Source organism: Cavia porcellus, unplaced genomic scaffold, assembly GCF_034190915.1.
Source record: "Cavia porcellus strain 051 isolate PalLab524CR breed Dunkin Hartley unplaced genomic scaffold, mCavPor4.1 scaffold_16, whole genome shotgun sequence".
In the NCBI taxonomy this organism is placed as follows: Eukaryota; Metazoa; Chordata; class Mammalia; order Rodentia; family Caviidae; genus Cavia; species Cavia porcellus.
Window position 1 is genome coordinate 35,133,478 of NW_026947499.1, and position 288,358 is coordinate 35,421,835.

The 288,358-nt window shown below is 41.7% G+C and overlaps 3 protein-coding genes, 1 long non-coding RNA gene, 1 other non-coding gene and 4 pseudogenes across 9 annotated transcripts; 6 read left to right on the forward strand and 3 right to left on the reverse strand.

Moving 5' to 3' along the window:
• Window positions 1-9,854: 9,854 nt before the first annotated feature.
• Adcy9 (adenylate cyclase 9) lies at window positions 9,855-122,970 on the reverse strand. Of its 2 annotated transcripts, none has more exons than XM_063226400.1 (10): window positions 120,919-122,970; window positions 48,019-48,209; window positions 37,055-37,159; window positions 35,722-35,939; window positions 32,903-33,005; window positions 28,254-28,462; window positions 24,163-24,322; window positions 22,662-22,810; window positions 19,978-20,019; window positions 9,855-13,985 (listed from the first exon to the last, which is right to left on the reverse strand). In XM_063226400.1, the coding sequence occupies exons 1-10, from the start codon at window positions 122,609-122,611 to the stop codon at window positions 12,794-12,796; spliced, it is 4,062 nt and encodes a 1,353-aa protein (XP_063082470.1). In that variant the 5' UTR covers window positions 122,612-122,970; the 3' UTR covers window positions 9,855-12,793. The 2 variants fall into 2 exon arrangements, with proteins under 2 accessions (XP_063082470.1, XP_012997425.1); XM_013141971.2 differs by having other exon boundaries at window positions 36,998-37,159; window positions 120,919-122,611.
• LOC106025258 (large ribosomal subunit protein uL24-like) lies at window positions 84,640-85,166 on the forward strand (annotated as a pseudogene).
• Window positions 122,971-131,021: 8,051 nt separating the features above from the next.
• On the forward strand, window positions 131,022-131,616 carry LOC100717504 (prefoldin subunit 4-like; annotated as a pseudogene).
• A 9,035-nt stretch (window positions 131,617-140,651) lies between these two features.
• Window positions 140,652-140,758, forward strand: LOC111754056 (U6 spliceosomal RNA). The gene has a single exon (XR_002788785.1). It is a non-coding gene; the product is annotated as a U6 spliceosomal RNA (small nuclear RNA).
• Window positions 140,759-184,126: 43,368 nt separating this feature from the next.
• On the forward strand, window positions 184,127-190,541 carry LOC134470711 (uncharacterized). The gene is made up of 2 exons (XR_010039816.1): window positions 184,127-184,227; window positions 185,298-190,541. It is a non-coding gene; the product is annotated as an uncharacterized LOC134470711 (long non-coding RNA).
• On the reverse strand, window positions 189,667-232,149 carry Srl (sarcalumenin). 2 transcript variants are annotated; one of them, XM_013142235.2, is made up of 7 exons: window positions 232,039-232,128; window positions 204,987-206,414; window positions 202,933-203,034; window positions 201,746-201,841; window positions 195,362-195,478; window positions 194,385-194,618; window positions 189,667-192,886 (listed from the first exon to the last, which is right to left on the reverse strand). In XM_013142235.2, exons 1-7 carry the CDS (start codon window positions 232,097-232,099, stop codon window positions 192,075-192,077), a joined length of 2,850 nt encoding a protein of 949 aa, XP_012997689.1. In that variant the 5' UTR covers window positions 232,100-232,128; the 3' UTR covers window positions 189,667-192,074. The 2 variants fall into 2 exon arrangements, with proteins under 2 accessions (XP_012997689.1, XP_012997690.1); XM_013142236.2 differs by lacking the exon at window positions 204,987-206,414 and having other exon boundaries at window positions 232,039-232,149.
• Window positions 232,150-235,654: 3,505 nt separating this feature from the next.
• Window positions 235,655-235,978, forward strand: LOC100717782 (adapter SH3BGRL-like; annotated as a pseudogene).
• A 21,076-nt stretch (window positions 235,979-257,054) lies between these two features.
• Tfap4 (transcription factor AP-4) lies at window positions 257,055-270,775 on the reverse strand. 3 transcript variants are annotated; one of them, XM_003477715.5, is made up of 7 exons: window positions 270,513-270,775; window positions 262,314-262,479; window positions 262,108-262,206; window positions 261,550-261,720; window positions 260,759-260,899; window positions 259,416-259,574; window positions 257,055-258,066 (listed from the first exon to the last, which is right to left on the reverse strand). In XM_003477715.5, exons 1-7 carry the CDS (start codon window positions 270,599-270,601, stop codon window positions 257,872-257,874), a joined length of 1,020 nt encoding a protein of 339 aa, XP_003477763.1. In that variant the 5' UTR covers window positions 270,602-270,775; the 3' UTR covers window positions 257,055-257,871. The 3 variants fall into 3 exon arrangements, with proteins under 3 accessions (XP_003477763.1, XP_063082471.1, XP_063082472.1); XM_063226401.1 differs by lacking the exon at window positions 270,513-270,775 and adding an exon at window positions 270,039-270,063; XM_063226402.1 differs by lacking the exon at window positions 270,513-270,775 and adding an exon at window positions 269,495-269,726.
• A 188-nt stretch (window positions 270,776-270,963) lies between these two features.
• On the forward strand, window positions 270,964-276,240 carry LOC134470712 (isocitrate dehydrogenase [NADP] cytoplasmic-like; annotated as a pseudogene).
• Window positions 276,241-288,358: the final 12,118 nt, after the last annotated feature.

Sequence of the window (288,358 nt, forward strand, 5' to 3'; positions counted from 1 at the left end):
CCAAGAAGTGAAAATAGCCCAAATATCTATCAATGGATGAGTGGATGAACAAATTGTAGTACATATATACATCAGAATATTATTCATCCGTTAACAAATGGAGCACTGAGCCAAGCATGGTAGTATATGCCTGTAATCCCCATATTTGGGAGGCTGAGGCAAGCAGATCCCAAGTTCAAGGCCAGCCACGGCAAATTAATAAAACTGTCTCAAAAGAAAAATAAAAGGTAGCTCAGTGGTGGAGTGCTTGCCTAGCTCGAGCTCTAGGGTTCAATCCCAGGACCATGAAAATGAAGAAAAAAAAAGCACTAATACTATCTTTAATGTAGATGGGCCTTAAAAAGTGCTAATTGAAAAAATCCAGATACCTCATGTCATATATATAATGGAAATATATACAGAATAGGCAAATCTATTGATACGGCAAGAAGACTTGGAGGTTGCTCAGGGCCTGGGGAGAGAGCAGAGACTGCTTCATGACTGTGGGGTCTCCTGTGGAATGGTGACTGTGTTTCAGAATCAGATGGAGGTGGTGGTGACATAACACTGTGATTGTACTATATACTGAGGAATATTATTAATTCAGTTGTTCACTGTAAAATGATCAATTTTGTTGGGAGGGGTGGCACATGCCTGTGATCCCAGCACTTGAAGAGACTGAGGCCAGAGAATCACATATTTATGCCCTGCCTGGACTACTTAGTGAGACCTTATCTCAACACAAAACAAAAAAAAAACCAAAAACAGTAATAGTAAGGGTTGGGGCCCATACCTCAGTGTAAAGACCGTGGGCTCACTCTCCAGTACTATAAAAAAATTAATTTTCTGTTACAAAGTTTTAACCTTAATCTTTAAAATGTTGGGGATGGAAGAAGGGATAAGAAGATCCCCCAACACCAGTCAGGTTTCTTTGAAAAGCCACAGAATATTTTGCTCAGCTCTATACTTTAGTACTTGAGCCACAATGTATACTTGAACATTAAGGAATTTAAGCCAGGGGCTGGGGATTTAGCTCAGCGGCATAAGCGCCTGCCTTGCAAGCAGGCAGTCGTGAGTTCGATCCCTGGTACCAATAAAAAAAGAAAAAGACAAAAAAAAAAAAAAAAAAAAAGGAATTTAAGCCACAGGCTTATTTCTGGCTTTCTTCCAAGGAGCCATAACAGGAATATCTCCTTCTAGGGGTAGGGTGGGCCTGTACCCTTCCTAAGAAGCAGGGTGAGGGATCCGTGCTTGTGGAGGACATAAAAGTCATTTCATGCTCCTAGTCCAGAAGAGAGGTAGGTTCTCCACTAGTCATGGCACAGATAAAGAAGAATCCTTGCTCCAGTTCCAGTCTGCCCTTAGCTCTCTGTGTGCCCTAAATATGTCAGGGACCCCTTCATTTTACTGAATTTTAGAACATTTTATTAAAAGTCAGTATCTTGGTTACATCGATGGTTGTTAGTAGATCAGGAAAGAAGTTGATTCCTAGCAGCTGTGATGAAGTTTGATTTAATGAGTTTGGACTGGTGTTTGATCCTAGGTGCGAAGTTGGCATCATAGGACAGTTTGTGACTGAGTTGTGAAGAAGTCATCCTATGAGACCCATGGTCTGGGCCCTCAGGGGACTTCCTCCTGCAGGGATGGTGGCACAGATGCAGGAAGCTGGCCATGTCCTTACTTGGGGAACCACCTCTGCTGGAAGGTTCAGCATAGCCCAAACCAACCTCAACTGCAATTCCTGAACCGTAAATCAGTGTGAAGAAACTGGAGAATTCCTAAAGCCTAAAGTGACCACGGAGGAGTCTCCAGGGCCCAAGAGCCACTGGATCTTCATCTTCTACCTGTTGTTTCTGCTTACAACACAGCCAGCATCTTTCCACAGTCTGGCAGTGTGTTTGTGGGGGAGAACCCTGGCAATCAGAGGTCTTCTGCAGCCACTTGAAGGGGGAGTAACTGGCATGGCAGGCAGCTCTAGAGCCCAGGTGAGCTGGGCTCCCTGAGAATATTTATGCTTTTTTTCCTGTGAACCAGCATTCCTGTGATTTGACAAGGTAAATATGTCTGAATAAGCTCTACTGTCCTTCTCACCCTAAACTTAAGTTTTTCATCAAGACCTAATTCTCATCCTATGACATGTACCCTTTTAGTGTGTACATTTTAGTGGTATTTAGTCTATTCACAATACACTAAGTTTTTGGTAGGTAATACATTAATGTAGCTTAAAATTCAATGATCACAAAGGAATAAATATAGGTTAAAAATTTTCCCTCCCACCCTGTCTCCCATAAATAAGATGATCTATTTTTGACTATACTCCTATAGACAGCCTATGGAAATACAGCAAATGTATTCTCCCTTCTATATGCAGTAGATGGAAACTATGTACTATCCTACATCTTGCTTTTTTCATTTACAATGTGAAGATCACTTCATATCAATACTGGCCTTTTCATTCCTTTCTTCCCTCCACTACACTAAGCTACATCTCCAGCCCCTTTTTTAATTTGGAGACAGGATCTCACTAAATCACTAAGTTACTCAGATTGGGGTCAAAATTGTGGTTCTTTTGCCTAAGCCTCCCAGAGTGCTGGGGTTAAAGGCATGTGCCACCACATCCAGCTTCCACATTCCTTTCTGGGGTCACACAGCATCCTAGTCTATAAAAAAGATAAGCATTTCTCAGCGGATATTTAGATTGTTTTTGGCCTTTAGCTTTCACAGGTAAATGCTGTAATGAAGAACCTGGTGTATGAAGCATTATACGTTTGAGAAGATCTATTGCATGAAGTCCCAGATGGACACATGCTTTTCCTCATTCTGACAATTCTCCCCAAATCACCCTCTATGGAGGCTGCATGAGTGTAGGTTCCCATCAGAATTTAGTCTCAAACCTACTGTGAAATACATGAACACCCATTGCAGCAGGGTTCATTATAGCTCCCAACTGCCGACGACCCAAATGATCCTCAACAGGAAAGACATGTACATTGTGGTCTCTACACACAATGGAATACTATACATCCATGGAAAGAAGGAAAACTGCTGGATTGAACATAGAGGGATCTCATGTGTATGTGTTAGTGAAAGAACCCAGACATGGCGTGCACTTCACTGCATGGCTTCAATGACATGAGTCAAGCAGGAAGTCAAGAGTAAGGAACAATCTGGGCTGAGAGAGGTGGAGGCAATGGCATCCCTTGGATGGTCTTGTCTTATTCACATGTGTGTCAGTGTGAGAATTCCACATGTGGTTCCCTGATTTTGGTTATATTTCTCAAAAGCAAGAAGTTTGAAAAAAAGCCAGTACTGATGTGAGGCAGCCTGGAAAGGCAGCAGGAGATGCTTTAGACACAAGGGTCAGACTGCCGCCTGACTCCTTTGTCTTGTCTTGAGCCATATCCTGGGCTTAAGCTGATGAAACACACGAATCTCTCTGCTGTCCCCAGGGCTGTTGAGTTCTTCCTACAGCCTCCAAGTTCTGATCCTAGCCCCAGGGAGGAGAACCAGACAGTTCTGTGCCCCTATACCACCTTCTCTGTTTTCTGCTTTCCGAGCTCTGCTGTTTGCTTGCTCCCCCAAAGTTATCCCTAAAACAAACAACAAACAAAAAACCACAAAGTTATGCCCTACACAATTTCCTGAGCCAGCTCTGAAGCATCTGCCCAGGTACGTAAGAGTCTCAGACAGATCCCCACTTCCCATTGCCACCTGTTCCAGAGACACCACGCTTCCCTCCTTACCCCAGCCTCTGGAAGACCTGGCTATGTCCAGCCAGGAGAGTGGGACTGGTGCTGGCTGACTCATGACAAATGCCTTGTAACACAATTGGTAAAAATCATGCAGCTGGAACTCAGAGCTTGGTGAGGGGGCCAGCCCAGCAGAACTGATTTCCAAGATTCTAACATGATATTTATTCTCTAAATGGCGTGCACACAAGGTGAGCTGAGCTTAGTTCTTTCCAGACTCAGCCCAGGCCCAGGATCCCTGGCACTTGGCTCCTATGCCTTCTCTTTGGGTGGAGTAAACCCCACCACCCACTGAAGGTTCCCGAAGCTTTCTCCCTTGCTGGGAACAGGTTGCTAGTTCTGGTATCTCCATTCCAGGTCTCCTGGGCCTTCATGTAGAAGGCATGCTTCTCCTGGCCTGACAAAAGCATTAAGACCCAGGCTTGGCACTGTATCCCCACTCCTCTACCTCAAGGGCTGATGGTAGCACCTATCAGGAAAGACTTAGCCCCATTTGGCTCCAAGTTAATCCTTTGATTCACATTTCAGAACCCCAGGATGTGCCCATTCCCACTCCACACTACTCCCAAGGGTGGCCCTTTAGCCAGCTATGAAGTTAACAGGTTAGACCCCATTTCTCCTCTCTTCATTTTAAAACATCATGTGGAAGTTCACTCCTTGAGAATAGGGTGCAAACTCTCCATTCTGCAGTAGTTAAGACCGGGCTACTTTGTGCAGGAGATGTGTTTGGAAACTGTGATATAAAAGATGAATTTAAAAATCAAATACAGTTTTAGCACTCAGGAAGCTGAAGCAGGAAGTGCACCGTGAGCTTGAGGCTACATAGTGAGTTCAAGGCCAGTGTGAACTACACAGTGAGACCCTGTCTCAAAAAACAAACAAAAAATCAAATCCATTTTAAAACTAGTAAAGACATGTGCCTCTTTCCTCTTCCTTTTCTCCTTCGCTTTCTTTTTTCTTCCTTTCCCTTCTCTTTATTTCTCCCTTCTTTCTCTTTCCCTCCTTCCTCTTTCCCTTCTTTGGGGAAGAGTCATCTCTGTTTGAGGAGAAAGAATAAGTAAACTAGACTTAAATGGACTTCACCAAGTTGGCGGATGACAGAGGTCTGTGGATGACAAACAAGTTGAAGGAGTTTATGGCCCCCGGACTGCTTGCTGCCTGATTGCAGGGCTGAGATGGGCCCAAGGAGAAATAGCCCACTCCAGAACAGAGGAAGTTCACTTCACCATGATTCATTGCCTTCTGCACTGAGGGTTTTCAACAAGACCAGAATCCATCTTCAGGCCCTGCCTGTGCAGAGCATGTGGAGGCCAAGGAGTTATTGGCAGAAAAACAAGAGCAAATTTTGCTTGCGTACTTCAAGTCTGTGGCTGTCTGCCAACATTTCCTTCAGATATGAACATTCCTATTTTCATTCTGCAAGTTTTTTGTCAGGTTTATTGCGAATGAAAGGATGGTGAACAGATAGAAACAAAATGATGCTTGCTGAGCTGGAAGGACTATTTATTTAAATCTACTCTCAAGGGCCTACCAATATATGTGCACTTTTCTGGGGAGACCTCCGCCTTTCCTTCAGGAGAATTTTTAATCCAAGTAGATATGGCCTTTATGATTCATCCTGGGTCTCTGTGCATGGTTGCTTATTTGTGTGTTTCATAAGAATGTGTATGTCCAGTACCTGGCCAAGCCACCAGAGGAAGCATACGTGAGACAGATGGGCACTGAATTCACAAGATAATGGAGCAGTCTAATGAATGTCATTGGCATCAAATCTTAATGCCTTACAGCAGTACGAAAATGACTAATTGAAAAAAAATCCAGCAAAATCAATTAGTAAATAAAAACTAAAACTAATACCCTTTTAAAATGGAGAACAATATCCCTGGGTTTTTGCATTTGCTTATAGATCCCTTTACCTATGACAGTTTGTTATACATTTGCTTTTTTGTTTTCAAAAGAACATCATGGAACTGGGATGCTAGCTGCCTCTGTGCAATATGATAATGGATGAGGTATACTGCCCAGTCTTCAGTCACAGGGAGAGCCACTAGCTCAAAACTGTTTACTTCTTGTGGCCCAACGACATTCTAAAAGATAGTGGATAAAAGAGGAGGTGAATGATTTTCCTGAATTGTCAAAACAGATTGCTGGCTATGAAGACATTTGTTAACATATGCATTTAAAGACCTTCCCACCTTTCCTTCACAATCCTAAGTGGTGAAAAGGGCAGGAATTGCCCTGCCCCTTTTCCTTTTTAATTTATTTTGTGTTGCTGGAGGTCAAACTAGTCAAGTACTCAACCTCTGAGCTGCATCACCAGCCTGAATTTTTTTTCTCTACTAGTTGAGCTGAATTCAAGCAAACAATCAAACAAACAAAAAACCAGAGCAGACAAACAATACCCCACCAGTTTTTTCCCAAGGAGAGCATAACCTCTCTTTATATTGTTTGCTAATCAGCTCCACACACCTGGTTTCCCAAAGACAACTAAAAACCACACTTACATTTAAGAGATGCACACCGAAGGGTCTGTGCTAGAAATCTGATTTAACCACATGTGGAAAACTTGGTGGCTTGTTTTCAGCATATTCTTAAAATCTCGGAAACTGGCATTCACGTGTCTAAATTAAAAGATTGGGAAATTGGGACAGTGAATAAATACTTACTTTGGATCTGTACTATTGATCAAAAAAATAAAAAATTTTAAAGCCACTGGAAAAAATGAGCCGTTTCTTTCTATTTTTGCTCAAAGCAATCCAAATAAAACAAGCTTTGTTTCACTCCTGTCTGTGAGCTCAGCGTTGAACAAGCTCCAGCGAAGTCTCACAGAAAGTGGGGAGCAGTGCATCTCCTGCACAGTTCTGAATACAGCCACGCTTCACCTTCTTTCTTGGCATCTGGCCAAGAGACACCAGGGAGAGGGGCTTTTTTCTCTTTTTTTAGCTGCCTTTCTACACAAATTCCTGTCAGAGGAAAGGGGGTTACTGAACCTCACTCCCAAAAGGGACATTTAAGGCCCTAAAAATTTGGAGCCACACTGTGTCCTGGACAATCCTACTTGAGTAAAGAGGATCTGAGGATGGCTCAGCAGAGGACAAGCTGAATGGAGGTTACCATACTTTTTCCTTGGAAATGCTTGTGTTAGGGCCAGAGGCTCCTCAAATCCTGGCATTTGAGTCAGGGGATTAAAATGCAAGGATGGGGGCTGGCAGGGGTGGCTCAAGAAACAGTGCTTTGAGGCCCTGGACTTAATCCACAGCTTTTAAAAATATAAAAAATTTAAAAATTCAAGGACCAGACTGTGTCCCTTTATAACTGTAGTGATCACACATGGATGGGTAAGCCGTGAATTGATGTTGTATTAAAAAGATGTCTAGTTCTGGGTGTGGTGGTGCACATCTGTGATCCCAGTACTTGAGAAGCCGAAGCAGGAGGATCACCATGAGTTTAAGACCAGCCTGCTGGCAGAGAAAGATTTTGTCTCCGAAAACAAAATGATGTCTCAGGGCCCTTGCAGATAAACTAATGCTCTGGTCAGTAACTTATGCACATTTTCTAGATGAAATTGTACCAAGACCATAATAAATCAACAACAAAATTTGAGTTATATTGTATTTTGAGTCATTTTCTCAGATTTTCTTGATCTGATGTGTGAAATTTTCTCATACAGTGAAACATTTAAATATACAATAATTACAAGGCCTGTGGTAATTAACAATAATATGCTTTTATCTAAATAGAGAGCCAGCTTAATATTTCACAAATACAATCCTGTATGTGACTGACAGAGCAAGTGGTTTCTTTTATTTACAATAAGATTCCTAAAAAGGAACTTTGTCCTCTTAACTGAAATAAAACTTGGAGTTTCCCACTCAATACTGTTTTTGCCTTCTGGAAAAAGTGGTTAATGTTAAGGTTCAGGTTTGAGTTTAGTTTTCCTCCCCTCCAACCTTCTCCTCTACATTTTCCCTGACTACCATCTACAATCAGAAGGCTACATGTACCTTTATTATGCCTGCACAGTGATATTATACCACAGTGTCGATGACATCATGTTAAGGGTATCTGTTAGGAGAAAGCTCAGTGGAGCACTCCATCTTAACACATGTGCCTCATGGAACTGTTTTTGGTATGGGGATAGCTGCTTTAGCTTAGAAAGGAGACTTGTAATAATAGGACCATCTCAGGGATGGCTAATTGGACAGTGCTTGTGTGTCACAAGATTGGTATAGATTCTAAAGATACATTAAAGCTTTGGTTTTTTGCTTGGTCTCATCCATGTTGTTATCAGTCCTTGAGTTTACTTTTTATTTTTTTGGAGACAGGGTCTCATTATGCAGTTTAGGTTGGCCTTGAAATCACTTTGTATCCCAGACTGGCCTGGAACACTCAGCAATCCTCCTGCTTCAGCCTCCTGATTACTGGGATTACAGCCATATGCCACCACGTCCAGCTCCTGTCCTTGAGTTAGTGCTTTGCTAGGAGCTACCCAGAGCCCTTTTGGTATTTGTCTGATGGCTTATGATACACTTGAACTGAGGCACTCAGGATGCATGTGGTGCCAAACTGCTGTATTGTCACTGGATACTGATGATCTGCTCTTCATCGATACCCGCTCTCTTGGGAACTCCCAATCTGGCTCTCTGTTCTATCCCAGTCCTTCCCTTCTAAGGACAGCTATGGGGTTCCTTGGTGGGACTGGGAGGGACTCTGCTTGGGTTCCACACTGGCCCCAGGGTATGGCTTGCTGCTTTCTGAGCCGGCCCAGAAATGCGGCCTGAGGTTCATCTTTCTCCAGAGAAAAGCGCTATAACTTCGTCAAATTATTAAAGGTTCTGGGAGCCAATTGGGCAGTTAAGAATCACTGCTGTTGATGAATGAGATTTAAAAGGTACTCACATGGCTTCATTCATTTTTGCAGACTTTCAGATCCAGCAGGAATACAATCCCCCAGTTTAAATTACTTTCACTAATGACTCTCTGGACTATGTTATTTTATTAAAGTTTGGGGTTGTAGAAAAACAAACATGTAGCAAGATTTAAAATACACACATGTAAAATGTACAAATGTGTATTTTTTTTCTTACATTCTCAGGTGGGTCTTCCTTCAGTTAGATTTCTCTCCTGGTACTTGGGATTGATTCCAGGTGGTTATAACGCTAGAGCTCCACCACAGGAAAAGCAAAGGGGCAAAAAAGTTCTCAAACTAAAGAGAAACCACAAATGATAAATTCTGGAGCTTACCATAAAGATTAGAGCCTATTTTTCTTAACCCTAAGTCTTTGGGTATCTTATCTAAGCAGAGAGTCACATTCTTGAAGACTTCAGTGCAGTGAAGATCTCTATTCCTTAGGCTGGGAAAAGTTCCCAGTGCAGGGGGGGGGGGGGTGTAGGGAGGCCGGCACCAGGCACACTGTTTTGGGCTCTCCACAGTGATCAGTGTTCTCAGCGATACTGAGCCAGTAGAGGATGAATCCCTGCAAACTGATGAGTGTCTTCATCCTCTGAGTATGCAAAAAACATCTTCATGCCCTGAAATTCTCATAATTACTTGACTCACCAGGAAAAGTCATCAGGGGATGAGCCTCTAGAAGATCCATAGTTTAGATTTGGAGGTGTTGTAAACCCCTAAAATATGTACAAAATGACATATGTGTTTTCTCGGAAGACACTATCACTTTAACCAGATTCTGAACTGGGCTTTGGTTTCCCTAAAACATCAGGAGTATTTACAAGTCACCTTGTAAGGAAGAGACTGCTGGGTGATCTTTTCAGAAAACCTACTGTTTTTTTCTGACAATTCTTTGTAAGATGCTTCAAGAAAAACCATTTAAATAGAGGTCCGATAGAGAACCTGTCACGAGTAAATATATCCTGCATTCTGATTTTTATTTTTAAAATTCCATGTAAAAATAAATGCCTCTCAAACAAAGTTAAATGTAACAAGTGTGTCCATTAACATACACACATACACACATACACACACTACACACACACACAAACAGGAAGGAAAAATAAATCTTCCCATTTCAACTACAAACTGTAGAGAACATGAGGTATATAAGAAGGACTACCCTCATCTCTGAAGAGGTGCTGGTCTTTTCAATGAGGAAAAAGGCACCAAAGTTAGATTTTAGAACATTTTAATGTCCATTTTTTTCAGTGAATGCATTTTGAAGTTCTTAGAATTAACCATTTTAAAAGAGCAGAGCAAACAAAATGTGGAAAATGCAAACAGTTGGTTCTCCTTAATTTAATTTCAGATTCTAGGCAAGATGTGATTTTCTGAAACAACTGATCAAAAAAATGCTTACCTCAGAAATCTAGAAATTCAAATGCAGATGTATCTTTAAACTACAAGTGATTACAGCCCAGGTAATGGGTTGCACGCTGCCTTGAACTCTCCACATCATGTGCAAATGTGCAGGTGCAGCCCCAACCAGTGAAGTCAGCGTTGAAGGAGCCATGCGCAGGTGTGGCACAATCTGTGGGACTCTTCAAGTGATATAAGGATTTCATAACTGATGCTCTACATTTATTTGCACTGATAAAATTATGTGTGCTTGTTGATCATACAGATATATAAAATTTGATCTGGGGTTGAGAAGAAAATAGCAATTGCAATTCAAAGCAACTATTTACACACATTCAATTCTGAAGTATTGCTTCCTGCCCTAGGTTCCTAAGAAGTATTGCCACCTGCAGCATTTGAGCCCACTGCCTAGAAGCCCATCTGCATCCAGCAACAACTACTTGTTCAATGCTGACAGACTGAGATGCATGGCAGGTGTGCCACGAGATTCTGTGGTTCTTCAATGAGGTATGCTTCAGAGCAGGGAGCTGGGAAAGTCCCAGGGGTCACAAGGCCCCAAGAGCACATCTGCACTGGTTCTCTAGGAAGGCTCAGGGTGTTTTAAAAAACCATTTATCCTCCGTATGATGAGCTGCCCTTTGTCAGACACTCCATTGGTACAATGCTGAACCAGACCACCCGAGGTTAATGCTTCTCTCCGGTCAGTTTGCAGCTCTGGGGTTCCACATTGGGAGAGGGATCACAAACACCTCTGTGGTAGGGGAAGGAAAACAGCATGATGGGGGAAAAGTGTGTGCAGAGATGAACTTGGTAGAGCATATTTTGAGCGAGACAGCAAAAACATGAGCAATCTACCAGCCCCTAAAAGCTATGCAGCCCGGAGATGGAAGGCAGAGGAGAGGACAACACTCACATAATACTGATGGTATAAAATTCAACATGCCCATAATTCTTAGCACAAGGAAAGCATCAGGTAGTGTTTTATAAGAAAAAAAAATCTGTGGTGTTTTATAAGAATACATTCTTCAGAAGCAAGAGGTATTGTCATAACCATATTTTCTTCGGAGTTGGAAGACCAACAAACTGACAGTCAAACCTGAAGGAAAAGCTCGCAGTCACTGAGAAAGTTCTCAATTCTGAGACCACTGTGTGCTGCCAGATGGCCATGTCAGATTTCCCCCCCGGGGAAGTGGCTGACCAGAATCAAGATGTCATCATGCCAGAAACGGAAGAATCTCTTTTCTTTGGGAAGGAGTAATGAAGGGACTTAAATGAAGAAGTGGAAAGTATACAGTGAGGTTTACCAATGAAAGAACACACTTGGGGAACTGTATGAAGAACTCCAACAGATACAGAGCTAGTCCTCAGTTGTATCCTGGGCTGCACGCCAGCATCACCTGGAAAATAACTAAGAGAGAACAACTGTAGCCTGTGTGCCATTGGACATAAATTTCAGGCTCAATGTGGCAAATCACACACACAAAAGCAGAAGTGGCAACCAAGAGCAGTGACTGATTTTCCTTGAGTTTCCTCTGCCATTTGTGTACAGATGGTTCTGTACAGCTAAGAAGCCCCTCTCAATTGGCTGGACTTGGCTCATGAGATTAAATTCTGCCACAGACCAGCCTGTGCAATTGGAGTGTGGGAAAGAATGAAGAAACTTTGAATTTATAGAGGCCAAGACACCGTCTCTACCAGCCTGCTGGTTTTGATTTGGAACTCAACAAGGGGGAGCACCTAGGGCAATGTGGCCCCCAGTGGCTGAAACATGAAGGGACAGCTTGTCATACATCTGTGCCCTTTGTGAACTGGCCTGCCCTCCACTCCAGCTTATTTCCCTCCACCAAAATGATCCAGCACCCTTCCCCAAAACACATACATACTGATAAATAAATAAATAAATAAACACACCCCTCAGACATTTGAGTTCTCCCCTCAGACAAGTCAGCTTCCAAGACACCTTCATTCCCAACTAGAAGACCCCTTGGAGCAGGGTCAGGATGAAAAACGGCTTTGAGATACCTGAGGCCTGGGCTTACAAGCTCTGTGCCTGGTGAACATTTGAAATCTTGGCCTGCACACAGGTGAACCCCAGAAACCCCACAGTGTTGGGTGTGTGGTCCACCTACAGCCCCCACAGGAGAGGGCCTGGGTGCTCTGGGGAGCGTGGGGAGGAGGGCCTTGAGGTTCCCTCACCCTTCTTCCTCTCGCCTCCCCAGTGAGTTACTGGCACTTTATATCAGAGTCATAAATGCAATGTGTGTGCGTGTATGTGCTTACTTAGAAAGGTCAGGTAACTGGGAAACACTATTACATATACAGAAAAAATAAAACAAAAACATTGTATGACCCCCCCCCACCAAGTGTCTTGTGAGAAAAGGCAATAAAAAATGGTATCTTAAACACAGCTTTTGCTTAAAAGTCAAATAATACCCAAAAAGAGCCATAATTCTACCTGTGGCCTCAATCCTAGACTTGAGGCCAAGGCCAACCCTGAAGGCACTTGTTCTCCTCCACATGGCTGAACGGAGTACCCCAAGGGGGCTGGTTTTCAGGGAAGGGAGCAAAGTAAAGAAGAAATGGATGAAAATGAGCCCTGAATAACTGTGATCCACACAGAATTTAGGGTTGAAATGACCACATAATACCACGTCTAGGGACAAAAACTGTGGCGCTTAAAAGCACAACAGCCAAATACAAATATTATTGTGTTTCAATGAACAGAGCACCTCAGGCAGCTTTCAGTGCTGCCTTACACACTCTTTGAGACGTTGAGTTTGGTGAGTTCATTGGCTTCTTCCATTCCCATGTCTTCACAGTCATCCTTCTCTATGGCTTTACCAAACTGACACCTTTCTTCCACTTTGATGGGCTCTTTCCAGGGCCTCTTAGAATACAGGTGTGTGTCCTTGGCTGGGGTGTTGTCATCTGAGCCCAGGGATGTCTTGTCTGAATATGGGACAGAAGGCACCAGGTTGGCAATCTCATCTGTGGGAGACCGTCCGATGCTGCCATCCACCTGGACTCGGATGTCTGGGGAGATGGAAAGCTGGTGCTGTGGCACCACCCCATTATCCACACACTTTGGGTAAAGGTAGGTTTTCATCTGCCCTTTCCCCTTGACATTCACTGTTCCACGGTAGTCAAAGTCATAGCCCATTTTACTCAGCACACGGTAGCTCTCCTCACTCACCTGGATTCGACACTCTACCCCAGTGGTGTCCATCCTGCTGGCAATGTTGACGGTGTCCCCCCAAATATCATAGAGCAGCTTGGTGGTGCCAATGACACCTGCTGTGAGTGGCCCATGGTTAAAGCCAACCCTGAGCTTGAAGTTGAACCACAGCATGTTGTTGTTGAAGTCATCCACCACACGCATCATCTCCTTGGCAAACTCAAACAGGATACGCAGGTGCTCCTGCGGATGACTGCCCTCCTGGCACTGGGCTGTATTGAGCCCCGATGCCGCCATGTATGTGGCCCCAATGGTCTTGATCTTCTCAATACTGTTGTAGTCTGGCTTGCTCAGGAGCTCATCAAAGTCACCAATGAGCTCGTTGAGGACTCGGTAGCACTCCTTGCCCCCTTCGTAATTCTCCTCGTAGAACTCACTGAAGTTGACAATGCTGGCAAAGATCACTCCTCCACTGTCATGGTTCTTGGAGTAAGTCTGGGAGACTTTTAGTTGCTCAGCAACGTGGTAGGGTATGATGTTCCTAAGCAGCCAGTCAGCCTGGTCCCTCATGCTCTGGATCTTGGTACGGTGAAGGTCTGCTTCCACATCCCCATGGTAGTGCAAGCGGTAGCTGACTTCAAACTCTCGGTTCAGGAACCAAACCAGCAGGAGTAGGAGGAAGAAGGCAAGGATGAGCTCTTTACCTACAAGGCTGGTTGGCCTCCTGCTGTCCAGTGTCAGTGAGCTGTTACATGGGCTTCTTGCAGCACTGAGGAGCACAGAGATGAGAAAGGACACAACTGCTAAGTGAATCTGTTAAGGAAGAGTCCAAGACTGCCAAGCTAACCAGCACCCTTTGCCAAGTGGAGATGGATTCGACCTAAACATTCCTGTTTATTTGACAGGTTGCAGAGATGGAATGACAAAGACCAACTTCTGCAATTGAGTCTTTAATCAGTGTTTTGTAATGGCGTTTTCTTTCCTCCAGAAGTTTTTAAGATTTTTTTGGTCAAATTTTTTTCTTTTGAAATATCTCAATCTTATAGAAAAGTTAAAAGGCTAGTAAAATAAACATTCATATATCTTTCACCTGGGTTCAGTGGTTGTTAGAATTTTACCACTTTGTTTTTTTCCCTCTTAGCATACACACTTTACTTTTTTTGTTTTGTTTTGTTTTTGGTACTGGGAATAAAACTCATGACTTCATATTTACCAGGCAGGCATTGTGCCACTGAGCTATATCCTCAGCCCATATACACACCTTATATTTTTGCTAAACATTTTGAAAGTTGCTGACAATTCAGTCTTACCTATTTTAGTATATCTCCAAAGATAGACATTTCTCTATGTCACCACAGAATCATTACCATATCTTAGAAACAGTATTTTGATATATTTGCTTCTTAGATTTCTAATCCAATAGACATAATTTTACAAAGAATTTTTATAAATTCTATACATTCTCCTTTTATAAATGAATGACAAAACACATTTTCTCCACCTCTGGTTAGTTCTATTTTTGCCAAACTCATTTCAGACAAACTTAGCACTTAAAATATGTACATAAAACATACACGTTTAAGCCTGGTGTGGTGGCATATGCCTGTAATCCCAGCATTTGGGAGGCTGAGGCAAGAGGATCATTGCAAATTTGAGATCAGCTTGGGCTACAAAGTGAGCTTAAGACTACCCCAAACCATGTAGTAAGACCTTGTCTCAAAAAGACAAAAAACAAAACAAAATAACCCATATATTTCTAATAGTAACAAATACACTGTAAGAAAGTCAAAGAGAAAAAATAATGGAAGGAGCTTTTCTTCCAAGGCAACAGACAACGTCACTTTCTTGTGGTTGTGTGGTATACTACTATATGGATGTACCAGATGTCTACTGAGGGACAGTGGGCTGTCCTCATTTTTCCCCCAGTACTGAGGCAAGTGCTCTACCATGAACAATAATCTCAGCCTCCATGTCCTTATCTTTTATGAGCTGAAAAGTGTTATGATGAATATTCCTGTACCTTTGTGTATATGGAACTAATGAGTCATTTTAAATACTGCACATTTAGAATTTCATTAGTAATTTCCAAATTGTCCTCCTAAGAGGCTGGCCAAATTACTGTTCCCTTCAATCAAAGATTGACCCTACTTTTGGTGAGACTGCATCCCAGTTGGATAGGGCGGGTGGGAAACCTTGTGATGGGGGCCTGAAGATTAGTGGCCAGGGCTATAATTTCTTTCAAAAACTTGTTTAAAATAATTTTACTTAAAAAAATAGTAACATACTTTCCTGGGTGTGGTGACACATGCCTATAATCTCCATACTCAGCAGGAGGCCGAGGCAGGAGGATTGCTGTGAGTTAGGCCAACCTGGGCTATAAAGTGAGTTCAAGGCCAGCCTGAACTGCCTAGTGAAACCCTGTCTCAAAAGACAAAAAAAAAAAAAAAAAAAACAAAAGAACAAAAAATACTCATTGTGGAAAAAAAGAAATTATAAAATGATCTGTGGATTGTCCTACTGCCCAAAGGCAATCATCATTAACATTTGTTGAATTTCCTTTCTTCCTTCATTTGTTCCCTCCCTACCTCTCCCCGACTCCTCTCCATTTTTTGTTTAACAATACTTGGATTATTCTGTTCATACTACAAGTTTCATCCCTTGATGTATTTCTAAAGTGCTCAGAGTGGGCCACTAGATTTCATTAATAATGGGCTTATTATATACCATTTAGAACTCATTTCTTTAGTCAGAGTTTTTATAAGTTTCACTGTTACTTGTGACTTAAGGATGAATATTTTAAAAATATGAATTTGGACAAAGTGGTCATCAAGGCCCTCCAAGAACAGTGTCAAGAAAGTCCTGGCCTTGGAATACAACCTCTGGGCTTTCCTAGCAGACCTACCAGAGAATTCTAGAATCTTGAACAAGCCAAGCCATTTTACCAGGTTTTAAATCCTTTAAGTGTAAACTGTGCAGTTGGGCTGATGTTATGGTTTGTGTCTAGATGTATCCCTCAATCCTCTTGTATGTAGTTATGGGGGATAGGATTTTTTCGAAGGTGGCTGAATCTAGAGTATGATTGATTCATAATGCAATGCTGGGATTAAGGATGGCTAGATCAGTCCACTGATTGGATTGGCACCACCCTAATCCTGGTAAACTGGATACAATATAAGGGAGAGGAAGAGGCTTGTCTTGTCTTCTTTTGGTTGCTTTTGCTATTTTCCACACCTGTGAACTGCTGCCCCTCTGCCAAGCTACCCTGCCTTGGAGCCAGCTGACTATGAACTGAAATCTCTATAAGCTATGAGCTAAATAAACCTTTCTTCCCTTAACTTGTGCTATTTTGTCTCAGCAATGAGAAAAGTAACCAAGGCAGTTGGAGCATGAACAAGTCCCTTCTCATCTAAGGTCCTGTGCAGAAAAGTAAGCTCAGCAGGCTGAGCTGCGACTGCCATCATCAGAACGACCTACTGGACCCTGGATTTAGGCGTGTTCCTACCATTCCTTGGTTAAGAGTGGCTTGTAATATTGAAACTGCTTGTGTAGACAATGCAATTTATGTGAACACCTGCCACACTGTTATGTCTTATCTGACACTACTGGGAGAGGACACTTGGAAGTACTTTCTTTTGCTGATTTTACCCTCTGTCCTTTTGCTGTAATGACCTGTAGTCAAGAGCATGACAATGTTCTGGGTCCTGTGAGTCCACCCAGGGGTAGTCTTAGACCCTGACATAGGGCCTATGACTTAATGTTTATGAACCAGGAATAAGGTCCTCTACAGTAACATACCCCATATTTTATTTTGCTCACTGGAACAATAATATATATTATGAATCTCAAGTACTAAGCAAAATGATTACTTATTTTAGATAACTAAAGCATATTTCTGTCCAGCTTCTAAGACCTTCTGGCTGGCTTTCAAACAGAGTAGGCAGAGAATCCAGATCGTTTTGAAACAAGCCTCTACCCTTGTGAGTGCATCTCACTGGGTTAGAAGCTGAGTTTCCTTTTGATTTCTCCAAAGTGGTGCCATCAAGGAACAGCCCATGTTAGCAGATGTCACTAAGGCATAATCTCAATGATGTAAGGAGGTTTTGTAAAACCCTATAGAAGAGATAGGTGATGGTACATAGGTTTCCTCATCTGTCAATTGCTTTCATGACTTCCTACCGCACTGCAACCAAAGCCAGTAGCATGGCTGACTCTGGGCACAGGAGTGGAACAGCAAAACACAGACTAGCAAAGGAGTGAAATGGAAATGGATAATTACAGACCCTCCTTAATTTATGATGCAGGTAAATCCTGACAAACTCAGTGTAAAATCATAAGCCAAAAATGTATTTAATAGCTCCAACCTACTAACATCACAGCTTAGCCTAGCATATCTTAAAGGTGGATGAACATTTATATTGGTCTAAAGTTGGACAAAATCATCTAACACAAAGCCTATTTTATAAGAGTGATGAATACCTCACATTTAGAATTTCATGCAACTTATTACTACATTGAAAATGAAAATAAGAATAGCTGCATTGATATAATTTCATGCCATTGTATCTTGGTTCATGAACACTTTTGTTTACAATTTGGTTCATAAACAGAAGCATATAGCAAAATTTTATTTTTGTTTGTGAATTTTGCATCAGGGGATGACAACAACCATCTTTCCCACAAGAATACAAATGTGGCTATCTTTTCCAAAATTATAAAACAAACAAAGTTCATGAACCAAGGTACCAGTGTATCAAGCCTTGTTCTATGGTAAGCTGGGAACCATCTCTATGCTATTTCCCTTTTGCCTCTGCCTGAAAGAAAAAGAACTGTAGTACAAAGCATTTATGTTTTGGACCCAATAGGGCTACTATACATTTCTTATTCTAAAACAGCTGGAACAAAAGTGATCATCACATTTCTAATTCAAAGGTCAATTTCAAAAGGAGAAGAAACTGTAGGTGAATAGAAAAATCAATTCTTGAGTGAATACTTGGACATGCAGTAATACATAGAGTAATACATTAAAGTACAGTATAAGCATCCAGGCACAGTGAGGCATGCCTATAATCCCAAGGTTCTGGGAGCCTGAGGTAGGAGGATCACAAATCTGAGCCCAGCCAGGGCAACTAAGTGAGTTAGCAAGACCGTGTTTCAAAATAAAAAATAAAAAAATTGCTGAGGATGTAGCTCAGTTAGAAAGCCTTGGATTCAGTCTCCAGTACCACACATACATACAGAGTAAAGTACAATCAGTTATTATGGAGAAGAGTGATTTTAAAATAGAGAAAAATAGAAAGCAAGAGCACTTGTGATCCTAACCAGTTATATGACACTGGAACGCCCTAAAATGTTAACAAATGACATTGTTAACACATTGTGATCACATTGTGATCAATATTTTTGGGCATGCAGACTTTACTCAATGCTGACTTCTTTACTTAGCAGATAAACAAAGATGGAATTATTAGGTTAAAGACTATGAACTTTTTGTACCCTGTTTCTGTTTTTTTCTTTTTCTCCTTAAATTAAAAAAAAAAGACTATGAACTTTTTTTTGAGGGGGGAGTTTAATTTGGTTTGGTTTTTTGAGAGAGGGTTTCACTGTGTTCAACACTGTGAACATTGTTCTGACCTTTTTTTATAACAGGTTGTCAAGTTACTTCTCCAAACTGCTGTACCATTCTGAGAGGTAATGAGGTACAGAAGGAAGGCTACAGCCTAGAGTGAGGGAGCCCACACCTATATACCATGCTCATGACTAGCTGTGTGACTATGGGCATGTTCCTTAGTTTCTCTGGGTTTTAGCATCCTCATTTGAAAAATGGGAACAAGGTCACTGATCATGTCAGGTTATTGTTTAAAGGATTAAATAAACATATTTTAACTAATTTGTTTTGGGTAGCTAAAAACAAAATCACTACCAGTAACTTATGATCATAATATAACACAACTTTGCCTATTTTGGATATTCAATTTTTTGAAAGTACAATTTAAAAGATGGCAGGTATTGTGTAGATATTTAAATGTACAGTGACTTTATAATGATACTGATGTGTCTATATTCATCTTCTACCCATATTTCTTCTTTTGTGAACTTTTGGGGTTTTTTTTGTCCTTCATCCATGCCAATCTTAATTAACTCTTTTATTTAAGAGTTTCACAACTTTTCCAATTGCTTTGATTTTCTTTCTCTTCCTTTCTAAATTGTCAGTCTTCTTTTTGATGGTAGTCATTACTAAGACTGGAAAGTTACCTCTGCCATAAAAGCTTAAAAACTATTTTTTCTAGATTTTATAGTTCACTTTTTAGTATGACTTTTTAATTTATTTAATATTCTGGTGTTTATAATAATAAAGCAAATGCATACATTAGTTCAAGGAATAACTTTTTCTTTTTTGGGGGGGTGAGATTTCTTCTGTTAACACATTAAAGTCTTATAAAATTAAACATATATATATATATATATATATATATATATATATCTTAATAATCATTTGGCTGGCACTTGGAGGCTAAGGCAAGAGGACTGTTTGAGAACAGTATGGGCATCATAATGAGGCTCATTTTTTAAAAAATTATTTTTTCCACTAAATTAATATAAAAAGAATCTGATATTTCAACAAGTAGCTATTTCCCATTTTCTCTTTTAAGAATGCATATATTATTCATTTTGTTTGCCGCACAATTTCTGAGAGCTTAGAAATAAATAGCAATAAGACAGCTGTTCTCATTTGTCAAGAAACCAGCACGTTAAAAGCTTACCTGAAATTCTGTGCCACATCAAGGGGTGAAATTACTATGGAACTGAAATTAAAATATGGAAAAGTATTATTTTAAAAAGCAAAGAAGGCATTACAGAAAGCAACCCGAGAAGAGTTTAAACAAACAGCTCTTTCTTTTTTAGGACATCATCTAAATGAATGTCACGATCCACATGCCCACCGCTTCTTTGGTGTTTGTGTCCCCAGTGCTAGAGGGTTTCAGTTATCTGAAGTTCCCTCCTCTTTTGCAGAGTTGCACTTAGGTCTTTTGTTCATCACCTCACTTGCTCCCTATCCTGGCTAGGCTCCTCAGTGATGATGATAATGACATCATGGGTGAGCTCCGAGGATTTTCACTGTAGGAGGAATCCTGGGGCAGCGGAAGCTTCACCCACCAGCCCCTCCCCAAGATCTGCTATTGCAAATCTGGGCAGGAAGTCCCCACCACTTTGTCTCTTGGTATCCAAGAGGAAAAGCCCTACAGCTCTGGCTAAAGGTCACTGCAAGGGTCTATTTTCTGTATTGGGTCTGAGGTTATAGGTTGGTAGATTGAATTTCAAGCTCTTGATGCAGACCTTTAAAATGACCATAATTCCAAATGGCCACATCCTCATAAATGTAAAAGTATGATTTATTTTGCATAAAATAATTTATTCATTATGGTCTTTCAAATGCTGAATGGCAGTTCTACTTTAAATTCCCTTTGTGATCTTAGTTTGCATATAATTCATATCATTATTATTAAGTAAACTGAGGAAGGATACTTACTGTCCATTACTGGCCACTGCTTTATTAATACTCAAAGATACACTGAGGCTATTCATTTGATTCTGTCAATACTGGAACAAATTAGATCATTCTGGGCTTTTGAGATTACTAAAGCAGTGGTTCTCAGTGGTATTCCTAGTGAGTCATTTGGGAAACATGAAAGTCTCTCTGGTTGTCCTAATAACTTGTGCTTTCTGTAAAGCACAAAGAAGAAATATCCCATGTAACCTTAAAATAAGCTGTTTTCGCCAGGCATGTGGCATATATCTGTAATTCTAGTACTTGGGAGGCTGAGGCAGAAGGACTGCTGCAAATTTGAGGCCAGCTGGAGCTATGAAGTGAGTTCAAGGCCAGCCTGAACTGCATAATGAAACTATGCTTCAAAAAGACAAAAAAAATCTATTCTCCTAAATCCTCTATAATCATGAATAAGTGATTCTTTCATACATGCTAATAGTCACATATTTTTTATAAGTTAAAGAAAAAGCCTGATATTTAGATATTTATGAAAGGTTTTTTACAGGAACAGAAGCTCAATGGGTTAAGAGATCATAAATAAAACATTCAATATGTGCATTCTGCTATCCAAGGCATTATTGTATTTCCAACAACATATTTAGTTGACAAAGCTTAAGAGTCATAAAACAGTTACAGATGTGCAACAAGCAATTTGGGACTCATTTTAACAAACAACCAAACATTATTCAATTAGAAGAACCAAGGGAAGAGAGACTACAAGATACTTTAAATGCTCATCTCACTGCCATCTGATATATTTTTATTTTTAAAGTTTCTGTAGCACAGTGAAAACTGCTCCTGCTCCCGAAGAGCCACCATGGATTCCTGCTTCTTTAGCTACACCATCCTTTCTATTCCTCAGCATCTCTTAGGTATAGTGCTGTGAAGGTGATTCAAGGTACCAGGGACTGAACTGACTTTTCATTATGTAGAAGGAGTTCAAGATCAAAGACAGATGTAACTGGTCATTCTTTCTCCTGTCATAACATGGAGACTGATATAATATACAGTACCATAATACTATAAATAAGACCTAAGCCATTTGTAAAATCACCGTATGTCTTCATTTCTTTCACTCTAATAACTGTAACCTGTCCTAGAACACATATGCTCCACTTTCTCCTCATCTCTGTGCCTACCTAGACCTCTGCTCTTTTAGTGGCTTTGTCGTCTTTTGTGAGATGGTTTTGGGTCTTACTCTCTTAAATTTCAATTTATTTATTATGAGTGAGTTCAGGTGTGTCTCTACTGCATCATGCCTTCAAGGGAAAGTCATTCAAAGAAGTCTATATTCAAACATATACTGATTGAATATCCCTTACCCAAAATGTTTGGGACCAAAATAATTCTGGATTTCAAAATATTTAAAAGAACCAAGTCTAAACATAAAATTCATTTATATTCCACATATATAGTTTACAGATAACCTAAAGGTAATGTTATATATTAGTTTGTGTACAATGAACAGAAGATTTATGATAGCGTGTTAGTGCTCAAAAACTTCTGGATTGGGGTTAGGGACGTGGCTCAGTGATAGAGTTCTTGCCTTACATGCACAAGGCACTGGGTTTGATGCCCAGCACCACAAAACAAAACAAAACAAAACAAACAAACAAAACAAACCCCCCCCCAAACATCTGGAGTTTTAACACTTTGGACTTTGAATTACTGGATTAGGAATGCTCAACCTATCATATGTTGTTATAACTGAATTTTCTTTTGCATATTGTTCCTGGACACATTTTTATTTTTTGGACATTACATGTGTTGGAAGTCATTTTTGGTCATGATAGCAAACACCTGTTATCAAAGCCGACATCAGTGCTAATGTGAAAGTGCTGTAGAGCCCTAAATGACATCAGGTGAGGTGGTAATGAGTCTAGGATTCCAGTTGCTTACCTGTCTGGACACAAGGAGATGTAGAGCAGAAGCAGTGGCCCGGCCCCCACGATGGTGGCAAGGGAAGATCTCATCCAGGAGCTGAGCTGGCAGAAGTTACAGTAGTGCACGACAGCCACTAACACGGCTGAGCTGGTGAACACAGTGAACTGCAAGAGAAGCCAGTGTCAGGACAGCATGTTCCCACTCCTCCTGCACATTGCCCCATGTCCCATCCAGCCCGTCCCACACCAGAGGCCCTGCTTGCTCACCCACGTATCCCTTTAATACAGAACATTGCTAACACCACCCAGTGGCCTATCCTTGTGCAACAGTTCTTACTTTTGGTGAGCCAGTAGCCGCAAGGGGAGATCACACATCTTTACATTAATGAAGTAGTGCTTTAGGTTATAAGGTCACACTGGCACTAAGACTCTCCTCTGGATGTGTGGTAATGGCACATATCATTTTCCTGGAAAGGAAAAGGAGGCTGCCCATAGGAGAATTATTGCCTTGGGATGTTACCTTCCAAACACTTTTCCTTTAGCCTCTCTGGAGGCTAATTTGAAAACTGGATTCAACTAAAGCACCTACAAACATGCTGAGATGCATTTTGACACTAAATACCAAGTTCAACCAGTCAATCTCGATAGCTCATGCTACCTAACAAAAATATAATTTTCTACCACAGCATTAGTTCACCCTTTATGGAATTTAATTCAAAAGCTCCTTTAGCAGTGAAAGCTGATCCATGTGCAAGTCAAGGACTTGTGCCAGTTCTGAAGAAGAGCATATTATCTTACATCAGTTGAGAACTTGGGACAGCTGCACTTTTTGCAAAGCATGAAGAAAAATACAAATACTTCTTACTTTACAATCTCAATAAGCCCATCATCATTGTAAATTATTACAAGCCAAAAATGCATTTAATACCCCTTATTTATTAAACAACACTCTAACTCACCTTAACTGTGTTCAGAACATCTCCAGGAGGCTACAACTGGGCAAAGTTATCTAACATTGACTTATTTGATAATTAACTCTTGATAACCTCATGTAATTTACTGAATACTGAAAGTGAAAATCAGAATGGTTGTATGGGCACACTTTGACACCATCATGAAGTCAAAATAGTAAATCAGGGACCACCTGTAGCTGCTTTGAAACTTGGCAGACAGCAAGTGAAGTTGGAAAGGTTTCATCATGCTCACTGGGAAATCTCCATGTGGCCAGCAATAGGTCCACACTAGATTATGGTTTGTTTGTTTCTTTGTTTGTTTACTTAGTGGGTGGGAGCCAGGGATGGAGACTCCTGCCTGGCATGGACATAAGTCACACAGTGAAGCTTGTTTACTTATTTATAGATTGTGTTTTAAATAGCAGGCTAGAGGAAATAACAGAGTCATCTCTTGAAGGGCCTGTGTTTAAACCAATGTCCCATGTAATCATAGTTACTTAAACAGAGAGTGTAGGATGTTAGGGAGCCTACAGTATGGAGATAAGATGATCAACCATTACTTACATGTACGTTTGTCTCAAACTCAGAAGTGATGTGTGAATAGACAGCAAGGGCAGGAAGGGATACCAGGACAGCCCCGATGCAATGGCGAGGTAGCCAGCCAGCAATCCACTCCAGCAGGCGCTGTGTGCATACCATGACATCCTCCAGGAAGAACACCATCCTGGACAGGGGTAAAGGGAGAACAGGGGCAGAGGGGCCCAGTGGTTAGCCTGTCAATACCACTGGCGGTAGGGTCCAGGGCTGCTCTCAACTGTGCTATGCTGCTGCTGGTGCCTCGAAGGCAGGTGTGTAAGTAGGAGGCAGAGCTTCTCCATCCTTCACTTGGTAAAAGGCACATAGACTGGACTCAGCTCATTACACCTGACTTTAAGGTCACCTGTTGCGTCCTGGTAAAATGTGCTTGTCGAAAGCCTCTGTGAGTCCAACAGAACACGGAAGACCAGTAACAGGCCCTAAGTAAAGTCATGGCTGCACTATGTGCAGTCAGTCACCTGTTTCTACCTGTTTTGGGTGGAGCCAATGGAGCCATTCTGGAGTGCTCTGTGGGAACTTCTTGGTTGTTCTAATGTGGAGGGTAGTTCATGGCACCTAGTGGGTGGGAGCCAGGGATGGAGACTCCTGCCTGGCATGGGCATAAGCCACACAGTGAAGCTCTGTGTTGTATCTCACACAATTGCCACTCACAGCCTGGATAAGCAAGGAGGTGAAAAGCCTAAGGCTGGATAGTATTTCATGAATGAGTAGGCAGTTTTGGGTGTTGGTAGCATAATAATCCTGCAGAATTTCAGCTTCTCTAAAAACTAAGGAAAGACTACCCTTTGTTTAATTGGGATATCAAGGATCATTTGGCATTTCAGAAAGTCGCATCACTAAGTGAACCCAGTTCACGGAACATGGCTACCAGTCCCACGCCTATAGGACCTGGATTCCTGACTGCCACACAAACATGGGCATGAGAGAAAAATAACAGACAGTTTTGCTATGTTCCAGGTAGCAGTGCACTGACATGTATGAGGTGAAACATTGTGCATTTCACTTTAAATGGTCTTTCCATTTTTCCTTCATATCACAGTGATGGCATTTTACTGACTCCTTTTGCAATTGTGTGTCTGGTAGAGCTACATCTCAGGAAGGTGATGCTGACACAGTAAAATTCTTTTTATACAGAGGGGGAGCTAGGTATGTGAGGAGAGGGATGGTCCTTGGCTGAAGGAGGGGCTTCCTGGGTAAGGGCAGAACCAGCAACACGAGATGGAGCAGAGCTTCTAGAGTCCTCTTGGGTTGGAAACATCCATGTTACCAGGGAGGCCAAATCTTCTCTCACGCAGTGACTGAGGAGCAGTGACAGGCCCACTGCCTATGCCTCTGAAAAGGCACGAGCTGCCACTCTGATTCAGCAGCACAAGAACCTATCACCCAGAATACCTGCAGTACACTAACAGCTTAACTGAACTCAGCCATGACCAGGAACTACTGACTCTTAATCATTTCTCATGTAGACACAAGCACAGCCTAGCAGTTTTAGTGTACTAGAGAGCTCCAGCTTCCTAATATTTAAAGGATAACAGAGCCTTTGGAATATCTCCAAGAACAACCACAGATTTTCTTACAGGCAGGGTACAGAGGCCCTGTGATGGGGGAAGAAGTAGTAGAGTCCCAGCCAGTAGACAAGGGCATTGAGGGCCCTTTACAATTGTGCTTGAAATCACATGGATCTGAGGATGAGACCAGCTAGTCCCTGGGGATTAAGTAGAGGAAGAAGACCTAAAGTTGAAGTGTGGGACGCCTTCTGAGAGATAAGCAACATCCCAGGTCAGTCACTGAGGAAACAGAACTTAACTCCTTTGGGGTACCTATATATTCCACAGAATGGGTTTTTTTGTTTTGTTCTGTTTTATCTAGGATTCTATACAAGACCTGCAGAGCCAGTGGAAACTCTTTTCTTTTTTGTTTTTTATTGGTACCGGGGATCGAACTGATGACCATACACTTGCAAGGCAGGCGCTTATGCCGCTGAGCTAAATCTCCAGCCCCTAGTGGAAACCCTTTAAGGGCCCAATCTCTCAAAGGCTTTGAAAGTTGCTGGCGGGCTGAACTCAATCACCACAATGCTCACGACGAGGGAGCAGAGTGGCCACCTCACTCTCCAGCCACGGTGGAGTGTGCAGGTACGGATGGACCAGCCCTCACCTGCAGCCTTATGCATGTCTGAGTCTAGGTGCATCTATATTCTTTGGAACTGGATCCAAAGAAACAGGGAACAATGGTTAAAGGGGTAAAAATAAAAAGGTATGGTAACAATGTTAGCTTTAGGAAGATGAACAGCTACAGGTTCCTGTGTAAGAAAAAAATCTGGAAAGCACTTTTTGGAATAAGGGAAATATCCTAGAATTATAACTGTGGTATGTTTATATAGCTCTCTAAATTTACTAAAAAATTACTGAATTCTATGCTTGGATGAGTTTATTGTATATGAATTACCATAATAAAGCTGACTTTTACAAAAGGGGTGAGACTAACCAAGGTGCCAGACGTTATTTTGGTTTGGGTTCTTCAGAAGCAGATCTTGAGAAGATGTATGAATAGTTTCTTTGGCAGACCCTGGTTGGGCATAAGGGTTAAGATGGGGAGGGAAAGCAGTTAGGAACAGTCACTTCTGTGGGTGATGTGCTTGATCCTGGCAGAGACTTCAGAACAGTGGTGACCACTTTTAGTGTCATCTTAATCCAGGGAGGAGAACACTGGCCTCAGCAGCTATTCTCAGCTTTGGCAAAGCCAGAGGGGCATGTGGGATGGTAGGTGTGGAAACGTGGACACAGATTGTCCTGTCTACTCTAAAGGGGAGAAATCAGCATTTGGAAGCCTCCGGATGGTATTTAGCTCATTTTTTCTGCACTGGGATGTTTGTTAAGAGCAGCAGAAACTAGCCAGTGTTACAACTCAGTGACACAGCGCCTGCCAGGAATCACAAGGTCCTGAGTTCAATCCCCTGTACCAAAAACAAAACAAAACAAAAAGAACTATAGATAAGAGTAGCAGAAACTAATGGTCAGGGCCTTTCTTCCCATTTCTGTTTTACTTTTATCTCCTGAGTGCAATAACCAGAGGATTTTGGTAGGCTGAAAGTCTTTTCTCTTGAGCTGCTGGGACAGGGTGAGGTGGCTATGGTGCAAGGACCCAGAAGGCAGGTCACATGTTGTCTACTCAGATTCTTTACCTTCTTGTTTTAAATGGTCTTTTTATTACTGAGCTGTATGAATTCTTACATTCTAGCTATTATATCCTTGTCTTGGTGTGACCTACAAATGTTTCCTCCCATTTTGGTTCTCATTCTTTTTTTTTTTTGAACTGGGGCGCTTGCCCAGCAGGCGCTTGTGCTACTGATCTAAATCCCCGGCTTCTTGTCTTTTTGAGACAGATCTCACTATGCAGTTCAGGCTGGCCTTGGGCTCATTTTATAGCCTAGGATGTTCTTGAACTTCCAACAATACAACAACCCCCCTGCCTCAGCCTTTGGAGTGCTGGAATTACAGGTGTGCGCCACCATGCCCAGCTTACTCTTACCTTCTTCATGGTGTTCACAAAGGTTCAATTTATCTATTTTTGGGAGTTTGATGATTTTGATTGTTCAATTTATCTATTTTTTCCTTACATTGCTTGTGCTTTTTTGTCATCTCTAAAGGTTTGAGGGTTGCTTCTTATATTGAAATGGGGTACCTGTTCTTTCCCTGCACCTGTCATTTGCTCCCCATGCACTTCTTTTCTCTTTTTTCTGTCCTTTCTCATTTCCTTTCTTTCCACTTCCTGAGTCTCTGACATAGAAGACTGAAAGAAAGCTGTAGCAGCCCAGCCAGCAGAAGGTATGGGCCCTCTCCAGTGAGCAGATTCCCAGCTACAGTGAAGGCCAGTGTCTGCAAGAGGATGCTGTGAAGTGGGGTGGAAGTGGGCAAGGAAGGCCCGTTTCCCGGAATGAGCTTGGAGGGACAGCTGACTCCCATGCTGCTGGGCTGCAGTCAGCCTATTCTGCCATAAATTGCTGGACCAGAAGAGGGAGCTAAAGGCTAAATACTAGAGAGCTGCCCACTGCTTACCTGATGGACACCACAAGGGACAACACTTCTAGCAGCAGGGCTGCACCAAAGATAGCCAGGGCAGCTGGTGAGGGAGGCGTGGCAGTGGCTCCATACTTCAGGAAGCAGGTGACAGAGAGAATCAGGAATACTGTTGTAGACAGCAACACATCCAGGAGGGAGCTGAAGGTGGCACTGGCAAAAGTTTTCACAGGAGAATTCTTTATGACCTGTGTGAAGCAGGAGTAGACTAGGATGAATTAACACCACTGAAAAGGTGATGGAGTATAATTCAAAGGGAAAAAATAGTAATGTTTAATGAGTGCTTACTTATTCCAGACCAGGTACAAGGTAGTGGGTGACTTAGGGGGCCATTTTCTTGCTATTTCTCATTTAGTAATAATTTTTAAAAAGGCACACAGAAGCTAAGAAACTTGCCTTGGCTGGGTATGGTAGTGTACACTTGTGATCCTAGTATTCTAGAAGGCTGAGGCAGGAAAATCATAAGTTCAAGCCCAGCCTGAGTAACTTGTATCAAAATAAAAAATAAAAGCTAGGCGTGATGGCAAATACCTGTAATCCCAGCAGCATTTGGGAGGCTGAGGTATGAGGATTGCTGAGTTTGAGGCTAGCCCAGGTTATATAGTGAGTTCAAAGCCAGTCTCTACTACATATTGAAAGGTTGTCTCAAGGAAAGTAAGGAAGGAAGGAAGGAAAGACAGAGAAACAGAGAGAAAGAGAGAGAGAAAGAAGGAAGAGAGAGAGAAAGGAGGAGGAGAGGAAGAAGAAAGGGAGAGAGAAAGGAAGGAAGAAAGGAAGGAATGAAGGATGAAAGGGAGAGAAAGAAAAGAAGAAGGGGACCAGGGATATTGCTCAGTGTGAAGGCCTTATACTGAAAATACACAAAAACAAAAACACACAAGCAACTTGCCCAGGGATACTCAGAAACCGATTACAAATCAGTACATCCTCACATCACATCATGTGATGAGCCTAAAACATGAGTAACTGCCTGGAAGAGTGAATTAGTCCACATCTATAAAGGCAGTTGGACATAAGCAAGAGAGTAGAAGCTTCTACCTAATGGATTGGGTCCTAGGTTCAGGGGCTGTGAAAGCTGACTTCAAAATAGAAGACAGGCAGTGATTTAACATGTTCATGGTAGGCCTGTAATTTGCCTTGCTGCTAGGTGGCTCTGATTCACTGGTGGTCCATGCATGATTATCTTATATGGCAGCATGTAACAGTCCCATCAGGTAGTACAAGACATCCTATGGAACAGTGTTGAACAGCAGTAGAGAAAAGCTCCTGCATGTGGAATATGAGCACACAACTGTGATCAAGGGCCTTCAGTTTGCAACCTGATCTAGACTGGCTATGTGGGGTATGGGTAGACACAAAACAACACCCATGGGAGGTTAGAAGCCTAGCAGCAGGAAGAAGGGTCAGGAACAGGAAAGGAAGAAGGTGTATGAAGCATATAAAGAGACATATACAAACTGTTGAGGAATTGAAGATGAAGGAATGATCATAATGTGTCCAAGAGACTAGTTTCAGTATGAGCTCTTTAGAGGTTCTCACAGCAATCCACTGAAAAGGAAGTTCTACTCCTTTTGGTGTATAAATGAGAGGCCAAGGATGGGTGACTATTTCAAGGTCATGCAACAAACATGGAGCCAGATCAGACTTCAACTTGACAAACTGATTCTCAAGTGAACCCATGACTTCTTGGGATCTCTTAAAATGACAACATAGAACCTAAAGAGTGGGACTGTTATGGGGAACAAAGTGAGCAGCAAACCACCGAAGTTGCTTTTCATTTAGTGCTACAACTTTCTGACAATCCCATAAAGGTGAGGCTGAATGCATGGAAAGGAAAGGTCCTATAACTGGCCCTTAGTTTGGACATGATCTACTTGGGACAAACTGGCTCTGGCTCCACAGCGCAGGTCCCTGGAGCTGTGTGAGATAGGAGAAGGAAGACCTTGGCCACGAGGGCTGAAGCTTCAGGTCAGCTCTGATGCCAGTCCTGGACCTGCCAGAGCAACCCAGTGAAGGACTGTGTTCCAAAGAACTCAGAGGCTCTCTCTGCTGGTATTCATACACCTGGTCCTGACTTCCCTCTGGGGTGCTGAGAATCTTGGGGGAAAAGCTGCCAATGCTGACTCCCTGTATATAAGGACATATGCATCTTTGAGGCTCCAGCTAATGCTCTGGGGGAATACCCAGGATTTATTGTAGCTGGATTACATTAGGCAGAAAAGGCCCAGGGTCATCCTCAAGTCTACAGCAGGGTAGCCACAGTACGAGGAGATCCTTTTTCCCTCTTGATGCCAAGGTTTCCCACCTCCCCTACTCACACAGCAGGGCAGGCACCACGCTTCTTGGTTTAGTCATTCTAATCAACACTGAAGAAACTTCTGTTGTAGTATCTGACATCATAAGCCTGACACATGTAACCAAAGAAGACTCCTGGCACTACGGGGATCCCAGACAAGGTGGGTACCTAGCACCAGTGAATACCTCCTCAGATTCTGGACTCTGGCCTGAGGCCCCCTCTAACCCTAACCCTCAACCTGCTTTGTCATCTTTTTTGCTTGCTCTGATGCTTTGGGGTTAGGTTTCCCAGACATATCCACCTAGGCTTGTTCTTTCCCTTCCATGTGTCCTTGCTCTGGACTTCTGTACTCATCTGATACAGAGGATCCTGGGCCTAGTTCTACCTATGCCTGCATCTCCAGAAATACTGTCTGTCCATATCTAGCCAGGAACCATATTTGCCTAGCATTTCTCTCTCCCCATGGGATTCACAGTTGGAGATGGGATCATCCTAGCTGTAAGGGATGTGTAGCTGATCTGTGGCCCCTTATGTCCACATCCAGTTAGGCTCCAAGTGCTGCTGACCTGCCCTAGTTATCAGTGCACAGACGCTAGAAGATGCCTACCTAGGCTCGCAGCAAGGCTCCACTACTACCTACTGTGACATATTGTGCTCATCACCCAACCTGCCTATGCCTCAGTCTCTTCTTCTTCTTTTTTTTTTTTTTTTAGTTCCTGTATCAAACTGAGGACCTTGCACTTGCTAGGCAGGCACCGTGCCACTGAGCTATGTCCTTGGCCCCTCAGTTTCCTCTGAAAACAGGCTACCTGCACTTCATGGCTGATGGCAATGTTTACATGAGAAACACCAATGTGGAGCACTATGTACAGCAAGCATTGAAGCATGGGGTACACTTGGAAATTCCTTGCTCCTATATCTCTCCTCCTCTCTACCTGCCCCTGTTTTGGGATAGGCCTTGGACTTGGCCTGTGGTCAGTAACAGCCTCCCATTATCTTGTCCATTCTATCACTTTCCATAACTCAGCCGTGTAATCTCTATGAAACACCACCTGATAGGGTCATATCCTATGTGGGCTCTAGCCTTGGCATAGTCTCTGTGCATGGACAGCCACATCTGACCTCTGGTGCATTCCTCCTTCCACCTCACCCACTGAGGACCCTGAACTTCCCTGGATGCATCTGGCTCTTCCACATTTCCCAGGTTTGGAGGCCTGGTCGCTCCCTCCTACTTCATTTGGTTCATTCTTAGTCCTTCATTGAAGTGTCTCAGTTATCTCCTCTGAGCCCTCCATCTGGGGCTGCTCCTTACTGTCTACTTACAGACTAGTATTGTCTATGGCTCTGAGATGTCATTTCTAATTCCTGCTCCCTTATCAGATGTACCTTTCTCTTTTAATATCCCAACATTGAGAACCATCATATGCAGAGTGATGCTCAACAAACAGATGGTGATTAGAGAAAAGGATGATAAACATGCCTTCCATTTGGTGTCTGCATAACACAGCACAAAGAGTGGCTGAGAAATCCGGCTTGAACTCAAAGAGGCTAATATTCAACTTACCTTTAAGAAGTGGGCTACCTATTTAGCCTTTCTTAGCTTTGGCTTTCTCTTTGGTAAAGCTTTAAAGGGTTGTTATAAACATTAAATAAGATCATGTTTTGCCTCACAGGTCAACTATCCAGCTCTTCACAGCAGGACTTGTGCTTGGGCTGTTAACTGATATTTAATGTCCCCTGGAGGCTGACAGAATGGGGCACCTCCAGTCCTGCAGGGACAAACCAGCTGTATCCGTTCACCATGTTCTTTATATGGAGTCTGGACTAGTATCTGGACATACAGATATAAAGATCTGCAGAATGAATACCTGGAAGAATGAAAAAATTCCTTTGGTCCTAGTTTGGGCAGGTATGTACTTTTGACTTGAATTCAGAGAGGTTAGGTTTTGGTCCGGAGGAAAGAATGCAGGGACCTGTTGCTTAGAACTCCAGCCAGGCTCCAGGTTCTTATATTTGTGCCTTTTAAAGATCCCTCTGAGGTTGTCAAAGATTCAGGACTACAGAGGGAGAAGTGCTGCTTAAGAAACCACAACAGATACAGTCAGAGAACCCTTCCAGGGTCAGGACAGCTACAGAGGCCTAGAAACATCAGTTACACAGGTAAAGATAAATTCACAGAGTTGCAACTTAGGGCTTACAGATTACATTCCTTTATTCCCCTGTCACTTGCTAAAACACAGAATGAACAGTGAACTACCTATGACAGCAATGGGTTTCTATAGTGAAATAAAAAAAAAAAAAAAAAAAAAAAAAAAAAAAAAAAACAACGCACCTCTTCCTGATAGCTGGTTTTGTAGGACCGCTCCAGTTCCTGATCCAGGAAGTTCAGACTGAACTGATTAATGGGTGGCTTGAAAAAATAATCTTTCATCAGGCTAAAAGATACAAAAATGCAATTGATTAATGCAATTACTGTATCAGAAGATCACAATCAGCTACCAAAACCTCACTTGCTGAATGCATGATGAAAGCTGTGTCTGAAGGTCTTTGTGACATGTGCTGCTCTGCTGCCCCTTTTAAAAACACACCTCTGCAAAGTCCTTTGTGTTTCTAGACATGACATTTTATGTTCCATCTCTATTAAAGATGACCATTCTCCCACCATCATAGCACACATTACTAGAACCTTGTTTTCTAAAGCAACTCCTTAAGTCCAAAATTACAAGAGAAGAAAGGCAGCTTTTTGTCATGTGAAATGATCTCTTTTGAAGATTCCTGCACTTATAATGATTTGAAGGCTTCAAATAAAAACCTGATTCAGAACCAGCTGTCCTGTCATCCAAATTACTGACAGTAATTACCACCATAAGAGCTAACAGGTTGTTACCACAAAATGATGTTTATAGTTATATAATTCTGGTGCTGTTGTCACATTACAGATTGTATGTGAAACCTGAAAAATGATAATGCTCAATGATATTAATAGCAGAGATCAAATCTGCTCTACATGACTCTTTCATTCTTTCATGAATTGCCAGCAAACAGTAACATTCTTTTCTGAAGAATATTACTATAAATTTAGAAGAATGTTAACATGATTTCAGAAGGCAAATATGGATGTGGGATGCAGACTCCCTCCCTTGCTAGCTACTAGCATGAAATCAGATAAAACATGCAAGTGTCTTTTTATCATGTCCCTGACACACAACAGGGTCAATAGGTAACTTCTTTTCTTTGCTACACAGAGGACTTTTGTAACAAGTGCACAATATCCTACAACATGCTCAGGTTCAAAAGAAAGAAAATTCTGTTCCCCGAAGTTAACTCTGTCTTTTCTCTTCCACTCAAGAAGTATACAGACAGAAGAGAAATTAAAAAGCAGTTGTAAGGAAGACGTGTGATGGCCACATTTCAGCAGTTAAATGGCAGAATCAACACTTCTAAAAGCGACGTTACTCCTTTTAAATCAATATTGGGAGGTTCAACTACTGAGAAGGGTGTAACTCCTTTGGAACAATCCTCTCACAGAAAACAATGGTAAATTCTGAGAAAAATATAACTGGGCAGTATAGGAGAGTGATGAGGGCAGGCAGAAGAGAGTTGTCTTTAAGAACGGGACAATACCAGGTAAATTTTCCACTTTTTACTTTCATTTCTTTCTTTCTTTCTTCTTTTTTTTGGCCTGAAGACAGACATTAGCACTGTACGGAGGTGGTTAAAACTCAGATGGGGTAGCCACAATCTTACTGGTTTAAAACCTCAGAAAGATAATTTGGAGGTAACTATAGATGGAAAATTAAGTTATAAATCCCAGAAGGGACAGAACCAGAGAAGTGGAACCCAAAATTCTGCATATAAACTTTGATGAAATCTCCAGCTGATCTCTAAGATACATGTACATGGCAGACTCTCAGCAGCATAGTTAAGACTGAAAGAATTAAGAGATAAAAGTTTGGAGGTTACACTCAGTTAATCTAATTCCCTGCTGAAACAAAAAACTGATATTCTTCAGAAAGACATAACAAAATTCAGACTTTCTAAGCATCATACACAATGTGAACAATACAAACTTTGAATTGTTAATCCAAAATTAGCAAGTATACAAAATAAATAGAAAAACACGATCATATTCAACAGAAAAGCAATCAACAGAGACTAACACGATTACTGAGCATTGGGGTTCATAATGTAAGTAGTTATAATGCATGTGATAACTACGGCATAGGGAATGAGAAGACAGTAATGAACCTATATGAGATACATGAATTTTTCATTTAAAACTAAGTGACAATATTAATTCTAAGGTGATCACATAAAATTTAAGGATGTATATCTGTGACTCCCAGAAAAACAACTCAATTATAGTCTTAGTATGTATACGCATTGAGCATAGTTAGGGATGTTAATGCCTTTCTCTCAACAACTGATATAAGTGATATAAGACAGAAGATAAGTGAAGAGATAGAGGATCTGAACTACCAAACACGCAGATTTAACTGATGTTTACAGATTCTACATTCCACAAATACAGACTATACATTATTTTCAAGTGCACATGAAATATTCACCATGTTGAGGTCATAAAATAGTCCTAATTAATGTGAAAGGACTGAAATTAATAATATGTCCTTGTATTACAACATTAAATTAGACATTAATAGCTAACACATCTAAAAACCATCTATCACCAAAAGGGCCAGGGCTCCGGAGAAAAGGCTAATCTCAAGCTGAAGCCGGAAAGGTACAAAACATGCTTGGAACATCTTGTTATGGTAGATAGTAAGAGAATGCCCCATACAAATGCCAGGGTAATGTAAAAAACCACATAGGAGCCAGTACAAGTGGGTGGTTACTGGCCAGACTCAAGCATCTAAATATAATAAGCATAAGGATGAATCATGACTCATTAAATAAAGCAAAAGCACAGGCTTGGAAAACTCAAGGTCATGAGTTCAATCCTCAGTACCAAAAAATAAAAAAATAAAAAAGTTGGTGGATCAAGGAAAATAAAGGAGTTCCATATGGTATTTGTGTAATTTTTTTAGGTTTTAAATTACTCTAAAGTAACATACTAACAAAAGAAAACAAATACATAGATAAGGCAGTTTCTCCTGCAAACTTTTGTAACTTCCACAGATCACCCAGCTTTACCTGTCTTCTTTGATAACATCCACAAAATGGGCATCCGTTTTCTCACGGATGTTCTTGAACCTCAGTGGGAGAAGAGCTGACTGGTCCAAGCTCACGCCTGCCCACCTTCCCTTCTCCTGAAGGATCTCACACAGGGAGGTCTGACTGTTGGTGAGTTTCTCCTCTTGGGGAGGGCTCAGAAGTCCATTCTGAGCTTTGGAACTAGGTCCTCCAGAAATCTGCCTCGAGACAAAGAGGGAACAAGCACAGGAAGTGAGTGGTGGCATAGAGCACTTGGCTTATTCCCACTTGGTCCCTCTGCCACTCTGGAGCCCTCACTAAGGGTTGGATACCCTGACCTATAAAAGGGGCTCTACTTATATCTGCTCTCACTCAATACTTAACCTCTCTGCCAAGCTGCTTCTCTACAACCCTGCTTTGTCAAAGAATATGTCCAGGTGTTCAGATAGCCAGGAGGTAAGATGGTAGGAAGACCCATACAGTGGAGGAGAAAGCTGTGGGTCAAAGCATTTGCTTCCCATTGAATCAGGGTTCCAGGGTGCTGTGTGGGAAGTCTGGAGGACCTTCTGGGAAGTATAATGATGGGCCCAGGGAAAGGAAACCAGGCTGTTGGCCAGTAGCTTAAGAGAAGGTAAATGAACATGGTTTTGGGAGCCTCTGTGACTGCAGGACACACAGACTGAGCAGCATTTACAAATATTTTGGCAGATGTAGGAGAGTGGAGAGCCATAGAGCCTGGGCCTTACTGAGAAAGGTAGCCTTTAGAAACTTTCCTGAAGCTCTCCAATCCAGTCCAGTCCTGCCTGGTCTTTCAATGCCCCATTTCTCCAGTACCCCTCCTGTTGTTTGCTCTGCCTCGGAATCTCTCTCCAGGCATGCTTCTTATCTGGAGGCCTCCTGTCTTGAATATCTGTACTCTACCATATATTGTATCTGGCTTCCAGTACATAAATCCTCTAGCCACTTTAACCCACACATTTTAAAACTCTTACTGTCCCTGAAAGGAGTCCCACCCAGTTCCACAGAGCAATGTTCTATTTTACACGGGTTATCTCTGACTCTCTAGCCTATCTTTTTTTAATGGCGCTGAGGATTAAACCCAGGGCAGGGCCTCATGCATGCTAAGTTCATGCTTTGGTCACGAGGCTAAATCCCTAAAGCCTCTACTGTGTTCTTCACTGGTCTATACAAAACCCAATGACTAGGGGGTACAAAGTGCTATTACCTAACAGGAGTTATTCCCAGAACTAAGAAGTTGATGAGACAGGAATGTCACCTTAGGTGGATGCGCCAGGAGAGGAACTGACAGGAACAACAGCCATGAGCTTGTTACCTTGGTGCTGGTCTTAGACTCGTCTTGACAGCCGTTTTGCACAGTTCCTCCTTCTGCACCACCTTCTGATTTGGGAGCAAACACGATTCCACGTGAAGGGCAAGTCTATAAGAACAGAGAGCGGAACAGGTCTATGAGAACAGAGTGAGAGGGCAGGTCATAGGAACATATCCAGAAAACATGATCACGATATAAAATTCACACAAGCCCATTGTTGCAATTTGCTGTCACACAGGATGGCTGTGACCAAATCAAAAGTTTACTGAATCACTCAGGAAAGACCTAAAAATAAATGTAGCAGGCAAAAAAATATGCTAATACATAAAAACCTATAAAAAAACACAACAGCCTGAGTGAAGACTCAACATCCATCAGTTGATGAACAGATCAACAAACTGTGATCTAGTCATATAGTGGGATATTATTCAACTATAAAAAGGAACAAAGCACAGACTCATGCTACAACATGGGTGAACCTTGAAAACATTATGCCTGTAGAATATATTCAGACACAAAAGACCACATATTGTGTGGTTCTATGTAAAATGTCTGAAAAAGGTGGCTCTATAGAGACAGAAAGTAAATGGTTGCTAGGAATAAAGGAAGAGAGAAACAGAAAACACTGCTAATAAATATGTGATTTGCTCTGGTCTAAGTTTTTGTGTGTCCCCATATCTCCTTCACAGTTCATATGCTGAATCCTAATCCTCAAGGTGACAGTATCAGGTGATTAGGGCATGAAGACCAAACAAACCTTCAAGAATGAATTATTGCCCTTACTAACGAGATCCATAGAACTCCCATGTGACCTTTGTCCTGCGAGAAGTCATTATCTATGAACTAAGAAGTGAGTCTTCAATATACATCAAGTCTCTTTAATACACATCAATATACATGCATCTTTACCTTGGACTTCCAGTTCCCATAATTGTGAAAAACAATTTCCCACTGGAAGCAAATATGATTCAATCACTGAGTTTATGTTTTTTACTCTCCTACCCCCAAGTTCTGGTACATGAATCCAGAGGTGCTTTACCACTGAGATATATCCCCACGTATTTTATTTCTGTTTTTTAAAAATTCCTAGACACAGCCTCACTAAATTGTCCAGGATAGCCATGAATTCACAATCCTCCTACCTCAGCCTCCCCAGCAGCTGTGATTATGGTATGGACCACCATGCCCAACTAGCTTATGGTATTTTGTTATAGAAGCTAAGTGGACTATGACAATTTTTCTTTTAGGGATGATGAAAATGGTCTAAAGTTAACTGTTATGATGGTGATCTTTTTAATAAATTTATTATCATTAATGTGATGTAGTAACATAGGAACGGCAATTAATGGTTTCCAACAAGGAAGACAAACTGCAGCAGAAGAAATGATTTCCTTGCAGTAAGAACTGTTAAACATTTGAAGAAATTATTTGAAGGATGAATTTGACTTTGAAAATTTAAAATATATATATAACACAGCCTAAAGTCAGCAGTGTGGTATTGATAGCAGTGGCTGACTTGCTCCTCAAGGGGGCACACTGGTATACCAGGGACCAACTGGTGTACCAGAGAAAGGAGAATCAGCCTGGTTTATGCTGGTTGGTTGAAATTATGGTTTGAGACACCAAGTGAAATCCTTATAGTCCAGGGACTTCTACCTATCTGGCAAAGTAAAAAAGTTATCTATTTCTCTGGCCAGTTTGAACACTGAGACTAGAGAAGCAGTATAACCTCGTAGTTAAAGGCACTAGCTTTGGAATCACACTATTGCGGACTAAATCTTGGTTGCTTTGGTTGGTTTTTGATACTGGGGATTGAACTCCATCTCACGCTTGCCAGGCAGTTGCTGTGCCAGTGAACTAAACCCCAGTTAAATCTTGGTTTTAGCATCCAGAAGGTATGGGCTCTTTGAGTTACATTTGTAAAATATGGTTACTTCTACCTTAAGGAATTAATTATAAGGGCAAAATGAGAAAACACCTGTAAAGCATGTCAGAGGTCCTGTAATCCCAGCACTCGGGAGGCTGAGGCAGGAGAATCATTGTGAGTTCAAGATCAGCCTGGGCTACAAAGTGAGCTCAAGGCCAGCCTGAACTGCATGCATAGTGAGACCCTGTCTCAAAAAAAAGTCAGAGGTTATATTTTGAAGAAGTTTCACTTCATATACCAGCTCTACTGACTTCACAGAAGGCTGAATTAGAAGGACCATGAGCCATATCCTTGCTATATAAGGAGAACTGATCCATTGGTGATAACTGCCATAAGTAAAGGGGTGGCTGAGACTCCAACAGAGATACGCTAGGCAGGGACCTGAATCTTGCAGATCACGTTATCACACTTTAAAAATGTATCTCTTTTTTCCTCAGCTATTTGGGGGAGGGGGAGAGGAAGGTCTTGATTAAAACTTTAAATGAAACAAAAAAAATCTCAAAAGAAATCCACCTTCCTTTCATGTGATTTAAGAGGGAGGGCAGCAGGAATCAAACTCAGGACCTCAGGCTTGCCAGGCAGGCACTGTGCCACCGAGCTAAATCCAACTAGCCCTGGAAATCTACCTTCCTCATGAAGACATTCTCCACCTCAAATTTTCTTCTGCTCTATAGTGAGAGTCCCATTTCTCACTTGCCCTGTAGTGGTAAGTAGGTTTGTTTCTCTATCCACATCCTTCACAGCAATTTTCATTTAGCTATTTTAACTTGGATTAAGACATTTTACAATCTGGTTTTTGCCAAGCAAGTGAAATCTTCCCAACCCATGAAATGTTCATGTTTCCTCTGCAGCTATAGACGTCTCCATCCCTGCTGAGAATTCCCCACTGGCAAGGACATTTCTGACTTCAGAGAACTCTGTGGGAGCATCTCACCATTTTGGATGGCAAGAGAGCAACACTAGAAGGCACATTAGATAAAAATCACTGTTGCAATGATAGCAACTACTATGATTTAGAAATATTTTGTGCTAAAGACACAGAGCAACAAGTTTGCAGCCTTGTGTATATGATCTCAGTTAGTCTTCATAACTGTGAGGCAGAAATGAGTTTTCTGAAGATACAAGGGCTTATGAACACAGGAGTTGGGCTGTAGGGCTCCTAGCCCCAGACCACCATGGAACATTGCTTTAACTTCCTTTTTTGGCACAAAGAGGGCTCAGGGATAACCCTCGCATTTTGATCTCCTGGACTTTGATTCCTGAAATTACCCATGCTGCATGCAAGACTGTCTCTTGGTTCTTTTAAGTGGCTCTGTTGACATACTCACCAAAGGAGGCTGCTAAAGTCCCCCAGTGGTATACATTAACAGCCAAGGAGTTTGCTGAGATTCTCTGGAGAATACCCAAAAGTACACTGTGCATTTTCTCATACTATCTGTGCTCTCTCCTCCTCTGTGAAGAAAAGATTATAATGATCTCTATAATATATGTGGGCATATTTTCATTTGTTTTTAACACACTTCAATACATGTACCACATATTCTGGTCAGAACATATGGTATAGAGCTGTAAAATAAAATTTTTTCTCTCAAGGGTTTTTTTCATTGCAAGATAAATGATTTCAAACTCAACAGATATCCCTTTTCATAACTGTCATGGGAGGGAATGGGAAAGCCTTTTCAGAGAAGAAAACATCAGCAAAGTCCTGGCTTTACCTATTCAATCTGCTGAGCATGGCTAGATAGCAAGATGTTGTAGTACTTCAGGAAATATCCTTTGACCCCAAACTCAAAGCTCATATTGAATGTGGTGGGTAGCAATAATGGCACTGTGACAACAGTAATAAATAAGTACCATGCTCTAACGTGCCTCTCTAAGTTCTTCCTGCATGTCAATTTATTTGGTCCTTTGAAGCATCTATGAGACAAGCACCATCAGTTCCATTTTCCATACTAAGAAACTGATCCAGAGGTGATAAGGGATACCCTAAGTCACACATTTAGGAAATGTCGAGAGGGATATAAGCCTAAGCAGCAGAGGCTTTCACTCTGATCACCAAACAAACACAAGGCATCTCCATGTCAGGTATTGGTGGGTCAGAGGGCTGTTATTTAAGCAAATGAATTAGGTACAAGTATGAACAATTTCAAAATAGATGATTTCTGTTAACAAAATATTAGAGAAAAATTGAAAGGGAACATTAGAGGAAAACAGAAACAGTAATTATCATAGAAAAAAAGGCACCCCAGAAGCTAATAGATCTAATAGGCTAATAGAATACTGGGGGCAAAAGAACAAACAAACACCAATGGAACTCAGAAACATGATCTCTAAGACACAGGTAGGGTCAGAGAACCTTAAATTACTCATTTAATTCATCAGCCCAATGTGACCACTGGGTTTAATAACGGAAGCTGGTTAATAAGGACCCAAGTCAAGAACAGATTAGATCAGATTCAGCAGACTGTCAGGCAAAGAATACTGTCACTGTGCATCAGAAAATCAGAATAAAACAGTTATTAGGAATTTTTGGAAATTTCACTTATGTACAATACTGCAATGCACTGCCTGATGCTAGTTAAGTGATGCTGGACATGTTTTTCCACTTCAGTTCATATACATCCTTTGTAAAAATAATTTTTGACTACAGGAGTGGGAAAGATAGTTCATAAACATTCTTCAGCCATAGTCATAGTACAGTTATTAAAACTAAGACATTAATGCTACATAATAATATTAAACTAAATTGCCAGGCATGGTGGTGCATGTTGTAATCCCAGCACTTGGGAGTCTGAGGCAGGATGCACTATTAATGCGAATTTGAGGCCAGCCTGGGCTACAAAGTGAGCTCAAGATCAGCTTGAATTATATAATGAAAAATCCTGTCTCAAAAAGAAAAAGTAAATAATTAAAATAATTTATTTTATTATAAAATAAACTACTGACTTTCTTTACATGGTTCCAATTCCCTTCTAATGACCCTTTCTGCTCCTAAATCACACCCAGGATTCTATGCTACTGTCGGGCTTTTTTTTTTTTTTTTTGTCTTTTGTCTTTTTGAGACAGGATTTTTCACTATATAATTCAAGCTGATCTTGAGCTCACTTTGTAGCCCAGGCTGGTCTCAAACTTGCTATAATCCTCCTGCCTTAGCCTCCTGAGTTCTGGATTACAGGCGCGTACCACCAAATCCCAGCAAGCTTTCTGGTTTTTGTTTTCCCCACGGTGGTCTTAAACTCACTCATTCCATTCTGGGCTCAAATTTGCAATAATCCTGCTGTTTCAGCTTCCCAAGTGCTGGGATTATAGACCTGTGCCACTGTGTCTAGTTTACTTTTAGTTCTTGTGTCTTCATAGTCTCCTCCAGTGTGTAGTATTTTTTCTATCTTTTCTTTTTATTACCTTGACATTTCTGAACCATCCTGGTTGTGTTTTGCAGAAGTCTTTCAATTCTGATCTACCTGATGCTTTCTCACTAGCAGATTGAGGCTTGGGATTTGTGGGAAGAAAGTGACCAAGGTGAGATGCCCTTCTCAGCATACCACTTGAGGGGCACACAACATTGGTTTGCCATCTTAATGTGATGCTGGCCTTGACTACCTGGTGAGAGTTAGCTCTCCAGGATTTGCTCATTAGAAAATTGTTGCTTTTTCTTTTACAATTAATACTTATTTAGGGAGCTTGCTTTGAAGACCATGCAAATACCTTTTTTCTCCTCAAACTCTTGCCCACAGTTTTTAGAGCTCCTGGTAGACTTTCTCTGTAGTGATTATTACTGTGGTGTTCAAATTATGATTTTCTATTACTTCATTTCTTTTATCTACTAGCTGGAATTTTTCTGTGAGGAAGAGTTATCAGTTTATATTTGATATATTTTCTTTTTACTGAAATAAACCATACAACTAAAACTATAGATGAAATTTGAAAAGTTATTTTTAGAAAAAATTTGCTTACATTGATATATCAGAGCCAACAGGAAGGCTACTGTTCATGTATTTGTAAAACAGATTTATTTAGCAAGATAATCAGTTCACTTGCTTGAACTGCATACTTCAATCATTTCTCATATATTCATAGGGTTGCACAACTATCACCATTATCAATTTGGACTACCATTTACAATACATACTTATTTAATTTCTAAATTTTATGTAACTAAAGAGACCTCTGTTCTCTCAAGTTGGGTTGATTGAGCCTATTTCAATAATAATTTTGTATACAAATAATAAAGAGGTAAAAGAAGTGACTCTTTATTTAGCATCATTAAAAAAAGTCACAGGGAATGTCACAGAAGCATGGTTCCCAGGGATAGTGACCTTAAAGGGAAGCATGGATTTTCTGAAAATAGGACAGGTTCTCTCCAAATCAGCCCAATGGGAGCAAATCTGTATCTTTAACTTCATTACTGACAGTAAACTTGCAGTAACCCCAGGAAGCACAGAGCCCGAAGGTTCTGAAGAACAAATTAAGATAAGTTACAGACTAGCCAAGCAGAAATATTCTGTGAGACCTTTCACTAGTAAACTAAGATACTTCAGGGCTCCAATGATTCACTAATTAGGACTAATATGATAAAAACCACCCAATTTCAGGTTCCTTTTCTCTATTATTCACAAAGATGTTAGGAAAGCTATCTTCATCGATAGGTATAGTCCTGATCCACCCAACACACAGTATTCATATAAATAAAATGGGGGTAAACACATGCTCCAGAGATGATGTCACATTCACTGGGCCAAGGTGCCCATGCCCTATGTCCTACTTGAGGCTTGACTGTATGAGAAAACATCCATCCCCACAGCAATGACTGACTGCAATATTTATAAGAATCACCTTTGAAACATCACAGTGGAGAAGATAAGACCTTTGTGGTTCTAGTGGGCAATTGCAACTACCTCGCTGCCTCTTCCTAGGCCTCCTCTCCTCCTGCCTGGTCAGCATCCTTTGCTCTGCTGGAGTGACTGACTGTATGCATGCCCCTGTGTTGACTGAATCTGGCATTCACAGGCCTGGGTTCAGCTCATCCCAGACAGACAACCCTGAAAGATTTCCACCTTACCATCATCTCACCAACAAGGGACACTCTAGCTTAGAGAAATCATGTAATTTCATCACAGCCCCAAAGCTATAGCTTTGTGTCGGATCAAAGTATCATTGTTGTGAGTTCAAGATTTTTACAACACCTACACTGCACCAGAGGCTGGAATGCAAAGTCTTGGCCTTTCTCTGCTCCTCTTCTTCTCTCCAAGGAGGCATCTCCCTATGCTTTAGGTGCAAAGCTGTGTTATTATGGTTCTAGCACTGTATGCCTTTCCCTGTTAGGTAATCCCTCCTGATGAGAAACTCTCACTGATGGTCACTCAGAAAAGCTAAGACTGGGGTGTGGGTAGAATTCCCTTTGACCTATAACTTCAGGGCCAAAGGCACTGATAGATATCATTATGACTTCCTGGTAGGTGATTAAAATATTCAGAGTGTTCAATGAGATATGAGATAAGAATTTTCGAGCTGTAAACTTGGAGAGAACGTAAAGGAACATGTGATAATTATATGGGACATATAGGAGTAAAAATAAACCTTCCTGGATATTACCTTAATTCCAACAGTTCTGCCTAGGCTTCTGACTTTCATTTTCCTTAGTCTGGCTCCACAGAACTATCTATCTCTCTGTTTTGGGGAAATATATAAATCATTTAACTCATAGATCTTGCATTCAGAGATGTCACAAGAAGGTTCACAGGGGACAAAGGTTTAAAACCATAGATATCTGAGTAAATGGTACAAACCAAACTGGGCATGGTGATGCACATCTGTAATCCCAGCACTTGTGAGGTGGGATTGTTGAGGCAGGAGGATTGTTGCAAGTTCAAGACCAGCCTGAGCTACAAAGTGAGCTCAAGGCCAGCCTGAATTGCACAGTGAGGCAATTGTCTCAAAAAAGACAAAAAAAGGGCACAAACTAAAAAGAACTAAGAACTGAAGAAATCAGTTAGGGAGGCACAGAAAACTTCAGGGAAGTAGAGTTACCTGGATACTTGGAGGCAACAACATAAAACAGGGACACACTTACTCCATGACTATTCACTGAACACCTTTCTCTAATTTCTTGGTCTTAGTATGGAACTCTACTATATAAGTGTTCCTCCATATGGTCACTCATGGCACTTGCCCTGTGTGTTGCAGCTTGAAAAAATAATCTGTGCTCAGAGAAGCCTGAGAATACTACACTAAAGCCCTCACTGAAGAGAGCAATGCTCAATGGTGCCCTAAAGGCTCAAATAAATCTAGTAGTAGAGAAACTCTTTCTGGGTTAATCCAGAATTATTCAAATTAATTTGACCACAGAGTTATTTTTTATATGTCACCTATGTCTATACTGAGAAACTACTTTTCAAGGGAACATACTTTAAGAAACATTGCCTTACACCAGACCTCTGCAGCAAGAGGGAAGATTACTGGAATGCAGGAATAGGGACAGATATCCAGATATTTCACTATGTCCACAAGAGAGATAAGTAGCAACAAAGCAAAAGTAGCATAGTAGCAGGAAGACCCAACAGACCCTGGTGAAGGATTAGGAATAACTAGATGGGATTTCCTAATATTTGAAAGCTAACCTTAGCGCAGACAATATCACTAAGGCACGATACCAGCTCTACATGTGCAAGTAACTGACAAGTTCACCGAAAACCACAGAGCAAGCAACTGGCATTTTACATTTCTATTGTTCAAAACCTCTTATAAGGTCTTAAAGGTCAGATTAATGGGCGTGGGTCTTACAGGTTGTACTATAATCCATACTATCTTTAAAGCTTCAGTTTTTTTTCTCTCTGCAGTGCAGTTTAGGATTATGGTACTTTCAATTCACTCATAATTACTCCCTATTCTCCTTTGATCAAGGGGAGGAAGGACGCTGAGAAGTGTTCCACTTGGTGGCTCCACTGCAGTAGGACTTGCTTTTTCATCTCTTCATGTTCTATGCTCTTTCCAATCCAACTGTGGAATCCAAAAAATTCCAATGCTCTGGGACAGCTCTCTTCTCAGATATCCTATCGTCCTGCCCAAACCATCAAAATACTCCACAAATTATACCTCATGATCCAGTTCATTTTTCCCTTTTGAAAAAGGCACAGAGATTTTTTTCCCCTCAAATTCCACAGTCAATTTAATAGATCATAAGATTTTTAGGACACTTTGATATTGTTTGGAAACTGTATAGATGGAATAGAAATATTCTAAAGAGTTTTTGCCCATCCAGATCAAAGCAAATATCTACAACTATAACAAGAACCGTTCTTTCAGGGTAAGTGAAAATTTCAAGGGAATTTAGTATGAAATCACTGTCAGAAAAATTGTAAATATGGTATGTGATATATGAACTCAGCCACTGAATTCCTTGATGGACAGACACATAACATGCATAATCCAAAATGGCAGAACACAACATATCATTTATTTTGGGCTTTTAGCTAAATCTACTTTTCTTCTTAAACATAGCTCAGTATGAAGCCAGGAGGAAACTGTTTGTCTCCATGTAATAAAACCCTATTCGGAAAGCCACATTTTTGGATTCCTCCCTCGCTTTGCTTAGTAACAGTCCATGCACCTAAAGCTCCTCTCTCTGATATGCAAAGCATCAGTCCAAATAAGGAGGCCACCTCTAAAGCAGGTAGATGTTCAGGAAAGTTCAGATACATTAACTTTCTTGCACAGAGAGAAAGAACATGGGAGGAGAGGCCTTTTACTGTTATCCCAGTGGCTCTCCACCAGAGGTGATTCTGCCTCCCCAAGGAACATTGGGCAATGTCTGGAGATATTTTTGGTTGGCACCACTATGGGAAAGGGATGTCACTAGTGACACAAAGCAGATCCAGAGATGGTGCTTACCGTCTAGGAATGTACAGAACAGCCCTCACAACACAGGATTATCAATTCTAAAATATCAATAATGCCAAGGTTGAGAAATTACAATGCACACAAAGAAAATGATATATAAGCACCCTCAATAAACCTGAATGTAATAATTACCTGGATGACAGGCATGATGGGTTCCAACATGATAAGATAACCTGGATATCCCAGCTGAATGCCACATTATGAAGACTGTTAAGCTTAAGGACTAACTACTAGCTTTCAAATCTGCTAACGAATGTGGTGAAGTAGAAACGTGCTGGATTAAAGCCGTACAGTAGGCCATCGTCCTGAATATTGTATTCTGCAATCTAAGAGCTCAAAACAGTGAGGCAGAACTGTTATAACTGTCTCACTCTCTTTTCAAAAATGGAAACCACAGATAGTTAAACCATAAAAATAAACAGAAGGTACCAGTGGGAGAACTAAATCCACTGTGACAATTGAGAAAGAGCTCTTAAATGAGAATGATTTCATAGCCTAAAGTTGATCATGCTAATTGCTGGGTAGTTTACTGTGGCACAATGCTAATGATGTTCTTGGCAATGTGTATTCTTTTCAATGAGCTATGTCACAGGATTTACCCACACCAACAAAATATCAAGACAGTCAAAAAAAATTGTGAATTTCGGGGCTGGGGATTTAGCTCAGTGGTGTAAGTACCTTCCTTGCAAGTGTGCGGTTGTGAGTTCGATCCCTGGTACTGATAAAAATGAAAAAGACCAAAAAAAAAAAAATTGTGAATTTCAAGAGACATGGAGTATATCAGAAAGTAGTCTCTGAAATAAAATAGAAATCAGCTTCCCAAGCAAGATAAAAGGAAAACTATCTTTACTGTCATCTATCATCAGCTTTCAGAAATCCGAAGAGCTATCATATGTTGTGGAAAGAGAAAACTAATAACCCAAGTGTGAAATACTTTTATGCAATGTGGAAAGGAAATGGAGATGCATAATATGTTAAAAACCAAGGATACTAAAAATGCAAAATGCTGCTAACTTTACACTAAATTTTAAAACTGTGAAAACCAAACTGAAAGGCATTCTGAGTAGTTTGCTACCAGCTGTTTATTATTTCACGTGTTCTACTGTAGAATTAATAAAGTTTTAGAAGAAGGAAAAAAACTAACCTTAAGGTTATCAAAGGTTTTGACAGTCTGCGCCAAGTCACTGACACTCCCTGATGATGCTGTCCCCTGTCCCCTAGGGCCTGAGGACACCCGTGAACCGTCAATGGCCTCAAAGCCAGAAAGCAAGGCCTCTGCACAGCTGCAATGAGACTCCTTGGCTCTCTGACCCGAAATCAGGTATGTCTTCAAACCTATGATGGATAAAAATTACAATCAGCACAGATTGAAACCACGGTTGGTTGAAATGCAGCTTGATCTTGCTCTCTGTGTAGAACACACTCCTGAAAGGTGGGAAGTAAAGTGAAAACGTGTGTCATTATTTTACAGCTGCCTTCCATGGACTTCTCAGACAGATGTAGCCTCAGGGAGACCATATGCCTCCAAGATATACCATTTACTTACATTTTTTTCCCTGAATAATGGCTGTATATTTTACCTCCAGGGGCTAAAATAAGCAGTAAAAAATTCCTGTATGAAAAGGTCCTGTGACCTCTTTGTGAAAGCAGCAAAGCAGATTGATGGTCAGTTCTATACAGTGCTTAGATTGATTTTAATCTATAAACCTTCATTCCAAATAAGGGACTGTCCTGATACAAAGATGGCTTCAAATTTACATAGGTCCCTTCATCCAGCCAACTGTTTATCTGCTTCCTGCTCAATTCCAGCACTTCAAGAAAAATACAGAGAGATTTTCCTGGAGGCACGTGGCACCTAAAGCAGAGAGGAGGCTTAGAAATTAGACTTGAAGAGCCCTGAGCTTACAAGGACAGCAATGCTGTCATAAGGCTGAGCACACCCTCTGCATCATGACCCCTGATACATGCCTCGATGCACAAAACCCTGAGGTTTGTCATAGGTTGGTAATTAGGATACAGGTTGCTGTTCATTCAAGAACTTATTAAGCACTCCTTTGTCTATCATACACTGTGCCAGGTGTAGGGAGAACAAAAATGGATGCTCCAACCATGGTTGCAACCTGGAGCCTATCATCTGTAGACGGGCTGAATAACAAGCACGTTTGATTGTGGTCAAGTTGCCAACGCATAGGATGAAGGCATTTGGGGTGCTCCAGGGCACATGAGAGAGGGACACCTTACAAAGACTCAGAAAGGAAGAAATTCTGATTTGAAGTATCTCCTCCAGCTGGGCACAGTGGTACACACCTGTAATCCCAGCTACTTTGGAGGCTAAAGTAGGAAGATTAAAAATTTGAGGCCAGCCTGGGCAATTTAGTGAGACCCTGTCTCAAAATCTGTCTAGCAGATGGGAATCTGTCTAGCATAGCTAGGTATCTGTCTAGTATGCATGAATCCCTGGGTTTAACCTCAAGTACCTTCAGCAAAAAGGGAAGGAATGAAGGGAGGCCAAGAGAGAGGGAGGGAAGGAAAAGAAAAGAAAATAAAGAAAAGGAAAGGCAAGAAAATAAGACTTAAATATGTTCCCTCCAAAATTCAAGGGTTGCCAATATGGGAGTATTGAAAGACAGCCTACAGAGATAAGTAGGCCATGAGGGTTCCTCCATTGTGAATGGGATTAAGACATTTAGAAATGAGTGTCCTTATAGCATTGCACTTCTGACTTCTGTCCTGTGAGCACAGAGCACTCATCTCCAAAAGATGCGCCCTCATCTGACAGCCAAACTTATGCCGGTGCCTTGGTTTTTAGACTTCATAGTCTTCACAGTTGTGAGAAATAAATATCTGAAATCACCCAGTTTGTGGTATTCTATTACAGCAGCACAGTCTCAAACAGAAGTTTGGAGGAAGTTTCCTCTAAGTGAAGTCAGCCCAGTGCCAAGGGCTGAGGCAGTCATCACCAGGCAGTAGGTGACATTAGATATCTTACTGGAGGAGGTCCCCTCAAAAGGGGTCTTTGGTAGGTACAGCTGAAGAATGATGTTGAGTTTAGAGAGGCAGGGACGGAGAGGATGTGGGGGAGGAATATGCAAATGAAAAGCAGTAGACTGTGTAGTGTGCTTGGCCACCAAGAGTCTGCATCCTGTGTTAACAGCAGGAAAGGGAAGAAAGAGTAATGAGTAGGCATGAGGCTGAGGATGAGCCAGAGATCTAGTGGAAATACCAGCCACAGTGAGTGGGAAGGGAGCTGGGGTACATAAAAGTCAGAGAGTAATAGTGGAAGTGGGGAACATAACCCCAAATCTGGCAACAAGAAGCAATGCTTTGTTTCAGACAGTTAATGCAAGGGGCAAAGAGTTGTGTTCTGGAGTCAGGTTCAGGTTCCATCCCCTCCTAAATGAATGACTAAGTGAGCTGCTTCATTCCTTTGAAACTCAGTTTCCTCCTATAGGCTAATGTAAGGCTCAAGTGATTCACACACAGCCTGTATAGCAGTGCCTGGAGCATAATATACACTTGATAACCTTAGCTATTATTATCACCACAGTGTTTGACCTGTTTGTCATCAAGAATCTTTCATAATCAATAATTGCTCCAAATTTGTCTCTAATTTGAATTTTTCTTTAGGGATGACATGATACTGTTAGGGTTACAAAGGTCAAACATACTCAGGTATCCACAGCAAGAAAGTCTGGGGAACAATTTAATATATATTTTTATTTACGTTTCAATATGGAAAGCTAAATTCAACATGAAGTCTGTTTCCTAAACTGGAGAGATATTAGAGGGTGTGGTAAGGTAATACTTAGCTACCCAACTAGGTTACTGACCTCAAGCCTAGTTGGAATGTTAATTTGCTACAGTTAATGATTTAATGAATAACCACACACATAGGCCCTGGGGTCTAAGTTCACCAGAATGGCTCTTGTGAAGCAGAAGGTCAAAATAAGGCAGCTAGAAAATTTATTTTGTTAACTACAACACACATGGTAGAATAAAGGATCTGTAATTTTCTTTCTTGATAATTAATTTCAACTTCACCAACATTAATGTCTTTGTCAGTCTCATTTTACAAAGGTTGCAGAGAGGGGGCCTGAGTTCAGTGGCACAGAATCTGCCTGGCAAACGCTGAGGTCCTGAGTTTGATTCCCAGTACAAAAAAAAAAAAAAAAAAAAGTGTTTACTTTTCCAAAAGGTTGCAGAGTGGGGAGGCATTTCCTTATGCATTTTCATCTGATGAAGCAATCTGTCTACAGCTGGGTATATTGAGGAGATTAACATCCTTGAGTAATACCCTTTTTCAGGCGGGGGTGGGGAGTTTTCCAGGAATCAAACTCAGGACCTCAGGCTTCCCAGGCAGGCGCTGAGCCACTAAACTAAATCCCCAGCCTCCCTTAAGTAGTCTTAAGCATAATCAGCTCTCCTTATCCATGGATTCTACATCTACATATTCAATAGTGAATCAAAAATATTTGAAAACTAAATTCTGACTGTACTGAACATATAAATTTTTCCTCATCTCTATTTTTAAACAATATAACAAATATTTGCATAGCATTTACATTGTATTAGATACCCTAAGTAATCTAGAGATGACTTAAAGTATGAGAGAATATACATCAGGGTCATATGAAAAAATATTATGCCATTTTTAAAAAGGACTTGAGCATCCTCAGATTTTGGTGTTCACGTGTGAGTTCTGGAACCAATCTCTCACAGATACCAAAGGATAACTATTTATCACAAATTCTTTGAGGATAAAAACTGCATGCCTGGTGATCAGTTTTGGTTAACAGTGTAGTCTGAGAGAGTGACAAAGTCACTTTTAAGGAAAAAAAAAAAGGCAACCACTGTTTTCTTTGTCCTGCTCATTTCTCCAGTACTCCTGCACTGGGGACATCCTTAATCACCAAGAATCAAGCACCCAATCATCAGTGCAACAGAAAGAGAACAACTATCAAAGAAAGAATGCATTAAGACACAAGTGGTAAAAGCATAACACAACTGCCTAGAAGCTGACATTACTAATGATCTGAAGAATAAAAGTAAGAGAAATAACTCACTTGGGCTAGCTCATAAATGTTCTAAAAACATCTTTTCACTTTGCATTGCACTTTTCCTCATAACTAGGTCTACATGGCCAAGTTCTATGAAAATTACTTAAACTAAAACACACATCAGTCAATAAGGAGAATGAAAATTAAAAGTACTCTTAACCTATTAAATAACCAGGGCTTACAAATTTAGAGATGTGTTATTTTACAATTACCAATCGTTTCTGCAGAGCAAAAGTTTGGTAAAAAATGAACAGTTTTACCTATTCACACTAAGACACTTAGGATGAGTTTAAGTCTGTCCATTACCATGCAAAACAAATAATCACCATAACTCATTTGTTGTAGGTGATCTTCTATTTGATGATAAATCACAGATTCTAAAAGCAAGTGACTGTTGGAAAAAATTTAACCTCTTTTTTAAAAAAATGAAGTCCCAAACAATAAAATACAAGACAGATTTATCCAAGGAGGTGAAAAAACAAAGGGTGGCTGTTTGATTTGACCTTGATTAGAACCCCAGTCTAATGAAATCAATTTTTAGAAGAGCCCTCCCCACCTTTCTCTCCTACTGTCTCTCTCTTTCCCTCTCCCATGCTCCCTGCTTTCTATCAGCCATGTATTAAGTGTGCTGCCATCACAACCAAATGTGGGTAACTGCTCACTCACTTAGTGACCATGCGGTTTTATTTTCTCTTAATGTCTGAACTGGGTGTTATAAATGCTGCCCTGCTGAATGCTAACACAGGCCACAAGCTTCAGAGTCCAGAGCTCCCTCCTCTAAACAACCCTTGAGCTGTGGTTTAATACCATGAGTCCTCACCAAGGCCCCAAAGTGAAAGGCTGCACTGCGTACAACCATCAGCAGCCGGGAAGGTAGTACAGTATTCCAAGTACAGTTTTCCATTTGTTCTTTTGCTCATTCATTCAATCACTTCCCCAACAAATTAAACATGCATTGAGTCCTTACTGAAGGACCTAAAGTAAGGGTTGAAACACATGGGTAGAAAAACATTGCTCTAGCTACAGAAACAGTGAGATAAAAACTTTTCCTTCAATGTCAACCTCAGCCTCATCTGTGAAAAGGAAACACTGTACTATAATGTAGTAATAATGCCACTTCACAGGGCTGCTGTGAGTACTAATATGAGTTAGTATACATAAAGTGAGAAATACAAAAGAGGAAAGCTTCTGAGAGGGTCTTGAGCAGTGCTCAGGGATAGCTCAAAGAGTAAACTGAGGAATGTCATAAATAATTAAGCAGGTTTGTGGCAGGTTGGCAGTGAGGAGGACAGTAAGCAAGGAATGAACAATATCTTCAATTAGTGAATTACATGAATCCCAGTCACATACTGACAGGACGTTCAGACACAATGAAGGAATTTTTACAATGAATTGTAGACTGTAGTTGAAGGGGATAGAAGGTTTAGGAAAACTATTCTGGAATATCATAAGATACCAGAGTGTAAATCATCAGAAAAGGCTATAAGCCAAGACTAGCAAGAGAAATGGTGTGAAGAAGAATATCAACTAATCAACTGCTGTTCACCAAATGACACACTACTACATCAGGCCCAAGAGGAAGCCAGGATACCTGTTCAGTGGCACCAAAGGTATCACACCCCATATTCTTTTCTCAGAGAACTAAGAAATAATAGTCAATTTGAAGGATAATTGGTACAAACTTAAGTACACAATAGGCACAAGGAAAACAGATCCTAGATTTAAAGTCTCAGAATAAGAGAAAGCTAAATAATTGGAAAAGCCAAAATAAGAGAATAGGTCAAAACAAAAATAAAGTAGCCAGTCATAAAAAGCTACATCATTCTATTTATACATAATTTACAGAATAAGGAAAACTGGAAACAGCAGATTGGTGGTTGCTGAAGATCTGGAGAGAGTGATGATGAGAGGAAGACTGTTAAAGGGTACAGAGTTATTTTGGGGGTTAATGAAGATGTAAAATTAGATTGTAGTAACAATTGCACAAACCCTGAATACACTAAAAACTACCGAATAAAATACTTTAGGAGACTGAATTGTATAGCACGTGAATTATTCCTCAATAAAGCTTTCTTTTTTAAATTTTGAAAAAAAGCTCTGTAAATTTCCCAAGATGCAGCAGTGAAGAAGTTTCAAAGAGAAATAAAATCAGGAAGAAATATATACCCCCTGAGAATTCAAAGTAAATAAATAAGAAGTGGCAGGTAAAAGAAAAATATTTAAAGATAAAATATTTAAAGATTTTAGATATAGATAATATGGTAAGTGGGGATAGAAAAACATTTAAGTAAGTTGGTAAAATAACCCTGAAGAATGACAAATTCTACATGGCAAGAGTTCAGGAGTTTGGGAGAGAGTAAACAAAACAAAAGATAAGAAAATTTGACCTTCATAAGATATCTCCAAGAGTCACCAAATTTACAGCTCTCTTTTGCAGTGTAGTCCAAACATGTTAGGTCAACTTCAGCTGATACTTTAAACCATCAACATAACATCCTGCCTCATGTGTGCACTGGCCTCATGGTGCACCAAAGCAGAAGGATAGCCTGTTCTTACCACCATGGACACTGACCTTTCTTGTCACCCAAGTGTACACTTACAGGCTAAGGCACTTTCTATAGAACCATGAATGGGCCCACCTGCATCCACACTTCTGAGGCACATGTGCAGTTGGGGAGGATGGCAGTACAAGCAGTAGTGCCACCTCTCCTGAAAGCTCCAAATTATGCAAAGGGAAACAAAGTACAGAAGAGTCTTGATTAACCCTTCATGGGAGTAGCTTCACCAGGCCTTCGCCAACTGTTACTTCATGGAAATGTTTACTCAGGCTTCTGGCTACCTCTCAAATCACATGCCTGCACAAGTGTGTGCTTACTGTGATTTTTTGAAATTCTTAAGCCTAGTTTTCAGCTTGTGTTCAGGTTTTCTCTGTTTAGATGAGTATTTTGAATCCTGGCTGGCAAGAGTGACTGAAGTGGTTTCCTAGACGGCGTTTTTTGCTTACAAGACATATAGTAGGCTTATTTGAAGTCCCTCACTGAGAAACCCAAAACTTTTTTCTTCTTAGAAACTCCAAGGTCTCTAAGTTCACTTGAGTCCTAGAAAGAGTCTTTTTTTTTTTTCTTTTCTGACCTTTTTTCAAAAGAATGAGAGCTGTGTTTGTGTGTATTATTTCCAATAATCTCTAAAGTATTTCTGATGTTGAATGGGAACCTGAGAGCCGGCCACCACTTACAGAACCCAGGGGCTCAGGATTCACTCCCACATAGCACGGCATGAGGTTGTCATTCTTTTCTCAAGAAAATTACAAGTGGGCTGTCAACTCAGGAACAATCAAAACTGAAAGTGAAAGCAAGATGGTGAGCTGTGAGTGCATTAGTACAAAAGAAGATGACCAAGCATAGGCCAGGTCATGTCAACACACAGCAACACAGTTTACATAAAATAGGCCTGGAGCTACCATTCACAGCCCTCACTCACACACAAAAAGGAACTGGAATAATCCTCACAGGTTCCCTGGTCACACGGTGGAAAGCTGAGCTCTGCTCCAGACCTGGAAGAGTTGCTTCTATTAAAGAAGAGATGGAAGTGGGCAGAAGTCCAGGAAAGAAGGTTCCAGACTGGGAGACATGCTGGCCCCAAATAAGACTGCCAAATAACCAACAAGGAAGAGACATAGAAACTCGCTGGTACCACAAGAAAGAAACTAAGTGTTGGTCCAGGGCTCAGCGGCATAAGCGCCTACTTTACAAGCTCGTGGTTGTGAGTTCCATCCTGGTACCAAAAAAAATTAAAAAACAAAACAAAAAACTCAAGTGTTAATCTGAACACTAGGCAAAACTAAAAAACAGAAATATACCAACATGTTACAGGATAATAGGATTATGAAGAACATTCATGTTCTAGAGTAAATATTTATATTTAAATATATTTTTTAACATATATAAATATATTTAAAAAATTTTTTTTGGTCCTGGACATCGAACTCACAACCTTGCGCTTGCCAGGCAGGCACTGTGCCACTGAGCTATATACCTGGTCCTATTTATTATATTTAAAAATGGCATGAAAATTTGATATTTTGTTCTTTGTGGTACTGGGGGTTGAATCTAAAACCTTCACACTAAGTGTCATCTCAGACCTTTTTAAATTTTTTTATTTTGAGACAGTTGCTAGGCTTGAAACTTGCCATCCTTCTGTCTCATGTCACCCAGTGCTATAATTACAGGTGTGCACCACCATACCAGACTGAAAATTTGAATTTCCTACAAAATATCTGAGACACATGAGAAACACGTCCCATCAATCTAAGAAACAGAATGCCACCAGCATTGTCCCTGATACTTTTTAGATGTTTACTGTGTAACAGTAAACAATATGCAGCATTAAAGTGTTCTTTAAAACTTAGATCAATGTCATTACTTTACAAGTATTCTTTTTAAAACTGTTTTTATTTGCATTATATTTGAGATTCATTTATTTATATTGACAGGTATGACATTTATTTTCAATATTATGAAGTTTCCTAGGAAAAAGAACAAATTGAAAAGAGAAAAACAGATTATTTAACACCAATTGTAAACTCTGTGTCCTAGTAAAATAAGATATATGATAAACAAGGTTTAAAATATACTTAATGAAAAATGATTCAGAATAAAATATAAGCCGGGCACAGTGGTGTAGGCCTGTAGTGCCAGCATATTGAAGGAGGACTGCAGTTAAGTTCAAGGCCAACCTGGACATAGTAAGTTCAAGACCAGCCTGAACTGTACAGTGAGACCCTGTCTCAAAAACAAAAACAAAAACAAAACAAAACAAAAAATAAAACATACACATAAATTTAAGAAAGAAATGGAACCTGAGATAAGTTTTTTAAAAAAATCAAGGGACAAGCAAAAAAAAGTTAAAGAATCAAACTTGGGACAAGGTCCAGGGCCAGACAAGGTATCATAAAATCATGTTTAAATGAGAAAAAATCAAAGTAGAGAAATAAATAAAAGGAATACAAACTTCTTGAAACTGTAAATGAATGCGGCAGAGAAGTGGTAACTTCAGTAGCCCTGGAATAGAAAGTCCTCATGATTGTTGTCTGTTCAGGCCAATGTGGCTACCACCAGCTGTAATTAAGAAATTGAGACAAGGTCAAAGAAAATAAACCAACACCAGGTTGACCTGTGGCTATAGATCAGGGGAAGACACCTACCTAGTCAGATACAGGGCCTACAAAAGAGCTGATTAAAAGAATCCTGATATTTCAGCCACATGGAACCGTGTGCAGATTGTGAGAGGCAGAACTAGAAGAGAAATTTCCAAAGGGTCCTAGAAAACCAAGGGAGCTTCCAATCAAGGTCCTGGAAGCTACTGCAAGCACCGAGGTGATACATAGGAAGCAGTTTTTAGATTGTAAAAGCATCTAGACCCATGCCGTCCTTAGGGAATTTCTGTGCTTGTGGAAATGCCAATGACCACACAGTTCAGAAACCCTGTGGGGCTGTTAAGCATTTGAAATGAGGCCAGTACGAAAGAGGAACTGAATTGGTTGTTTCTAATCGTAATTTAAATTGTAAGTAGCTTTATCTGTCTGGCAGCTACTGTACTGAACAGTAAAGAGGTACATCTTTCCTTACAGTAGAAAGGAATGAAGTGGGAACAGAAAACTCTTTTATTAAATGGACATAAAGTGCTAAAAACTATCAAAAAAGCCAGGGATTTAGCTCAATGGCATAAGCCCCTGTCTGGCAAGTACAAGGTCATAAGTTTCAAAAAAACAAAACAATCAAAAGAATGAGTAAGATTTAAAAACAAACTAAATGTGAAACTAGTATTTATTCTTACGATAGGTGACATTCAATAGCAAATACACTAATAGTAAGAATACCAAATTCAAAATTAACAACAGATCTTCTATCAAAAAAAAAATAGTAAGGCAACCCACTCGAGACCCCTTCTGTCTCTCTCTCGGACAGAAGCTTTTTTTTTCTTTCAATAAATATCCCTACTCTTAACCTCCGTTGTTCCTAAAATTCATCCTTTGATTTTAGAGAACAGGAACTCATACTGGACATATAGTAGGTCAGGAGTTTCATTCCTCTATATCATTTGGAGGTCTTCCACCGAGGTCTTTGGATGGAGACATGGGCAGCTCAATGCCAAATCCCCTTACTCCTTTGGAATACAATCTTAAGCAATGGAAGATGTTCGACTCTTACCTGTTGAAAAGGAGCCAATTGGTACTTCTCTGCATGTGTGCCTGGACTACCTACTACTCCCTAGAGCCAAAATGGAATACAGAGGGGAATATTAATTATGATGTTTTTATAACTAAAATCATATTTAAGAAAGAGGAAAAGTGGTTAGAACTGCATTATGTTGAACCTTTCTTTGCATTCTTATCTATGCTCCAAATATAATTACAATCCTTATGAGACCACTCCCATTCATAGGTCTCTTTCTTTCAGTGACTTAAAGCAAATTAAGCTAAAACTGGGAAAATTTGCAAATAACCCTGAGAAGGACATCAATGTCTTTAGAAGATTTATTCGGATCTATGAGCTAGGCTGGAAAGATGTAATGTTACTCTTAAATCAAACATTGACTTCTAGTGAGAGACATGTAGCATTCCAAGCTGCTATTGCCTTTGGAGATGAATACCATATTGTTAATTTTAGAAGGCCAGAGGATAGACAACCTGAGGAACCACCAGTCCCCACTGGTGCACAAGCAGGTCCTACCCAAAACCCCAAGTGGCCTGACAACAATATAGGAGATTGGAACAGGAGACATTTTCAAGTGTGTATTCTTGAAGGTCTAAGAAGGCCGAAAATCAAGCCTTGCAATTATTTTAAATTGTCAGCTATTTCTCAGGCAAAAGGTGAAAACCCCTCTGATTTCTTAGATCATTTATCAGAGGCAGTAATAAAACATATATCCATAGATCCTAATTCAATAGAAGGACAGATACAGACATGTTTATTACTTAGCCAACTCCAGACATTAGAAAAAAGCTACCAAAGATAGCCTTTGCTCCAGATAGTTCACTTGATTCTGTAGTAAAAACTGCTTCCTTAGTGTTCTATAATCAGGACTTGAAGAAAACCAAAGAGAAAACAAAGAGACCAAAAAAATGGCTGTCTTTATTGTGGCCTTAAAAACACAGACCTTAAGTCTGATTTTTGGAGCTCCAAAAAGAGCTCGAGGAAGACTATTTTGACCTGCTGGTTACTGCCACAAGCCAGACCACTTTAAGAAGGACTACTTTAAAAGGCCCCCCAAGCCATGCCCTAATTGCAAAGGTGACCACTCTAGCAGTCTGCCTTCTGAGGCCAAGGCCCCAGAGTTCAGACCCACCCTATCAAGGACCAAAAGGCCTCAGGACACTCATTTCCTCCCTCTGGCCAGACTGTCATCTCTGCCTGTCATCTTCATGGAGGAGCCCTGAGTAATCACGACGAGGTAAAAACCAGCTGATTGCTGGACATTGATATACGTCTCTTTGTCCTTCTCAACTCTGGTTTTCCTCTCAACTCTGGTTTCCAGGCACTGTACCTCAATACAGCCACCAAAATATACGTTGCTTAAACTGTAACTGGAATAACTGTCTATTTACTCATTCCTTTTAGTTATGCCTAAAAGCCCAACTCCAATCCTGGAGAGATTTTATCCTGTGTAAATGCCATGAATACATATATCTTATGTATATATATATATCTCATGGCATATACACACACACACACACACACACACACACACACACACACACACACACACATATGTATCCAAGTTGCCAACTAATCAAAATGATGCTGAGACTGGTTTTTTCAAATCTAGTACATATTATTGTTCATACATAAAAATGTAAGAGAGTTTCATTTGTCAAAATAAAGTATTAATCTGATTTTCATAAGTTGATCAAATTTAGAGATAATTATAACTAAAGCAACCAAAAAAAATTTTTTTTATGACAATGTCAGGCTTCATCAATAAAAGGACCCAAGAGTCAATGGGTTACAATTGTTATAATTTAGAAATTTTCTAAACTTAAGTGCTAGTCCTACTACTCATGCTTTAATTATATATGCCTTTGTATATAAACTTTGATTTTATATGCCTTGATTAAAAATTGTTGTTGTCTAAAGATGCCAAAACCCAAGGCATTATACAGATGAAAACCAATAATATGCCAGGTTCCTCTTAGATTCTTTTTACTGGGATCCACCAGATCTTGTCCAGAGAAACTTATGTGACACATGTCAAGGCCTTAACTACACTCAAAGAGCTTAAACGACACTGCAACTGGTCTCCCTTCTAAATAAAATAAAATTAATGAGACAGGTCATCCACCAAAATTAGATGGCATTAGACATTCTAACAGCAGCACAGGGTGATACTTATACAATTATAAAGACTGAATGCTATGAGTATATTCCTGATTGTTCTAATATCTCAATAGCCTAAAAGATACCAGATGACAAAATAATGATATGTCAGATTCTAAAACTTTTTAGACCCTATCCTTTTCTTCCTTATGGGAATTCATGACTAGCTTCTTTTGGTGGAAATCTATGTTAATTACTCATAATTATCCTGTTGATTATATTATTTGGGCCATGTATGCTTTATTTTTCTTTGGCTTTGTCTTCTCCAACTTAAAGCTGTACAGCCACCCAAGATGAAACTGCCTGGTGTATATGGAGAGCCTTTAGATAGACCTCTGTAGAATACCTCTGACTGCCAATCAACTACGCCCCTTTTCAGCCAGAAGAAGCCAGATCAGCCAGTACCCATTTCTCCCTCACGGCAGTTCAGGAGACTTCTTCAGAAGAGGGAATGTTACAAGCAACTGAGCTAATTAGAAATATTAGAGGCAGTGAGACAGGGCTAGGCCCTGGAATAAGCCAGCACAGAGGACCAGATGTCTGATGAGCTTGGAGGAGACACACACCTCTTGCTATGGGCCAGATCTCAGGACAGAAGGCAAAACAAATGCAACCACACCCTTAAGTATAATCCTTAGAGATTAAATCGGAGGTGAATGCCTCCAAAAAGACAACGTAAGGTAAAGCAGAAAATTACATTCAGAAAAGAGAAAAATCATACATATAACATTGAAGACCAGCAGTATCCTAAAATTTCCCAAGGAACAGCATGTTGTAGAAAAAAATCACATTTAAGCTGGAACTCACTCTCAGTAAGGAAGCTGCCCTACTCATAATTCTGTTTCTACCCTTATGTTTTCATTCTAAAAAGCTAGGCTCTTTTCTAAAATTTTAGATCTGATGACAACAGATAAACACTTGACACAATAGCATATAAATAGAATCACGTAATACCAGTAAATTCTATCGTTACAATACTACTATTCAAATGCCAATTCTGGTGTTAAAAATAAAATAACATATAAAGTTGTCGATTGCATAAGTTTAATCTGAGTTTTTATTTTGCTGAAATTAATTTAAGAAAAAGGATCCTCCCATTTTTATATGATTTTACATATTTTGAATTGTCAGGATACTGCTCTCTTTTCCTGTGCATTACAGGGGTAAGTACATTGAAAGTTTGTAAGGAAGAGTATATTAAGAAATAACAAAATCACGAGTATCTGTGACTTTTGGCAAGAGACTGAAATTTCATGGACTTCAGTTACTTCCCTTTAAAAAAATGAATTAGCTTAGCTAGAACCATCTAAATTAGAATGTCTTTTATTATTTCTAAGAATATATTTAATAAATAAATGAAATTCTATGATTCAATGGGACTGTTTTTGTTCAAAATGTTTATACATTTCGTCCAAGATATTTCTTTTATTTGATACACTGCAAAAGAAATGTGAAAAAGGGTTCCCAAAGAGAAAAATTTACACGTTAGAGATCTGGAGTTCTCAGTTATAAACTTATGGAGTGAAATGATTTAAAACATAGTTGCCAGGGAAACCAAGGTTTTATATCAACAAACACATTGCATTTACTCTTAAAAACTGAGGTTTACAGCCACTTGAATGTAAATCAGTTTTAGCTCCGGATACTCATAAATCCCAATATAGAAAGTTGTTCTATTTTAAGAGAAACATGGCACGAAAGTATCACTTATGAACCACTATACATTTAAAGAATGTCTCCAGGCTGAAAGCCTGCACCTAAGTCAATACCTAATTTTCCAGACCTATCTCTGAGGCCCTGATAGTATTCAAAACCAGTAGAGAGACACTCTGCCCCACCTCTGCAGCCCCCAGAACAATAAATCTTTCCCCAGACAAACATTCCACTTCCCAGCCTCACAGTGATTGGCTCCTGGCTCCCCGCCTGACTGTACATTCTTTGAAAGATGAGACTGCCAGCTCTGCATTGCTCATGAAGAAGGCATGCAATAAATATTTATTAACATAAACTCATAATTTAATCTTCTTATGGGTATAAGTACAAATTACAAAACATAATTAATTCTTTGGGGAAGTCCTGAGTGGGTCATTTTTAGATTCTTTGAAAATATGTGATGGGAAGCTAAGGATAATACGATCAAAATAAAGTAGCTACTAAGAAAAAGTTAAAGCCTGAGTAAGAATAAGTAGTTTGATTTTTGCTTGAATCAAGAGAGAGTCAAACAATTTTGCCTCCTAATTTTGTCAATCCATCCAAAACAGGAATGTCTTAATAACTAATTTAAATATTGTTACAAATTTGCAATTAATTTTAAAATGAAAAGCTTGAGGCTTTAAGAACATGCCAAGGTCACCAGAAATAATTAATAGTAAGCATTAAATAAGGCTTAGCATTAAATCACAGGGCATGTGTATATCCCCATATCCTCCATGTTTATATTCACTGATATACTCCATGCAGATTCCTGAGTAAGCACAGCTACAGATCTTACATAAGCTTTGTAAATAAGGAAAAAATACAATCAGTCAGCTAGCAAATGTTTCTACTTGTGTGTGTGTGTGTGTGTGTGTGTGTGTGTGTGTGTGTGTGTGTGTTCTGGGCTTATTGATATAAATGAAGAAGTCAACATTTCCACTAAACTAGAAGGAATCATGAATTCCAAATAAATAGGCGATTGGCTATTTCTAAAGCAGCATTAAATATACATACTTAATGACAATGTATTTAAACTGTTTTTATAGCCCTTTAATACAAACTTAGTAATTGTGCCTCTATTGGAGTTCTAAAAAAAATTAGATTCTCTAAAACTTCTAGTCAATGTAAATAATCTTAAACCAAGATTTTCCACATACCTCATGCCTTAATTATTTTATTCATTGCTGAGACAAAACACGCAACACCCAAAGTTAAAGGGGAAAAGGTTTATTTAGCTCACAGTTTATAGAGGTTTCATTGCATAGTTGGCTGCCTCCAGGGCAGGGTAGCATTGCAGAAGAGTATCTCAAAGGAGAAACAGTTCATAACAGGCAGAAGACAGCAAAAGTAACAAGCAAATGCAAGACAAGCCTTCTTCTGTCCCTTATATTGTATCTAGTCTACCAGAATTAGGGGTGTGCCAATCCAATCAGTGGACTAATTACTAATTAGTAATCAGCCACTCTTAATCTTAGCACTGCTCCATGAATTAATCACATACTCTAGATTCAGCCACCTCTGAAAACATCCCACCTATGACTACATGAGGCTGTGGGGGATTTCTGTCTACATCTAGACACAAATCATAATAATTCACTTATCAAGATAACATTTTTCTCCATTGCTGAGATTTGTGCACCTCTTTCAAAGTCATTATGTTAAAAAAATCTTTTGGAGGGGACCAACTGGATTGACAAAGAAGTTCCTGCAAAACCAACTGGCTTATGTGCAAACCCTTCCTTCAATCAGGATGGGAAAAAAAAATGACATGGACACCTGAAATGACAGTCCCCAGGATTTTGCCTGCACATAGGTAAGTGACCTACTTTGGCTGAAGGCTTCTGCTGGCAAGATGAAGGGCTAGATGATCACAGCCCTTCCAGCCCCTACTCCTCAACCTCTACACATGGTTTTTCAATAAACAGAATTGTGCATCTCTCATTTCTCTTCCTCTGGATACTGCATACAAACAGATTCAAGTACATGGTTATCAGCCACTGTAACAATGAGCATTCCCTGATAATTAGTTTTTGTAGGAACAGGCACTAAAAGAAACAATCCTTCCAGGTGTGGTAGTACACGCCTGTAATCCCAGAACTAAGGAGTCTGAGGCAGGAGGACCCTTGAGAGTTCAAGATCAGCCTAGGCTACAAAGTGAGCCCAAGGACAGCCTGAACAGCATAGAGACCCCATCTTTAAAAAGAAACAATCCTTTTCCAAACACTGAGCTAGTTCCCTGGTACAGATGGATAGGGTATAGCAGGTGAGCAGAGCTGAAGTGGTGGAGTTAGGGAATACGGGCGACCCTTGCTCTTGGGGTTGTATTGGCCTTAACAGCAGTTCAGCCCAGCAGAAGCAACTGACTGCTGCAGCATCATTCAAGGCTAGAAACAGAAGACCATTTTGAGGTTACTTCAAGCTAACAGTGCCTAAAAATTACAGATTGACTTCTAAGAATACAGTATTAGAAAAGATTTTGGATTTTGAATGAATTCTTGTTTGTTACTATTGTTTCAATGTCAGATGTTATGGTTCAAATCTAAAATGCCCTCCCAAAATCTCCTGTGTTCAGAGGGGCTTTTAGAGGGCTCTAACCATCAGTAGATTAATCCCTTGATGAGTTCACAATTATTGGGAGGTAATGGGCGCTCGGGAGGTAGGGCTTAGTTGAAGGGAATGGGTCATGTAGGTATGACTTCCAGGACTGAATCTGGCCCCTGACTTCCTTTGTCCTTGACAGCTCTTTCTGTTTCTCTCTGCCTCCAGCATGCCATAAGGGGAGCAGTTTTTCTCCACAATTCTCTGCCATCATGATGTTTTCACCTTGGAGCCTGTCAACCATAGATTGAAATCTCTACAACAGTGAGTTGAAATAAATCTTGTTTTCTTTAGGTTTTCCTCAGCTATCTGATCACAGCAATGACAAGTTGTCTAACAGCAGACACACCTCAACTTGCTCCTAAATTTTTTTCCCAGGCAGCATGAAGCATGGAAAAGAGTGGCTCTTAAGCACTACTTACTCTGCCCACCAGGAACCTACCTACTCCACTAAGAAATGTAATGCCACTCCCCTTCAGCCTGACACAAGGACTTAGTTCTCTATGTTGCTTGCTCTGGTCAAAACAAGTCTGTGTCTGGGAAGTGTGCCAAGAGAAAGCTTCTCATTGGTTCCTGGCTTATGTGGGGTGGGGGTAGAAACACCCAATAATATGAAATTGTCAGACATCAAAGAAATCTAATTAATCATAAGTACTATTTTAAACTTCTATTTGCACTGCCATTTTAAAATTAGAAGGCACTAATAACATTAATATGAAGTTTCTTAAAATAAGTGACTGCATTGTTCAAATTTCAGTTAATTCTTTGACAAAGAAAAATCATCCTAAATTAGTTCCATACACTGACTGTGAAACACAATTTACTTCTTTGTCACGTTTTCCCCTGCTGTAGTTTATAGAGCTTCTCTTTGTTCCACAAATGGCAGCATGTCAAGATGGAGTTTATCATGGAAAATGATTCATTCAAACCTACGTGAGAACAGCAGAGCTCTACAGCTCCTGCCCTTAAAAAGAAGCCGAGGTGAGATGAAAAGAAACATCAACACTCCTGCAAGAAGCACACAGAGCTGAGTGTGGGGGCGCATGCCTGTAATCTCAGCATTTGGGAGGCTGAGGCAGGACTACACAGTGAGTCTAAGGTCAGCCTGAACTACATAGTGAAACCCTGTCTCAAAAAAAAGAACCACACAGGTTGGTTCTCCTTCTATCTTCAGAGTAAAGTCAAAATTTAAATAGCAGAGACCACACTTCTGCTCCATTCCCTGCTGTCTCAAGAGTGGCCCATTTCTGCCCTTGCTAGATAAGGTTAGACAGAAAGCACTGTTACTCCACTCTCTCCCAGAGCTTATCATGACACATATGAGAGAGAAAGTGTGCAATGGATGTTGACTTGGATAATGTGATAGCTGAGTGTTCCCATTGGAGACACTAGTAGGCTGCTCCAGTCCTTTGACTATTCCTAATCCCAAGGGTCTCCAGGACCCACCTGGGCTGAGACCCTGGTTACTCATTGGAGAAAACCCTTAATGTCCTCATCAAATGAAAATTCTGGTCTCCAAATCACAACTCCAAACCTAAGCAAATTAACACAGTTTCTGGAGCCATAGGGACTTGAAATGACAATGAGCTAGTCATAATTTCAATGAGAAAATTAATTCCTGTCCAGAAATTCTGTTTTAAATATAGGAAAGTAAAGGGCTAGGACAGCAAGGTCACTACTAGAAGCAAGTGACTCACAGCAGATCATCCTGAAGGCATTATAAACACGAATTTCAAGAAACACTGCTGTCAAACTCACCCAGAACCTGTCCTCTACCACCTGCCCATCACCTGCTTCAAACAGTTATGGATGATGAAGAAGCCTCCTTTGCTTTCCAGAGCTATGCAGAACCTAACCAGAGACCACACAGAACACAGAAGCAGGGTATTTGCCTGTGATAAAGAGAAGAGGCCCATCCATGGTTGGCAACAGGTAACTGCATACTAGAGTTGAAAACAGGTGCCAGCACATGTGGGCCACTTCAGACCCAGGCCCAGACCAAGCATCCAGGTTAATCTAAGATGGGACACCTTCTGCCAGATTATACTCAAAAACAGTATCAATTTTAAATCTAAGCTACTTCTGGGCCCAAATTTTCTGACTACAAATCCAAGCAATAAAAGTGACTCTCTAAATAAAAGACACTCAAACTCAGCTTATGCTTTCAATCATCTCCTGCAAGTATCTTTCATTTCCATGGTCCTTCCACCAATAGAGGTTCTTCATACTATCAAAAACATCCAGCCTGACTTAGAAAACTCAGTCTCAATTTAAGCTGGATATGTAATTACATTTAGGCCATTGTCATAAAAAAAAAGTATCCTTACACTAACAGAATCTCTTTTTTTGTTTGTTTGTTGTTACAGTACGGGATCGAATGTATGATCTTGTGCTTGCCAGGCAGGCACTTACAACACTGAGATAATCCCCCAGCCCCAGAATCTCTTTCTAAGGCAGAAGAATAGATTTAACCTTGATTGCTCACTGACATAGGATGATGTGATTCTGCCCATGATGGGGAGCAGAGTCAGGGGCAGGACCTTCTGTCTGCAACACTGCTAGGATTAGGAAATGAAGGCCAGGACCTCCAAGTGGCCTCAGATCAGAAGACTGACTACCTTCAAGGGAAGTGAGCAAATGAATAAAAATAGTAAAGATCATAGGGGGCAGGGCGGGGGATTTAGCTCAGTGGCACAAGCAACTGCTGGCAAGTGCGAGGTTGTGAGTTCGATCCCTGTTACCGCCAAAAAAAAAAAAACAAACAAACAAACAAAAAAAGATCATAGGGGGCATCTATCACTCTTATTGTTGGATAAGAAAGGCAGAATCAGAGAGTGGGGTAAAATTAAAATGAACCCTGTGATATGTATTTATCATGTTTTTTACAGCTAGCTGAGTGGGTACATACAGAATTATAAATGTACACATGCATATATGAGCAAACACATATTATGTGAAGTACACACACATACAGTACATTGCTGGACCAAATACCTTAAAGGAGGTAAGGCTGATTTTTTGTTCAAGTTGAACATTTCATGCTGTTCAAGTTGACAATGAAATTTAAGCACTGCAGTATATATATATTTAATATCCTATATTCATTGAGAAGGTACAATGGCCATGATACCCCAGTAGCAATGAAAATACCTAGTGCTCAGATCTATTTTTAAAAACTGTTCTCCACTAAAATCATGGGTTATTGAAGAAATGGCTAATTCCAAGCCATTCTAATGGGGCAAGAAATGTTCGAGATGATCTGTGCCCAAAAGTAAAGGAAGGGGCTGGGGATATTTCTTAATGGCACCTGCCTGGTAAGCACAAGGTCCTGCGTTCAATTCCTGACACAAAATAAAGGAAAAAAAAGTAAAGGAGTTCACAAAGAATGATATGAACACATTAAAAAAAAAGACACAGAAACCAGTGTGAAGGTGCTTCGATTGGCCATTATCTGGGACAATATGAACTCTGAAGCAAATGATGCTAGTAATGGACTAAATCCAATGAATACCACAGAAATCTGTGAGTCTCTTAAAGAACAGGTGAATGAAAGGAAGGGAGAGTAGGAGAAAGTGAGAAAGGATGGGAGAAAGGGAAGAAGGATGAAGGAAAAAGAAAAGCATGCAGTCAAGCTAACTCTTACATTAGGACATCAGCTAATAAGCATCAAAAGAATAATAAAATTATGAAATCACCATTTGGTAATCATTATAGTAATTGATTCATACAAAAATCATCAAAAGATGCTAAAGTCAGTGGTGAAAGTTTATTTAAAAACAGGATATATGTAAAATATTTTCCCACATTGTACTACCACTCTGAGGACCAGTCTGATCCCCTTCATCAGAATGTGCCTCTCCAGCTGCTCAGTCTGGCTGGAAAGAAAAAAATATAGAAAACTATTTTAGGAGATCTGAGTGAAGGGCATTTAGGAATTATTTGTGCTACATTGAATCTTTGCTATACATTTAGAATATATTAAATTTAGGATACCAAAAATCTCTCATTTGCTCAGCATTCTTGGGGATCACCCAGTGAGGAGTAACTATTTACCAGCCATGAGCCCATGTGAAGTCATGAATCTCACAAGGACCTCCTTGTGGCAGCATTGGTGTTTCACAGAAAACAAAAGCAGGGCATGGAGCTCCACACCCAAGGTCACATCAGACAGGAGTCCACTGCATTAGTTATTTCCATCAAGTACAAGATGCTTGTCATCTCTCTCAGTTACAGTGGCTCTGAAGAGGAATGTGAAAATTATAATTTTAATTTTCAAAAAGAATTCTTTACTTAACTTTCAGAGCACAGCTATTCTCTGTCACTATGAAACTGGTGCTGAGGAATGACACAAGAAATACAGGGAGAGAGCTGTGCAGCTGAGGCAGAGCAGGCATTAGACATGCTCCTGCTCAGTGGCCAGTATAGGAGGTCAGATCTCCCAAATACCCAACCACACAGTACAGGTCACACTTTCCAGGTGACAACTCTAGAAACAATCTACTTTGGCAGGACCACTAGATAAAATTTTGTGTTGGAGGGTTCTCCCTTATTTAATAAATGGTACCTGATCATCAAACTCAAGAGCAAAGCAAAAAGCTGGACTTGCTGATCCAAGCCTGTAAGCCTAGCATTTATGAAGTTAAAGATAATTGCTATGAGGTCATGGTCAGCCTGCACTATATAGTAAGTCCTTGTCTCAAAGAAAAAGAAGAGGGGATGGCACAGGATACCACAGACCTCTTCGAAGTGCTATCCTACCTTCAGTATATTGTTTGGTGCCTCATAAATCCTCAAATACACATGCTCAGCAAGAAAATTCAATATAAGCTCTGTGTAGTAGACTGAATCCTCCCCAAACTTATGGCCACACAGATCCTCAGAATGTTACCTTGGAAATAAGGTCTTTACAAGTATAATTAATTAAGGACAGGCACAAGACCCTACTGGGTTACAGTGGACTCTAAACCTCCGACAATGTCCTTGAAGGAGACAGGAAAGGACACAAAGAGCCATAAAGAAGAATGTGTGAAGAAGCAGAAACGAGAATGATGCAGCTACAAACCAAGGAAGGAGCACCAAAGATTGCCAAGAAACCCAGACAAACTGGGAGAGGGGCATGGGACAGATTCTTCTTCAGAGGTACAGAGGAAAACAACTCTGCTGGCACTTGACTGCCTTCTTCTGGCTTCCTGAACTGTAAGGGATACATTTCTGCTGTTTTCTGCCACCCAATTTCAACTACTTTGTTACAGCAGCCACAGGAAAGTAATACACCACTTAAAGAATGTTTTATTTTGCTTTGGTCTGAGCAAGGCCTCTGCATTGAGGTAAAATCCTAGCCTTTTAATTTTTTTAAATTTTCATTTTTATACAGAAATTTCCAGTGATGCAAAGTTGTCCTCAGTAGGCTCAAACGTGCAATCCTCCTGCCTCAGTCTCTCAGAATGCTGGGATTATAGGGATGCAAAACTATGCCTGGGGCCAAGGATATAGCTCAGTGGCACAGCACCTACCTGGCAAGCACAAGATCATGAGTTTGATTCTTGGTACCAAAATAAAAACAAACAAACAAATAAACAACAACAACAAAAATGCCTGGCTCTCAAAAGGTATTTCACATGGCTTTTTCTGCTACACTAAAATTTCCCTTAATATAAGGTAAATCACTTTAGTGTATATATATTTCAGCTAAGTAGTTCACACTTAGTATCTTAAGTCACACACTATAATATTTCTTTTTGACTTGCTGTTCTTCATTTGCACAAGAAATACAGACTTTGTTAGACTAACAAGATCCTCATACTGTATTTTTAATAGACACTTATAAATTACTGAGAATGTACTAGATGAATGGCAATGCTTTTAAAGATACTTTGATATGTCACACAAAACTACAATAAAAAATTCTTAGAATAGGGGCTAAAATAAGGAATGAACATGATATTTCATAGGCATGCATTTCAGAACACAAGCACATCCATAAGCACATGATTCCCTAAGTCTGCCATTTAAAAACAGGCCATGCAATATTTTAAAATGCAATGAAATGGGGCATCAGACAACCATTACTAAATGAACACAGATATATCTATGATTAATACTAAGGAGAACATAAACTTGGATTAGAATAGAGGAAACAGTTAAATTAGGCAGTGCTTTCACTGTTATTTTTTAAATTCAGGCAGTGAAAGAAAAAATAATATTGATCTTCCAGAAGGGCTTTTGACAGAAATAGCAGTTGGCATTCATTCCCAGCACACTTGCCCTTCATCTGTAGCATTCCATGTGCAAGCCTTCCATCTATTTATATCAGTAGGGCACGTGTCATCACAATGGTTGATTGTATTGTGCAGCTGTGTGTGTGTATCAAGAAGCGCAGGGATGGACAGCCTGCACTTTGATGTTTCCCTTTTTTGCAGATTTAAAATAACATTTAAAAAACTGCCAACCAACAAGGTCACAAAATATTTTTGGATGGCACAGGGAATGATTGCAAAGCTGTGGTTCACATCAGATGCAATGGTTGAGAAACAGCCAGAGAGCCCAATTGCACAACATCCTGCCAATGCCAGCTTCAAAAGTTCTTTGCTTCAGAAAGCTCACAAACAACTCTTTCCTGATTATAAAATAGCATTGGTCAAATTTGCCATACCTGATGGTACACTCTTGTAATCCAGCACTCAGGAGGCTGAAGCAGGAAAATCACTGTGAGTTCAAGGCCAGCCTGGACTACATAGTGATTTTAAGGAAGACTGAACTACATACAGCAAGATCCTGCCTCAAAAAATTAATTAATTAATTAATAATTTTTTAAAAAAGAAGGGTCTTTGCAAGGGTATTCTGAGAGGGTATGCCAAAAGAAGCAAGTAGTTCCTGGTATCTCTAGTCACAACTGTAACCACCACCACCTGCCCTGCCAAGTCCCTCCTTCATCTCTCACTACTAGCTCACCATCTTCTGCCCTTCACTGCTTTACTCTCTCAAAGCACTTACCACTGCACATTTTTCTAATACATGTGTTGTTTTTAACTCCCTAATTCTCTTATAAATGGCCTTAGAAAGCTGAGCTTATTGTCAAGTTTTGTTCACTGAAATATCTAGAGCTGAGAATAGTGCCTTGCACATGATACTTATTGAGTATATCTTTGTAGAATTAATTTTTTAAATAGCAGAAACAATGGTATCAGGAAACACATGGAAACACTGATGACCAATATTAGATTCCAAATTCTACCACAGCCTCCCCTGCCCCAGACAAAGATCCTAGTTTTGTTTACATATTTACAGCATGTGAAAATGGAAACAGACTTTTAAAAATCTTATTTTCTCAAGTGTTGTACAAAAAAACCTAAAACTTCTAAGAGCTAAATTCTGAAATAACATTTTTTTTTTTTTTGAGACAAGGTCTCACTATGCAGTTTAGGCTCTCGAACCTATTATGTAGCCAAGGCTGGTGTCAAAGTCACATCTACATTCCTGTCTTAGTCTTTTAACTGCTGAGATTACAGGCATGTCCATCTACACTACAATCCTTAAGACTATTCTTTGTGTATTTGACAAACCTTCTTGCTAGAGATATTGGATATAGGAGGTTCCCCTACTAGTGAAAAAGGATAGCCCTAATTAAACACACATTTTAAAATCATCAAGTTATGCAAAAGAATTCATATGTTACACAATGACTCTGGAAATTTTAAGTTTTTTCAGGGTTTTTTCAGTATGTCAAGAAACCCTAACAAATTATTTTTGGTAAATGAAATTCAATAATATACCCACATCTCCAAATCATGGAAGCTCAGAAAGCAAGGAGGGCCTAAATGGAAGAGCAGAGACACAAAGCAGAGAGGGAGGACCCAAGTAGGCAGTGAGCTTCACTCTGCAAGGCCAATCTCCCACACAATGAAAGGCCAACCCAGCAACCTGACTCCATTCAGCACAATTCACAAGAAAAGAAACCTCAGACCGCATTGGGGTACAAAGCACTAGCAAAATGAAGGTTATCTCTTCCTACTGAAGGAACTCACTAATGCCCCAGCAAGCAACAGAGTTGGCATGAGTATGATGGGCCGTGATCAGTTCACTGAGTGTCTCTGGCAAATGGTTTGAAGCAATTTCCATGACATCCCTAACAATCAGGGTTTAGAACATCCATGCAGGGAGTTCTCAACCAGTTTCGCGTCTGTAACACAAACACCTGTAATCAGCAGCAAGCTGAGTTCACCCACAGACTATTGTCTCCCCCCACCCAGAGTCTCTCTTCAGAAAAATCTGCAATACCTGGATTCCTGAATCATTTCCACAACATGGAAAAGATTTAAAGAACATCTACTACATGTCCAGCAGTTTTCCTAGCCAAGTTTAAAAGGGTATTTGTTGTTCCAGGAGTCAGAATCGGTCCTTATGTAATTCTGACTTCAAAATTGGTTTCTGAGAACAAACACTGAGAAGCAGCACATGATCTTTTAGGGCAGAATGACTGACACTCAAATTTATCTCTGCATCAACAACAGCACACAGCACTAGACTTTAATAAATGCATCACTGTTATAGTTGAGTATGATGATCAAAGATGAGTAGTCTTACACACACATTTTTATCATATCCCACTGACAAGGTAGTCACACCTACCTCACTATCCCAATATTTGTAATTTCTGAAGGTGCCACACGACAGCTACCACACCTCAGGCCCTGGGGTCCCACAGGTATAAGACCTCTGAGGGACAGGCTTGCTGCTGATACATGCCTCATCCTAGAAGAGGTCTGGCAAAGATCTGGATTTTTTCAGATTACTTACCTGGGGCCAGGGATTTAGCTCAACAGTGAAGCACCTGCCTGGCAAGCATGAGGTCATAAGTTAGATCCCTGGTACCAGATTACTCACCTGCATGAATGAAGCTCATATCATTTTAATCTGTTTCCTGCAGCTATCATGGATCTGGCAGATAAAATGACATTATCTTCAAAAAACTTGTTTTGGAGCTGGGCACGGTGGCTCACACCTATAATCACAGTATTTGGGAGGCTGGGCCAGGAAGATCCTTCTGAGCAAAGTTCAAGACCAGCCTGGGCTACAAAGTGAGCTCAAGGTCAGCCTGAACTGCATAGCAAGACCCTGTCTCAAAAAGACCAAAAACTAAAACTAAAATAAAAACAACTGGTTTTCTCATTATAAAGGCAATATTTACTTTTCTCTGGAAATAGTCTAAAAGAACCCAAATATAGTATAATGAAAAAATAAAGATCAATAACCACAACCAGAGAAATCTGTCATGCAGTTGGTGCACATGTGCGTGCATGCGTGCGTGTGTGTGTGTGTGTGTGTGTGTGTGTGTGTGTGTGTGTGTTCTACTAGACATTTAACCCAGGGCTTCTGCACTGAGTACAACTCCAACTCTTTATTATAAGCCAAGGTCTTTCCAGGTGTGTGGCACACACCTGTGATCCCAGCTTTGGGGAGGCTGAGGCAGGAAGATCACTACCAGTTTAAGGCAATACTTAGTCTCAAATTTGCAATCAGCCTACATCAGCCTCCCAGACTGGTGGGATTACAGTAGCATGCCGTCATGCCTGGCTTGGCCACTTTTAACTCCTTCAGAACTCAGTTTACATAAAATGTAAAATTTCATATTCTACTTTTCCAAGAGAAGGCTACTGATCTTTTATTCAAGCTAATTATTGCTTATTAAATTTATTTCTTTGAATGGAGGGAACTGAAAGAAGTCTCTAAATTAGGAACTTTTGTGGTAAGACGTAAAGAAGCTTTGATAAGGTGAAACAACCAGAAATATGATTAAAGTACATCTGGGAAGCAAGTTACTAACTTAGTAACAATGGCTGTCTTTAAGAGATGGGACAAGTGGCCATTTGTGGACTTCAGAGGAGAGCAAAAAGTCACTAAGGTTCTCTCCCTGTGAGTCTTACCATGGCTGACTCGGGGAGAGGCAGACACCAGCCCTCTTCTGTGAGTCAGCATCACTGTCAGACTGTGGTGGAGGAGAGCAAGAACTCAACAAGAAGCTAAGACCTCCTGTGAGTGGGCACCATATGCAGGCTGACTGGGGGAGGGCCAGATGCCAGCCCCTTCCAGCAAGGAGACAAGAAGAGCCAACCCTCCCCCTCCAACCCCTCATAAGCAGTCAGCTGATCCAGAGAAACACAGGCTATGATGATAGCTAATGAGTTAAAATACAACTCAATGCTCGTAGTGTTTAGTGTTTCACTGACTTTGCAGGCCTAGAGGATAACAATATGCAATGTAGCATCTATGAGAGATCTTCTGAAGGTGGTGGCCACTGTTAATTCCCTATTATCTTGTTTCAAAATCCTGTATCCTTCTCATTGTTTCATTTGGTTGGGTTTTACTCTATTTTATCTTGTTTGATTTTGTTGTATCTGATGGCATGGACAGTTATTTCAAAGATAACAAGATATATTATGGTAGCCATTTTGAATTTACTATTATCTTGTTTTGAAGTCTTGTATTGCATTCATTGTTTTGTTTTTATTGGTTCTATTCTGTTTCTGTTTTGATTGATTTTATTATGTCTGAAAGTATGGGCAGCTATTTTGAAGACAACAAGAGGCATTATGATGGTAACCATCGTTGATTTCTTATCACCTTGTTTTGAAATCCTGTGTCACTTACATTGTCTTGGTTTGACTGGCTTTATTGTTTTATTTTGCTTGGTTTTATTCTCTCTCAAATAAAATTTTAAAAAAGAGATGAGACTAGTAAATACTTTTTCACTTCATTCCATATATTTTTATACTGCTGAATCTTTATAACAAGCTTAAAAGTTGGGCAGGGGGAAATCCCAAATTATATAGAGAAAAGCCTTGGAAGTAGGGGCAAGGTTTCTGGAATAATAATTTTTTTTATAAAAAAATAGAAAGTAACTGGAAAACTGGGCAAGTTTGTCAAAAACAACCATTGCAGGGCTGTAACTCTACCAAAGGCATATTGAGAAGTTTTTTGTTTTGGGTTTTTTTTTCCTTCCATTCAGAAAGAGTACTGAACCTTGAGTTGGCACAATGTGGTCTGTGGATTCAGTTTGAGATGCTCTCTTCCCTCACTCCATCTCCATCACAGTAGCAGATCTACAAGGATGGATTGAACTGTGAAATCTGGTAGAGCATGTGCCCAAGGGCACTGTCATGGACAACAATTGTGGAAAACTACACAAGGTCAACATCTCAGCCTGAAGTTGCAATACTGGCTGTGGCAAGTGGTAAATCAGCATACTAACCAAAACTGGACAGGTAGATTCAGAGACTAACAGAGATGCAGAGGCAATGAGAAACATCAACAGACCTATAATCTGAAAGGCTACATATATGTACGAGAGACTGGAGAGGGCCCTTGTTCTATATTCATCTCTGGCTAAATGAAACCAAGTGTAAACACAGAGAGGAGGCAAGGAAGGCCTGGCAGAAGTAAAAACCAATGCTGACTTCTAAATGCCTGAATTTAAATGTGGTCCTCAACCCACACACAGAACCTGTATAAATTACAAGAAGACTGAATACCTCAGGCTATTTTGTATCTTTGGAATTGATTCAAGCAAGTCACAAATAAAAGCAACCAAATCTATATTTCATCAAAGGTGGTTATAATCTGAACATTATAGAACTAATCAAATCATTACAGGATGATGAAGGCTTTTTAGGTAATCAAGACTTGGTTTGAAATCTGTGTTTCTTTAAATTGCTTCCTTATAAATTGTTTTGTTCTGTTTTGTTATGTTTAATCTTACCCTCTTTAAGATAAAAAACAAGTGTGTAGGACTGATAACCATATTACTAAGTTCTTGTTGGCTCTTTGAACAGAACTGTTTGCAGTGTCATTATTTGAATATCACTTTGTATACTTTAATTTTGTAACTCGAGCAACTTTCTAAGATGACAGTATGTAACTTATCGACTGGTGATTTCTTACTGTTCATTTTTCTGACTTTCTATATTGTTTCTACCCTTTTTGCTGTTTTTTTCTTTCTCTTTAAATAAAAAGGTGGTTATAATCTAGAGTTTCTATACTACATTAATTGAAATTTCTACTTAAAAATGAAATACAAAACACATAAAGAAACAAAGTATTGTAAACTATATTGAGGAAAAAGCACTATCACTCACAACTCTGAGGGAGCCCAAATATTGGATCTGACAAAAGATTTCAAACTAGCTATTGTAAATATGTTTTTAAAAACTAAAGGAATTCTGTTTTAAAAATTAAAAGAAAGTGTATGATAAGTAATTGAATCAAAGAATTAAAGAGAAATTATAAAAAGGGAACAAAATAAAGACCCTAGATTTTAAAAGTATAATATACACTAATTGTAATAAAAAAAATCACTAGAGAATTTAACAGGAGATCTAAGATGACAAAAGAAAGAATTAAAGAACTTAAAATTATCTAATCTGAAGAAGAATTTTAAAAGAATGAAAAAAAATGAGTAGAATGTCAGGCACAAGGGATAACATCAAGCATAGCAATGTACACATAAAGGAAGTCCCAAAAGGAGAAGGAAGATAAGTGAGCAGGAAAGAATTTTTTGAAAAATTTACAGCCAAGTAGGTATGGCAGCACATGCTTGCAATCCCAGCACTCAGGAGGCTAAGGCAGGAGGATCACCATGAGTTTGAGGCCAACCTGGACTACATAGTTCAAGGCCAGCATGAATAATGAGACCTTGTCTCAAAAATTAGCATCCAAGGGGCTGGGGATTTAGCTCAGCGGCATAAGCACCTGCCTTGCAAGCAAGCAGTCATGAGTTTGATCCCCGGTACCGATAAAAAGTTAAAAAAAAAAAAGCATCCAAAACTTCCTATTTAATATCAAAATTTAATCTTCAAATCTATCAAATTCAAAGTAAACTCAAAAAATAGATAAAATAAACACAGAAATTCACCAGTTATACATCATAGCTAAAATGCTTAAAGTCAAAAACAGAGAATATCTTGAATACATCAAAAGAAAAAGACTTCATGTAAAGAGGAACCCACAATAAGATTACTACTAGCTGACTTCAATTTAGAAACAGTGGAAACTAGCTAGATATGGTGGCTCACACCTGTAATCCCAGCATTCAGGAAGCTGAGGCAGGAGGATAGCCTTAAATTTGAGACTAGCCTGGGATGCATAAGTGAGTTCAAAGCCAGCCTGAAGTACACAGAGAGACCTTGTCTCAAAAACATAACGAAACAAAACAACAAACAGTGCATATTAAAAGCAGTAAAATAACATATTCCAAGTTTTAGAATAAAAACAAGCAATCAAGAATTCTATATATGGGGCTGGGGATTTAGCTCAGTGGCATAAGCGCCTGCCTTGCAAGTAGCCAGTCGTGAGTTCGATCCCTGGTACTGATAAAAAAGAAAAGACAAAAAAAAAAAAGAATTCTATATATAACAAAACTATACTTCTAAAATGCAATATACAATGGGCCAGGGATTTAGTTCAGTGGCCTAAGTGCTTGTCTGGTTTAAGTGCAAGGTTGTAAGTTTGATAGCCAGTACCAAAAAAAAAAAGGAATATAAATGAAGGTATCTCTAGATAAATAAAGGCTGAGATAATTTGTGGTCTTATAAGAAATACTAAATGAAGTTTTTCAATACAGAAATAGAATAACACCAGATGGTAATTTGAATCCACATGAATAAAGTGGATAATAAGCCAAAACAGTAACTACGTGGGTAAACATAAAACATTAATAAATATTTTCTTCTATATTTTAGCTTTCTAGCATTGTGACAAAATACCTGACACAACCAGCTGGAAGGAGAAAAGGATTATTCTGGCTCATGGTTTCAGAGGTTTTTAGTCCACAGTAAGCCAGAATCATTGCTACAGGTCTGTGGAGGAAATATTACGGTGGAAAGGATTGGTGGGGAAAGCTCCACATCCCATGGCAAACAGGAAGTAGAGAAAACAAGAAAGAAGCTGGGCTAACATAAACCCTTCCAAACCACACCCTAAAGGACCTACCTCTTCTAGCTAAGCCCTGCTCCCCCAATAAGCCCACCGAGCTATAAACTCATCCATGGATTAATCTGTTGATGAGGTAGGAGCTCTCACAAGACAATCACTTCCCAAAAGACCACCAGCTGGCAACCAAGCCTCCCAGTATATGGGCTTTCAGGGACACTCCAGATTCAAATTACTGTATCTGACTCACTTAAAAGACAAGTACATGGGGGCAATGGTTTTAAAAAAGACAAGTACCTATATATAAAACAATAACTAAAGACTTTAATATTGGACTTATATAAAAATGAAATATATATGACTTAATACAATAAAGGAAGAAGTCATAGAGATTTAATGGAACAATATTAGTGTATTTGGAAATGTTTTGGTATTAATCCATAGTAAACTGTGATAAGATGCATATTGCAATCTTAGATTAACAACTAAAAATAAAACTCAAGAAATATAGTTTTTAAAAACTTGCTAAGGGGTTGGGAGTGTAGCTCAGTGACAGTTTCAAAATAAAATGAAATAAAAATTGATAGAATTGAAGGCAGAAATAGATGACTCAAAACAATGTTTAGAAGAGCTGGAGTCAAAGGCACATGCCTATAATCTCAACTACCTGGGAGGCTGAGACAGGGAACATGAGGTCACACATTTAAGATTCAGTATCCCATTCTCAACAATAAACAGCCAACCAGAAAATGAGCAAGGGTCAGGCTGGGGATTTAGCTCAGCAGCATAAGTGCCTGCCTGGCAAGTGTGAGGTTGTGAGTTTGGTCCTGGTACCAAAAAAAAAAAAAAGAAAGAAAGAAAGAAAATGAGCAAGGATGTACAAAATTTGAACTGTATTGTCAATCAACTTGACCTAATCATCATCGGTAGACCACTTCAAGCAATCACAGAATACATATTCTCATCAAATGCATATCCAACATTCTTAAGATAAATCATAGACTCGACCAAATGTCAATAAAGTTAAAACAAGTGTCAATAAAATTAAAGGGATCAAAATTACATATAGCATATGCTCTATTATAGTGGAATTAAATTGAAAATCAAGAACAGAAACAAATTCAGAGAATCTCCAAATACTCTAAAATCAGAAAACACACATATATAATAAAGGATCAAAGAAGAAATAATAAGAAAAGTTAGTAAGTACTTCAAATTGTATAAAAATTTTTAAAAAGCAGGGGATGGGGACACAGCTCAGTGGTACAGCATGTGGTTTACATGTTCAAGGTCCCAAGGTTAATTTTCTTTTTCTTTTTCTTTTTTTTTTAACTTTTTATCAGTACGGGGGATCAAACTCACAACTGCCTGCTTGCAAGGCAGGTGCTTATGCCACTGAGCTAAATCCCCAGGCCCCCAAGGTTAATTTTCAACACCACAAAAATAAACAAATAAAAAACACAGAGGATTAAAATTTATAGATGCAGCAGCTATATAAAGTGTCTAGACAGAAATTCTAACTTTAAATGTCTGGATTAGCGAAAAAAGAAAAGTCTCAAGTCAATGACCTAAATTGCTACCATAAGAAAATAAAAAGAAGGCAGATGTGGGGGGTGCACACCCTGTAATCCCAGCACTCAGGAGGCTGGGGCAGAAGGATTGCTGTGACTTCGAGGCCAGCCTGGGCTACATAGTGGGTTTAAGGCCAGCCTGGACTACACAGCAAGATCCTATCTCAAAAGGGGGAAGGGGAGGAAAGAAAAGAACATAAATAAAAGCAGAGGATGTAAACTGGTAACAGAGTGCTTGCCTCCCATTCATGAGGCACTGGATCTCTATCACAAAACAAAAAAACTTGAATTAGAAATCAATGAATTAGAAAAATAGAGAAAAATTAATAAAACCAAAAGTTTGTTCTTTGGTCAGGAGTAAGGAAAGACACCTACTCTTACCACTTCTATTCAACATTGTACAGGCAGTTCTTTTTCCTTGCCTTTTTTTTTAGTATATGTTTGTTGTATATATAATGATTATGTTTATCATGAGGAGTTAGCACGTGTATATAACACATTTTAAGACACATGGTGGTGGAGTATGCTGTAATCCCAGTACTCAGGAGGCTGAGGCAGGAGGATCATTAAGTTTGAGGTCAGCCTGAATTACCTAGCAAAACCCTATCTCAAAAAAAAAAAAAAAAAACAAAGATGAGAGAAAAGAAAAAAACTAATAACTAATTCAAGGACTGCCTTAACATCTCTCACTCTTTATCTTCAGCCTACATAACTTCCTACAGGCTGATTCTCACTGTCAGTACTCTCTTAGCACACATAGCTAGTGACTGGGTCAGCAGGGAAAATTAAGAGAGCAAATACACAGGAACAAGAGAAGTGAAAGATCACAGGCACTAGCTACAGCCATTCCTGTAGCCCATCACCAGGCTTTTCCATCTATGACAGTCTATAGCAGCTCCACACTGTATGTGTCAATCTAACTGACCACATGCCAGACTAAAAGCAACCTGGGAACTTGAAAAAAATGCCCCTCTATTGTTATACTGTCTTACACAGTAATTTTCTGAGATCTGAGCTAGGTCCAAATTAGTGGTGCTCTAAGATCAAAGCACCCAGCTGCCACTTTCACTCCCTCAAACTCTGCCTATCCTGTCCCAAACACCTGCACATTCATTTTGCTTTCAATTCCCAGTGTACACTCTAAAGCCTGGGTTGAAAGGGAAAGTAAGCTTGTCTCCACCTCCTGCTAAATATTTGGTATTTTTCAATTTTATTCCCTGCTTTCCTAATAAAATTATACTTTACACTGAAAAGCATCATTTATTCTCTTCTCAAGATTCTTATGGTGAGCCAGAGATATAGCTCAGCAGCACAAGTGCCTGCCTGGCAAACACAGGGTCCTGAGTTCGATTCCTGGTCCTCCCAACAACAACAACAACAAAATCCTCACAGTAACACCATGACATACCTAGGGAAGGCACTAAATTTGGTAACGGCAGAAGTCCAATATCACATGGAAGCCTCCTCTTCCACTCAAGCCTATGGCCTTACCAGGTGGCATGTGCTTTCCACTCCCTGCTGCTGGCTCTTAAAGGGCAGTTTCTAAGGACAGAAAGAAGACCCTTGAAGTACCAATTTGTCTGCATAATCTGTGATTAGCGGGGAATGTTTATTTATGTCTCATTATGGAAGCTTGTAAAAAACTTTTAGAATAGAGCTGCAGGTGCAGCTCAGTAGTAAGAGTGCTTGCTTAGCATGTGGAAGGGCCTGGGTTTAAACTCCATACCACACAAACAAACACAGAAAACACCCTATGAAACCATAAAATCCTGAAGTTGTAGGAAATATTAAGCAGTTCTATTTCCCTACAAATCTTTGTTAAAAACACACCTGGTCTTCTCATTTTGATCTACCACTTCAAATCTTTCCCTACTTCTTTACTGTATTTACTATTTCTCTCCTTTCCCTAATCTAGAGTAACAATTTTATTTTTTAATGTGACAGATCAGATTATCCAGTAAGATTTCCACAAGATCCACAAAAAGGTGAACATGATTCTTTAGAATAATAAGCAATACAAATAAAAACTATGCTTTAAAAGATGCTCATTGGTAGGAACTACCAGAATTGAAAACATGCCCAGGGTTAAACATAACCTCATCCATTCCAGTGTTCTCATTTATATACAAAAGACAGGTTTACTGTTCCATGAGTGTCAGATGCTTTTTAGATGAAAGGAACATTCTTTATTACATCAAAGCAAATGCAGTTTCCTGCTCAATTTCTTTACCTTTTATACATTTAAACCAACTCATCATGTGACACAAATTTAGAGAAAACTACCACTGATATCCAGTTCTTATAAAGGGAATTCTAAGAAATTAAACTCATGCCGAGGCTTAAGGTTTTTAAATAATGCATCTGTAAAACCAATTAGAATAATAGTTATAACTAATATTACTTCAGAAGCCTAGTAAAATATTAGTTCTCAAAATCCTTCCTCTCTTATATTATAGCTATTTTTGTGTTGGCAAAGAAAGGCACTTCCTTTCCCCCCTGCTTTTAACAATGCACATAACTTAACAGCATTATACACACTACAACTCCACTGAAGACCAACATGGCTCTGGGTCAAGCCCAAGACTTCTGCTTCAAATTAGGGTAGTTATCAAATTAAGATAGTTCTGGCTCAACTGAGTCAAGCTACATAGGAGGCAGAGTCAATTTCAAAGCTAAATGCCTGCTCTGGGATAATCTTGTATGTCCCAGACAGTTATATTTTAGGATCCATACCAAACAGAGAATTTCTAAAACCACCATGGCCTCCAGGATAACCCTCAGGCATAGGTTACTTAAGAGCTTTCATTGACCAAAAGAATAGGTTCTCCTCACTAGGAGGCAAGATTTCACCCCTTCAAATACTCCTGTACCTCCATGAGAAATGCATGCAAACATTTACTTTAAGAATTTGTGTAAAAGAAAAAAAAAAGATGGTGTGTATCTTCACTGAGTCAGCAGAAGCAAATCTCTAAAACTTTTTTGGTGACTGAAGTAACTACAATTTCACTTTCTGTGAAAAATTGATTTTTTTCTATAAACAGGGTAGGGGAAAAAACTGACAGGAACATTCTTTCCTCTTTCACTTTTAGGTTTATAGGTCTTTAAGAAGTTTCTCTGTGGGAAAAACAGAGCCGTTCAATATTATAATTTAAGCAGTTTAGGGAGTAAAGAATACATAGAACATTTTTATCTTCCACAAAGATGGGCACACATCAGGTCTGCAGCCAGTATACAGCCAGGGTTTATTTTGCATCAGTTTTTCTCACTAAAATGCCTTAAACATATATTTCCACCAGTTAGGACAACTCCTATAATGGCTTTTTTAAAAAGTCCAGTTTTTTTATCAGCTAATAAAACTAATATGTATCTGTTATAGAAAAACCTGAAATAAAAAGAGAAAAATTGCATATACCCATCAACATATACAATATCATCTCTGTATACACACACCTCAAATATACCTTTTTATGGAAAAGGAGAACATGCTTTACATTTGGTCCAGTTACTTGCTCTTGTCATTTAACAACTGATAATGTCTATTTGCCTATGTTGGTACACACAAATCTACCTTATTCTTATGAATGTTTACAAATACCCAAGCAGTATCCAGTTTTTTGCTATTACACATAAGAAAGTAATCAAGATATTTATAAATACATTTTTACATACTTATGTAAGCAGTACAATAGGGTAACTTTCTAAAAGTAGAATGATTTGGTCAAATAACAAGACATGAAAAATTTTGAAAGATATTGCCAAATGCCCTGCAAAAAGGTTTTCTTAATTTATATTCCTTCAGAGTCCTTAGTTTCCCTAACACCCACCAAAACAACTATAAACAGTCTTCTTTATCTTTGGAAAAAAGATTGAAATTGATTTCATTCTTATTGCAACTTGTATTATCATTACTACTATCATCACAATTTGGGGAGAGTCTATCCTTTTGGACCCCCAGTTACGAGCTGTCTGACCTAAGGAAATTATTTAATCTGTCTTGTTTCCACAGGAAAAGGGATAGAGATAATGTTTATCTCCAGGGGAAACTGTGATGATTTAATGGGATAAGGTATCTAGGATACTTACTACACAGCTTGACACAGAGTAGGTATGAAACACATGTCTGTGAAAAATGCATATAATATTCTGTCAGGTTGATTTAATTACCTGTTCTTGGGAATTTTGATACTGCTTAATTGGGGGTGTTTGTTTGAGACAGAGTCTCACTTTGTAATTCAGATTGGCCTTAAATGCACTACGTAACCCAGGGTGGCCTCAAATTAATGATAATCCTCCTGGCTCAGCCTCCCAAGTGCTGGAATTATAGCCTGTGCCCAGCTGATATTGCTTAATTTTTATTACTATCAGTGACAGTCCCAACTTTGAGTAAACCATTTCCTTGTATCTGTAGGACCTTTCCTGAAGGTACTTTCCCAATAGTTGAAATGCACTAAAGTTCTTACCTCTGCTCTCTAGAAAAAATGAACAAGATACCCATTAAATTTTATGTTTTTTTCCCTTGTTTTGAAAGTATATAGCTCAATGCTTTATGCCTTCTAACCAAAGGGAGAAATGCAAAAGGAGGCTGAAGCAGGAGAATCAACATAAGCTCAAGGGCCAGCCTGGTCTACACATTGAGTTCAGAAGCCAGCCTCTACACAGTAAGTTCCTGTCTCAAAAAAACAAACTAAAAAACTGTAAAAGGCATTTCCATGTACCTCTCCACATTCACAGGAAGCATATGCCTTATCCTCTTTCCAAAGAGCTGAAGCAGAAGTACATTTGACTCATGCCTATCTAAAAAGATGATGAAGTTCAAGTTGTGCGAAGATACTATAAAGGTCAGCAAATCTGCAAAGCAGTCTGCATCTATGGGAAGAAATACATTACCCATGCTGAATGGGTACAGTGGGAAAGGCTAACGGCATAACTGTCCACGTGGGTGTTCCCCCCAGCAAGGTGGCTATCAATGGACAAAGCTTGCAAAAAGATCCTTGAGCAGAAAACCAAATCTTGGCAAGCAGGAAAGGAAATGGCAAATATAAAGATGAAACAATTGAGAAGATGCAGGAATAAAGTAATCTTACATACAACTTCCACAAAAATTGCTAATATGAAAAAAATGATATATAACACTGTTATGATTTGTGTCTGGCTGTCCCCCCAAAGCTTCATGCAGTCATACCAGAATACTTTTCAGAGGTGGCTGAATCTAGAGTTTATGACTGGGGCTATGGAGGTTACACTCACCCTAGGGTAGGCAGCCTGCATACACTCTAAGGGACAGGAAGTCTTCTCATAGCTCTCCCTTCTTAATGCTTTTGTTGTCTTGTGCTGCCATGCCGCCCTGCCTTGGAGTCAATTATGGATTGAAACCTCCACAAACTGTAGGCTAAATAAACCTTTTCTTCCTTAATTTTGGGAGTCAGGTATTTTGTCTCAGCAACAAGAGAAAAATAACCAAGACAAATAGCAGAAAATAAAATATATAATACTTTAAAACTTAATTCTTTTTTGTCTTTTTTTTTAATTAATCGGTACTGGGGATTGAGCTCAGGGCTGCACACTTGCAAGGCAGGTGCTTATGCCACTGAGCTAAATCCCCAGCCCTAAAACTTAATTCATACTGCTTAAATTGCTAATAAAAATACTCATTTTCCATGTCACTCACTTTGTCATCAGTAATAAGAATTATTCTTATTATTCTAACAGTTAATCTTGATTGTCAACGTCATTGGATTGGGACATGCTAGCCTAGCATGTGTAAGATCTCATTTCAAATCTCAGCACTGAGAAGAAAAAAAATAGAGTGGGAAATAAAGACTTTTTTAGACAGATAAAAGTTAACTAAGATCTTATAGTCCCTGGAGAAGCACATGGTAAGAAATGTTAAAAGAAGTTTCTGGCTCAGAAAAGGAGAAAGACTACAGATTTACACAAAGCAACTAAGAATTCTCGAGATGGTTTAAAAAGAAGATAAGGATAAAATTATCTTCTAAAATCTTTAATTGTTCTAAAGCCATACTAATACGGTAGTCACCCAAATTTAGCTGTTTAGGGTAAATAGTAGAACACTTGCCTAGTACATGCAAAGCCCTTGACTTGTTCCCCAGCACCTCAAAAAATTAAGAGCCAGGCATGGTGGACAGTACCTATTTCCCAGCTATCTGGGATGCCAGGGCAGGAGAATCACAAATTCAAGACCAGCCCAGGCAACTCAGTGCTTAGTGTGAGTTTGTCTTAAAATAAAAAGTAAAATGAACTGGGGATGCAACATAGAGCAAAATGGATTGGGTTTAATCCTCAGTATTACAAATATAAAAATAAAATTCACCCTTTCAGTCACACCTACCTACCTTTCAAGTACTGAATGGCCATAGTTGCCTACCGTCTGCTATGCTTTGTAGCACAGATGTAAAGTATTTCCTCACTGCAAAAAGTTTGATTGGAAAGTACTGTCCTCATAGATAATTTATTGGAAAATTAGTGTAATATGGAGTTTATAACATACGTGAAATACTATATTGTGACAACAGCCTAACCAAAGGACTCTTAGAAAGTTCTTATACAATGGAATAAAGTAGTAACATATTTGAAGGCAGACTGTGAAAGCTGAAGACATGTATTGCAAACTAGACTAGATTAGAAAAAGAGACATAACTAAGTAAATGGAGGAGATAAAATGGAATCATTAACAAAAACTAAATAGGCAGAGAAACAAAAAGGAATAAAATACACAGAATGAGGAATAGTATGTGCTTCCAACAGATCTAAAAAGACTGAATTTTAATGTCACATATACCTAACTAAATCTAACTTTATTTTTAATAAAGACAAACAATATTTATCCAGCTAGGTTAATTTTAGACCCAAAACTGAGGTATAAGACTTAATGCTTACTTTGTTCTCTATATAAAACGATTTATGTTTAAAAAGTGCTAAATTAAAGACCCATAAAGTGGGCAAATCCAGAGGTCCCTTGCTAATGGGCATTTAGTGCATACACAGTAGAGCAGACGTGTCTAATCCTGAGATCCATTGTTTCATCACTATATTAAATCCAACAGGATTTTGAATTTAAAGCGTTTACAAATTGAGTCACAGATGTACTTTAAAAGCCAGCTCTTGCTAAAACAGAACAGGAATCTTACAAGGTTCTTTGTCCCATTGTTGGCTTGGAAATGCCAGTGTGGTAAGTGTTTTTGCCAAATATGACACTTTTAGAACGCTGTTCATCCTATAGGGGTATCCTGCTATGAGTATAATAAACAAAACATGAGATTGGGAACAGTCAGAACAGGTGCGCATAACTGATTACTGCTGGACATTCACTCTTTGCCAGGCAGTTCTGTATTCCAGATACAGAGCAAGGTGCCCTCCCAACTAAGAAGCTGGAGCTGATCACCAGTCTTGTGCACCACCCCTGTGTGTGTGTCAAGGCCATAAGAAAACCAAAAGATTATTTTTTGAAACAGAAGATTTAAGTAAAATTGTTACACTTCTAAGAACAATTTTTTTGTAGATTTTTTTGTGGCAAAGTTTCACATTAAAGGTAGGAAAAAAACAGACTCTGCAGAGCAAATCTGAGCCAAGTGAAGAAAGGAAAAAGGTAGGAAAAATTTTTTAAATATCCCCTACAGTACAGGACAGGCTATCATGCATAGACACAAAAGCCCATTTTATGCAAAATATTGAAGTAGGCCCAAATATTATACTGCCAATGGTGAGGAGTGTATCACTGTCACTTTTATTTATACAGCTTGAAGAAAACAAAGGTTGATAATATTCTGCACTGTTACTGCTTTAATTCTTTAATTTCTACATTAAGAAGTACGAAGGATACAAAAAGGTTATAAAATGTGTCCTTGGGAGCACACAGTGCTATGAAAAGAGAAGATAACTCCAAAGACTCAACAGAGCAACAGGAAGTGAAGAGAGGCAGAAACAGTGAAGTGTCTGGGACCTAAGGAAAACTTGATCAAAGGGAAGACATCAGGGCTGGATCCCTGAGATGAGTGAGTAGTCCACACACATAAACACCTGAGAGAGCCTGGCCTACTGAGGAGAAAAGCAGATAGAGCTTTGTAACAAGTGATGAATTTCAGTAGGGAATTGCTTGGGGTCTTATTCTGAAATGCACCCGTGCTGTTTCATAAGTAACGATGCCTAGTTAATGACGAGAAAAGAAGGGATAAAAACCCAAACTGATGACAATACAAAATCATAACCCAGTACAAATCTGTTCTTAGCTGCTACCTACATCTCTGCTAGATAAACCAGAGCTCAAAAGAAAAACCGAAGTCAAATCCAGGATTTATGGCAGTACGTCTATAAATCTTTTCATTTAAAGATTCATGGCGGACAGATAACAGCAACTACCGGAGGCTCTCTGAAAGACTCGGCTCAGAAGCCAGGAATGGTGCGGACTAAGGAGACATAAGCAGGTGGAGATATGCTCTGCTGACTCAGGAACGAACTGGGCTGAGAGAAACCAACTTCGAATGCAGTCCTGGTGCTAAAACAGGAACAGAAAAGCCTAGGTGTGGAGGCTGGACCCCACGCCATTGTAAGCCGCGATTTGGGTTTCCCACCGCGCAGCGGCTGGCTGCCTCTACATCAGCTCGGCAAGGAGAGAGACGCGCAGAAGCTCTGAGAACGGCAATCTGTGAACGGCAGGGAGGCGTGCACTGACTTGTGGTGAGGTGAGTGAGAGAAACTGACACTCTACCACAGTTTGACTCCAGCAGAGGACTTTCTGGGCCCGAGCAGTCCTGCGGGAGCAGGGCGCAGTGGCGACTCCAGCCACACATCCCCCTCTCGGACGGGATTGGTGAAAAGCGCCTATAGGGCCTGCGTGACGCTGCTGGCGGACCTGGTAGGCTGTCCCAACCCAGATCCCAGAGCCTGACGGTGGCCGGGAGGGGAGACGCGTAGGCTGCCTGGTCCGTAACTCCCTGGTGCGCAGCGGTGAGCGGGAACACCTAACTGGCGCAATTCGATCAGGCTGTGGCTGACTGGGAGAGAAGCTGGGCCTCTTATATAAGCTTGCATATATAAGGAACAGAGAAGAAGAGGCAGCATGGGAAGAGGCAGCAACAAGAAAGGCTCCTCGGCCCCCAATTCTGAGAAACAGGCAATAGCAGACACCGCACCAATACACATAAGGCACCATATAGAGAGCCTCATAGACCAATTCAGGAATGAAGTTATCAACGACCTGAAGCTAGAAGTATGCAGAATAGTTAGAGAAATGCTAAGTACCACCCAAGAAAAAACAGGTGGTGGAATGGAAGAACAGAAAAAAAGGGGAGAATTGTTTGATGGAGAAAACAGAGAAAGCATAGAATATGTGAAGCAGGTTCAAAGGGACTACCAAGATACTAAGAAGTCTATCCAAGACTGGCATAACAGCTTGAAAGAAACTAAGGACAGAGTATCTGAACTGGAGGGCAGACTTGTAATATGGGAGAATGAAATGAAAAACTTCTTAAAAATAACAAAGAAACAAACAGCAATAATACAAAGACAAGAAGATGATAAGAGGATCCATAACTTGAGGATTAAGAATATAAAAGAAGAAGTAGGGACACAAACAAGTGAACTACAAAAGCTACTCACAGAAATAATCCAGGAGAATTTTCCTAATTTAGCAAAAGGTAAAGATACTCAGATGTATGAGGCATACAGGACCCCAGCTACCTACAACCCAAACAGAGCAACACCCAGGCATATAATAATAAAAATTCCAGAAATTCAATACAAGAACAGAATATTAAAAGCTGTAAGAGACAAGAAACAGACCACTTACAAGGGAACACCCATCAGAATTACAGCAGATTTCTCGGCACAAACCATCAAATCACGAAGAGCGTGGGGGGAAATAATTCAAGCTTTGAAAGATAATAATCTCCAGCCAAGATTGAGATATCCTGCACAACTGTCCCTGGAAATTGATGGAAAAACAAGGTGCTTCCAAGATAAAGAGGAACTGGGGGAATTTGCAACCACCAATTCAACTCTACAGAAAGTATTGCAGGATATTCTAAAAAAAGAAAAATACAAAGAACCTAGAAATAGTGGCAGGGAGGCCACAACGAATGGAGCAGAGAACAAAATGAAGAAGACAAACTGACAGCTACTGACAGAAAAAGAGCTCAACAGAAATGAGGCAGAGAAGATTGGATGATAGGAACAGCTATTTTGGAGAAAATGACATCTTAATAGGTAATACTGATTTAGTATCATCTTGTTTTGAAGTCTCATCTAGCTTTTGTCCTGTCTCCAATGGTCTAAATAGGCTGTATCTTACTGGATTTTATTATGTGTGATAGTATAAGCAAAAACCTTTTAAAGACAAGGAGATTACACAGAAACCATTGTTCATTTTCTGTTAGTCGATTCTAAATACTCTGTAATGCTGTCATTCTCTTGAATGGTTTTACATTGTTGTTTTGATATACTTAATGCTACAGTATACGAAGTTGTACTAAAGGATTTCAAAGAAAGAGACAATATGGTAACTACTTTTAGGTCAGGGTTATCTGGTGGTGAAACACTATTCTGCTTAAATGGTTATGTTTTGATCTGCGCTGTTTCGTTGTTATGCCCTCTTTTGTCTCAATCTCCACTCCATTATTTACTTTTTTATCTTTATCCTTTTAATTAAAGGAAAAACAATAGCAGGATATATTATAGTAACCCACTTTGACTTTTCATTACCTTGATTTAAAGCCCTGTATTACTCTCACCATCTGGTTTTTAACTGATGTTCCCCTATTCTGTTTTGCTGGATAGTATCAGGTTCGAAAGTTTAGGCATCAGCTGTGAAGATAATGAGATTCATTATGACGCCCATTCTTTTGACTTTTATCTACTTTTGAAGACCTACAATGTCTCCAATGTTTTGGTCTTGTCGGTTTTATTCTTTACTGTTTTGTTCAATTGTATTATAACTAACGATATAGGCAATTCTATTAGAGATAGTGGGAGGCATTATGGTAACCATTGTTGATCACCTTGTATTATGTTTTTACATTATCTATTATGTCCACCCTTTTGACTTGACCGATTCTGTTCTGTTATGTCGCATTTGGTTTTACTCTCTTCCAAAAAAGTAATAAGAACCGTGGGAGCAATGAAACCCAAAATGTGTAACAGTCATGGTACAAAAGAGAGGAAAAGAAAGTGCTCCAAACTATATAACTGCATGTATATTTAAGCGTATAAGATAGAAAATGATATCACAGAGTTTTATTGGATCAATGAACAGAACTGTTTGCAGTATCATTGATGGAATGTCCACTTTACAAGCTTTAATTTTGCGACTTGAACAATTATTTCTAAGATGACAATATGTAATCCATTAACTAGTGATTTCCTACTGTTCATTTTTTTTCTGTAAATCTGTATAACTTGTACCCTTTCCCTGCTTTTTTTTTCTTTTCTCCTTAAATAAAATTAAAAAAAAAAAAAAAAAAAAAAAGATTCAACAAACAAGAAAATTAGGCTTTGCATCTTTTGTGTCCAATGAAAAAAAGCGCCAGGTTTCTACCTCCCATTCCATCAGTTTACATCATCTAATTCAGTGCACCACACAGAGTGACAAATGATTCTTGCTGGGGCATTCTCAAGCTTTCGCCTTTCAGGTCTAAGTGAATCTCATGATAATAGACATGAGGTGAGGCACCCAGGGATTTAAGAATACTTGAAATGGTTATAAGAAAATGAGACAAGCACTCGGCCAGTGGCTGCCATCCTCAAAAGGTCATCTATCCATGTGACTGCTGCCAACTGAGAGATTTTTATTAGTAATGCTTCAGAGAGATCCAGGTGACATCACCAATGAAGAATCGGCCTTCTCCTATACATGAGTCCATGGCTGGCATGTATAAAGCATGGAGTATCAAATATGGTCAAAATCTAAGCTTTCTTCAGGGAAGTTAATGGTTGTATTCAAAGTCTGTTTACACAGAAAACAGCCCAAGATCACAACAGAACAGAAAACTACAGCCTCATGTTATCCTCACAATTCTTCAGGCTATCTAAGTGCAAAGTGAGAATACAACACAAGGACCAGGAACATTTCGATGTCCAGGCAGCAGAAAGATCAAACATCCTTCCCAAAGGAGACTACCAACTTTCCAGGGTGGGAAAACACAGACAGACTCAAGTCAAAATCACTGACTCTAGATCTAGCTTTGACCTTTACATTTTAGTTTAATAAAAAGTAAAAGAAGGAATTTTAAATTCATATGATTTTTTATACCAAGAAAATCTAGGACTATCTCATATTTAAAATCAGACTCAGTAAACTGTATAAGTGGCCAGTTAAAAAGAGTAACATTTTTAGTTTTAGGACTTCTATTGAAGTTAAACACATCCACCATACAAGATGTTCACTCCTTTATATTTAACCAACAGAAATTAAAATATTTCTTCACAAAAAACTTATCAAGGTTCACAATACTTTTTGTTCACAGCACTTTTATTCATTGTAGCTAAGAACTAAAACCAATCAAATATTCAACTGATAAACTTTTCAAAATTGTGATTTTTATAAACAAGGTAATACTGTTTAGAAATAAAAGGGAATGAATTATCACTACATGCCACTAAGGCAAATTTCACCATTCCGAGCGAAGTACCATTCCGAGTGATGAAATTAGTCACTAATAACCTGTGATTTGTATCACCCAAATTAATCTGTGATTATATTTCTAAGACATTCTGCAAAGGGCAGAAATGAGATAGGATAGCAGAAGTAAAAACGAGGTAGAAAGGAAACTATGATTTTAAAAATGTACTTTTAAGAAAAACTACAGCTTCAGACACAAACCCAATTTGTTTGTTTGTTTTTCCTTTCTCTTTTCCCAGAACCTAGGAAACTATATTCCACCTACAAATGGGTTTGCCCATTCTCGTTTTACTTGCAAATGGTCCTCATTCACTTGTGAACAGATCACCTTTTAGGATTTCCCATGGAAATGAACAATTATCTCATCATGGTAAGCCATCCTCTCCCATCCACTGACAAGACTGAAACTACAGATTATCGAATCCTAGATTTCCACCAACCAAAACACACAAAAGGTTCCCAGCTCCCAACTGTAGCACATCTCACTTCTCTGAGCACCCACATTTGAACATGTCCTATAATTTTTTCCTAATAAACCCTACTTGTGCCTCTTTCTGCGGCGTCCTGAAAATTCTTTTTTTGGGACAGAAGCAAGCAAACCTGCAAATTTATTTTAAAAGGGTAGGACAGGTTCCTTCCTTCAGCCTACAGAACCTTTCACACCCAGCCCCGGTGACAAAACTACACAAGAGAAAGCAGGTCAGTACTGGCCAAGAGCTGAGGACTAGAAAGGGACTGACTGCAGCCTGCAGCAAACATGAAAGAACTTTGGGGCACAATGGAAAAGAGACAAGAGAGTATGACATGGCTAAGACTGGCTGGGAAAGGAGCCGAACTATTCCCAAAGCCCTGCATAGGGACTTCTTGTAAGAAGTCCAGCCCCATGCTAGTGGGGTCAGGGGTACCAGGGATCAGACTCATGACCTTGCCCCTGCTTGGCAGGCACTTGTGCTGTTGAGCTAAACCCCCAGCCCTGCACTTCTTTTCCTATTTTTATTCAACCCAAGCTCACTCTGCAGAGCTTATACTTTTTTCCTACCTGTAGTAAAACTTTGCTATCATTACACTTGTCTTGACCACTTCTTTGCTCAGGACGGAAGGAACCTAGAAACCACTTCCAGAAGGAGACTCCAGCACCCCAAAACCTGATAACAAAAACACAAATATATCTTGTGTACTAGTATTTATACAACTACAAATTTTTGCTAAAACTCACCAAACTGTGAACTTGCATATAAATTTTATTGTATGTATGCAAATAATAAAAAGTGCTAACCCAGCTGGGTGTGGTGGCACATGCTTATAATTCTAGCACTTGGGAGACTGAGGCAGGAGGATCCCTGAGAGTTAGAGACCAGTATAAGCTAAAAAGTGAGCTCAAGGCCAGCCTGAACTGCATGCATAGTGAGACCCTGTCTCAACAAAACAACAACTGCTAACCCTCCTAAATACTAACAGCGCTAGCTAGAAAATGAAGTGGAGAGCCAGGGATGCAGCACAAATGGCATAGTGCCTGCCTGGCAAGTGTAAGGTCCTAAATTTGATTCCTGGTACTAAAAAATGGAAGAAAAAAAAATCACTGAAAATAAAATGAAAAAGTCCTTGCAACAATAAATTAGCAAAACCAAAGAATAAACTTAAGAAATATGTAAAAGCTCTAAAAGAAAAGTACAAAAGTTTATTGAGCAATGTAAAAGATTTATTCAAATAGATATGACTGCTGCATGAGAAGACTACAAATTGTCCATATGTCAAATTAATCTATAAATGGGCAGAACTTGAATCAAAATGGCAATGGAGTTGGTGAAGAAACAAGCAGTCTAATTTAATCTGGAAGAATAAATGTATAAAAACAAAGAAAAAACACAAATTAGAACTCTATATATTTATAAGTGGTATATATCAAAGTATACATATAAACAAATTATAGATAAACATAGATGGTATATAATACCTGCTTAAGCAACTTGGGCCACCTTCACCTTTTACTAATATAAATATTATAAAGACTTAAGGTAGAAGCACCAAAAAAGAAAAAAAAAACAGAGACCCATTAGAAAAAAATGTAAGTTAACGTTTTACATGATCCTGGAGTAAGAAAGACTTTTTAAATCTTGTAATCAAAGATGGAAATCATGAAACAGTGACAGATAAGCCCAAAATAAAAATTTTAAATTTCCATACATCAAAAAAAAAAAAACATGATTGAAAGGCAAATTGCACACTGGTGAGAATTTTTCAACAGAAGTTATAAGGAAGACAAAGATTGCAGATAATTAAGTAAAAAGCTTTTACAAATCAATAAATAAAGTCAAATGCCCAATTCATAGGCAACTCATGAAGACATTCAAGAAGGCAGTATATATACATACATTAAAAATGATTCAACCTCACTAATAATTAACAAGTTACCAATTTGTATTATTATTATAGTTTATAATACTACATATCATCAAATCTAAGATACCAGTGATTAAAAGATGCATCATTATGGAGGTCTAGAAAACATACATCTTAGTATATGGTACATAATAATATAACATTGGAAACAATTTCTATCAGTATATATTTCCTGAGCAAATTATAATATATCCATACACTAAAGTAGTAGTCACTTAAAATGGTATAGCCAGGCAAGATGAAGAATGCCTGTAATCTCAGTGCTTTGAGAATTAAGGTAGGAAAATCAAAAATTCAAACCTGGCCTGAGCAACTTAGTGAGACCTGTTTCAAAAAATTAAAAAAGGCTGATAAGGTAGCTTATTTCTGGCATCAAGAATTGAACTCAGGACAGCACTTGCCAGGCAGGTACTGTGCCACTGAGCTATATTCTCAGCATAATAAAAGACAGACAGACAGACAGAGATGTATATATTAACAGCAAAAATATATTTATGATTTATTTAGGTTAAAAGGGGTCATAAACCAGTAAACTTATATCACATTTCTTGGTCAAAAGATATTAATAATATATGAGGTGTGAAAAGTATGCTGAACTAATTTAAATTTTTATAAATTTATTTCAGTAAAAGACACATTACCATAAATCTCCTCAAAATACTTCCTCTCAACTCAAACACACATATCCTATCATTCTTCTTCTTTTTTTTTTTTTTTTTTTTTTTTAACTTTCTGAGACAGGGTCTTATTATGCAGTTCAGGCTGGCCTTGAGCTCACTTTGTAGCCCCGGCTGGTTTTGAACTCGCAACGATCCTCCTGCCTCAGCCTCCTGAGTGCTGGAATTACAAGCTTGTACCACCACACCAGGCTGTATCCTGTCATTCTCACCACTTTGTGAAGTACAGTAATTCTGTTTTTTTGTTTGTTTGGGGTTTTTTTGGTGCTGGGAATCAAACTCATGACCTTGCACTTGCCAAGCAGGCGCTTATGCCACTGAGCTAAATCCCCAGCAGTACAGTAATTCTGGAAGCCCTCTTTCAAAAGTCTTTAGTTACAACTATCATATCTGCTTCAATGTCAATCTGAAATGTTTACCTTTCATAGTCATTTTGACTTTAGAGAAGATCTATAAGTCATATAATGCCAGATCCAATGAATTAGGTAAAAGAAGATACAGCAGCATTCACTGTATTTTTTCATGCCTCATAAAGACAAAAGGGACTCTCAGCAGTGCTTCAGATAGTGGCTAAGGGCAAATATTCTGAGGAAGACTAGTGGTAATATTTCCTTCAGTTAAACCAGGATACACGTTTTTAAATTCTTGAACACATTTCAATGTATTTCTAGGTATTTTTAATAGGGACAGGGTTTTAGGTAGTGGAATCTCATTTATTTTAAAGTTAATTTTAATGCTATTTGAAGCAATATATATAAAATTTGGGAAATACAAAAAAGTATTGTCTGTACCCAAGAATATGAAAAAGTGGTATTAGTATTCACAGACATAATATATTTTGACCTTTTCATTTAACTTTCTTTCTTTCTTTTTTTCTTTTCTTTGGGGGAGTGCAGGGGGAAGGGTACTGGGGATTGAACTCACAACCTTGCACTCACCAGGCAGGCACTGAGCTAAATCCCTGGCCCTTTTTCATTTAATTTTTCCAATAAAATTAGTTTTATAGAGGCAACAAAAAATGCACTTTCAGAACCACTACAGTATTCCACAGGCCTCTAGCCTACAACTTTTCTGTTGTGTTTATGTCAATTTTATACTCTTTTTAAAAAAATACACAAGGCAACAAACAGCCCGTGGAGAACACTTTTGTCCCTTTGTGTCTTATATAAGCTCTTAACTCACAATTTTGGTTTTAATAACCTGAGCAACAAAAAAGATGAATCTCACATAGAAAATCTCGCTTGGGAAATATAGTGAGAAGTTTCTTTCACTTCCATATGTGCTTTTTTCTAGTTAAGGAAAACATTTCCAAGTTCATAAAAACAAGGAACTAAAATTAGATAGACAAGAACTGAACCTTGCCTCATGGTAGGAAAAACATTATTTTTAAACTGAGGAATATTTATAGGTCCGTGCTTTATGGACGAGGTTGACAAGCACGCCAACTAACGTATGGTACACGGCACAGTCTGGGGAGGCAAGTTGGGTCACAAGAGAGAACTCTTTATCCCATGTTTATGTTTCACAACTATGGGCACACCTCAAAAATGTCTTCTCTTGTGGACACAAATTAGAACTAGTAATTCTACAGTACCAAGACACATGCCCACTTCATGTGAAAGAAAAGGCTGTACCACCTATACCACCCCTCACTCCCCTCCCTGCTCTGTCACCTCCCAAATGTGTGAGGTGTCCCTGACTCAGAAGAGCTGAGCACACTCAGCTAAAGAACTGAGGCTTCTTGGCATTGCACACAAAAGCTGAAGAAGGTATTTGTTATGACGTTTTTTTAAAAGACACATCAGTGAAATCAAAGACATCTCATAAATGACTATGAAAGAAAAAAATCTCAACACATAAACTGAATTCATCTTGACATTCATAGCTCCACTTAGAAACATTCCAGAGGACTTTGCCTTCTACCACATCAAGTAGAAAGGTCTTTCATTCATTCATTTCCACACACACATCCACTATCACCATACCTATGGGAACTTAAGGTTGAGTGGGGAAGAGGGCACCATCTGCAGGGAAAGAGGAGGAGGAAGAGAGGTGAGAGCTGAAAGAACAACCAAGAAGGGAAGGTAGCCCAGCCATTTCACTCTGGAGGAGGGAGGGGAACCCAGAATATAGTAACAAAAAGAACAGGAGAAACAGAAATCATCTCTCGAGTACTTTCTGAGGAGGGTCAATTAAAATACATGGAGCATCCTATGTGCTATAGGACAAGGAAAGGGAAGCTGAAAAAATGAAAATGGAGCCCTGGGTCAGAGAGTCAGAGATGTGACAAATTTCAACCTTGAGTGAATTTCCTGAATACACACATTGCCTAGAATTTTAAAGAAGGAAAGGGCAGGTTCATCTCAGGTGACATCTGAGCATGACACAGGCCATAATGGGACACATGAAGATGCATTAGTATCTCCAAAGAGACTATCAGCCAAGAATGGGAGTTTTAATAAAATAATGAAATTTGATCTGCTCAAGGGAAGGTATCATTCTTAGCACAATGCAAGATATAGATCTTATCCATTGCTATTTCCATTTTTTAAAACTCTTAAAAATAGCCCCAAAACCATTTACCACACCAAAAATAAAAAACAATTCCATAATATCATCAGCTTGTTAGGCAGTGATCATTCATATTCATAAATATGACCAGGAAGTGATGGGGGAATCTGAGAATGACTCATCCTGGTAACAGAAAAAGCTTAGAGGGAAACTCTTTCTCACAGTAGCTCACTGAAGACACCACTTTACCAAAAAAAAGATTACCAGACCAGATGTACCACATCTATATCAACCAACCCTCACTAATCCTTTCTCAGGTGGGTTGTTAGCCCAAATCTCTCTGCCCACCTGCCTGTCTTTTAGTAACCAAATATGAAGGCTCATCCTCATTATTTCTCTGTATCTCTGACATGGGTAACACTGTCAAGCCTCTTCTTAGCATCTCCACACTGATTCCATGTTGAAGTCAACTCCTAATCCTCTAATCCCAGATGACCAGATCTCTATTTGACATGAATATGATAGTTTCTATAACATGCTGGACCACCTCAGAAGGGGCTCCTTATTCTTTCCCAGTGAACCTGCCTCTCTTCCTTCAAGTCCCAAATTCTGGCCTGATCAGTCCAATCCTATTCTTCCTCTATCTATGCCCTACATTTCAACAGCTAATGACCTTCACTCCATGCTGTTGGTCTGAAACCATATTGCCTGATAAGACAATAAGAAGGATGAGTCTTCATGTTTGGTTACTAACCAGACAGACAGACAGCTAACTGTGACAAAATAAAACAAGACCTTTTGCTCATGTACTATATTCCTTAAGCAATCATATCACTACTAACTAGCTCCCAGATTCTTTGATATTACAGAAGACGTACCCTGAGTGATAGATAATATTATTGTGACTGGAAAAGTACATCCTATTCCCCAAGGTAACCTAATACAGTATATTGGCACCTGGTTTATACATCAGTCTCATCAGCAGCATATATCAGTTCTCCTGAATTGCACAACTGAATACTGACAGACATAAAGATTCTGAATCTCCAAAATTGTGACCTTGGTTCCTGAAGCTTGGCGATTCTTCCAGGGAATTTTGCTCTCCCAAGAGGTTGCAACGGAAACATCCACTTTATCTTCTTTCACCCCATGACCTATAGAATGTCTAGTCAAATCTTATTTTTTAGATCTACAATGAATGACCTTGTCCTACAATATATGCTGATCAATTGTTAATACTAACTCTGGTAGGTTTGGGTTTTACTTTTTTTTTTAACTGCTCCATTAAAACATAATTCACAATGGGTCAGGGATATAGCTCAGAGGCATAGCTGAGGTCCTGAGTTTGATTCCTGTTTCAAAAAAAAAAAAGAAACCCATAATTCATAGACTATGTAATTCACTTATTTAAAGAATATAGTTTAGTGATTTTAAATATATCCACAGGGAAAAATAAATAAATCCACAGTATTATGTATCCATCACAATTAATTTCAGACCATTTTTATCATCTTCAAAAGAAAATTCTGTTCCCATTAAGCAACGATTTCCCATTGTTCCAAATTCTTAACACCTAGCAACCCCTAAGTTATTTTCTATCTCTAGGATTACCTATTCTGGACATTTCGTGTAAGTGGAATCACATAGCTTCTTTCACATAGCATATTTAGAAGGTTCAACAAGTTGTAATCTGTCAAAGCTTCATTTCTTTCTATGATTGAACACAAGTAATACCCTGTCATACAGACAGACCACATTTTGTTTATCCATTCACCCACTGAGGAACTTGTAGGTGGGTTCTACTTTTTGGTTGTTGTGCATAATGCTGCCATGAGGATCTGGGCACACACTTTTGAGTGAACATATGTCTTCAATGTTTCTGTAAGGTAAAAGTGGTAACTTTGTTTAACCTCCTATGAGGAGCTGCCTGACTGTTTCCCACAACAGTGGTACCATCCTCAGTCCCTACCAGCAGTGCCTGGGGTAGTTTGTGAGGTTGCTTTTGTTGCTGTGTTGTTGTTGTTGTTGTTGTTTGGGGGTGGTTTTCTTGGCACTGAGAATCACACTTAGGACCTTGCGCTTGCCAGGCAGGTGCTGCACCACTGAGCTACATCCCCAGCTTGTCAATGAGGTTTTAAGACAAAGACTATGGTTTATTCATCTTCACATGCTCATCTTTAGTAGGTACTTGGAAACTGCTCAACCTGTGGATAAAATGCAAAGTGATTTTAAAAGAAATGAAGCCTGACCACAGAGTAAAGGTCGCCTTATAAAACAGTCTCTGCCTGTGCATTCCTTTCGTCTCTTGAAATAGCTTCCCAATTTACTCTGATGGTGTTTTGTTGTTGTTGTTGTTGTTTTTGATAGTGGATTAAACCCAGGGCTTCTTGCAGACTTGGCCAGGCCAGCACTCTACCACTGAGCTATAGCTAACCCAGACTCTGCCTGAATACTTTCATCTGCCTATAGGACTAAATAATATCCTACCAAACAGTGAGTGATGCTGGGATTCCACAGACCTAAGAGCTAGTTGACCAACGGCTTTGGTGATCTTCCATAATAGTGCTTATAATCCTGCTGCCCCATGGGCCACCCCAAGCTGCTCCCTGATGGCACTTTTTCAGATAAACCAATACACTTGGATGGAGAACGCTGCCACTGGCCAAAAGAGGCATCCTGCCAAGGTCGGCACTGGGACAGCCTCTTGTTCTGCAGTCCTTTGCTGATTAGAAACTGCATTTTCTCCTCTTCTATCCTAAACAATACTGACACTCAGTTACAATGACAAGTTTACATATTACTCCTTGTTTTAACTACATGAAAACAAAATAAAAATGAACTATGAACCAGTGACCATGTTTGGGAGTAAAGCTCTCTTAGTATTCAATGTTTCTTTTGAAAACATTCTATATTAAGGAATCGTGTGGGAATGCTGCTGGCTATGGAAAGTATCCCAATCCCAGGCTCTCAGGACAGCTGGCAAGCAGAGGGCGGCCTAGCTGGGTAAAAGGGGCTTGTGGGCTCCCTCAACCCCATGGGAAACAGAAGGGAAGCCTAATTTTACCACACTGTATTTAGATAGTTTGAATTCATTTGAACAAGAAAGTTCCTAGAGTTGTTAGGGATTTTTTTAGCCAATATTTAAATAATATATTTTTAAAGCTTGCCCTAGATACCAACTGTTTATCTAACACACAATTTCAAAGTGGTCAAATCCAATGCCAGTTTAAAAGGGGACTGTGGAAAGCCATGTGTTTATTTAAAAAACAAAAACAAATTTTAAAAGGGCTAGGTGGGTGTAGGAGTGTACACCTGTAATCCTGGCACTTAATAAAGATGAGGTGGGATCACTTGAGCTTACAAGTTCAAAATCGACCTGGGTTTTTAAAAAAAAGTCTTAAACTATTAGATTTACATGGTAACTTATTCTACTCATAACATTATTCCAATTTATCATGAACAAAATGATTATTTCAATTAAGATGATATGATTTTTAGAACTATTTGTTGTTGGCTTGATGCTAAACTTGCAAGATATTTTCTGAAATATTTGACTCCCAAGTTTTTTGTTTTTTTTGTTTTTTTTTTTTTTTTTGGTACCGGGGATTGAACTCAAGACCTTGCACTTACCAGGCAGGCGTTTCTGCCATTAGCTCAAATTCCCAGCCCCTCAAGGTAATTTTCTACAGGGTTCTTTTTCACAGGTTTTCCCTTTTAAAGTGGCTAAGGAATTCATCAAAAAGTTATCATGTGGCCACTTCTTAGGTATATACCCCCAAGAACTAAATACATGTACTCAAAAAATTGCATACAAATGTTCTCAGCAACACAGTTCATAACAAGACAAAAGGTGGAAACAACTGAAATGTCCATGAAAAGATAAATGAAAAAGTGTTCTATCCATCCATAATTATGCAATCATAAAAATAAATGAAGCACTAAGACATGGTACAATATAGATGAAACTTGAAATAAGTGAAAGAAATCAGACATGTGGCCACATGCATGTGATCTTACTTATACAAAATTTCTAGAATAGGTGAATCCTAGAGATAGAAAGCAGATTAGTGGTTATCAGATACTGGGGTTTGAGAAGATCCAGAATGCTTACTTAATGGGAACAATGTCTTCTTTGGAGGGTAATAAAAATGTTCTGAAATTGCTTGTGACAGTTTTATAACTCTGTGAATACACTTAATATCACTGAGTTTTGTTTTGTTTTGTTTTGGGTTTTTTTTTTTTGGCACCAGGGATTGAACTCATGGCAATGCGCTTGCCAGGCAAGGGCTTATGCCACTGAGCTAAATCCCTGTCCAGAGCTGTTTATTTTTAAATAGTTAATTTTACATCATTTGAATTTCACTTCAGTTGATTTCTTTCTTGCTTTTTTTTTTTTTTTTTCTGTATCGATACTAGGAATCAAACTCAGGACCTTGCACTTGTCAAGCACACACTTTGCCCCTGAGCTACGTCTCCAGCCTTTTTCTGGTCTTACTGAGATGGGGTTTTACTATGCAGTTTAGGCTAGCTTTGCACTCACTCTGTATGTAGCTCAGGCTAGCCTTGAACTCCCAGTAATCCTCTTGCCTCAGTCTCCTGAATGTGGGGATTACAAGCATGTGCCACCACACCCAACCCTCACTTCAATGTTTTAAAAGTCAACAGAACACCTGGAATCTGCAAAATAACAGTAAGAGGGTAAAGTAGCAGACTATGAACCCTAAAAATGTTCCTTACTTTAGCATACATCATTTTAGCAACATCGGTAGGCCAGCATCAGAGAAATTTATGACAGCATCAGGAACAGCAACTTCAGGCCTGAGGTTCAGATTGAGAGGTAAACGAAGTCAAGGGAAGTCTCTACACAGCCTATCCCCATCCAAGCTACATATGATTCTTCAGGGAAAAGGCTGAGCCGAGCACCCGATTTGAAAAGATGTTTTTACCTGTCAAAGTAGGGAGGTGACAATCACTGCTGCATTCAGTCTTAAATCAGTCATATTAATGAACATCTTTTTGGAGAGACTAATGCAGCTTTCACTCACCAGATATAAAATTGCTAGCTTCAGTGTCTCAGATCATATTCTGCACAATTGGTCTCACCATAGCATGCTATGTCCAGATTCTTATGAATCTGTTTTATATCAGCACCCTTTATCACAGAGTAAATTTCCCAAGGAGGGGCTTTTGTCACCATGTGTTCCAAGACTGAAACCAGGGTCTGGTATGCATTTTTTGGACAAAGGACTGAATCCAACTTTGCTTGTCCAATGCCTGGGGCCATCAGAGAATCCTGGGCACTGAGAGCAGAGATCAGGAAGCACAAACAAAGGGCAAGACTAGCCCCAAAGATGCAGAGTCAAGTGTCTCATTCTTTCCTCAAAGTCAGAGTGGGGCTGCCACACTTCCTCTTCCTAGCACATGCCTGGTATGAGATTTTTTACATTCTTTGAGACCCCATTTCCATACAGCACTACTCATGAAGTGACATAAAATATGTGCTAAACGAAAACATATTGAGGGGCACAAAACAGGGCAAAAACCAACATTCACAAACACCTCTCCAGTGCCAGATGTCTTTACGCACATGATCTCATTTAACTCTAACCCAAACCCTTCAGATTGGTAGACTGGCTTCTCTGAAAAGAAAACAGGCACTCAAATTGCCATTTTTAAACTACATGCCATTTAAAAGTAGCTACATATTGACTGCTTTGAAAATTAAAAGACACTGGCAACCCCCATAAGGCAGGCAAGAGAACCAACCTTCCTAAAACAAACCATAACAAACTAATCCTGATTTAGTGCTACTGAATGTCAGATTACTGTTTCTGAGGTGAAAATCCATATACACACTTTCAGTTTAAAGCAAACAGACAGAAATATTGCCAGTTCTTCTGTGGCGGTGTAGTAGAAAACATGTAAAACTTCTATAAATACAATAGTTTCTACAGTTGTCCAGGTGTTTCCTTAACATTTATACTTCAGCTTTATAATACAACTAGTTATGAAATTAATTATTAATTTTACTTACTTATCAATTATGAAATCTAACCTATGATTCACAACTATTTCTACATATGTAAAAGAAATCTACTTTCTAGTCTTGTGGAAAATATACTCTATTTTCTAAGACACAAATGATTCAAATTTTTCTTTCTCCTCCCCCTCCTTAAAAATAAGCTAAAAGTAACTGTAATAACATCTTACTCATCCTGAACTCACATATCTAGCAACTTGATTTATTTAAAAAATAGCTGATCACCAAAATATTGCATAAAGACCGAATTCTTAGTTATTTTAAGCAAACTGTACCTGCAAAGTATTTGTTTTTGTTTTGTTTTTATGAAATAAAGTAAAAACCAGAAGCAAATATGTAACTGGAAAGCTACATAAGGTAACAGCAAGAGAGCAACCAGAAAATTTATTTTTTTAGCAAATAAGAACAAGAAAATGGTAATCTTGGTTTAACATATTCCCACTGATTTGAACCACCAATATTACATGCATGATTGTCCTATCAGGTGGTTTTTAAAAACAACTTTATTAGTAAAAAGACTGATAAATATAACTAGATCTGTGTGTATCACTGGTGGTTCAAATCACCTGGCAGTGAGACATAAATTATAGTCCCATCATGAATATGTTAAAGCAAAGCAAAAAATCCTACTTTTATAGGGAATTGCTATATTAGTAATAAAAGTGAAGTAGTAAGTAGTAAAAATAAATAAGTCATCAAGAAAATTATATTTTATTTGTCATGTCTTATTTTTATTAAAGAATTTCATATAGTACAAAATTGGGAAACCGAATGTTTAAACTGTTAAAACAGAAAAATTTCTGAGTGACTTAACAGCAGAAATCCTTAGCTCTTCAGAAAACTCACCATCCAGAAAGACTTACTTCAACTGGTATTTATATCTAGCAACATATCAAATGAGGTTGGTTTCATATTCAACCATATGATTCCACTAAAGCCTCTATTAAGGAAATGACTGGGAGAAAGGAAAAGGATCTGCGAATTTAATCAGCCTGGAACAGGCCTAGAAAAGAGACCAGCTGTTTGGAAAAAAAGAAATTAAATTAGTTATATGAAACATTTACATCAAATGATAATTCAGTGCTAAATCTCAATCATGCCTTTGAAGAAAACTTATAAACACTAGTGAAAACGGACTGGGTAAATTTAATAAAGGTATATTATTAAATAATAAATTTTTGTCATTTCAACTTATTTTCAAACAATCATCTTGATTGTAGATTTTTTTTAAAAAAAAACCTTTCCTATCAGCTGATGAATGAGTAAATAAAATGTGGAATATCCACACATACAATGAATGGCTATAAAAAGGAATAAAACACATATACATACTTATAATGTGAATGAACCTTGAAATCAAGAAGCTCAGTGAAAGAAGCCACACACATATTGAATGATTCCATTTATATGAAATATCTAAAACAGACAAATGCAGAGGCAGAAAGTAGATGAGTGGTTATCAGAGACTGGGGGCTTTAGGGAAAATGGAGAGTGACTTCTGATGACCACAAGTCTCCTCTTAGGGTGATGAAAATGCCCTAAAATCAATTGTGGTGGTCGTTGCACAGCTCTCTCAATTTACTAAAAGCCACTAAACTATATATTTTAAATGAATGACATATGACATTTGAATTACATTTCAAAAAAGAGCTGCTATTTTTTAAAAATATATCAAAGAATAACTTAAAATGAACCAACCAGCTTAAGGACCTTGTCGACATTTTTTGTTTAAGAAAATGCCATACACTACAGGCAATGCTGTTGGAGAAACAGAAGGTGCATGCTGGAGCACCTCCAAAGGTGTATATGGAATTGGAAATGTAATAGCTACTAAATAAAGTAACAGCATGACTAGAGCTATAAAAGCAAACATTTCCACTTGAACTCCAAATGGCAGAGACACAAAGTTGATATCTTAGAACTGTCAGTTCTCAAAGTGAGAGACTAGAATACTTTTTTTTAGAGCCAGGAATAAAATTCCACTCCCCCAACCCCATCTCCACCCCATTATTTCACCTGAGAATTTTACTGTAAAATGCATATGAGTGACAAGGAAAGTTCTTTGAAATGCCTTGTTTGCATGGTAATCCTGAAAGTTTTTAACCTTCTGCAGTTTTGTGCACACCAAGTCAGTAACTTTAGTCCTTGAAAAACAGGCAGGCTCTGGGTAACAGTTTCGCTCAGGAAAGCTACAGTTTCAAGACCTGAGCCTTTGTGAAATTCTCCTGCAGGGCAGTTCGGGTAACACAGGTGCCCAGTGACAACATCCTTCAGAACCAAGTAGAGTTTTCCCTTTCTTATTTCTCTAATTCTGCAAAAAAACAGTAAATGTTATATTCTTTGGCCATGAGTTTTCCTTGCTGTTCCTTAAGAAAGGGTAAGAAATCCCTTGAAGAAAAGACCACATTCACACTACTATAAGGAAAGCAGAAAATGAACATCAGCCAAAAAATGAACTGAAGAAGACATACCTAACCCAACATGCCAGATAAAGCCTGCGTACCTTCTCAGCCGGCTAGCCACAAGTTACATGGTCTCTGTCTTTGCAGCAGAAAGGAGAAAATGTGTGCACAAAGAAACTCAGAAACCTAGGAAAGAACTCTGGAACAAAGAACTTAGAAACAAGGGGTGAGGGTATACATAACTCTGTGGCAGAACATGCAGGGCCTGGGTTCCCCTCTCACCTCCCCACCCAAGGAAATGACAGAGAATCGAATGTGAATCAATGATCACAGTAAAGAAAACATACAGAGAAAACCATGCAAAATCCCAAAAATCTCTAAAATATTCAAAGGTTCCAAGTTAATTTGGGAACTCCCAAAGAATCAGCAAGTCATGGGGCTGGGGATTTAGCTCAGCGGCATAACCACCTGCCTTGCAAGCAGGCGGTCGTGAGTTCGATCCCCGGTACCAATAAAAATGAAAAAGACAAAAACAAAACAAAAAAGAATCAGCAAGTCCCCAGCACCTTACAAAGATAGGTGATAAGCAGACCCAGGACCTCACCACTAGGAACAATACTAACAGAATATTCGCTAAGGACATTATTAACCCAGTATTCATTTGTTCAGTCCTTTTGGTGAAAAACTTGCCAACACCATGAAATTCATTTCACTGGCAACTAACCTTGCTATCCCTATGTAATATAATGTTTAGGTAGGGATTAAAGTACATTTTTAAGCAAATGTATTCTCTCATATTTTCAAGTCATTTCAAAAGTGTTTCTCGAACCTTCAAAACTAAATGGAGTTCCTCTAGTGACACCCTGCCTTAGCGAACAAATGTGATCCTGAAAAACCATGTGTAAATTTATTTCTGTAATTTAATCTTATTTATATTTAAAGGAAGTAAAGAATCTTTTATAAAGTTAAGAATCTCACCCATACCCTGCAATTTAGTGGTTCTGTAAATCTGAGTTTCCCTATGCTAAATTTGTCTAAATGTGGGTTCATTGTTTAAACAAATGGACAAAGGAGAAATCACTTTTTCATATTAAGAAAAGTACTATTTCCCAGTCATGAGAGAATCTCAGCTAATTTTAGAGAATGGGATCTTGTTCAAAGTTTACATTTTACAAACAGGAGGAAACTGAGAACTAGCAAGATTAAGCAGAAGCAGAAAGATTTTTGCCCAAATGTGCTAAACTTGATGAAAAAAATATTAAGCTAATATATGAAAACAAATTCATTTTTACAAGATAACTCTTACTTTTAAGAGTAAGAGTAAATACAAGTACAAGAAAAACAAAACAGAAAACCAAACCACCAAGTAAAATTCTGTAACTCCTTTTAGACACCTACCTCTCTGCCTTACTTTCTAAGGCAGCTCATTTACAAAACAAAAATACTAATGATCATAAGAAGTAGTATTTTCTCACAGAGAAAAAAATGTAAGCCCACTTTAAATAGCAACACTTTATAGGGTAAAACTAACTGAATCAATATGCAAATTCCTTTTACGTAAAGTGTCATAGCCTTAATGGCGTATTATGTTTTAGTATCCATCCATATACAAGAAAATAAAATACAAGCCTATAACATTTTCTTGCTCTCTCCATACTAGGCCACTAAAAAGTGAAGTTAATAGTTTCCAAACTACCCAAACATGAAAAAAAAAAAAAAAGATGCAAAAGCTGCTTTCTGTACTATATTTTTCTCTGAACAGAATGTAATAGCATTACATAAAAATCCTGGAAATTATGCACAAAGACTATCCTGGAGCTTTGCCAGAAAAGGATATGCTGCTTTTTCATGTGCATAAATGATAATCAAGTAAGAATTATCAGGAGCTACAGTATTATTAAAGATAAATACGCTTCTTGAAATCTCCTATTTTAAACAGCTTAAAAATAATTGCCTCAACTAAGCCACTGAATCCCACATTTTCTGGGCTCTAAATAAGCACTCAGGCTTTTCAATCCTATGCTTTCCTGTTGCACAGCCCCTGCTACTTACCACCCCTCCCTCATCACCAGACTCAGGCACCGAAGGGCTAATTTTACATCTCAGGCACTGTGTACTAGATAGGCTTTTTAATTTTTGTTTTTAAACCAGGCTTTCTCTACCACCTTTCAAGACCCTATCCACAGCTTCTATTCAGCTAACCACTCAACCACTCCTAGTAAAGCCTTGCTACCTGTCCTCATACTCTGGTTCATATTCTATGTACATGTCTGGGGTGCTGTCTCACATGTAACAAAGTGCCTGTATGTGCAGCGTGATAAGCAATATTCACTGATTCATTCCTTTGACAATACCAGTACAGTCCTCCCTTAGTATTCACAGGTGATTGATTTTAGGACCCTCCATGGATACTTATATCTATTGATGCTCTAATCCTTTATGTAAAATAACACAGTAGTAATACATAGCCTATGTATATCTCCTTCTATACTGTAAACAATCTCCACATTACTTACAATACATAACACAACATAAATGCTATATAAATGGTTGTTATATTTATGTGGATGAGGGGGACAAGTACTCCAAAGAGGGATTCTATAATGGTCCACCACTATTTTTGGGGGTTTGTCTGTTTGTTGTTTTTGGTACCAGTAATCAAACTCACAACCTTGCACTTCCCAGGCAGGCAATGTATCACTGAGCTATACTCCAGCCTAGTAGTCAAATCACAAAATTAAAGATAAGAAAAAAAAGACTACACATTCAGTACAGATACAATACAGTTTCTGAAATTTTATGTCTGTGTTTGGCTAAAGTCATTGATACAAAACTCACAGATAAAGAAGGGCCTCTATATTATTGAGCATCTACCATATGCCAGGCTATATTCTTGTCACTAGGAATACAGCAGTGTATAAAACATGAATTCCTGCTTTCCAGACACCTTGCAATGTAGTGGAGAAAAGTCATAAACAAAGTCAGTCAGTCAAACACACATGACTCCTGAAGCAGAGTAGCTAGCCCTTGCTTCCAAGATGTACCGTTCAAAGCAAGGCTCCTATGAAGGGAATGACTACAGCTGGGCCTTCTGCAACCTTGCATAGCTGTCCTGAAAATGAACCTGGCTGGGCCAGGGGTGCTCCTTAGTCTGCAAACAGGTCATCTACATTTTGGTGTATCGTTTCTTTCTCTTTATGTTTTTTTAAATCAGCATTTACCTACATTCAGAGGCACCTTTTCCTCAACAGGCATTTGTAAGAAGTGACCCAGCTGCATTGCTTTATAAATGCCAACTGTAAGAAGCAAATTAAAGCTCCTGAAGAGCTTGAAGATGTCAATAGTGTTTCTTCTGTGACTTATTTCTTCATATAAACATGCACATGCTACTAATTTTCTTTTCAAAACAGAAAGTAAACTTTAGCTCAGTCTTTTTCAATAAACATAACAGAAACAGAATTAAAGATAATTTCAACATCTATAATTTCTCTGCTCCTTAAAAATAGTACTGAGTACAAAAGCTATCAGAAGCCACTAAGGTTTAGGAAAGTACTCAGGGGCCAACCTGCAGGGAAATCCATGGGCCCAAAATGGGACAATTTGAGTAGCAAACATAAGATATCTACAATGGGATGAAATGTGTTAAATAAACTAAAATTCAAGAATCTGTATGGATGCTTGAAGGAAGCCACCCAGAGGATATTAAGAAACCTATTCAGTGTAAAAACTGGTAAATAAAAAAAAGAATGGCAACAGTGAAATACAAGCCTCTAAATACAGAAATACAGACAGGTCCATAGTCCTGAAAGTTCACAGTATCTGGGATAATAACACACGTAAGTGTCTTATATGAACTAGAAAGAACTTGAGAAAGATAAGGTTGTTATGGCTATTGCTGCACCTAATTAAAAAAATTGCCTTATTTTCAGTAACATTAGCTATTCTTGCTATAAGTTACTAGGTGCCATGTTACTTTTCTAAGTACTTAACTAAAACGTGCCCAGGTGTAGTGGTGTGTGCCCAGAACTCATGAAGCTGAGGCAGGAGGACTGTGCAAGTTCAAGGTCAGTCTGAGCTACACAATGAGTTCAATACCAACTTGAACTACAGAGAGAGACTTTGTCTTTAAAAAAAATTAAATAAAAATTTAAAAAGTACTTTACATTATCTCTGACAACAATTCTATGAGATGGGTACTGGTGTTTTGTAATGTTCTAGTGTTCTTTGGGTTTAAATACACTGGCTCTACTACTTAGCAGGTCTTTCTTGCTGTGTGACCATTACAAGTTACTAGACCTCTCTGCTTTTAGTTCCCTCACCTATAAAATTGAAATAATAAGAGTCCCTATCTCCTAGAGTTATCCAGAAGACAACCTGTTTATTACATATTTGCTTCGGTGGTTATTTCATTAGCGTCTCCTTTACCCTTCTAGACTGTATGCTCCTAGAGGACAAGGGTCACAACTCTGCCTCTTGACCCTGGTCCAGGCACTTTAAATAGTATAAACTCATTCAATATTTAGTGAAAAAATAAGAGTTTAGAATAGAATAACTGCTCTCATTCAAATCTTAGCCCATACCTCTATAGCCAGAAAGATGAAGATTTTTCCCATAATCCCTCAACTGCCAAGGGCCACATCACTCTAAGTACCTAAACATGCTGGGCACCTGAAGCAACCCAAGAACAATACTGACTGAATCTGCAGGGTTTTCAGTAAAGAAACCGCCAAACTCAGCAGCTACAATTTAACCAGGGCAAGCTATCAGTGTTTTAGATTTGGACACTTGCCCTTTTTAGTTTGAGAAACTGACACAATCATAGTCTCTGGTGTATTCTGAGTTTCAGTACATTATACAAGATGTGCACCACAAAGAGTGCAGGAAAAAAGAAACGCCCTTCAGTGCAGCACAAAGTGTGACTCATCCCAGAAAAGATCTGGTTCTTACTGATTGAATGGCTGTTGCATCCAAGTCTTTATGCTAGTGATGGTGAACTTTTTGGAGATGCATGTCCAAACTGCAACCCAAAACCCACTTATTTATAACAAAGTACAATTAAAACTGAATACTGAGGTTTCAGTTTAGAAAAACAACTCACACATTAACATCTTTTGTCATAGGTTCACCACTACTGCACTACGCTAGTAAGTGCTCTGCTTCAGTTACCTCATTTGATTCTTCCAACCACCCTCTGCCACAAATTTCATCATTCTTATAAATTGTAAAGCCCCCAAGCAGCTTGTCTCAAGTTCCACAGCTCAGAAATTGCAGAATGGAGAATTTAATTCAAATGTATCAGAAATAAAACCCCATTCACCTAACCACTAAATTATACTGCCAAAGGCTAAGCCCACCAAAAATAAATTTACAAAAACAATGTTGATGTTCTTTATCATGAATTCCAAACATCAATAACAAAGATTTTATAGAATCACAAAGGAATTTTAAGAATTGGGTAAGAAAAAGTAAACCTATCAACTGAAATCAGTAGCTATTTCCACAATAAATGTGGCATGTCTGTCATAATTCCAGTTTGAGTTGTTTCATATTCAAGACAATGTATGTTTGGGTAGAATAAACAAAAACACTCCATCTTCCTAGCTCATGGCTTGGGCTTAGAGTGTAGGCTGGGACCCTAAGGGTCCCCAAGACCTCTGTGAGGTCAAAACTGTTTTCATAATAATGTTTAGACATTTTGCCCTTTTCAGTCTTGAAATTGATAGTAATGATGCAAACAGCATATAGGGACAGAAGAAAAAGGGAGGGAAGGTGAAATAAAAAGTACTAATATGCAATAGGTATTTGTACCGACTCCTGATGATGAATGTATTCATTGTGTATTTCCAAACAAGCACCAAACAAAAGAAAAGGCTATGAAGGGTAAACTCTAACATTCTACCACCAAATAAGGCAGAGGCACCAAGCTATACTACATATCACTATATACTCTTGACCACTGTACATCTGCAAAAAGAAAATACAGCCTCACAGAAGAATACTCCTTACAAAGCAATAAAAACTAATGACTATGGTAAATCTCAACCTTGAATACATATTATTTAATAGTCTACAGGTCTATAATACTTAACATTCCACACAAGAGTAAGAGTCCTGCATTTGGCAGGCAACTGCTGGACTGGTGACTTTTTTCATGGAATATCATATATATTTAATCTACAGACGAACTACAGTCATTTAGACTTGAATAGCGGCATACTGTCCCTGGAAATTGAATGAAATGAGCCCATTATATCAAGGAAAACAATTGACTGCAATTGTTGACAGTGGTTAAAACTCAAGAGGCTGGGGATATAGCTCAGTGGCACAAAGTCGTGAGTTCAATTCCCAATACCAAAAAAAGTAAATAAATAAATAAAACAAGAATTTTGGAAAGCGTCTATCAGCACTATGACGTTAGCATCCGCCCAGTATTTTGAGGCTTTCCTGATGTGAGCACCTAAAAAATCTGCATAACTCAAAAATCAAAATGACCAACACATAAAGTTATAAAATCATACCAGGGAACAGATCTATTAAAAAATCCAATAGGTTATAACAAAACAGCATACAAATAACTGATAATAGGGTTTCAGGTTGCATGTTACAAGTTAACCCTTAAGGAACTACCACTTTAACCTTTAAGAAAATACAACTATCTAAAAATCTAAAATCTATTAAAATGTTCCTTCACTTTCCAACTACATATCTGTATAAAGGCAGATGTGCTACACATCCTTCAACACCCAGGAGTACATTAAATACAAAAGCATATAAAATCCAGCTAATCTTAAAAAGGTTAAAATGGTCAATTTTTGTTATGTATGCTTATAATTTTTTAAAAATTTGGTTTTTTATTGATTCACACATTAAACAGACTTGTAAAAATGTAAACTGGTAACCCTCTTCTCATCAAAGTTCTTCGTTTTAATATACTTTTGCAATATAGTACTTTTTGAAACAGTTACTTTTATTAAAATTCTTATATTAATATGAGATGGATGTAATAGATTTACTTTGTTTTGAAATAAATTAAGGAAACATTTGTTTAAACTTTTCAGTCTGTTTCAATTTCTAATATGGTAAATATCAATACTTTGGAAATCACTGGAGATTCCTCAAAACACTGGGATTGGAGGCCCCATTTGACCCAGCTATTCCCCTTCTGAGTATCTTATCAGAAGAAGTAAAAACATCATGCCACAGCAATATATGTTCACCCATATCTGTAGCAGCAAAATTTGAAATAGGTAGATCTTGGAAACAACCTAAATGTCTACCAACCAAAGAATGGACTAAAAAAGATGTGGTATTTTTATACAGCGGAGTACTACTCAGCCACAAAAAGGATAAACTTCAGATGTTCATAGATAAGTGGATGCAATTAGAGACTATATTTATAAGTGAAATAAACGAGACTCACATGTATAAATATTGTACTATCTCCCCAGCGTGAAAAGCTGAAAGGAATATGTGTATGTATATGATAGTTAAGATAATTATACTACTAATTTCTCTTAGATCATTGAAAAGAATGGTTTGTGCTAATATTGTTTATATAGCTGAATGCAGATATCTTGTACCCTGAGTAACTAAAGATAACAATACATGATGTATTACCATTATTACCCTCTAATCATCATGCTTTGAAATTTGTTGTTTGTTGTTTAAAATAAAAATAATAATATTGATACTTTATATAAACAGAAGTTTTTCAGGGTCCCCAGTACTTTTTAGGAGTACAAAGGTATCCTCAGAACTACCAACTTAATCAAATGCTTAAAAGCTGCCCCACCCAAGGACTTTGGCTCAGTCTCAAATCCATTCCTATTTCCCAGCTCCCCACCCTCTGAGCCAAGGCTGCTACCACCATTATCGCTGCCTTGATTGCTTCTACCTCCCTGGTCACCACTAGCCTCAGGAGTGGGGACTAATGTTCCCGTCTATTTCAACGGATTGAGTTTCTCCATGTAACTCCATGGAGAGAATGCAGGGTGCTTTTTATCAGTACAATGCTGGAAAATACTGGGTAAAGGCAATAAAAATCTGAGCAAATAAGTTTTATAAAGTATGCTTTCCTTCGCCAAAGTTGACTCAAGTTTAGCCCCAGATTAGCTGGGCAGGTGCAGTTCACGAGGTGTATCAGCACAGTAACAACAATCTCATTGCCTTCTCTAGAAGAAATGTACCGCTTCCCCCTGGCAAGCCTGGCCATCACTTAGGCAAAGGTTCTCTCTAATGTGGCTCAGTACCTTCACTTCCATTCTGAGCAACATCTAGGCCTGGCCAGTCTATAGTTCACATGTCACATGTCACTTCTCATTTTGAAAATTGATCCCTTTACAAAATCCTCACCAATGATACTAGATCCTATTGAGGAAGGACTTTAGGTTTGTCCTATGCAAAGTAGGAATAGTAGACAGAGCCAAATGGGCACCATGCCACTCGGTCTAACTCTTTCAGTAGTCAGTAGCTTCTACCAGATGAGATCAGGCACGTTCAGGGTGGTATGGCCGTAGACAGCAGCTTCCACCAGGAAAGGGAATCTGCACAGTTCTAAGGATGATCATACTCATACACTATTGGAATCCCTAAGGAAATATCCAAACCGAGATGGTCAATGAACACACAGCCTTGTATTTACTCATGTGCCCTCATATGTGGAAAATTAAATGTCTTTTTTCCAATATCATCATTTCATGACAAAGTAGATAGGCAACACCAATCAGTAAGTAGAAGTATCATCATTATTTGTACAAGCTTATTAGTAAGCCAGAACCTTGAAACCACTTGTTTTATTTATTTCTTTTTAATTTTTCCCTTCTTTAGTAATTCTACCTGAAAAGATTATTTCCCTTTCTTCTGCATTATTCCAGCAAGTCAGAAAACCTTATCTTTAACTTCCTCTGACAAAGGTTAATTCTTTCTAGGAACTAGTCTTTAGAATTAACAGCTGTGTGCAATTTACTGAAAGCCACATAATTTGATCCTAGAGCCTGAAAAAGACTGCCATAAGGGCTTCTTGAGCATCTACTCCACAACTGGTTGCTGTCTCCCATCCCAGCTGTCAAGCCACATTTTCTGTTTCATCTTATCTCTGCCCGTTGCTGCCCAAGGGGCTGTTTCAATATGCATGAGACCCTATTGGAGAATTCAGGTGTGTTAGTCAGATTTCCATCACTGTGACCAAGTATCTGAGGGAAAAAAACAACTTATGGGAAGAAAGATTTATTTGGGCTCCCAGTTTCACAGCCCATGATCAGCCAGCTCCATTGCTTTTGGATCTGTGATGAAACAGAAGTATCACAGCAGAAGGGTGTGGCAGAGGAGAGCGGCTTATCTCACTACAGCTTTCGGAAAGCAGAGAGAAAGCCAGAGAGTAAGAGGCCAGGGAGAGGGTATAGTCCCCAAATAACACAGCCCCATGACCGACTCCCTTCCACTAGGCCCTGCCCCTTAAATTTCTATTACTTCCCAATAATGCCATCAAATTATGATCTTATCAATGGATTAAACCACTGATGAAGTTAAAGCTCAAATGATGTACAAACCTTCCAGAGGCCCCAATTCTGAACACATGAGACTCTTGGGGGACATTTCATATCTAAAGCGTAACAGTTGGCAAGCATAATTTCTAAGAGAAGAGGCAGAGCTGTCAGCTAGAGTTGGCATTGCAATCACAAGGATTACAATCTTAGATGGTGACAAGCCATTTGTGCTTTCAGAGGGAGCAAGGGAAGCACCTGCACATGTAATAGCACCCAAACTACACCTGGCTAGGGCTTTTAGTTGTCAACTGACAATAGGAAACCCAGACTTGCAGTGTAGGACAGGTGCTGGCAAAGGATGAAGAGTAGACTGGCTCCTCTATGCAGGTAGGAGGTCAGGTAGGGGTCAGGTAGGAGGAGTCCTTCTAAGTGCCACCTATCAGCAAAGATAAAAGTCTTGGTCACAGAGGTGGCCAAAACGTGACAATCCAAACACACCTTGTGGATTTCTTCCCAGGGGCTCCACAAGGATAAAGTCTGACCATGATAAAGCTTTCTTTAATCTCTACATCTAACAATGCAATCTCTATCTGACATTCTTTTCACAAAGATATAACAGTGTTGACTTGGAGGGACTGACCATCTTGATGCTATCTTCCTAGTAGCTACTCAGGGAGAAGATGGACGGAGATGTTTTCTAGGAGTTTCACTTTCTGTCCCTGTGACTCTACATCTGTGACAGGAAAAACCAGAAACTCTGGATATTATTCTTCATCTTTGTGGTTGCAGTCCAAAGCCAAACCACTTGAGCACCAGGGTATCAAAGGGCCTGTGAGTCTGTCTATCAGGGTATCTGAGTCTTTCCATCACTCACATTAGGCCATTTCTCCTTTTCTTTAGTGATTGATCCTGACGTTGTGGGTCATTTCCAAAATCCTAGCCCTATGCTGAAAATTCCTTCATCATTCTCTATCAGTGACTGTGTATCCTATATTACACACACACACTCACTTGAAATCCCCCTCTGTATTTTATATTTTCCCCTTAGAACTGAACATAAAGCTAGGTGTGATGGCGCATGCCTAGAATCCCAGAAATCAAGAGGCTGACAAAGGAGGATCACAGTGAGTTTGGGGCCAGCCTGGGCTACATAGTGAGACCCTATGGGGCTGGAGATTTAGCTCAGGGGTATAAATGCCTGCTTGGCAAACACAAGGTCATGAGTTCAATCCCCGGTACCAAAAAAAAAAAAAAATTGCATATAAAACAAATGTTATATTTTACTTCCTGTTGTACTCTCCAAATAATGCTACTATGGGAACTCCTCAATGAGAAGGCCAATTATTAAATCAAAATTCCTTCTCCTTATTTTACAAGTACATGCAGTTTTGTCTGTTTGTTTTTTGCTGCTGTTGTTACTAGGAATCAAACTTAGGACCTTGCACTTGCCAGGCAGAAACTTGTGCTGTAGGAGCTTGTGCCACTGAGTTATATCCCCAGCCCAAGCATAAACTTTTAAAACCTGTGAATCAGATCACCTAAGCCTTGTGCTTAAGGCCCATCAGTTTCCCCTCACCTTCAAAATCAAGTGCATACTCCTTCTCATGCTACCCACAGTACTCCTCTCCTAATGAACTGTGTATGATTGCCCAGTTCCACTGAGAAGCACAGTTCCATGTCCACATCACCTGCACTGCACCCAATTTTCTTCCTTTACTACTTGGAGAGATACAGCTTGATCTTAAAACCTCTTCAAATATGTATCCTCTCTAAAGTGAACCCAGTTCCCAGGTACACTCCATGGCAACACTGGGAGCTCACCAAGGTCAAGAACTGTCGCAAGTCCATCATCCCATCCATAGTTCAGGTACACCCAGCAGGAGCACAGTAAGGATTTAAGAATGAAAGAGTGAACATGTAGAAATAATGAAATACCCCTCTTCTGCAAAGTCTATTCAAATAAACAAAAATGAAGCAGCTTCCTTTCATGCTGCCAGGGTAATTCTGGAATCCCTGACTACCCCACTGATGTTTGTTTATACAGTATAAGTTCTTTTTAACTCTATTTTCAGGAAAAGGGATGAGACATAAATACTAGCGCCAATACCAAAGATAGACGTCTAATATAAATCTGGTATAGATAAGCACAGCCATATATATGAAAGGGTCTTTATAAACTATGCTATCATCTTGCATTAACAGTTGTGTGCATTAGAACACTTTCAAAAGGCCCAGGAAGTTGTATAGACATTCTATTACTGGAGTCCTGTCCAGAGAGATTTTCAAAATGAACTGATGAAAGAAAAAATCACAACCTTGGGGAAACAGTTAAAGGATGGAATACTAAATTTTTAAAACTAGGCATGATGACACACATTGTAATCCTAGCACTTGGGAAGCTGAGACAGGAGGACTGCTGAGTTCAGGGCCAGCCTGGCCTACACAGTGAGTTCAAGGCCACCTAAACTATATTGCGAGACTCTTGTCTTAAAAAAAAAACAAAAGTTTAGCTAAATCTTCTCTTTTCTTACTCCCAGGCAGTACTAAAACTTTCCCTTTATAAATATATAATGTATCATACAAATATGAAAAAAGTAATCACCAAATTTATACTACTTGAAGTCAAAACAAAAATTCCTATAACTTTTTTCTTTTTTGATGAGTGTTTTTGAATCTTTTGACCTATAAATAGAAAATAAAATTTACCAATAAATTCACAAATGGGGAGCCACACATCTGTAATCCCAGCACCTGGGAGGCTGAAGCAGGAGTTCAAAACCAGTCTGACCTACATAGCAAGACCCTATCCCCAAAAACAAACAAACAAAAAAGGATACTGCAAAACACGCAGTGAGTTAGTGACTTCCAAACATACCTAATAATTTCATCTGTTTATATTTGTGAAATTCAAGCAATATATTATACAAAGTACAACTTACAAAACTGCTATCACTGTCTATTGGCCCAATATATCTGATTATTATTATAATGCAGTGTACTACTGCCTGGAATTTATTCTATAATCCTTGATGATACAGCCTGAAACTCTGAGGTCATAAAGATGCCAAAATGCCAAGGAAGGATTACATTTATACCTCCCTTCACTAACACCTTCAGGCCCAACAGCAGGTGCTACCCTCTTCATCGGAAGACACTTGTCACAGCAGAAATCTTTCAAGTGATCTGCAAAGTGTCATTTCCAGCCTCAGAAATGTAACATTTAAAACTAAGGAGAAATCTCAGGTAGAAACATAGTGCTACTTCATCCATAAATTCTTCAATAACAAAATAAATACAATAAAGAAAAATCTGTAGGAGAAAGCACCCTTGTTAGATTACAAATAAATAAATGATATGGAGCGATCAGATCACAAGCCAAAGAAAGAAAATGCCCACTGAGCATACACTGTTATTCCAAGGCCAACAACAACCTATACAAGCCCTAACTTAGCCACTTGCTGTCTCTAGTTTAAATTCTCAGCTCCCATGTCTCATTTAAACTGATATTACTTCTCCTTTTGAAAATTCCCTCTCCCGGGATTTTTAATTGTGTAATTATGCAGCACGCAGGCACCACAAAACACAATACAGCCTTACAAATGTAGTTTAAAAAAAAAAAACCAATGTCATGCTCTTCACATTCTTCTAAAATAAATGTTCCCTTCAATCTGGAAGATTTTTAGTTTAAACTGTTGAAAGAGGGGGCAGGTTGAAAGAGGAAGGAAGAGTTTTAGTTTAAAACTGTTGAAAGAATGCAGCAAATTTACTTAGAATCCTTATTTTTTGGTTCCACTTATTTATATATCACTTCCCAGAACTCAGAGATTTTGTCACATCTAAAAATTAAAAATAATAAAATAAATAGCCAAGTAAAAACATCAAGAACTGTTAGAAGTATAAGATCAGAGGCGAGGACAGATACAAATCTGAAGGGAGAGAGGAGGGGCATAAAAGAACCCTTCGGGTGCCTTTTTCACGTTCAAATCACATGACAGCTTGTGAAGTTCAACATTCTAAAATTCTGGAGTCTCTGATAAAACAAATATGATGCTAAGCATCATTAGACCAATGAATGATGAAAGCCAAAAATGCAAATACTGTTTCAAATGAGATGTAGGCAAAGGGCAGTGTGGCACTAAGAGGTATATAATTCCATTTAATTTTCCTGCAGGGCACAGCTGACTTCTATCCCTATTTTAACATTAAGCAAAGCAAGACCTGGCAAGGAGAAACAGTTTAATCTTCACAGATTTGTCAAAAGGGATACAGAATCATTTGCATGGGATTTAAGGGTGAGCAGGTAAAATGCAAAGGTGATTTCTTGAAGTGCTAAAAGGTTCTGACTGCTGAGTTTCTAACATCCTTTTATTCATGGAACATGTACCCAAAATCTCAGAAATGTTAACAATTGACTGATTATGTGTGCATTTTCAAAGATCTTCTCCCTTCTAAAGGTCTCGCCTAGGCCAGTACTATCTCAGTGTCCCTAACTGCAGCATGATAACATCTATGATATTTGAGTAACTAGAGAAAAAATTACACTGATCCTGAGATTCCCACATGGTCAAGGTATCCTGAGACAGCTGAGCTGCCTTATCCACTGATGCTACAAAGAAATTTTTTAATTTAATACACAAGGAACAAAGGAGAGAAATAATGAGGAAAAGAAATGCACATACCTTTTAACTGGTCAGCAACCATACTCTGGCCAAGACGTTCAATAACTTTCCCATCTTCCATTTCGTACCGGTCATCTAAGTATTTTGCAGTGGCCTCAGAAATGTGAACTTTACCAGCCACTCCCAGCTGCTCCATGAGATTGGCCAAGTTTACATCATTGGACCACACATCAAATTTAAACCTCCTCATGCCCAAAATGCCACACAATACAGTCCCCGTGTGAACCCCGACACGCATGTTCACCATTTCTTTCTTCTCTTGGCAGAACTGTTCAATGGCTTTTATCATGCCTAAGCCCATTTCGATACAGCAGTAGGCATGGTCTGCTCGAGGCTCAGGACACCCTGCCACACAATAGTAACAGTCTCCCAGAGTGCTGATCTTCTCACATTTGGTTTCCTCACACAACCGGTCAAAGCGACCAAACAGGTCGTTGAGGAGACCCACCAAGGCATGAGCAGACTTGTTGGCACTCATCTTGGTGAAGCCCACAATATCTGCAAATAAAATACTGACTTCTTCGATCTGCTGCATCTTAAAAGGGCGGAATGCTATTGGAGCTTTCTGTATGGAGGACTTTTTCTTCCTGTTTTTGGGGCTGGAAGTGGCATGCCTCTTGACAGAATTCTCACTCTCCTCATCCCCCTGTTTCATTAAGTCATCAGCTATGATTCTTGGCATTACAGAATGAATCATCCTCTCTTTGAGGGCTTTTTCTACTTCTAGATCTTTTCCATGCATGATGGATTGTCCCACCTTAAGAAAGGTGCTCCTGGACCTCACTTGAGACATGACAAAAAGGTGGATCCCAATGGCATGAATACAGACATGAAGCAGGGCGCGGCTCAGCAATTCCCAGTGTAGGGCCCGTGCTTCAGGAGAAGGGAAACAGTCTTCATCTCGGAAATGAAAACCAAAGGTCTCAAAAAGGACTGAATAGACCACTCCCAAAAATAAGCTCAAGTACAAAGGTAAGTGCATGACGGTGTAGAGCAAAAAGAGTACTTCGATGCACATGGAAAAGCTTCCCACTTGAGACAGGCAAATGTCTGCGGGCCTGGCTGTGGGAGTACGATTGGAGCTGTCAACGTGTCCTGAGAGAGGCGTTAAAACCTGAAACTGTGCAGCCAGGGTCAAGGCGAACACCAGCAGGGTGAGAGCCAGCGAGGTCCACGCGTAATGCCGGGTGTACAGCTTGGTGAAGGTAAACAGAAAAAAGCCCACGCACACTACCAGGAAGCACAGAGGGGGGGCCACCATGACAATCAGTTTGGACCTCATGTGGACAGCGAAATAGATGCTCCAGAGAAGGCAGGCGAAGCCCACGTAGAAGAGTGCATACCGGAAGCGGCGCTGGGTCTGTGGGAAGCAGCGCTCCAGGCAGGCCTCCTCCAGGTTCACAGAGTCGAACTTGGGATCCCACCATCGGCTGGACGCCCTCTCGAACAGCTGGGGCAGCTTCCTCTGCCTGCGCAGGCGGCTCCTGCCACCCACCCTCCGCGGAAGCCCCCCGGAGTCCCCGGAGCTGCTACAGCTGGAAGAGATGCTGTACTTGCAGTGCTTGGGGTGGCTGTTAGAGGACAGCTGCTTGGGGTTGATCTTGACCCTTACGCTGTTGCTGTCTCCGCTGGAGTCGCAGCTCACCTCGGTGCTGTGGTGATGCAGCAGCTGCTGGTGGGGCGGGGAAGCCATGTTGCCAAGCTCTCGAAATCTTCCCGGCCGGGTCAGGGGTACCTTCGGGCAAAACGCCGAGAGTCAGAGCCGCCTCACTACACAGACACCTAAAGGGCACGCAACCTGTGCATGTGCCGAGTGCGGGTTCGGATAAGTGACTTGGGAAGGTACCATGTACTCACAAAAACCGCCGATGAAGGGTGGTTAATACCCCACCGTCTCACCTTCGTGGCGGCTGAGAACCGCTCAGGACTGACCTGGTGTTCCCGGGGGTCCCGGCGACGCAGCCGCCCTGGGTCCCGGGTCTGAGACGCGGTGCGCAGCCCTTGGGCACACTCTCCCGCCGGTGGCCTCCGCGCCGCGCGACTCCAACAGCGTCTTCGGAGGGAAGTTCAGTCCTTGAGCGCTCCGGGCGCAGCGAGCCTCTTTCATAAAAACAACTCCAGCGGCAAGCAGCACTTCATCCTGCAGCGGCGGCGCCCGGTGCGTCAAAGGCGCGCGGGCCGGACCTGCGGCGCTGGCCGCGTCCCCTCCCGGCGCAGCCGAGCCCCGGCCCGCACCCCGCGTCCGCGCCCCAGCGCTCCAGCCGGCCCTGCCCGCGGCAGGGGGCGCACCCCGGCCCGCGAGTTTGCCGAGCCTGCGGGCCCCCGTCGGAGCAGCCAGTCTAGCGTGGCCTGCTGCCCCCAGCCGAGCGTGCCGCACCCCCGCCCTGGGCCGACGATGCCGGGCCGAGTCGCGGGCCCCTCCGCGGGCGGCAGTGCGGGCTGCGGCAAAGTCAGGCTCCCGCGTCGTCCGCCCGGACGCCGCGCCCACGCCCCGGGGGCCCTGCCCGAGCTAGAGATGCCGCCGCGGCCGCGCCTGCCGCCAGCCTTCCCGCGGCCACTGCCTCATGTCGGAAGAGCAGCCGCCGCCACCATCTCCGGCCCCCTCCCCCTCCCGCTGTCACTGACAGACGCGCGCCCGCACCGCCCCTCGCCCCGCCGCAGCGCGCAAGCGCGGCCCTCGCACGCCGCCGCCAGGACCCGGGCACGCGCACGGGCCGCGCGCCGCCCCGCCCTCGAGCGCGCCGGGCCAGGGGCTGCGGGCGGGGCGGGGCGGGCGCGCGCTGGGTTCCGCCTTCGGCCCGGGGCTGGGCCTGGCTGCGCCGCGCCCTGGCCGCCAGCTGCGGAAACCCGGGCTTCCAGCGGCCGGAGACCACCTGCCCCAGTAGCGAGCCCGAAGGCCCCGGCGAGGAAAAGAGTAGCTGGGATGCAGAGTAGGGTAGTCACCTCTGGCCACGTCGAAGTTTTCCCACACTACATTCGCTTAAAGGAAGTCCCCCACTGTACCCGCAATAAATACAGGTTCCTGTGACCCCCTGGACCTCAACCTGTTCACCGAACGACCACCACAGGCCGAGCTCCACCTCTGGTGGCTTGGAAAATGAGGTGCCACTAAGCATCACCTCCTCTAGCCCTAGGAGGGGGTCTGTTTACCTCCTTGGACACCTCTGACCCTGCTTGGTTAAAAACTTTCTCCTTTTCCGTGGTTAACAATTCTACTTTGGCTTCCATAGTCTGCCGTGTATAAAGACAACCCTGTTCTCCCCAGCACCATTGTGACCCCTTCTCCTTCCTATACAATACAGTCACAGGGCTCTTTCCCTTCCTTCCCCTCCACATCTGCCAGGCGGATCCTAGAGAAGGCTACACTAGGTGTCACTGTGGAATTGGAAAATACAAAAGTGAAATAGGGGTTACCCATGCGACGGAATATTATTTAGCTATAAAAAAGAATGAAGTCCCGACACATTCTGCAAATGAGTAAATCTTTAAAACATGTTCAGTGAAAGAAGCCAGATGCAATGTCTGTAACAGGTAAACCCGTAAAACAGAACACAAACTGATAGATGCCAGGGAAGAATTGGGAAGTGACTGCTAATGAGTTTGAAGTTTTCTTTTGGAGTGATAAAAAAGTCTAGAAATAGAGATAACACAATATTGTAAATTACACCGTGGTTGTGCAACATCAATACACATAATGCCGTTGAATTACACACTTTAAAATGACTTAAGTGGTAAATTTTACCACAAAAAAAAGGAAGACTAAAAGTAGCATGTTCCATTGCAGTGGTATTTCTATGAAAAGGGTGTATTCTCGATCTAATTATGAGAAAACATAATGAGACGTAGTTTACAAAGCAAAGAGTATTCATCAAAAGTGTCAATGTCCTAAAAGATGAAGTCTGAGGAACTGTCACAAATTAGAAACTGTCATTAAAGAGAATATGACAACAAAATGGAACATAGGATCCTGGTTTGGATCATGAAACAGAAAAGGATAGTCAAGAGAAGGCTAGTTTCACTGATGTGTATAGTTTAGTTAATGGCATTGTGTCGTTGTTAATTTTCTGGTTTTGATCCCTGACCTATAGTTATGTAAAATGTTAAGATCAGCAGCAGCTGAATGTAGGATATAGGAAAACTCCCCAGTTTTTTGGCAAAGCAAGTTATTTTTATTGGTACACTTTAGCTATGCATAATGATCACGTTCATAATAAGGATTTGTATCTGTACATGTTTATAACTGGATTCTTTTTTTTTCCTATTCCTCTACCCTCTGTTCAATCCCTCTGCTCCTCCTTTTTCAGCTTTTAAGCCTAAAATTATTTCAAAATTAAAAAAAATTTAAATCCTTACTGGGCATCATGTCAAGTAGTTTTCAGTGTTTCAAAAAGTAGGGTCTATTGAACAAGCTAGAAAGTGACAGAATCCTGGTGAACTAACATTGACAAATACTACAAGTGCTAGAAACTACTGGACACTTTTCACTTCACTATATGGACTCTGAGGCAGATATTATTGTCTCTCATTTAGAGAAGTGAAACAAAGGATTCAAGAAGAATATGCCCAAAGTCCCACATAAATTAACCTTTGAAACCAGACTTTGAGGTCATGACACTCTAAATGCCCCAGGCACCACCTCTATGAGCCTTACGGTGATCCAGCACAGACCCCACCTGTTTCCTCCACCAACCTTGCTGAATAAGAGGCTCTTGGACACGGAGCTCACAACTTCCATTTCTCCCCGTTAATGCAATGTTTTCACCTGTTTGCAGTTTCCTTCCCCTCCCTGAATCATTTCAGTCTGCTCATTCTTCATGGTAACTTTGCATTTATAAATTAGTCATGATGGGTTTTTATACATGGGTAACAACCATATCTACATCCCTCCTTTCTCGTATGTCCTTCTGAAAGCGGTTCTGCTGCATTCCCTGTGGTTGAAACCTTCAAGCTGCCACAGACTTCCCAACCTCCAGATTAGGATGTGAGTCATTCCATAAACCCTTGGGTTAGGGACATGGTACCTGGCAATGTGCATTAGGTCCTAGGGCCACATTGATATCCCATCCCTATCTCTGAGGGCAGGGAAAGATGCTTGGAAAGGATCTGAGTTATAAAGATGGAATAAATTAGGCTTTGGGGGCTGCTGAGGATATAATTCAGCAGCACAGTGCCTGCCTGGCAAGCACAAGGTCTTGAGTTTTATTCCTGATACAAAAAAAATTATGTTTCAAGGCATATTGGAGATGAGAAATCCTCAGGTCTATAGAGGAGCCTCACCACATTCTCCCAGTGCTAGAACTCAGAAGGAAGTGACCTGAGAGTTCTGGGTTCTTCCTCTCCACTCTCAAAAACATAAACATATTCTCATACTCAGAAGATTAGACAGGGGGTACAGGGAATCAAACTCAAGACCTCAGGCTTGCCAGGCAGATGCTGAGCCACTGAACTAAATCCACAGCTCCAGTTAGAATGTATGGAACAGACACAATGACTTTCTTCCACCATCCAATCCAAATTGCTGCCAAATCTACAGGGTTTTCTTCTCCATCAGTGTCATAGGCAGAGCTCCCATTCAGAGGCAGTATGAATCAGAATGTGTCTATGAAAACTCTTTAAAAAGCTTACCAAAAAAAGCTCACCTTAGCCTATCTCACTTGCAAATTCATCTACTTGATGAGGACTTTGGCACCAAACCATCGGAAGTCACAGCACCTGACCTTACGATAAGTCGCAGGTTGATTGGCATTCTCATCACGTGAGTCCCTGAGATCTTAGCAGTGTCCATGTTATTTCTGATTGTCAGATGGATAATAACCATGGAGATGATTCCTACCAGAAGACAAATTTCCTGCTGCTACTAGGCCATGTGTCCACAGCTGCAACTACAAGTTTTCAGTTCTTTTTCCTTTTACCTGATGAGTGTAGAATTTTCCCCACCAATAACCTTTATTCAGTCTTGGATTTGAACCCAGGGCCTTTGCATTGAGCTATGTTCTGCATCCATTTTTTATTTTGAGACTGGGCCTTGTAAAGTCAGTAAGTCTTAGGCTGACTCAAACTTGTGATCCTTCTGCGCCAGCCTTCTAGGTTGCTAACATTACAGTTGTGTGCCACCATTCTGGCATCCCCACTGGCTTTCTTGATCCAAGTGACTGGTCATAAGCCTTGGGCAGCTACCTTCATATTAATAGAATCAATGTGAAAGCAAAGCAAAAGAAGACCTATTGAAGAAGGGTACCAAAATCCCTCACAGGCTCCCTGTAATCCAGGAGCATTCAACCTAACTATGTATATAGATTCTGAACCCTGCTGTGCCAGTGCCTAGCTCAATAAATATTCATTGAATGAACAAATATGGGGACTTAGAGATTTTTATGTAGTTACTCTCAAATGCTTTTAATAAGCAAAATAACATTTTTTGTATAATATTTGTAAAAGTTCTCTACTTACATTCACTGAGAAGGTTCTAGTTTGAAACTAAACCTAAATACAAGCATTTGTACAGCCTTATGGAGCAGGAAGGACAAAACCCCTAGGAATGGTCACATTTTGAAATAAAGAGGAGCTGGTTGGTGGTCCCAGGAAGATAAGCTTAGGAAAGACAGAAGAGAGAAGTTTCTGAGTTAAATATTGTGCCTATCACTCAGATCTGTCTTCGGGCCCAGCTTCTGACAGACCATTGCTCCCATCCCATCTAGTGGGTAAGGTGAGGAACCAGAAACTGCAGGCAGAATAAAGCCTCCAGAAGGAGGATGGCCCTGCTGGCGCTCTGATTTCAGATTTTTGGCTTCTAAAACTATAAAAGAATAAATTTCTGTTGCGAAACAACAGAGTGGACAAGGGGGAGAGGGGTCTCCTCTGTCACTTCACAGCAGATTTAGGAGAACCCTGAGCATCCTAACAGCTCAAGAGCTGCTAGACATTTCCAAAGAACATTGCAAGAGAATAGAGATCAGTTCTGACCAGTGGGGCTGAGAGAGAGAGGCAATATGCTCGCTTTGGTTCAAAAGAGCTCTAAGGGGCCTCAAGCTACCCAACACTGAGCCTTGTGTTATAAACGAGGAACTTAAACCAAAAGGAATATAATTCTTTACCATTACACTGAAGTTATTGCCTGTTTTGGTGCTGAGAGGGCAGAGCTCATTTTCAGTCTCGATCCTCCGTCTGGAATCTTTTTGCTGTCTGGAAGTTACCTCAGTAGATGTATGTTGTTCTGAAGTTTCATTATTGTGTGTGTGTTGGGGGAGTATTTCCACACATTACCTTGAGCTTTTGCTGGTCCCTTTTACTCATGTCCTTTGTTCTGGGAAAAACAGATGCTAATGGTCTTTTTTAATTCTTTCTTTGATGGTTTCTTCACGGTTTCTTCTGTTGTCTCTCTGAATTACTGTTCTGTTCTATTACTCGTATGCTGCACTTCCTAAGCCAGTGATGGCAAACCACTGGCAGGCATGTCACAGGTTCACCATCACTCTCCTAGACTGTCCTCATTTTCTTATGTTTATTTTCCATCTTTCTGGCTTTCTTCTTTCCCTCTTTAACTTTTTACTCAGCATTCTGGGAGATTTCCTCAACTGTATTTTTTATTGAGATTTCTCAATTTCTTTTCTCTTCAAGAATTTGGCAAAATAGTAATTCTGCTACCGTGTTTTTCATAGCTAAGAGATTTTGCTGTCTTTTAATTTTAAATTCCAAGTTTTTCTCCTCTCACTAATGTAATAACTTTTCATGTCTCAGAAAACAAGGAAGACAGTTTTTAAAAAATTTGAAGAGTCTTCATTTTTCTGGTCATTTTGTTGTTGTTTTCATATTAGAAGCTGTTTTTACAGTCTGTGCACCTTTGCTGTCCATTCGCAGTTAGGAGAAGATCACAAATCGCTGGTCAGAAACCCAGAACCTGTGGTGGAACTCGTTAACCACACACAAGCTTTGCTGCACAGCAGTGGTTCACAGCCTGGCCACACACAGCAATCATTGGTAAACTTTATAACACTAACCGCCTGACCCCATCTGCAGATTTTCTGATGTAATCATTTGGGTGAGGGTGGGGCACATCACAGGTATTAAACCTCCTCAGATGATTGTAATGATCATCAATAGCTTTCGAATATTTGAGCCTATTTGTAGGGAACCTTCCTCCTTGTCAATATCTGCATGTATTTTTCCCTGGATTAGTAGGTTTTCCAGAAAAGACTTCCAGCCTGCTGCCACATGGCTAAGAGAGCCAGATAGCTGAAAGTCTCACCTTTAGAACCTAAAACTTCACTTAGCAAACTAGTCTTAGGGATTCTTTCGATCCTGGTAGACTACTCCTGGTTTTACCCAGAGCCTTCCTATGACAGTTTCTTGTAGATATTGACTTATCTACCCCGATGAATGTGAATACGCTTGAAGTATTCATCTGTATCCTCCTAGAGGAACCCTGTATGCTTGCTACAAGTATGTATATTTACAACAGGCACATGGTAGAGCAAAATTATCATTAACAGTATTCAAATATAAGTTAGTGAGCCAAACAAGTATGATCTCAGTACAATAATTTTTTCCAATATAAAAAATTCCAGGAGAAAGTATACAAAAGCATCCATGATAAGCAATAAGAAGCTCTAAGTTACTGGCTCTGACCTTAATTCCACAATAAAAACTGAATATCTATTTTTTGGCTATATCTAAGAAACCTTAGACACTATCAAAATAGTTTTGTACTGATAATGAAAAAGAAAAATCTCAGTTCCAGGAATGATACCTGAGTACTTACAGGGTTCTTCCTAGGCCTCTCTACCCTTCCCAAATTTAATGAAACAAATATTGATGGTACTTACTACGGATAAATCAGTGTGCTAAGTTGGTGGACAGTGAAGATAAATCCAAAATTAACCTCCTTTTCTGCATATATTATTATTCAGCCTGAAAAAGGAAGGAAATTTTGACATACGCTACAACATGGATAAACACTGAATATTATTATATTGGATTAGGCTAAGCAAAAGAAGCCAGACACACATACGCAAGCACACACACACACACAAAAAAAAAAACCCAAATATTGTATAATTCCTCTTAGATGAGATACCTAGAGTAATCAAATACACAGAGACAGAAAGTAGAATGATGATTCCCAGAGGCTGGTAAGGGGGTAATGGATATACAGAGCTTAAGTTTTGTAAGATGAAAAAAATTCTAAACAAAGGCCATAATAAGGGTTGTACAACAATGCAAACATACTTAATATCACCGAACTGCACACTTCTAAATTTTTTTGTATCAGGAATCAAACTCAGGACCTTGTGCTTGCCAGGCCTGTGCTGGGGGTTACTGAGCTATATTCCACGGCCCTGAACTATACACTTTTAAATAACTTTGATGGTGTTATAGGTTGAAATGACTCCTGCTGGGGACCTGGCCAAGATCCCCAACTGCATATATGAGGAGTACAACAAAGGGTGAAGAAAAAACAGAAACAAATTTAGTAACGTACAACAGAGAGACTGGATGGGCAGAGACAAAGACACTCCAAGATAGCCAATTTTATTGGTTGTATAATTGGAAGGATTATGGGATGACTCAGAGGGCTTTGGTGACCTTATACTAATGAGAATCTTTATGTTGTGGGGAGAGATGGCAGGTTAAAAAGGAGGAGCCCTATTTTTATTACTATTGGGTTCCCAAGGAACCAGGATGTTTTCCACTGATACAGTCTTGCCCTGGGGTAAGATTAAAGCCTCTGGGTCCCTAGCCTTGATTTATAATTTGTGGTCCCCAACAGAATCCCCTCCAAGTTCACATGTTGAAGTCCTAAGCCTCAGTAGCTCTTTGGAGACAAGGCCTTTAAAGAGATGATTAAGTTAAAATGAAGTTGTTAGAGTGGCCCTAATCCAATATGACTGATGTCTTTACAAGAGGAAATCTGGATATAGATAAGTACAAGGGGAAGATACTGTGAAAACACAGGAAGAAGATGGCCATCTATAAACCAGATTCAAATTTCTAGGCCCCCAAATTGTAAGAAACTAAGTTTCTGTTTGTTAGGCCACCCAACGCAGGTTTGTGATACTTTGTTATAACAGCCCTAATAAACTAAAACAGATAAAAGGAATCCCCAGATGGCAGCCACCATGAAGAAGATGGTTGCAGAAGATCTCAATGTTACTTTTGAAGATCAATAAAAGATAAACAAATTTGCACAGGACATAAGTATAATCACAGAGCTAAAAGAAGAAATACAAATGAAAAAGAAACAACTCCAGAATTTAGAAGATACTTGTGATGACATCACGCTCACAGATGATGACTGTTTCATGGCACCTTATCAAATTGGTGGTGTTTTCATTAGCCAGTCTCAAAAGAAATACAAAAGGGCCAGACATAGAGCTCAGCAGTATAGCACCTGCCTGGCAAGCATGAGGTTATGAGTTCAATTCCCAGTACAAAAAAAAGTCACAAGAAATGTTAGGAGAAGCAGAGAAAAATTTGCGAGAAAAAATTGATGCCAGGGCCAGGGACTTGGCTCAGTGGCACAAGCGCCTGCATGGTATGTGCAAGGTTATGAGTTTGATCCCTGGTACCAAAAAATTGAAAAAAAAAATTGATGCCTTAGAATCCAAAATAGAATCAATTCAGCAGATGTTAGCAGATTTGAAAGGTCAATTATATAGAAAATTTGGCAGTATCATAAACCTTAAAACTGATGAAAGTTAAACATCATGTAACTCCTTTTTTCATTTGTTTAATAAATTTGAATATTGTTTAGAATGATAATTTACCTTTTTCAAATGACATAGAAAAGAAATTTTTCCTTTATTTGATAGAAACTTGCCTATTTTCAGGCCTTTGCTATATATATATATATATATATATATATATATATATATATGACCAAGGATCAAACTCATCACCTTGTGCTTGCCAGGCAGGTGCTTGTACCACTGAGCTACATCCCTAGCCCTTATTTATTTATTTTTGAGACAAGGTTTCACCATGCATTTTAGGCTGGACTTGAACTCACTTTGTAGCCCAGGCTGGCCTTGAATTTGCAACAATCCTCCTGCCTCAGTCTCCTGAGTGTTAGGTTTACAGGTATACAACACCACATCCAGCTTCTATTTTATATTTTTAAAAAAAGGCAGTATTCATCTATGTGTTTTGCATAATGATTATGTCAAGTCTAGGAGCTTTATGTCATATTATTAAAATCAGTTGAGCTGGCCAGGGATCTAGCTCAGTGACACAGCACCTGTGTGACAAAGTACAAGGTCATGAGTTTGATTCTCGGTACCAAAAAAATAGATAAAAATAAAATCCATTTTAAAAGATCAGTTAAGCAATAAAAACAAATAAAGCAGATGATAGAATTTCTTCTCAGGGCTAGGGATATAGCTCAGTGGGACAGTGCCTGCCTGGCAAGTGTGAGGTTGTGAGTTCAATTCTAGTATCAAAAAAGAAAAGAGAAAGAGAGAGAGAGCACTTTCTTATTTTTTGCTTACATAATGGGGGATTGAATTTAGGACCTCATGCATGTTAGGCAAGTGCTGTATTACTAAACTACATCCCCAACCCTTTTTAAAAATTTCATTCTGAGACAGGATATTGCTAAGATGCCCTCACTGGCCTTGACTTTGCAATCCTCCTGCTTCAGCCTCCTGAATACCTGGGATTACAGGTGTTAGCCACCATGTCTAGTGGTAGATTTTTTTTGTTATGCATATTTTCTCACAATTAATAATAGTAATAATAAAATCATAACCTTAAGAATAAGAAAGTAGGAAACAATCACCCACCTTCCTACATAGCACAGACTCTCCACAGCTTAGAACAAAGTAAGCCATGGGAAGTGCCCAAGAAATAGACCCAGCAGGGTGGGGAAGAGCAGGAGGAGTAGGGTTTTGTTTTTTTTTTTTTTTTTTTTTTAGAACTCTGACAGGTAGCCTGAAGCCAAGAGGAAGCTTGTTCCAGGCAGGGGGTGGGAGTGGGAGTGGGAGTTCTCTGAAGGAAAGGCAGGTAGCCAGAGAGGAGGGCATGGTGTGGAAACACTGTGAACACTCAGGCCAGGTGGTACAGTGCAAGTGGGCAGGGGGGTAAGTGGGTAAGTAGAACCACACTCAAAGGTGAGGAAGAAGTCATCCCAAATTCTGCCCCATCATATAAGAAAAACTCAACATTTCCACTTCCTCTGCATGGTCATTTGTCTGGCTCTTCCTACCCCACCCCTCACCTTGTACAACTGCCCCTTTATACCTCTGTGGCAAGAATCTTCAGGGACAGGAATATCAAGTTGTTGCAATGAGATTCATCACAGGAATGAGCCAAGAAAAGCTGTGGTGTGAAGCTTCCATCCACATCTCCAAGACGGAGAAGCTCATCCATCATCTCTGTCCCACTAGCAGTTTGGATCTGCTCCTATAATTTACCATAAAGCAATTTAAAATTAGGTATGTGTGTCACTGTCCTAGGGCTCTAAGCGGCTGGAAGGCGATGATCAGGTCACATTTATCTAAAGGGAATAATCCCCAGCTGGCGGACCTGCCATAGCTCCATGGTTCAGGCTGGTTCCACGTGGGGTGCGGCAGAGCTGGTCCCAGGCAGTCTGGCTCCCAGGCCAAGGGCCTCTGCAAGCACCTGCTATAAGAAGCCAGTTGATGATCACAGTAGAAAGAGGCGAAGCCAGAAAAGCAAGAACCCAGCTGCAAAATCATGGGCTTCTTACCAGGGAACAGGTGTTTGTGGTTTAAGTCTCCCTGTTTGAGAGCCAAGTTTCTTTAGTAAGAATAATTTAACTCCAGGTAACAGTAAAAGCTTGAAAACCATCTATCCCCTCCTGAGTTACACAAAGGCACAAAGATACTAGGGTACAAAGCACTGAGACATAGATAATCACTATGTAATTGGAATACAAATATGTTGGGTTGATAAATATGGTTTGCAAGAGGCTTTCAATTCTTTTGAATCTCATAATAGTCCTGTGAGTGAGAGGACAGGACAAACTGGTCCCTGGAGTGAAGGACAGATGCAGGCACTGACACTTGAGGTGGAAAAAATGTCACCTGAAGGTCATAGCCTTTCCATGGTAGAAGTGTGTCTAGATTTCCAAGTTTCCTAGCCCAGATTTTTTTTCTCTGCTCTTCCTTGCAGAGTAATAACACCATTTATGGTCACTTCTGTGCTTGGCATTTTCTATTATTATTTCCTTTGATCCCCAACCACCCACTGAAGAAACTATGGTTTCTTGATACAATAAGGTTTCTTCCATACAGTAGAAGAATTTAAACTCAAGAATGTTCTTGAAGGCCACTTTCTAATTCAGCTGCACTCAATCTCCTTCATTCTATGCAGTTCCATTCCACTCATTTTTATTGGGAGGATGGTACATACACAGCCAGGAAATAGCCTAGCTAGACCTTGGTTCCCCAGGGCAGGAAAAGGCCAGGCCAGGCCCCAGATGAATGAGTGGGGAGAAGGGCTAATTCCTCAGGGCTGCCATAACAAATTGCCACAAATTAGATAACTTACAATAACAGAATATTCTCTTGTATCTGTTTTGTTTTGTTTTGTTTTGTTTTGTTTTGGTACCAGGAATCGAACCCATGACCTCACACTTGCCAGGCAGGTGCTATGTTGCTGAGCTATATCCTGGGCCCAGGAGCATATTCTATCATAGTTCTAGAGCCAGAAGTCCAAGATCAAGGTGTCAGCAGGAGAAGCCTTCTTCCTCCAGCTAAATGCTTCCTCTGCAGGCTTTATGGGTGGATACTTTCTTGCCTCTTCTGAGCTTCTGGGAACTCTCAGCATTCCTCAGTTGGGACTGTGTAACTTTAATCTTTGTTTCTCTGTTTCTCTCTGCATAGAGCTCCTGCATCCCAGGATCTTTAAACTCCCTCTGCCTCTCTAAAGGGACATCTGTCATTGGATTTAAGGCCCTTCCAGGAAATTTTATTTCTGGATTCTTAGGTTAATTACATCCATAAACACCCCTTTTCCAAATAAGGTCATATTCACAGGCACCAGAGGTTAGGAGTTAGTCATATTTGGGGAAGACAATATTCATCTTACTACAAGGAAGAAGCAAGTTTAAACCTTCAGTGTCACCCTGCTCCTCAGGCCAGGCCTCTGGCAGGCAAGAAACAGGAAAGGAGCCTCAGTCCCCTGGGGCCCAGGTTAGTGAACAGTATAACAAATGAGGGTGAAGTGGGACTAGCAAGATTGAAATAAGTAGTTCATGAAGTTCGGGGAAGCTAGGGAAAGAAAGCTAAGCCTGGAGAGTTCAGGGCAGTGTTGCTAAGACAAGGCTAAAATCACATTCCTGGGCTACTTAAGTATCCTGAGAAGGCAGAGATTGTGTTAATGGCCGCTTCTGTAGCCAGGCCACAGTGTCCTGTTGGAACTAACCTTATTTGACCCCTCAGACCAGAGTCAGGCTTCCTTCCAATTTGTTATCAGCTGAGGCTGGAAGTGCTCTGAAATCTGTGGTCAGAGTGCCCAGCCAGGGCCAGTGGCCATGCAGGACTGCCTGGCATTCAGGACAGGAACATAACAGGGACAAGATGGAGATGACTGGCCATGCACAATCCTGAACTTCATATTCAAAAAACTCATTCTCTCTCCCTAACAAGGAAAGGGAATAAGACATGAGCAGATAAGGGGAAGTTCCCCAAGGACCTGCAAGTTATAATAGTGCTCTTGGGGTTAGGGACATGGGCAGAGTCTATGGGCATTCTAGAAGAGGCAACAGGACCGTGTACAGCTAAGCAGTGGGTACAGTGGTACTGCCAGCCCTTAAACACCAGTTCCTCAGCTTGCTGTGCAACCATGGGCTGGCTACTCAGTCTCTTTCAACCTCATCCCTGTAAACGAAGGATCAAATTAAAACCTACACTATAGGACTATTATTAAATATTATGTCAAATGAGCCAGAGAAAGCTTTTAACACAATACCTGTTATGTAGTACTCAACTAATACCAGATCGTAAGAACCAGACATACTGGAGGAAAATTCTGAAGGTTAATTTTATGTGTCAGCTTGGCCAGGCTCAGTTACTTGGTTAAACACCTATCCAAATATTGCTAAAGGAGTGTGTTTTAGAGGTGAATACATTTAAATCAGAAGATTTTGAGTAAACAGGTCACCCTCAGTCATATAGGTAAGCCTTACCTAATCAGTTAAAGCCAGCAAGAGAAAAGACTGAGGTTCTCTGAGGAGGAGATTTGGCTTCCAGACAGCCTTCAGACTTGGGAATGGGTCTCCAGTCAGCTGCACAGCCCCAGGTTTAGAACTTGCTAGTCCCCACAATCACATGAACCAATTCCTTTCTTTTTGGTACTGGGAACTAAATTCGTGATCCTGAGTTTCCCAAGCAAGCACTATGCCACTGAGCTATATCCCTGGCTTGAGCCAATTCCTTAAAATAAATCAATAGCTGATGGTAGGTAGGTAGGTAAGTAGAAATCTATCTTTTTACACATCCTACTAGTTCTGTTTCTCTGTTTAACTCTAATATAGCAAGATTAGTGGCCAGGAGCCACAAGGACAAATGTACCAGACCAAGGACCAACAGCATAGGCTGTGCTGTGGAGGATGAACAGGCCACAAGAGCAGACATCAGCAGATGAAACAGGACAAACAGATTTAGAGGAGGCTCAGAAGCCACATGGGAGCCTTTGGAGGATTCATGAGTACGGGGCTGGAGTTGTCCTTACAAAAGAGTCACTGTTCAAAGTAACCCATGCAGGCTTCCTACGTTGTAACTGCTCCCAAAGGAAAACACAGACTCACAGAAATGGTCTTCATATGAAGAAACCTACCTCTCACCAGGGATGAAGCATGTCATGCACAAACGCAGAAGCAGGCCACATTCCTACCCCACAGCACCTCAGCTTAGAGTTACAAGGCTGACACACTTGAGAAGGGGGAAAAGGCCCACAGGAGGAGCCAGCACTGCTGAGACTCTCATTTGGAATCTGGGTGTGGCCATCCTACACATGGATCTGGAATGTGCCGTGCTGCAAAGTAAATTCCAGCTGCATTTTTGAGGCTCAGGTGATCTGAGTGTATCTCTCTCGTGAGATAGCTGAAGACAGACGAAAGGCTCTATGAGGCAAACAACGGGGAACATCTTTGTCCAGGAGCCCTGCTCCTAGCCTGGTGTCAAGTGGATGTTGTTCCCATAGGAGCTGTGGGAGCTGAATTTGGTTAGTAAACCTAGCTCCCACTAGGCAGATAGACAAACATAACTGGCCAGCTCCCATTAGGAAATGGTCAATACCATCCTGGAGACAAAGTGAAGTCATTCTGTTGTACGGGCATCCTTCTTCCCGTGAGCTGGCTTTGGGCAGGGAGTCCAGTGATGTCTGCCCTCTCTAATGGCTGGTTGGTCTCACGTCTCTTATTCACACTCATTATTTCTTCCAATTCTGTAAATAAAGGACAGGAACCTACAACCTAGATGTTTATGAATATGAGGGCCAGTTTTCCATTTCTACAAGCATGGAGACCTAGCTAAACTGAAAAATTCCCCTGCTCCAAACACCTGAAAAGAAAAAAAAAAGTATTGTGGAATGGAGATATATATATATATATATATAATAAATAATTACTATATTAATATGACTTACCACTTTAACCATTTTTATATGTACAATTCAAGTGGCATTAAGTACATTCACATTTGTATGGCCATTAGCACCATTTATCCCCCAGAGGAGGTCCTACTACGTTGCTCAGGCTGGGCTTGAACTTCTAAACTCAAGTGATTCTCCCAGCATTTCATTCCTTTATAAGGCTAAATAATATTGAATTGTATGTATATATGTACCACATATCATTTATCTATTCCTTCAATGATAAACATTTGGAGACCTTTTGACTTTATGAATAACACTGCTATAAACAGAATACAAATGACTGTTTCATATATGCTTTTTCTTGACTTCTGGTGTTTTTGTTTCATTTTTTCCCTCTTTTTGTTAGAAATGTGTTCTTTTTTTCTGATTGTAAAAGGTTACTGACATGAGACTTTTCATGATCTTTGTAATCTTTGCTGTGTTTATGATTATGCCTCTATATGGATTTAGCTTATTCTGATGTTGCCACTTTGAATCATAACCGCCATGACTACCACTAAGAAATCTGATGAGTTTTCCCTGTGTAGTTTCCTAATATCTTTAGATAAACAAAGACACTAGTGTGGTATATGGTACTTTCTGACCAGACCCTGACACCATCAATACCAGGAATGTGCTTGAAGAGAAATAAACCAGGTACACACTGATTCAGACAAAATAGCTTTTGTCCTGACCATTTATAAGATCCTCCTTTTAATCCAAGTTTCAAGGATCCAATGGTCTTGCTGATGCCTACCACCACACTTTATGTCAGTAGATCCCCAATAAACTACACCCTACGGAGCTGTGCGACTCTTTTCTTCAGTCTCACAGGAGACTGGCACAAGTTTTCACACGTGGTGCCAAGCTTTTTGGAACAGATCCCTTTTTAAATATTCATATTACTTATTTGTATCTTCTTTTTTCTAGACCATCTTGTCAGAGATTTATCAACTATATGACTACTTCAAATAGCCAATCACGTTCACGTTTGTGTTAGAGAAAACTTCCATATAATGATGTCTTAACATAATACATTCTTTTTCTCAGTGTCAAAATATCTAGAAGGTTCGATTCAGATATGGTCTGGTGATTCAGAGTCCAGGAACCAGGTTCTTTAGATTCTGTTGCATTTGCATTGCCCAAGGAAGAAAAAGGCAGGTACAAGGTGCAAAGGTCAGTCTGCTGTCCAAGATAGCTGCTGGGAGCTCCAGCCAGAACTCCAGCAATAATACTCAATTATCTTTTAAAGAAAACATTTTAATAAGAAAATTTATATTTCCTATTTCTGAGGGTCTTTATTTCTATATGTACATCCAAATTTCTACCTGTCATCATTTTCTGTCTGCTTAAAGAGTATTATTGATATTTCCTTATAGTGCCTGTGTACAGGGAACAGATTCTCTCCACTAGTGTTTATTTGAAAGGTTTTAAAAGAATATTCTCATTAGATATAAAATTCTTGATTCATAGTTTTTTCTTTTAGCATTTTAAAAAGATTCAAATGTTTTCTAGCTTGTATTATTTCTGACAGTATATCTATAGTAATTGTGAGCTTTCTCTGTATGTAATTAAACTTTTTCCTCTAAAAAATTTATGGCCTTTCTCCTTGTCCCCAGTTTCTAGTATTTTGATTATGTTGCTTGGTATGATTTTAAGTTTATTCTGCTTGGGATTATTTGTCTTGAATTTGTGAACTTAGAGGGTTTTTTATCAAATTTGGAAAAATTTTGTCAATTAATCTTTTTAAATATATTTGTGTCCTAGTCCTCCTCTGTCTCAGCCTTTGATCACACACAATTGCACATACACATGCCACTTTTAATTTTTCTACAAATCAGAGAAGACCTGATTTGGGTGTGTATTCTTTGGTGTAAATAGTATTCATTACTTTTTACAAGTTCACTGACCTGTTCTTCTATAGTGTCTAATCTGCTACTAATCCCATCTAGTGACTTTTTCAATTCATATCCTGAAATTTTGAACTCTACACCGTCCATTTGGTTATTTGGCCATTTGCTCTTTCATATTCAGGTATAAGTGATTTCCTTTACCTCTTTGAGCACATTTTAGTAGGTGTTTTAAAGTCTTTGTCTCTTGTCATTTGAGTCAGTTTCTACTGAGTGATTTTGCTCCTGAATTTAAATCACAAGTTTTTACTATTGGTGTTTTTTAATTGGATGCTGTTAGATCCCCCTATTAGACATTTTAAAAGTTTTGGGATTTTTCTAACAAGCAATTAGTTACTTGCAGGTTACATTAATTTTTTTTAAATATGCAGGTTTTTTCTCTTTGTTTGGTCAGTTTTATTTTTGATTTGTTTTTCTGAGATGGGCTGTCATTATGGATGGAGTCCAGGGCAACCTTGAAATCACTGTGCTGCCCAGGCTGACCTCTGAACATGTGATCCTCTTGCCTCAGTCTTCTAACTACTGAGATTATAGGTGTGTACCACCACATCCAGCTCAAAAGTTGTCTTTAAGTGATTTGGACTTAATAGCCTTTACTTAGAAATGGTCGGGGGTCTCTACCGGAGACTGTACATATTTAACAAGAACTTTGCATTTTAGCTAATCATATTTCAAATGTTTCCCACCCTGCCTGTATGGCTCTAGCAATTGTCCAATTCACAGTTTTCTAGGTGTTTCACTAACCTCCACCCTGTGCATAGGTGATTTAGTATTCTGCAGCAATCTCCAGCTTTCTGGAGTAATTTCCCTGCTCAGGAACTTCTCTAAGACTCTGCTGTCCATTTTACCTTCTTTGCTCTCCCTGAACTCCCATCTCCGCTCAGTTCAGTGAAGTTGCCATACTCAGCCTGCATTTACCACATTAGCATGAAAGACACAGGGAAGTTTCAGTATACAAATGCAGAAAAGTTTAATAAAATTTAACAACCATAAAAAAAGAAAAATTGACAAGAATGAGTACTTTTAAAATTTTAAAACAAACTAGGAATCAAAAGGGTCTTCGTTAATCTAATAATAAAAAATACCTAGCAAACTTAAAAAATAATAGTATAATGTAAAAAAGTAGTTCCACAAAAATCAGGAATGGAGCAAGAATATCAGCTTTCACTGCTCCTATTCAACATTATTCAAGATCTTCCAGTCAGTATAATAATATAATAAGAAAGCTGGGTGCTCACTTTGGCAGCACATATACTAAAATTGGAACAATACAGAGAAGATTAACATGGCCCCTGTGCAAGGATGACATGCAAATTTGTAAAACATTCCATATTTAAAAAGAAAGAAAAAGAGAGAGAGAAAAGAATGTACTACTGACCATGGTAGTACATGCCTGTAATCCTAGCACTCAGGGGGCCGAGGGAGGAATATTGTGGGTTCAAGGCCAGCCTAAACCACAAAGTGAGATCCTGTCTCAAAACAACAAAAGCAAACAAACACTACAATAAGAAAAGTTAAAAGTATGAAATTGAAAAGGGATAAACGAAATTGTTATTCATTTACAAATCTATATTAAGCACCTATGACATCTGAGTTTCTTTTTAGACACTGATGATTCAACCGTAGACTAAAAAGACAAAATTCTTGTCCTGGTGGCGCTTGCATTCAAGTCATAGGTAGGAAAGGGAAAATTAATAAACAAAATGACAAAATTATAGTCTTGTCAAAAGTAATTGGTGCTGCAGGGAAAGACAAAGGTAGAAATATGATAGCAATACAAGCTCAGAGAATAGCATCCACTTTCTAACTTATGGGAATGGCCACCCTGAAATAACAAAAGAGGACCTTCTGGCTGAGGGATTAGAAGATTATTTCCATTTTAAATAGGGCAATCAAAGTAGGTCTCACTGAGAAGAAAACACTTGGGCCAAGATTTGGAGAATATGATAGTGTGAGCCATTTGAGAAGAAAGAAAGAGTCAGGACCAACGAGTTGGTGGTTTTTGTTTTGTTTTGTTGGGAGTTTTTTGTCTGAATTCTAACCCATTCTCTGGATTCTAACCCAGGGATCCTCTGACACTGAGTTATATCCCCAGTCATTTTTAAAATATGCCCAGGCAGGACTTGAATATGATCTTTCTGCCTTAGCTTCTCTAAATGCTAGGATTACAGATATGTACCACTATGCCCAGCTAAGGGCTTTGAGACAGCCAAATGTGTCCAAGGCCAGGCAAGGGGCCCAGTGTAGCTGAAATGGAATAAGCCTGGTAGGGAAGACAGGAGATGGGTTCAGTGAGGCCACAGGAATCATAAGCTACCTTGGCACTTGGATTTTTACTTTGAGAAAAATGGAGATCTAAAGTATTCTGAGCACAGAGCTTATGCAATTTGTCTTAATTTTTTATTTTTAATTTAGTCTTCTTTCTGGTTGAAATAGACTCTACAAGCCAGAGGCAAAAGCATGGAAATCAGCTCAGAAACTTCTGATAGCATAGGTGAGAAATGTGACAGGCTGGTCTAGCACAGTGGGATGGAAATAACTGAAGATTGTCAGATTATGTACCTAGTCTCAGGATTGAGCCGCCAGGGTTTTGCTGACAGAACTGACAAAGAGTATGAAAGAAAGAAGAGTCAAGTCCTGGGTTGTTGGCCTGTGCACCTGGGAGGATGGAAGGCTGAGAGGGACGATCCTAACAAAGAACAGGGCGAGCTTGCCTAACGATCCAAGATTAATCAGGATATTCTAGCAAATGAGATATCTGGTATTGGGATAGTGATAAAACAAAGAATAGGGCAAAGAATTCAGGCGATCCAGACACATACGGAGACTTGAAAGCACAGATCACAGTCTGGGTAGGCACAGAAGCAGTAACAACAAGAAATCTTACACGCTGCTGGCAGGGAATCAAGTTGTACAGACTTTCAGGAAAAATGATTTTGCATTATCTAGAAAGGTTAAGGATGCATATATTCTACAACTGAGCAATTCTATTCTAAAAAATATATCCTTGAAAAACCCTCACCAATGTGCATCAAGAAATAAGAACAAGAATAATCAAAGCAGTGTTTAATAGCAGCAAAAAGTTGGAAGGACTATGAATGTACATTGTTGGAAAAATTAATGGATAAATAAATTGTGTCATATTGATAAAACAAAATGCTCTGTAGCAGTAAAAATGAAATACAGTTACACCTATCTTCAGAGACAAATCTCATGAACATGAGCACAGTCTTTCTTTCTTTTTTGTTTTTTTGTTTTTTGTCCTGAGGATTGAACCTAGGATCTTCACACTAAACTACATTCTCAACCATTTTAAAATATTTTTATTCAGCCAGGGATATAGCTCAGTGGCACAGTGCCTATCTGGCAAGTACAAGGTCCTCAAGTTCAATTTCAACTACTAAATAAAATAAAATAACATATTTTTAGTTGAATGAGTCTCTCTAAGTCTCTAAACTAGATTGTCTAGGCTTGGCTCAAACTTGCAGACCTCTTGCCTCAGCCTCCCAAAGTGTGGGAATTATAGGTATGGGCCATTATACCCAGCTTGAGAGAAAAAGTAAAAGTTTGATGCTATTTATATGAAGTTCCCAAGCAGGCAAATTTAATAGTATAATGGGTTAACATATTATATGTACCATAAGACTATAAAGAAAACAAAGAATAATAAACACAAAAATTGGATTAAGGATATATCTGAGAGGGTGGGCCCCAAAGAGGAGCATTTAGGAAGCCTCAGAGATATTGAAAATATTTTACTTATTGAAGAAAATTGTCACTATTTTTTTAGTCTGTCCCTGTCTCTCTTTTTCTGCTCTTATCTATTTCCCTCTTTCTACACACAAACACACATATCTAGAAAAAGAAGGAAAGTGTATATGCCATACATACACACACAATTTGAAAACTGGAAAAAGGAGAAGTAAATACTAGGAGTCAAAAGGAATAAACTGGCCCAGGGTTGCCACCTAGACAATCACAAAACTATAGTCAGCAGCATCTGATTCCAATGCCTCGATTCATTTGATCCTACCATTTTTTTCTTGACTTGGAGAAATAAAATAAAATAAAATAAATAGTGGCAACTAGACTATTGTGCTTGGAAAAGAAGTAGGAAGTAGGCAAGTCCCCAATATTTGCCCATCCTGGCTATTTGAGCAAGGAGATCAGTTTTTACAGACCTGAGCCAGACTCCTCTTCCCAGCTCAGCTTTTGTTTTGAGGTTTTATCTCACCAACACCACTATGAGGCACATCCAGCCTTGGGCTTCAGTAAGAAGCTTTGCAAATCAAATGCACAATGATAACACCACAATGGAAATTCAGCAAGCGGGTCCTTGCCCTGTCCATTATTTATATTCCCTGGTCCAGCTTGGGCAAGTCATATCACTGCCCTCAGCGATGGGGATAATAACACTGAACCTTCCTGCCTCTCAGTGTAGCATAAAGACAACCCAGAGATGCAAGAGAAAACACTTGAGAATTATGCAGCCTATTATTAAGCTGTGTTTAACCCAACACAAACCACATGGAATTTGCAAAATACTCTCAGTGTTGGTTGACAGAAGAGGACTCTATCCTGATTACTTCTGCTGTGCCCATGACAGTGAGCAGCTCTGAACTTCTGAATGCCCTTCCTCTCAAGTTATATCCTGCAGTGATCTGCTGGCCACACCACATCACTCCCCAGGGCAGACTCTTGATTTGCATTGATCCAAAGCATGTGTGAGGCACTAGACTCCATCCTTAGCACTACAAGAAAAAAGAAAAGCGAAGAAAAAAAACCCCAGTTGATGACTGAGACACTGCAGACTGCTTACTTACATAGACAATTTGTGCTGCATATCTCAAAACCATTAGTAAAAGTGGGAAAGTGTTAATTAACTTATGAAGTTTCCTTGATAGAAACATTTAAATTTGGGCTTTCACCTCTTAACCTTCAATACTATTTTGACACTGTTTTATCTTAAAACATCATTCTGAGTCATCAAATAACCACAGAATGCACAGCATATTTTTGATTGTTTTTCTGATTGTCCCTTCTGGTATCAGAATTCCAATAATTAATGCATCAACTCAGTTTGTCTCTCAGAATTATAAAATAAATGCTTTATTGAGTACTCCTATGATCTGTTTGTACTCCCCCAAATCCTTACGTTGAAATCCTAACCTGAAAAGTTATTACAAGGTAAGGCCTTTGAGAGACTGCTGTGCCATGACGGGGAAGCCCCTATGACCTAGATGAGTGTTTTTATGAAAGAGAGCCCAGAGAACAGCATAGTCCCTCCCTCCATGTGCAGGCACTATGAAAATGAGCCATCTGTGAAGCTGGAGGTGACTTCTCACCAGTCACGACATCTGTCACCACCTTGATCTTGGACTTCCTTATCTCCAAAACTGAGGAATAAATACCTGTCGTTTATAAAGTACTCAGCTTATGATAGTTATTATAATAGCATAAATGGACGAAGGTAACTGTTATGGCTTGTGCCTAGATGTCCCCCCAAAGCCTCAGGCAGTTACAGGTGGGGCTTTTCAGAGGTGGCAGGATCTAGAATGTGTAATTCTGGGATCAAGAGTGTGTGATTACTAAATTAGTTCACTGATTGGTTTGGCATAATTCTGAGTGTGGCCCACCCTAAGTGTGAGTGCCACCCACTCTAAGGAAAGCATATAAGGGACAGAAAGAGGGCTACTGGGGTTGCTTGTCACTTCTGCTTCTGCCACTGCTTTGATACGTCATTGCTTTTGTGGCCTTGTACCTGTTATAAACTATTTCTCCTTGATACCCTATTGCCGTGACACTCTATCATGAAGCCAGTCAACTATTACTGAAACCTCTATAAACTGTGAGCTAAATAAACCTTTCCTCTTTTAACTTTGAGTGTCAAGTATTTTGTCTCAGCAAGAGAAAAGTAACTAAGGCACTGAGTATCTAAGTTATGCGTCAATACTGGGACAGTAAGTCTGGTAATAATTTATCTTAGGTGGTTAACAACATTTTCTTATATAATACAACATTGAAATATACATTTGTTTTAAAAAATGACGTATGAATATCCACTGTGCTCACTTATTGACTGTATTTGAGCCTTCTTTATGTCTCCACAGCTATAAATTGCTTACATTTTTCCCAGATTCCTATGACACAGGTACCAAGGTCAAAGCTCAGATTCCATTCATCATGATACACACAGGGTTTGGGAAGATGAACAAGCTAGGTTTTTTTCTTTCCCTTTGCTAGATATAGTCAATTTTATTAGAGGCAATAGAAACTTGGACTTGAACATGGGTTTTGCTTTGTTTTACCATATAATCAGACTGAGCTGTTGAGAGCATCCCTTCCTCTGTGCTATCTAGATTACAGGACAGGAAGATAACACTTGAGATAAAGATTGACTTTCAGTCTAAAAAATCCCCCATACCTTTCCTCCCTGTCAATCTATCTCCCTCAGTGACATCTGTGTGTATGGTACTAGGGATTGAACCCAGAGCCTTCACACTGAACTGCATTCCCAGCCCTTTGTTTTATTTTATATTTTGAGACAGAATCTTGCTAAATTGCCCAGGATGAAATAAAACTTGCAATCCTCTGGTATCAGCCTGCCAGGCTTCTAGGACTATAGTTGTGTGCCACTATGTTTGGATGTTTGGCTCTCTTCCATCAGTCTGACCACACCCAGCCATCAGGGTCCAGAAGACAAGATGCTGGATCTGAGATTGAATTCTACTTTGAGAACTGCCAACTGATTTACCTCTGTAGATCTCCAACCCCTGTTCTAGAAATTGAGGGCATTCTAATACCTGCCTTGCCCATCTGTTTTGTGAGACTCAAAAGAGAGACTGAGCAAGGAAGTTCTTTGTGTATAGGGATGAAACGTAAGTATGTGTGATGAAAATTATAGTCATAAGGTTAAAAGCAAAGTTGTCAGGAAAAATGTTCCTCATCTCAAAAAAAAGCAAACAGCCTGGTAAAGTAGTGTTACCCAGGGACTGAGGCAGCAGAACTGCAAATTCAAATCCAGTCTGGGAAACCTATGGAATTTGCAAGGCCTTGTAAAAAAAAACTTATTCATAATAACATCATAAATAAATAAATTTTAAAATATGGGTGCATAGCTCAGTTCTATCTCCAGATTCACACACACACACACACACACACACACACACACACACACACACAAAAGTAAGCATCTTTAGGGCTAGGATTGTAGCTTGATAGTAGAGCATTTGCCTAGTCTGTTGGAGGCCATGTATTTAATCCCTAGCACCGTGGAAAAAGAAATGTTCCTCACTGGAAAAGGTCCTCTGGCAAATACTTCCCTTTAAAATAAATAAAACAAAAAAGTACAAGACTTGCAAGCTGACAACTGTAAAACAAGATGAACTAAAAAGATTAATGAGAACCAGGAGATCGACCTCTACCCATCGAGTGCTTCCACCAAAAAGCCCTTTCCTTTGTGTGCCCAGCGTGAGCCAAGAGAACCAGGAGATTGGCCTCTGCCCGCTGGGTACCACTACCAGAAAGCCCTTTCCTCTGCATGTGCAGCGTGAGCCGAGAGAGCCAGGAGATCAGCCTCAGCCCGCCGGGCACTCTTTGCTTTGTGTGCCCAGCATGGGCCAAGAGAACCAGGAGATTGGCCTCTGCCTGCCAGGTGTTGCCACCTGTAGATCCCTTCTTCCGTGTGCCCAATGGGGTCAAGGGAGACAGATACACGTCTGCCTGCTGTGCACCACCACCAAAAGGCCACATCCTGCAGGCAGCAAATGTTGGCAAAGAGAACCAGTAGATCCACCTTCACTCTCAGGGAGCTGCCACCAGAAGGCTCCTTCCTGCAGGCAGCCAGCAGGAGCAGGGACACACAGCCAAGTAAGCCCTGTGCATCCATAGGCCACCATTGGGGCCCCTTGGTTCCCTCAGGCAGCTATCACCCACTAGCAGAATCAGACAAACACACTTCTATGTGTCTGCCACCATTGTGGGACACACAGGCTGAGAGAAGCAGCCCTACCTCCATGCACCCCTGATCATCAGCAAAGCCACAGGGTAGCTGCATAGGTCTGGAGAAGCCCACTCCATACCCTGCTACCTCCCTATAAATCTGGAATTAGAGGAACCCAGGGGCTTGTTGCATCCCCCTACACTGCCTAAGGGCAGCCAACATGGGAAGTGTCTGGGGCCCCACAACCAGCTTGTTGGGAGGAACCCAGGAGAATATCAAGAGGAAGGAGCAAAAGGTAAACGGAGACATCTAGTCCACACCGAAGAAAACGGAAGTCACACACCTGAAATCTCTGAGAGGATAGCAACTGAAGTAAGAAAACAATTTCATGAGATTGTAAAAGCAGTCCTATCAGAAATAATGTCTCAGATAAAAGAAGAAATCACAAATATACTAAAAGAACTGTTCAGCAGGTCTAAAGAAGACAGAGACAATAAAGAGGAGCATAGGAAAATGATAGAAACATTGAGTGAATGTAGAAAGGAATTACAATGCATGAAACAGATTCAAAGAGAGATGCAGGAAATTAAAAATTCAATCAAAAGCTGGCAAAACCACTTGAAAGAGACTGAAGGTAGACTTCCAGACCTGGACAAGATTGCAGCTAGTGATCATGAGAGGAAAGGTCTCTTAAAAATAACACAGAATCAGGAAATAACAACCCAATAGCTGCAGCATGATGCAAAGAAACATAACTTGAGTGACAGGTATAGATGAAGAAGCAGGGGTCAGCACAAATGAAATTAAAAGGCTATTCACAGAAGTAATAGAAGAAAACTTCCCAAACATGGGAAATGGATCTGGCATGCAGATAAGTGAGGTATATAGGACTCCAGCTAGCCATAACCAAAGTAAATCTACACGCAGACATGTAATAATCAAGATGCCAGAAATTCAGAACAAGAATAGAATATTAAAAGCTGTTAGAGAAAACAGACAGATCACCTATAAAGGAAAACCAAGCAGAATCACAGCAGACTTATCAACACAAACCATCAAGTCAAGAAGAGTTTGAAGTATTTTAAACCCTAAAAGAAAACAACTTCCAACCCAGATTGATCTACCCAGAAAAACTATCTTTCAAAACTGATGGAAAAATAAGATACTTCCATGATAAAAAACAACTGAAGGAATTCATGACCACCAAACCAACCCTATAGAGATTCCTAAAGGATATTCTAGAGAGAGATAAAGATGACCATGGTTCCAGGAACAGCAGCAAAGGAGGATCACCAAACAAGACAGGCAACTGAATGAAGGGGAAAAGTGGAGGGCCAACAACAGGAGGATAGCAGGGCAGAGACAAAGCAATGTATGCTGGTTGTAACCATCAACATAGATGGCCTCAGGTCAGCAATAAAAAGAAACACAGGGAGAGTGGATCAAAAATAACATGCATCAATACACTGCACACAAGAAACTGTAGATGCCTCAGGTCAGCAATAAAAAGAAACACAGGGAGAGTGGATTAAGAAACACCACTGTACACAAGAAACACATTTAACTGGAAAGGAAATTCATAGACTGAAAATCAAAGGAGAGAAAACAATTGTGCCATGTGACAGGAGACCAAATAAAAAAGCAAGAGTAACTTGTCCATCAACTGCAGAATGGGTAAGAAAGATACGGTGTTTTTGTGCAGTGGAAAGCTATCCACCTATAAAGTAGAATAATCTCAAGGCTTCTTTGGTAAATGGACACAACTGGAGATCATGTTCATGGCTGAAACAGTTAAAACTCATATGTGTGAACCCTAGCATAAGAAACAGGAGTTAGTGGGATCCAAAAGCAAAATAATTAATGTAAGAGCAAAGCGGAGGAAATACCTGGGAGGGAAAGCTGGAAACTACTGTCAATTTCTTTTGTCTTATCTTGAACTCCTGCATTGTTTACACAGTTTTGTCAGGTTTAGCTTTGTTCTGTCTTGTTTTGTTAGATTCTATGCTGTCAGATGGTAGGGGCAGCTATTTTGAATATAATGGGATATATTATAGTAATCATGATTTCCTATTATATTGCTTTGAAGTCTTATAATGCTTTCACTCAGTGGTTTGATTGGATTTATTCTGTTTTGTTTGGTGTTATTATGTATAATGGTATAAATAGCTATTTTGAAGAAAACAAGATATTATGGTAGCCATTGCTGATTTACTGCCATCTTGCTTTGAAGTCCTACCATGGTTTTGTTCCTCTGTTTGATTGGTTCTACTTGATTGGTTTATTTGATTTTATTATGTGTGATGGCATAGACAAATTTTTTTTAGGAAAATGAGATACTATCGTAGCCATTGTTCATTCCCTGCTATTTGGTTTTGAAGTCCTATAATGCTTTCATTCTTTTGAACGGTTTTATACTATATTGTTATGTTTGATATTAATGTGTGTGAAGGTATGCTCAACTATTTTGAAGAAAAGAGACATTATAGTAGCAACTGTTAATGTCTGGTTGTCCGGTTGTAAAGTGTTGTGTTGTTTGCATTGTTCTGCTCTGATATGATTTGTTCTGTTCTCTTTTGTTTTATTCTCTTTAAAATTAAAGCTTAAAAAATAAAAATAAGAAGATTAATGATTGTGAGGCCCAGGAGATAGGGGTAAAGAGTTAGTTAATGCTAAGGGGTCTTCTAAAGAAAATGTTCTGGAATTAGACAGTGATAATGTTTGCATACCTTTGTGAATGTACTAAAAACCACCAAAATATACACTTTAAAGTGATAAATTTCATGGGACGTGAGTTGTGTCTCATTAAAAAGGCATGAATGGAGGAAGGAAAAGAAGTAGATGAGACTGATAAGTTAATCAGAGCCCTTTTCAGGTTTCCATATGAGTCTAATAAATTCATCTCTCAGCCTGAAGACACATCCTTGGAAATTTCCATCAGCAATAACCTGAAAATTTTGCTCATATATTGCCTTCCCAACAATATGCCAGGCACCTGCCCTCAGTGGTTGTGCCAACTTGGCTCATAAAGCAATGAAAACAGCCATTGCTGTCCCCATATCTTCTGATAACCAAAGTACGGAAAATACTCTAGAAAGACATGCTAAATACCCATTAGTAGTAATAAAAATAAAGATGCAATTCTTTTCCATCAGAAGTAGATATAAAATGCTTTACATAATTCCTGCATATAGTAAACCCTCAGTAAATGTTACTAGCTATTATACTTACTAACAGAATTCAAAGGCACATCCATGTGAGTGTGAGAATGCACCATCTTTCACTGATAAGAATGACCCTATCTTTTGGCCTGTTCACCTGGCTATTAATCTGTGTGTATGATGATTAACTTGATAAGGACTTAAAAATAAATAAAAACAGGTGAAGGAGAAAGAGATAAAAAAAAGAATTGACTGTGTTATGTACATACCAGTTCCCCACGATGAATGTAATTATGTTTTGCAAACATGTACTAATAAAAATTTATAAAAGAATGACCCTATCACCTCCCAACCTTTTCTCCTGGATGTAAGGAGATGGACCTGCACTGACACAGTATAGTCTCTGTGACAACATAACAAACAGGACCACACAAAGCATTTTGACCAGAGCCCCAACACATGAAAGAGCCAGCCTTAAGCTTCCACAGCCTAATCTACCCTCACCCATACTCTCAGACCCCACCTAGGTCCTCTATGCTGGGCCCCACACTCCCTGCTGCACTCTGAAAAAGAGGCAGGGCCAGGGAGACCTCGGTGCCAGGCACACCCAGGATGTTGTCACCGTTCCTCACAGCCAAACACTCTGGATGAAAAGCAGAAATAAAAGCTATTTTTTCTAAATTTTCACAGTTCTCCCACTCTGATCTCTCTCTCTCTCTCTCTTTCTCTTCCTCCCTCCTTTTCCCTTTCCTCCTCTGTCTCTTTCTCTGCTTCTCTCTGTCTCTGTCTCTCTATCTCTCTGTGTGTGTGTCTCTCTCTTTCTCAGTAGATATAGACACAGGCATACAGATCTATCAATCTCTTCCCCATCCCCAGCCCCTTGTAAATATCATTCCACTTTTAGTCTCTATGAATTTGACTACAGCATAGCTAGAATCATAATACTGTCCTTTTGTATCTCCCTTGTTTCACACAGAATCATATACTGAAAATTCATTGGTGTTGTAGCATGCATCAGGATCATATAGAGTAATACAGGGATACAATTCAATGGCACAGCACCTGCCTGGCAAGCATGAGGTGGTGAGTTCTATCCCTGGTACAAAAAAAAAAAAAAAGGACATTCATTGAATCATCAAATTGAGCTCCTGCTATAAGTAGGACCTACACTTACTGCTGCAACAAGAAAGAAATAAATGACAGTCTCTGCTCCAAGTGTCAGCCAACTAATTTCCTTCTATGCGGACCCAAAATGCTATTCAGTGAGAAGCACTCAATATTTCTGCCTACCTGGACTTCCTCTCCACCCTTAAAAGCAGCTTTCTACACTCCAGCTATACACTATATAGGCTTTTTCTCCAGTTGAACCTATTAATTCCAAAAGACAATAAAAGATGGAAATAACTAACAGGAGGAACTTCAAACCACATGAGTGTAGTGAGCAAACAGTAATAGATGAGTCCATATCTACTCCTCAGATCACCCTCTGGAACAGCAGAACGTGGCCATTTGCCTCTAGATCTCTCAGGAAGTTCTAAAAGATGCCAAAACTTTCTGTACAATAAAACTGCTCCTTGTATACCCATCACCATCTGCTCATTGGTCATTAAAAAGACCTTGGATGGAGTGAAGATCTAGGTTACTAGGAAGGAGTGGGAAATAGAGCAAGAGATAAACAATTCACTGAACTCCTAGTCAAAGCCAAGCACCACAATAGATACCTCTATATACAATATTTCACTGAATAATCTCAATGCCCAAGTACAGAAGATGCCGTCACCTGGTGTTGATATATGCATGGAAACTGAGGCTCAAATGAGTTCAGCTACCCAGGGTCACACAGTTATATTGGAATTGGCAAATAAATTCAGCCTTTCCAATCCCAAGGCTCTTTTCTCTACCTGTGATGTCTTTTATTCCAAGATGGGAGTGACTCACCCTCATCCATAGTCCCCTGTACTGCTCCCCACTTGGAATCATTAGAAGTTTAGAAAATGTATCCATGGTAGGACCAGCAGAAAGAACAGTGAAAAGGTACTATCATCTACCTGCAAAAACCACAAAGGAAAAACTTGGGAAGGACAAGTTTTCTCCAAGACCATAATGAAGCAGGAGAAAATGTCTACAGCACTAACAGCTTGAGCATGGGCAGAGCTTCAGGTTGAAATGTAGAATGCTCAGACAGTTCTTCTAACTAATGATGTCTGAGTCATAAAAAGAGAGAAAAGTTGGTTCCAAGCTGATGCTGAGAGAAGGATGCTCCCTTTGAAGTGCCTGAGTAGGTGTCTCCTGCAGCCTGCATCCTCCACTCTTTCCTCCAGTTCTGATGCCACCCTTTCTTGCACTTTCTCATAGATGGAGCTGGCAAGAAGCAGGAGGCTTAGCTTAACTCGTTTCCGGGAGCTCAGATGGACTAAACAAATGATTGGTGAGGATGTGGATAGGAATGAGAAGCTGCTTCCACAAGGCAAGTAGATTATGGCTGATTTTTTTTTTTTTGAGGCAGGGTCTCACTATATAGCCCAAACTGGCTTCAAACTCATGGTGGTCCTCCTGCCTCAGCCTCTCTAGTGCTGGGATGGGATAATAGGCATGTGCCACCATGCCTCGCTTGATTATGGTTGATTTTTTTATATATACTGGGAATTGAATTTAGGACCTTGAACTTGCCAGGCAAGTGCTGTGCCACTGAGCTATGGCCCCTGCCCTATGACTGATCTCATACACCAGCTACAGCACAATCTAGGAGTATTGGCTAGTACTTTCCAAAACAGCTTTCTGCATTGAGATCATTGTTCCTGAAATTTCAGCTTTGAAAACTTCTTTCTTTGGGATCCTCTCCTCAGAAGTCCTTTTGGAAGGAGAGCATTACTGACTTATGGTAAAATGTCAGAAACAGAATCAGAAGGCTCTCAGCCAGGCATAGTGGCTCATGCCTATAATCCCAGCACTTGGGAGGCTGAGGCAGGAGGATCATTGCAAATTCAAGACCAGCCTGGGCTACAAAGTGAGCTCAAGGCAAGCCTGAACTGTGCAGCGAAACCCTGCCTACCCTCCAAAAAAACATGCTCCCTTATCTGGTCCAAAGCAGAAACCTCTGACAACATCTTCTTGTATGTTCCAAGAGTACAGAAACTTCATTCAGGCAAGGAAGACTGCTTTTGTTTTGTTTTGTTTTTGTTTTTGGTATCAGGTCAAACTCATGACCTTGTACTTGCCAGGCAGGCCTTTACACCACTGAGCTAAATCCCCAGCCCTATAAAATTCTTTAAACTAAGCCAAATAGTTCCCACACACACACCATAGTGCACTGGTACAAATGTGCTCCTTCCTGTAAGGCAGTCTTGGAGGCCCCAACACATCCCAGCGTCTCTTCTGACAACCTAAGTTTTCTCAAGTCTTCCTGGTGCTTGTATTTCAAACTCCTCCCTGTGTGGACTGCCTCCAATAGTCCACTCCAAATTATCAATAAGACCTTTGCCTATGTGTGACAAAATTGCAGGGACAAAGTGTATATTCCTGGTTATTTGTGTGTGCACATATGCTTACACAATCTAGTAACCTAGGGAAAAACAAAAAAACTCCAAACTGGGGAACTACAATAGACCCTAGCGGAATGTCAGATGTTTTAGTTCAGCCCTCTTAGAAGCAGCCATTCCCTCAAGTTAGTTCATATAGGGGTCTGGGTAGCACTATTAGGACACATGAAAGTAAGGAACAGAAGTATCTTAGCCATGGGGCTAGTCCTCACACAACCCTTAAAAAAGCCAATCACCTCAGGCTTATGGGAAGAACAGGAATCGAGGGAGAGGAATCAAGGCACTGGAACCTGAAAGCCACTGAAAACATAAGGTGACTCTGAGAGCAGCCACATGGTAGACCCTCAACCACTGATACTCTGCCATTAAACTCACTCCACTCCTCCGTCATGCACTGCCTCTTCCCAGCTACCTCCCCTACTAAGAATATGATTGTGCTACATTTTCCAAGTCATTAGGCTGGGATTGTTCTAGCCAAGCTTTCACAGATATCACCAGCTATCCTGCTGCTTAGGGGATAGACCCATTGGTTGCTGAAGACAACACAATTTCTCTTGGTTAGTTGGTTGGTGTTTTTGTTTTTTTAAAAATAGGTTTCACTATGTGAGTTTTGTCCTTGGATTCACTATGTAGCCCAGGCTGGCCTCAAACTCATAGAGACCCTCCTGCTTCAGCCTCCTGAGTGCTTGGATTATAGGTGTATACCACATCCCAAAATTTCTCCTCAAAAAAGACAGTGAGCACAGCCAGTGTGATTGACCTGGACGTGTAGAGCACCCAGGGTCCTCAGGGAGAACTAAAATGGTGTCCATTATAATGGGTGCAAAAAATGACAGAACACAGACTTCTAGAGCATCATGTTCCCAGATAGAAAATCACCTTGATCATAAAATTCTGATGATGGGAATATTTCAGGATGCTGGACAGGGCCCCAAATCAAACATCACTTCCATTGTCTATCTATTCTACAGCTTTACCATCACTCCTCTGGAGGTTCTAGTCTCCTCTATTAAAATAAAATGCTACTTGGGCAAAAATTTACTGAAAGATATGCAATCTTCTTTACTGAAATCTATAAAACATTGTTGAGAGAAGTTAAAAAACTAAGTAAAGAAATATCCCACAGTCATGGATTAGAAACTATTGTTAAAATGTAAATTCCCTCAAACTTATCTACAGATTCAGTGTAATCCCAAATGAAATTCCTGAAAACCATTCTTTTTAGAAACTGTCAAGGGTCTCTTAAAATTAAAATGGAAATGAAAAAAAAAACCTAGAATGGCCAAAATATTCCTAAGAACAAAGTTAGAGTACTTACACTAGCTAATTTTAAGATTTATATTAAATAATTAAATAATTAAGACAACTTGGTTTTCCAGTAGGATACACAAACAGAAGCAGTGCAGAAAAAACATAGTATAGCAATAGACCTACATATGTATGGCTAGTTGATTTTCAACAAGAGTACCAATGAAGGACAAAAAGTCTTTTCAACAAACAGACTGAAGAAATTGTCCCTTTAACAGTGAACGTAGGCTTGGGATCTAGCTCAAAAGCAGAGTGCCTGGATGGCAAGCACAAGGTCCTGAGTTCTATTCTTGGTACAAAAAAAAAAAAAAATGAACTTCATTGAGGCAGGAGATTGCTGTGGGTTTAGGCCTGCCTGAACTGCGTAGTGAAACCCTGTCTCAAAAAAGACAAACAAATAACTTCAACTCCTTATATCATATCCAAAAATAAATTGAAATAGATCATAGATATAAAGCAAAAGCCAAAATCATACAGCATTTTTTAAGAGAAAGCTACTATGCACTGTGGTGCACACCCATAACCCCAGCACTTGAGAGACTGAGGTAGGATAATTGAAGCAAATTCAAGGCCAGTCTGGCATACATACTGAATTCAAGGCCAGACTACATGGCGAGACTCTCTCAAATAAACAAAAAGAAAAAGAAAAAAAAAACACATAAAATAGCTTCATGACCCTGAGGTAGGCAACATTTCACAGGGAAAAAAAAGCATTAGCTATAAAAACAAGAATTCATCAAAATGTTCAAGATGGGAGTGGTGGTGGCACATGTCTGTAATCCCAGCAATGCCCATTGTTCATAGGAACATAAAAGGCAAAATCACTTTAGGAAAAAAGTCTACTGTGCCCTTTATTAAATTATAAAATAAAACTCAATGACTTAGCAACTCCATCTCAAATATCCATGAAAAGCTGTGCACAAGAATATTCATAGACATTTCATTTATAATAATAAAAAAAACTGGAAGTGGACCCAGGTGTCCATCTATAAAATATGGAGGGAAATCATATACATGCTTGGGCAGGGAAATCACAAACTACTGTTACAAGATCATGGGCAAATCTCAAAACATTATGTTGAGTGGAAAAAAGTACATAAATAAGTGCACAATACATAATAAAATACCAGTCAGGAACAACATAGCATTTCAGTGAACCATGGAGAACATATACAGCGGTAGTCCCGTAAGATCATACCACCTCGGGAGATCACTGCTATCTTACTTGTGTCCACACACACTATGATTTTCATATGATGAAATTGCCTAGCATCACATTTCTCAGAACACCCTCTCATTCAGCGACATATGACTGTATTGAATTTCAGTACAGATACAACTAATTAATGTTGAAAAAATGAAAATATGACTGTTTAGGGTGGGAACTGACTGGAACACATCATGAAAGCACTTTCTGGAGTAATGATAACATTCTATATCTTTTATCTTATTTTAGTACAACAGGGTCTTGCTATGGTGACCTCAAATTTGCAATTCTTTCCCCCAGTCTCCTAAGCAGTTTGGAGTACAGGTGTGTGATAATATGCCCAGCTCTTTTATTTAGTAACAGCTTTATTGATATGTGTTTCAGTACCATAAAGTTCACTCTTCTAAAGTACAATAGAACAGTTTTTAGAATATTCACAGAGTTATGCAACTGTCACCACAATCTAATTCCAGAAGAAACACGATACTCCCTACCACTCATCCTCTCAAATCCCTGGCAACCACTAATCTACTTTCTGTCTCTATATAGTTGCCTGTTTTGGACTTTCACATAAATGGAATCATAGAATATGTGGCCTTTTGTCTCTGGGTTCTTCTACTTAGCTTAATATTTCCAAGGTTCACCTATGTTGCAACATGTTTCAGTGAGTTCTTTTTATGGGTGGATAATTCTGTTGCATGAATGGACCATATTTTGTCGATCCATTCATTCATCATTTAAATTTAACATTTGGGGAGAGATTTGACTGTGAAAGGTACAAAGAAGTTTCTGAGGTGGTGGAAATGTTTTTGACAGACATAGAAGTTGCATGGATATACATGTTTGTCAAATTTTATTGAGATGTATATTTAGAATTTGTGCGTTTTATTGTAAGCTATAGTTTTAAGGGTGCTATTTGCTTATTTGGGTTTGGTTTTTTGAGACTCTGTAATTCAGACTGAATTCAGACTGAATTCTGAACTTACTATGTGGCTGAGGCTGGCCTCAATCTCATGGCAATCTTTCTGCCTCAGCCTCCTGAGCACTGAGAGGTTATAGGCATCCACCACTATGCCTAGCCTAGTAAACTATAATTTTAAAAAAGAAGCCCAAGAAAGGAGCCTATATTTCTTAAATACAGAAGAAGAGAGAGGGGAATGAGAAAACATTTTTCTAGGAACCAGTTGACCCTTGCTTTAGATATGGCCATCACTGGTTATTTGAGGGGTAGAAATACACCCAAGTCAAACACACCTCATCACCTTTTGCCAGCTGCTCTCAGTGGAGACCAAACCATGCTCAAGATCAATTCATGAATCCCTGACTTGCTGACCATGCTCCTTGATCAATTCTCTTCACCTGTGGCAGGGCACATTCCACCCTGCAGAGCTGTCTATCCTACAGAGCTAAGCCTGTTATTCTACAGTCCTGCTTGCTGAAGATCGGCCCTGCTGGCCTACAGCCCTTCCGCTGTGGCCTGGCCCATCCCTGTGTGGGCTCCTGAGCCGACCATCCTCCCTTTGAAATCATCTAAGTCCTTTGCTTACTGAACAACTTTGTAATGCCAAATTATCTTTTAGGATAGATTTTCCTACCGCAAGAAAGGGATAATATGTGGTTAGCCTGGCAGTTCTACTCTATATCTTGATGTAAATCAATAAATTGATTTCACATTTTTTAAAACACAACTTGTTTTTAGCCAGAGGGAAGCCATGCCAGGGAGTGGTGAGGAATGTGAAGGAGGGAAGAGTGAAGAGCCTGTAGCAGGGGAAGGAGGACATAGCTACCAGTTGGGTCAGGACACCCTGAGCAATGAACACATTGTCTCCTTGTCAAAAGAAACTGATTATGTAGTTTAAAAATGAACAGATCATGGTACTTTCATTTGCTCCAACCTAGTAGACCACTTAGTAGTTGCAAGACCCTGTGTGCTCACCTGAAGACCCCAGTCCCAATGTGTTTGGTGGGGTGAGTAAGCAAATGGAATACACAGAAAACAACTACTGCCAATGTGAATCAGCAGGCAGCAGGTATTTGTGTAAATGGTATCTATAGGTTATGAACACAAGGGATGTTCAACACCACTCCATCCACACACACACCATATGCCAAGCTTCTCACCAATACTTGGCAAGCCCTTTGCTCAGAGGCTCACTGTTCAGGCCTGTAGACTAAGATACAATGAAGAACTGAAAAGTACCATGGTAGTCATTAAAATGGAGGAGTGTCCAAATTCTGCCGATCTAGGGCTTCTGCCTAAGAGCGAGGGCAGTGGCAGCAGCTTTATAGAAGAAGAAAGCAGGATGGGGTGAAGCTGGGGACAGTCCAGAGAGATGGAAATCTCTTGGCATAAAGGCACAGAGATGACAATAAGCATAGCTGAAGGGAGGTGTGGTTTGACCAGGAAAGCGCTCTCGGTCAAGGGTAGCAGCAAGAACCGAGGCTGAGGAACACCCAGCTGGAGGGAACAATTGCTCAAGAAAAACTTCCTGGAAGAGGCAGCACAGGTCTTAAATGATGGGAAGAATTTAGACACAGACAGATGATAAGGCACAGAAGTACTATGCATGTTGCAGGCTGACAATGGCCTGCTTAAATATGTTCAGATCCTAATAATCCCCAGAAGCTATAAATAAGTTATATTCCTTGGTAAAAGGGATTTTGCAGATCTAATTAAATTAGGGGTCATGAGATGACACAGTAGCCTGTATTATTCAGGTGGGCCCAATGTAATAAAAAAAAAATCAAAGAGGAAGAGGGAGGAGATCAGTGTGAGTACTATACTCAAGGAGGACCCCAAAAGCCAAGGAATGCAGGCAGTCTCCAGATGCTGAGAAGGCAAGAAGCCTCTCTCCTGGAGCCTCCAGAAGGAAAACAGATCTTCACACACTGTTTCAGCCTCCATAAGACTCATTTCAACTTTTTATCTTTGAAACTTCAAGCTAATAAACGTATGCTTTGAGTGACTAAATCTGTGGTAATTTGTTACAACAGCAATGGGAAACTAGTGCACTACAAAATCAGTGGAAATGTAACCCTCACATCATTCCTAAATAATCCCCTTTTCCACAATCTTGGTAATATATTTCCCTCTAGAGATTGTACTCCATCAAAAGAGTTAGAATGCACATATTTTAGCAAATGTGGTTCCTGTTAGCTGCTACTTCATTCATTCACTCACTTGGCCAGAGACTAGAATGGATATAGGACAATGACTCCTATAAGCACCTTTATCCTCAGAAGAATTTGGTGGGGGATATAGACATGTCAGCAGGTAATTGAATAAAAGGATGCACTAAATACTTTGAAAGGGTTGGCAGAGTAGAATGTAAAAGTACAAAGGAGAGTCAGCGAATCCAGCTTCCCACGGGACTGAATGTCTCAGCATAGGAGATCTCAACTAGGCACGGAAGTAAGAGGAAAATAATCCAAACAAATGAAACCATTTACCAAAATGAAGGCAGAAGGAGATCTACAGAACCATAGATGAACTATACATGGCCAGAACAAAGATCAGAAGTCGGGGTAGGTGGCTCCTGACTATAGCATGTACACGTTTTTCTCACAGCTGCTTCCTCAGGACCTTCCCTAGTCAGACAAAAGGTCCATTGGCTGCAGGAGGGTCACGGCAAAGACAGACATACAATCCATTCTCCTGCATGGAAGTGTAACTTTGACTTAGGTTCAGCATCAAAGATAGCAGGTGCTGGAGGGAAATCGCTGGACTAAGGAACTGTGATCCCATTTCTGAATCACACGTGTGCCTGGAATTTCACTCACTTCACTCAGTGTGTACCGCTCCCCCCTGCCACCACCCACCCCCGCACACACACAGAGTACACGGAGAGGCAACAAATTCATCTTCCAGTGGTTATGTTCATTTGCAAAATAAAGAGATAAAGAGTTCCATGCAAAAAACACTCTGACATCTCCAGTTGGTTTCTGGCCTGAGACATTCCCAGATTGTTGATATCCTAAATGATCTGAATGAGCCAATAATGGCTGATATTATAAATGATCTAAATAAGTCAAAAGTACTATCATATCTGCATGCAGAAAATGTGCACTTTTTTTTGTCTCTTTCCTTTTTTTTTTCGTCTTCTTCCTTTCTATGGGTACCAGGGATCGAACTCACGACTGCCTGCTTACAAGGCAGGCACTTTTGCCACTGAGCTAAATCCGCAACCCCTTTTTTTTGTCTTTTTGAGACAGGGTTTTACTATACAGTTCAAACTGGCCTTGCGCTCATTTTGTAGCCCAGGCTGGCTTCAAATTTGTAGCCCTCCTCCTGCATTAGCCTGAGGGCTGGGATTACAGTCATGCACTTCCACGCCCAGCAATACACACATCTTTGATATAAGATTAAACATGGGTGACAAATGGATGATGTTTAGTCACAAGAGTGAGAAAATCTGGAGATGAAAAAGAAAAGAGAATGAGATGAAAGAATGAGAGTAAGGAAAGGAAAATACAGTTAGAAAAAGAGGCCTTGGGCCAAACATCTTCTCTGTCTAAACTATTTCCTAATCTTACATAGGAGAGATACAGAGGAACATCTCTCTTTTTTGTACAATGGATGAGTATCGGCCAGATTCTCCAAAACTGTCAAAAGCTTTCCAGTATTCCTGACCTCAGAGTAAAAGATGAGGGCAATGAGTGGCAGAAGAGTGGGCTATGAGACCACAGGAAGAGAACAGTTCTTCCTGGCTCAATATCCAACCTTTTAAAGCACAGATCTTGTCCGTGATGGAAATCTGGGCCATGGATTGTATGCCAGCAGGAGTGCATGAGGGATTATAGTGAATACCAAGGAGAAATTTTTACAAATAATTTTTAAATTGCCATTATTTAAGTACTAAGATTCTGAATCCTAAGAAGCAACACGTTTTCCTCCATAAGCAACAGGAAAAATTAAAAAGAGAACTCGCTGTGCTTAGTAAGTGCGTTGGTGTGGGCCCACACTCAACAGAACATGGCAAAGGGGGTGGGAAAAGTAATGGGGAGCTCAGCAAAGTTCCAGATGGTGCAGGCAACAGAGATGGTGGGGGCTGTAGCAGAGAGGGCAGGACGCCAACTAAGAGAGAACTGTTCCAAAGAAAACTGCAGAAGCAATGTATGGGAAAAGTTAAGCCTTTGTGGCGTAGATAGACACGGACCCTCTGGAAAGGGCCCCAGTCATTACCCTGCATCCTCACTGCACCTCAGCGGTAGATGCAGCAGAAGCAAAGCTGCTGACTGCTCTTGACTGGGTTAGTGGAGCTCAAAGGAAACATGTACAGGCAAGAGGCTAGGAACTGTGGCTCAACTACTCACTGGCCATGAAACCTATCTGGAAATGTTTCTTCATCTTGCAAAGGACAGAAGTGGAGGGGCCACAATCTCTTTGATCAATATCTAAAACCTATAGATATATTGTAGGAAGACAGGAGTTGATAACCCTCTACCCCACATTCTATCAAGATATGTTCCTAGCATCTCTGTTCTCAAACTATCTGCCATCTTGCCTCTAGTTTCTTCAACACCTTTCTTATTTTTCCAGCAAGTGAGCTTGCTAGTGGGCACCCTTTCAGGTTTTCCAAGGAGGGACCTACTAAGGAGACATGCAGAAAAAAGCCTCAGGAGGAAAGCTCCTCCTGAGGAGCTTGTATATGTACAAGTCTGTTGTTAAAGCCCAAAAGCTCTAAGTCTGAGAAAGTCCAAGAAGATGTTGGCTTTTTCTGGCTGGTTAGACATCTACTATGCACCCACCTTCTCCCATAGTAACATGTCTGAGGCTGTCCAACCAGGTGAAATATTCTTCCCCAACTCACCAAAATCTTCCTTAACCCTTGTGTCTTCAGAATCCTACTTCAGTTAGACTGAAATCATAAATTCATCAAGGACTAAGGGATTAGTAACCAGCACATTACTAACCCATAAGAGGAACTAATGGTGGAACTTTAGGTACCATCAAGCATAGATGGGGAATGACTTGTGTGTGGTAATTGGAAAGGCATTTTTTAAGGTCCTGGGTAACATAGCTTAGGGTGTGATAGATCTTATTCTTCATTGAACCTAATTTCCATGGCATCTTTCCCTTGGTCAGCTTCTGAAAATATGGGGGACAGGAAGGGAGAGAACCAGAAATAATACAGTTTGGCTTACTCTTCCTAAATGCCAAAGGAGGCTCACTTGTCCCCTCAGATTAAATAAAAATGTTTCCTAGGCTAAAAAAACCAAAAACTTATATAAGATAAAATCAGATGGAAGAAATAAATATTGCTTTGGAATCCAGAGAGAAAGGGAGAGTGATTAAAATTCTTGTATGAATGTAAATTCACCAAAAAATGTATAATATTCACCGCTACTGGATGGAGTAGAATGAAGTGACATTTGCTATTACTGCTGTTACTGTTTCAGTTCTACTTTCAAAGTCAGCATTTTCAAATAGTTTTATGGAAATACACTTCACATGAAAGTCACTGACTTAAAGTATATAATTAAATAGTTTCTAGTACATTCACAAAGTTGGATAATCGTTACCACCATCTAATTTTAACCATTATTTTTTTGTACAGGGAATCAAACTCAGGACCTTACACTTGCCAGGAAGGCACTTATGTCTCTAAGCTATATCCTCAACCCCACCACCATCTAATTTTATAATATTTCATCATTCCCCAAGAAAACCTTTACTTATGAGTAGTTGCTTCCCATTCTGTCCCTGCTCACCTCCCAGCCCTAGGAAAACTCTAATCTTTTCCTTTTTCTCTATAGATTTAAAACATAGCATTTTGTCCCTACAGGTACTTTTCCTACAATTAATGTATACCAGCATCATATGGAAGTGATGTTTCAATCAAGCTCTCATAACTCTTGACCAATTGAATGGTCAAGAAGTACATGAAAAGATGTTCATCATTACTAACCATTAGGGAAATACAAACCAAAAACCACAGTGACATACCACCTTACACCCAGGAGAATGTTTACTATAAAACTTTTTTAAAGACAATAAATAACACATGTTGGCCACAATTTAGAGAAACTGAAATCTTTATACACTGCTGGTAGGAAAATAAAAATGTGACACTGCTGTAAAAGTAGTATAGTCAGGGGCTAGGGATTTAGCTCAGTAGTACAAGTGCCTGCCAGGCAAGCACAAGGTCATCGATTCAATCCCCGGTACAAAAAAAGAAAAAGAAAGGAAAAAATTTAAAAAAAACAGTATGGTGGTTTCTCAATAAAATTAAAAATAGATCACATGATCACTTTTGGGTACATATCCCAAAGAACTGAAAACAGAGTATCTAAGAGATAGTTGTATATCTACGTTCACAGGGCCATTATTCTCAATAATGAAAACAACTCAAGTGTCTACATCCAAGGATGAACAGCTAAATAAAACTGGTGTGTGTGTGTGTGTGTGTGTGTGTGTGTGTGTGTGTGTGTATGTACTGATATGTTACTCACAGGAACATTATTCCATCATGAAAAGGAAAGATTCTGACACATTCCACAATTTGAATAAACTTGAGCACGTTAAGACAAGTGAGTCGCAAAATGACAACTACATTTTTATTTTATTTAGATGAGGTATCAAGAATAATTAAATGCAGCAACACAGACAGTGGAATGGTGATTGCCAGGAGCTGAGGGAGGGGAAATGGAGAATTAGTGTGGAGTGCATATAGAGTTTCAGTTTTACAAGATGAAAAGTGTTTTGGAGATCAATTGTAATTATAACTATATTCTTTAAAATGTTTAAGATAATAAATGTTATGCTGTATTTCACCATATTTTTTTTAAAAATCACATGATCAAAATGAGTAAGTAAATAAATAAAAATCATATGAACATTGCCAAAAGGCTTAGATCAGGGGTGCCTTCTTACACAGTGGACTCTTTGACTTTCAAAGTCAATTCATTCCCAAGGGCTGGTTGTAACTCAAGTTGTCAATTGAAGGCTCAGGCTCCTCTACACAGCCTTCAAAGTCTCTCCTGTACACAGGCAGACCTCAGTGCCCTTACAGAGATATTGTCCCAGAATTTCTCAATTAACCCCATACAGGAAAGGATATAGTAATGTTCCTTCCAGAACTTTTTATGGGTTCAATTTGTATCTGAAATCATCTGAAAACACAAATGGCCAGCATCTGGGTCATAAATCAAGACTTTGGTCATAAGTTAAACCTAAAATTCTGGCCATAACGCAAGTTGTTCATATGTCATGTCAGTTGTAATTTGAGGGTCCACTATAAAAGGCCTGGTATTCTTCCTTTTAGAAATAAAAATGTAATTTTTTATTAAACAGCTGAATATAGGAAACAATAGCAGATGCTTTTAAAAAATAATATGCATAGAGTATACTTTAAAAATAAATAACCAACCATGATCTATTCTTTTCTCATTAACTCTTGACTATTAGCAAGTAGGCTTAATCAGTAATTTTTTAAGATTGCATTTATAGGATACTTAAATATAGAATACCAACCACATAGCACACACTAATTCATGTACTCTTTTCTGGCACTAGGAGGTAGGTTTTAATTTTTGGTCCCATTCCCTGAAGGTTGTGTGGCTCAGAGATACTAAAGAACTGCCCCAAAGCCACAAAGCTTGTGTCAGGGTTGAGACTTTGTTCAGGTTTCTAATCCTAGAACCACTGCTGCCTTTTTGATTTTTAAGACAGGGTCTCACTATGCCGTTCAGGATAGCCCTGAGCTCACTTTGTAACCTAGGCTGGTTTTAAACTTGCAATGGTCCTCCTGCCTCCGCCTCCCAAGTGCTAAAATTACAGGCACATGCCAGCACGCCCCGCTCCAGTGCTGCCTCTTAAAGGACAATGGTTCTTAACAAGGAAATGCCACTCTCCCATCAATTAAGGGCCTTTTAAACAAATCCACCATCACCTCCCCTTAAAGCTTTGTTTTTTAGCACACTTTATCAATAGCCTACAAAATATCTTCAAGTGTGTACCTATGTATGAATGTATATATGTATATATGTACTTAGGTAATAGAAATTGAACACAGAGCCTTTGCATTGAGCTATATCCCCACCCTCTTTTTTAAAATTTTTTTGAGAAAGACACTTACTAAATCACTAAGTTGCCCAGCCTGGATTCAAACTTACCATCCTCCTGCCTCAATTTGCAAGAATGCTGTGATTATAGACATGCACCACAATGCCAACTGAGGAATAATCTTTTTTAAAAGTGTTCATCCCTTACACAGACACACACACCTCAAATAAGTTAGCTAAGCATTTTTGTTCATTTGTTTCTGTTTTGAAACAGGACCTCATTTTGTAGTTCAGGCTGGGGTTTTTTTTGTTTTGTTTTGGTTGATTTTTGTTTGTTTTGGTATCAGGGATCAAACTCATGACATTGCACTTGCCAGGCAGGTGCTTATACCACTGGGCTAAATCCCTGGTCTGTTCAGGCTGGTCTTGAACTTGTTATATAGCACAGGTTGACCTCAAATTTGCATTAACCGTTCTGCATCAGTCTACTCTACTGCAATTACAGCCACATACCTACCACTATGCCCAGTAAATAAGCATTTTCTAAGAAATTAAAATGTGGTTTGGGAGAACAGATTGACAATGAATTCTTGGCTAATTGTTCCATCTTTCAAGGCTTCTTCTATAAAAGAACCACTTATGAAGTGCTTCAGACAAGAAATAAGTCAGATCCATGTCTTTCATGTAGCTCTTTCAATCACAGACCCCACCACCACCACTGTCACTGTAGAGTGTCTCTAGTTCATTATGAAATATAAACATCACACCAATAACAAAGAGTTGTTGACAATCTGTTTGGTTTGACAGGACAATTATTGAAGTCAGCCCCCTCTTACTGGCCAGATCTCCAATGGCCTGAGTTTGTGTTCTGTGGTTTCACACTCACAGTACATGGAGCTGATAAGATAGGTTCTCTAGAACATACTTGGAAATGTGACTAACAGGTCTTCATTGAATTTTGGCTTGTCTCTAAATGAAGGTAATTACAGAGGTACCTCAATTCACCAACTTAATTTTTTCTGCAATTCTGGTCACAGAATTCATTCCAAAATTGTGGCTGAAACTTGAATGGATTCTGCAATCAGAACTGCGGAAAGAATTAAGTTTGAGAACCAAGGTATCATTGTATAACATTGGGGTCTTGGAATGACCTCCTTCTTTGTAACACATGGAAACAGGGACACCCAATGTTTACAGAGTACTCAATAAAGGAAACACACCAAAAAGCTGCCTGCCTTCAGATGGCTTTTCAGTTCCTGCTTCATGTACCTTCCTGAGACCGAGTGGTATTCACAACATATCCTTGAATCTGTTAGATAAACCTTTTTTTTGGCTTAAATTAATTCCAGATACTTTCTGTATATACAATAACATGATCCTAACTAATATAGTATTAAACTAATTTCCTCCTTGGGCTGGGGATTTAGCTCAGCGGCATAAGTGCCTGCCTTGCAAGTGTGTGGTTGTGAGTTCGATCCCCAGTACCGATAAAAAAAAAAAACTAATTTCCTCCTAATGAGATCACTGGACTTATTTCTTCTTATTTTGATCACATTCAAAGGTGAGAAAGGAATCTCCTGCCAAGTGTGCCTGCCTAAATAGGAAAGCTCCCTAAACCATCAGAATCTAAACTAAGCCCCTCCATCCCCTATGCTCCTCTAGAAAATATGTAATAATAAAATATGTGAAATATAGCCTCATTGCCAAAGAGAGGTCAAATGTTAGGTAAACCATATAATGAAATTTTAAATCCATTCTACTTTAAACCATGTAGAGTAGGACATACCTATAATCCCGATACTCTATAGGCTGAAGCAGGAGTATCATGAGATCAAGGCCAGCCTATCTCAAGACATACATACATACATACATACATACAAAAATGAATGCATTCAACTTTAACATTGCATTTTTCTATAAAAATGAAAATCAGTGCCATGGCTTGTAGCTGGATGTCCCCTTCAAAGCCTCATACAGTCATAGGCAGGGCTTTTCAGAGGTGGATGCATCTGCATGAATATGGGTTAGGGGTGTGTGTAATAACTAAATTAGTCCACCGATTGGTTTAGTATAGTTCTGGGTATGAATAATGGGAAAGCCACCCTGGACGTGGGTGGCATCAACCAATAGGTTTATAGCCCGAATGGAACCAAAAGGAAATGAAAGAGTAAAGACGCCTGCTTGCTGCTCTCTGCCCGCCCTGTCACAGACTGCTTCCTCTCTGTGGTATCCCTCTGCCATGACGCCCTGCGCTCGCCAACTATGGACTGAAACCTTTACAAATTGTGAGCTGAAATAAGCCTCCTTTAACTTGTGGGTATCCAGTATTTTGTATTAGCAATGAAAAAGAAACTAAGACAAGCAGCAAATTTCCTCTGCTAAAATACCACTTTTCCAAAAGAAAAGAATGCAGGGTGAGATGAAGGAAAGGACACTGACTAGGAAGTAGAGAAACAATATCCCACAAAGGTGCCACTGAAGCAGGGCCAGGAAAAATGGCTCCTAACAAATTCATCTGTAGTCGTAGGAAGCAGGGAAGGAGGCTACGAAGTCCCAAGCCTTAGTAAAAAGAGAAGGAATAACTGAAGTCCTTCTCTCAGGCTAAGGTGCTTCCACCTCCCTGGTTCCTCCCGGTGGCTCACAGCCCGTAAGCACTCTGTGCAGACCGGGACCTGCACCGCCTTGCTCAGCTCTCACTGCTGCTGACTTCTCCTGTCTACGTGACCCAAACCCACTCATCCTTTACTGCCAGATTTAAGACATTTGCTCTTCCCCACCATCTGCCTTATTGATGCTACTCCTTCCAAATGTCCTTCTCAACTAAACTCCCCGAACACAAGGGAAACCAAGTTGGGATGGCCCTTAGAAAAAACATCTGAGATAAAACAATACCAAGATTCCACATTATTCCAGTAAGAATAGCTATTATCAAGGACACAAAAAACAACAAATGCTGGTGAAGTTGTCGGCAGGGGAAGAGGAACTCTTCTATATTGCTGGTGGAAATATAATGACTATGGAAAACGCTGTGAAGATTCTTCAAAAACTAAAAATAGAATTTCCATTTGATTCAGCTATACCTCTTCTGGGTGTTCTCCCAAAAGTCATTATTCCAGTGATAGGTGCATACCCATGTTTATAGCAGTACAGCTCAAAATAGTTAAATTATGGAGGAAGCCTTTACACTCATCAAAAAATGGACAGATGAAGAAAATGTTCTATATATACAAAGTGGAGTACAACTCAGCCATAAAGAAGGCTAAACTTGTGTCATTTGTAGAAAAATGTATGGGTCTTGACACCATAATACTAACTGAAATAAATAAAATATACAACGTTAAATATTGCATGGTTTCTCCAGTTTTTTTCTGTATTAGGAATCAAACAGTGCATATTTTCTCTTAATATGAGGTGCCCAAAGTATAAATAATATAAAAAGCAAAATAAGAGATGATTCCTAAACAGGGAAGCAGACCCTATGGGAATGAGAAGGGAATTTGGAGAAGAGGGGAAAAGGGAGGGTAGGAGACGGAGTAAAAATGATCAAGATTGGATATATTTATTACCAATTCCTTGAGTTGATTAAATATATATTATTATATTTCACAAACATATACTAATAAAAATTTTTAAAAGAAAAAGAAAACATCGATTTAGTCATGTTCCATGAACGTTCTTAATCACAATGTAGCTGATGTTGACTATGTTAGAAGGATATCAGTACAGCTGAGATGGTATATTTTCAACTTTAGGCAAGGACTGACTACAGATAAATTTCTTCCTCCTCTGAGGGATCACATCTGAGCAATCTGGAGAAAACACGGTAAAAAAGCAAATCAAAACACATCAGCACATGAACTGCCTAATCTACCAAGCCATAATTACAGAAAGGGATCTTATTTTTATGGAGACCCTACAGAGAGACAGGGAAGGAAAGATACAAATTGATAGTAATATAATTCATTGGCAGATAGGCTCAGAAACTATCAACCTAGAGGAATGTAAGGAAGGTGTCCTGACTTTGCACCATGTATGTACACCTCAGTATGACTAGCCGTGTGAGCTGCGTCAGAATCTAAACAAACCAGCCTGAACAATGAGTGCAGCCTAAAACACAGGGCAAAGGATTTCTGTATGCAGCTCCAGATGCTGCTACCAGCTGGTGTCAACCTCCTTCCTCAAAGCTGTCAGCCATTCCTAGGTCTTGAGACAGTTAGCAGGAATAAAGACATACAGGTGGCCTTGACCCTTCGTTGCTGGGAGAAACAACTTCTCTGAAAGCAAAAGCCATGGATTTACAGACCACGGGGATACTGAGGGTTTGAAAGCCATACAAAAGGATGGTGCTCTTCGTGTACATAGCTGAATTAGCCTTCAGGTATACAGTATTTCTATTAACAACTCCTCCATCCTCCCATCCCTTTCTTTGATCAGTGATGTGAATCTTTCAGAGGTTTCAATAACAAACAACCAGCTGTGGCATGCATGCCATAGACTTACCACCACTGCTCTAGACTCAGTGCTTTAGATTATAGTGAAATCTTTGCTCCATAGCAGATCGGCTGCTGAGACCTACTCACTTTATCTCCCCAGGGTCTATTGTATTGCCCCTCCTTTTTCCAAGATAACCAAGTGAAACAGGAAAGCTTTGGAATTACGCAGAGCTCCTGTTCAATAGCTGTGCCTGTTCTTGTCTTTGAGCATCAGAATTTTTGTGAATGAGGATAACACGAATGATGCCTGCTCTGATTTTGCTATAAGGGAGAAGATGCCATCTGTGAAAGTGCCTGATCCAGTGCTTAGAGCACATTAGCTTTCTTCTTCTCATCCCTCTACCCACATCCAAGTTGGACCCCTGTGACTGCCCTTCTACTAAGATATCTCACAATGGCCCCACAAAGATTTCCCTCTCCACTCCCTAGGACTAATAATAGCAAAGGGATTTTACAGGGGTAGTTAAGGTTATTAATCAGTTGACTGAGCTGATGCAAAGAAGACCATCCAGCTGGGTTTAATCTAGTCACGTGAGCCTTTTAAATGCAGACCATCTCTTCCATCTGTTATCAGAGAGGTGGTCAGATAGTCAAAATATGGGGGAGGCTTGACCCACTGCCACTAAATTGAAGATGGAGGGGAGCATAAGAAAAGGACTTGAGTATGACTTCTAGTAGCCGAGAGAAAGCTGTGCTGACTGCCACCAAGGAAACAGGCACCCCGGTCTCTCAACTGCAAAGAACTAAACTCTGTCACCACCTCAATAAACATGGAAGTGGACCCAAGGTGATCATTTCCCAGAACCTTCAGACAAGTACTCAGGCAGCTTATACCTTGATTTCAGTCTTGTGAAGCCCACGCAGGGAACCCAAGAACACCACCATAATGGGACTTCTAACTTTCAGAATTGAAATCCTGGTTTTAAAAAATGGATTTTTAAAAATCTTTTTGAACAGAGTCTCACTATGTAGTTCAGGCTGGACTTGGGCTCATTTTGTGGCTTAGGCTGCTCTGGAATTTGTGATGATACTCTTGCCTCAGCCTCCCGAGTACTGGGATTAAAGGAGTGTGCCACCACACCCAGCAAAAAATGGATTTTTTTACAAAAGAAAAAGAAAGGAAGGGGACAAGCAAGAAAAAGAAGGAAAAAAGAAAAGAAGAGACAGAGTCAGGAGTGGATGCATGCCTGTAAACTCAGCACTCAGGCAGCTAAGGTAGAAAGATTGAGAGTTTGAGGCTAGCCTGGGCTACACAGAGAAACTGTATTTTTTTTTTTTTTTTGTCTTTTTCGTTTTTTATCGGTACCAGGGATTGAACTCATGACTGTCTGCTTGCAAGGCAGGTGCTTATGCCGCTGAACTAAATCCCCAGCTTTGCTAAATCCCCAGCCCCTAATGTTCTTTTAAGCTGCTAAATGTGTTGTACTTTGTTAGGCAGCAATCAAAACTAATACATACTCCCAATTAGGTCCAGATAGAAGACATTTTGGGAGAAGAGGTAAGTCTTTACAATTGCCTTTGTCTCCACCTCCATTTTCTAGTGATTTCCTATCACTCCCTTGGCCCTGTGCAAACACTGCCTGAAAATGGGAATTCCCTGTGCCATTACAGTCAGATTCTCGATGGATAAGTACTTCCAACTCAGAAGCCACAACTTGATCTTCTTCATGTTCTCCAAGCACTCCATAACAAGGCTAATCACAGAATAAATATTTGTGAAATCAGACATTTTCTTTTCATTCTGGTAACCAGCAGGACCAATGAAAGTGTTCCAAAACTACCTGACCAGCTAGATGCTGTGACATAGTCGTGTGACTCCAGCTACTTGAAATCCTGGTGCCTTAGCAAAACCCTAATTTTAAAAATTAGCAATGGTTGGGAATATAGCTCAGTAGTAGAGTGCCCTTGAGGTCATTCCCCCGTACTACAAAAAGAATAAAAACCAAAATCTACCTGGCCAAAGGCAGAAAGCCTTCTCCATCAGACCCTGGTTAGCTTCACAGCCTCCAGGGATTAACAAAGGCTCTAGATGGTAACACTCTTGGCCTTTAGTTAATGCTAGTCACATTTTCATGCACACACAGGCTTCCATTTCTCTGAATTATTTCCTAGTTCCTTATGTTTATCTATAACTAGAATATGCAAACATAAGGAAATAAGGATGAGGGTGATGAAGCCTCACAAAATGCACTACCTGTATTTTGTTAAACAACGAATTTATCTTGAATGTCTGCACATGTAGGCACCAAGTCCTGCCTAGAGAAAAGTAAATCATATTGACTCTTAACACTTGAGCTAAAATTCAAATAATTCCTAAACACACAGGTCACAGAAACCAGGAGGTTGAATTCTTCAAGTCATAAAAACAATGACAACAGAATCAGGTCTGCTGCAGGCCCACAGTGGGTGGGGCTTTCTTTTGCATTTTACCCTGCCCCCATGTTTCTGCGCCTGTCTTCTGTGCCCTACCCTGTACTCCAATAACATACATATGATCTGACTGTCTAGACATGCAAAAGCCATAGCAAATTTCATCTGGAACCTCAAGCACAGATTAAAAACTAAATCCAGAAAGCAACCAGCTCGCCTCCCTGGTAAGCAGCTGTGGTGTGGCAGGCTGCAACCAGCTTGCCTCCTTGCTAAGCGGTAGTGAGCCTACTGGGACACAGGCTAAGAATCAAACATCCCACCTTCCCCCGCCCCCCGTTAGCAAATGGGAACCAGAGATCTGAGCATCTCTTGGGGTGGTTGACCATATGGAATATAGCAAATAAGGGGGATTTCCTTCTACCATCTCTTTGAAGGCAAATATTTGTACTACTATTTTGTTTTATTCTGATTAATGGTTTTGCTCTATTCAATATTCTGTTTTGATAAGTTCTATAATGTTCTGTATTTCATTTGATTTTGCTATACCTCATTGAAAGAACAACTACTGTGAAGACAATGAGATATACCATGGTACCTATTACTGTTATCCTGGTAACCTGCTGTGAAGTTCTGTACCAACTGCACTACACTGTCTAAATCAGCTTTGTTCCATCTTGTTCTGTTGTATTTTACTGCCTTCAAAATAATAAAAAAAAAAACAGAAAAAAAAAACTAAATCCATTGCATTTCCACAGATCTTGACCATCCATAAGGCACTCTTATATTGTCTTATTTAATCCTCCCAGTAGCTCCAGGATTAAGGTGGTGTAGAGATTATGTCCATTTATGGATGAAGAAACCAAGGCTTATTTGAAGTGATTTACCCCAAATTGCCTGACTTCAATGCAAAAAATGCTCCTCTCTGTCTTTCATTTTGGATCTTGTCCCTAGGCCTAAATGGGAGCTCAGATGGAGACTGGCTAAACTCTTTCAGGCTAACAGACTGATTATTTCAGAGTTTTCTTCACATATTTCCGAGAATTTCTGAGGATTCTGAGGAATCAATGGTGTAGACAATGGTAAAGAGCTTTCCTTGCATGTACAAGGTTCTGGTTTTTAACTGAAAATAGGAAGAAAGAAAGGAGAGAGAGAGAGAAGGAGAGACAGAGACAGAGGCAGAGAAGGGGAAAAAAGTCAGAAGGCCAGAGAAAAACTATAAGAATACCTAATACAGAATGTTTTGTGCATCCAAACAAGTTACATATTTCTTACTCATTTACATTCCATAAACCTAACAATGCAAGTATAATATTACAAGATATTGATCAGAACTAATCCCAACTCTCCTGATACCACCAGATACAGCCTTTCTGCCTCTCATAACCCACCTTGCTCCTCTGGTCCTGAAGGTAAAAATAAAAAGAGATTCTTCTCTTGTGTGTCAACACAAGTCCTACTTAAAACAACTTTTAACTCTGTCTTCCTTTCTAGAAACTGATCCAACAAAACAAAGCCCTTTCCCTTCTACTTTTAGAGTTACTTTGTACAGAGTTTATTTTATATAACTGAAATATCAGGGAGAATGAAATCAAACTACTGTTCATTCATTTATCAAACATTTTCTGAGCAGGGTTCCACTCTGGGAATTAGAAAATGATTCAGATTTTTACTGCTAACAAGCAACTCACAATCTAGTGGAACTAATGTAAACACTCAAAAAATACATGACAAAATTAAATAAATGTCATAGCAGCATTATAAACAAAGAGCTAAGAGGAACAGAGAAGACAGCAAAAATTCTGACCAATAGGAGGCAAAAACATCCTTAAAAAGATAGGCATCCTGGGCCTTGAAGAATGAATGGACATATGACAAGTGAAGAGAAGCAGAGAGAGAAAGTAGCACAAATATTTGTATAGTACAGTTATAGTCCTATATGGGGCCACATACAGTCTGCTTGGCCCCCAATCTCACACCAAGATTAAATGGGTCTATCTAAGATCCCCAATTTGAGGGTAACAGAAGAAACTTAAACTGCCTTCTTTTCTTGGGTTCTATGGTAGAGGTATCATCCTATAACTCAAATCCTAACTTTCAAGACTTCCGGGAGAACATGGCGGATACATAGCAGCAGCTACAGAGGCTCTCTGAGATACCCTGCTTAGAATCTAGGAATGGGGCAGTGCGAGGAGTCCTAAGCAAGGGGGGGGACTCAGGAATGAACTAAGCTAAGAGAAACCAACTGGAAACGCAATCCTGGTGCTATACCAGGAACAGATAAAATCTCAGTGCAGAAGCTGGATCCCACGCCATTGGAAGCATGATTTGAATTTCCTGCTGCCGCTGCTGCATCCAAATCAGCACAGCAGGGAAAGAGACGCACGAAAACTCTGAGAGTGGGAATCAGCGAACAGAGTTGAGAGCAGGACTGGCAGGGAGCTCTGCATCAACCTGCGGTGAGTGAGCGGAACGGGGACCCTTCCATAGAGTAGGAGGCCTCAGCAAAGGACATACTGGGACCTGGCAGACTTGCCAGAACAGGACGCTGCAGTGACTTTAGTTGCATATTCCCCTCTCAAGCAGGATTGGTGGGGAGTGCCTGGCCTGACTAAGACCCAGTAGGCTAGCCCAAACCAGGTCCCAATGCCTGGAGGTGCACCCTAGCAGTGAAGCATTCAGTAGGTTGACCTGGAGGGGCAGGCCCAGCAGAGGCTGCCCAGGTCTGTATCTTCCTAGTCCACTGCAGTGAGCGGGAACACCTAACTGGCACAATTCAAACAAACTGTAACAGACAAAGAGAAAAAAAACTGGGCCTCCTACTCTCGCTTGTATGGAAGGAACAAAAAGTATGGGAAGAGAAGCAACAAGAAAGGGTCCTCAGTCCCCAATCCTGAGAACACTGATCCAGGAAAGGTGAGGAAAGAAAACATGCAATATCAGTCACAGCACCAATAGACATAGAGCAGTATCTCCAGAGCCTCATAGATGAGTTTAAAAGAGAAGTATTTAACAAAATAAAGCAAGATATAAGTAGAGTAGTTACAGAAATGCTAAGCACCGCCCAAGAAAAAAACAGATGGTGGAATGGAAGAACAGAAAAAAAGGGGAGAATTGTTTGATGGAGAAAATAGAGAAAATATAGAATATGTGAAGCAGGTTCAAAGAGATTACCAGGAAACTAAAAACTCTATCAAAAGCTGGCATAACAGCTTGAAAGAAACTAAGGATAGGTTATCTGAACTGGAGGGCAGATTTGTAATGTGGGAGCATGAAATGAAAAGCTTTTTTAAAATAACAAGAAAACAAACAGCAATAATACAAAGGCTAGAAGATGATAAGAGGATCTATAACTTAAGAATTAAGAAGATAAAAGAAGAACTAGGGACACAAACAAATGGACTACAAAAACTATTCACAGAAATAATCCAAGAGAATTTCCCTAATTTAGCAAAAGGTAAAGATTCTCAGATGTATGAGGCATACAGGACCCCAGCCACCTTCAACCCAAACAGAGCTACACCCAGGCATATAGTAATCAAAATTCCAGAAATCCAATATAAGAACAGAATATTAAAAGCCATCAGAGATAAGAAACAGATCACTTACAAAGAACACCCATCGGAATTACAGCAGACTTCTCGGCACAAACCATCAAATCATGAAGAGCATGGGGGGAAATAATTCAAGATTTGAAAGATAATAACCTCCAGCCAAGATTGATATATCCTGCACAACTGTCCCTAGAAATTGATGGAAAAACAAGGTGCTTCCAGGATAAAGAGAAACTAGGGGAATTTGCAACTGCCAATTCAACTCTACAGAGAATACTGCAGGATATTCTAAAAAAGGAAAATACCAAGATTCCAGAAACAGTGGCAGAGAGGCCACAATGAATGGAGCAGAAAGCAAAATGAAGAAGACAAACTGACAACAAATGACAGAAAAAGAGCTCAACAGAAATGAGGCAGAGAAGATTGAATGGTAGGAACAGCTATTTTGGAGAAAACAAGACATCATAATAGCTAGTGCTGATTTAGTATCATCTTGTTTTGAAGTCCCATCAAGCTTTTATTCTTCTGTCTCCATCAGTCTTAACAGGTTGTATCTTATTGGATTTTATTATATGTGATAATATAAGCAAAATCTTTTATAGACAAGGAGATTATACAGAAACCATTGTTCATTTTCTGATAGTTGGTTCTAAATACCCTGTAATACTGTCATTCTCTTGAATGGTTTTACATTGTCTTGATATGTTTGGTGCTACAGTATACGAAGTTATACTCAAAGATTTCAAGAAAAGAGACACTATGGTAACTACTTTTATGTCGGGATATCTTGTGGTGAAACACTATTTTGCTTAAATGGTTATGCTTTGACCTGTGCTGTTTTGTTGTTATGCCCTCTTTTATCTCAATCTCCTTTTTTTATTTACTTTTTTATTTTCATCTTTTTAATTAAGGGAAAAATAAATTAAAAATAGCAGGATATATTATAGTAACCCACTTTGATTTCCTATTAACTTGATTTGAAACCCTGTATAGCCCTCACCATCTTGCTTTGACTGATTTTCCTCTATTCTGTTTTGCTTGATAGTACCAAGTTCGAAAGTATAGGCAACAACTGTGAAGACAGTAAGATTCATTATGACGCCCATTCTGGTTGACTATTATCTTCTTTTAATGTCCTGTAATATCTCAAATGTTTTGGTTTTATTTTTTACTGTTTTGCTCAATTTTATTATAACTGATGATATAGGCAATTCTTTTTAATATCACAAGAGGCATTATGGTAACCATTGTTGATCACCTTGTATTTTGTTTTCACATTATCTATTATGTCCATCCTCTTGATTTGACTGACTCTGTTCTCTTATGTCACATTTAGTTTTACTCTCTTCAAAAAAAAAGTAATAAGAACTGTGGGAGTAATAAAACCCAAAATGTGTAATTGTCATTGTACAAAAGAAGGGAAGGGAAAGTGCTCTAAAGGATATAACTGCATATATATTTGAGTGTGTAAGATAGATGGCCATATTGCTGAGTTTTGTTGGATCATTGAACAAAACTGTTTGCAGTCTCACTGTTTGAAAGTCCACTTTATATGCTTTGGTTTTGTAACTTGAACAACTATTTCTAAGATAACAATATGTAATCTATCAACTAGTGATTTCTTCTTTCTGAAATTCTGTATAACTTGTACCCTTTTTGTTTTTTTCTTTTTCTCCTTAAGTAAAATTTTTTTAAAAATCCTAACTGTCCCCTTGAGCACTCATCTTTCTAGTTCTTTAGTTAGTTCTCATGGATTTGTTGTCTTAAAATGTGAAAATAAGTTTCTCACTCCTTGGGAATGTAGCTGGGAGCTTCTATATCCCACCCAGTTTCTATTAGGCTAGGCACACCATGAGTACCAAGAATCTATTTGCTGACTGATTTCTGAAGTCTATAGGCCCAGAAATCATGAGATTATAGCTTTACAAAAAAGTATAGCAAGCAGGGCAGCAGGGGTAACCCTAGTCTGGGATACAAACAGTGAAAAAATTAGAAGGCATATACTCCTGGCTTTTCGATTACATTTTAAGGAGCTGATCTAAATTTAACACAAGGTGTTCAGACTTTTCCTGGTCATCATATGGGACTGCCCCATAAACTACCTTCTGGTCTCTCATACAGTAGGTCCCAAACTTGGTCTTTAATCCATTTTTCTAGTTCCTACTTGTCAACATCTTACAATGAAACATGATATCTCATCCTTCCTCTTGGGAAGAATAACAGGAAGGACAGCATAGATGCCATTATCAATCTGGAAACCTCAGAGTTCTGAATTCAAACACTACAGAGAGCAGTTGGTACATGCATTTGGTACCAGGTTAGATCAAACCCAAGGCCTTAATACTGAGCTACATCCCCAGCCATTTAATTTTTTAAATTTTATTTTGAAACAGATCTTGCTAAATAAATTATCCAGGTTAGGATCAAACTTATGATCTTCCTGCCTCAGTCTCCCAAAATAGTATGATTAAGTTTCTCTCTTCATTTTTGACTCTTCCAATTCACCCGCCATATGGCTATTACAGAGACCTTTCTACAACATAAATCCAATCATGTCAAGCAAGCAGGCAGTCGTGAGTTCGATCCCTGGTACTGATAAAAAGGAAAAAGACAAAAAAAAATAAGCTCTTAAATAGTTCAATGTTTCTCTCCCATGTTCAGGATAAGCCTCGAAGTTTGCATGGTCTACCAACATCCTTTACTGCTAGACTAATTCCTTCTCTTTATCCTCACCTACATCAGATTCCACTGAAAACATACCGCACAATATTCTCCAGTTATGCAACATCTGCCTGGAGGATTCTAATTTTAAGCCAATCTCAGTGCGATTTCTCAATTAAATCTAACCTTGCTTATTTCTCATAGTACAGATGACTTAGATTCTCTTCCATGCTCCCAAACATCTCTATATAGCTTCTATCACCTGACTTGTATTCACTTAGAGACTGAGAGACCATCATGAATAAGGGTAGCCTTTGAGGTTCACTTAACCTTCCATGCCCTTAGCAAGTAGAAGAAAATGCCCCTGCCAAAAAAGAATTAATGCTCTTCATATTTCATGAAAACATAGTGAGTTCTAGGCAGAGCCCATCTGAAAATCTAGGTCATCTAATGCCCAAATCAGGGCTGTTTTCAAAAATTGCTGGTGTTTTCCATGACTATCTAGCTGATGGCTCCTCACTGGCATGGACTTTGAAACATCGGGACAGTAACTGATATTTGCAGACTTGCAATAACCCAATCTGCTACCTACAGGAGAGCCTTCTGTGCCTCTCCCAAGGAAATGTTTTGATTTCCAAGGGCTTTAAGCTGAGCTGGAGGCGGTGACAGAGCAGGTGAGTCATCCCAGCCCACACCCGTTCTCTGCTGATGGGCCCCAGCATCTGTCTTGGGTGATATAGGAAATAGGTTCTCTGAGCCAACTCAGGTCCTAGGGAGGGAGGGCTGACATCATGCCCAAAATCTCCCCCTTCTTCCTGGTAATGAAAACAAAAAAAGTGATGGCCTTTGCCATCATAATGGAGATAGTCTCAGAAAAGTACCAGCATATTATAAAGTTCAGTGGATACAGATCACAGAGTGGTGATGGACCCTATATCAGTCAGTGCTCAGTACAGAAAGATATTTAATATATCAATATGTATGAACCTGCAAAGTAGGCTTACAATGGCTGCCTGCAGCATCACATGTGAATGAATACAAAAGGTCTGTTGGTGTGTTAGAGATCCAAAGGACCCAGTCAAATATCAAAAGCCTAGAGCTCACTGTAGAGTTCTATGCAATCTATATCAGGAGGCTCAACGGTCTGCAGTAGAAATCTGAAGAGTCTACATTAAAAGGCTGAAGAGTCTGTGCTGGGAGCCAGTGGATAGACATCAAGGCAAAGGCAAAGACTGGAGTTCCTCTGAAGAAACAAAACTGAGATGTCCTTCTTTTCTTTTTTATTCCATTCAAGCTACAAGCTTATTGGTTGGTGCCATTTGCATCATGGGTAGGTCTTCTGTCTTCAGTAAATCCATTCACCATACCCAGAACTATTCTAATACAATCAGTTGGGTGGTTTTTTTTACTCAAATTGAGTAAAAATAACCTGGTAACTGGTAACAACAGTTAACTATCACAATCCACTCCTTGTCAATTTGTCAGGCACATTTCCTTAAACCATACTTAGCCTTCAGATACAAACACAAATTCATTATTATGCTTAACATGGTACATCTTGTGTATAAATAGAAGTACACTAATTCCCTCCCCAGAATAGAAGGCAAGTTTTCTTTGGGTAATGCTTACTGCTAACATTTCATAACTTCAGTATTATAGGCTTAACAATACTTAAGAACCAATCCATTATACTACAAAAGTAGCATATTAGGGGGCTGGGGATTTAGCTCAGCGGCATAAGTGCCTGCCTTGCAAGTGTGCGGTTGTGAGTTCGATCCCTGGTACTGATAAAAACAAAAAAAAAGTAGCATATTAAGAAAGAACTTTTACAGCTATAATACTCATCTCTGTAACTTATCAGTGGATTGTAGCTGGTATTTGTAATTATCATCTTCTACTATCCATTTTTTTTTCTCTTGGCCTTCAGCAAGCATCTCAGCTGGTCTTTCTATCATTCCTGAAGGATCTTGGCCATTCATTGTCCTCCCTGGGTTGAGTTGCTACAGTTTCCCACAGATCTTAGTAACAGCACATGGTAATACTAGGAGGCACCCTAAGGAATCCCCTGTGCTACATGTATATTCTTCCTCCATTGTGGAGTAATAGTCCGATATCCCCTTGGCAGTTGGGTCAGTCACCCCTGCCAGTACCATAACTCCCTTTGTAGATTATTTAGTCAGAGGCATGAGTGGACCAAAATAACACGAGGGAAGTCTTAGCTTCCAGTTCAATGGAATCACTACTGTGTTTCATGGTATAAGCCTTCCCCTCTCTGGAACTAAGACTTTTAGGCCAGCAGAGGATAAAATCATGGGAATAGGAAGCAAAAATTTTGCTAGTGGGTCACTAAGGGTAATGATGAGTGGTACATTCCCACTTCCATCCCTTGATTCCTGGACCCATGAATCCTGGATATGGGAGACACAGTACCATATAGTGGTCATAGACTCAAAGCATATACAGCTTTTTAAAGAACCTTGTCCTACAAGCTATTGTTTCCTAGCTGGTGCTATAATTGCATCTTCAAAAGACCTTTCCACCTATTAATACAGCTACTTCTGAATGGTAAAGAAGATGGTAGAACCAGTGAATTCCAAGAGCATGAGCACGCTGGCTCATTTCTTTGGACATAAAATGTGTTCCTTAGTCAGAGACAATGCTGTGGGGAATGACATGACAGTGGATTAGGCATTCTGTGAGTCCATGAATGGTAATTTGACAGAAGCAGTATATATGTAAGGAAGAAAAGTCCATACCCAGAACAAGTGTGGATGCCACTAACGATAAAGTGCTGCCCTTTCCATAATGTAAGTGGTCCAATATAATCAACCTACCACAGGTATAAGCTGATCCGCTGGTAAATGGTGCCATATCAGAAACTCACAGTTGGTTTCTGCTGTCAGCATATTGCGCATTCAGCAGTAGCTTTTGCCAGATCAGCTTTGGTGAGTGGAAGTCCATGTTGCTGAGCCCATGCATAATTTCCATCCCTTTCACTTTGGCCACTTTGTTCATGAACCCACTGGCAATGATAACAGTAGCTGGATGAAGAGGTTGACTGCTATTTACAGAATGGGTCATTCTACCTACTTGGTTACTGAAGACCTCTTCTGCTGAGGTCACCTTTTGGTAAGCATTTATATGGGATACAAATATCTTTACATCTTTTTTTCCATATGGAGAGGTTTATCCACCTACCTCTTCCCCAAATATCTTTGTCACCAACTTTTCAGGAACCATATTCCAAGTTCCTGGCCATCCAGCACATCACTGGCTACAGTCCATGAATCAATATACAGTAAAACTCTCTTCACCAAAGTGGTAATTGGTTCATTCCTGAAAAATGTTGTGCTCTACTAGCAACACCAGCAATGCAATTAGCAGAACTGAGTTTGTAGGGAGAACAGTGAGTAGGAATTAAGCAAGGACAAGAGATAGCACCCTGGGCATCTCCCCAGATTGTGGGAATATTAGAAATACGGGAGTGAATAAAGATAGCTTGAGAGCAAAAGAGAATAAATTGATTTTTAATTCCAAAAGCCATCCTCCACTAGGGAGACAAATAGATGTCTAAGGTATTTTTTTTCCAGACTCCCACACCGGCTCTTTTAACCTAAAGAAGCTAGCCTATTGCAAATCAGCAGGGAAGACACTAACAGGCTTCTAGTCTGCTGAAGCTGACTCTCTACAAATCCCATGGAGAACTGGCACAGGAAAGCTCTTCAGTGAGATTTACTACCTAACCCTATGTTTAATCCTCATTTATTCTTTCATTCTACAAATATATACAAAGAAACCACTATACACAATACAGGGCTTTGGAGAGGCAGACATCAGCTTGTTCACACCTCTTTCCCTCAACTTGTATCACTTGTCAGTTTTTTATCAGTCAAATGGAGAAAACAGTGCAAAGAAGGATGCAAGGAAATCATGGACATGCTTGGCACAGAGTAAATGTTTTAAGAAATATAAACTATAATTTAAATATAAACTATTAGAAGATTGCATGTTACATTGGATATTTTCATTTGCCCCTCCAGGTACAATCTTCATTCTTTTCCATGCTGTGCCCTAAAATTATCCTATCTGGACAACATCAAGGCTCCCTTTCCCTGATTTCCAGTTCATATTGGTCTATGGGAAGCTCTAATAGACCACAGAGAAAGAAAAAAGTGAAGACAAGAGTTTTTATTCCCACAACTTTTTACCTGAATCCCTTGACCCAAAGTCCCAATTTCAGTAAGATGACCCTTCACACAACATCTCTGCCTCCAAAAGTAGAGGAAGTAAGATCCTGCTATCACTAAAACCAAAATATTCCACTATCCAGTTGCTGCCCTACACGCTGCTTCAAATTATCCAATTTAAATGTACCATCTGTTTCCTGGTGGTCCCTAATATACAACGTATAGAACAAGAATAGACCTGGAAATACGAAGACCTGAATTGAAGTATCATTCCTATCACTACCTCACTCTATGGCCCGTCAGTCTTTCCTTGTGTATGCCTCACCTCCTGGCCTGTAAAACAAGAGGATTGGACTTTTCAGTTCTTTTGTGCTACAACTCTCCACTGAGTATTCTGTGAACCCAGAAATGTGATGAACATAGAGAATAAAGCTCCCTGTTGATTCAGGGAATCCCAGTAACCACAGAGCACCCTTTGAGTAGGAATATTACTTATCTCCCCATTGCTGGAGTTTTCATCTGCCTCGTCTAGAGGTGCCCCCCACCTCTGAGTCACAGAAAGTGGGCAAGGTGGGACAGATCTCCGATTTCAACGTCAGAGGGCCAGGGCAGTTTGAATCCAAATCTTGACTGGTCATCTATTACAATTTTCATTTCCTGTTTCACCTGGGAGCTGGCCTGTGGTGAAAAGATCGCTCTAAGAACTTTAATCGCCAATTTGTCTTTGATGTTCTTTCCACTGCATGTTACTCTGAGCAAGTTTAAGGCCTTCGGGGGTCCTAAATTACAGCTTTTGAGATGCTCTCTGGACTAAATCGACTTGCTCCAAAAGGTGGGGCCGCGGCAAGAGAAAGCATGAAGCGTGGTATTACTGGTCTTCAAGACAAGTATCGTTGTTCCTGTCTGGCCCCGGGCTTGCCACCTCGGCAGCCTCCTATCAGCGAAGGCCTAAGGAAGCTGGGGTTCGCCAGGGGCCTCCAGGGCACGAGAGGTCGCCCGGCACTGCGAAGCGCCCCCACCTGCCCATCCCCTACCCCCGCCACACTCGACCCAGGACTCCGGGACCGCAGTAGACAGCAGACACACGGTGCAGTGAGGGGTCTTGGGACCCTTCCAGCCAACCTCTGGCGGTATCCTGGTCCTACCCCCGCGCAGATGCACCGCCCACGAAAGGATTTCACGGGCATAGAGTACAGGAAGAGCCATAACTGTTCGTTTGTGTGTGCGCTTGCGCAACTCTGACTATACACGTATATGGGGGCGGGGCCAAATCGGGGGTGGGGTCTAGTGTGGCTATTGCACGCGTGCGCAGAGAGGACTCTGACGCTTGGTCCTAGCCGCCAATTTCTCAAAACTCAGCTGCTAATCTGCTCGGTGCTCACCAATGGTAAGGTCCCGGTTTGTATAACTGCTAGGGAGCTACGAGGACCTTCCCAGTTCAGAGGATCATGCAGTGAGCTTTCCTCAGAGAACATTGGCGCCTAAGGGTTTAGATACCCGTTTCGCCTACCTTCAGGATCACAGTTCAAAATTGCCGTTGCTGCGAGCTTCAGTTTCCCCACTAAAGTGAGGAGATGCCCTGCAGCGACCACGTTTTCCCGGAACGGGGAAAGAGTGGCCGAACTTGGCCGCCGTGAAGACACGGGCTGTATGGCTTCTGCGGTCACCAAACTCTTGGGGCGCAGCCCCGGAGATCTGATTAGGAATGTGTCTTGCTCCAGCCCCATCCCCGCACAGGCTGCTGCTGCTCCTGCCGCTGCCTTCAGGAGCCTACCAGTGCAGGATGGGGATGTGGAGGTGGCAAGGCCGCAAGTAGCTATGTCCTCTTTCTTAGAGCCTAACAGATAGGCAATACAGTATCACCTGTTACGTTAATAGGCCCCACAGGGATGAAATGACCCACAATGTCATAGGAATCCAGAGAAAGGACACGGATTAGGTCTGTTTAGGGCCACTAAGGATTCGGGGCCCAACAGGAGCTCCCACACAAGGCCCAGCTGATGGGGTGGATTTCTGCTTGGGCTTCTCTGTGGCTCCATCTGTTTGGAGGGGGACAGAGTCAGGGGAAGATAGGAATTCCAGTGACCTCCACTTAGCATGCCTAGGGGCCAGCGTCAAGCTCCTGGGTGCCATGCTCTGGCCTCTGGGACTGGCCCTAGTGCAACACTGAATATCCATGCTTCTTCATGACCTCTGTTGAGGAACTTGCAACTCCTCAAGTCCAAAGCCCTGGTCTTTCATTTAAGGTCCAATTTTCCCTAACTCCTCATCACACCTTGATTGCTCTCTTATCACCTAATAACCACCACTCCCAGAGATTCGCCTCTGAGTGTCAATTCTTGATATTTCCCCAAAATCTGTTTCCCTAATCTCTGGCCTGCCAAACCTGCCCTTCCCTCAAAGTTGGCTAAAATCCCACTCCCTCTCCAAACTTGATAACTTCTTCTTTTGTTCTAGTATGCTCTGAAGAATCCTGAAGTTGTGTAAATGGACTCTCCTCAAAAGGTAACACACTACTTAAAGTTGACAATTTATATGATGGTCCTCTTCAAATAAGGAAGGACTGGGCATGTAATCTCCACACTGGGAAGGCCAAAGCTGAAGGATCACTTGAATACAGAATTCCAGACCAGTTTGAGACTCCATCTCAAAAAAAAAAAAAAAAAAAGAGGAGGATACTGGAGATGTAACTCAGCGGTAGAGTGCTTATCTAACACATGTAAAACCCTGGGCTCAATACCCACTAACCCGAAAAAGAAAAGGAAAAAGAAAATTCTATGACAGACGATATGTTCCTATTTATGACTTGGAAAATGTCACTTTAGCCCTTGAGCTTCCCTGATTATTCCCCTTACGCCTTGAATCCCTTATTAAATGATTATTTTCCTCCAGGACAGAAACAATGCTTTAGTAAAATGCAAAACTTTGAAATCTTTTGAAACTGTGAGACAAATACAGACATGTGGAGAAAATGGACCTACAACAAATATTTTTGCACTCTTCACAAATATGTAATCACTTTTGTTAGTTTGTGAAAAACACATATTGTGCAGCTTTGTTTAGACTTCCAGATTAGCACAAATCAGTGTAATAGCATATAAAAGAAAGAATATTGGGGTGAGTAGAAAATTGGCCTTTTGATTTAGTTTGTTATGTATTAGCCTGATGAACTCAGGAAGAACTCTCCAGACATCTCTGGAAATGCAGTTTTCTCATGGTCAGTTTGATTTAGAGATAATAAATATACCAGCTACCATCAACTCTACAAGATAATGGAAAAGGTCAAATGTGAAATGCAATTAAGTATCTGTTCAAAAAACAACCCTCAGTAAATTTTCTAATGACATTTTAAGCTTCAGATTTTGTTACTGATAAGCTTCTAGGTACTGAGTGACCATTTTAAAAATCAATCAGTTCTGAATCTTTGCCAGTTTGTGAGGAAGGGTGAAAGCTAGGAGGAGCAAGTAACCTAGCATGACCAACAGGGGGAGTCAGGTTTTATAGAATCCTTTTCCCTCACTTCTATGTGCGATGGCCACTTTGAGACACTTTGGCCCTCAGTCACCTGGGTAAAATGTGAGTAGAGGAATAACAGTAATAACAACTGACAGCTACTGAGTACATTCTATGGGCTGTGTACTATTTGAAGCACATTCCATGTACCCAGCCATTTGATCACTGCCACCACCCTATGAGAGAGGGACTGTCAGTATCTCTGTTTCATGAGTGAGGAAACAAACACAGTTTAGTTATTTGCATAAGGCACCCCATAGCAAGCAGGGAAGCCTAGGATCAATCCCATATAATCTAGCTCTAGGTCTATGCCCTCAGTGATGCTGGCCAGCTAATTCTCTGTAGAGTTATTGTGAGGATTCAGTGAAATAATGCACATAAAATACTCAGCATAGTTCCTAGTGCAGAACTCTTATGATTAGTGCATTGTTGTAAGCTATAAGTAGAGTAATACCTATAGGTCTAACGCACAGTTCCTGACACAAAGAAAATGCTCTAGAAATTGGTTCCCTTGCCTACAGACATAGGGGAGATAGAGAATATGTGCCACTCTGCAAGGAGATGCAGGAATGCTCCTTTATCCATGGTAGTTTATCCTGAGGATAAGAAATTGGCAGTGGGTGTGGTACCACACGCCTGTAATCTCAGCACTCTGGGAAGCTGAGGTAGGAGGATCATGTTTGAACTCAGCCTAGGTAATTTAGCAACTTTGTGAGACCCTGTTTCAGAATAAAAAGGGCTAGGGAGGTAGCTCAGTGTGAATATCTTGAGTTCAATCTCCAGTACTACAAAAAAAAAAAAAAAGAAGAAGAAAAAGAAAGAAAAGTTGCACAGCCTTTCAAATATGTGTTTCCTACAGACAACTTCATGTCTCTACTCCTGCTTTTCTGATTGATATGGTTTAAGTTTAAAATGGCCCCTAAGAATCCAGAGGTGGTGACACACTCCTGTAACCCCAGCACTTGGGAGGCTGAGGCAGGCAGGTCACTATGAGTTCAAGAACAGTTCGGGCTACAAAGTAAGTTCAAGGCCACCCCAAACTGCATAGTAAAACTCTGTCTCAAAAAGACTAAATAAATAAATAAATATTTAATAAATATTTTTTAAATAAATAAAATGACCCCCATGTGCTTGAAAGGTGATTGAATTATTGTCATACTATAGTACCCCTAAATTGCTGTTAGGAGATGGGGTCTAGTTGGAAAAGGTAGGCCATTGGAGTGTGATTGGAAACAGTGCTTCCATGTCTGCTTCCTGGCTACTAGGATGGGAGCAGCCCTCCACCAGGCTGTTTCTGCTATGCATCCAGCTGTGGACTGAAACTTCTAAAACAGTGAACCTATCCTTTTCATTGTGGGTGTTGATTCTTAGGTTCCAGTGATAAGAAAAGTGATTAAGACACTAATGTCTCTTCTTTATTGCCTTTATGATCTTCTGAGAAGAAAGGTTTCCTTGGGCTGGTAACAGCTTGAACCTAATGTCAGTGTCACAGAAGGTGGAATTGGCATGAAATGCTACCAGTATTCATGCATCTTCTAAGGCCGTTTCACTTCCGTTAACTGGGATGAAACACATTTGCAAGACCAGGGACTGGAAACTTTTCGTCCTATGACTGATTCCTATGTCAGCCATCCAGGATCCACCACACACACACACACACACACACACACACACACACACACACACACATCTGCCCATATACACGCTCTCATAGTCTGTGACCTCTCATATATTCAGTGCAATATATTCATATATTCATTCACCCACTCCAGACGTATGTCTGTGTCTGGGATCATTTGCATACAACACAAAGCGCACAGCCAGTCTTTACCTCCCCAGAGTCCATTCATCCATTCTAGCAACACGTATATGAAGAATCCTATGCATCAGGCATCATGCTGGGTACTTAAGCATTATTTAGCCACTAAATTTCACCCACATCTATTTCCCCACACTCATAGACTTCCTACACTGTAATGTCTTTATGTACACCTCACTACATATAATGTTCAGCATATATATATATATGCCCTTAAAAACATTTTTCATTCATATTCCTAATGTGATCTTGCTATGTTTAGAATGCGCTCAGATTTTGCTTTGCCATTTTTCTATTTGTTTCTTTATCGCTAAAATGGCAGGCTTAACCTAAATGTGATAGCTTGTAAAATAGCACAATTTGGGGGCTGGGGATTTAGCTCAGTGGCATAAGCACCTGCCTTGCAAGCAGGCGGTCGTGAGTTCGATCCCCAGTACCGATAAAAATGAAAAAGACAAAAAAAAAAAAAATAGCACAATTTGGGGACAGGATCTGACTTTGCTTGCCTGCTTTCTGTCTTCCAGGAAAAAGCTATGTATCTTGACCAGGATGGGTAGGAAAAGGAATTGGTGAGCAGGAGTAGCTCAGATTTCTCAGTTGCAAAAGGTCTGTAGGCTGTAGAATCCCCCTGATCAGGATGTCAGCAAGGAAAAGCATGGATCCACACACCCAACCCTAAAATCAGCTCTTCCCAAATTGAGAAAACCCACAAATAACCAGCCACAGTTCGGGAAGCTGACATCCTTCCTGGCAAACTGCATGGGTGGTAACCTGGGTTTCTAGGTCCTGCTTTCCTTTTTTATCTGTTTCTAACCTCCCACCTCCTCACAGGGCCCAGTTCTGTCCCTTTCATACCCAGTTTTTATGCAAGTGTAAAACTTCTTGGCACATCCTAGAGCCAAAAATTCAGAATTAAAGGAGCCCTCTTCTAACCAGAACACCAGAAACAGTAAAACCTGGTGGAGAGGTACTGACCCAGGGAGTCAAGGATGCTTTCAAGTTTCTCTAAATACAGGTACAAACAGGAAGGGGCAGTCATTTTGTGGAACAGCTAAGGGAGACACCCATCCTTACCATTCTGGCAGACTGGGGGCTCTTCCACCAGGGCTATGGGGATCATGAGGCCATTGCATGGTGGAAAGAGTAGGCCAAATGGTATAACTGCCTGAGCCACTTCTATGAGGGATAAAGTTCAGGTGGCCCTGTTCAAAGGGTTGCTTCCCTGGATGCCTCAAAATGATGATTTGAGATGCTGAGGAGAGAATAGTTAGTTTTACATTTCACAACATTAGATCTTGGCTTATGGTCAGCTGGGGAGTTAAATCTTCAACACCAGGAAGGCTAGAAGCTGGTACTGAAATAAAAGTACCAGGACAAACAATTTATAAATTTCAAGCCTATCCCCCAAGAAATATGAAAATGAGCACAGTGTGCTAGATACAATGGAAGATAAGAGATTCCCCTTAGCCGGAGACAACCAGTAAGGACAAGATGTTAAAGAGAGATTAGAGCTTTATTGAGACATTCTCCCTGATGAAATCAGAATCGAAAGAACACTGGAAAGGGTTGGCCACTGTTTGGGCACAAATACAGATTCCCACCTCAGGGAATCTCGGTATCCTAAGTTCCTACAATTCCCAGCCCCCTATTCCTAAAAAGAACCCTCCTTGAAATCTACCCCCACAAACCTGGGAAAAGAATAGGGCACTTAGAACCTGTGCTAATTGACTAACAGGCTTGTGGGCAATAGAAGTAAGTCAAAACAAAGCATGAGAAGAGAAACGGAATGGAGAGAGTAGGAGGAACAAGAAAAAGAAAAGAGAGGAACGAAAAATCCAAAGAGGGGACATACTGATAAGGTAGAGCCCCCAAAGTACAAATATTTCATTACTTTATTAGACTCATTCCACCCACTTCCCCAAAGCAATGGTGACATTGACAGTTGTGACAAGGCCCATACAGTTCTGCATTTTTTATTTCCCTGACTGCACTGAAAAAAAGAAAAAGAAACAGATACACCAAAAGCCACAGAAGGGCATGAGGAACTCAGAGGAAAGAGGGACGGTCCCCCAAGAGGGCAAAGTAATAGAGAAATGAGGCGAGGGGGTTGGTTATTCATTTTAATGGGAAGAAAAGTCCAAAACAGATTGTAGTAGCTTCTCTGCCCCAGCTACCAGGCTCTGTGGACACCCCTTACAGAACCTGCTTTTCTTTTCCAGTTGTCTTGCTCCTCAGAAAGAATATCCTGATGGTTTTGGAGACTTTGACTGTCTTGTGGGAGGTTCTGGTCAGGGGAGGTTTCACGGAGGGCCATTCACAAAGCCTCCTGCAGCAGGTACTGGACTGCTAGGAATTTTGAGAAACAAACTCCTAAATGCAGTTCTCTGTGAGGACCTCATCTGATCACCAATCCACTTACACTAGTCTTCGGAAGACCTCTTGTTTAGCCTTCCTATTCACTTTCCTTCTGGTACAGATGACTTCCTGGTGCTGCTGGATCCAACCCATGCCTGGTGAGTAAGGCCCCTATGAAGGTTTGTCCCCCCAAGAGGGGAGACTGGTTGTGCTGAAAGGAGTCCACAGGGGCATCCCTGGGCTGGTGTATGTACTCCTATAGTGCCTGCCAGCCTTGTAAGATTCTCAAGATAAGTGCTTTCTCCATGCCTTTGGGTATATCACCTTCCTAATCTCTCTTGGACAATGCACTATGGATTCACATGCACTGTTGTTTGAGGCCATGGCATCCTGTGGTACATTCAGCAACTATCCATGACAGATGCAGGTGAAGCTGAACTTCAGGGCTTGCTGGTCACCAGTGCTGAGTGGCTGGTATTAGTTCTGATTCTAGGAAAGTTCTCCTAGTTTTAAGTATTGGTGCATCAGGGAATGGAGAAGAAAGGAAAAGAAAAGCCATAGTAAAAGGAACTAGAAGGAACAACTCCTCTGCCAAGTGCTCCCATACAGCACTTGTGGAAACAGCCCCTCCTAAATTTGGGAGAGACTGGCTGCCCAGAGAAGTCCCCAAGGACAAGAATCAGGGTCTCCACCGACCGCTCTGAAACCCAATGCCTTTGGGATCTGAGTTTTTCAAGACATGCAATAGACAAAGACACACTGCAAACCAATTAACCCCCTGAGCCCTTTCAATACCTTCATTAATGTCATTTCTAAGAGGGGAATTACCTGAATATAGTCCCCACTTATTGGGCCAAGGAAGCCTCTGAGTTCCCTAGATGAGACATCAAAGATATGGTGCTGAAGGAGACAGATCTTCACGCTAACCTGGAAACTCTGGTTCTCTCTTAGTGTTCTGGTATCCTACACACTGCCCAACCCCTGAAGAAACAGGGAAGAGGACCCTGGGACAGGCTCAAAACCCAGGTAGATGCAGACCCAAGAGATTTCCCATTGTTGAAAGCTAACCCAAACTTGGGAGGGAGAAAAAAAAGGCTGGAGGACAAACAAAAGACTGTATGGAAGTAGCCAGCACAAACCTGACAACTCTCTATAACTCAGACTTCATTATCCATCCAGCATACAGGGGAAAGAGAAATTTCAGCTGCATTTAGCTTATTTGACCCTCATTAATCTAGTATACATTAGAATTTAGCTGCTCTCTGTCCATCTAAGACAGGTCCCAGAAAAAGCAAGCAGAGCCTGACTTATCTGAATCAGGTTCCCTAACTGCAGCAACAAGACAAGCAAACTATAATTCACAGTTTCCACTCTCCTCCCTAGATCCATGCACCTTCCCCTGATACCAGCCTCAATGAACTCCCAAATCTCCAGTGCTTACTGATTCTCACCAGTGTGGCTCAAAGGGTTAAACCAGGACTTCTTAGACAGTTAGGACACAAGCTCATTCACCAATGGGGACCCAAGAATGGCTACACACAACCAAACTAGTGCTTCTTGTAGCGATTCTTTGGGGTTTCACCACACCCTGTTTTGTCACAGTTGAGAGCACCTGGATTCTTCCCTAGCCCAAGGCTACCTAGGAGGCTGGGGAGCTCCTGGGTGATGGCCCGCTCAATCTTCTCCAGAAAGCACCCTCCCATGTAGGAGCACTGCTGAGAGAGGAGTTTGAAATTGGAAATGGGGTTAATGCCAAAGAAGTCCTTGTAAGCCTCACGATTGGGAAGGTCAAACTTGCTGACATTGGTCTTTGCCAGAATGGTCTTGAAGATGTAGAATTTATCAGGATCTTCCACAATGTCCTTAAAGACCAGTTCGCCATCACTAAAGAAGGTCATTTTGTCTTTATAAGTCTGCAGATAACGGTCAACCAACAGGGCATGAATGCGGACCCGGATGGCATGCTGACGGATGAAGGCAATCTTATTCTCCAGTCTGTTCTCAATTACCTGGTTCAGGTCTTCCAGGAGAGAGATCTCTTCTTTGAGGAACAGTTCCCGGTGGGTGTCAGGCTTATACTCTTGTGGCCAGAAGGAACTGACATAAACCCTTGGGGGCTCTGTGACATTGATGAGAGGGGCCAAGCTCCAGAAGAGGGCTCCATACACACGCATGAGCATTTGTGTGGCCAGGTTGTCAGCCTTGTTCAGGATAATTCTTATCTGGGACTCACGTCCCTTCAGCTGACGAAAAAGCATCTCCAGCTCCAGACCAACATCCAGCTTGGTAGGGTCAAAGACGACAAAGATGAGGTCAGCTCTGTCGATGAACCACTGGCATACATCGTTGAAGGGGTAGCCTTGGGGAAATAAGAGGGAGAAGTCAAGCTGAGTAGGCCACATTCAATTCACCTTACACCTCTCTTTTGAACCAAACCACTCTATGGACTGAAAGAAGTCAGAACCAGGGATTTTCTGGGTTTATAAATACTGTTGAAAAATGAACTGCATGCTCCCTTCTCTTTATCAACCTTCAACAAAGAACCGCTTGATTCTTGATTTAATTTACAGTAGAATCCAGATCTCCAGGAAACCAAAATACTTGTTCAAAGTGGAGATGCTCCAACTGTCTTAAAAGATGATCTAGGGCAGTGGCAAAGGTATAAAAATAGAGCAGTCAAGGAATTAGAAGAAAGTAAGAAAGAATATCTGATTTAGGGTAAAGAAATGTGGGCCTAGATGGAATTTGGGGGTTGCCATTGGCTAGCTGGATAGTAAATGCTCCTAAACTCTACCTCTTTGGTTACAAAATAACAAGAACAATGACACCAAAACTGATGTAAAAATTATTGTGTGGCAATTAAATAGAAAAGTACCTAACTAAGTCTCTGGTCATATAACAGTGTTTAATATATTTTAATGCTTTTTGTTGTTTATTTCTTTGATTTTCTCATTTACAAATTAAGGCAATAAAGAATATCTATCTTGAAAAACAGTGGCCAGCCAATAATGCATAAAACTACCCAATGCATGATAGGGATACAATAAATTTATTTTGCTATAAGAATTATTAAAGGGGCCAGGGATTTAGCTCAGCTGCATTAAGTACCTGCCTGGCAAGCATGAGGTCATGAGTTTGATCCCTAGTACCAAAAAAAAAGAAAAGAATTATCAATGATAATATTACTACTAATAAGACAAGATCTACTTATATCCCAAGTGAAAATCATAATCATAAACTGAGATCTGCCATCTGGTCATGTTTTCTTATGACTCCCTTTTCTAGGACTCACCAATGTACATGGAGACAGTCTTGTCATGGCAGTACTCAGTGGTCTATGTCATAGTCTCATATCTATACCAAGCTCAAAGTGCCTTTCCCCTGCAACCTAATGGCAAGCAGGGTTCTGGAAAGTCTGATCAAGGTTTAGATTGAAGCAGACCTGACAAAGCAGGGCAAAGGAAGAATAGAAGGTCAGGTCCAATACAGAGCAATCCTCACAGTCCCAGACTCAGAAGTCAGATATAGATATCCAATTAGTCCAGACTTTTGACTACCCAGGACAGACTAGGCCTCCCAAAAACAACTAGCCCCAATTTGGACCTCTTAGAGTTCTTGTAGAAAAGACTAGCTCTCCTCCTGGGAAAATGCTGCCCCCAAAACCAAATTGTCCTTGGCGAGGTAGGAGGACAAGATATTGCAAAACCCAAATGGCACCTCACAAAGGGGTTGGAGGTAAAGAATGTATCTCCTAATTTTGGACAACACTAGGTATATCTCCTCTCCCATGCTTACCTACCACCTACTGTCAAAACAGTAAGAGAGAAATTGTTGTTCAGAAATGGGCACTAAATTACCTCTTTCTTGCTGCTTGCGGTTCTCAATGATGCCAGGTGTATCCACAAAAGTGACTCGCTCCAGAAGCTTGTGGGGAACCTCAATGCCAATGAGCTTCTCTAGGAAATTCTGCCCAAACTTCTCCAGGGGTGAGAAGGACCTGGCACTGTCAGCAGCCATGACAATACCTTCAATGGTTTTCAGCTTAGGCCCATGCATGAGGACTGTGAACTCAGAGGTGGTGGGCTCAGCACCTACACATAGGTGAAATTATACAAAAACAGTAATCACTGCAAAACAGACTACTACAAAGAGTGTAACGATGGGAAAACAAGAGATTTACTGTAAGAACAGGATATGTTTGCTAAATCAGTGGTTTTTAAATTGTAGTAAAATAAAGATAATACAGACTTTATCATTTTGAACATTTAAGTATACAGTTCAGCTGCATTAAGTACACTCACACTGTGCAACTGTCACCATCGTCTATTTCCAAAACATTTTTATCTTCCCCAACTGAAACCATCCCCTAAACAGTAACTCTTTTTCCCTCTTCTTCTCCAGCCCCTGGCAACCTCTATTCTATTTTCTGTCTCTGAATTTTCCCACTGTAGGTATCTCATATAAGTGGACTCACACAATTATCTTTTTGTGTCTGGAAGGTTTCACTTAACAGAATGTCTTCAAGGTTCATCCATGCTGTAGAATGTATCAACTGTGTCTGATTCATTCCAGTAACATGTGTCATTTTCTAAGGTTGACATTCCACTGTATGGACAGTCCACATTTTGGTTTCCGTACATCCACTGATGGATATTTGGGTTGTTTCCACTTTGGGGCTATTATGTATAATGCTGCTATGCACACTGGTATAGCTGCCAATTTCTTGTATGTGGTTTTAATTACTAGGTTGAAGATTACATTAATGTTTTAATTTTTCATAGTGATTTTACATATGGTACTCAAGTACTAACAATCACACACACAAATCTCTTACCTGTATAGAGCTGGTAGCGAGTATTTTCCAACCCAAGGAGGTAGTTTATCATGGTGGATTTACCAACACTCCATGGTCCAAGAAACAGCACCATTGGCTTAGAAGTAATTTCCCCATCTGTGGACAACAGAAAATAAAAATGTAAGTGAACTAACATAGGTTCTCATTATAGGAATGACACTGTTCTCTCAAGCCCTCCACATCCCTTGCTATCATCTAACTGAGTTGTGGGATTCTATATGGACCAAACAGTGTGCAGCATTCAAAACCAAGCACTGATTTAAAAGATGCCACAAGGTAGGTGTGGTGACAAATGCCTGTAATCTCAGCACTCAGGAGGCTGAGGCAGAGGATGACAGTGAGTTCAAGGCCAGCCTGCACTACATAATGAAACGCTGTCTCAAAAAAAAAATATGCCATAAGTCCTTATTTTGACCTTGCCCAGATCCTTAGTGCTTCTGCCTACACCAGAAAGAAGTGAATTCAACACATAGTGGCTCAAGGTCTCACTCTGGGCCAGGACTCTTGGTTAAATCTGGAAGATAATAGTTCATTGAAAGAATACCCCTGACTGACATGTTTTCAAATTTTGTTTTTCTTTTCTTTCTTTCTCTCATTGAAGTAAAATAGGGTTAAAAAAAGAGTAAGGATGATAAAAAAATAAAAAGAAGAGATTCCACATGGAGAGAAGTTGAAACCTTGCTACTGTACTGATAAGGAGAAAAAAGGACAAAGAAGCTTATACACAACCTTGCACCATCCTGAAATCTTGCTCTGCTTGTCCCTGGCTCCAAAGCTCAGCTCGCCTGGATACTGTGGCTCTCCTAATCACCAGTTTACACTCAGCCTAACCCTGAGCTCTAGAGCCAGTCTCAAAAATTAGACTCCAAAGTCCATGACAAATGTGCCACTGTCCAAGATCAAATTCTGAACTGGATGTGCTTATATTCTTAGGACCTGCATCCAAGCTCCAAGCCTTCCAGAGAACTTGCTGGGAAACATATCCAGCTTGGACCACTCCATCCAGGATCCTTAAGGAAAAAACAAAAATTCTCTAGTGCTTTCAAAAGTTGGGACAGTGAGTTGAGCTTTCAAAAATAGGACAAAATTTTTTAGTGCTTTCAAAAGTAGGAATGTAGTTAAGTGATAGAGTGCTTGCTTAACATGCAAAAGGAACCCAGCATCTCAAAAAGGAAAAAAATGACAGAGTAAAGAGAGGCAAGGAAGGACTCTTGAGATGTGGTCAATCTTGTTGCTGACTTGAGGCCTCTTACCTATCAGCAATTATCTAACCAGTCAGCTTGGGACATTGAGCACCTAGTTCTCTAGAACTTCTGGTCTCCCTGAGCTTGTAGACCTCCTTTTTTTGTTCTTTTTTTTTCTTTTTCCGTACTAAGAGTAAAATCCAGGGAGCACTACGTTACATCTCCATCGCTTTTAAAAATGTGTTGTTGTTGTTGGTTATTTTTTGATACAAGTTCTTACTACACACTCCAGGCTAGCTTTGAACTCATGATTCTCCTGTTTCAATCTCCCAATTACTAGGACTATTAGCATGCTTTTCTCTTTTTTTGAGACAGGATCTCATTAAGTTGCTCAAGGCGGCCTTGAATTTACAATCCTGCCTCTGTTTCCCAGTTAGGTGGAATTACAGGCATGTGCCACCACATCAGCTTTTTTCATTTATTTCTTATACTTTTATTTAATTTCTTAGCTCAAAATCAGAAGTATAAAAAACCATACATAAAAGACTCTCATCCTTTCCTGAATCATATCATTACCTCTATAGATAACAACTGTTGCTTATTTATTTCCTGTTTTCTTCCTTCCTTTCTTTCCTTGTGTTATGGTTTGTGTCTGGGTATGCCCCCAAAGCCTCATGCAGTCATGGAAGCAGCTGAATCTAGCAGCTGTGATTGGTTTGATGTCTAGCACTGGGATTGGCAGTATGAGTGCTGCACCTGGCCAGCGGCAGGTAGCCGACATACAATATAAGGAATGGTAGGTGGTGTGCTTTTCCCTTTTTTCCCTTTTTGCTCTTGTCACTTGCAGCTGCTATAAACAATTGCTCCTGTGCAACACCAGCCTATCCTGGAGCCAGATGAGTATGGTCAGACCTACAAAAACTGAAAGCTAAATAAACCTTTCCTTCCCTAATTTTGGGCATCAAGTATTTTGTCTTAGCAACAAGAGAAAAGTAACCAAGACAATTTGACACCAGTAGAGTAGGGTCATTGTTGTGACTGTACCTGACCATGTAGTTCAATAGCCTTTGGGAATAGTTTATGGGAAGAATTTGGAAAGGTTCAGAGTCATCACCTAAAAGAGTAGCCCTGGGATAGATTAAGCTGCTCTGTATGGGACACTGTGGTCAGAGCTCAGAAGACCAAAAAGGGAGAAAGGACCGCATTGGTTGCTGGACTCCAGACAATATGTGTTATGGCTTGAAAGAAAGTTTGTCTGCATTTTGCTCATTTCCAGAGACTTTGCCTGAGATGGAAATTAAGAGCAATAGGCTAATTAATCTGGCAAAAGAAATTTCAAGGCAGTCTACTGTTGAGGCAGTGGCATGGCTATGGTTGCGGACTTTTTGCCAGATTTATGTTGCAAATCAAGAACAAAGAGCCCAGCAGGGTAATTTAAAACACTGTGAGTTTGGCCATAAAGAAAGCTTCAGTAAAGCTGTGGACTATAAAACGGAGCTAAGATCTCAATTGCTAATAAGGAACAGAAAAATTTAAAAGATGGCCTGTGGGTTTTATGGGAAGAGGAAGTGGGTCTACATGCTTTGCAGCCTCAAAACTACAAAAGTGAACAAGACTGCTTGGAGGAGAAAGCTGCAGAGCACGATGTTCCATAATGGCATGCAGAGGCCACATGAGGTTCCAAAATGGAGGTGGCCATACCAGGTTCCAGAATGGCAGCAGCATAGAAAATCTCTTCCTCACAATCAGATTCAGAGTGCTCAGCAACCCAGGCACTCGACCCCTATAGACAAGATAGGAAAGCCTGGTGACTGCTCCAACTGGCAGCATCCACATGATGCTAATTTTAAGTGCATGCAGAATGCACAAGTTTGGAGGTTAAAAAGGCTTCCATCCTGATTTCAGAAGGCCTGGTAGGCCTGGCAGTGTCCCCTTGGAGGACAGTATATGAAGCTGTCAATGTTATGCAAAAGGTACAAGGAAGACCCCAGAAGTTTGGAAAAGCCAGGATCATGGATTGTCTAAGGAAAGCTATAGAAAGTTGGCCTAAGAGAAAAGCTGTGAGAGCTACAACCACCAAAACTGTCTTGGGGGTGGAGTCACTCAAACTTTTTGGAGCTTACAACCAGATTGCTTCAGGTGCTAAGTATGGAACTCCAGGACTTAATGTTTGCCCTGCTGGATTTTGGACTTGTTTTGGTTCCAATCATTTGTGTCCTGTTTATGACTTTTTAAATAATAATGTTTATCTTGTATCATTATATGTTGGAAGTGTTTAACCTTGTTTTCATTTGCACAGGGGGTTACAGCTATGGATTTGCCTTACATCTTGGAGGAGACTTGAAACAAACTTCTCAGCAATGCTGAAACTGTTAAGATTTTGGCAACTCTTGGAGATGGACTAAATGTTTTTTATATAAAGGATGTGTACGAGTCTTTGGGTGGCCAGGGGTAGAATTTTATGATTTGTATCTGGGTGTCCTCCAAAAGCCTCATGCAGTCATGAAGGTGGCTGAATCTAGCATTTGTGATTGGTTTGTTTCTAGCACTGGGATTGGCAGTATGAGTGCTGCACCTATCCAGGGGTGAGTAACCAGCATACAACATAAGGGAGGGAAAGAGGTATGCTTTTCCCCTTTTATCCAGTTCACTCTTGTTGCTTGCATCTGCCATGAAAGGTTGCCCCTGTGTACCACGCCACCCTATCTTGGAGCCAGATGAATATGGACTGAAACCTCTAAAAATTGAAAGCTAAATAAACCTTTCCTTCCCTAATTTTAGGCATCAGGTTTTCAGGTATCAACAACAAGAGAAAAGTAACCAATATACTTTCTTTCTTTTCCCTTTGGATACAGAACCTTACTGTGTCACCAGACTGGCCTCAAACTCCCAGGCTCAAATGATCCTCCTGTCTGAGCTTCCTAAGCAGCTGGGACTACACACACACACACACACACACACACACACACACACACACACACAAACACTACTACTGCCTGGTAGCAGTACTAGTTTCTTACATAGTGTTCCAGATATCTTAATGAATATATAAAGTATTTATAGGTATTTTAGTCCCCTGCTTTGTTATATACATAGTAGTACAGTATACTTCCTTTTCAGTGCTCTGGTTTTCTTTCTCTGGGGTGAAGCCAAGTCCTAAAAGATGTCTTGTAAATGGAAGGCACACATACATTGCCTGAAAGCAATACTTTGTCCCTGATCCCTCTTTCCCTTTCTGTAAACACATATACACACATGCACACACGTGGGAAAGCGTGAGAGAGAGAGGGAGAGAGACTGATCTGACTGTGGGCAGGCTGAGGGTGACAGGAGTCCCTGGTTATAGCTATAGATACTTCAGAGAAAACTTCTTTACACATGCCTCAGTGACACCAAGCTGGACACTGGACCTGAAAATTGACCACAAACCACAAACCAGGGCTGCCCGTGCTGCTGTTCCAGCTCTCCACAGCAGGGGGCACTGCGGCCATATGTTGTCCACCAGGAGCCTGAGGGCCCACAGATTTGGCAGGAACTGGTAAGAGACTACAGGAAAAGAGCCAGGTCCACAGAGTGAGGCCAGGAGCCAGGCAGGCCTTCACTCCACAGCACCTGGGCAGCAGCCTCCTGGCCTCTGCTGCTTTAACATCAGTCCCTCCTAGATGAGCTACACTACTGGGTAGAGCTGGGAGAGCAGACAGTGCAAAGGACAAAGGAGAGCCTTCAGAGACTGTGTAACCTCACCAGTCTACGTTCAAGAAACAGGTAGGACAGGGTAAGTTCTAGGAGAAGAAATAAAAAATCATAGTCCTCATTCCAGCTCTGTAATCTAGGTAACCCAGCACTTGTCAGACATCCACTCTATAGGCATTGAGAAAATTAAGTAAAATAATATGGAAATATCCAGTTAACAGAAGAAGAGATTTGTGATGTCACTTACAATAGAAACAGCAGTAAGGGCTGAGGGTGTAGCTCAATGGTAGAGTACTTACCAGGCATACTCAAGGGCCTGGCTTCTACCCCTAGCACAATCAACCAATCAAAATAAGGTATCACTGCAAAAGATTTAAAAGGTGGGTAACAATAGCTAGGTATGTAGCTCAGTGATAGAGTGCTCGCTGGCATGTATGAAGCCCTAAGTTCCATCCACAGCACCACAAAAATGAGTAACACTGAAACACAACACAGCTGTGGGGGAACACGTACTCTCATCTATCATTTTTGTGAGGGCAAACTGATATATTTAAGGCAATTTGGCAGCAACTATCAAAATGTTTAACTCCAGTGTTCCATTTTTAAGAATATATCTAACAAATGTACTTGCATAAAATATATGATTATAGTCGTGTTTGGAACATTTTTAAAAATGGAAAATGAGAAGTATCCTATTCCCTCAGGAGAGGACTAATAATACAGAGCTTGGTGCATTCATGCAAGACAGAACCAAGCAGCCACCAGAAAGAACAAGGGAGACCTACACACACAAACATACACACTGGCACACATGCACATATAGTCACACATGAATACACAGCATAAAATAATCCTATTTGTGTAAAATAAAAAGACAGTTTTTATATTCACATATCTAGAGGAAATTTTTGCAAGCATTCACAAGAAGCTACAACAGTGGGTATGTCTGTGAGTGGAATTAAATATGTAGAGAGCAATGAAGGAATTGTTAGTTCAAATACTGCAGTATTTGAAAAAACTTGTAGCAAATATGTCCTATTTTTTGGTATTTTGAAAACAAATTTTTTTTAAAAAGACAACTAATTTTTAGAAGAATCCAAGTCCAGGAAAAACCACTCAGGAAGAACTTTAATAAGGAAGCCAATCAGAGGACTCAGAATGATGCACTAAGTAAACAGAAAACCCTTGAAGGCTCTTGAGTTCAGGGATTGAAGCTGGCATCACTACCCTGAAAATCAAAATCTATAGTACGGAGACATACATGTTTCACAATAAAATGCTGTCTGTCACAGTGAAACGCTGTCAAACTCTCACATACTTTTGAGTATGATGAGGATGCTTCACAGGACTGAGGTCCCTGTCCTTGACAACTCTGCAGGAGACCTTGGACCTAGCATCCTGGTGGTATCCATGGAGCTTGTGAACCTGTGTGTGGGCACCATGCTGGGTCAGAGATGCAGCCCCCTACTCCAGACCCATGCTGTACCTGTGATCTCATGCTGCCGGAGCTCATTGTATTTGTAAGATTGCTCCAGAGGCTTGATAGATGAATGGTAGATCTTTCGAAGCCGCTGTAACACCGCTAAGGGTGAAAAGGACAGGGAAGAGGATCAGACACGGTAGATTCCAGGTGGGTCCTCTACTAGGGAGCAATCTTATACCCAAGAGGTTTTACCTCTCTACCTGGGACAGGTCAGGGAGGTTTACAGTGAGAAATTATGCAGTGTCATGCAGAGAGCTGGTCCATATCACAATCTTCTGAAATCTTCAAACTAAAAGCATTCCTGCCAACACCCACAAAGTTCCCATAGCTATTTTTTAAACCTCTCACCTCTTTCCCCACCTGACCAGTATGTCTAAAAACACCAGTTCAGCCCATAGTTTGTCTAAAGTCTCTTTCTTGGTAAGATAAGAATTTCATCTCTCTCTCTGCTGCCCTCTTCAGCTTGACCCGCCCTAGGCCCAGAAGGCAAAGGGGCTAGTTACCCAGCAAGTCTGCTAGTTACCCAGCAACTCTGCAGCATGGCAGCCACCTTGGCCCTTGCACATCACTGCACTGGTGATCCTCAGAGGACCTAGAAATGCTCAGATATCCTCGTGGGACAGCACAACCCCAGGGAACAGCTGGAAGCTGCTGGATATTAGCACAAGAGAGTGGTAATGGGATCCAGGGTTAGGCTTGAGAGACTCTAACCTTCACTCTGCCCTCTCTGATTCTGAGCCAAGAGCAAATCACTGCCTTGCTCTGAGCTTAACTAGCTCATTGGTTTAAGAGGAGACAAGTGTCACTAAAATCCTTGGGTTATTATTAGGATGATATCAAACATAAAAGAGATTCACAAACCAAAAATCAAAGCAAATGGGATGCATTGTTAGTAACTATCTTCTTGGCCAGAGTACAGAGGCTGGCACATCCTTTGGGTGGCAACCCTGGGATTTGCCCTCAGCACTTAGGCAGGGCCCTCTGCTTGGATTACTGTCCTCCTCCTTACTGACCTGCCTCAGCCCTGCTCACAGAGCCTCCTCATGTGGCACTCCATCTCCAGGGCTCTCCTCCTCTCTATGGTCCTCTGTAGCTACAGGCCCATCACACTCTGGCTCCCAGTCACCTCAGAGGTTCTACCTAGCTGCCACCCATGGGACTAACTAGGCCTGTCTTCCTCTGTGACTTACCTGAAAAGTCATCAGCTGGCTTGTCCTCATCTAGCATCAAGGTCTTTTCAATGTGGGAGCGGTCCCTCATTGGGGCTTCTTCACTCACATCCTCTGTCTCTTCTGCAGAGAGAAGCAGACAACAGGGTCAGGGCAAAATTCTAGGCCTCACATGGAATGGAATAATTCAAGTAGGTGCTTGAACTGAACTGTCTTCTGCCTTTAGGATGCAATTTGAAAATCCAAATGCAGTGTTTAAGCATCACTGTCCATTTTATTTAACAAAAATTTATTGTGCCCCAACTACATGCCAAGCATTAAGCATCATGCTGGAAATACAGTGGTACTCACACATGCACAGCGCCTCCCCTTGGTTGGGAGGGAAATGATAAACGGTTTTTTAAATATTTAGTAATTACCAAGCATGGTGGCACATGCCTGTAAACCTAGTAATCTAGGAGGCTGAGACAAGAAAATTGCAAAATCAAGTCCAGTCTGGGCAACTTAGAAAGACCTTATCTCAAAATAAAAAAATAAAAATTTTAAAAACTAAAAAGGACTGAGGATGTAGCTCAATGCAAAAGTCGTGGCTTCAATCTCCACTACTAATAAAAAGATGAAATCAAATAATAAAATAAAAATAAATATTGTGAGCAATGAGGTAACTAAGGAGAAAAAGAAATCCCACAGAAAACTTCTTGTGTAGGAGTTAATTACTAAAGAAGGGGAACTTTTGTTTTTGTTTTTGCAAAGAGCTAATCAAGAGTTTAGCAAGAATAAGGAAAAAGCCTATGGCCAGCCAGAGGGATGGAGATCTGGGTGCTGGAGAGCTGAAGAGGTCCCCAGGGGCTGACCACACAGCCTTGCAGGTGCCACCGCAGGAGTTTGTATCTCATCCCAAGGCAACAGGCACCCACAAGGGGCTCTAGGTAGACAACTGTCTGATGCAGTGAACATCTTATAAGCATCACACTTGGTAGAGGGAATGGGTAGAGGGAACTGCTGCAGTGCATTGTGTGGGTTTGTGCATGTGCATGCACTGAGGGGTTAAGCATCTTTCTGACTGAACAAACAAGAAATGTCCATGCCTGCCACCAGCTTCCAAGCAGAGAATGTTGCTCACATCAATGGGTCTCTAGACTGACAGCTTTTTCTCATAAACTGTCTGCTCAGAGGAGGGGGTGAACTTAGACCTGTCGGGCAGAGGGAGGCCAGTACCAACATGCCTTCTGCAGTATTTCAGATTAAACCCAAACAGCCCCAGACCCAGAATTAGGAGGCTCAGAGAAAGGGGGGAGAGCATACTGATTGCAGGTCCACATCCTTTGTGGAGGGTAGAAGAGATTGGCAGAGTACAGACATTAGATTTTACAAGGAAACTTGTGAGGAAGCTATTTGGGAACGTGAAGACCTGACCCCAACCTCCACACTGAACACCTGACTTCTGCTTTGGCCATGCGCATAGATGAAGCACCCGCCATGTCAGGTGTATCCCTACTGCTGCTATTGCTTTGGTCTCGTCCTCTCTCCCTCTCCTGTTTCCTAATCATTTGAGGGCTTCTCAGCTTTAGGTAGGCATTCAAGGGACATTGGTGGTCACAGCCTGAGTTACCACAATCCTGACCCCTCCATCCCAGTTCCCCACACCTCATATAGATCTTCAAAGGGAGACAGGTACTAGGTCACAAGGTATCACTCAGTTCCCAACTCATCCCCACCAACATCTTTCCATCAGGCAACTTGGATCTTGAACTCTATCATCAGTCCTTTTGTCCCCTTGTCCTTAAAGAACTGGTCCATATTAAAGTAGTGACTCTAGTGGGGAGGTCCCTGAGGGCCCAACTCAGAAGTAGCCAGATTCCTCTGGACCTTCTCACTTGGTCCCTCTACAGTGGAGGTAAGTGGCTGAGGGCACTTCTCCTAGCCAGTGCCCCCGCTGGAGCCTTACCCCAAACTGGGACTAGCCAGAGGCTCTCCTGCCCACCCTGATCCTGCCTGTCCCACTACATACAATAATTTCATGATGAATGCAGCTGCCCAAGGTGCTGGGAATGCCTTGACGGATTAATTCCTACCCTGTGGAGCAATTATGGGGTTCCCCCTTCCCTGGTGTCCCTCTTCCGGCTCCTCTGCTTCAGGATCCTGGGTCTTGTCACCCTCAGACTCTGAATTCAATTCCTCTGTGCTGAGTTGAGGCCCTTTCTCCTCATGACCTGTGGTTCCTGTTGCTTCTTGGGGCTCCCCAGCCTCCTCAGAGACATCCCCTTCTTCTGAGCTACCCCCATCACCGCTGTCTTCTTCGGACTCTTCTTGGGATGGAACTTCTCCATCCTCCTCACTTTCACCTTCTTCACCACCTGCTTCTTCTGAGGAGGCCTCATCAGGGCTCTCCGCAGGCATTCCTGGCTCCTGGGCCTTAGCAGGGTGGTCCTCCTCAGTCTCCCCAGGCTTGGAGCTCTGGGCACCCTGAGGTTCTTCACCAACCTTTGTGGCTGGGCCAGCCTCCTGAATGGAGCTTAACTTCCCCTCGTCCTCAGCCCCTTCCCTGGCTTCTGTATCCATATCAGATTCCAACTGTAATCCCACAGCTGAGGCATCAAGGGCTCCATCTCCCTCTGTGGGCTGGGACTGACCTGCAGCCCCCTCCCCACTTTCTGTGCCTCTATCAGCCTCCAGTGCTTCTCCTGCAGATGTGGAATCTCCATCTAGCTCTGCAGGCTGGTGATCAGGCCCATGGTCGCTCTTGCCTTCTGCCTCCAAGCTATTGACCTGGGGTGAGAGCTGGTCCTCAGGCCCCTCTCCAGCATTTGTATCCAAGTCAGCCTCTGACTCTTCTGCAGATACTACATCCCCATCTCTCTCTGTGGGCTGATGATCAGGCCCTGAATTTCCCCCACTTTCTGCCTCTAAGGTGTGGAACTCTTCACCCTGTAAACTAGGAAGGGCACCCTTGACTTCAGGTTCTGCTGCCCCTGCTGCTTCTTCCTGCATGGGGCTGTCTCTTAGGACTTCCTCAGCTTCTTGAGGAATCTCACCACTCCCCACTTGTCCTTCTGTCTCCCCACTGACAGCTCCTGCTGTGGGGAGCCCCAGCCCAGCCTCCTCCTCCCCTCTTCCTGAATTGAGCTTTAGCCTCTCCTCTTCCACAGGCCCCTCATCCTCTCCCAGAGGAAAGATGCCTGCTTCTGATGGGCCCTCCTCTTCCTTCCCGGGCCCTGGAACATCCCCATGTGGAGGTGATTGTGCAGCTGAGGCATTGGCAAGGCTGGCTTCAGACTCGGAGCCAGGGCTGGTGGTAGTGGGAGGGGCCCCGGCGGTGGTCTGCTCTGAGCTCTCAGCCTCCCTGCTGTTTGTGTGGTGAAGGAGCCGATTCTTGTCTTGAAGGGCCGCATCTGCAAAAAGTGCCCTTTCTTTCTCCTCTAGACTTGTGTTTCCAGCAGAGAAATGATTCTCCAACAAATTGCCAACATCTTCTGTGCCACCCGAAGCAGAGACTTGCAGTTCTAAATGATTAGAACATGATTGGTCAGTTCAGAGGGTTGGCACTTGTTCTGCCTCTCAAAAGAGTCTGTATCAATCTATCTTCCTCTCCCGGGAGTGTGGTATGTACCTGAAATGCAGTGCTATGCCTCCTTCCCTGGGTCTTTACCACCATCTGCCTCCTACACAAGATGTGGGGACCATGGATCAGGAAGTTAAAGGACTGACCTATTGTTCATCACTAAAGGAGTTAGCAGCTGTACTAACCTGAAAGCCCCCACATCTTGGCCCTGACCTTCAAGTCTCCCTACTAGGTTTTAATGACTGAGTATGGATGGAAACTTGGGTGAGCCCTTCCAGTCCTTCATCAGCCTTGCTGATGGGCAAGTGCAGGCCGGCTCATGAGGAGGTACTTCCAAGATAGGACAGATGCTTATGCTTTCCACTCGTTGTCAGTTCCTAGAGTCATTAACCAGCATGCTTTTTATACCGCTATCGGCAAAAGCGTGAAAACAGGTGTTTGCAGGCCAGATAATCTTAGGTTACATAGCAAAGTACTTAGTGGATTACTTGTAGCTCTCAACCCTATTAAGTCACACATCTAACCCTGTCCCCTTAAGGACACACATTTGCTGGCTTCAGTATCCCAGATTAGAGGGTGCAGGGCCTGAGGAGGAGATATCCAAAACAGGCAGGATCTGTGCTTCCTATTGGTCTCAGCCAACCCCTTCTAAGGGGATCATTTTTTCAGGGCCTAGTGCTTTATTCAGAGATCAGAGGGCACAGAAAGCGCAGAATGAGAGAGAGAGTACAAGGATGCAGTATTTGCCAGAGACCCTTGTGAATTGTCAAGTTTAATATTTTTGGATAAGGAAGCAAGAGTTGGGCTTGTTCCTTCTGCCCATCCTGCCCAGACTGGGTTCTGTCTCAAGATGCCTGCCATGAGGGACTGGGGATTTAGCTCAGCGGCATAAGCACCTGCCTTGCAAGCAAGCAGTTGTGAGTTCAATCCCCGGTACCAATAAAAAAAAAAAAAAATCCAGAAGATGCCTACCATGGAGGACAGTATATAGTTATGGAGAGAGGGAACTATAAGGGTTCTACTTGGGTGGCTGAGATAATCCCCAACTCCCCTGATTCTCAAGGTCTCTTTCTCTACCTCTGCTGAGTATAGACATCACCTCTTTGGCCAAACCTGGTACTCCCATTTCTGCCTCCCATGAAGAAAAGCCTTGCTGAGCTAGGTGTAATGGTGCATACCTATAATCCCAGCTAGTTGGGAGGCCAAGGCAGAATGAGCGCCCAGCCTGAGCAACCTAGCAAGAATCTGTCTCAAAATAAAAACAGGAATATGAATGTCAGTCAGTGGTAGAGTTCTTGCCTAGTATGTGTGAGACACTGGGTTCGATTCCCAGTACAGAGAGGAGGAAAACCAAAACAAAACAACAACAACAGCAACAAAAACCCACCAGCCTTATGCATCAGCTTTCTCTGGAAGCTGGAATGGGGAATGGGTATTTTCTCATAAGTCCTCATAGACAGCCAGCCTATTGAGTCAAACTCAAAAGCTTTGGGGCTTTTTATTGTAAAGGAGTTCCATATATTAATATATAAAACTCCTCCAAGTACTTTCATGTACATGACCATTTTTAGCTTCCTTTATTACTATCCGGCAGATTTTAGAGACAAATTAGCAACAGTCATTGACCTACCCCAGACACAAAGTCACTAGGTTAGTAAGGGTAACCTTAGTTACCAGAACTGCCAACTCCTGGTCCGTGACATGTTCAGGGAGCAAAAGAGATCCCTTCCCATGGGCACTCCAGCCCCTGTCTACATGTACTTCCTCCCCAGCCTCATGCCTCTGGTTCCTGGATGGCAGAAACTATGTCTTAATTCTGTGCTGCCAGGCCCAGGCCCCTGCTGTCCCACACAAAATGTTAGAGCTGCACAAGAACTATTCAACCTCTGAGTGGGATTTTCATTGTTCAAAGTAGGTGTAGAGACCAGCTCCCTCAGCATCACTTGGGATCTTGCTGAAAATGCTGATTTCAGGCCCCATGCAGGACCCACTAATCAGAATCCACACTTAACAAGATGTTCAGGTGATTTGTTTCCATGTTACATTTTGAGAGGTGCTGACCCTGCACTACCCATAAACCTGCCACTCCCCTGTGGTTCTCAGCACTGCCTGTATGTTGGGATCACTGCTACTTGGTCCCACATTTCTTCTCCTTTCTTGGTGATTCCAATGTAAATAGTACAAAGTACAGCCCCAGCATCAAGATTTAAAAAGAGAAATAACAAAAACAAAACAAATCCCCAATACCGATAAAAAAGAAAAAGACAAAAAAATAAAAATAAAAACAAAACCCTTCAGTAATTCTAACACAAAGTTGCCAGGCACTCTACTGGTGCACGGGCTGAGAGTCAATCATCCCACTTCCCCTATTCCCCTTCTCCTGCACCCCGTTAGCAAATGGGAACCAGAGATCTGAGCATCTCTTGGGAGATTGACCATAGCAAATAAGGGGGATTTCCTTCTACCATCTCTTTGAAGGCAAATATTTTTATTACTGTTTTGCTTTATTCTGATTAATGATACTGCTCTATTCAATATTCTGTTTTGATAAGTTTTATAATGTTCTGTATTTCATTTTATTTTGAAATATATGATTGAAAGTACAACTATTGTGAAAATAATGAGATATACTGTGATACCTCTTAAGTGTTATTCCAGTAACCTGCAGTGAAGTTCTGTACCAATTTCACTACACTGTCTCAGTTGACTTTGTTCTGTCTTGTCCTGCTGTATTTTACTACCTTCAAAATTTAAAAAAAAAAAAAGTTGCCAGGCACTGCAGCTGCTAAACCAAATAATCCTGACCCCAAGATTTTTGGTCATAGCCCCTCCTCTGGGGAATGCCATGTGGAAGGAGGTCTCCTGGAATATGGAATTTGCCTTTGCAATACCAGTGATAGTTGATGGATCTCTCCTGGGGTATCTCGTCATTTCCTTAGGCCCCTTTTGCCCTGTGATGATGATGATGATGATGATGATGATGATGATGATGATGATGGTGGTGGTGCTGGTGGTGGGTATGGTGATACTGATGATAGTGATAATGATGATGGCAGCAGTGATGATGATACTGAGCCAAATGGACTCTAGGTCTGACCGCCTATAACATTCCTGTTATTCTCAAAAGATCTTCTGTCCTGATGGGAGTGAGAGACCTGCACTAACAAAAAGGGCATTTAGACCCCAGATGTTGAGGGTTTACCATGATCCTCACACTATTGTATACTTCCACTCCTGGACCCCATACAGGAAGTATATGTACATTTATATTCATACCCCTCTTCCTTATTTTTTGTGGGTGTTTTGGGGTGTGTGTGTGGCTTTTATACCTTAGTTCCAAGCTGCCCCTGACCTGCTGATAAACAATTTGGAGTGAAAAAAGATGATAGCTTTATGCCCTGTGACCTTCCATCCTTGTGCTAAAAATAACTTTTCAACAGAAAGTGTCTCCATGAAACAAACTGTCCTATTGGCTCCCAAAGCTTGATCTCCAGGAAGCAGCTGTGCCATTGGACCCAGATCTCTGCAGGGAGGCAGGTCTGAGGCCCAGGAACCCTCCCTTTACACTCAGCTCAATTTCCTTAAATGCAGGGCTGGTGTCTTTCCTTCCCTCCATAGCTTCTTGCTGAAGCCCTGTTGGTTCTAGAGCAGGAGGTGTAGGAAAGGCACAGGGACACTTGGGTGGGTTATGTCCTGGCAAAATGAGTCAGGGCCCATTCCTGGACATGAAGTACCATACTGTATGTGCTACTGCCAACACAGCTATCCAATCCCTGAATGGGCTAGGGTGCTGATATCAGGGCACCTGAATAGCAAGCTACCCCCTCAGTCTCAGAGACCACGGAAGGCCCAAGCCTCTGACATGGAGCGCATCCAGCCCCAGCCACACCCAGGCAGAGCAAACACAAAGCCAGTCCTGCTTCTCTCTAGATGTCCACTCTGCCATCAGCTCTCTTTGTGAGTCAGGTTTCCAGCTACTCCCACCAGCCTCACAGCCCCACCTGTCACCCTGGGTCTCATTTCTCTCTCCTCTCTCTACCACCAACCAAGCACTGATTTTGTTTCCTGAGCCCTTCACTTGTTCCAAAACACTTTCTATGTACTCAAAGTAATGGAGTTGCCAAGGGCCTGGTGAGTCTAACTGGAAAAAAGCAAGCTCTGACCTTCAGTCTATGACTCTCAGACCAGAGATCCTTCTGCTCCCTGGAGGTTAACACATCATGCCCCAAAAAGTGCTAGAGTTACATGGAAATGCCTGGAGGGAAAAGAATCCAAAACATTCTAGGCTTGTGCCCCCTCATACTTGTTCCCTCTTGGATAATCTGCCCTACTTTTTAGAGGGCCAGAGGTAAAAGGAAATCCCATCTTTTGGTCTCTTCCTAAAAATACCTTCCTTGAGTGTCTTTTCCATCATTTTCTCCAACTTTTTAAGAAGCTCCCTTATGGGGCCAGGGATTTAGCTCAGTGGCATAGGCGCTTACCTGGCAAGTGCGAAGTCCTGAGTTCGATCCCAGGTACCAAAAAAAAAAAAAAAAAAAAAAAAAAAAGAAGAAGAAGAAGAAGAAGAAGCTCCCTTATGGAAACTTTTCACTCTGCCAATCCACATGTACAGGGCTCTGAACTAGTTTGTATCTCATCCTCATTGTGACTTCAATTTTCCAAGGTACTGTATTTTATCATGTTCTTACTCTTGTTTTGTTTTGTTTTTGAGGCAGGGTCTGACTATGTAGTCCAGGCTGGCCTTGAACTCACTATGGCCTTGAACTGAGAGCTCAACATGGCCTTGAACTGAGAGCAATCCTCCTGCCTCAACTTCCCAAATTCTGGGATTATAGACAAGAGCCACCATACCCACCTCATATTCTTAATCTCTAATCCTCCTCACAACTCTCTAAGAAAAAATGTAGTCTTATCAAATGTGGAATGGACACAGAACAAAGCTTTGTCCCTGGGAACAGTGTATGTTTTCCCATAGTTTCTCAAACACAGGTTCCAGGCTCTGTGGCTGGGCAAGGGTGTAGTTGCAACATTTCGCAAGGTAATTCTAAAGAACACCAACATCTGAAACCTACCATAATACGCTTTACTTGGCACCAAGTGTCAGTGAGCTCTGTCCTTATGTTGAACCTGGAGGTCAGAAGACCACAGTTTCAAATTCAAGAGTTTCTGGGGCTGGGGATTTAGCTCAGTGGCATAAGTGCCTGCCTTGCAAGCATGAGGTCACCAGTTTGATTTCCCGGTACCCATTAAAGTGAAAAAAAAAAAAAGTTCTTAACAAATTCAAGAGTTTTTGTCCTGTTGACCTATTTCAAATATGCTTCATTGTAAACTCCATTCCAGGCTGTCCAAGTAGCAGACATTTATAACAAGGATTTACTGAATTTATTCTTCCATATGACATCTTGTGTCTTTGAAATGAAACTATGGAGTCTAAAAATCACATGTGAATAAAATATCTTTGACTATCATTCATATACAATTATGCAGTTATTTTATTAGTCATCAGTAACAAAATCCCTCAAAAAAATCAATTTCCAAATTTTCTCTTGGATCTGAATGATCTAGGGGTCAGGATCTCCAGCCTTGGGGTACAGAAGAGCCCCAAGTCATCCACTGGCTGCTTTTAGCCCATGCATTGGCTTCTCCCAAGCTGACTATAAGCATCTCAGAACACAAAGTCTCCACATCAGCAGCTGCCTGACCTTTCCTTCTAGAACTTGTCTAGGACCCTGTGACCCTCTTTGACCATTCTTTTGACCCTTATCTTTCCCCCTAGGCAAGGATAACTGGGAAACAGTGAAACAGTTAACTGTCCTTGGAAAGTTTCTCTGGTTTCCTAGCCAAACCCCTAAAGTCAAAGCTGATCCCACCAGGATAACTTGGCCCTAACCAGACTCTAGCCCCAAAATGATTCATCCAGGGGACAGAATACAATGACAAATGGAGCAATCAGAAAGAAATGTAGGATTTGGGGGTTAGGAGGGACCATCTCACCAGAATAATTGTTTGATTTCACTAATGAGCAAAATCTTCAAACTTTGAAAAGTTTGAAGGCCATGAGGCCCCAAGGCCATGAGGGCTCACTGGCATCAACTGCTTCTACAACTCAGCTCCTTCTCATCTCTGAGTTCCCAAATGCTGTCCCAGAACCAGGCCATGGCCCTCGTCCCCACCCCACTTCACTAATGAAAAGGGCTACATCAACCTTGGGATACTGACTTTTTAGCCCATCTGCTACTTTCTCCTTGAAAAACGATTATTAAAGACATAAACACAATTGTTTTTAACCCATAAAACAAAAAATTGACGGAAAAACTTTAATCTCCACTCTACCCCAAATTCCAAGAAATTCTTAATTTGAGAGGTACAGAAAGAAATTGCTAAAAAGTCCATTACCATCTTGTCATGAATGCCTGGAGGGTTCCTGAGGGATGCTTGTACATTTTTGGGTATTTTTGGGTTAGGGTAGTTCAGGCATGAACCTCCTATGTAGGCCAGGCTTGCCTTGAACTCACAGCAATCCTCCTGCCTCTGCCACCCAAGTGCTGGAATTATAGATATGTGCAACCATGCCAAGCTGCTTGTTCATTTTTGAAAGGCAAATACCTTTGGAAGAAACAAGACATTAAGTCCCACCCCCTTTGTGTAAACTGAGTATCAGAGATATTCTGTTGAGCAGCCTGTTTTTCCAGAGATCAGCACAGAGATCTTTGCAGGAGTCACTGGGCAATAACTTCCTCCCTTTGGAGAGTAAGGAAAGAGGAAGTGATGCAAGCTGAATCTGAAACAGACTGAGGCAGGTGGCTGGCTTCCCCCAACCTCCCCACTCTCCAGCCCAAAGAAATTGAATCTCCCTGATCTGTAGGGAGGGTTGTTGAGATGGCTTATGCTTTAACTTTGGGGCATCAGGCAAAGAGACATCCACTGGATGTCAAAGGAGTACAGCTCCCTCTAGGCTGCCTTGAGGTAAGACCAGAGATATCAGAGAAGGGAAGGGAGGTGAAGGCAGCAATGAGACCAAACTCAGTTCTTCCTCAACCTAGGGAGGCTGGAAGAAATCGGCTTGATTTGCTAGATTGGGAAGTGGATCTAACACCTTTCCCATCCTGGACTAGGATCATACTTTATGGCTTTCCTTTGGCACATCTTGTAGGCTGAGGAGGCTCTAAGTCCCTCACCCAAGATACTAGTCTCTCCAAAGGCACTTGGAAATTAGAAAAGATGGATTCTGGCCCTTGCTATTTAAACAACCTGCTATATGATCTTGGGCTACTCTGTAACCCACTTGTTTCATGCATAAAATGGAGATAATAATATTTGCTTTGGCAAAAGCATTCAGGAGGGCTAGGGAATATAGCTTAGTGGTAAGGCATTTGCCTTATATGTACCATACCCTACAAAAAGAAAGAATGAATGAATGAAAGAAAGAAAGAGCATTCAACAAATGTCAGGTATGATAACCATTATTTCCTAGAAAAGCAAAGAGACCTGGTCAAATCCCAGCTCTCAATTCCTTTTGACACTCTGGGTCTATAAACTCAGTCAGGGACCTAGGACAGGTCTTTCTACTCTGGGTTCCTTCTCCCCTACTACTAGCCACAAGCAGCTCGGGTGGGAGCTCAGGATACATCAGAGGTAGCCCTCCTATCTCCTGAGGCTCTGGCCAGTCTGGTGACCAGAAAGCTCCCAAGACAGAAAGCATCCCAGGGGCCAAGAATTTCTCCTGCTGAGCCCAAAATTAACTCCTGTGGTCACTGCTTCTACCAGGCCTAACTCACCCACAAACATCCAAGGCCACAGGAGATTTCCCTCTGCTTGCACATCCCTGGTCCTTCCATGTAGCCATTGAGGTGAGGTGGCCCTGTACTTCACCCCAACGCAAATGCACACTCAGGGATCTACTTACATAGACCTGTCTCAAGGACCACATGTCTGAAAATGGATGAGATGTCCTTCCAAAAACAGAACTATTAAGATTCCTTCAAGACACTGAAACAGTAACACACTCAGAAAGGCCAACAGCCGTGTCTTATTGTCCTCAGAGTAAGGGACGAATCAATAAGCCCTTCAAAACACCTCCAGCTTTGAGAGTGTCCTGCTCAAACTGCTCAGGTGGAAAAAGAGCCAGTGTTTTCTGGACTTTGAAAAGCCTCACATGGGGACAGCATGTGGCCCCCCTCTCCTCCACCACTGCCTGTGGTTCTGGCAGTGGGCATAGCAGGTGAAAGGAAATGCCACGCCTGGGATGCCAGGCAACCAGCACCCTGTACCACTACCACCTACTCTTCTGGTAAGGTGTTCTTAGCAACTCTTCCTCCCAACTGCCATGAAGACCAGAGACGCCACCCATTCCCAGTTCTACTCAGTGTGGGTGGAGGAGGAAGGTCAAGCCAAGGGCAGCGGCTGGCACAGCACCAGTACAGATATTCTGCCCTGGGTACTCTGACCCACAGACCCTTCTGGAAAAACTTCTGATCAGACATCATGAGGCCAGACTTTTCCACCTTCTTCTCCAAAGTATGTCACCAAATCCACAACAGATGGGCTCTTTTTACCTTTGGGTTCGCACATGTGCAACCTCAAGTCATTAGAGATTTCTAGAACTGGAAACCAAGATCCAAGGAGAGAGAAAAAGGAGTCAAAAAAAAAACACCCAGTGAGCTAGGAAGAGCCAAAACCAACACAAAGTCTCTTAATTCCTCATCTAGTCTTCACACACAGGTTCCCAAACAAATATGCCCTCCTTTTCTCCCTGGTATTTCTGACCATTTTATGCTCCCCTCTCATTCTGTCCATGGCACCAGATGCTCCAGGGCTGGCCCGCCCATGGCCTCCAAAGTCTATTCCAGAGGCAACCAGAGGGGATTAAGTTCCAGCTACTCTACCAGCGCAGCTCTGTAGAGGGATTCTAAGAAGGATTCAGGTGAGATTTAGGCTGCTGGTCAATCATAAGGTTGGTGGTATTTGTAAGGTCACTAGCAGAATGCAAGGAGGGTCTCATTATAATCACCAGGAGACAGAGAACAGTTGGTTCAGTGATAGCCACATGAGATTAGTTCTTAGTTATCTGAGTTCAGCACAGGAGAGAATACAGATTTTGAGAACTAGTGGGGTCATTGGAGAAAGGGAAGAATCCTGCCTGTGGTTCTTCATAAACAGTGGATGCTCTCAAAGCCTCCACAGCAAGCCAGGCATGGTGGTACATGCCTGTAATCCCAGCACTCAGGAGGCTGAGGCAGGAGGATCACTGTGAATTCAAGGCCAGCCTGGGCTATACAATGAGTTAAAGGTCATATTTACCTACATAGCAAGACTTTGTCTCAAAAAATAAAATAAAGAAAGGAAGGAAAAAGAAAAAGAAAGTAAGTCAACCTCCACAGTAAACCTGATCATTACCCTGGATTTCATGCCAGAGCTTGTAATTCCACAGACAAAGAGGTCTAGCACACTCAGGCTACCCCGAGGGGGCCCATTCCACAAATCTGCCTGCCTCGAGAACAGCCTTACTAGAGCCCCCAAGAAGCCTGGACCCTCAGATAGCCAAGTGACTTGTGGCTTTCCTGGGTGAGTCGTGGCTTGTTCAGCCTCCTTGGGCTAACCCTCTAAAGCCTCCTGCAGAATTCGCAATCTACCTCTTAGAGGCATCTTACCTCTCAGGCAAAGTCTGGTACATTTACTGTCACCAAGAGCCTGGACTCTACATCCAATCTCATCTATTCAAATATGGAAAGCACAGGAGGCTCTTGCCACCAGGGAGCCCCGGGGCTCTTACATACTTTTCCTTTGGCAACTACACAGTCATACAGAGGGCTAGAGAAGGCCATCTATTCCTTAGTTCCCACAGGGCTGCCCCTGGGGAGAGGAAGGTCAAAGCCAAGGGCAGGGCTAGACTAAGTGCACATTCCGCACTCACTGACCCAGGCAGACCTTCCCTGGTCAGTTCTGAAAGCCACCATCTGAGACGCTCAGCAATTTAACCTGCCCTTAGGATCCCCTCGGCACCAGCTGGTCAAGGGCCAATCCTTGCGCCAAAGTCTGAATACAGTCTTGTATCAGTTTCCTAAGGCTGCTATAACAAAGTAACACAAACTTAGTGGCTTCAGAATAAAAATGTATAGAGCAAGGTAACACATGCCTGTAATCCCAGTACGTGGGAAGCTGAGACAGGAAAATTGTGAGTTTGAGGGCAGCCTGGATTACATAGCAAGACCCTTAAAAATATCATTTTGTCACAGGCCCAAAGTCTAAATGAAGGAGTCGACAAGGTCGTGCTCCCTCTGAACACCTTAGAGAAAGACTTTTCCTGCATCTGTAGCTCATGCTGCCTGCCAGGTGACCTCTGACTTGCAGCTTCCTCCCTCCTCTCTCCTCCATCTTCACGTGACTTTTTCCTCTGTTTCTCCTCTCTCTATAGGAAAACCACATATTGGATGCAGGGCCTATCCTCTTCCACTAGGAATTCATCTTAACATCTACAACAACCCTACTTCCAAATAAAGTCACAAATGTAAGGTACTGAGGTTAGGACTCTAACAGACACAACTCAACCCATTCTTTACGACCCACCTTCATAGAAGGCCCTCTTGCTTTCCTGTACATCTCAGCCTCACTGTTCTCTCTCGCCCAGCATACGCCCCTCATTCCTCACAATGTCTTGTGCTTCTTGCACCTACAGGCCACGTAAGTCCCTCAACTCAGTCTACTATGAGCAAAGTAACAAGGCACAGACTCAGCCTTCTATAGGTGATGATCTTGGTAGGTATACATGTTTATCCTACCCTCCCTTCCAGGTTGCATCTCTAGGACAAGGGCTATGCCCAGCACTTTAGGAGTCCACAGAGCCTAAAATAGCATTAAGTATTAAGGCTGAGCATTAAGCCTTAAGCGTTAAGGCTCAGACCATTCATCCCTACAGAATTGTGTGTGTATGTGTGTATGTATATATAGTATTAGGTATGAACTCTAGTCTCTTTGCACTGAGCTAACATACCCAGCCCTGTTTAATGTTTTATTTTGAGATAGGGTCTTGCAAAGTCGTTAAGTTGCTCAGGCTAGACTCATCTTATAACTCTCCTGCCCCAACCTACCAGAGTACTGGGATCATAAGCATGTGCCGTCATGTCCACGTGCAAAATTATTCTTTAAGGAATTTAGTTCATTCAGGGTGGATTTCCAAGCAGTCTCCCAAGTGCTAACATCACTTCCACCCCTGCCCGCACCTGACTAATTCTGGCTGCCACTTTGGGGATCAGCTTTAAAGACAGCCTTTCCAAGAACCCCACCAACTCCTCTGCACTAACTTAGCTGGGTACTTAACTTTGCTCTATGTTCCCACAGCATCTATAATCCTGTGTGACAGTCTTGATCCCACACGTAAATACCTAGTGAATGCACTGAAAATACTTGTCAATAATGAACCTCCTCTCATAGTCAGGGCTTCTCCAGGTAGCTTCAGGGCCTTTCACAAAAGGACTACAGAGGAGCTTAATTAAAAGCACAATTCCTAAGCCTATTCCTGAGACCCTCTGCACCATGTGTAGGGCATCAGGGGAGCCTCAGGAGTCAGCCTTTCTAAAAATCTCCAAGGGCCATTAATAGCTGGCCCAAGAAGCACCATTCTTGGGCTTTGAACAGAAGTCAGCCTGTATCCATCCTCCCAGAGAACTACAGGCTGCAAAAGGTGAGACATACCTCTACAAGATTGCACCAGCCTTACCCCAGAGGCCCTATTTCAAGTTATATTCCATCTCCAAGGCCATAGGCCACCCTAGAGCCCTAGGTATGTGAGGCTAGCCTTGGTACCCTTCCAGGCAGCAAAAAGGCAGGAGTAACTGAAAGCGGGGGATCCTTACAGAACCTGCCCATGGATAGAACCTTGGTAGTCAGGCAGTGCTGTCCAGTGGAGTGTGGCTAGTGGGGGGAAGATATGGGGACTTTGGAGGAGTTCAAAGAATACTCTTTTGGAGGAGGAGGAAAGAAAGAAAGCAACCAATAGAAATTAGGATCAGGATTCCTACTTAGGGCTCCTAAGTTTCCTCCCCTAATCAGCAGTGGCACCTCTAGTGGAAGCAATAGGGCTTTTCCAGGTTTGTTTTATAAGTAATACAACAGAAAAGGCAAACACTTACCCTGCCCACCTCCCAAGCTTCATGTGTCATGTCCATCTCAGCCATCCCTCCTCACACAGCAGAGGAGCTAATAGGCAATATACCTCCACATACCCGCTCCAGGAGCTCCTCTCTCGTGCAAAGAAGAAGCCAAAGTCCTATGCTGTCCTAGAAACCCACACTCTGGCATGCTTCCCCTCTGCCTTCACATCCTCTCATATGCCACTGTGTACAGTCAGCCATCAGGACTTGTTTTTCCTTCACCATCACAGACCTCCTCCTGCTTCACTGTATATAATATAACTTCCACTGAGCGTGCTTTCCCCAGAAAACTGCCTGGCCACTTCCTCCCTTTCGAAGTCTTTGCTGTAATATTGTTTTCTCTGTGAGGCTTTCCTCAGCCATCTTGCTTAATAGTCTCCTAATCAGCCTTCTGCATCTTCCTTCTCTAGTTTTTCTCCATTATATCTAACATCTTTTAATAATGTTGACTTGTCTGCCAGTGATTCTTATCCCGCACACCTAAACAACTATTTGGATGAATGGATAAGTAGATGAGTAGATGGGTGGAAAGGAAATGGATGGATAGATGGATGGATGGATGGATGGATGGTGCAAAATGGAAAAGCTTACCCCAGTTCAGTGATAAAAGAATTCCCAAAGACAGGAGAGAACCAGGATTCAGAAGCAGAGAAGTGTGTCAAGTGGTTTACCCTTAGGAGAAGTCACATAATTTCTCTAGGCATAATTCACATATGATTAAAAGACCCTAGGAAGAGCTACTATCAGCTTATCACCAAGTGACTAAACAAACTGAATTGTTGAATTGGCTCTTTCCTTTAAAGGCACTAGGATCTGGTTGGAGGGAAAGAAGAGCAAGCAGAAAGAATTAATCACTCAGCATCAAAATCTCAGCCTCTGAGTTGGGATGCGGATCCTCATAGACCTCAGTTAGTTGCTCACAAGAGTAAAAAGGTCATTCAGGTGAGGCACTGCAGGAACCAAGCCAGATGTGGGAGGGAACCAGGGCTGTGATTAGGAGGATGAGAGAGAGCCAGTCAGAGGAGAGCCAGAATGCCAAAGTAAGGAGGGAGACTGGGTTCTTTGAAGCAAGCTTCCATAATCGCTACTGAACATTTCTGAAATTTGATGATCTTGTGCTACAGAAAAATAAAGAACAGTCTCCTCATTCTGTTCCCCCTCAAAACCAACATGAGTTACAGCAATCAGCTTGCAGAGCTACCCAAATACCCAAGACTCTAGTTTGGGGGTCTCTGCTACCCATAGCAGGAAGACCTGCCTTCTCTGCCTTTCCAGTGCATGACCTCTGCCACAGTGGGCAGCAAGGGGGCTGTAAGAATAGGAATCTCTCCGAGGGGTCATTCTGGAAAAGACTCAGAGAAGCCTCCATATCCAATACTTCTGGTTTGTTTCTGCTATGCCCAGGGGTGGAGATCATGACAGATGGGTACAGGGGACTCATAGAAACCAAGTCGCACCACCAGGTGTGGGGACACACATCAGTAATCCCAGTACTCAGGAGACTGAGGAAGGAGGGTTGTCATGAGTTTAAGGCCAACCTGGGCTACATAAGCAAGTTCAAGGCCAGCCTACACTACCTAGTGAGATCCTGTCTCAAAAGAAAAGAAAAGAAAAATCAAACATGGCCTGGGTTTCCTGCTTCTCACTCCTTGACCTTTGTACCACACAAGAATCTGGGAACTGAGCCAGACATGGTGGTGCACACCTGTAATCCCAGCACTTGAGAGGCTGAGGCAGGATGATTACCACAAGTTCAAGGTTAGTTTGGGCTCCATAATGAGTTCAAGGCCAGCCCGAACTACACAGAGATAACCTGTCTCCAAAAAAAATCTTGGAACCAGCCCAGCCCTCCCTCCTTCCCTCAGGATCTGCATCCTCTAACTTGGTTGCACCTGTGGCCCACCCAGGTGACCACCCATCTCGTCAGCACCAGTACAGGCTCCTGGAGTTCTCTGCCCCAGCCAGCTGTCCATACATTCATTCAACATATTTGCCCTGGGTATGTCAGCAGAACTCCAAATTAGCCACTCAGACATCACAGGGGGCTGTGGGAGCAGGGGGCAGGGAGGACCAAGGAAACAGGTGCAATCTCTGCTCAGCAATAGCCTGGGAGAGAGATGAGAACTAAACGTTCAGAGTCAGAGACAACTTAGAGTTTAACACTAAGGAATTTTAGTGGATTGAATAGTGCCTTTCCAATAGTCATGTCCACTAAGAACATGAGAATATGATCTCATTTGGAAACTGGGTCTTTGCAGATGTAATTAGTTAAGATGAATTCTTACTGGATTAGGGTGGGCCCTATAGCTGCTGTTGTCAAATTCCTTTTATGAGGAGAGGACACAGACACACACAAAAAAGAGGGCATGTGAAGACAGAGGTGGAGATTAAGGCAATACAGCCAGAAGCCATGGAACACCAAGGAACGCTGCTAGCCTCCCAAAGCCAGATGGGACAATGAAGGAGCTTCTACTCATCTTTAGAGTGAGGGTGGCCCTGCCAACGCTTTGTTTCTGGACTTCTAGTATCTAAAATCTGACAGAATTGAGCTGGGTGGGGTGGTGTATGCCTGTAATCCCAGCTCTCAGGAGGCTGAGCAGGAGGATTGTTGCAAATTCAAGACAAATGTGGGCTACAAAGAAAGCTCAAGGCCAGTTGAACTGCATAGCAAGACCGTATCTCCAAACAACAATAATTAATTAATTAATTAATTAAAACTCTGACAATAAATTTCTGCCATTTGAAGCCATTAAATTTGTGGTGATTTGTTATGGAGTCACAGGAAAATAACATAGGAACCAACACCTAAGCCCAGTCCTATTAAATCTCCCTGACACATTCTCGCACTAAGCCAGTCATGTTTTCACCAGCCCCAAGCCTTAGTCCCTGGCCCTACCGTCCTGGCATCCACATGCTCTGAAATTCAGCTTGTGCCCCACCCCCAAACACAAAGCCTTTCCAGCAACTGCTCCCCTTTCTCTTTACTCACAGTTACTTATTTTTAGCCCCTGATTCCAACTGCCTTATATGGTTCTCTATTCATCTCATGAACATGGACTACCCTTCCCCTGGTTGGTAAGCTCTCTGAGGACAGAGAATCCCAAGGATATTAACAGTCCTGAACAGGAACAGAAACGCTGACGGATTCCCCTAGTCAATTGGGTCGCATGATATTTGAGGAAACCAGCAGCAAATGTCCAACTGCAGCATACATTCAAAAGAAGAACCTATCATTATTGTCACGATGCTTTTAATCTTAAAAAAATGTCCAATATCAAAGAATATTCTAAGCATCCAATAGACAATTTTCTTATTTTAGTCATGTAATGGCCTCATACTGTAAATAAGACAAGTATGATCGTCCTAATTTTACAGGTGAAGAAACAGGTGTAAGATGGTAAAGGGCTTGGGAGCTAATTTATGACAAAACCAGCCCTTTCTCAGACCCTGAGTCCTCATGATCCACCGGTTTGGAAAGGAAAGTGAAGTAGGATGACAGGGGAAGTAGGTGGGATACCACTGGGCTAGTACTATGGTCACCACTGTCCCCAAGTGCATTCCACTGGTCTCTGCCCGGCCAGGTCCCAAAGAACACTTATAGTCTATAGTCCTTGGGGAAGTGCTAGAAAAATAAGTAATCTCATACTTGACACTGAAATGAAGGTAGGAAGAAATACAAGGAGAATGAAGCAACCAACATATTGGCTAGAGGCATCTCTGATAAGACAAGCATATAGGGGAGGTGGTGGCAGCATCTGAATGCAGTGTAATCAGATGCGTATCAGAGAGGTATTACCCAAGGGGATGGCTTGTCAAGCTTTACCTACTGCCATCTAGGGAAAAATCTATGGGAGACAGGTGGTGGGCTGGCCTCAGTCCTAACCCCATGGCCACTTGGAAGAAGACCACGGACTACAGTTTTGGCAGCAACCAGTTGAAGGAGGGAGAAAGGGGGCTTCCAAACCCCAGGGCTCTCCCCTGGCTTGGTTCTGGGCTGAGCTCCCAGCACAATCCACTTCCTGCAAGCCCAGAACCCCAGGCCAGGCTTTGCCTACACCAGTGTGAGCTCAGAGCGCAGTTCCTGCTCTAGAAGCATCCAAAAATATCTAAGAGGGAGGGAAAGGGGGAGGATTAGTTGGAAGAGGAACCAGCTAGAGTCAACCTAGAGTATGTAGAGGGCCAAGGAGAGAACCACTTGGCTTCATATTCAAGGACCTTCCCAACTGGCCCCAGCCCATCAGGGTGGCCTCATCTCCCCTGAACATGAGCTCCACACTTTAGCTGACCTGGTCTCTGAGCTCCCCCACCTCCTGGCGCTGAACACCATCTTCAGATGTCTCCACCTACACAAATCATCTGCTCATTCATTCAACATTGTTAAATGATGTCAGTGAGCCACGCACCATGCTAAATGTTAGTGATCTAGTACAAAAGTCCTTCTGATCTGCAGGGAACACATTCCAAGCCCCCCAGTGAATTCCTAAACCATGGAAAGTAAGAAACTCATATAATCTGTTTTTTCCATACATACATATATATATATATATATATATATATATATATATATATACACACCATGATAAGCTTTAGTTTATAAATTAGGTGCAAAAGAGACAAACAACAATATACTGTAATAAACATTATTTTAAATTTATGAAAAAGTTTATTTCTGGAAATTTCCAATCAATATCTTCAGAACATGGCTGACTACTGATAAATGAAGTCATGGAAGCAAAACCACAGATAAGGTGGTCTACCCTACTAGCAAATTAAGCAAAAAAAAAAAAGCACAATCTCTGTCCTCTCAAAATTGACAGTCCAGTGTCTGTTCCTTTCATATAAGTGTGGCTGGCATCCTGTCCCTCCATGGGGCTGACCTTCCCAACTATCCTCTACACTCCTACCACAGCACAGGCTGCTGGGGTGTTAGTTACATTTTTTTTCAGTGCGAGTCATCTCCTCAAATAGAAGGTCAGCTCCTGGGGGCAGAGACACAGCCTATTCCTGCCTGCACCGTGCACTCTCGTCAGGACCTTGTAGGTCTCACAAGGGACTGACAGCTGGGTCTTACAGGGACCCTCACATTTGCCTTGCCAGTCCCTCTTGTGTCAAACATCCTACTTCTTCACCCCACCACCAAGTTCCTGGTGCAACTCAGCCAGTCCTTGCCAGCCCCTTACCCTCTCTCTGACACTATCCTGCTCTTCACTCCCACCCACGTCTGTCTGCCTTCCTCATCAAAAAGCGGGCTCTCCAAAGACAGAAGTGCCTCCCACCCTCCAGGTTTTGCTGAACACTGCTCCCAAAGGGTGGCTCACAGCCCTCACTCACTCACTCTGCCCTACTATACTAAATTGGGAAATAATGGTTCTCAAAGCTATGTACGAGAAGGACCTGGGAAGGGAATAAAAGGAGAAAATCCCCTTCTTATTCTTAACACCCAGCAATGAGCCAAATATCCTCCCCAGAATCCTCCTGAGTCCAGTGTCTGGAGCTGGATGCACCAATGACAGTTCTGCTTTCTTCTCCCCATGCAGCAATCTCAGGAAAGAGCCTCCTCGAATGGTACTCACTAGGTCAAGGTCTCACAATGCCCTCAGGATTGGACTTTCAGGTGCACCTATTGCAGGATGCACCTACCCCCAAGGAGGCCTCACGGTGGGGAAGAACTAGAGGATTGGGGACAGGAGCATACAGAAAGATCCTGGGCTGAAGTATGAATGGTTGAGCTTCTAGTAGTTTAGGGATGTTAATTCTGGTTCAGTTAAATTCCTACTTAATTCTGTCTATAATTAATTAATTAAATTATGGTTGTCGATTGACTTTAATATTTCTTTGCATTTACTTTCTTTTTCTTTGCTTTTTTTAAAATTTTCAATTCAATTCCATCTGGCATTTCAATTCTGATTTTGTCACCTAAGATTTCCCGGTCTGGGACTGGCTGGTCCAAGTATGGCTGCTCCCAACGGCCTCTGTGAGAATGAGGAAGTGACCAGTGGCGGGTATGTCCCTGGAGAGAAGGAGGCCTAGAACCACATTCATGATTGTGGACAGCAAATGGGACAGGACTTTCTAATCCTACAGAAACACAGATTAGACCAGAAAAGAGCCTCCAGAAACTCGGTTAAATCTGTGTGCTGGAGCCGGGCATGGTGGCTCACACCTGTAATCCCAGTACTTGGGAGGCTGAGGTAGGAGGATCATTGCAAGTTCAAGACCAGCCTGGGCTACAAAGTGAGCTCAAGGCCAGCCTGGACTGCATAGCGAGACCCTGTCTCAAAAAAAACAAAAAGAAAAAAAAAAATCTGTGTGGTGGTACCTTCTTTAAAATACCAGCACTCAAGAGGCAGAAAGACAGGGGCTGGGGATTTAGCTCAGCGGCATAAGCACCTGCCTTGCAAGCAGGCTGTTGTGAGTTCAATCCCCGGTACTGATAAAAAGAAAAAAAAAGTGTAAAAAAAAAAAAAAGAGGCAGAAAGATCACCTTAAGTTCGAGGCCATTCTTGGGCTATATAGTGAGTTAAAGGCCAGCCTACATTACATAGGAAGACCCTTTCTCAAAAAAAAAAAAAAATCCAACAAAAAAGCTGGCCCATCCCATTCATTGTATTTTACCTTACCAGGGCACTAGGACCTCTGGAACGCTGGCCAGCTGGATTTTCCATGGATCAAATTCATTCACTTACTCAAGACCAGGTAGAGGAAGCCCATTTTACAACTTGATCCTTTGGTACTTCAGGACCACTGAGGTATCTAGTGTCTCTCTCTCTCTCTCTCTCTCTCTCCCTCTCTCTCTCTCTCTCTCTCTCTCCCTTTGTCTTTTTGAGTCAGGGATACTTATGCAGTTCGGGCTGGTCTGTAGTACACTTCTCAGGCTCTTCTTGAACTCGCAAAGATCCTCCTGCTTCAGCGTTCCAGAGTGCTGGGATTACAGGTGTGCGCCACCACACCCAACCTCTACTGCCTCTTCCATTTAAAACCTTTCTCACCAAAGAAATTCCACCTCCGAAACACACTCCTTGAGCTAAAGTCTTCTAATCACTCTAAAACAAACAGTGATCTGGAAAGGGGACAGTCCAAAATGGTAAACCATTGGCCTTCCACTGGAATGAATGTACCCTTTTCTGATTAGGGGTTTTGGGAGCAAGAGTGGAGGAGCAGCTGCCAGGAGGAGGATAGTGAAGGGAGCCACCCAGAAGGGATACAGAAGCCAAACAGGCTGGTTACAGTGGGGACAGGCTGCTCCAACTCTAATGCTTGCCTGAGAAGGAAGGTGAGGGCAGGACCAGGGGGGTTCTCTGAGGAGCTTGTGAAGAACACAAACCTACCTGTCCATCAGCTTGCTTCTTTTGATCATCCCCCTTAACCCGAGGGTGCATCACCACCAGGCCATCAAAGGAGTACTGGCCTCACAATCAGAAAAACACATGGAGGAAACCTAAATCTAGACTCCTGTCTCTGTTTATAAGAACAAGATTGTAAGAATAAGAACAAGGTTGTAATTCAGGCCATATTCTTCCTGCAATTTCCACTTTAACAACTAATCTTCAGCAGGCTGAGGCAAGAGAATCTCAAGTTCAAGGCCAGCCTGGCCTACATAGCATGTTTGAGACCAGTGTGAGGTACATAGCAAAAAAAAAAAAAAAAATTTCTTGTCTTAAAAAAAAAAGAAACTAACCCTGATGGAGCCAAACCACAGAGCTTTACCAAAGCAGACTCAGTAGACATTTGCTGAATTCGTACCTTAGACAATAGAGTGAGAAATTTTGCCCTCTACTACAAGACTGGAGAGCGCAAGCTTCAGCATTCATGGTGATTAAAACAACTAACCCATGGATGACTTCACCACTGGCCTCCTCTCCCGGGACCATCCAGTTCCTCCCCACCAGGGGAGCTCAGGATTTGGGTTCAGCTTTAGCATCATAATCTTGGGGCAATGGGTCTCCCTCTAACCCTCACAAGGTTCTTGGAAGATTAGTCTGGTTCTTTCCCCTCTGTGGCCTTCAGTGATCTGCAGAGAAAGCCTCAGTGTGGCATAGGAATCAACAACCTCACTCCCCACGGTAGCATGCTGGCTGGCTTGGGCCACTCTGACATTGATGTTTACTGCTGGCTCCCGTGTTCTTCAGAATGGTCATGTGCTCTGCAGAAGATCCTCCCCAGACCTTTGCTACCCTCCTCAAGCATTCTGAGGTCTCATCTCTCATCTCTTCCTTGTATTCTCCAACTTTTCCCTCTCCACAGGATCCTTCCCCATGGGCCATAAACATTTAGTTTTCTCTACTGTGTTGAAAAAAAAAATCTCTACCTTTGCAAATCCACCTGCTTGCTGGTACTATGACTAGCCTTTACCCTTCCTAACCTAAGTCTCTCTGTCTAAATATGTTACCTTCATGTCCTCACTCAATGCTCCTAAATCTCTTACAACCTATCAGTGAGCTCCAAATTGTCAAAATCAATGCATTTTCCTCAGCACCCAGTTAGTCCCAGTAACCACTCCCTCCTCTAAAAAGACAGATTTTCCATTGGCTGCCAGGCCCCTCTTTTCTTGGATTCCTTCACATCTTTCTAACATTTGTGCCCTACTTGCTCTTCCTACTACCTGAGCCCAGTGATCTTTAAGGGCCAGTCCTCATATCACATCCTCCCTCCCTACGACAGCTCCTTCAATCTCAGCCTCACTCTCACCATTTGACAAATGAATCATATTTCAAGATTTACAGGCCTAATTTTCCTGGTAGACTCCATCCAATCCCACCTTTGGTTTGGTTTGGTTTGGTTTGGTTTGGTTTTTGAGACAGGACCTCACTATGCAGTTCAAGTTGGCCTTGAATCCATTACAGAGCCCAGGCTGGCCTCAAACTCACGGCAATCCTCCTGCCTTGGCCTCCTGAGTGCTGGGATTACAGGAAGGCACCACACACCTAGCCCAATTTTTTGGGGGGGCAGTCCTGTGAATTGAACCTAAAGCCTTCACTGAGCTACATCCTCAGTCTCGTTTTATTTTTTATTTTCAGACATGAGCTCCCTAAATTTCTAAATTACCCAGCTGGGCTAGCACTTGAGATTCTTCTACCTTAGCCTCTCAGAGGCTAGGTATACAAGTGTGCACCGCCACACCCAGCTCAACCCTGCTTTTCAAACCACTATAAAATATCCCCATCTAGACATTCCATGGAATTCAACATTTATAATGACCCAAACTGAACTTTTACAATCTGTCCTTTTCTCTTACACTCCCTGTATCTCTTTCCGGGGAGACTGGTCCTCCAATGACCTAACCAGAGCCCATCAGGTCTCCCCTCTCAACCTGGCTCCCGAGACCAAGGCGCTGATTCATCCCCAGCTCTGTAGAGTCAGTCCTTACTCCCCACTCCCATCACTTAACCAAGATCACTTGCTCTCCTGACAGGCCAATCAATTTCCCCCTGTCTGCTCCTTCCTACCAATAACTGCCAGGTACATTTTCCCAAACCCCTTCCATGGTTACCCACTGCCCACAGACTATAGCTCCTTCCACAGCCTACCATTCAAGGCTCTTTATATTTTGGCTCCAACTTTGCCTTCCAAATCAATTTCCCACGGTCCCAGTCTCCACATGCCCACCCTCTCCAATGGAGAACAACACTACCATTTCCTGGTCTCCCCATACATTCTTCTTATTCTATAAGTTAGCCCATCATGTTCCCTTTACATGGAATTCCCTTCCTACCATCTTTCCACATCCAAAACCTACTTTCTTCAGAGTCCAATTCAGTATCTCCTCTTACATTCTTCCTAATCCGCTCAGCTCAAGCTAACCCTCCCCTTCCTTCAGCCCACCTTGTTTTTACCTTAGCTCCCCAGGTCACTGATTTGGTTCTTATGTGGATAGCTACAACTGCCAGAAGAAAGAGGCCTTATTCGCCCCTACTGGACTTAAGCACACCAAGGACAAAATGTCTCTCTGAATTCCCCTATTACCTAAAGAGTAGCACAGATAGAGTAAATATAGGGTAAATACATAAAATGATGAGATCTGGCAAAGTATTTGCACGGTGGGCTTTGCATACTTGAGCAATATTTACATGTAAAAGCTGTGTCACAGGATGCCTGAATTTGGGTTTGGAATAGGACGTGCCCAGGATACAGAAGCTAGTCAAGGTGCTCCATCCTAGCATTCTATAGAAGCAGACTCCGTCCCACACCGTTTCCCCAGCTGTTACCCACATCCCAGCCAGCATGCATATCCCCTGTATCCTTGCCCCTTAGAGACAGATACAGTCATCTTCCTCTATTCCATAGGGTTGGACTCTTTTCTAACCCATGCAACTGAACAATCACCAACTGACCAACTGGATGCAACTGGCCTCATTTAGACGCTCCTCCAGAGATATGTGAGCAAAAGCACCAGCCAAGGAGTGAAAAGACCAGAATCCCAGATATGGCCTATCATGAACTAGCTATTTAACCTTCACTGTAATACCCAGATGTGGGATAAAACCAGAATTTCCCAAACTGCAGCATTTCCATAGGCCACTAAGAAAAGTGTGACTGGTGTGGGGGTAAGGATCCATAAGCATATTCTCCATACCATTGCATAAACTCACTGTGGAAAATAGGGGACAAGATGCTCTCTACAACCTCATCCAGCTGTAACAAGCGAGGAATGAGGGTCATGGCTGCAAGGGGCTAGAAAGACTTCTGGAGTCTGCTCTCTCCTTAAGAGCCCTGAACTCTCTCCCTTCTCTCACCAGTGGATGGTAGCAGCTGGGCTGCCCAGTTAAGGAAAGAGGAATGCAGCTTTCTTCTGGCAATAGCAGCCTAGGGATGTGAGAGGAGAACGGCCTTCTGACTGTTGCCCTGCATGCTTGTCTCTCAAAAAGGGACACATTAGCTCTGGGCCTATAAATGAGGACCAACATGCACCATCGCTTTGCCAATAGGATGGCAGAGTAAGGCTGCATGATGGAGGAGGAGGAATGGACACAGAACCCCCAAGTCTCCAATTGCTACATTAAGCAACAAAAGTGGTAACAAGAGACCAAGGTGCCCCAAACCAACCTCCAGCAACAAATGGCAATGGCTTAAATCCAAAGAAATGGTTTCTCTGCACCACTTATCTACCCATCCTCCAGAAACCCAAGAACCAAAAGCATCTTTGGGAAACTTTCTTTGGCTCTTATCCCTCCCCCCCTTTCACATCCACCCATGAGGTCAGAAAGATGCAGGCAAAGAAGGGATGGAAATCCTGGGTGGGGTAAGCATGGCATTGCTGGGCATGTTCCTGTCACTGTCTCAATGGGCCTTCCATTTCTCAATGTTTCCTCCTCTCCCCTCCCCTTCCCTGGGCAAGAAGGAGACTAATCAAACCATCTCAAGAGTCTTTACTCTGTCGTTGGTGTATTCCTTCATCACAGGGAGGACCAGTGAACCTGAGGTAGCTACAAAGGACTTGAGACAACAGGTCAGGGGCTCCCAGGGAAGCATCTGGTAATGAGGAACCCTGCTGCTCCATATGAGTCCTGGCATGGACACTGGTGATTGGTGGCAGGAAAGAGCAGGGCACTTGGTCTCCTGGTAGGGAGATGAAGTGATTGGCATACAGCACCCACCACCCCAGTTCAAGGGGACTTGGGAGCAATGTGGGAGAAAAAAAGGAAGGATAGAGCTTCAGGGTCTCCACCCCCAGAAACAGGCAAGAAAGGCTTGCTAAGAACATCCATCACTCAGGCAAGAGTTGAGGGAAATGGGAGGGGAACAACATGGCAGTGGAGCAGGAGAAGAGTTCAGGAGCAAAGACATGACCTTCGACCACAGTGACACAATTCTAGGGGAAGAGCAGTCACTAGAGAGGACTGTCACCATGGGGATGCAGGGAAGTCACCTGCTGGCTTGCCATCTCCCAGTAGACACGGAGGAATCTGTTAGGCAGAAGAGCTATAACTGTGAGAAGGTGAACAGGAACAAATGGGAAGGAGGAAGTTTGCACAATGGGGGATAGGCCAGGGGAGACAAAACAGGGCCCAGGAAAGCGAGTGCAGAGAGGACCTCTGCACAAAGCATTTGCCTCCTTTCCCATAGCAAGGGCCCCCAGAATGACCAGTGGAACATTCAGATGTCCCATTTCTCCAGTGGGAAGAAAAATAAAGGTTGTCCCTAAAAGGCTAAAAATTCCTCAGGACTAGCTATGTGGATGCCTCATGGTGGCAGCTGGGGCCAGGCTGAGCAGAGGAGGGGCTCCAAAGGGGAGAGGGTGGAACTGGCTTGGGGCTCAGGATCCAATTACATGGCTGTTTCCATACTTAGCCACCTGACAGCCGCTTGGAATAGTCACCACTCCAGTCACTGAAGGCTGCAAGGCCCAAATTAACTCAAGGGCAGACAAGGGCAGGGCCCAGCAGCACATGCAACAGCTGGAGCCCCCTGCTTTACCTCTCCAGTTCCCAAAAGAATAGCTTTGCTTCTGCTCTCCTCACCGGGTGTGTCTCTACAGCCCTCTATTGTCAGGAGATAAGACTCATACCTGATAGTCTGGGGCTTGAGGCCTCCAGAGTCCCATGTGCAAAGACTAAAGGTTTGGCCAGGAGATGAGTGGGAGCCCTAGATACCCAGGAGGGTCCCAGAGCACCTCCTCAATGCACTCCCAAAAGGAATCCAGCCCCAGGAGTCTTAGGCACAAGAGAGGCGGCAAAATGATCGGGTTCCCCTCACAGCCTATAAATAACCTCCATGCTGCAACCCAAGCCACCGCCTCTGCCATACAAAGTGCTGAGATGTCAAAGGAAAGCCCAGGAACACAGCACTGAAGCCCTTCCTGACAAAAGCCCCCACCCCTCACAGAGGTTCTCCTTCAGAATGGGCCCATTCCTCCCTATATTCCATGTCCAGTTCTTTTCCAGCCCAAACCCCAACCTCAACTCCATGTCCAAGCCTATCCCAAATTCTATCCCATGGTTCGTAAAACAACCCCCAACTTGTCCACAATGCTCCTCTCTGTCCTCAGTCATGCAAACCCAGGTCTCTAGTCACAGCCAAAGCCTCTGCCTTATTTCCCACCTGGTGGGAGGGTCATCCAAACGAACTCCAGCTCCAAGACTGTTACTTCGCTGTCTTAGAGGCTCCTCTAGGCTTGATCTTTGAGGCCCTCTTTCCAGTTTCTGCTAGTCAGACTCTTCTCTGTGACCTTGGCCCAAGCCTCAGGCCTATCTGCCTCTCTTTACTTTCTTGGCCTGCCCAAAAGCCCCTTCCTGTTCCCTACTTCTCTCCAGCACTACACTCTTTCTACACAGCCGAGCCTCCAAGGAGAAGGGTGATAACAGAGACACCAGCAAGGAACAAAGCTTTGCATTAACCCTCCTCCTCAACTCCAGGGAGTAGAAAATCCCAGGAGAGCTCAGAGGACACAGCGGGAACTACCCATGCAGAGGGGCATACCTGCTTGTCCTGAGAGCAGGAGCGAGGCCAGGAAGCAGCAGAGCAGGAGCAGTGCCCTCATGGTGACTGCCAAGAGAACCCAGCTGCTCCTAGCCTCTATTTATATGGCGGTGCAGGCGGTGGCAGCGGGGGGGGGGGGGGTGGAGTTGTCACACAGTCACTAGGGCAATTGGGCAGATGTGATGAGGAAGAAACACAGACCCCAGTGGACAGCTTGCTGTCACTGTCCAAGGTGCCAGACCCCTCCCTGGAAGGCAGGGCCCAGGACTGGATTCTCTCCCCTCATCCCTAGTAGCACCTGTATCACATGATGCAGGTCACAAGGTGGGGTAAAGGCGATAATAGGGAGCATCCCTTGGACTGGGGTCCAAGAGATAGGAATTTGAGCATTCCCAAAACTTGTGCTAACTTGACCTGAAATCTCTTAACCATCTCCTGGTTAAGCTGGGAGCTTAACCTAGACATGCCTTCAACTAAAGAAAGAAGCTATGAGAAAACTGATCATATCTGATAACTACTGGCACATATTCTAATAAAGAATTAAGGAAAACATACACTGGGGATTTGAAAGTTAAAAAAAAAAAGAATTAAGGAAAACAAGCAGCAACTGACCTTTGAGGTTGATAGCTGGGAGCTTAACCTTCCCAGGCCTCTGCAGAGAATGCTGAGCAGAGGGGGAGAGGGGACCCTGAGAGATGCAGCTGAGGCTGTGATGTAAGCTGGAGGTGGCACGATAGAGATCCATTTCCAGTGGGCAGGGGCTCCAGAATGTTTAGTAGACTCTGCAAAGCTATTTGATACAGTCTTCCTAATGGTACGTGGTGGTCCCAAAAGCTACCTGAGGGACAGCAGACACTAGCTTGTCTGGCTGGGGGGGATTGTGTCACTGCAGGAAAGAGGCAGTCAGCCATGAAGAAAGGAACTAAAAAGTAAACTAGGTGCCAGGCCTGATGGCACGTGCCTGTAATCCCAGCACTCAGGAGGCTGAGGCAAGAAGAATGCCACAAATTCAAGGCCAGCCTGGGCTATCCAGTGAGTTCAGGGCCAGCCTGATCTACACAGTGAGACCCTATCTCAAAAATAAACAAATAAATGTATTAATGAACTAAAATAAAAATAAATTAAGTATCTGTTATATGCTATGTACATTTTTTTTGAGGCAGGGTTTTGCTATGCAGTTTAAATTGGCCTTGAACTCACTTTGTAGCCCAGGCTGGACTCGAACTCATAGCAGTTCTCTTGCATCAGTCTCCCAAGTTCTGGGATTATAGGTGTGTGTCACCATACCCAGTTTATGTATTCTTTAAGGTACTAAAGATTGAACCCAGGGCCTTTGCATTGAACTATGTTTCTTTTTATTCTAATTTTTTTTCTTTTTTTGGAAACAAGTCAAACTAAGTCCCTCAGGCTGAGCTTGAACTTACTATCTTCCTGCCTCAGACGCCCAGACTGCTGAGATTACAGGTGTATGTATTACATTTTTAACTCCCGCTTGATTGAGGTACATTTAATAAACACTACGAGTATTTAAAAAGTAGAAATTGAGAAATTTTGAGGTTTTTCAACTGTGCAGCCATTAGCAAAATCAAAATAATGAACAGATTCTTCATCCCCAAATGTTTCTCACAGCCCTGCTCTCCAACCCTTCCAAGGCCACCAGTGGTCTGCTTTTGTCACTACACTGTAGTTTGCACTGCCTAGATTTTGCTATGAATGGGAGCATATTGTGTTTTCTCTTTTTTTTAAATTGTTTTTTCGAGGGGCTGGGGATTTAGCTCAGCGGCATAAGTGCCTGCCTTGCAAGCAGGCAGTTGTGAGTTTGATCCCTGGTACCGATAAAAACAAAAAAGACCAAAAAAAATAAAAATAAAAATAAAAAAATTGTTTTTTCGAGACAGGGTCTCACTAATGCAGTGCAGGCTATCGTTGAACTCACTATGCAGCTCAGGCTGGCCTCAAACTCACAGCATCCTACTGCCTCAGCCTCCTGAGTGCATGGATCACACGCAGATGCCACCACATCTGACACACCCCATCAATTACTTTAATCAAATCTTGCTGGGCATCATGACACACACCAGGAATCCCAGCATTCCGGAAGCTGAGGCAGGTCCTGTGAGTTTGAGGCCAGCCTGGATTATATAATGAGATTCTGTCTCAAAAAGAAAAAAATTCAACTAAGTTTTCTGGGAGTTTAGTTAGGTTACAATGAATCTATAGATCCATTTGAAGAGAATAAGTTATTGACTCTGATAACTGGCACCTCAGCCTCCTGGGATAACCAAGTACCACACCTGGTAACAACTGCTACTGCAAATGTTACACTAAGTGAACTATGCCAGACACAAAAGGACGATGTATTAATTTGCTAGGGTAACTATAAGACAAACAACATGAGCTGGGCATGGTGGTACACACCTGTAATCCTAGCATTTGAGAGGCTGAGGCAGGAGGACTGTGGCAAATTCAAGATCAGTCTGGGCTACAGAGTGAGCTCAAGGCCAACCTGAACTGTGTAGCAAGACCATGTCTTAAAAAAGACAAAAGGAAGGAAGGAAAAGAAAGAGAAAGAGAAAGGCAGACAGACAGACAGACATAATGGTCTGTGTGGCTTACACAAGAGATGTGTCTCAATTCTGGAGGCCAACAGCCCAAGATCAAGGTGTCAGCAGGTTCGGCTTCTTCTGAGACTTATGTCTTTGGCTTGCCAATGGCTTCTCCCTGTGTCTTCACATAGTCTTCCCTCCATGTGTGTCTGTGTCCTAATTTTCTCTTCTTATAAATAAGGACACTAGTCGGACTGGATTAGGGCCCACCCCCAATGACCTCATTTTACCTTAACTACTTCTTTAAAGGCCTTGTCTCCAAACACAGATACATTCCAAGCTAGTAGGGGTTTGGGTTCAATACATGAATGGGGGTGGGGTCAACACAACCGAGCCCATAACAGACATTTGTATGGTTCCATTTTATGAGGTACTTAGAATGCTCAAATTCATAAATGAATGGTGCTAGTAACTGCACAACATTACGAGTATAATTAATACCACTGAACTGTGCATGTGATTAAAATGGTACAATTTCTGTTATATATTTTTTCCACAATTTTTCTTAATTGAAGGGGAAAAGTTGAGGGTATACTTCAGTGCCAAAGTGCTTGCCTAGCTTTCATGAGGCCCTGGATTTGAGGCCCAGCACTGCAAAAAGTAAAATAAAATTGAAGAGGGAAAAAAGGTACCTTATTTGGAAAGAAAGATTTTAAAAGGGCCAGGATATAGTTCAGAGACACAGTGCTTGCCTGGCAAGTGTGAGGTCATGAGTTTGATTCCCAGTACCAATAATAATAATAACAAATAAAAAGTAAAGGCTAAAAGCAGGGAAAAAATTTTTAAATGAGAAAAGACACATGCCTGAAATCCCAGCACTTGGGAGGCTAAGGCAGAAGGATTATTGTGAGTTCAAGATCAGCCTTGACTACATAGCGAACTCAAGGCCAGCCTAACTACTAGGGAGACCCTGTCTCTAAAAAAAAAATTTTAAAGCTCCTTTCCAGCTTGCTGCAGCTTCTCTGCAGGCATTTTCAGCAACCCAACAACTGCAAGCTACTGTTCCCAGGATGGTGATCCACCTATATATTGCATCTTCTTCTGGTGTTACATCGATTAAGAAGAAACAGCAAGAATGTGCTTGTTTCTTAGAAGCCAACAAGATAAAATTTGGAGAAAAAGATATTGCAGCCAATCAAGAGATTAAGAAATGAATGTGAGAAAACCAGACCTGAAAACAGTGATCAGCTACAGGGCCGGTATCCTCTGCCACATCAGGTTTTCAGTGAAAGCCAATATTGTCAGAACTCTGATGTCAAATATTGTAGCGTATGCCTTTTTAGGCACCATGAGGTTCAAAGGAAGCAAAAGTCCAGGCAAAGCAGCAAGCATGAACCTTAAGCATTCTGCCTTAAGCATCTTGAAAAATGACTCCCTATTGCTTTTATAAAATAAGTTGTTTTGTTCTTTTTGAGACAAGGTCTCGCTATGCTGTTCAGGCTGGCCTTGAGCTCTCATATCCCAAGCTGGCCTCGAACTTGCAACAGTCCTCCTGCCTCACCTTCCTGAGTTCTGAGATTACAGGTGTGTGCTACCACGCCCAACACTCCAATAAGTTTTTCAAATAGCAAAATTATTTTGGTTTCAAAAGAAATTGCTTAAAGTTGAAATAATTAGGTGGTGTTTTCATGTACAATGAAACAAATGCATAATTAAAATATGAACATTCTGTTGAGGATAACAGGAGATTATGATAAAAGTTTAAATAAATATCATGGGATATTATGCGCCAAGGCATTTTTTTGTTCTTTAATGATTTTGTACAAAGAAAACATCCTTGCTGATACTGTTGCAACTTAAGTCTACCTGCAGCTCAGTGAGAAATTGAGAGAGTTGACAAGTTCCTTATTTAACTACATTCTCATGATTAAGTCATGTTTCTGAGTTGCTTACTTCACTGAAATATGCATGTTCTGTCATGGAATTGGTATAGCAAGTAAGATTAAAAGGACATCCTCTTAAATAGAGCTCAGACTTTAATTATTAAAAAATATATTGGTATTTGTTGCTCATGATTTGTTTTCCCCAGGGTTTCGAGAAGAGAAATTGTAGTGGGTTTCCCCTTTATAAAACCGATTATATAGGGCGGAGAATATAGCTCAGTGGTACAGTGCCTGCCTAGCAAGCACAAGAAACTGAGTTTGATTCCCAGAATCCACCACGAAAAAATAAAAAATAAACAAAACAAAACAGATTGTGACTGGGTGTGGGGGTGCACACTTGTAATCCCAGCACTTGAGAGGCTGAGGCAGGAGGTTTGTGGGAGTTTGAGAAGAGCCTGGGTTACAAAGTAAATTCAAGGCCAGCCTGAATTACATAGTGAAACCCTGTCTCAAAAAATACAAAAAATCAATCAATCAATCAATCAGATTGTGACTCTGGATGCCACTGTCTTTTGATAGTAGACCTTTTTATTTTAGTTTAGTTATAAATTGTTTGAGTAAGTTAATACAAGCACAGACAATATTTTCTATGCCCCTATTCCATGGAAAGGCACAAACATCAAGTAAAAAGGATAGGTTAATCAGTGTTTCACTGTTGTCACAAAAATGTCTGAGAAACAATGTAAAAGAAGAAAAGACACTTGCAAGACCCTGTCTCTAAGAAGAAGAGGAAGAGGAGAAGGAAGAGGAAGATCATGACTGATGATGAGGAAGAAGAAAAAGAAGAAGAGGAAGAGGAGGAGGAGATCCCATTTGGCTCCTGTACTTTGGCCTCATCACTGTGGCAAACGAGAACATTAACACGGTGAGGAGAGCATGGCAGAACAGAAACACTCACCTCATGACGGCATGGAAACAGACAGAAGGCTGGGCCGAGGATTTAGCTCAGCAGGTGTAAGTGCCTGCTTGGCAAGCGCAAGGTCATGAGTTTGATCCCTGGCACACACACAAAAAAAAAGACAGAAGGCTCCCTTTTATAACAAAGCTCCCCTCACCAAACCCATTCCAGTATGCATTCATCAATAGGTTCACATAGGTTAATCTGCTGATGAGGTTAGATTTGAAAATACAATCATTTTCAAAAGGCTTCACCTCCACCTACTGGCCAGGTATGGTGGGACATGCCTGTAATCCCAGCACTCAGGAGGCTGAGGCAGGAGGATTGTTGCAAGTTCAAGGCCAGCCTAGGATACAACACGAACTCAAGGCCAACCTGAACTGCATAGCAAGACTCTGTCAGAAAGAAAGAAAGAACACACCTCTATCTACTGCTGTTACAGGGACCAAGCCTTCAACACGTGGACTTTTGGGGGATGCTGCAAATACAAACCATAAAAAGGGACATCTTTTAAAATATAATTAAAGACTTCTAGGAGGATATTAGAAAATGGAGGGATATCTTGTGCTCTTGGGTAGGAAGAACCAATATAGTGAAAATGGCCATACTTCCAAACCCGTTATACAGATTCAGTGCAATTCCAATCAAAATTCCAATAGCATATGTCACAGAATTAGAGAAAACAATCCTACAATTCATCTGGAACCAGCAGAGACCTAGAACAGCAAGGCAATCCTGGCAACAAAGACAAGCCAAGGGGGCATCACAATCCTTGACTTGAAATTATACTATAAAGGTACTGTGATAAATACAGTTTTGCTAGTGTGGTACTAGCAAAAAAAAAAAAAAAAAACAGACCCAAAGATCAATGGAATAGATTAGAAGATGCAGAAACAACTCCAAACACACTAAGCCACCTTATCCTTGACAAAAGTGCCGAATATATTCACTGCAAAAAAGATAACCTCTTTAATAAATGGCGCTGGATAAAACTGGCTCTACAAGAGTCAAAGATTAAATCTGTGTACTAAGTTAACAGCAGAATGGATCAAAGAGCTTAATATTAAAACAGAAACATTAAATCTTCTGGAAGATAGAGTAGGTAAAACTCTTGTAGACACTGATGTAGACTTTATGAACAAAACCCAGATTGCACAGAACAATCACAAAGAACAACTGAGATCTCACCCTACTGAAAAGCTTTTTCACAGCAAGAGAAACTATCAACAGAATGAGACAACACACAACATGGGAGAAAATGTTGGCCAGCTGTTCCTCAGACAAATGATTACTATTGAGAACATATAAAGAACTCAAAACAGTCAGTCCTCCTCGATTTAAACACCCAATTCAAAAATGGGTCTCTGAGATGAATACATACTTCTCAGATGAAGAAATTATGAACAGCAAATAAATATGTGAAAAAATGTTCAGCATAACTGTTCATTCAAGAGATGCAAATTAAAATAACACTGATATTCCATCTCACCCTGGAAAGAATGGCTACTATCAAGAAATCAAACAATGTCAAATGCTGGAGAAGCTGTGGGTAAAAAGGAATCCTTCTCCACTGTTGGTGAAAGTGCAGACTGGTGCGCCCACTGTGGAAATCAGTGTGGTGATTCCTCAAAAAAAAACTAGGACTGAGGTCCCATTCAACCCAACTATTCCCCTCCTGGGTATCTCCCCAGAAGGATTAAAACTTCATACCACAGTGATGTAAGTACACCCATGTTTATAGCAGTACAGTTTAAAATAGCCAGATTTTGGAAACAACCTAAGTGGCCATCAAATGAGGAATGGACAAAAAAGATGTGGTATTTTCATACAATGGATTACTACTCAGTCATCAAGAAGGATAACCTGGAGGCATTTTTAGGCAATTGGATGCAACTTGAGACCATACTCATTAGTAAAATAAATAAGACACACATGTGTAAACACTGTATTGTTTCATTAGTATGAGAAGCTAAAATAAAAAACATACGTATATGTATATAAAAATAGTTAAGATAGTTATACTACTGATTTCTTTTAAGAGAAAGATTTGTACCGGTATTCGGACAATTGAATGTAGCTGTCTTGTGCTCTGGGTGGATGATTTTGGGATGACAAGGTGCAATGTATGTACCATTGTTGCCCCCTGATTAATATGTTTTGAAATTCTGTGGTAGTTTTTTTTCTTCTTCTCCTTCTCCTTCTTCTTCTTTTTGTCCTTGAAGTAAAATGGATTTGGGGGAAAAGAAGACTTCTAGACAAGAAACACCGTTTAAATCACTTAATTCAGGGAAAAAAATTTCTATTTTAGTTCTATATTAGTTATTTCAAAATCAACACCTTTTTCTTTAGTTTATCCTATTTCTTGATTGTCAGTCTGTACTCTACAAAAATCAACATGTAATGTAAACATGGCTTTGTTTATTGATAGTTAAATGATGTAATCCTTTAAAATAAACTCAGTACTTTCAGGGGAAAATGAGGAAAAAAAGGAAAAAGTGGAAACAAAGCACATGTAAATAATGAAGGGAAAAGGGGTTGAAGGGAGAGAGGGGAACGGGAAAAAGGAGAATCAAGTCATATCATATACAGGTACAAATTGCCTATGATGAACGTGACCATTACGTATACCTAAATGTACCAGTAAACATCATTTCCTTTAGGGAAAAAAGGGCTACTCAATTTAAAATAAACCCTCAAGCCACAAGGTGTCAGATTTCATATAGCCCTAAGAAATCTCTATGCTAGTTTGGGCACTCTGGGAGGCTGAGGCAGAAATATCACAAGCTCAAACCTAGCATGGGCGATTCAGCAATTTAGCAAGATCCTATCGCAAAATAAAAACTACAAAAAGAGATGAGTTACAGTTTAGTGTGAAGCCCACGGGTTCAATCCTCTGTTCTAAAGAAAAAAAAAATGAAAGGGAGAGAGGGAAGAAGATCTTTACACTGATCTCCCACATCACTCACTGCCACCAGTGCCTTCCAGTTCCAGAATATCCCCTTCCCCAGCTCACACTTTACAAAGGCACTCTTAGCCTAACGATTCACGGCTGTGTTTTCATAACCTGCCAATCCCCATGCGCACCTGCTCCTGGTCACCTCAGGGTGACACACGTATGATAAATGAAGAGGAACCATGAAAACTAGAGGCTGGACATGGAGAATAACCACATATGAGGCCACTTGGGTCCCACTTCCAATTCCCTGGATCAGGTGTGCCAGTGGTAAAAAAAAAAAAATTAGTTTTTTTTTCTTTTTTTGTCTTTTTCCTTTTTATTGGTACCAGGGACTGAACTCACAACTGCCTGCTTGCAAGGCAGGCGCTTATGCCGCTGAGTTAAATCCCCAGCCCCCAAAAATTTAGTTCTTAAGCCACGTGCAACTCTGCTCTTTGCAAAAGGAACCACAGACAACAGAAACACAGACATGGATATGTCCCAGTAAAACTTTATCTATACAAACAAGCAAAAAATCATTTAAAAAATTACTCTGTGAAGTAGGAAATCTTTCAGTACTGAAGGGTCACCCACATCAGTGCTTTGCACATCTATGTTTTCTGTCTAGCTGGTTCAAACAGGCTTACAGGTCTAGAAGGGTGGACAGTACAGCAGTGACTAGAGCAAAGCAATCGCAGTTCGGGAAGGGCTTCTGTGGGTTAAGTATGTTCAGGAGGAACTATGGATGGATCTCGAAAGGGGGAAAGAAATACATATATCCCTGGGAAACTTTCTCCTGTGGAACAAGAAGCAGTCCCAGAACTGGTGAGTCAACAGTAAATTAATGTTTATTGGGGGACCTGACAACTGTCACTAATGTGCTGCTGCCATGTGAGAGAAATGTCAGGCTCAGTCTACATGATTCCTAAGGGCACACCCGAGAGTCATGGGCAAGGTTGTACCAGACATTTCAGCTCAACATAAGAGGTTTTCTTAGAAATAAGAATTTGAGGGGCTGGGGACTTAGCTCAGCAGCATAAGCACTGCCTTGCAAGTGTGTGGTCGTGAGTTCGATCCCTGGTAAAATAAAAAAGAAAAAAAAAAAAAAGAAGAAGAAGAATTTGAGGTTTAAACTGCCCAGAAGAACAGCTCCTCTGATAAAGGAGTGAGTACCCCATCTCTGCTCGGGTCCCAACGGAAAGAGATGTTTATAAAACTTTGTTCCCGGGGAGTCTGAATCTGGGAAAGCCTGTGCAGCAAATGACGTTTTGAGAGGTTGCTTTGATTTGAATACAGGTAATCATTCCTAAAAGGCTTGATCCATAATGAAAGGTGCTGTGGCGCTTTGGGAGATGGGTCAGTGTCTCTGTCTGTCTTTGTCACTCTCTGCTTACTCAGGAAGTAAACACTCAGACTTGCACTTCTACCAAGACGTGCCACTACCAGCAGATACCCAAATTTATGGGCACCTTGATCTTGGACTTGAATCTTCAAAATCATAGGTCAAAATAAACTTCTTTTTTACTTCCTAAGTAGCCTGTGTCCAATATGTTGCTACATGATAGCAAGCTGCCAGGAAAAAAATTATGACAATTGAGTTATTTTCTCTGCCTTTAGAGATATATAAGATTTCAAGAACTTAAATGGTCAAAAAAATCTTTTAATTTTTCAAAGGAGTTTGGGACATATCTTAGTGTGAAGGCCCTGGGTTCAATCCCCAGTACCATATACGCATACACACAAGCAATTGATGGAAAGCTAAAAAATACAGAGACCCTCCCCAGCTCTACCCAACACTTTTGGTTCCTGACCCCAAGCTGAACTGGTTTCTGCAGGAAGCACTCTTCTGGGCCTCTGACTGTGTCTAACCAGGTCCACATCCTCCACTTATCATCATGTACAATGGCCTGGACATCAGTTGGGTCAAAGGCTGGTGAGGGATTCATCCAACCATCTGGCCCTAAAAAAGCCATGGGAAGAAATTCTTGGGAAGGTGAGGGTGCAAAGGAAAGGAGAGAGTTTGCCATACCGCGTCTCAGCCGCTGTGGCAAGCATCTCATCTACCTTTTCTTCCACTTCATTTCCAGATAGCTGCTTCTCCTGAAGCACTCCTACTAAGGAACTGCCACCTCTTCTCTGGTGGAGGGCTTGGGGCTGTATACCTGAGATCACAGGGTAGTTGAGTAGCCACTCTGAATCTCAGTTTCCTCAGGTATCAAACAAGGTGGCCAACCTCCCAGAATTGTCATACATGAGATGCTGACAGGGTAGATGTTTTCAACCTTTCATTGAATTCTAACTCTCATGCTGGCAAGTCCCTGGACCCATCGTACAGCTTCCTGAATTACCATAAAGTGTGAAAAGCAGGGGGTGGTGGAGTTTGGGTAGAAAAGCAACATGAAAGACTACAGTTCCCTGTGCCCATCCTTTTGTTCTAACTGACTCTGTTTTGTTTAGCCACGTTAGGTTTTAATCTCTCCAAAAAAATAATAAGAATTGTGAGAGTAAAAAAACCCAAAAAGTATAATTGTTATTAAAAAGAGGAAAGGAAGGTGGTCTAAGGGATATAACTGCATGTATGTTTGAGTGTGTAGGATGGAAATCCATATATTACTGAACTTTTGTTGGATCATTGATCGGCACTGTCTGCAATCTCATTGTATGAATGTTCATTTTACATGCTTTAATTTTATAATTTGGACAACTAGTTCAAAGATGACAATATGTAACCTATTAATTTGTGATATCTTACTAAGGATATCTTACTAAGGATTCAGGAAGCTGTACGATGGGCCCAGGGACTTGCCAGCATGAGAGTTAGAATTCAATAAAAGGTTGAAAACATCTACCCTGTCAGCATCTCATGTATGTCAATTCTGTGAGGTTGGCCACCTTGTTTGATACCTGAGGAAACTGAGATTCAGAGTGGCTACTCATCTAGCCTGGATGGCAAGATGGGCTAGGGTAGAGACATAAAGGAGTCAGAGCCAGTAACATCTGAGACTAAGGACAGTGTGCCCAGCTGTCTCTGAATTTCCTTGAAATTCTGTATTATTGTACCCTTTTACTGCTTTTTTTAAAATTTTATTTCCTTTCTTTTTTTTTTCTCTCTTTAAATAAAAAAAAAAGACTACAGTTCCCTTGAGCTAGATCCTCAAACATTAGTTTCTGACACACAGTCCCTGTAGCTGGCTAGCACTCATTCTTTCTTTCTCTGCATCCCTCCCCTCCTCTCCCTCCCTGCATCCCTCACAGACTGGCTAGATCATCTATACCTCAAACATTCCTCAGAGGTCTGGGAAGATGCCATCAGACTCTGGTGACTCAGCAATGTTTGCGTTTGAGTCTCTTGCATAGTCCATACTAACCAGGTGCAACAAGTAACCCTCATGGAAAGGACTGCCCATTTAGGACCTATTAATTATATTAACCTACCGAATCCATTAATTATAGGTTATCTTTCTTAGAAAGACCAAAATTCCCACCCCATGCAGGAATCCCCTGCATGGTAACTCTGACAGATACTCACCATGTTTGATATCTGCCATGTCTGAATATCCCCAGGGAGGGAACACACTAGGAAAGGGCAAAGAGTCCTGCTGTTGGGTACATTAAGGTCCTAGAATCATGCACAGCACTGCCGCCGTCCTCACTACCTGCCATCTCAGTTTCCCACAAAAAAGACACAGCCTCTCCCCTGATGGAAAATAAGCCACCCCCACTTATCCTCAGTACCCATCCATCTCCTTTTCCTACAACAGAATAGCAGATTTTTGTCAATTCTCATTGTATCCAGAATTTCCAGAACACTGTCTTTAACTTCTGCAGGGTAGGAAGTAACAGAAGAGACATGTGAGCTGGTCGATCTCTGTGGAGCATTTGCAACCTTCTACCATTTGCCGCTGCCTACTTAATCTTGAGAATGTCCACTGGAGGCAGGCCACACCATGGAGAAAGCTCTGACTTAGGCCCCCTAACTCATGGAAATCTGCAGCTGTCACTCCTATCTCTTTTTTCAACACCAAGGGTGTGGCAGGGTAAGAGCTGGTCTGGGGATCTCTTTCCTATGTACAGCTGCCAGATTAAGGGCCAGTCTTACCTGCATCCCCCAGTCCTCCCCCCACCCTCTGGATCAGCACACACATTCCTGTCAATCAATAGAAGAAATCTGAAACTCAGCAGAGCAAGAAAAGAAAGGGAGTGAAGGGCGGGGTACAAACGCCATCACTAACACAGGATTTGTAAGGAAAGGGAGAACAAGCAGATCAACTTGACGGAGAGTAAAAAGGATAAATGCTGCACAGTCAGCAGCAGAGAGGCAGCTGAGTACAGGATGGATGGCAAGATGGGCTAGGGTAGGGACATGATGGAGCCAGAGCCAGTAACATCTGAGACTAAGGACAGTGTGCCCAGCTGTCTCTGAGATGCAATACTGGAGGATTTGCATGTGCTCTACATACTGCTCTGGGGACAGTTAGTCACAGTTAAGGAAGCCAAGGTCACAGCAGGGACCTCCCTTACAGACTGCTCCTTAAACATTCAGCAGGGCTAAGGCATTGCTCTGCTGCACGGCCATGCCCCAAACCATGGCACAAAGGGAAAACTTTATTACAGGCTGTGCTACATCAGGAAAGTATAAAGATGGCTCCCAAAACATTGTAAAATACAGCAAGAAAGCACAAACTGGAAGAGAAACAGGATGGCACATGAAATGGAGCCATTAGTAAGGCTAACCAAAATAAAATGACACTATATATTTAAATTTCTCACATTCTTGTAACTTGACCATTTGCCCAACTCACAATGTTCTTAAAATAAGAGCAAGCCAAATGCTCAGGAGAAGTGAAAGTATTTTCACTACTGAGACTTGACAAGAATTTTTTCAGGGACTCACTGTAAAGAGTATACAGTGTACTGATCCTTGACAAGTTTTAGAGTATATAGAATACATTTAGAATACACAATAAAATACATTTCCCATAAAATTTATTCCTAATACAGACCCTTAAAATAGTGGTTGGGAGACCACCAGGAACCAAGAACACCCACGTCCCCTCCCAAATAAATAACTAGCCAAAATACATGCTTAAAATAAATCTGCATGGGGCTGTGGGTTCGAGTCCTGATACCAATAAATAAATAAATCTGAATTGTCACTTGCCATTTCATGTTGTAAGCAGGAGGGAAAACTGACACAAGCCACTTAGAGGGACAATATCTACTCAAATGTAGGCATAATAGTCTGAAGTTAGAAACAACCTACATGTCTATCGTATTAGGTAAATGGATACAATTGTTGGGTATTCATACAATGGAATAGTACTTAATAATAAAAATGAACTGCTGATATACATAAAACATAAATGATCCAGCCAGGGTGGCACACACCTGTAATCCCAGCAACTCAACAGGCTAAGGCAGGAAGATTCCAAGTTCCAGACCAGTGTGGGCTTCTCAGACATTGCCTCACACACAGACACAAAAAAAACCATTCAGAAATGTAAGGATGTAGCTCAGTACTCCCTCTGTACTGCAATAAATAAGTAAAATTAATCTGAGACATGATGTTGAGCAAGAAGGCAGACAGTAAGTATAGATGCTGTATGAACATGAAGTTGTAAAGACTAAATTAATCATGGAAACCATCATTGGATTCCACTATGTACCTACCAGAATACATAAAATCAGCACCATGATGATCTGACAATACTAAGTGTTGGTGAGGATGTTGACAGCTGGAACTCATATACTGCAGATGTGAAATGGTGCAGAACTACACACACAAAGCGAGTGTAAAACTACGGTTGGCACCAGTGTCACCCTCTACACAGCACTGCAGCTAAGGCAGTACATTAGCACTAGGAGAGGCAGGGTAAAGGTACACAGGATCTCCTTCTACACTGCTTATTATTTCAAAGTGAAAAAGGCTTACAAGATAAACCACTTGTGCACAAGGGCAAGAAGGAAGCATAAAGGATATTTTGGGGTTTGGTAGGTGCTAGACTTCATGGATGTGTTTTCAGTTTGTGAAAATTCATGGAGCTAGGGGCTGGGGATTTAGCTCAGCGGCATAAGTGCCTGCCTTGCAAGCAGGCAGTCGTGAGTTCAATCCCTGGTACTGGTAAAAAAGAAAAAGACAAAAAAATTTTAAAAATTAAAAAAAAAAGAAAGAAAATTCATGGCGCTAAATGCTTAATGTGACCCATTCTCCTCTGACTGAGTTACATAGCACTACAATAAAAAGGCTTTTAAAAATAGATGTTGAGCCTTAGAATTCACTCTTCAACTTTGGGGGACATGAATTCAGTGTATTTGACATCCAGCATTTTCCTTGCATCATCCTGGAGATCCCACCAAGAGACTTGTATTGATTTAACTACTACAACAACCATAGTTGGTAAAGAGTAAGATTTCTGGCTGTACTTTATATTTCAAATGCTTGCTATTCAGAGGCTGCCAAACTCCAAGTGATCACAGAGCCAATGACAAATGTGCCAGACTCCTTTTCTAGGATCCAACAGATCGATCTTGTTAACATTGTATAACTGCTACAACGTGACTTCTATCTGAAGCCCATTAGATTAGCTCAGGAGAAAGCCCCCGACTGAGGTTTCCCCTACATTGACCGTTCTCAGGTCCAAGCAACTAGATGAAAACTACTCCTCTTCTCCCCTAACTGCAGTTAAAGATACATCTTGGTAGGGGCGTTACAGACAGCTAAATCAGGTAAAAACACAGTAGACATTCAGACATGGCTGGGCCCCCAAAGAAGTCAGTGCAAAAGATGAGAATTCATCAGGGCTGTGGCTGGAGGTGCGCTTGAAGATTGAAGACACAATGGCTAATTTTACCTACTTCCCTGAGAGATGAACAGAGGCTTGGGATTATTATTATCACTCTTTTGAAATTTCTCATTACCTCATCAGGGGTGGGCCATCCTCTCTCACCTACCAAGACTGTTAGGAGCGAATGAAGCTGGAAATCAACCTAGGGTATGGTCCAGACATGAGCCTACCAGAAAACAAAGAACTCCCAGGTCAGCCATGGGAAGAAGTAGCTACAGCCCAGAAAAACACCAGGTCCTAGACAATCCAAGCAATGAGTTTAAGCAGAGGGGCTGAAATTGACATCATCTTTCCCAGTACATAAATAAACATGCTGCATTGGTTGAGCAGTACCTTTCCTCCCATCAGGAGGATAAGGACTCCACCTGACCCCAGCTTTGTCTCTTCTTTATTTTTCTCATCCTCTCAAGGTCCTTAACCCACAAGAGCCTCAGGAGCAGCACTGGGTTGCGGCCTATAGTGCCAGAACATGGACGGGGTAAGAGACTGAGGGCAAGGGGACACTTCTCATGTGCACACAACTTAGGGGGAGAAGCGCATTGGTATAGGTCAATAGTCACCACTATTTGTTGCATGCTTGATTCCAGTATTTACATTCCTTCTGTGGATCTAAACTATAGAGGGTCTTAATCTTAAACTTCTTGAGACAATTACAATGGACTTGGCTCTAGGCACTGTTTCAGAATCAGGTCCTGAGCAGGAAAAAGATGGCGACCTGACCCCTACCCGATAATTTTAACTGAACCACTAACTGTTCATTCAGCAAAACCTTCAACTACCTGTCGAAAGTGTAGATGACAGTATCATTGGGCCTCTCAAACTTCCAGCAGGGCCTGCAGCAGCCCTGCCAAAGAATAGGAGGAGTGTGATGGCTCAGACAGCTTCCTTGAGATGGCCCGGCCCTGCTTAGCCAGGCAGGCTCCTAGTGGTTGGGGGTAATATGGTCCTGATCCGTGGTTTGCTGATTTCTGTTTACAAAATGCTCTTACAAAAGACAATTTCAAATAACCAATATGACAACTAAACTTTAAAACTTCAACATTTGGCTTTTACTAGCTGATAATAGGCTGGATCCGGCATATCACTGTCTCACTTTGTAGTGGGTCTTGGATATCTGATAATATAAACTCTCAAACTCTATTGTTTTTCAAAATTGTTTACTACAGGGGTACTTGTTTCAAATTCATGATTAATGTAACTCTACATTTATTTAGGTCTTTTTTGCTTTCTTAAGTCAATTTTAATTTTCAATATACTGACAGTATACAGCTTGCTAAATTTCTTGAGTTTGTCTCCAGAAGAAGAAATTGTAAATTTACATACTTGGGAGGAAACCGAAAAACAGCTTAGAGCAAGGCTAGGCAAAAAACAAACCAACACAAATCTAGCTGCACCTGTGCAGATTTTAAAGGGTTATTTAACAAGGAGAAACTGCTGCTTCTTGCTCTCACCGCTTCTCACAGGACCCCAGGCAGGGGAGGGCATCAAAGCCTCCACTGAGGCTGGAGTTTGACCCAGACAAGGAAGGTCAAAAAACAATGTTGCTTGTTTCAGCTGCAAGGGGAAATCAAGGTTAGGGTTCAATTTACTCAAAACACTGTTCAAATCTCCCTAGATTGTTGTATTGCTCAATTGGTTATTCTTCCCTTGACCAAAATTGGAAAATCTATAAATAAGGAAAGGGTACCTAAGGGGATTTGGGATCTTCTGATAGTTATTAGAGAGGTAGGACATGGCTCTGGCCTGCCCAAGCCACCTCAGTTTTTCCTATCACCTGTACACATGATTTATGCATCAAAAGTTTATACTGCACCAAGGCTCAGTTCCCCAGCAACATCAGTGCCTCCAGCCCAGAGCAGGATCACCACCTGCATGTCACCAGAGAACCCAAGGTACCTAAATACAAAATGTAGTTTTCTTTTTTCTCTTTACCTTACCACAAAAATTCTTGATAATCTTCATGTCTTAAAAGTAGTTAAATGTGCTCACCATTTAAATTTCAAAAAAAAAAAGGAGGGCTCACCTCATAATAGATTTCATTTAGCAGTATATACCATTTAAAATATTTAAATTCTAATAAAGATGTAACTACCATAGCAAAAGATAATGCAATCAAAGGCTAAAAAGAGTCCATTAGAAATATCTTCATATTGGATAATAAAAGCACCCAGTCTAGTGCTACTGTGGGTTCGAGGGTATGCTGATGTTTTTCCAGGAAAAACTAAATGACCCATCTGGGTGCCAGTGTGTGCTGTCCGTCTGTACCATGGGCCCAAATCCAAAAAAGATGTTGATTTCACCTCTCAAGAAGCTGATGCTCAGTCCTATGACAGTGATGCCTCAGAGACCATGCCAAAACCGATAGAAAAGGATGAAGCTAGACCTAACCTGAATTGATGCAGGATGCTGAGGAGATGGTAACAAAAATGAATCCAAAGGTTCAAATAGATGATAGGAGTATATACTAAGTCCTATGATAAAAATATGTTAATTATAGATAAGGTTTTGTCCCTCTAAAATTCTCTTATAAGAGATCTCTGCTAATTGACCTGTAACAAATCTGACTAGTCTATTTATAATTTTAAATTCTATAATTGTAAAAATTTTGTGTAATTCAATTTGTCTAACATAAATTTGAGTACACTCTGATTGTGTAAGATGTTTGTCCAGTCTGTTAAGTTGTTGTTAGAAGTCACTAAACTAGTAATCGATCATTCACTTGTGTGGAGCAGAAAGCACAAGTGCCCATACAAGAGTACCCAAGTGGCACAGGGAGCCTAAGAAATGCCCTGGGGGCATGGGGTGCTGAAGGTGACAGGTGTTTCAACCCTGAGGACACAGGGTGTAGGAAGCGAGCCAGTTCAGCAAAGGGGCATTAAACAGCCCCCAGGAACTTAGAGAGTTCTCATGGACACCAACAACTCTGTTTCTTCTGTATGTCTGTTTGAAGTCATACAGATCATTTGTCCATGCTTGTCCAGTTGTCCATTCTATAAACAGACATTCCTTTTATTTTGAGCACAACGATTTTCCTTTTTCCTTTTGATTTTGTATTTTTTGATCATTTAATCAAAGTTTAATTTAGATAATAGACTTAAAAAGCATGCTTCTACCTGGGTTCCCAGTTAAGTCAAAATGATGCTAAAGTTAGTTGCATAAATACAATGTACATTGTTGCTTATCATAACTTGAGAGGCTCTCATTATTCAAAAATAATGTTAAATGTTTTGATTGGAGTTTTAAGAAAAAAATTACTATAAAATTGATTAAACAAAAATCCCTTGAGGTTGGGATTACTGGACAGGACTTAAATTGATGAATAAGAAAGTGGCCACCTGGTAACACTTACAGTGCTTGTTCATTGATTGGAGGCCTCAATGATCTCCATAGCTTTATGGAAGACACCTCAACTACAGTTTTTGATTTAAAAATTGCCCATACAAAGGTTTTCATATGGTTATGACAAATGATTGTTAACCTCATGGGTATTCATACATTCATCCTTCTAGAGGTACAGGTCTTCAAAAAATGAAAAACTGACCGGCGCAGCCCCCCAATGAGACAGAGGACGCTCTTGTGGGTGACAGTTAACTGCTGCTTTATTTACGCGGGCTCTGGTTTATATATTTGGCCGTGACCAATCACAGGCTGCCACGAGGAAGCAGGGCAGGAATGGGACGCAGGCTCTGGCTACTATATCCAGCTGTGGCCAATCAGGAGTTGCCACAGAGTCCGCACGGGGTGAATACGGAGTGAGCACGAGGTGCGCACGGGTTGGCTAATTTAGAGAGGGATGTAGCGCATTGCGGAAGCTGGCGTGGTCCTTAGTCCTGGGTGGGGTATGGTATGTTGAGCGCCTGCGCCCAACAAAAAACAGATTGTTTATGGTGACAAACTTGTGTTTCAGATTCAGATCTCTGCCTCTAACAAAAACTTATGAGATGTACATCCCACTAAAGGTCAACAAGTTATGTAAAAGCTTTTATGTATTACATAGGGATGATTGACCAAAAAGGAGAAATTTGATGTCAAAATGAAAATTCAAGTGTTACGAAATGTCATCATGGTTTTTATGCTACAATGTTGTATATGGTTTGATTTCTAATTTTCCATGTAAAATATGTAACTGTTCGTTAACATCCTGCAGGTATTCAACTGTTAAAACATCTATGGCTGTTAAAAAATAATGATCCTGCTGTGGATTTAGCTCAGCGGCGTAAGCACCTGCCTTGCAAGCAGGCGGTTGTGAGTTCTAGTCCCAGTACCAATAAAAAAATAGTAATTATTCTATTTTATATTGTAAGATGTTTAATATTTAATGAGATAGGGGCTGGGGATTTAGCTCAGCAGCAGAAGTGCCTGTCTTGCAAGTATGTGGTTGTGAGTTCGATCCCTGGAACCAATAAAAAAAAGACAAAAAAAAAAATATATATATATATATATATTTAATGAGATGACAATGCCTGTATACATTGTACTGTTATCAGTCTTTTCTTCTGGATGTTCAACAACTGAGGTATACAGACCAACAATTAGAGAGCTAAATGGGCTAAGAGGATAGCCAATATTTTGGCCCTACCCCTCCAAGGTCAATGAGAACCCAGGACATAAGAGAACCTCTGCTATGTTATCCTATACTCAGAGAGTGCCCGGTCTTCTGATCAAGAAGATTGTAAGATCACTGAGGAAAGTAATCATAGGTGTGTAGTGTGCCTGAGGAGTCACCAGGAGCAAAAATCTCCCAAGCTTTCACAGAAAGCAACTTGGTCAATGACTCATCAGAACAGCTGATACTGACAGAAGAACTAAGAGGTGCTATAGCTGGTTCCCAGGAATTGCTGAGACATAATTGACCTTGATTGGTAACAAAAATTGATTGTTTTTAAAACGGGTCTCACCTTACCTTGATCTTAAACATCCTGCAGAAAAGGCACAACTACTAGAAGTATATAAAGCAATGCTAAAATAATATAGTATAAAAGAAACTCAATTGCCAGGTACACTGGTAGCTGACTACTGTCACAGATTAATGGACTGCACAGGGTTTCAATTGCAGAATGCAGGGACTTAAAATCTTTGGACCCACTTAAAAGATCTACAAAGTTCTCCAACACAGCTCCTCCAGTTTCAACTGACCATTCATTCCATGCAAGAAAAGAGATGGGTATGTTGGGAGCAGTTGAAGCTGGAAATCAACCTAGGGCATGGCCCAGACATGGGCAGCTCCCAGGTCAGCTATATGAAGAAGTTGCTACAGCCCAGAAAAACACCAGGTTCCTAGACAATCCAAGCAATGGGTTGCTAGGCAGAGGGGCTGAAATTGACACCATCTTTCCCAGTATATAAATAAACATGCTGCATTGGTTGAGCAGTACCTTTCCTCCCATCAGGAGGATGAGGACTCCACCTGACCCCAGCTTTGTCTCCTTTATTTTTCTCATCCTGTCGCAGTCCTTAACCCCAAGAGCCTCAGGAGCAGTACTGGGTCAAGACTAATATTAAAACTACAGACTAACAACAAAGGTTAATGTCACCCATGTACTCTTCCTACCATTAGATCAATATTACCTAAGAGACTATACTTGCAGTTTTATTGATCTTAATTTTGATCCACATACCTGCCTCATGACTTTGTTCTATAAAAATTCCTTTGAGAAGTGAGCTCATTAGCAACCCACCTGGCACCCCCTCTTGTCTCTCAGGAGCTATTCCTATTCTTTTTTTCCAATTTTCCTACTCTTAAAACAAAAAAAATAGGTGTTGGCCTGAGGGTGTTACTCAGGAATACAGCATGTCTAGCATGTGCAAAGTCCTGAGCTCAATCCCCAGACACACACACACACACACACACACACACACACACACACACAGTCCAGCTAGCTGAGGTGGTACACACTGGTAAACCCAGCACTCCTAGGGCTAAGGCAGGAAAATCACCACAGTGAGTTCATTTTTAAAAGCCCAAAATACTTCACGCAACATGAAGGACCCCCTCTTCTTTTCCTAAGGAGGGACATCTACAGACTGCGCCACCAGACAGAGGCAAGCCATATCCTGGGGTCTTAGCAGGAAAGATGAAATTCAGATAATCATCAGAGATACAACCGTAACTGTTCCGAATACTTTAGGTAAAAATTATTATGAAGATCCCTGTCACCTGTTTCTTAAATTTTTTTTTTTTTATATTTCATACTGTAGTAGCTTGCACGGAGCTCGCAGTCACCACTAAACACAGCCGACCGGAGTAGCGTGCTTCCACGCTGCATACTAGACGTGCCGCGTGCCAAGCGTGAGAGCGCCGGGCCTGGCGAAGGACCGAGGCTGTCGGGGCGGGGGCGGAGTCTGTCGGGGTGGGGCGGGGCCAGAGCGGGGGCGGGGCCAGACGAGCGTACTGTCGGGAGCTCACGCCGGACCCGGAGGCGCCAAGGAACGTACGCAAGGGCGGGGCGAGTCGCAGTAGCGCCCCGATTTCCGCCGGGGGCGAGGGAGGGAGCCTACAGTGGCCCGGCCCTCTGTAGCTGCTTAAGGAAGAGACGGACTTACCTGGCCTTGTCCCCAAGCACCGCCTCTAATTTATGGAAACATGCAGCCTGCTAGGACCGGAAGGAGGCGGAGCCTCTATCCTCCCTGGTTCTGGGTGTCCTGGGCCCATAGCGCCCTCTGTTGATCTCAATAGCTGCGTGGAACCCATCGGGCCTACAGCCTCACACCTGGCCTAGAGGTCGCTAGGGGTGGGTCTTGGAAACCAGGGTCCTGGTAGAGCCTCGAAGCTCCTCTCCTCAGACATTTAACTGGTGTAAGTTTGCTGAATACAGTTAAAAATAAATAAAGTATGAAGTAGTTCACTTTCCAGTACTCTCTACTGGTCCAGAGTAGCTGTCAAACCCTTTCTCCACCTTCAAATAAATCGTCTTGATTTATTAAAAAAACTAAGCATAATGCTGCGTGGAAGAAGCCTTATTCAAAAGGCTATTACTAAATTTAAAAAAATTAGCATCCAGCCCAACACTAAGAGCGCTGGGGATTTAGCTCAGTGGCATTAAATGCTTGCCTTGCAAGCCCGTTGGTCATGAGTTCGATCCCTGCTATCAAAAAAACAAGGCTATTACTTCTGTATATAAAAATAATAAGATAGTTATACTACTGATTTTAGAGAAAGACTTGTGCAGATTATGCAGATGTCTCATGCTTGGGTGAATGATTTGGGGATGAGGATGCGCAGCGTATTGTTGCCCCGATTGATGTGTTTTGACGTTGTAGTTTTTCCTCCTCTTCCTTCTCTTCTTGTTCTTCTCTCCTTGAAATAAAATGGATTTGGTGAAAAATAAAAAGCTATATTAAATAGCGTGATTCTCTTTATAGGACATTTTATAAAAGACAGACCATAGCAGTAGAGAATAGATAAGGATTACAACTGGCTGAGTTAACCACAAAGAATTCTGGAGGAACACTGAAGGTGAGAGAATGAATTCATGTCTTGACTATGGTGGTAGTTACTTTGACTGAATATATTTATCAAAAATCAGAGTCAAAATCAAAAGTGAATTTTATTTTATTTATTGGTACTGGGAATCGAACTCACGACTGTGCGCTTGCCAGACAAGTGCTTACACCGCTGAGCTAAATCCCCAGCCCAAAAAAGTGAATTTTAAATCAGTTCTGGTGCCCCACATCTGTAATCCCAAAATTCTGAAAAGCTGAGGCATGAGGAGTTCAAGTTCAAGCCTAGCCTGGCAAAAGTGACCTCGTGAAAAAGATTCTGTCTCAAAAACAACAAGACAAAACAAAACAAAACCCGGCATGGTGGCACATACCTGCCATCCCAGCAAGTGGAAGGCTGAGGCAGGAGAATCACCATGAGTTCCTGACTAGCCTGAACTATACAGTGAGAATCTGTCTTAAAAAAAAAAAAAAAAAAAAAAAAAAGGCTGGCTATATAGTGTGAAAGCTCAATTCAACTGCCAGAAAAAAAGTAAATTTTACTGAATGTAATTATTCACTTTTTAAAAATACTAAAATGAGACTGATGGCCAGCATCTGGGAAGAGAGATTAGAAGTACATCTGCGGGGGCTGGGGATTTAGCTCAGCGGCATAAGCGCCTGCCTTGCAAGCAGGCAGTCGTGAGTTCGATCCCTGGTACCGATAAAAACAAAAAAGACAAAAAAAAAAAAAAAAAAAGTACATCTGCTTAATAAATCCACTTTGGATTGATGGAAAGGTTTTAGAACTAGGTAGGTTGCATAATATTGTGAATATACTAGTAACATTAAAATTATCCACTGCTGAGCCAGGAGTGGTGGCTCACACCTGTAATCCCTGCACTTGGGAGGCTGAGGCAGGAGGATCATTGCAAGTTCAAGACCAGCTTGGGCTACGAAGTGAGCTCAAGGTCAGCCTGAACTGCGTAGCAAGACCCTGTCCCAAAAAGACAAAAAATAAAATAACATTATCCACTTTTGCTAGGCATGGTGGTGCACGCCTGTAATCCCAACATTCAGGATGATGACAGGAGGATCACAAGTTCAAAGCCTGCCTGGGCTACATAATGGGTCAGCCCAAACTGCATAATAAGTTTCACCTTTAAAAAAATTATGAATATTCCTAAATAGCCAGGCATGGTGGTACACACTTGTATTCTCAACACTGAGAGGCTGAGGCAGAATGAACTCAAAGTCAAGCCCAGCGTGTGCAATTTATACTGATTTAGCAAGACCCTGTCTCAAAAGAAAAAAGGGTTGGGCATGTAGCTCAGTTTGAATGCCCTGGGCTCAAACCCTAGTACTGCAAAAATAGATGAAAAGTTAAAAACAAAAAATCTGCAGGCTCTAACCTGGCATGGTAAATCCTTGTAATCTCAATACTCAAGAGGCTGAGGGAGGAGGATGACTGTCAGGCTATGTAGTGAGCCCCTCTCTCAAAAAAAAAAAAAAAAAAGTCTTAAAAGCTGCAGCTTCTTGCGTGCCTTTCTATTCAGTAATTCACGTCCAAAAGCATGGTGGGATGAGATGGGAATCGGCTCTCTGCTTTGCCCAAGTCCCCATGCACCTGCTATAATGAGCTTAAGAAGCTGGTGTCTTGGGTCCTAAAGTAAGATGATATCTGCCCACAAATGAGTTAAGGAACTAAAAGGATTGCTGGGCATAGTAGCTTTCACCTGTAATCCCAGCACTCAGGAGGCTGAGGCAGGAAGAGCACCACGAGTTTGAGGGCAGCCTGAACTACACAGTGAGACCCTGTCTCAAAAAAAAAAAAAAAAAAAAAAAAAAAAGGAACTGAAAGGACCTCCCCTGCACCCCAAAGGCTCAAGTAAGTGGCTTGTCAGAAGTGAAAGCAACTACTGGTAGACCAAAGCCATGCTCTGAGCCCATAAAACACTATACCATGAAGACATGGTTTCCCTCCCTTCTATAGTTTCAGGGAGGTTATACAAGCCTAGAAAGTGGTTACCTAGGGATTCTTAAACACTTATGTCCTTGTCCAAAAGTTAAAAACTTGTGGCTCTGTTGTACATTCTCCTGGACTCCTGCCAGCCCTCAGAACCATATTCTATCTTTGCAGAACACCCAGAGTAATCCCAGGGAATCAGGGAACCGCAATCAGCATAATCACACACACACACTCACATCCACAGAAGAATTATGAGTTTGAGACCAGCACAGGCTAAACAGTGAGTTCAAGACTAGTCTGGACTACATAGAATAACCTGTCTCACAAAAACAAAACAAAAGTTGAGTTATCACATTCATTCAGTCTCCTCCAGATCTGAGGGCCTGAAGAAAACCCTCTATTCTAGGCTAGGTAGCCTAGTTCAAATCCTCAGGATATACACCCCCAAGAGACAAAGAATCTAAAAAACAAAGTACAAACTTTATTTTGTTTCTTTACAAAGGCACAGTGGCCTCTTGGTTCTTTTCCCCCCACTTTCTTAACAAAATATAATAGCTTCTCCTTGGACACAAAGATCTCAAAATTGTAAAAAAAAAAAAAAAAAAAGAAAGAAATGAAAAGAAACCAAAACTAAAACCAACAACAAACAAAACAAGAGAAAGAAACAAAGACATTTTTAGGACTTGGGGTACCCTGGAGAAATAGGTGGACAGAGGCATGGAGAATGGCGAGTCCTGGTGTTGAGAGGAAGGGGGAGGGGAAAAGGGCAGCAGCGAACCCCAACCGAGAAGCATAGATCCCGGTCCCCAGAAAGACCCGACCCAGCCTAACCCCCAACCCATGTAAGTGCTTAAAGAAAAAGAAAACCAAACGGAGAGGGGAGGGGGGATTAAAGACTGACAGGCGCAGGATCAGCTCTGGGGAGGAGTAAATACCTTGGGGTTGATTTTCCCTGTTCTTAAAAACACATTTAAATGAAAAATGTTTCTTGGTGGAGGCGGCCAGGCATCCTAATGTCGGCCTCCCCCAGAGCCCAGGACAGAGGCACAACCCTGGGATCCCAATGCTCCCACACGCTGTGTGCCACCCCAGCCTCAGGACCCTGGCTTGAGCGGCTTCGTTCCAAGATTGAGTTACAGTATTGAAAAAGAGGTCATAAAAGAGACCCAAATGACACAGTAATTTTGTAAAAATTTCTCACTCATTCACCCACATTTCTCCCTGTCACTTCCCCGGCCCCCTCCAGCCCCCAGAAGGGAGAGGAGGGCTGGGGGGTGGTCAGGGAAGCTCCCCATCCCCTAATGGCTCTTCCCGGCTCTGGTCCATGGCATCACTGTCTGAGGCCTCTGAGTCCGAGGCAGTGTCTGAAGTGTGTGCCTCTGGGCAGCTGCGCACAGGCTTCACGATAACCGCTCGCCGCTGCTCTTCCTCCAGCTCCTGCTTGTCCTGGGTGCCCTCGATGTGCTGGATTGCCTAGACAGGGAAAGGCAACAGGAGGCTTAACCGAAGGTCCCTGCCTACAACTAGCTCCTTACAAAACATATATCCCAGGACTGTCCCAAAATAAGCCTGGCAAAGCAAGGGCATGCTGCCAGAGTCCAGGGAAAATAAACATTAAAAAATTGCTCTGTTGAGCTGGGCATGAGAGCACATACCTGTAATCCCAGCACTCTGGGAGTCTGAGGCAAAAAGAAAGGAAAATTAAAAGTTCAAGCCTCTCTGGACTTGACCTTGTCTCAAAAAAATTTTATTCTTTTGGTACTGGGTATCGAACTCACAACTTCACACTTGCCAAGCAGGTGAAGCTAAACCCCCAGCCCACCTGTCTCAAAGATTTTTAAGGGCCGGGGATATAGGCTCAGCAGCGTATGTCTCCCTGGCAAGCACGAGGTTATGATTTCAATCCTCAAAAAAAAAAAAAAAAAAAAAAGCTTAAATATTTTTAAAAAGGTCTGGGGAAGAAAACAAAAAAGTTCTGGAGATGTAGTTTAGCCCTGGATTCAATACCCAGTAACACTTAAAAAACAAAAAAAAATTAGGTTTGATGCCACATGCCTACTCCCAGGACTCAGGAGGCTGAGGCAGGAGGATCACTGCAAATTTGAGGCTAGCCAGGGCTACAAAGTGTGCTCCAGGCCAGCCTGAACTGAACCGAACAGCGAAACTCTGTCTCAAAAAGACATACACACATATACAAGTCACCCCTTGACAGACCCCTTCTCAAAGGACCAGTCTCAGTGGTGCCAAGAAATGACAAGCATCTCCTGTACATTTATATATTTTAAAGTTTTCCTATTAACTTATTAAACCCTTTTGTTATTAATTGTATTGTTCATCTTCCTGAGTTTATGTGTAACTAAAGTTCTGGGCATTGATTTTTTTCCCTGTTTTGGCTTTTTTGGCTTATTATTTACCAATTAATCTTTTCATATTGCCCACAACATTCACAAGAGGCATAATGGCACAGAATACCCATCCAGCCACTGCCACTTCTACGCCATCCTTAGTTATGGGAAATAGAGGTGAGAGAAAGTTTTGGTCCAAATGAACAGCGGAGCTCTCACCAGGGGGCTCTGGCTCCAAAGGAGCCCACCAGCAAGCCCCTCTCTAAATGAACATGGCTCACCTCTAGGTTCTGTTGCCCAGCTCTCTGTCCCTACAGATGCAGGGAGCAAGAGATGCCTCCATTCTGGGCACCTGGACCACTCCTCCAACTCAAGCTCCATCTTTTCGTCATCCATCCCTTATTGTCTGGTCCCCTGTAAAGTGCCTATTTGCAGCAGTTCACCCCCTATGAGCTGCCCCTCCCTGAGCCCACATACCTGCACAATGGTGTCCAGATTTTGCCGGGATGTAGAAACAGAGTTGATGACAGAGGAGGGACCCATGGTGACAACATTGATGTGGTGGGAGGGAGGTGGTGGTGGCGGCGCCGGCACAATCACTGTAGGGTGGTGGGTGGGAGCTGGAGGGGGCAGGAGCTGTAAGACAGAAGCCCTCAGTCTCTCTCAGTCTGCCTGTGGTTCTTCCAGTCCATCAACCTCCCTCAGTCACAAGGACTGCTACAGACTGCACTTAGATTTCCCCAGGGGGTCCATGTATAATGGTGGTCACAGCACTGGGACTGGTGGACAATTTAAGAGATAAGCCCAGTAGAAGGCCTCTAGGTGTGAGTACCCTCACAGGGACAGTAGGCCCCTAGTCCCTTTCTCTTCCTTGCTCTCTTTGGCTTCTTGGCCATGAGGTGAGCTGTTTCACTGTCACCTGCTCTTGCCATGATGTGCTGCTGTCTTGGGACAGGCCCAAAGCAATGAATAAGGCCAAGTGATCACAGAACTGTGAGCCAAAATAACTTTTCCCTTTATGAGCAGATTATCTCAGCAGGGTGTGGTGGTGCACACCTGTAATTTCAGCACTCTGGGAGGCTGAGCCAGGAAACTTGCATGTTTTGAATACAACCTGGCAATGTAGTAACTTAGTGAGACCATGCCTCAAAGTAAAATAAAAGAGGGTCAAGAATGCAGCTCAGTGCAGAGGCTCTGGGTTCAATTCCCAGTACTACAAAAAAATAAAAAAGACCAAAAAAGGGGCTGGAGGTTTAGCTCAGCGGCATAAGCGCCTGCCTTGCAAGCAGGCAGTCATGAGTTCGATCCCCAGTACTGATAAAAAGGAAAAAGACAACAAAAAAAAAAAGAGTGTAGACAAAATCCAAGCATAGTGACACACACCTGTAACCCCAGCACTTGGAAGGCTAAGGTAGGATGACTGCTGTGAGTTCATGGCCAGCCTGGGCTACACAATGAGTACAAGGCCAACCTGAACTACATAGCAACACCCTGTCACAAAAAAAAAAAAAAAAAACAAGGTCCTGGGTTTAATCCCAGCACAGGATGGGGTGTGGCAGGCAAAGAGTATCTCTGGATTTAGACAGTCAGGATACAAATCCCTGTCCATAGTCACTTGGGGTCCTGTGCATGTTATTCAGCCTTTCTGTGCCTCAATTTCCTTATCAGTCAAACAGGTGTTTCTCTGCTTTGAGGATTACCTGAATGCATGGATACAGAGGCCTAGAGCTAGAAACAGCTCCTTGAAGACAGTTGGGCACCTCTGTACCTCAAGAGCCCTAGGGTAGCTACAGCCTGCCCCTCCCAAGCCTCCTGCTCACCTGGGTCCGCAGGTGCTGCTGTTCCCGCTCCAGCTTCTCCTGGTGCAGTAACCGCACCTGCTCCTGCTGCTGCTGCAACTGCACCTGCTGGGCGATCACTTTGAGCTTTTCCGGGTACATGTGGGCCTCCAGGGACCGCACCTGCGGGTGGAGCAGCTCGGTGCTCAGGGGCAGGGCCAGAGCACACCTGCTCCTCCAGCCCTATAGCAGGCTACTCACCAAAACCTCCAACCTTAGGACAGAGCACAGTGTGCCCAAAACCTAAAACCCTAGCATGAATGATTCCATGGGGCAGAGACTAAATTCCTTACCAGATGCCCCTGGGTCTCCTTCCCACCTCTGGGTCTCTGTCTGTGCTCTCCCCTCTGACTGAAACAGCCTTCTCCCTTCTTTGCCTGGCTAAATGGTTTCCACATAGGAGCCATGAGAGACCAAGAGGTGTCAACTCAGACCCACAGCTGCATGGCCTTTAGCTCAGTTGCACTGAGTGTGTATGTGTATGTGTGTGTTGAGAATTGAACCCAAGGCCTTACATGCTAAGTATACACTCTGCCACTGGGCTGTATCTGAGGCCCTCAGCTGCATTTTTATACCTGAGAACCTTTGACTAATTCCTTCACCCCCATATACATGGTGTCCCCAGACAACTAGATCTCCACTCCTAGGCCTGGCACAGAGCAAGGGCTTCTGTAAATACATGCTACATGAAAATCACACAGGCAGAAAAAACAGAGACCACAGAAGCGACCTGCCTGTGGCACCCTACAGCCAGCCCACAGAGGGCACCGCACCTGCTCCTCCAGCATCATGCGCACAGAGCGCTCCTTGTCCAGCTGCTGTCGAAGCTCAATCATCTCCCGCCGCAGGTCCTCAGCCTTCTCATCCTCCCAGATATCAGGCGAGCCAATCCCTTCATCCTTGTCCTCTGCCCGCCGCCGCTTTGGAGAAGAGCCACTCAGTTCCTGGGGACCCCAAGAGATAGATGAGTATGTGAAGTGGACACCCCAATACCACGATTACTACCATGCAGGTCAAAAGAATTCCATCTCAGCTCTCCAAAGCTACCCAACAGAAGTAGACCTTGACTGGGGAGCTCATTCCACAGATCTAACAAAGTGGCTCAATGCCAGGAAGGGCAGTAGAAAGGACTGGCTTTCCAAGGCCTTTGATGAATGCAGAAACTGAGGCCCAACCAAGAAGGCAAGTGTGTAAAGTAGGCTGGTCAGTAATCAAGATGGGACTGGCAGTCCTATCTGTTTCCCAGGTCAGTGGTTGGGTCCAGGCATACCATGCTGGGGACAGAGAGTAAGGAGAAGGGCAGGGCACTGAGGCAGCACCTCTTAGGATACCTGGATAAAGCGCTTGAGCTGTGTGTTCTGCTGCAGGAGCCTGGTCTTCTCCTGCTCCAGGGAGAAAATGTACTCTGCTGTCTGCTGGAGAATGGCTGCCTGAAGGAAAGAGGGACCCGAGTCAGTCTGGTGGTATTTAAACAAGACTCTTCTTTCTCCTGCCACAGCCTGCCACCTCCTCCTGGAAGCTCCCACGCCCTACCCACCTTGCTGAGCTTCTCTCCATCTGTGTGGGGAATAAGGGTCTTGAGGGACTGGAAGCCTGCGTTGATGCTCTGCATACGCCTTCGCTCGTTGCTGTTGGCAATCTCCCGCCGAATCCGCCGCTCCTGGTCCCGCTGGGTCTCAGGGGTCAGTGGGATGTTGGCAAGGCTGCAAGGGCCGACAGAAACCTAAGACTAGATGCCCTCTGAGCCTTGCCCCAATATGCCCTTTTTTAAAATTTTTTTTTTTTTTTTTTGAGACAGGATCTCATTATTAGTCCAGCCTGGCCTCGAACCCACAGTAATCCTCCTGCCTCAGCCTTCCAAATGCTGGGGTTAAGGCCCATCTTCATAATTCACCTCCAGAGAACCCTAGGTGTAACCTGCCTCCCTCCCCTGCTGCAAAAGATGCCAAGTCAGCCTAAAGTCCGCACTTGGGGAGATCATCCCCAAAGCTGATGGAGGGGCACTCCCTGGAAAGCCCAGACAGACTGAACAAGCTGGATGCAGGCACAGGTAGGCTTCTTAGAATGACTTCCTCTCTTAAGGCAGGAATCTCCTCTAGAACAAGGTTCCCAGCCAGGTCTGGGTATCAAAAACACCCAAGGACTTGTATACGAGGTATACCCCAGGAGTCAGCCCTGTATCTGACTAAGAAAATCTGGGAAGGCTCAGCAGTCACATGGCTAAGCTTTGTATCTGGTGCAAGTGGTCCTTGAATGACAATCAGAGGTACCTGGTCTTGGGATACTTCAGAGTTCCTTGCTGACCTGGACCACCTGCAGAGTCTCAGGCTTTGCCACCCCAGAACTGAGAAGTCATCTTTCCTCTGTGCCCATCCCCACAGCCATGCCTGCAGCCACAGCCACAGCTCCTATCAGGCCCCCTGGGCTAAGATTTCACAGAAGACAAGAAAGATACCACTCACTCCACAGACAGGAAAGTAAGTCAACAACCCCTGAGGACAGTCCCCCTCCAAACCCAGCCACTTTAAGAGGCAAACCAGCTCTATGCCAGGAAAGAAGGCCTCTGGCATGCTGTGGGCAATGGGATTGCATATTTCGGGTGCAGCAGCAGTGGGGTGAGAGATGAAGCAGCCAGGGAAGGGGATGTGGCTGTGGGCCAAGATGCAAGACAACAGCACAGCCCGCAGGCCCAATGCCACTGCTCCCGAGGGGTGGGCCTGTGTGTGGCCTAGAGGAGCCATGCTCCCTTTCTCAGCCCTCCCCTGCAACTCCCCCCCACTCCCGCCCCTGGCCTGATGGTTTCCAGATGCTGAGCTCCCAGCAGAGCCGCCAGCCCCACCCAAAGCCACAGCCCTAGCCTCTTCCTGAGGGGCCCTCCCTGGGTGACCTGTTCCAGGCCTGAGCCAAGACCGCTTAGGTCCTGGGTCTGGGGAAATTGAAAAAGGCCTCTAAGCACTCTTGTCCCATTGATGGGGATCCAGGATCAAGGACATACCAGGTCCGATTCCTTTACTGTGACTTGGCCCTGTCCCTGTCCTCAGGGAAAAGAGCCGCATGCACAATAGCCCAGGAGGGGAACACATCTGCAACAGTGGGAAACAACCTGGCCTGACCTGTGCCACCTATCCATCCTACCTCAGCTCCCTGTTGGCCCTGAATCATACATCCTTACTCCTTCTTAGGCCTCAGCTTTCTCTTTCAACAGAGAGGGTGGCCAACTGGGATTGAGCGCTCCATCACCCTCCTGGAGGATTGCAGGCAAATCAATGCAGCCCCGTGCTATCCCCTCAGCACCCCTCCCACATACTCCTCACTCCACCTTATCAAGCCAAAGGCCCTTCTTCCATGAGGGTCCAAAGACTCAAGGCCCCAACCAACTCAGAGCCTCCCTGACCTCTCCAGCAGAGTGCAAGACCCTCACAGAGCTGGGAATGTCAGTGCTGGGAAGGAGGCCCAGGTCCCCCCTCACATACTTCACAGATGAGGTGGTGTTTTGCTTAGGGCTCAGAGTAGGGATAGAATGGTTTTAAATTCAGATAGCTGGATGTCCAACTTCCCCACTTCAGGCCGGTATCTCTCCTCTCCCAGTTTCTCTGTCTCCACAGTGGGCATAAGTGTCAAAAAGAGGAAAGGGCCAACTTAAACAGAGGCTGCCACTGACCACCCTCTGGGCCTGACCCTGTCCAGACCACACCTCCTCAGAGAGATCAGCTGGCCAAGGGGAACAGGGACTGTTCTGCAGTGGTGGTCTAGCAAACAGTGACCTTTGAAGACAAAAAGAGATGGGTGGCCAGGCACAGTCCTGTGCTAGGATTATAGGTGGAATCCCAGCACAAGGAGGATCCCTATGAGTTTGTGAGCTCAGGACCAGCCTGAACTACATAGTGAGTTCAAGGTCAGGCTGAACCATATAGCGAGACCCTCTCTCAAAAAAAAAAAAAAAAAAAAAAAAAAAAAAAAAAAAAGAAAGAAAGAAAGAGAGAGAGAGAGAGAGAGAGAGAGAGGCAGGAGAGGTACCACAGGAAGCCATCTGGTAACTACAATCTGTCTGGGAACAACTCCTACCCTCATGTCTTCTGGTGATGCCAAAAGGGCTGAGCTGACCCCAGGGCTGGGGCTCAAAAGGAGCCTTGAATCCACTCTTGGACCACCCCAAGGACACAGCCAATCCAGAAAGCCTAGCAATAAAGGAATAAGTTTGATGGTTTTTTTTTTTTAAAGTCTTGAAGACAAGTGTGATGATATAGCACTCTGGCCAAGACAGGAGGATCATAGGTTTGAGGCCAGTCTGGCAACCTACAGAGCCCCATTTCAAAATAAAAAATAAAAAGAGCTGCAGAAGTAACTTATGGCAGAGCTTGCCTAGCATGAGCAAGGCCTTAGGTTCAAGCCCTATTAGCGCGCACACACACACACACACACACACACCCCTTGAATTCTTTATATGATGCACTGAAGACTTCCTATGTTAGTTTTTTCATTGAATCTTATCAAAATCTTCCTATGAGTAAAGTGGCCTAATGGTTCCCATGTAAAGAGGACACAAAGGCTCAGAAAGGGACCAGCTATATATAGCAAGCAATAAAGCTAGGACCCAGAGCAGGTGTCAGGTGACAGGTAATGGGCTCTATATGGTCCCACAGATTGGCAGGTGAAGAATAAGGCCAGGCAAAGTATCATTGATAGTTGCCTGCTAACACTGTGTTAACTCTTACTAGCTGCAGACTTCTTGTATCCCCCTCCCCAATTTTTTTTTTTTTTTTTTTTTTTTTGGTCTTTCTCGTTTTTATCAGTACCAGGGATCGAACTCTGCCTGCCTGCCTGCAAGGCAGGCACTTATGCCACTGAGCTAAATCCCCAGCCCCACCCCCTCCCCAATTCTTACAAAAGCCAAGTGGAATGGCTGCAACGATGTGCCCTGTGACATGCCCCCCATCAGGCAGCCAGACCAGGACCTGCCAGCTCCCACAGACAACCCACTGGCTGATGGTGCCCTCTATTGACAGCTTGTATACAGGAGGGGGCTGCTCAACAGAGGGGGTGTGGCTGCAAGAACAGTACTCCTAAACTGATCCCCTCCAAAACATAGTGAGAGAGAAGGGCCACAAGTGATGTGACTTACCCAAGCTCACACCTGTTGGCCTTCTAAAGCAAGGTACAGCTGGATGCACCCTCCTGCAGCTCCAAGCCCAAGTCCCCTCAATTAATCAGCCCTGGAAAGCTGACCCTCAGCCACTCCCTTTTCCCCAGGTTGCCCACTAACTGAGAAGCCCAAAGAACACAACAGGGCTGCAGGCTCAAAATCTCCATCCCCAAAGTTCCTAGAACAGGTCCAGGCAGGGTGAGGAGCCAATGTCAGCTTCTTACTATCTCAGAGCCAACAGCCTGGCTCCTCCAGATGTTTCATCCTGCCACTTCTCCAAACCTATCAGCCTACCCTCCTCCTTCCAGAACCAGCTGCTGATTAACCTAGTGTTTAACCTAGACTTAACTGACAAGAGTCTCACCCCAAAGCTACAGCTCCTCATAGAGTTGAATTTGTTATCAAGAGTCATTATAATTCGAATCTAAACAGACCTAGAAGAAAGCACTAACAGTTTTGGGGGTTTTTTTTACAGACTACATGCTAACCAGGGATTCCAATTGGTGGAGTCTGAGCCAAACAAAAATGATGACTGGTAGAATGCCGGCCACTGCTAACCAATCCCAGGTTCCTATTCATGAAGAGTAAGAGTTAACAGGCATTTCCAGGTGACCCTGTAGTGGATACAAAGGGTTTTTCTGCAAAGACCTGAAAGTTCCTTATAGTTCTTTCTGGGTTTTACAGAAGTAAACTGTAACTCTATGGTAAAAATCACACTCCCTCCTCCTTGGTAACTTCAGACTTTCCCAAGTAAGCAGTAGCTCTGATTTCTACACACACACACACACATACACACACACCCATCACCACCACTACCTTCTAACAGACAGAGGCTGACCAGGCGCCTCTAGGCCTTAGGGATAAGAACCCTGGGCAAAAACAGGAACAAGGTCTGGGCACTAACCAAGAAGAGAGCTCTTTAACTAGTACACACCCAAATCTAGGAAGAATGCCAGCACCCCAGCCAGACCCTCAAGGACGGGGACATGCTCTTCACATCCAGATCCCAAATGGGTACCTCCCTGCCAAGGGCCAAGTGCTGCCCATCCTCCTCCACCTGCCTGCCTAGCTCCAGCCTCCAACTGGCCGTTGAGAATTCTGACAGCACAATCCCTGAACCCACCCACTCAAGTCACTGAACATCACACAGTCAACGTGGAGAAAATCCACCTGGGATTTCTCCAATACCTGAAAAGGAAGGGAGATGACCTTCCTACTTGGAGTGTCAAGGCTCTCACTGCTCCCCACGGTCTTCTATACGTCCCTCTCCAACCTCCTATGGCCAGTCACCACCCTCCCATTGGTTCCAGAATACACCATGCCACGTTACTCCTATCAGAGATAGCACCGAGAGTTGGTGAGCTTTTGAGGCCAGGGATCATCAGGTCTTGTTACCTGCTGAATCCCCAGTCCCGTCATCAAGCTGGTGCTTCATACATAGAATCAGGGGCCAAACAAACACAGCAAACCCCCTATCATTCCTCCTTTTCAGAATTCTGATAGTCTCTCCATGATGAATGTAATTAGTATGTACTGCAAATGTGTGCTAATAAAAATAAAAAAGTTGAGAGAGGGTCTAGTCAAGTTGCATAGTCTAGCCTTGAACTTGTGATCCTCCTGCTTCAGCCTCCCATGTAGTTGGGGTTACAGCTGTGTGCAACTGCATCCAGCTCTCCTAAGGGAACTTTTTTTAGAGTTTACAGGGATAGAGATGACTATGTTCCTGCTTTTCCTAGTCTGAAAGTTAAAGTAATGGCTTCCTGGTACTTCCCATATCAATCTCCACAAATGTTATATATTACCAAAACAAAGAACCTTTAGGCAGTAAGTATAGGGTACTACCCTCCAGCCCCCTCTACTTGGGTGGGCAGACAGTTGAGAAGGGCTGGCAGAGCCCAACTAGTCAAAAAAGGATGGAGGAAAAGTGCATAGACTGAGACAATCTAGAGAAGCCAAGTCCTAACCATCAAAAAGTCCTGCTCAGCACACACTCTATTCTGAACAGGCATCCTACCTCACCCTGCAGCCCCAGCTGAAAACAAAAAGGGTAAGAAGTCCTGTCTGGAAGTGAGGCAGGCTGAGGACTTGCACACCCTGGGGCAGGTTCTGCCACCTCAAGCACTTGGACTGCCAAAGCCCAATGTCTGTGAGTAGTTGCTAGCTTCCTCCAAAGAGAGGATTAGTGTCTTGGGTTTGTTTGGTTTTTGTTTTTTTGAGACAAGGTCTCACTATGCAGCCCAGCCTGGCCTCAAATTCCCAGTCTTCTTGCCTCAACCTGAGTGCTGGGATTACAGGTATATGCCACCACACCCGACTCTAAGAGGGGACTGGTACAGGGACAAAGTAAGGCCAGAATCCCAGGATGCCCTGACAGGTCTCAACTAAGGTCCAGCCACAGGAGCCAGAGGGACCACTGCCCCAAGCCTCTGCATGGTCAGAGCCAAGAATGTCCTCTCCACTGTGGAGCTCAGCTGCTCCTGCCCACAGCCCAGCCTAGCTTAGAGCAGCCAGCACCCTGCAGAAGAGCAAGGCTCTGGAATCAGGTTTCCAGTCCCAGCTCTACCCTCTTGCTCTAGCTGGTCACTTCCTCAGTCTCTGTCTTCCTTCGTCTTTTTTTTTTTTTTTTTTTTTTTTTGTCTTTTTCCTTTTTATCGGTACCGGGGATTGAACTCACGACTGCCTGCTTGCAAGGCAGGCACTTATGCCGCTGAGCTAAATCCCCTGCCCCTTCCTTCATCTTTATAAGGGAATCAGAAAACAACTTGACTCACGGAAAGTGTATAATGATTCAGTGAGAAAACACTAGCAAAGCGAATGCCCAGAACATATAAAGACCTCAAAAACAATTTTTTAAATTAACCACCAGGCCAGGTGTGGTGGCACATGTCTGTAATCCCAACACTCAGGAGGCTGAGCTAGGATCTCTTGGAGTTCAAGGCCAACCTGAATTACATTGCAGACCCTATCTCAAAAAAACAAAACAAACAAAGTTATTACTGCTGGGCCCTCCAGTTCAGCCTTGTCTAAATGCCAATCCTCAGGGTGGCCCTGCTGCCTGCCAAATCCATCAGCTGATGCATCTATATCCCTAGGTATTGACTGTGAACGTGGCAATAAAGGTGAGAGCCCCTGGAGCCAGGTGCATACCAGGTGTATACCTATTCCCCAGCATTTGGTGTCCATCAGCTTGGGCCACACCGTGTTGGGGCTCCTCCTCCCTCAATCCCCGCCCTACCAGCCCAGGACTGCTGAGCACGTGGCCCAGCCCTGGGGAGCCATTTCGCTCCTGGAGCAGCAATGCAAGGGAAGGGGCCACAGGTCCTAAACTTGTGCACACCGGTGAAACCTCCACTGCCTCGGGCCCACCTCAGCCAGTCCAGTCGGGTCAATAAGGAGATGCCTGTGCCGAGCCTTAGCAAACGGAGTTTCAGTCATGTTCATTTTAACATATCCTGAGTGATTTGGCTGCTTGTGGCCGCGAATCCCACACCCTTGATAGGGTGACTTTTGGGCGACCTCAACCAAGCTTACACAAAGCGGGTCCTGGGGAAGGAATGCAGACCTCGGGGACCCACCTGGATGGGAGACCCGACGCTTTCAGCTTACGGCTAAGAGGAGGGGCGTGGAATGGGAAAGTTTGCAGAGGACACCCAAATGCAGCAGGAGGCGGCCAGGCTAGGTTAGAGGCGACCTCAGGAGCCCACTCCTCAAAACGCCTTCCACCTGGCCAGCCTAGCCCACTTAGCCTGCGGAGGCCGAGCTTTGTCAGGAAAAGCGTGGTTTCCCAGTGCCTACAAATCCCACAATGCTGTACACGCCAGGCGCCCAGAACTACAGCTCCCGCGAGGCAGCGCGCGCGGAGGTCCGCCTACTCCAAAAGGGCTGCAGAGTCACGTCCAGGCCTCGCTAGTAAACAGCGCCCGGGCGCGGGCGGGCAAACCAGCGAGCCAGCCAGCGGCGGCCAGCGTGCCCAGAGCCATTGCATCCCTGTCTGCCGTGCTGTCCCTTAGGGTCCGCCCACCCACCCAGCCCAGCGCGAGCAAACCTTCGGACCCCACCGCAGCCGCGCTCTCTACAAACACGCACACCATCCGGCTCCCCGCCCCCACACACACACACCCGGAGCCGCGGCAGAGCTGTATTGTAGCCGCCGTTGCCACGGCCCCCATGCACGCCCTGGACTCCCCCAGACCCATTTGAAGGGGGGCATCCGGAGAGCGTGAGGAAGCAGGGAGAGGAAGGAAGCAGCCGCGGGAGGGGGGAGGAGGAAGCGCGGGGAGGAAAGCCACCAGCATCAAGCATGGCCGGGACTGCTGCAGAACCACGTGGGTCTGTTTGCAATTTACAAACGTCGCGACTCGCCAGCCTGCAGCGGACAAAAGTAGTCAGGGCCGCTCGGGGTCCCTGCGTTCCAAGGGAAGAGGGTGCCCAAGAGGCGCGAACCGGGCAGACTGGCTGCAGCCACCCCAGCGGCTAAGAAAGGCGAGCGGGGTCGGCAGCGCGGGCCATGCGTGCGCACACGCGCGCCAGCCCCGGGCGGGCTGGCCGGAGGCTGCAATGGTAGGAAGGGTTAAGGAGAAGAGAAGTACACACCTACAGAGCCCTCCTATCACTTCTTTCTCTGTTTTCCTGAAATGCTGCAAAGAGGGCACCTTCTGAGTGGGCACCATGAAATACTCCATAGCGATCGGCCCCCCTCCTCTGCACGAGCCAGGTCCCGCGGTCCGCCGGAGAATGCAAGATGGAAATCCGAATCAAAGGGCAGAGCCGGACGGAGGTGCAGAATCGGCCGGTCCCAGATGCTGGCGGCGGCGGCGGCGGCGGCAGCGAGGGGAGGGAGGCGGGCGGGAGGGGCAGGAGGGAGGTCTCTCCGGCCTGCCTCCCCGGGCGTGTGTATGTGTGTGTGTGTTTGCAGCTGATCAGATGTCTGTTTCAAGGCGGGAAACAGCTGGTGAAAACTCAGCACTCCCCCGGCCTCCTTCCGCGGAGTAAGGAATTGCATGTAAACAAAGGACTATTTGCTGCGTCCTCCAAGCGGCACGAGGCCAGGGCGAGAGGGGCGCAGGCCTCCGGGGACCGGCTGCAACTGGGATCTGCGGGCCTCTCTTGGCGTACGGAGGGACCCCAGCGGCAGCCCAGCCGCGGGGGCGCCGCGTGAATGGAGAGATCTGCGGCCCAGCTACATGCGCCACTATGGGTGATGAGGTCCATCAGCTGACAGGTTGGCAAGCATTGCAGAAAAAAAAAAAAAAAAAAAAGCAGCCACCACGAGGGAGCTCAGCCTGTGCGGCCCAGGGTCTGGCAGGCACTGTCCGTGTAGGGTCAGCCCACAACGTGACCCTCAGGGCGTAAGGCTGGGTCCGGCTTTCTGCAGCAGCAGGAAGGCGGCCCACCGTGCGTGCTTGTATTTTTGCTTTTTCACGATGCAACTGCACGAAGTGCAGTCTCCCTCGGAGCAGACCAAGGGCCCCCTGGAAACTTGCATCACGGCCACCGCTTCCCACATTTAACTTGGTGCAGACTCCGGGGGCCTGCCTACCTCCTTCCGACCCTGCCCAGCTAGCCGCTTGTCCTAAGCTCTGGAGCATGGGAATCCCGGACCCGGTGAGATGACTGCAAAGGAGCCCCCCCCCCCCCGCCCCGCCGGATACCTCTGACGCTGGCCAAGGCTGGAGGGCCGGTTACAAAGGAGGGGTGGAGCAGAGAGGAAAGAGTGGAGGTGGGCCAGAAAGGCAGCAGCCCCCAGGGACAAGTTTGCCAGTTTGGGGGGAGGCCTGGGGATTGCTACTGAATCTAATCAGCTCCCTTCCCCAACTTTCCCCCTCTGCAGGCTGAAGGCTGCATCTTCTCATTCAAGGCAAAGACAGAACTTGCTCTTCCACCAGGGTGCGCGCTCTGCAAAGGGGTGATGGATTATTAGGGAACATCGTTATTAGTTATTACCGGCACTATAATAACTTTTTTTGCATTCATATTCCCTACTCCTCAATGCAGCTTATTAGGCAGTTATTGTAATTACAGGTCCCCAAAATACATTTTCTCCAAAATACATAATGTCTAAGTCCCTGGGAGGCTTGATTTGAAATGCATCCTTGACCCCCACCTCAGGGCCACCAAATCCAGAGTGCTGCTTAGGGGGTGCTGCCCATCTTTTGGGAGATTTATCTTCAACTGTGATTAATGATCAGGACATCCTGATAAATCTCTATTATCCTGGACCTCACATTCTAGGTACTGGAGATTGAACTCAGGGTCTCCACACTGAGCTACATCCTCAGCCCCATCTGTGTGTGCATGGATATGTGTATGTGTGGTTTGAGACAGGATCTCCCTAATTATTATTATTTTTTAATGACAAGGTCTCACTGCTTAGTGCAGGCTGGCCTTGAACTCACTATGTAACCCAGGCTGGCCTTAAACTTGTGGAGATCCTCCTGCCTCATCCTCCTCAGTGCTGGCATTGCAAGTGTGTGCTACCACACCCCCAGGTCTCTAATTTTTTAAATTGTCCACTCTGGATTCAATTTTTGATCCTTGTGCCTCAGTCTCTTCAAGGGCTGGGGTCACAGTAGTGGGCCACCACACTCAGCATGGAGTATTTTGAGATAGAAAATTTTAAGGGGTAGCCAAAAAAATCCAGCACTCATGAAAAATCATGTCTTGATTAATACTTTTAAAAATCAAATTCAATGGGCTGGGGATTAGCCCAGTGGTATAGGTATCTGCCCAGCAAACTCAAGGTTGTGAGTTCAATCCCTTATACCAAAATAAAATCAAATTCAAGACTGAATGTGTGGCTCAGGAGCCAGGGGTAAAATGCCTGCCTAGCATATACAAAGCCCTGGATATATGATCACCAGTACCAGAAAAAAAAAAAAAAATCTGTGATGGGCAGGCCATGGTGGCACACACCTGTAATACCAGCATTCGTGAGACTGGGGTAGGAAGATTGCTACAAGTTTGAGGTCAGCCTGCCCTACACAGATCCTGTCTCAAAAAAAAAAAAATCTATGTGGACAAAATACCCCCATTTTGGGGTATTTGGTGGGAATCTTTCCTTTATTGAGACAGACTCGCACTATGCACTTCAAGCTGGCCTTGAACTCACTATGTAACCCAGACTGACCTCAAACTTAGGGTAATCTTCCTGCCTCAGTCTCCCAGAGTGCTAATTAGATTTTTTTTTCTGAATTCTAAGTATTACATTAACAGTTCTCCACCATCACCCCAGCCACCTCCCCACCTTTCATCTCGACAGAGAGTCTTAAGGTTTTTGTTTGGGTTTGGGTTTGGTCTTTTTTGCAGTACTGAGGATTGAACTGGACTTTATGCATGTTAGACAAGCACAACTACTGAGTCACAACCCCAGCCCTTCCTTCTTGCTATGTAGTCCAAGCTAGCCTTGAACCCTCCAGTCCTTCTGCACATAGCAGGCTTCTGTTTCTCTAGATTACTGAATTTTTTAAGTACCCCTTTCTGTGTCTGTCCCAAATGAATGCCTCACTAATGCCTCTTATGGCCCCACCTTACAGCAGTTTCCCCTCTGCAGAGTGTAGTGGTTCTCTTGGACCCAGGGCAAGAGATAGCAGGACCAGGGCCACTCATCAGCCCTGGCCTCCCCTCTGGATCTGAACAGGGCTCATTTGCACAGCACTAGAGAAAACACAGAAAAACTTTAACCAGCTCCCAGATTTCCAGCTCCCAGATTTCCACCTTCACTGCTTCTCCCTGTCTTCATAGAGGACATATTCTGAGTTGGCAACAAAGAGGCTGGCTCACTCATGGCCTGTGGTGGTCCCAGAGATATGGTTAGGGAAGGATAGCATTTGGGGGACCATATAACTGTGTAACCTGAGCAACTACTCTGGTGCCTGAGTGAGTGAATGAATGGAGAACAGCTGGGAAAAGCACGTCTGCCCCTTGCTCTTCTACAGAACTGCCATGACGCCTGTATTTCCGATCCCTGGTGTGCACCTCTCCGTGTTTGAAGCTGAGGTGCCAGTCAAGGTGCCTGTGTACATACATGTGAGAGCAGGTGGGAGCCATGGCAGACCCCTGCTCATCTGTGGGCCTCACCTCAAGGAAATAAACTGCATTTACCTGAGTGTGCAAGATTAGAAGTTGGGAATGACTAGAAATCGATTCGTTTGTAAAGGTTTATCATAAGTAAAAAAACCTCCCCCTAGTCCATGGTGATTCGATGATAGAGATGCAAAGAGATGAAATGACAAAAATCATTTGGAAGTTGACTAAAGAAAAGCTAATTTTTCCCCATGTGGAACTGAATCTTCATAGCTCTGCGTATAGAGAATTGGGATGCTGCCAATGACCACGTCACTAAGGGTGTTGCAGAAGCTATAAAGAATTATGGTGGTGTGCTACCATCATCCCCAGTGAGAAGAGGGTTGAGGAGTTCAAGTTGAAACAAACATGGGAAACATCAAATGGCACCATCCAAAATATTCTGGATGGTTCTGGCTTCAGGGAGCTAATATCTATAAAAAATATTCCCTCAGCTTGTGATCATAGGTCATCATGCTTATGGGGATCAACACAGAGTGACTGATTTTGTTATTCCTGGGCCTGGGAATGTAGAGACAACCTATAGGTGACAGAACTTGGTCATAGTGGTGTCATTGTGGGGATGTACAATCAAGATAAGTCAGTTGAAGACTGCACATAGTTGCTTCCAAATGGCTCTAAGAGTTAGCTTTTGTATCTGAGCACCAAAAACAGTATTCTGAAGAAATATGGATGTTTTTAAGGACATCTTTCAGGAGATACATGACAAGCAGTGCAAATCCCAGTTTGAATCCCAGAAGACCCAGTATAAGCACACGCTCATCCATGATGGGTGGTCCAAGGTATGAAGTCAGAAAGAGACTTCTGACTCCGTAAAAAAACTACAGTGATGACATACAATCAGATTCTGTTGCTCAAGGCTATGGCTGCCTTGGCATGATAACCAGGTGTGCCGGTTTGTCCAGATGTCAAGATCATAGAAGCAGAGGCTGCCCATGGGACTGTAGCGTGCCACTACTTTATGTACCAGAGGATCAGGAGACCCCCTGCATTGCTTCCATTTTTGCCTGGACCAGAGGGTCAGCCCACAGAACAAAGCTTGATAATGATACCAAACTCAGCTACTTTGCAAAATCTTTGGAAGAAGTCTGCATTGAGACCATTTGCGGGTGGCTTCATGACCAGGGACTCGGCTGCTTGCATTAAAGGTTTACCCAGTGTACCACATTCTCACTACTTGAATACATTTGAGTTCATGGACAAACTTGGAGAAAACCTGAAGATAAAACTAGCTCAAATACCTGGGCTTAGGAAGATACGTGTTTTTGGTGATTAGGTCCACAGGTTTATTTTTTTTTTTTTTGTATAACACTCAAGGGTATTAAAAACAAAATCAATTTTATAATTTGTTTAGAAGCCAGAGTTGATCTTCCTATGAGAAAGCCCAAAGCCTTTTTTTTTTTTTTTTTTTTTTTTTTGTCTTTTTCGTTTTTATCGGTACCAGGGATCGAACTCATGACTGCCTACTTCCAAGGCAGGCACATATGCCGCTGAGCTAAATCCCCAGCCCCTGCCTTTTTCTTATACATAGTTATCGTCACCTTTGTGAACATGGCAGGGAACTTTTGTTTTTCTAGTAGCAGTCTAGGAATTCCTTTAGTATTCCTTCCTGTTCATTGTCACTTTCTTCATGTTCTTTTTTTTTTTTTTTTTTTTTTTTTGTCTTTTTCCTTTTTATCGGTACCGGGGATCAAAATCACGACTGCCTGCTTTCACGGCAGGTACCTATGCAGCTGAGCTAAACCCCCAGCCCCTCACTTTCTTCATGTTCTGATACAAAGGACCAACATTAAGAGATTGCGAAAGGTTGAGTTTTCTGAGTGTCCTTTGGGGACAACTGCCACACTATCATTCCCTAAAATATATGTAAAATAGACATTCACTCCCTTCCCTCCTGTCCACGAGCATGGGCTCTTAGAAGTTAGGCCCCATCATGTGAGGCAGAGCTCTACACGGAACCTGTACATGCTTGGAACAAAGCGTATGAGCATAACTAAAATGTGTTGAAGACCCTTCAGTCATTTTTCTAAAGAATAATTCTAAAGAAAATTTTTATTGAATGTATCCAAGATGCTGAATATTTTTGAGGCCACTAGGGAGTTCAGAATCAAGTAAATACCGGCTGGTGGTTTGTCCTCTGTACTTGTCTCTTCCTGTTCTGGGCCTGGCCTGAGTATTATGCTACCCTAAATAGCATATTTCATCGGCATGTAATAATGTAAGCTGCAACATTTTTGGACTCTTACTGGCCTATTTTCTTTCTTTCTTTCTTTCTTTCTTTCTTTCTTTCTTTTTTTTCTGTACCAGGGATTGAACTCGTGATCACACACTTGCAAGGCAGACACTTATGCCGCTGAGCTAAATCCCTGGCTTTCCTTTCTTTTATATACATGTGATTTCCCAGAAGTTGATGTTAAATACTAGTCCTGTTCTTCATCTGAACTGTTAATTTTAATTAAAATTAATGTGTTAATCAACCTAAAAAAAACTGCTGTGACCAAGACTGGTTCCCAGTGGGCATGCTCAGAATGGTTGCTCCATCAGCCCTGGACCCTCAAATGTCTCCAAAGCACAAACTCAAATCCTACTCCCCTTGTTCAGTCCATTCCTGCCCCAAAGTTGAAATTCCATCACTAGGTCACCACTTCCCACTCCAACACTCTCCTCCCTCTTCTCAGCAGTACACGAGGAGTACTCAAACCAAACTTGTTCTGGTAGTGAATAATGCAGAAGGATCTCAAACTGGAGACCAACCTGGGTTACATAGCAAGACCCTGTCTCAAAAAACAATACACAGGCTGGAGATTCAGCTCAGTGGCATAAGCGCCTGCCTGGCAAGTGCAAGGTGGCGAGTTCGATCCCTGATATCACACACACATACACATACACACAAAAAAAATACATAGGGGCTGGGCTGAAGATTTAGCTCAGTGGCATAAATGCCTGCCTAGCAAGCATGAGGTCGTGAGTTTGATCCCCAGTACAAAAAAAAAACAAAAACCACATAGCCAGGCATGGTGACACATGCCTGTAATCCCAACACTGAGGAGGCTGAGGAAGGAGGATTGCTGTGAGTTCAAGGCCAGCCTGCTATATAGTGAGTTCAGGGCCAACCTGAATTACAGACCAAGACCTCATCTCAAAAAAAAAACAAACAAGCTGAACATGGTGGTGCACTCCTGTAATCCCAGCACTCGGGAGGCTAAATCAGGATCATTGCAAATTGGAGAACAGCCTAGGCTACAAAGCCGAAGGCCAGCCTAAACTGCTTAGTGAGACTGTGTCTCAAAACGACCAAAAAAACAAAAACAAAACAAAACAAAATGTAGGGCAGGGATATAGTTCCACATCACAAATACCTGCATGGTAAGGTCAAGATCCTGAGTTCAATTCCTGATACAAAAACCCTGTAGTTCAAGGCCAATCTTGGCTACATAGCAAATTCAAAGACAGCCTGGACTACATTACAAAACCCTGCCAAAAAAAAAAAAAAAAAATCCCTGGGCCAGAGATATAGCTCAGTAGAACTACATCTGCATGGCAAGTGTGAGGTCATGAGTTCAAGTCCAAGTAGAAAAAAATTCCAGCATTTGGGAGGCTAAGGCAGTATTATCACAAGTCCAAGGCCAAGCCTAGGGCACACAGTTCAAAGCAAGTCTATCTAGCAAGACCCTAGCTCAAAACTCAACAACAAGAAGTCCCCAAACTCAATTTGTCCTAGGAAAGAGGCTCTGTACATGTCTCTTCCCAAGCCCCTTACCCTCTACTAGGATCATATAGAGCTCGCTGGGGCCATAGATGCAAAATCCACTGGACCACTAACCGCTTCTCTGACTATCTCTTCCCTTTACTTCTTCACACTAAATTATAGGTCAGCAAATTTTTTCTGTAAAGGACCAGATAGTAAATATTTTGGGCTCTTGTAAACTATGTGGTCTCTGCTGTACTCACCTCTGCCACTGTTGGTGGGGAAGAGCCATAGAAGCATCTTTAGCAAATAGACATCTGTGTGTGTCAGTAGCACTTTGTTTATGGACACTAATGGAACTTTGTGTCATTTTCACATGTCACCTTATATTATCCAGCTAGGTGTGTGCACACTTGTAATTTCAGCACTTAGGAGGCTGAGGCAGGAGGAGCAACATGAGTTTAAGGCCAGCCTGCATTAAACTGAGTGGCCTCAAGTGGACAAGGGGGCTTTTGGGAAATTGGTGGAGTGGTGAACAGCGGAGAAACAGCCTGATATTTGGTGACCAGACTCTGGAATATAGCAACACGAGGAAGAAAAGGAGGCAAGTGGGTCGCCAGGATCCAGCAAGAATTGAAGCCCCTGGGGAGAGCAAAGAGAGAGACCTCGACAAAGAAGAAGGTAGCAAGCAGTGCTCTCTCTGAGCCCTGACTCACTGCATGGGAGGGAGGGGCCAGCTGGAACCTACAGACAAAAGGTGACTCTTGGTGACCCCAGAGGCCTCCACAGAGAAAAGCACCAGCAGAACAGAGTAGACACAGCGAACTGCAGTGGCTGGTAAGTTATTCATGTTCAGACATCCCAGGAAAGGCCAACAGACTAGTAGCCATCTTGGAGAGAGGCCAACTGAGCTCAGAAATCAGAGCAGCTGCAGGCTGGCTCCATCCAGCAGCTCCCAGGGTCAGGATGAGGTGGAACCAAGTTCAAGCCAGCAGGAGCACACAGAGTATTGCAGACTGAACAAATCAGGTTCCAGCCTTGCAATCAGAAACCGGCCTGAACTTCAGTGGAACCAGAGATACAGGCTTGCTGAGATTAAGCAACACAGACCTGGGCTCTGAGTACCCACTCGGTCTACCAGTGACAGCAGGCACACACTCTAAGACGGACATTTTCTTCTCCTCCTTCTCCTCTTCTTTTGCTTTGTTTTCCTTTTTCTTGATTATTTGTTCTTGTTTTTATTTTTTCTTCTCTCTTTCCCTCCTGTCTTCTTTACCAGCTTCCCAAAATTCACATAATCTTCCTTTGTCCTTCACCCTTGCTTCTAATCTTGTCCTCTTCTTCCATTTCTGTTTTTCCCACTAACCCCTTCTGAATTTTCTCCCCTGTAGTAACACTGAGAGTATATTTACTGTATACGACTTTCTGCTTTACTTTAGATTTTGTTATACAGCTGCAAATGTAGTTTATACAGTTAAAGATAATAAATTAATAGTTACCACAGTTCATCATTTTCAGGGCTGTGTTTGATGCCATGGTTATTGCTGATTACACTACCTTAGCCAAGATGACATAATTGGACTGATTAAGAGAGACAAAGAAGGTCCCCACATGCTATTATGGGAACAATTCAAGAGGAAGAGATAGCAATCATAAATATATATGCAACAAATACCAGTGCACTGAACTTTCTAAAACAAATATTAATAAACATGAAAAATGGGGCTGAGGATTTAGCTCAGGGCATAAGCACCTGCCTTGCAAGCAGGCAGTCATGAGTTCGATCCCCGGTACCAATAAAAAAAAAAAAAAAGAAAGAAAAAAAGAAAAAAGCAACCAACAAACATGAAAAATTAAATAAGCACTAATATAATTGTAATGGGGAACCTCAATACTCCACTGTCACAGGTAAATCAACTAGACAAAAAATAAGCAAGGAAATATCAGAACTGAACCAAACTTTTCAAAAATGGGCTTAGTAGATGTCTACAGAGTATTCCACCCCACAACATCAGAATACACATTCTTCTCAACTGCACACAGGATGTTCTCCAAAACTAATCACATACTAATTCCTAGGACATGATTAAGTAAATGCAAAGGAACTGAAATTATTCCATGCATATTATCAAACCATGGTGCAATGAAATTGGAAATCAGTGACAAAGAAAACCACAAGGACTTCATAAACACCTGAAATTAAATAACACCCTCCTGGCCAGGGTGTTATCACATGCTTACAATCCCAGCAATCAGGAGGCTGAGGCGGGAGGATCCTCACAAGTTTGAGACTAGCCTGTGCTACACAGTGAGTTCAGGACTAGCCTAGACTATGTAGTGAGATCTGGCTCAAAAAAAGAAAGAAAGAAAGACCAGAGGTTTAGCTCAGCAGTGTGAAGTGCCTACTTAGCAAGCACAAGGTCAGAGTTCGATCCCCAGTACAAAAAAAAAAAAAACATAAAAAGAAAGAATCCTCCTGAACAACCAGTGAGTCACAGGTGAAGTTAGATAGTTTCTACAATTAAATGATGACGCCAATACAACATACCAAAACTTATGGGACACAATGAAAGCTGTCCTACAAGAGAAATTTATAGTGGTGAATTCCATAGCAGAAAAACAGAACACGCTCAAATAAATAACCCAATGTTGAATCTAAAGCTCCTAGAAAAAGAAGAAGTCAAGCCCAAAGCTCAGATGAGGGGAAATTATAAAGTTAGAGCAGAAAGTAATGCAATGGAGACTAGGAAAACAATACAAACACTCAATGAAACCAAAGAGGTGGTTCTTTGGAAGGTTAAATAAAATTGACAAACTTTCAACCAACATTATCAAGAAAAGAAAAGGACTGAAATCCATGCAATTAGAAATTAAAAGAATTCAAGAAAATAAAGAAAAGACTCAAATCCATGCAATTAGAAATGAAAAGAATTTGAGAGGCTGAGGCAAGATGATCATTGCAAGTTTGAAACCAGCCTGGGCTACAAAGTGAACTCAAGAGCAGCCTAAACTGTATAGGGAGACCCTTGTCTCAAAAAAAAGGAATGAAAAGACTGAAATCACAATAGACCCTGCAGAAATTCAGAAGATTATCAATATCTACTTTGAGAAACTGTATTCTAGTAAGATGAAAAACACAGAAGAAATAGACAGACGCCTAGATACAGATGAATTACCAAAGCTGAATCAAGAAGATTTAAATATTCTAAATAAACCTCTATTGGTCAATGACATTCAAGATGTAGTTAAAAACCTAACAACAAAGAAAAGTCCAAACCCTGATTCACTGCTGAATTCTACAAGAAATTTAGAGAAGACCTAATGCCACTACTTTTCACACTTTTTAATAAAGTTGAAATGGAGACAATACTCCCAAATTCATTCGTGGAAGCAAGCATCATGCTGATACCAAAACCAGAGAAGGATCCATCCGAAAAAGAGAACTACAGGCCAACCATCCTAATGAACATAGATGCAAAAATTCTCAAACAAAATGCAGCAAATCATCACGAAGATTATACATCATGACTAAGTAGGATTCATCCCAGGGATGCAGGGATGGTTCAACATAGGCAAATCAATAAATGTAATATACCATATTAACAGAGCCAGGTACAAAAACTATATGATCATCTCAATAGATGCACAAAAGCATTTGACAAAGTCCAACACCCATTCATAATAAAATACCCTATCAAAAATTGGACTAGAAAGTCTTTAGCATTTGAAAGATGCAAATTAAAACAACACTGAGAAGCCAGGGATTTAGCTGAGTGGCATAAGCACCTGCAAGTATGAGGTAATGATTTGATCCCCAGTGGCAAAAAAAAAAAAAAAAAACCTACTGTGATTCCATCTCACTCCAGAAAGAATGGCTGTTATCAAGAAATCAACCAAGGGGCTTGGGATTTAGCTCAGTGGTACAGCGCCTGCCTGACAAGTGTGATGCCCTGAGTTCGAGTCCCAGTACCCAAAAAAACAAGAAAGAAGGAGAGAGAGAAAAAAGAAAAAGAAAGGTCAACCAATAACACACGCTGGCAAAGCTGTAGGGAAAAAGGATCCCTTTTGCACTGTTGGTAGGAATTCAGACTGGTACAACCACAGTGGAATTCACTGTGGAGATTCCTCAAAAAACTAAAACTAGAGGTTCCATTCAACCCAACTATTCCGCTTGTTGGTATCTTCTTAAAAGAATTAAAATCATCATACCACAGTAATATATGGACACTCACTTTTATAGTGGCACAGTTTGTAATAGTTAAATCTTGAAAACAACCCAAATGTGTATCAACTGATGGATGGATAAAGAAGATCTTTATATGCAATGGAATACTACTCTGCCATAAAGGAGGATAAGCCTGAGACATTTCTAACTAAATGTGTGCACCTTGAGACCATGCTCTTAAGTGAAATAAACCAGACACATGCGTGTACATATGCATTGTTTCTCTGGTGGGAGAAAATGAAACTGTAAATAAGGACCAAAAAAAAAATAAGACTAAAATGTAGCATAGATTTTGGGAAAGGGGAATAAAATGTTCAAATGAGAAGGGGAACAAGGGAAGGGGAGAAGAACAGGATGGAAGGGACAAGAAAAAAAGAATGGAGGGAAAAAATGAAAGCAAAGCATTTGTAAATAAGGAGGAGAAGAGGTGCTGTAGGGAGGGGAGGAGAATGGGAAAAAAAGAAACAAGGCATATCATATACAAGTGTAAATACCCCATGGTGAACGTTATCATTATGTATCTAAAACCTACCAATGAAACGTTGTCAGCAAACAAAAGAAAGAAAACAAATTTAATGATTTAAAAATGACACAGGGGCTGGAGATTTAGCTCAGTGGCATAAGCACGTGCTAGCAAGTACAAGGTCGTAAGTTCAATCCTCAGTACCAAAAAAAAAAAAAAAAAAAAAAGACATAGTGGCATATGCCTATAATCTCAGCACTCAAAAGGCTGAAACGGGAGAATTATTATAGCAAAGTCAAGGCCAGTCTAGGATACACAGTGAGTTCAAGGCCAGCCTGGGCTATATACCAAACCCTATTTCAAAAATAATTTAAATAATGTTTTTAAGGAAGGGTTTTCTTAGCTCACGGTTTTTAGAGGTTTTCATCCATAACTGACTGGCTCCATGGCAGGGTGGTGTGGCAGAGAGCAACGGTTCATGGCAGCAGAAGATACCAAAGGTCATGAACGAATCATGTTCGGCTAAAATCAAGGCATTTACAGAGCTGCATTTCTCTGGAAAGTTGTAGAGAATCTCTTCCAGGTCTTCTCCAACTCACACTCCTTACTTGTGGCTCCAACCTCCATCCTTAAAAGTGTTTGTCTCCAAAGTGAGGCACTGTGGCATGCACGCCTGACATCCCAGCCGCACAGGAGGCTGACGCAGGAGGATGAAGAGTTCAAGGACATTCAAAAAAAAGTTCAAGACCAGCCTGGGAGACTTACCAAGACCCTGCGTGAAAAGGAGGGAGAGCAAAGGAGCCACCGCTCCACCTGCTCTCCTCACATCTCCGAGTCTCCCCTTTGCCCTCCTTCCCCCCCTTCTTCTTATGATCTTGAACCCACCCAGAATACTCAGAATACTTTACCCACAACACAACCCTTCCTCTTGCAAAGCCTTGCTTGCCATATAAGGTAATTTAGTCATAGGTCGCAGAGATTAGGGTGTGAACATCTTGGGAGCAATTATATTATCTACTACACTATGATTTCTTTTTTTTTGTTTTGTTTTGTTTTGTGAGGTTTTTTGTTTGTTTTCTAACTACACTATTCTTAGTTTTTTCAACTATACCATTCCAGAGGTCATATAGAAAAGGGCAGTGATTATCATATGCCCCAACAATTCCACTCCTACGTAAATATCCAGAAGTAGAATATCAAACAAGTCACTGTACACTTATGTCCATGGCAGCATTATTTACAGTAGTCCAATCTGGACACCACTTAGTGTCCACCAACAGATGAATGGGTAAACAAACTCTGGTATCCATACAGTGGAATATTATCCAACCATAAAAATAATGAAGCACTGATACATGCTAGTGTCAATGAATCTTAAAAACAAATGGGAAAGCCAGACAGAAAAAGTCATATATTGCATTATTCTGTTTCTATGAACACTCCAGAGAAGGCAAATTGGTACAAACAAAGCAGAGCTCTGTTGGGGGATTATAGTGTTAGGTAGAGGTGGATGCTAATAGATATAAGGTTTATTTCAGGGAAGATGAAACTGTTCTAAGAATGATTGTGGTAGGGGCTGGGGATTTAGCTTAGTGGCATAAGCACCTGCCTTGTAAGCAGGCAGTCATGAGTTCGATCCCCGGTACCAATAAAAAGGAAAAAGACAAAAAAAAAAAAAAAAAGAATGATTGTGGTGATGATTACACAACACTGGATATATACTAGAAACCACTGAAGTGTGCACTTTAAGTAGGGGAACAATATAGACATGAATTATATCTAATAAAGCAGTTTGTGTTGGGGTTGTTTGTTCTTTTGTATTTTTGTGCTGGGGATTGAACTCAGGGTTTTGGAAATGTTAAGCACAGAACCTACCACTGAGCTATACCCCAGCCCATCAGTGTTATTTAAAAATAGTACTAGAGTCAGGTGTGGTGACACACATCTGTAATCCCAGCTACTAGGGAGGTTAAGGTGAGAGGATCTAAAATTTGAGGCCAGCTTGGACAATTTAGGAAGAACTTGTCTCAAAAAAAGTTTTTTAAAAGTTTTTTACAAAACTTTGTTTTGGGGGCTGGGGATTTAGCTCAGCAGCATAAGTGCCTGCCTTGCAAGCAGGGAGTTGTGGTTCGATCCCCGGTACCGATAAAAAGGAAAAAGACAAAAAAAAAAAAAAAACACTTTGTTTTTGTAATTTTTTTTTGAGACAAGTGTCTCGCTACGTAGTCCAGGCTGGCCTTGAACTCACAGTGATCCTCCTGCCTCTGCTTCCCACATGCCAGGATTACAAGCATGCATTGTCACATTTGGCTCAAAATAAAATTTTTAGGGATATTCACTTTTTGATGCTCCCTACTATTCCAGAGTAGCTATCTTCTCTCTTTTTTTTTACCCTTTTTCAAATAAACTGTCTTCTTTCGTTTAAAAAAGTAAAATAAAATAAATTTTAAAGGGCTGGAGATGTTTTCTAGTGGTAGAGTGCTTGCCTAGCGTGCCTGAGGCTCTGGGCTAAATGCCTACTACCTCCCCAGCAAAGCAGTTTTATTGAGCCTAAAGGTACCTACAAGTCCAGGTGGACCAGAAAGCACAAGGATCAACCAAGTAATATAGTGCAAATCTATAATCCCAGCCTTCTTCAAGGCAGAGGCAGGAAGATCACAAATTCAAGCCCAGTCTGGGTGACTCAGCAAGACCCTTTCTCAAAAATGTTTTTAAAAATCTCTGGCTAGGGGGCTGGGGTTTTAGCTCAGTGGCATAAACGCCTGCCTTGCAAGCAGGCAGTCATGAGTTCGATCCCCGGTACCGATAAAAAGGAAAAAGACAAAAAAAAAAAAAAAAAAATCTCGGGCTAGGATACAGCTCAGTATGAAGGCCCTGGTTTCCAACCTTGGAACTGCAAAAAATAAAAAAAAAAAAGGATGGAGATCCATGCGGCTTTAGGGCTCCTTTCTTCAGGTAAAGAGAGACCTTCTGCACTGACCTGGGTCCTGGCTGCTCTAACGGTGCCATCAGCACATCCTGCTCAGCAGACGCTGACCTCCTCGCAGGCTAGCTGGGCACTGCTGACTTGGGAGACATGGACTCCTAAGGACTTCAGCCAAAAGGAAACTCTGGCAACAAGCAGAGCTGCTGCAGAATGGCATCAATCCCAAGGTCTTGCACACAGGAGGAAAGCACTCTACCACTGAGCTACTCCTCCAACCACACTATAGAACTTTTTTTTTTCACTATGCACTTGAGGCTGGCCTTGAACTCACTCTGTAGCCCTGGCTGGCCTCAAACTCACAGTGATCCTCCTGCATCAGCCTCCTGAGTGCTAAGATTACAGGCATGTACTATCACACTTGGCTCTCTCTCTCTCTCTCCTCTCTCTCTCTCTCTCTCTCTCTCTCTCTCTCTCTCTCTCTCTCTCATCTTTTGGTACCAGGAATCAAACTCGTGAGCTTGCACTTGCCAGGCAGGCGCTGAGCTGCTGAGCTATATTCTCAGTCCTCACACTATAGATTTTTTTTTTTTTTTTTTTTTTTTTTTTTTTTGTAACAGGGATTGAACTCACAACTTTGCGCCTGCCAGGCAGGCATTTACGCCACTGGACTAAATACCCAGCCCTCACACTACAGATTTTGATTCTATATGCAACAGCACATATGTAGAGGTCAGGACAGATTTTTTTTTCATTTCTAAACTGTTATTCAATGTGTCTAGAATACCAGTTACAATGTGCTTGTTTCCTATTTGCTGCAAAACAAATTTCCACAGATTTAGTGGCTTCAAACAACACCTATGTACCGATGAACAGGTAATACTTTTATGTTGTATATCACAAAATATTATTTGTTTGATTTTTATGATATCATGATTCAGGAGGTCAGAAGTACAGGCATAGTATGGCTGGGTTCTCTGCTCCACATCTCACAGGTGGAGATCTAGGTGTCCACTAGGGCTACTGTCGCACCCAGTTCAGGCTCTTCCTCCAGGCTCACTGGCTCTGTGCAGAGCCCAGTTCCTTTTGACTACAGACCTGAGGTGTCCCGTCTCACTGTTGTCCGTGGGACATTATCAGCTCCTATTCTTAGGTCCTTCCACGGTGGTCTCTTGCATTTTAATGACATTTTTTACTGAAAACCTAGTCTTGCCTTTTCTTTTCCTTTATCTTATTTATTATTATTTTAAGACTGTCTCACTATGTAGTCCAGGCTGACCTCCAACTCCCAGCGATCTTCCTACCTCCCGAGTGCTGGGATCACAGGCATGTACCATGTGCCACCATGCTTTGCTCCAGCCTTCTCTTGCTTCAACTGTCTGACTTCTCTTCCATAGGAAGCTAGAGAAAAATCAGTTTACACAGGGTTTGTTGATTAGATGGGACTCACATGATAATAATCTCTATCCCAAGATGAACCTGTGCCAGGTAATATGTCTAGGAAATATCCACAGGTTCCACCCACACTGAACAGTAAGGGATTATACCAGGATGGGATGAGAATTTTCCTACCACAGATGGGAACATGCAGCAGGAAGACAGCAAGTTAAGGGACTTTATGAAGATGTACAGATAACTAGAAAAACAGAAATCTGTGGAGTACTTCACCACTTTATATAGCCTTCTGCTTGCCCTGCCCTGCTTTGCATGAACTGTTTCTCTCTCTCTCTCTCTCTTTTTTTTTAAACTATTTCTTTTCTGCAAGTCCCCTCTGCCATGCCATCCTATCTTGGAGCCAGCTGATTATGAACTGAAACCTGTGAGCCCAAATAAACCATTTCTCCTTTTTTGGGTACCGGAAATCAAGCTCTGACCTTGCATTTAACAGGCAGGCACTGTGCTACTGAGATGTATCTCTGACTTTTTCTCCTTCAAAAAACCAAAAAGAAAACAAATCTATCTGGACATGGTGGCACACGCTTATAATCCCAGCACTCTGGAGGCTGAAACTGGAGGATCGCTGTGAGTTCACGACCAGCTTGGGCTACGAAGTGAGTTTAACACCAGCCTGAATTGTACGATGAGACTCAGTCTCAAAAAGAAAGGAAAAAAAGTAAAAAAAAGAAAACAAATCTAGGGGCTGGGGATTTAGCTCAGCGGCATAAACGCCTGCCTTACAAGCAGGCAGTCGTGAGTTTGATTCCTGGTACCAATAAAAAGGAAAAAGAAAAAAAATCTATGTCCCCAACCTGAGTGTGAGGCTTTTTCTTGTACACACGTGTTCACACACTGAGCAGCATATGAAGAAACAGAGCCAGGAGTTGGAGCCAGGAGACACAGAGAAGCAAAATCTTTGCCCGAGTTTGGTAGAAACCTATCATTAAAAGTAAAGTCCCTGGGGCTGGGGGTTTAGCTCAGCGGCATAAGCGCCTGCCTTGAAAGCAGGCAGTCATGAGTTCAATCCCCGGTACCGATAAAAAGGAAAAAGACAAAAAAAAAAAAAAAAAGTAAAGTCCCTGCCGCGGCAAGGATGCTGAGTGCTTCCAGGAGAGCAGAATGGGAAATCCAATGTCCCTGCTTGGGCTTAGCGCAAAGCCCAACATCCCCAATGCCCTTTCCCGCCCTAACCCAAGCGCCCAGATTTTGGGGCCAACAAAGCTGGGATTCCCCGACCACTAGGGGGCACCACACGCACGCGCGCAAGCTACTTTATGGGCTCGCTGCAGTGAATACAGCCTGAGGGAAACCTGGAAATAGTGGGGCGCGGCCTGCCCGCCCCCGCCATCTCCACCCCAAAGGTGTCTGTCATGTGTGAAGGCCCCAAAGGACCTGACTTCTAGATGGTCTTCTACTTATTTGACCAGATCTCATTCACTTTGTTACAAGCTAGACCTTGAGGACCAGTAACTCTAGACGGTTGGAGTCCAGCCTGTCTTGTTCCCTGTCCCCTGTCTTGCGGGAGGAGAGGTTTGCAGAGGCTTCTAACCTTCTCCCCCTCTTCACCTCTCCCGGGTCAACACCTACTGCCTGTCCTTTCCTGATCTTTGCAGCATGCACT

Coding starts and splice junctions, on each gene's coding strand:
- Srl (XM_013142235.2), bottom strand. CDS start 232,099: ATGAGGGCACTGCTCCTGCTCTGCTGCTTCCTGGCCTCGCTCCTGCTC. Junction 195,479..201,745: donor CCGGCAGCATGAGATCACAG/GTACAGCATGGG, acceptor TGTTGTCCACAG/ATGGGGAAATTACTTCTAAG. Junction 194,619..195,361: donor TCGCTACCAGCTCTATACAG/GTAAGAGATTTG, acceptor ACCTATGTGTAG/GTGCTGAGCCCACCACCTCT.
- Adcy9 (XM_013141971.2), bottom strand. CDS start 122,611: ATGGCTTCCCCGCCCCACCAGCAGCTGCTGCATCACCACAGCACCGAG. Junction 35,940..36,997: donor TCCTGGCGCATCCACCTAAG/GTGACATTCCTG, acceptor GTCTCGAGGCAG/ATTTCTGGAGGACCTAGTTC. Junction 33,006..35,721: donor GATGTTATCAAAGAAGACAG/GTAAAGCTGGGT, acceptor TGTATCTTTTAG/CCTGATGAAAGATTATTTTT.
- Tfap4 (XM_003477715.5), bottom strand. CDS start 270,601: ATGGAGTATTTCATGGTGCCCACTCAGAAGGTGCCCTCTTTGCAGCAT. Junction 261,721..262,107: donor AGCTCAAGCGCTTTATCCAG/GTATCCTAAGAG, acceptor TGGGGTCCCCAG/GAACTGAGTGGCTCTTCTCC. Junction 260,900..261,549: donor GCATGATGCTGGAGGAGCAG/GTGCGGTGCCCT, acceptor CTCCACCCGCAG/GTGCGGTCCCTGGAGGCCCA.